Consider the following 255,437-nt stretch of genomic DNA (forward strand, 5'->3'; position numbering starts at 1 on the left):
GTTAATATATTTACCTTTACACTAATGCAGTTGTTTTTTTTTAAGTGGAGGAAGGGGCCCATGAAGGCAAAAATGCCTAAGGTCCAGGAAGGTCATAATGCAGCCCTATGTACATAGTAGACATTTTCTTGAAAATGAATGAAATGAACCTGTCATTTCAAGGAAAATAACTGTGACATTATGTTGCCAATGATAAATTTGAATTTTCAAGCAAAAATTACAGCACTGGGAAACTTGTATCTGCCCCATGAGCTTGACAATTTCCTGATACTTAATAATCTTCTGATGATATCAGTGGTGATATTAAGAAACGTGATTTTCTGATGTTGTACAATGAAGGAGTGTTCACATTTGGAAGACTGGAAGATCTATACAACTCAGTGAACCACTATTTTCCAAACGACCAATGTATGATTTTACCAAATCACGCATGCCTGAAAGATCCATTCAGGATATAAGATAGATTAATGGATTTTTATGCTACCAAGTTCAAAAGTTTATTGATTGGTTTCAGATTCTACATTGTAATTAACCTTTAAGAAACTACTACTTCTTGAATTTTGATGTAGTATCAAAGAAGAACATCAAAATTATCTGAAAAGACTATTAAAATCCTCTATTTTTTCCCAAATACATATCTGTGTAAGGCTGGATTTTTTCATATACTTCAAACAAAACAACACATAGCAATTGATCGAATACAGGAGACATGACAAGTTAGCTATCTTCTATGAAACGAGACCTTAAAGAAATGTGCAAAATTGCAAAGCAATGCCACTCTTCTCACTAAATTTTTTTTTGTTCAGAGAATATAATTATTTTTCATACAAATACATTATTCATGTTAACACATAACAACATCTTTAAAATGTAACTTATTTATGAACAAAAATGTATACATTAGTAAATACTTAACATTTATCTGTTCTAATTTATAATGGAGCAAATATTGATAGCTATAACCCACACAAACAAAAACTCTTTGCAGACCTCAATAATTTAAGAGGATAAAGGAGTTTTGAACCCAAATAGTCTGGGAACTGCTGCTGTAGCATAACTACCTGGTTAAATGTTCATAAAAGACCATTAAGTTTAAAAAACAGGTGACAAGCACTAAATGCAGTAGGAACCCCAATACATTTAATATTAAGTAGATATGGTTGCAAAGGCTGGAAGGGGAGCACTGGTTCTCTTTTAGTGGTGTACTTAGGGTGATTTTTATTTTTTGCATGTTTTTGTTTTCCAAGTTTTATGTAGTGAGCATGCATTTATTTTGCAATTGGAAAAAAAAGATATCTGATGAAGCCCCCTGAGCAAGATTGGGAAAGGGGGCAGGTGACCAGGAAGAAGAACAGGGCGTGCAAATTGCAGGAGAGAGAGAGGGTGGAGCCTTCTGAGAGAGGTGGAGACAGGGCCTCAGCGATGAAAAGCTCCAGGGGACCACATTCCTAGTGAGTTCGGTGAGAAGGCTACGGAGGGGGGTGGGGGGTGGAGTTGGACCAAGATCAGCTTATGGAGCAGCACAGACTAACCCAAGGACAGGGGTTCATGATTGAGTGGGGACAAAAAGATCCACTCTGAACTAGGGGGCATGGTGAGGATGGGTGCCAGGCGCAGAGGAAATCAAGCCCCCAGAAGGGTTCTCTTCAGGCCTAAACATGAGCGCTCAGGTCCCAGATGAACCTGGGTTTAAACCCCAGTGCCAGCCTACTTTCTATGAGATCTTAGGCAAATTTCCTGGCTTCCTTAATCTATGGTGTCCTCATCTGTAAAACGGGGATAGAAATGTCCCAGAAATAGCCTGCCTGCTGGGGCTGTTGTGAGGGTGAAATGATGGGATACATGTGATCCGGCACATGGCAAGTGTGCAATAAGATGGAGAGTAAAAGACGACCTTTTAAGCATTACCCACGTCCAAGTCACCAGAAAAATCAACTGAGTCAGAAACCAACGCTGGGATGGAGGTAAGTGAGTTAATTCTTGGCTTCCTAGGGCTGCAGACTGGGACCTATTGGACAATCATCCTCTGCACTTGGCCTTGGCCATCACTGAGGACCTGGGAAGAAGCCTCAGGTCTGTCTACTACCAGGGCACTGGCAGGCTGCAGGCACCTCCCCCTCTCCACACAGGCCTGGCCTTCCCCCCAGCCCACTGCTTCTCTCTTGTTAAAGTTTCCAGGTGTACTGCTTACGTTTTGGACCAGGGCCTGGACAGTCTGGCAACACACCGAGGTATCTCTCCCTGGGAAGGAGCCCGGCACTGGCCTGGCACACAGCAGGTGCACAGCAAGAGTTTGTTGAGTGAATAAATGAAGTCTGGCATCCTTCCGACTTGCTGTGGCCCACAGAAACTTCACCTGATGGCTGGCCCCCGCAGATGTGACAGACCTCCCCAAGGACCCAGGGAAGGACAGACCAATGAGGTGGGGTAGTCTCTGCACCCTCCCTGACACCCCTCTGCAGCTTCCCTGGGGGATCCGTATACATCACAATACTTTATTTTGGGACCCAAAGCATCATCATTTCTCCGGTTTCACCTCCTGTATGTCTCTGCCCTTCATTCGTTCCACTCCATCCTCAGACTCACTATTCCTTTTTTTTTTATTGTGATGTTATTGACGTATAACACTGTGTAAGCTTAAGAGATGCAACATGTTGATTTGATACATTTATATATTGCAGTATGATTACCACCTTAGTGTTACTTAACACCTCTATCATATCACAGTTATCTTTTTTAAAATTTAATTTAATTTCTTATGAGGTAACTGGTTTATAACACGGTATAAATTTTAGGTGTCCATCATTATATTTTGCCTTCTGTATTGACTACATAGTGCTCCCCACCAAAAGTCTAGTTGTCATCTGTCACCATACAAATGTGCCCCTATACACCTTTAGTGCCCACCAGCAGATGAATGGATAAAGATGTGGTATATATACTATATACACACAATGGAATACTACTCAGCTATAAAGAAAAATAAGGACAAATATCATTTCTTTTTTGTGGTAAGAACACACTCATTATTTCTTGACAATTTTGGAGACACTTCTGCCTCAAGGTCTTTGCACTTGCTGTTCCTCATACTTAGAACGGTTCTCCCCCAGATATCCACATGGTTTGCTCCCTCAATTCCTTCACGTCTTTGGTTAAATGTTACCTTCTCAGGAAGGCCTTCTCTAAAATTTGGAACCCCAGTCCATCTCACCTTCCCTATCCCCCTGTCCTGCCTTATTTTTCTCCACAGCATTTACACCATCGGACACACCTCTTTTGTCTATTGTCTTTCTTTCCCTACTTGACTGAAAAGCCCAGGAGATCAGAGATTTTTACCTGTTCTGTTCACGGCTTCATCTTTATCACCCAAATTGGTGCATGGCACAAAGTATAACCTCATTACTTAACTGAAATGAATGCATGAATGGCATGTACTGGGTACTGCTTTGCAAACTTTTAAAGTTTGGTGGGCGTAAAGCAGCATCTTGAGGGGAGGAGGTTACCACTCTTGCTATACGGGCAGCCTGAGGGCGGAGGAGTCTTTGATGTCTTGCATAATCTCCCCCCATCCCCTCCTGCAGCGGTACATTAAGCCTCACATCAACTCTGCCCTGTGTGTATTGTTATCTAAATGTGCTCCACAGCAGGGTGGTGAGGTGGCTTCCCCTTTCACACTGGAGAGGAGGGAAGTAGAGGGGAGGTTCCTATTTACGTACCCAGAATGGACCACTAAGGCCTTCGGGCGAGAAACCAATTTAGGGATACGTAGACCGGCTTTGAGGCGGCCCTTCCTCTTTCTGCTTGTCTGCAGTTTTAAAAAATGTGCGTGATGATGAAGAATCACTGTTTATGTTAATAAATCCCCACTTGGGTCCAGTAGGGGACTTTTGCTGAATCCAAGTAGCTAACGGCTTCCATGCGCAAAGCACAGCCAGCCTTCTGAGGGTCACTATGAAGAGCCCCAGGGCAGCCGGATGTGCAGTAGTTGGTCGGGGGGCCATGTGGGATGGGGTTTGCATTTAGAGACAGCGGGAGGTTCTGAGGAACGCGGAGGTTTGCATCGGTTGGGGAAGGGAAAGTGCTTACTGGAAACAGCAATTGTGCCTCCCTCCTTGGATTAAAGGGAAGACCTCTAGGGATCAGGCAGCGAAAGTCCCGTGCTGAGGGCAAGGCACACAGTAGGCGCTTACTAAGTGTCACTGGAGACACAGGCTGGGACACGCGCTGGAGAAGCACCTTTGCCGGGGGCCCGACCCTTTCCAAGGACTTGGCTCAGGTCGCGCCCAGGGCTGGGGGTGGACCCTGCGTCCAGCGTCCGGGCGGGCTGCCCGACGCCCGGGCCTCGGGGAGACACGCTGACCGACGTGCGGGCGGCGGAGCGCGGAGGGCCCCGCGCGCGCGCGCACAGCCGCGGGCTGGGGTCAAGGCCGGGGCGCCCGGGTGGCGCGGGAGGGGCGGCCGGACGCGCGGGGACGGGATGGGATGTGACGAGCGGCGCGCGGTGCATTGTGGGAATCCCGGGCCGCGGCGACTGGTTCCAGTTCACTCGGCAGCGGAGCCGGGCGGAGGGGGCGAGCGCGCGGCGCGCGGGCGGGAAGCGAGGAGGCGGGCAGGCGGGCGGGCGGGCCAGCGAGGAGCGCGGAGAGAAAAGGCGCGAGCGGCCAAGAGGGCACGGGCCGGACACCTTGCTGCTGCCGCTGCCGCCGAGCCGCCCCGTAAGTCCGCGCGGGCCCCTCGCCGCGCGCCCCGTCCCCGCCGCCCGGGGCCGGCCGCCGTGCTCTTCCGGCCGCGGGTGCCTGGGAGCGGCCGGGCCTGGCGCGCACCGGGCGGCGCGCGGCCGGGCTCGAGCTGCGGTGCTCGGTGCGGCCCGCGCCGGGGCCCCGCACACGGCGCCCTCCCGAGGCCCTGCCCGGCCGCGCGGGATCCCTTTGGTTTTGTTCAAAAAGCAAACCCGGAAGCCAACTTCTCTTAGAACCGTGTCCTGCTGCCCGCTCCTGGGCGCTTTTGTGGGAAGGAGACAGTTCGGGCCCCTCCCCGGCGGCCCTTCCCGGGCGGCCGGGCCGGGCCGGGCCAGAGGCAGGGGGAGGCCTCGCGGCGCTGGCTGGCCAGCCTGGGCCTGGGCTCCCAGGAGCTGCTGAGCCCGGAGTTGCACTTGGTGAGGCGCCCGCCGGCCCGGCACAATACGTGGGGCCTGAGCCCCCGGTGGCAGGCTTGTAGGCGCCCGGCTTGGTATCTGCCGGGAGGGCAGTGGGGGGTTGGGGGTTACTCGCGGGACTGGAGCCAGGCAGGGGCGGGGAGGGGGCTGTCCAGGGCCTGGCTGGAGAAAGGCCACGGGAACCCCCGCTGCTCTCGCTCGCCTCCCGATCGGCCTTTTGTTTGCTTTGTGGTTGGGAGTTTTTTTAAGGTGACTCCGGAAGGCTGTAGGCTCCCTGGGTGGAGGAGGCCAGGAGGGAAGAGACTCGCTGGGGGTGGGGTGGAGTGGGGAGGCGAGTGTGCAGGATGCTGCAGGCCCTGTCACCTGACAACAGGTGTGCCGGCTGGCGCGCCCTACCTCCGCTCCTGCAGAGGCCACAAATCACTCAAGGATCTTGTCAGTAGATTGCTTGGAAAGTTCTTTTAGACAAGGTGTTACGGAAAATATTAAGTTTGAAAGTGAACGATTTCTGTGCAAACAGCTGAGACAAACCTTGAATTCAACAATTAACAATTACCAGAAAGCCCTTGTAAGATTTTAATGATCCAATAAACAGCATATAAGAATGGACAGTTAGAGGGGCACTCCTGCAAGTAGCTTCTCTTTTTCTTGCACCTTTGTGGTTTGAGGTTTTACCGTTAAAAAGGAGGGAAAGTGCTTTTGTTCCAAGGCGCCCAGCTCCAGTGAACCCCCCCGGGGAATTTTGAACAGCTGTAGGTTTGAGTGGGAGACTTCAGTTGTAGGTTAGGGGGAATGCACCTACTGCAGGCCACCGTTAGGGTACTGGTCTGTTCTCAGGAGTTATTAGCTCTGAAATGGACACCTCATGCCCGCACTGGAATTAATACCCCTTGTACACAGCTAACTAAAGTTGGGCCACGGCATCTCAGTCTGGCACAAGACGCTCTCCAATGAGGATAAATATGTTTTAGAACCTTTTTTTTTTTTCTAAACCTTAAGACTTTAAATTCTTCCCCACTCTAGTTTTAAGAGGAAATTAGGAAATCTCTCCAGTCTCTTATTTTGTTTTAGTCTGTTACCATTGTTAATACTAATCCCTAGATAAAGGCAGTAAGGAGGAGGGAAGGGGTTAAAGTAAGTGAAAATTGTTTAGAATGAGGAAGGGATGGCTCACGTTTGGTTAAACTTTAAGAGTTATCTGGAACACCACACGTGACGCTGTAATACACAACCGCAAGTCACTGGGCTGGTCTGTACCAAATGCGCCAGGATCGGGGAGTGGTGCATCTCAGTCTGCCATTTCTTCTGGCCCTGCAGACAGCAGAACTCAGGGAGAGCCCTCATCCCTTCCCCATGCTGAGGCCGGGAGTACATGTGTTCTGGGACCTGCCTCTAATACCTGCAGAGCTAATGCTGCCCCAAGTCATTTGAAGGAGACTTAGTTAAACAAACAAAAGCGCAAACTGAAACCCCAAGCTGACAAAACCCAACAAGAATCTATATGTGCTGTTCATCAAGATTGCAGCAGAGTCTCGTTCTCATTTGAGGGTGCCTTTGGATTTGTGTTGAGTTTTTCCCAGCCCCATTCTGGGCACATAGGGTGGGAAGGGGCAGGGGTGAGTGGGGCCCATACTTGTCCTATGGGTCCTCCCCAGGTTCTGTAGGTTTAGGAGGACATTGGGCCCCACCTCAGCTCTTAAGAGTGAGCCCAAGTGGGTCAGCTCTTCGTTCCAGAGTTGTATAGCTTGTTTGCTTGGATCAACCTGCCAAATTGGTGACTTGCAGTCTTTCGATAAATATTTCCTGAGAATCAACTCTGGGTCAGGCACTGGCGACAGAACCATGGTCAAGAAATGCCCAGTCCTTGTCCATGGGAAGCTGACGTGAGAAGGAGAAAACGGGCAAGTGGCCATCGTGAGGTCAGTGTAGGAGGTCAGAGTAGCTCCCATAGTGGCCCCCGGGATAGTATCCCAGCCAGGAGCAAGTCTTTACCTGGTAGGGAAAGGCCAAGTAGGAGTTGGCTGGGCAAAGGAGGGCAGGTGGGGACAAGTGTTTGAGGCCTGGGGAATCACATGTGCCGAGTCTTAGAACAATGAGAATAGAGGTCATAATGGGGGAACTGCCAGAGGCTCAGGATGGCTGCATCCTAGAGGTATCAGGTGAAGCTAGAGGGTCAAACAGGCCAGATCTCAGGGGATCCTGCTCAGAAACACACTGAGGGATTTCCACTGCATCCTGAGAGCAGTAAGAGGCCTTTGAAGGCTCTGAGCAGGAGAATGATGTGGTCAGATATTCTTTAGTCTTTTGGGAACACTTCACCTATTCAATGACTATTGAATGGCTTCTAGATGCCAAGCCTGACCAGGTTCCTACCCCTTCTGAGGCTCCCATTTTGCCTTTTCCTTTGATGGTCTTCTGTTGGAGTGATTATGTTAGAGTTTGATACAACCTTACACAGAGGAGGTGTGAAGGAACGTTTCCTTGTGAAACAGGCAGATGGTGCCTTGCTGTTGACTTATAGTGCTGGTTCCTTTAGTGCAGTTCAGGAAGCACTCCACGGAGTGGGTTTGCAGAGGTGAAATTTTAATCCCGGACCAGCTTCCTGCAAACTGTTTCCTGCTTGTGGTGAATAACACTGGTGTTTGGGTTTTGCTTTTTCCCACCACTGAAAACCTAACACATGAGGAAGATATGTCTGCTGGAACAAAATGTGCGGTTTAGGATTTATTTACTATCTCAATTTATCCTTCTCTCCGTTTGCAAGCCCTTGGTTCGCTAAGGGTGGACTGTAAGTTCCATAATCATCTGGCTCACTTTCTGGTGTAGTGTTTTATGAATGGAGAGAGATGTTTTTCCTGATTGGCTAGAGTATCAGAGCCAGCCTCTGTTCTGAGCCAATCAGAGTGCAGCTAGTGCAGCTCGGAGAGTGATAATTGTGTAGTATATCCACATGCCTCTGGGACATGACAGCAGTGACACCATTAATCATTTGGTATGATCGGAGTAAACAGAAGAGAATGCTGTAAACAGGATTAGTGTCCTATGCTTTAGAATTAAGTGTCTCAGGTTGGCCTTTAGGATTGGAGTTGATGGGAAGGTGACAAATGCATGTGGACACGTGGGTATTTATCCAGCTGCAGGGAGTGGATGGGGCAGCCCTCCCTCGGCAACAGCCGAGTGCTGATAGCTCAGATTCCTCCACCCTTGAGTGCTGGAGACAGGGCTGTCTGACCAGCAGCTCCTTGGCAGCTCTGATCAATATTTCTTTCAGGATCGATATGCACACATTCATTGCTTTGATAATAAAAAACTTCACACTTGACCATTCCACTGGTATTGTGAGTGTCCTACAGAGGTCAGTCTCTTACAGATGTGAGGAAGGTAAGTATTTTCCTCTGGTCTGAGTTACTGAGCTGACCTTGTGGCAAACAGAGAAATTGCTAGAGCTATAGAATTGTCAGGGAGTCAGAGGCCTCTGCATGGCTACCACCTCAGCTATCAGGTCAATTGCAGTGCTCCCTTCTTAGGAATTCCCAAGTCAGCTCCACAAGCTCTCTGAATTTTTAGGGTCTGGGCTCCCACAGTGATTGACCAGATATGTGTACATGAATGGTGCCAGAGAAGGTTCCTGACTGGTGTCTCACTTGCCCTATCTCTGAGTCCTGTGGCCTTTGGAAATGCTGCCCTCATCTTTGTCAGGAGAACTCATTCACTGTAAATGCCAACTAATCAGTCACCAGCCAGCCAGCATCTGAGAGCCCACCAGGTACCAGGCAGGGTGGTGGTTTATGGAGATACAGTGGTGAGCAGAGCCGACTGGTCCATCCCGTCAGGACAGACAAAGAAATACACAGTGATGATGAGTGCCCAGGGTGAGGAAGTTGGCTTTAGAAGGTTCATATAAATTGGATCTAGAGAGGCAGTCAGGTTGGAATTAAGGGCTGGAGCACTTTACATAAGATTGAGAAAAGCAATTGAACATATTAAAGAGTGGTGGCAGGCTGGGGGACATTATAAGAGATCTTTAGCTTGGCTCAGGGGCCACAGCAGGAATGTTCACTGAGGAAACTGGGGGCAATTCAGCCTGGTGGAGCCCTGGTTGCAGTAAATAGGGAGAGATGGGCTGGTGGTCAGTGGGGCCTTGTGTGCAAAGCTAGAGTCTGGGCAAGGGGCTGCTTCAAACTGGACTGTGACTGGGCACCACGAGGCACAGTCACACACAGCAGAAATGCAGAGGAGGGAACTCTTTGATAGATCTTCATCACCAGAGAAGGTGTTGGAACCACTAGGTAGGATTGTCCCAGACAGAGGGCTGGAGAGAGTGTTCCAGACTGAGCAAGTGGCGTGTGCCAAAGGGAGGAGGTAAGAATGAAGGCGGTTTGCAAAGCAGTGAGGAGCCTGTTAGGGTGCCCTGTTGGGGAGGAGAAGAATGATGTGGTAGGTCAGTAGGATGGCCCTTTGCCCTCCTCACCTCTTTTGCCCCTCCTAGTAGTACAGGGCTTATTGTTTTCATGTGCATTTTTATTCACAGGATCCTCACAGCCAGGCTTCTCATTAGTCCTGTGCTATGAGGACAGATCCCATTGTCCCAGTCACATCTCAGTTGTTGAGGGGGCTGTGGTCAGAGACTTGCTTCTTACTCAAGCCTGGCTCCTCTCTCTGTATAGCCCCTCTCCAACAGTGTGTCTCTGGGTAAGCTTTGGGTTTCTGCAAACAAGGTTCATGTCTATTGTGACTGATGTATAGTTGGAGGAGTTGCAAAGATGAAAACCACACAGATCCCTTCTGGATCAACCACAGAATCTTCATTTCCTGGCCTGATAACAGTCAAAAAGGCAGCCAAGCTAATGTACAATGATGAACAGATGCCAAGGTTGCCTGAAGACCCATCACTGTCTTCAAAGCATGTGGGGCCCTCTACAGGGGAGAGGGCTTCTGGGTTTACTGAATGGGGTGCCCTCCTGGACAATGATTCTAAGAAGGAAGGACACAACTTTGTCAGTTTGACAGGATAGTATGGTAGTTCCCTCTTAGTGGACCCCCAGTGGGTGCCTGAAACTGTGGATAGTACTGAACCCTATATATGCTGTGTTTTTTCCTATACATACGTACCTATGATAAAGTTTAATTTATAAATTAGGCACAGTAAGAGATTAACAACAATAACTTCTCTTTGGCATATCCAAGTTGCCAGCATCACTAGTCTTATGCTTTGGGGCCATTATTAAGTAAACTAAGGGTTGTTTGAACACAAGCGCTGCAATACTGCGGTAGTAGATCTGATAACCCAGGTGGCTACTAAGTGACTAACGGGTGGGTAGCGTATACAGCGTGGATACTGTGGACAAAGGGATGATTCACATTCCAGGTGGGATGGTGCAAGATTTCATCATGCTACTCAGAATGGCGCACAATTTGAAACTTATGAATTGTTTATTTCTGGAATTTTCCATTTAATGTTTTTGGACCATGGTCCACCTCGGGTAACTGAAACCACAGAAAGCAAAGCCATGGATAAGGAGGAACTACTGTATAGCTGTTTCTCCTGTGAGCAATGTCAGTGCCCAGAAGAGAAGCTGATTGTGTAAGAAGCCACTTTTTCTATGATGTAGGACTGTGCATCTCTCCTAAGAGGCTGGATGCAGGGCATGGGTCAAACAGGGCAGCAGGCTTTGGCTGATCACTCAGACCCTGGCTTTAGGGTCAGCTTTCAAGTTGGCTTGTCACGTGACAGAGACTGTTTCCTCTTTTCTTCTAAGCAAATGGCTAGAGGACGTTTCTCAACCTGTCTTGTAATTAGGTGTGGCCATGTGACCAAGTTCTAGTCGATGGATCATGGTCAGAAGTGATGTGCCCCACTTCCAGGCCTGGCCCCTGAAAACCTCCATGTGTTATCCTCCATGGCCTTTTCCCCTCTGTGGTAACCCTGGGAACTGTGCATTGAAGGGTGAGAGGAGTCTGGATCCATGAATCATCCTGCAGAGAAGCACCAGCCAATTATGGAAACCCTCTTTGGACTTTTCATGAATGAGAAATAACCTATAGGGGCTTATTTGTTACAGCAGTGAGTGCTACCCTCACCAATACAAATATCCCATATCAGTTCTTCTTCAAGAAGGTAGCCTTTTTTCATCTTATACTCATTGTTGTCATTTTTATTAATGTTACTGAGCCATCACTCAATGCGTGAGTGTCAGGACCCTTACATACATGCTTTTATTTACATCTCCCACCAACTCTTTGAGGTCCATTCTGTCATCCTCGCCACTTGACAGATGAGAAAATAGGCTCGGGGAGTGAGATCATGTGTCCAAGGACACCTAGGCAGTAAGTGGCAGAGTCGTGACTTGAATCAGGTCAGTCTGACTTTAGAATTCAAGTTATTAACCACAATGTTCAATAGCCACTTCCATCACAGCCACTCTCTCTCCCCACATTGGTACCTTCCTGTAGCTGCCTCTATCTCCATAGACCTCTGAAGAGCTGGCTGGACCTGGCACATTCATGGGTTTATTTGGAGACTGCACAGTACAAGGTGATTTTCCAAATTATGTTTTTAAGATCACCACACATTACTGGATGTCATGAGGCTGCATGGCTTAGTCCGAATTCTTTCATAGTTGTGGCTTAGGGATCTATAGTTAGAAGTGCAGAGAAAACATGGAGAGGGGCAAGGAATAGAGGAGCCTGACTCAAAATGAGATGTGAGGATGTTCTTCTATCAGTAGAGTGGCAGTTGAGGATCCATGATGTTTAAGATCTTTCCTGGGACCTAAGGACCCCAGGAAGGATTTGTCTACAGTACCTCGCATCAAGTAGCTTGCAGTTCATTCGAGCTGGGGAGGCAGGCACACAGATGTGTGCTGGGATGTATGCTATGGGAACACAGAGCAGTGAGCAATTCTAGTCTGTGGTCAGGTCAGAGAAGAGGGGTAGTATGAGCATCAGTTCAGCAGTTTGGAAAGAGGACAGGCAGGAGAACCAGCGTGTGTAACGACATTCTGGACACAGCATTACAAGTCAGGAAGTCAGGGGTGGCCTGGGACATCTGAGCCTGGGTAGGGGTGGCAGGAAGCAGTGCTGCGGAAGTCATTGAAGGATGCTGTTTGTGGCTGGCTCGGTGCTGGGGAACCAGCAAAGTGGGCAACGATCCTCTGGTGTCCATGGAGAGAGACTGATGCTGGGGAGAATAGGTGAGAAGTAGAGAGAGCTGAACCGAGGCAGGGAGGGTGAAGGAAGAGGCTTGAGAAGTCATGGGGGTGAGTTCAACAGAGCTTGGCTAATGATTGGGTGTCGTGGAGGTGGGCAGAGAAGTAGGGGCCAGGTTGACTCTTCTTGGTAGCTTGATGCATGATGTTACCACTGATGGCGCTGAGAAACCCAGAGGAGTTCAAGGTGCCCATGGGACTTACAAGTGGTCTCTTGCCACAGTCAGTCAGAACAGAGCTCTGGGGCTCAGCAGCCAGAGCTGCACTGGGTTAGAGACCTTGAAGTCACCAGCATGTTGAGGTAAAGACTCTTGGCTAGAGTTGGAGGGAAAGCACCAGGAGCATCACTTTTAAGGAATAAGCGTGTCTAGGACCCATCAGGTCCCTGCGTGCTAACGGCTCCTCTCTGGGGCAGAAATTCCCACAGTTGCAGCCCAAAACATACATACCCAGACAGATCCACCCAGAGACAGAGCTGAAGTCTGTGCTCCAGGAAGAGTGCGGCTGAGCTGCATTAATCATCATGGGACTCTCCTGCTGAAAGAAGGGAAACATTCAGATCTAAAAGCTCTTAGTCCAAAGGCATTGGGTTGGTCTGTGAAACACATGTTATTGTGAAGCAAAAGACTGCTTGGAAACCCAGTGACAGCTTTCCCTGCAAACATATGTGCACACACATATACACGTACCATTCCCTGCTCAGAGTGAGCATGGGCACCTGTTTGCAGCTCATTACAGCAAGAAATGGAGCCAACTAATTGTTTCAGAAAAACTCAGAACCAGAGCTTGAGCCATTGCCTGTCAGCACGGCTGCCCCAGAGTGTCCAGGAATTCTGCTCTCTGCTGTTTTGGCCATTTCTCTGTCAGGGAGATGATTTGAGATGATCTTGGGGGTTGTACTGATGTTAGGTGTGGACCATGACATGTCCTGAATATAGGATTGGGCATGAGAGTAACAGACTGTTGGAGCGGGAGGGGCCCACACACCATGGAGCCTGACCTCAGTTTACCAGTAAATGGGAGACCTACCCATTTGGTTCAGAAGTCTGAGCGTGAATGTCCTCTGGGGAAGGCTTGCATGGTGCCCCAGAACAAGCTGAGGCCTCTTCACAGCCCCTCTCCCACCACCCTGCACTAGCCTTTCATCATTGTCGTTTAAGTCACTGGAGGGTTATTTATTGTCTGTCGTCCCCATCAGCTCCAGAAGAACAGAGACCACGTGTGTCTTGTGTACTGCTGTCTCCATTCCCCACCCTACTTCCTGAAGTGAGTGCGTGAATGACTTGAATGCTTCTAGCAAACATTTGAGACCTCACTGTGTCATGCCACACTAGGAATACAGTCAAGAGCAGCCCTCCGAGAGCTTGCTTGCAGTATGGTGGGAGACATGGGAGTACGTGCACATCATTGCTGTGGTATGAAGCACATGGGAGCCCAGAGGATGGAGCAGCCAGATCTTAGCACCTGGGGAAGGGTTGGCAGAGGGCAGAAAGCAAGGTGAGGGATAAAGGAGGTCTTGGCAAAGGGGCACAGCCACCACAGAGGAGGGCATTTGTGGGGAACCACCGTGACTCCCTGTATCTGAGTTTACACCACAAGTGGCACAAGAATGGGTGTACCAGGCCTAGATTTCTAGGGCATTGTGTGACAGGCCAAGGGTCCTAACTTTATGTGGGAGTTGTGGCAGCTAGGGAAAACTTTAAGGCCAGGGCCATGGCGTATTCAGATTTATGTGTACAAAGATAGCCATGCCTGTGGAGGGCAGGTGGATTAGAGGAGAGTGGGGCCAGAGGTGGGGAGACCTTTACAGGAGATGTTTGTGATTATTTTCTTAGGATAGTGATGACCTGGATCCAGTCACAGTCGGGGTTGAGAGGAGATGACTCCACAGGAGGTGTTGAAGAGGGGGCCTCCTCTGGACTGAGTGGCATTTTGGACGGGGATTGGGAGAGCAACAGGGAAGGGAAACACTCCTCCCTGTTGTCTAGGGACAGGCCCGTGTAGCAGACTGTAAGTGTTCAGAGGGCCTCCTGTTCCAGCCTGGCTATCCGCTGAACTCCTCTGAGCTGCTTTGGCCTCTCACAGATAAAGGAGCGTAAGATAGAGATGCTCCTTTCATCAAAGAACCTAGGTGTCAGGCGTCGATACGTCTTCATTCTAGGGGCAGGTGACATAGTTTTCTTTTCTTTTATGAAGGCTTCAGCAGATTTATCAGCCTTGGTCTCAAGTGTATGAAAATGCAATTATTAAACAAGCATATAGAACGTAGCCAAGAAATCCCATTTTCTTTTACATCATGTGGCATAAAGGCAAGGCACTTAAAAGCAGTCATTGTCAGAGTAACATTTAAATGGAAGTGGCCGATAAAATTGATGTCATGCTATAAAATGTGAAAAGCTAGGCCATTCTCTTTTCCAGGGCCAAAGCGCTCCAGCGGAGTGCAAAAATGGGCTCACAGGGCTCAGTGGCTGCAGGCAGTGGCATCTGCTGGCAGGACCTGTTTCTTCCAGGGGCCAGAATGTATGGGGAGAGGGAGGATACACTGTCCCCAGTGATCCTAACGGCTGTGCCTCTTGCCTCCACAGTGTGCTTACTGACTCACCTCCAGGGCCACCGCCATGTCGAGCCGGGGTGGGAAGAAGAAGTCCACCAAAACCTCCCGGTCTGCGAAGGCAGGAGTCATCTTCCCCGTGGGGCGGATGCTGCGGTACATCAAGAAGGGCCACCCCAAGTACAGGATTGGAGTGGGGGCGCCTGTGTACATGGCCGCCGTCCTGGAGTACCTGACGGGTGAGTGGACCTGAGTCACTGCGGACACCCCCACGGACACCACTGGCTCAGACTATGGCAATTCTGACAGCTTTCCAAGGACTTGTAGGGCCTTTTTGGTTTCCTTTACTTTGGAAACTTTTCAAACCTACAGAGAAGTTACAAGAATAGTACAATGAGCATTTTCACCTAGATTCACCAGTTGTTAACGTTTTGCTCCATTTGCTGTATCTTCCCCCACCTTGTGTGTGTGTGTGTGTGTCTGTGTGCACGTGCATGTGTACATTTATTTTTGTCTATTACATATTATACAGTCCATTTTGAAATTTCCTCCATTGTCCCAATAATGTCCTTTATAATTTTCTTTGGTTTTCTTTCTTGATCCAGGATCCATTTCAGAAGCATACATTGCATTTGGCTGTCAGGGTTCTTTAGCCTTATTTAATCTAAAACAATTGCCCCGGCTTTGTTTTTTCTTTTTTTAATTTTTCATGACGTGCACATTTTTGAAGAGTCCAGGCCAGTTGTTTTGCAGAATGTCCTTCAGTCTAGTTTGGTCTTGTGCTTGGATTCAGGTTACACGTTTTTTGTAGGAGAATTGAATATGTGATGCATCATGTCCGGGGGCACCTGATGTGTGTTTGTCCTGTCTTTGGTGATAGTTTGATCACTGGATTAAGGTTGTGTCTGCAGATTTCTGCATATCCCGAGTCACAATCTTTCACCCAGTGGCTTTAGCATCCCTCGATCTTACCTGACTTTGTTATTACTACAGTGGTTATAAAATAGTGATTTTTCCATTTCTGTCATTCTTCTACAGTTGTTAGTTGGCATTCTTCTGTAAAGAAGAGCTTTCCTTCTGATTTTCCCTTTTTATTTTTGGTACTATCAATGTTGGTTCACAGATTTCTTAATTTAGTGGGTTATGCACTATCATGGCATTACTCATTATAATGCTTAAATTCTCTCAAGTTTGACCTTTAAGCTGGTCCTTATGACCTTTTGCCATGTCTCCATCAATTTCTGTGCATTTCCTTGCTTTCTGACGTAGTGAGATAGTCTAATCTCACCCTGAATTTTCCCTGCTCCAGGCTTGCAATCAGGCATCTCTCTGGGAGGTCCTTGGTCCTTTGCACAGATATAATCTGATTGATCTTATTGGTGGCTCCACAGCAACTGTGGGAGGCCAGCTGGGTGGGGATGCCACCCCCATTTTTAGTGATGAGAAAACCAGCCTCAAAGCATAAAAGGATTTGCCTGGGGTCACATATAACCAGTAGGGACTTGAGAAGGGACCTACATCCTGCTGTCCCCTTGTAATGCTTTTACCACTTGCTGCTCCATATACGAGCAGGGTAGGTGGCAGGATGGGTACCCTTGATTCATGCAGCCACCTCTCCTAGAGCCAGAAAGGGGAGACTCTGCAAGACAGGGTACCTCTTCACAGTGATAGAATCAGGCAGCAGAAGAGCTGGGTCACTTCTTGTTCTCCCAAGTCTCTCAGTAAGGCAGGACCAAGGGTTCCCCATAAAGAACACAGTCAGGAGGGGTATAAAGTTTTTGTGTTCTGTCAAAAGCATCTAGGCACAAAAAGTAATTGATATGTTAGAATTGCAAGACTTTTGTCCATATACTGGGGCTTTTGACCCTCTGCTTGTTAGCGACTCTTATAGATGGCATGCCTGGTAGCGTGAGCTAGGCATGATTCTTCTCACTTCATAGATGAGGAAACTGAGGCTCAGAATTTATGTGACACACCCAGCAAAGCCATGTATAGCATTGGCAGTCAGCCAGGGAAACCAGGGAAGAAGTCACTAGATACGAATCAGAGGACATTTTCTAGGTCTGGCCTGGCAGTTTACATGCTGTGTGATCTAGAGTGAGTCATTTAACCTCCCTGGATCCTAATTTACTTACAACTAAAATGGAGACAACAGTTTCTGCTCCACCAACTCCAGGCTGCTGTGAGAGCCAGAGGGGCTTTCTTTGAGCATAATGGGAAAGCTGACATGATGTGCAAACTCAGGCAGTCCATGTTTCTTGGTTCCCAGATGCCATGATGCCCCTGTCATTGGGGTGTCCACAGACAGTCATTAGGTCAAGTACACTATCAATATCACTTCTTCCATCAAGCTTTCTCTTTTCAGTTTACAGGGTATGGGGTAGGAGTACCATTGCTCTATCGTGTCTGAGGCAGCTGCTCTCTGTGCCACGTGGAACATCTATGTGTTTTTCTTGTCTGTGCCTGGCTGGCTCTGAAACTGAGCACAGTGCTCATGAGGTCGAGGTCAGCGGCCTGTTCTCATGGGAGCCAGAGACCTTGACTCTCTTTGCACCCACACCCATCATGCCTGTCCCCGGGTGTCATGGTGTGTGTGGCAGTGGTCACAAAGGGTGTGGGAATGATCAGGGCAGCCCATCACTAGAGCTGGAAAAGTAGCTCAAGGCAAGTCCTTACTCTGGCGTTGGCCACATTGACCCCTGTATATTAAAGAATAATATCTATTTTTAAGTTTTAACAAGTCCTTCCAGCAGAGCTATAGTTAGCTGAAACTGAGCCATTTCCTCTGGCCACATGCAGCGCTGAGTCTTCGGCATGACCATTGCCCAGTGCCTGCCCCCAGCATGGTGCCTGGCCTGCATGATGGGCACCTCGGGCGACCTCCTGAGCCATTGGTGCTATACTCAGTCACTGCTGTGGTCACTTGTGTCCTGTTACCTGATGGGATAGGAGCTGAGCTCTGAAGTATGTCCAGTGAAAACACTGTTCTGTTCCACTCCTCAGAGCAGTGCCACATATCCACACCGACTGCCCTCGGAGGGGGACCTGCCCCAAGCCCCTTGGGCTGGGATGTGGGAGCATGTGGATGTTTGAAGACCTAGGCATCTGCCCACTCAGAACTTTGGTTTTAGTCCCTGAGCTAGAAGAAAAGGTGAACAAGCTCTCTTTCTGCTCTGCTCTTGCTTTTGTTTCACTGAAGACCCTTTCCCGTTCATTCCACAAACTTGTTGAGCACCTGCTGTGTGCAAGGCACCATGCTAGGCTCTGTGTGAGAGCATAGGAATGATTAGGGCAGAAATGGTCTCTGCTCCATGGAGCTCACGGTCTAGTATTAGAGAAAGAACCAGCCATGGTTACTGGCTATGATAAGTGCTGTGGAGGACATAGACAGACCAAAGGTGGCCTGGGCCACCAGGGGCCTGGAGATGAACTGGCTTGGGAAGACTTCTTTGAGGGGTGACATCAGCTGAGACCTGGAGAAGGAGAGCAGGGCAATCAGCCCTGTGAGAGCTGGAAGAGGGGCTCTGTCATCCACTCACTTGTGCTCGATGCACCTACTGGGTGCCACCCTCTTCCCAGAGCTTGGGGAAGATATGGAAAGAGGGAGAAGCCCAGGTACCAGCCCTCAAGCATCTTAGGGCCTAGTCAAAGATGTGGCCCAGACATCATGCTCTAACCCAAGTCTTCTGAGAATGAGATCACCCATTCAGCAGGTCCTCACTGAGAGCTACAGTGTCCCTGGCACTGGGATACAAGCCAGAACAAGACCTATGCCCACCCCAAAGAGCTTTATGTCCAAAGTCAGATACAGGCAAGAAAAAGGCAGTGGGTGATGCAGGACCACATGTACTGCAAGGTGTCAGAAAACGTTTTCTAGAGGATACTTGTTAACCAGTTAACCAGAGCTGCCCTGCTCGTCTAGTTGTCACTTGAAGGGCCCTGTGGGAGGATTGTTTTCCTCTCTGTGAGACCCAGCCTCTTACAGGTGGCATACACAATTGCGGGCTTGGTGATGGGGGTGTGCCACATGATGTCCTTTTCAGATGGCTGGGCCAGGCCTCCTGCCTTCAGAAGGCCCCAGTGGAGAGAGGAGGAGGCGTCTGGATGCTCAGGGGTTGCTAATGGGACTCCTGAGCTGTGGGCCCACCTGGGACTAGGTGGCTCTGGAGCAGGGAGCTGATATCTCCTTAGTGGCCAGCCCTGGGGACTACTTGGGATGCCGTGATATTCAGTGGAAATCAGGTAGGGGTAGTAGAGCTGGGTGGTTAAGAGTGTGGACCTTGGTGTCAGAGCTGCCATTTCTTAATTGTGGCCTTAGGCAAGTCACTTACATCTCCCAGCTGCAGCTTGATTATCTGTAAAATGGTGATAACAATAGCTGTCTCATAGGGTTATTACAAGGCTGAAATGAGAGGATGCATGTGAAGTGCTTTTCCATGCCTGCGCAGTGTAAGTGCCCAAATGCTCTTAACATTAGGGGTAAGGCAAAGAGAGGACAGAGTCCCCACTCGTCCTGCTCTGGCTGCTGAGGAGAGGAGGGGTTGCCCACTTCCCTTAGGGATGGTGATGGGAGCTGTCACTGTCCACTTATGTGTGTTGTCCTTCCAATTGGTTAAAACCCACTGGGCCTCACCAGGCACCTGCAGAATGTCTTGACAGCTTCAGGCCTACTCCCTCTGGTTTGTTTCAAACTGCTGCTTGACTCCTCCTCCTTAAGCCTGTATTACCCTCAATACTAGGATGCCCTGTTACCAAACTCTTCTGTGTGGTGTTGAAGGCCACTTCTGTCCTGAAGTGACCTTCAACTCATTGAAACCTTGAAGGATTTTCCAGTTAGCCACAAGCTGAGCATGCCCAGCCCTGGGTCTGTGTGAGGGCCCAGCCGAGGCCAGGCCAGCATAAGAGTGTCTGAACAGGCAGCAGCCCTGCAGGCCAGGGCCCATCAGAGCCCAGTTACGCACTCCCCTGTGAAGAGCATGCTTTCATGGGTGAGGGACCATGCAAGTAGTCCTCCTTAGGGTGGATGTGGGGAGGAGGTAGTGACCTTGCGTCTTGCTCTGAAATGTGAAGCTGGCATCTGTTTCTCCTCTTGGGTGCAGAGCCTAATCATCTGCTGAACTTAAAAGGAAAAGGAAACATCTGGAATAAGCTTGAGTCTGGCGACCAGACAGCTCCTTCCCCAAATCTCTGTGCGCCTGGCTCCGCAGCCCTGCCGCACTCTTCTCAGAGCTCTTTCTGAGGAATGTGATGTTGTCTGTGTGTCTTCTCTGTGCCCCAGGACTGTCTGGGCCTTTCTCCATTCTCTACTTTGCCTTTGACCTTCCAGCCTAGGGGATTATAGCAGCCCTGCCTCTTGGGGTGCTTGAGGATTGGTGCTGCATCTCATGAAAGTCACCGGCTTTCACAGTAAACTCTCAATAAGAGATAGATAAAAGTAAGTATCATTATGGGAAACTGGGGCTGTTCCTTTGAAGCATCATCTTTGCCCCCATAGCACTGTGGTTCTTTTTTCTTAAATTATGTTGAAAGGGAACTTGACTTTAGTTCACCTCAGAAGGCCTCTGTGGAGTCTCTCCCCTGTGCCTACGCAGCACTGTGCAGGGCTGGAAGGGGTAGGAGATGTGAACTGAGGAACACGTGACAGGGCTTTTACCCCAGTGGAATTTCCATTGATGCTGGGGACACATAAGCCCACAGACCAGTAAGGGAATAGGGCAGATCTAAGGGGTAAGTTAGAAGGATCTGAGTCCCGCAGTGCGGGGAGGATGAGAAGTGTGTGGAAGAGCAAAGAGCAAGCACACCTGTGATTTGATGGTCCTAAGCCATGGATCCAGGGCACTCTGGGTCAGCATTGCTCAAACGTGGTCAGCAGAACCGAGGTGTTTGGCAAAATTTAAGAGGTAATCTACCCCAAAAATAGGGCTCTATGGCTGACATTAGGAAATGACTAGATTCACATTCCCTTTTTTGAGATGGATATATGAATAACTTTGATGAGTTCCTCAGTAAAGGAACTTGTTCTAGTTTGGGAACCACTGAGAAACAGCTTTCTTTACTGGAGGACTTTTCAGAGCCTTTAAAATACTGATGTCACTGTGGATCCCCAAGGGAAGGAACTGTACTATGTAGTGGTTCCCAAACTTTTATCACAAAAGCCTTTCAAGGGACACCTAGAAACACCTTGCAGAATACAGTGTTGGGGACACTGTTGTGGGTTAAGCCTGTAAGAAATGGCACTATGAGGAGTGGTAAGTGAAGAAACAAAATCAAAAGCCACCATAAAGAATGAACTTCGGTTGGCTGATTGTGGCGTTGAGGCACAAAGCTTGACTAATCGGGAGGCCTAGGTCTTCCTCCCCATACGGGGCCCAAAACTTGGGAGGTGCTTCAGTATTTGCTAAGTGCCGTGGGAGTCTGGGAAGCTGTGCACTTACTCTGCCAAGCTCAGTTGCTCAGGCACTGGCTCGCGGGAGGCCCTCCACTCTCCAGGCCTGTGCTAGACACTGAGATACAAGACAGAAGTCCCTGCCCAAGGAACTTACTCTGGCAGGAAGTGCCTTTGGCGCCATTTTACCCAACCCCTGACGGAACAGGCCTGGTTTCTGTTCATCAAACCCGAAAAGGCATGTGACGACATCGTTTTCTTTTTTTTTGGTTCAGAAAGCCTGTGACATAGCCAGATCACACACCTTATTGTACCAGCTAACCTCCTAAGACTTAAACCTGTTTGTAAAAATCAAATCCACGCTCAGAGGATTCCTGGACAGTAAGGAGGATGGAAAGCCCTGGCTGCCAGCTCTCAAGACTGAATGTTGACACCTTGTAATAAGTATAGACCCTCCCAAGGAGACCACTGTGGGATTTGGGTACCTAAGCTCGGGTCTCTTTAACAACCTAGTGTCACAGTATTGCATTTCCACCTCTCACAGGATAAGGCTGTGGTTAGAATTTTTTTCTGTCTTCTTTGGATCTAATCTAAAAATGATGAAGACATCATATGCAAATATGGATTTGCATATTCTTAATCTCCACTCCTTCTCCATTTTCCCAAGCCCTGCCCCTCCCCATCCGCCATGTTTCGGACCTTGGTCTTCCCTCTCCTATCTCTTGGCAGTGACAGACCGCCACTCTCTGCTAATAGACCTGGCGTCCTCTCCTAGCAAGCGCTTCAGTCTGAAGCTGCCTGCAGCACTTCGCTAACTGTGGTGAAGTTACAGGGCCAGCTTCTGACTGGGGAATAAGCAGGGTCCCCTGGGTGACCTTATGGCCACTTTACAGCCTTGATGAGGCCCAGGCCTTGTGTCTGACTGTATCCTGTAATAAAACCTCAAGGAAAAGGGATAGTTGTTAAAAATACATTTTGCTGCCTGGTTTTGCCTAATAAAGTGATTGTCCTCATCCCAAGTTTCAGCTTGTTTGATTTCTGATCTGTAGTTCGGGTCAGATGTTGCATATCCCTGTGGTGTTAGACATTGGGCTGCACTCCATCCCCACCCCCATCTCCTGTAAGTGCAGTAGGGAGAGCCCTCTCCTGTCAGCAGCACATTCTGTTACACCGATACTCATTTCAGCAAACATCCATCACACTTGGCGTTTCTGGCCTGGGAAAGAAAGGATCTGACCAGATTGGAAGACTAGGGTAGGCAGAGCCTACAGTTGGCTTTGTCACTTACCTGGCCTCTTTATCACTTTCCTATCCGGGACACCCAAGTGTGTCCTGAGCTCACACAGCTAAAAATAGGGCAGAAAGAAGAGGACAGTCAGCCTGGCTCCTTGATTCTCTGAGGCCCTCTGAATTCCTACGTCTCTTGCTTGTTTACGTGACCACCCCTACTTTAGACTGACTAACACTTCAGGTCAGGACCCAGCTAACTCTTGCTAGCACCTTCTTGGGCATTCATGCTGCCTTGGGGCTCTCGGCACCCCACAATGCTCATTGGTCTGTAAAGACCTTCACCAGCTTTATTTTCCTTTTAAAAAAAGCCAAAACCACACAAGAAAGGAAGGGCTAAGGATTTTAATGACCCAGAGGGTTACAACTAGGAAAAAGTTGGGAACACTGAAGTTGAAGCTCTAGTGTGCTGGATATTGAGTGTGTCCAGACGTGTTTTAAATGCATATTCCATTTTCTGGTTATGTGAGTAATTTGTATTTGAAAATTTAAGAAGATAAAACTCACTCATAATCCTACTGCCCAGAGATAGCAGCTGGTACTGAATGCCTTTTGTGTGTATGTGTACATGCATGAGAGAGTTATATTTTAGTCTAATTATTTGCTTTGATTAATATCTGCTATTAAGGGTCTTCCTTGATAGCCAATCACAGAAAATCATCACTATACATAATCTCACAAAGCAAATATTGGAGTAATTAGAGAAGTGCTCCCCACATATGCTACATCCTCAGCCCTCCTTCACTCTCCCAGGGGAGACAGATGATTCCATGGTGGATGAGCATTCAAGGAGTACTTGAAAAAGCACCCTAGCACTAGGGGCCTTTGACATTTCCCTGAAGATGTGGCGTCAGATGGCCGGCCAGTTAGCAGCCCAGGTGGGTCAGACCTCAGGGCTTGAGGCTAGAACGTGGAAACCACCAATGGGTGGACTTCCCCAGTTCTTCCCTACCCCACCCAAGATGCGGAGGTGGCAGCACAGCTTGAGGACGCTCTTCTCCCAGGGGCACATGAATCTGCTGTTGAGCTCAAACACTGAGTTTTTAATCTATTCTTCATCTAGTCCTTCTAGAGACTCCATGAGGTTGTCCCGAAAGTGTAAATGTGACCTGGGCCCACTTCCTGAAATGACGGCCACATATCCCTGTCTCCCAGGGCCGGGAGTTGGACTACATCACTTAGAAACAGAGAAAAGAAAGGCATCATTGCTTTCTTTTGCAAGTGTTTTCTCCCAGTCTGTGACTTGTCTTCATAGTCTCTTAACAGTGTCTTTCACAGAGCAGTTTTTAATTTTAATGAAGTCCAACTTATCAATTCTTTCATGTATTATGCCTTTGGTGCTGTATTTAAAAAGTCATCATAAAACCCAAGGTCATCTAGATTTTCTCCTATGTTATCTTCTAGGAGTTTTATAGTTTTGCGTTTTACATTTAGGTCTGTGATCCATTTTGAGTTAATTTTTGTGAAGGCTGTAAGGTCTGTGTCTAGGTTCACATTTCTCCGTGTGAATGTCCAATTCTTCCAGCACCATTTGTTGAAAACTTCTCTGCTTTCTTGAAGATAAACTGCGTTGCCTAGGAATCCTCAATGGTCAAGGAGTCTCACTGTGGTTTGGTGATTTCCCTTTGAAGGGTAACATGCAACATTCATTTCTGCCATTGGGATCTAAAATACGTGGACAAGATCCATATCAAGGGTTCTGTTTTGTCTTGGGCCACTGGAAAAGCACACAGCAGTACAAAACCTGTTTCTGGATTCAGGCGAGGAAAAAGGTGTGAGCAAAAATAAGTGTGGCTCTTTCATGTCATACCTTCCATCTGGGATCACTTTACTTCTGATTGAAGTATATCCTTTAGAATTTCATATAGTGAGGTCTTTTGGTGGTAAACTTTCCCAGGCTCTGTTTCTGAACATGTCTTTATCTCATCCATAAGGTTTTTAGCTGTTATTTCCTCACTGTCTCTATTCTAGTCTCTTTCTCGTTACAGGACACAAATTAAACATATGTCAGTGTTTCACTCTGTCTTCTATATCTGTTCATCTCATTCATATTTTCCATTTCTATCTCTCTCGACTAATTTCTGGATAATTACTTCTGATCTATTGTCTAGAACTATCTCCCAGTTTACTAATTCTCTCTTCAGCTGTATCTTACCTGCTATTTAATTCAGTCACTGAATTTTTAATTTCAGATTTGATACTTTTTATTTCTAGAAATTCTCTTTGGTTCTTTTTTGAATATGTCTGGTTGTTCTTTATACTCTTGTTTTCTCCATTTTCAAAGTTTTCTTTAAATATATTACACATAGTTATTATAAGTTTATCTCGGTAATTCTTTTTTCCCTTTACTAAAGAATAATTGACAAAAATAATTGTATATATTTAAAGTGTACAATGTGATGATTTGGTATACATTTAGGTTGTGAAATGATTACCAAGTTTATCTGAATAATCCTAATAGCTGAAGTCTTTATGAGTTACAAAGGAATTCACTCGTGCTTTTCTTAGTATTTTTATGGTTTAATTTTTTTACATTTTTATTTTGATCCATTTGGAATTTATCCTAATATATAGTGTGAGATAGGGATCAACTTAATTTTGTTCCAGACAGTTACCCAGTTACCTCAGCACAATTAATTGAATATTCTATCTTTTCCGTGGTGATTGGAGATCCTACACCTTTACTATACATGAAATTTCTAGATATAATTAGGGTTATTTCTGGACTTTCTTTTCTGTTTCATTGGTCTGTCTGTCTAGTGATGTACTTTATAATATGTTTCTCATATCTGGTAGGTCTTTGTCTTGCTACTTTTGTGGAAAGTAATTATTTTCTGTAATAAGTAATACATACCTATGGTAAAATTCACATGTTCCCAAAGGACATACAGTGAGACATGCATTCCCTCCCTGCTCTTTTTCACACCTGGTTTTCCTCCTAGGAGACAGTCAATATTATTAGTTTCTTATATATGTTACATATCTTTTTAAAGATATTCTTCTTCTCCCTTTTTATTTCAAAATAAATCCAGAGAATGAAATGGCAAAAAATAGTAAAATCAGGATAATGGGCACATGTGAGATGCAGAAACTGACATTTCTGTTTGAGCTAAAGTCTTGGTTGGGAGACTCTGAGCATCCTTGATTGGCCCCTGCACTCCCCCCATCATGCCCGGTCCCCTCAGCCAACTTTGAGTCCTGACGAGACTGTGAGGGGAGGTCTGCCTGGACCCTGGGCCATCATGGGCCTGCCCTACCCTGAGGTGACAGCTTTGTAGTTCGCACTGCCTGCCATGGATCCTGAGTGTTTGTTCTAATACATGAAACCAGGCCAGTGCCTTGGAGAATGTCCCTGCCCTTCCATCCTTCATCACTGCCTGAATGCTGCCGTGCTTGGTTCACTTGTTTAGCAATTCGTGTGTAATGACCTATTTGTGAATGAGTTACCAAGCTCTGACCAGACGCCAGGTGCCGAGCTGGGTGCTGGGGATTGAAAGAATCATTGCTGATTTCAGCAGATTTGTATGGAGTGTCTCGGATGGCCAGGCCTATCAGAGGCCATATTAGTCCCCCCAGGGCTGGGACTGCACATTTGCCACCCCTGCCTCGTCATTATGTACTGAGGTCCCAGCACAAGGGCTGACATTCTGCATCTGCTCAGTAAATAGTTTTTTATTGAAGGATAAGAAGACTCGTTGGAGGAATGATGAGTTTCAGGAGGAGGGAATCTTGGTAATGTCAGACGCTACCAGGAAATCGATGAGGATGAGAGCTGAACTAGAACCCTGGATTTTTAATGAAGCATAATTAGGATTAACATCAAGGCATAGTGGGCCAGACTACCTGAGGAGAGGCAAGAGGCAGGGCAACTGCTAGTGGCAAACAGGAGGTGTAGGAAGTGTTTCAGGGCTGATCTCTCACTTCTGCCACAAAAGCCACTGAGGATGTCTCAGCTATGCCTGAAAAAGCAGAGGAAGCCAGGAGCTGCCGATTGACTAAAATAACGGCATCCCAGGAGGGGTGCTAGATGCACCCCACAGTCCCTGTGGAGGACCATCAGGAATGGCTTCAAAGAATTGCTTACTTACTGTGAGGAGAAGGAAGTGGGTAAGAATTCTACAACTGTCTTCTCTCCCAATATCTTCCTGTTAAAATATCAGCAACTAATAAAACATATTTATAGTCCTCTTGCTCTCTTTCCCTGCCTGAGGGCCTCTATGTCTAGTCAACCCAGAGTAAAATATCATGAAAACAAAATGCCGCTCCTCAGAGCTATAAATAAGTTCTAGCAAGAAGACAAGCCCAAAGGGTATTAACCATGGTCAGCCTCCCTCCATCTCCCTGTCTGCCTCTTCCTGCCGCCCCCTCCAGTTCTGGTTGCCAAGAAGATGACACAAACTCTCCTGGATGTGCCAGCTGCTCAGCCAGCCGGCAGCTCTCACCCTGGCTCCCACCTTCCCTCCCTCCCTCTCTTTCTTCATTTCCCACCCTGCCTTCTTCCTTTTTAGGCAAGTGCCTTCCATCTAATGGCTAGAAAATGTGTGTTCCCTGGTACTTCAGAGGTCTCAATGGCGCCTGCTGCTGAGCATCAATCTTGCGGGATTGATGTCACCCCCATAGGGCTATAGGAGACATTTGTAGAATGGCCTGTATAGGAGACATTTATAAATATTCTGCTTATAGAAGGAGGCTCATTCTTGCCAGAGCTCACTTTTCTTGCCTGCAGAACTTTGGAGACCATGTAGAAATCCAGGGCCTCTGGAAAAGGCTCATCTATCGGCTTCCCTTGCTGTCGATATCCTGATTGATGCTGCTTGTGGTCATTGGTGACTGAGGTCATCTTTGGTTAACATTTATCTGTTGCCTCTGTAAATCTGGATATTGACTGCTGAGAGTCAACATCAGTTGTCCATTCAGAAAATGAGCGTACTTAATTTGAGCAGCATTGCTTTTTTTCCCTCCCACCTCCACCCCAGGCCCGGGCAGTCTCTATTCCAGATTCAGACTGTGGTTTGTTGTAATGTTAGTTTGGGGGTATGGTGGGCAGTGCTGTGAGTGCTGGGTGGAGCAGTTTCAGTAATAAAACATTGGCCATATATTGAGCTCTTACTATGGGCCAGGCACTGGCTGAGAACTTTACGTTTGGTAACTCACTGAATCCTCAGACTACCTCTTTTGCTTAGGAGGAATTGAGGCTCAGAGAGTTTAAACTTCTCCGAGGTCACTCAGCACAGTAAACATCTCTAGCAGAGCATTTTCTGCAGGCTGTCACCTGGAGCTGAAAGCTTAACAGTTAAAAGAGAGAACTGGGACTTAGGATCACTCAGTCCACTTTGCATCTCCTTTGTCTGTGGTGGAAGACATCTCAGGAGGATGATATATGCTAAGTCCTCCAAGGCTGGCTCCTGTCCTTGATGGAGCTGCAGCCTGGCTGAGGAGGCAGACTTGGACTCCTGAGAGGGTCAGGCCCTGAGCAGTCACAGGTGATTGCCAAAGGGCACATGGTGTGGGTCTGCAAAGGCTGGAGACAGTCCTGTCCTGGCTTGGCCAAAGAGGACACGGCTCCTGCAAGGATGGGCCTCGAAGGACAAGTAGTCACTGAGACGGAGGAGGAAAGTTGAGGGCTTGCAGAAAGGAGATGGGTGTGAGCATGAGGGGAGTGATGCCCGTTGGAGTGATGTGTGCTGGGTCGGGTCAGTGTTGGGGGTGCTGGTTCTAGCAGCAGCAGGACAAATGAGGTCCTGGGGGAGAAGCTCTCAGATGGCCAGAGGTGGCTTGAGGGCTGCCGTGAGCAGCCAGAGTCCTCATAGAGGGACGGCCATGCCTGGTTGGGTGTGGGGAGGTTGTATCACTCAGCGGCACTGAGGGTGGACTGGAGGGCCTGATGCTTTTTGCTTGATGTCCCCTCATTGTCCCCTTAGTGAAGGGGAGGTAGAATCCTGGGTGACAGAACTTAGGCAAATCCTTAGACAGGTGGCCCTCAGCATCAGGAACCCCCTTGGGCAGACAAAGCCAGGGCCAGGCTGCGAAAGGTGACCCCAGGCATGGCAGTGTCTCTTGGGGGCCTGCGCTACTGTGACACACTCATTGCTCTAAAAACCCTCAGTCACGAAAAGGACCTGAAAAGTCTTCATATGCTCAGAACTTTTGTGCGAGAAGCAGGATCAGCAGGCTGGAACAGATGTCAGGGCAGGAGGGTGCTTGTGACACGTTCTTGCGATGGCCAGTGGGGTGGCATAGAGCATAGTTGCCTCTTTTATGCTGGATTTTCATTTTTTTACATTTTGAAAAGATAAATTGTGCACAAGATAAATTCAGACAGCACAAAAGAGGGTAGAGCAAAATGTCTCCCTCTGATCCAGTCCCTGATTCCACTCCCAGGAGGCAGAGCCATGCCACATCTCCGTGAATACGTGTGTCAGTGCGGGTGACAGGCGTGGCATCCGCTCCCCACACAATGGCAGCCCACCAGGCATACTGCTCCACTCCTCGTTCTCCCCTTGAGGAGTCCATCTGGGAAATGGCACCATGCCAGGCTCTTTAAATTAGTTTCCTCTTTACTCTCTTCAAATACTTTCATTTCAGTGGACGTCTCTGGTTGTTCACCCCTTCCCGAGATGAATTAAGAACAAACGGCTGTGATTTTCCATATCAAAACAAAATACATATTAACCATTTCCTTGTAAATTAATTGAGTCCTTGGAAGAGAGTGACTGGGGGGATGGGGGCAGAGGGCCCTGCTTAGCTGTCAGCTGGGCCCTGGGTCAGAGCAGGTTTCTCTGGGCCTTCCCCAGGCACCTCGTGCTTCTGCCTTCCTTCCTGGGGCCTCAACTTGTGCAGCCTCAGCAGATGGCTTTGGTCCTGCCTCTGCCGGGGCAAACTCTGCTGAGGTCAGAAAAAGCCCCAGACCCCTTCCCAAGGTAGAGACCGCCTGTGGGGCCGCCCTGGGTGCTGCGTTCTCTCAAGGCAAGTCTGGCAGCACCGAGGTTAATCAGGTTCAAGTGCATTTTTCAAACATATGTAAACTGTTAAGTGTAACAGCAAAGAGTAAACTATCGGGGGAGGAAACACCAGGTTTTCTATATTGCTTTTCTCCTCCTCTTGGCGCTCACGCACATCCAGCTATCCAGCCAGCCAGTTATTTCGATAGAGGAAACTGAGGAAAAGAAACTATCGTTTTCTTCCCCTAGAAAACAAGCCTGCCATACTTTTTAAAAGATAACATGTGTAGTTGTAGCCTCGATAATAGTAGCTTACGTTTACCAAGTGTTCTAAGCATGTAACTTGGTAACTCATTAATCCTCACAAACGTAGAGATGACCTGGATTATCACCCCCCTTTGTAGAATGGGAAACCGAGGCTCAGGTCTGTGTTGACCTGCTACGTGCAGGAGCTGGGGTTCTCACCCAGGCTGTCTGACAACAGACCCCCAGCTCTACTGTCAGGGCCGTTCGTGGCTGCTGCCCTCCACTGAAGACAGACCGAGGAGGTGAGCTTTCACAGAGGTGCTGGAGACTTGGGGAAGGAAGCCGAAGGCCTTCACACACTGGGCTGTGTTGGCTGATTAGATGAAGATGATGTTTGCCAAGAATCATATCATCTCCTTTTTGCTAATGTGTATAATGCAAAATTACTTATTTTTTATTTTGAAATATGCAAAACAATTAGCTTACTTTAGAAACTTGCAAATTAAGCCTTGCTTCTATCTTATTGGGAGACTTGGACCACATGCCGCCTCCTGGACCCCTGGCTCATGGGCCCTTAGGAGGGGTCTGTAATGTGGGCTTAGCAGCAATGGTCGAGTTTGTGTCAGACTTGGAACATCTGCAGAAAAGCAACAGAATGGCTCATTCTTACAAAATGCCTTGTATTCTACACAGAAAATACTACCTTCAATTACTGCTGTAGGTTTATTTCTCTGTGGAGTCCCTGGCTCCTTTGAGACCCTGGGACAGGCAGGCTGAAGAGCTTTGCTGTGGCCCACGAGGGAGGCCCGGAGCTCCAGGATGATGGCTCAGCAGGCTGCAGACCCTGCCACTCATCTCCTGAAGAGGTGGGATGTGGGCCGATGGATTCTGGGCCACTGAGGGAATTGGAGGAAACTGTGGTGCAGTCAGGATGCAGGAAACTCTTAGCAATCACTCTCCGATTGGGGTTGATTGGGTTAAGGCCTTCCGGAATGGTGTAAAACAGTTCTGAACTCAATGAACTGCTCATGGAAGCCTGATGAATTGAAAGAAATACAATAAACAGATTCCTTGTCATGTTGTTGGCTTTGTAGCAAATATCTGTTTTCTCCTTGGGATTACGTGAACGTTTGCTTTTCTTTGATTTCTGGTTGTTATTTTCAATATTTCTTTTGTTCGAGGAGATGCTTCAAACAGCTCTAGAGAAGCCCCGGACTTTTTCCTTTGCAAGGTTGTGTTTAGAGTTTGGCGCAGCCTCCACACATCACCTGTTAGCTGTTAGGAGGCTAATTCTGCAAACCATGACTTCATCTCCCTAAAGGAAGATAGACAGAATGCTTCAATACAACAGATATGGTTCAGTTCAAGACATTTGGGGGGAAAAAAAAGACTCTAAGCCTTTGGTCTCTGGGTGAACTTGGAAAGTAGACCTGTCAAAGGTATTCACATTCAGACAGCTGGTCTATAGCTGAAAAGGCTGCCAAATAATGTCGTTATTCAAGGTTGTGGGAATTTTGTCAAGTGGCCTTAAAACAATCACCTTCAATGAGGCTGGGAAACGTTGGGCCCAGGGGTGCCTCTGCAGCTCTTGCTGCTCTGAGGAGAGAATAAGGTCACATAGCTGGTCCAGGCCACTACAGACAGATGATGGAGCCAGCGGCTTACTACTTGCCAGAGACGCTTGGGTGTTTTGCAAATTAGATCTTAAAACAAACAAACAAAAAGATCTTAGAAAAAAAGGAAAAAGTTCATGAGCTGCCCAATGTTGCTCATCATTCATCTTGTCCGCTTTGCCAAGTTTATAGTTAGGGAACCTTCTCTCTGGCGATGACCCCAAGTGCTTTGGGCCCCAAACCAGTCCAGTGCTGGTCATTGGTAACAGAACTAGCCTGTGACTGGTCAGGAAGACTTGGCTTGAAGGGGAGGAGAACCCGGGAGGGGGTCTGTTTCTTCTCCTAACCACTATTCCCCAGTTTCCTCCGTGGTTTCTTATGGATTCCATTTGTTTGGGTTACAGCCCCCAGGGCTGTGGCTCCTGAAAACTCCCTCCAAGGGAGGATCTAAGCGTTGAGTTCTGGAAACTGTGGAGAAAAGGATTTGTGTCTGTAGATCTGGTGCTATCCTGGTTCTCTTTCTCAGACTCCCCTTTCTCTTAAACCAGCCAGAGGCAAAAAAAATTTAGAGATACACAAAACCTTCCAAAATACAAGATGAATCTAGTGCAGGAAACCCTCCCTTGTAGGAAGGCATGGGTTCTATTCAAGTTGAGGCAGAGCCAAGGCTGGCTCTGGCCTAACCCAGGAGGGAGCCCCCCTTGCTGGTGGGGGCGTGGGGTGCAGTGGCAGGAACCGATGGACAGCCCTGAGCCTACAATTCCGTGACTTTGCCCTTGCTATCATTTGCAAAGCCGAGGATCACTTACTAGGAAGAAAACTTACTCAGGAAATCTCCTTCCGCGGCGTGTGCCCTGCCCTAGTTCCGCAGTAATTGCTCCCTCTCTCCAGCGTGCCCTGGAGAGCAGAAGGGAACGCTTCCATCTTGTCGAGTTGCTGGCATTTTGCACCTCTCCTCTCCCCCTGCAGCGGGCAGCCCTCTCTTCGCCAGGAAAGCATTTTACGATTGCCGTCTCTAAAACTGGACTGAGGATGAAAGGGTGGGTATTACTGAACACTTGGCACGGGGGCAGTTCGTGCTCTGGGTTCCTGCTTTTGTTAGCAGTCAGAGCATCCTCCATCTTTCTTGGCTGCTGTAAACTGCCCCAGCCCTCGTCTGCTGCAGTGCAGGGGAGGGGCGGGGCATGGAACACACTTCTCAAAAGGTGTGTCTCTGAGGTGCTCTGTCTTGTGTGTTCCTGACGGAGGAGTTGCTATGGTAACTATCCGTCTGGAAAACATGCAGGAGTAAACAGAAGATAAAGCTCTTGCTCAACTAGCTGGAGTGTGAATGTATGCCCCTCTTTGTTATCCCCGCTTGACACCACTTCCTCCCTCCCCACAGGGCTGAGGGCCCCCTCTCTGGGTAGTGGCTGGAGGGCTAGTTATCTTGGCCTGCGAAGATCAAAGGTGAGCTGGGGTTTTGCAGGAAGGAGTCCTGGATTCTCTGGCTCCTTGGTGAAGAAGGCAGAGGAATGACACCCCTGCCCAGCTCTTTCCAAGGAGCCAAAACACTCCTCCACTGTCACCACACATATTCCCCTGGCCCCTCCGTCCGCCTCTTTGTCACTCCCAGGTGGATCCAGCCTGGCATTCTGGAATCCAGGCTGAATTAGCAGTAAGTGAGCACAGTCCTTGAGATTTCCCAAGTGGAGAAACTCAGGCTGTTGGAAGTTTCAGCCACAAAGTGAGAGAGCAGGGGAAAAAAAAAAAGCTTGTGGAAGTCAGGAATTCCTGGAGAATTGATCTTCAGATCTCTCAGCCATGAGTGCTACGTACAGGTCACTCCATTGCTTTTTTCCCTTGTGTTACATGCTGCCTGTCCCCCACCCAAATCAGGGGCCCAAACACACTCAGAGTTCTGGTGACCCCCTCCCCTCCCTCCAGGTCTTTGCATCCATCATCACCATCTTCCCTGTACAAAAAAAGTTAAAGCAGCACTGCCGAAAATAGAACGACCACATCCCTCCTCTCCTGCCCTCCCTCCCCCCCGCCAACGGCCACCGTGCCTTCTCATGGCGAGAGCCTTCCACCACCAATCTGGCAGGAAGAGGAAACAGGCCACCTCTTCTTTCCTGAGAAACTGTAATTGCAAACGATCTTCTTGCCAAAGGGCTGGGCTTAGAGCACCACTGTGGGGCTCTCTCTTTCTGATAAGGGCTGGGTAAAGCATCTTAGTACATTATGAGGAAAAGGTTATAATCCACCAGCCTCCTTCTGTATATTCTGGCTCTGCAGATACTGATGGCTCCGTGTTTCCCTGTGGCCTCAGAAAGTGGGGGAAGGCAGAAGAGGAGGGGGGCGGGGCGGAGGCCAGGAAGCCAGCCAAGTGGGCTACAGCTCCATGGTGCCAGCTGCCTCCCTCTGGCCTTCCTGCCACATGGGCTGCAGACTAGCAAAGCTGTGGCTGGCTCTCCTTCTTGTGCCCTTATTCCCAGCGTCTGTGCTCATATCGGGACCGACTCCTGCTTCAGCTTCTTCACAGGCCATGGGCAGGATAGTAGCATTGCATATGTGCTGCCTCCTCCATGAACAGAGGAGAATGAAGGCCAAGCTGGGCTGGCCAGGCAAACCTTTCTGCATTCATGGCACCAGGGGCCTATGGTAACTTGGGCATCCCGAGCACCTTTTTCTGCTTGGCCAAGATAGGTCCATCTCCGCTGGGTGTTGGGACTCACTGCCATGATCACTTATGGGGAAGCTTCATTGAAAGTGCTAGGTGGGCCATCTCCCCGACCCTTACTCGGCCATATGGGGAACAGTACTCTTGAGACTAATGGGGAGTGTGGGAAATGTTCTGATCATCTCCCTTTCCTCCTCTGGGCCTCAGTCTAGTGACTCTCCATGTGAAATTCAAGGTGAGGGACTCTGTAGCCTGGGAGCATCAAGCAGGTACCTCTGGTCCCCGTGTATCATCAGTGCAGTGATTATTGAGTAAATGAATTCCTGCCTTGGATTTAGGGGAAGCTGCTGTTCCGGGCACCACTGATCTTTCCCTCCTGCCAATGTGAGGGTTGACGTGAGTCGCCAAGTTATGTTCCAGGTTCTCACACGGAGCACTTTTTGCATTGGGTTCAGCTGTTAGTACCTCTTAATGATGTATACCATCTAATATTATAAATTTTAAATACATGATTTTCATATAGCTAGAATTTATTCCCTAGTTATTTTATAATGATTCGGAGTTTTGACGTGGATGGAGACATCTACTGTTGACAACCTGGAATATTAGAAATTCTTTAGTCCCAAGAAGAGGTCAGACTTGAGTTGGGCCCAGAAGGGTGGGCTAGAAGGACATCACAGGCAGGGCCGTAGCATGGGCAGAATTGTACAAGTGAGGGTGGAAGACACATTTTGGGACAATCTCGTTTCTCGTTAAGCAAATGAGGTGACGGTGAGGAGGTTGACAGTTACGAAGAGAACTGTGCCACCAGGAGGAATAAACCTCTTGCCAAAGGGCACTTCCTAACTTCCCCCATCTTCAGTGCTGTGGAAGATCTGTTTTCTTGTCCAGTGAGAGCCTGCCCCAAAGGAAGGTAAATACACTGTAACTTAGCACCAATTGTGGAATGGGCTCATAGCCTTCTAGTTTTTAAGTTTTATTTTGAAAAATGTCAAACATACTGAATGCTGAAAGAGGAACACTCTTCCATCATACACTAGATTTAGCACCTATTGACATTTCACTATATTTGCTTTACTCTGTAGACTTTCTCAGAATTATCCGAAAGTGAATTGCAGACATCAGGACACTTCACCCCTAAGTACTTCAGCATGTATCTAGATGTTCCCTATAGAGTGTAATGTCATTACACGCCCAAGACAATTAATAATTCCCCCGTGTCTGATCTCCAGTCTACAGTCAAATCTCCTCAGTTGTTTCTGGTACGACTTTCCTAGCTTTTTTAATATAATCAGGATTCCATCGAGGATTGACACATTGTATTTGGCTGTTATGTCTCTTTGGCTTCTTTTAATCTACTACACTCCTTCTCTTTTTTGTTTGTTTTTATGACATTGACTTTGTGAAGTCATATCCTTCTAGTTTTGAATCCAAATGTGCAGACATTGATCCCAACATTGCTCAACAGAGATTTACGAAGCACCCGTAATGTGCCACCTCCCCTGAAGTCCTATAAACCCATGCATGACCTGTTGTTCAAGGTGCACAGTTCACTGTGGGGGGACACACTGCTGGCTCCACAGGGTTGGTCCTGGTGACGTGTGAAGTGCCAACTGCAGGCAGCCACACTCTGGGAAATGGGCTCAAATCTCAGCTCTACCACTTCTTACTGAGGGAGCTTCAGGTCCCGTCTCCTCTCTAAGCTTCAGTGTCTTCATCTCCAAAACAAAGGACTGGACCGGGAGGCCTCCTTGTCCCATTCAGCTTTTCCAGTCAGCACTTCTGACTTGGCTCAAAGCGTTGCCAGGCAGACCACCTGCAGCTTGGTCCTTCAGGGTAGCTGCTTCCTGAAGCCACTGTCTGCACCCATTCCCAGCACTGTGAACAGGGGGACCAGGCAGACTGGAGGACGCGCACGGTCCTCTGATTCTCTCACATAACCATATGCTCTTCCTCTCTGCTCCCCACAGCGGAGATTCTGGAGCTGGCTGGCAACGCGGCGAGAGACAACAAGAAGGGACGGGTCACGCCCCGGCACATCCTGCTGGCCGTGGCCAATGACGAAGAGCTAAATCAGGTATGGGGCTCTCCTACGCCTCCCCAGACCCAAGACACTTGAGCAGACAGGCAGAGCTGTCCAGCTGTCTGTCCAGAGGGAGGTTGGTGATGGCTGGCTATCAAAGGTATGGACTGCATTTTGGACTATTGGCAGCTTCCCTGCCCCTGGCAGTTTTTCCTCAAGGCTTTAAGGGGGAGGTGGTGAATGAAACAAGGGATTTGTCTCTCCCTGGAGGAAAGATATTATCAAAATTCCACCCAAGTGAGGGACTCCGAGGACTTGCTCCTTGTGTAGTGAGGCTGGGTCCCATCAGCATCCTTGTAGATGCCACGCAGGAAGGAGCCCCACCAACGAAAAGCAGGAGCATGGGTCGGCAGGGCTGACTTTCGGAAGGTCAGAACAGGGTGGTCTTCCTCACTATGTGCTACTTTGATTTTCCTGCAAGCTGCTAAAAGGAGTCACCATAGCCAGTGGGGGGGTGCTACCAAATATCCACCCGGAGCTGCTAGCGAAGAAACGAGGATCTAAAGGGAAGTTGGAAGCTATCATCCTGCCACCCCCAGCCAAAAAGGCCAAGTCTCCATCGCAGAAGAAGCCCGTGTCTAAGAAAGCAGGAGGCAAGAAAGGGGCCCGGAAATCCAAGGTATGTGACTTGGGGTATGTGGAGTGGGGCAGGGGGTACAGGTAGGTGGGGTGAGGAGGGGTCCCCTTCCTGCTGAGGGCTCATCCCACTGGTGGTGCAGGGAAGCCGGGGGAGGAGCGGATGGGAGCTGGTTACGGAGGGGCTAGTCTAGCTCGAGTGGCCAGAGTCTAGACACAATCGGGGGACTGGATTCCTGCGGGCAAGGGGAATGTGGGGAGGCTCCCCCCGTGCCTGGCCTTCCAGGGAGATGCCCACGCCTGTGGCAGGGGATCTGTGCATGCAGGAGTTTCCCTGTGCTAGGGACAGTGACCATCGAGTCCTGCCTGAGGTGCCAGCTGTCCGCTTGCCTCTGAAGCTCAGAACTGTCATTGGGTTGCCAGGGCTGCATGTCCGTCTCCGAGCATGTTCCAGCAGGGACGGTTCAGACAGTTTGCTTTTAAGAATGACTGCCTTATTAAGGAGGAAAACAGATGCATTCCTCAGGTGCTTCCTGCCAGACCCAGCTTGGACTGAGGCTAGGTCCTAGGTGCTGCTGTTTTTGTAGTGAGCCAAACCCTCTCATTAGTGTGACCCAGCGTCTTCTCGCATGGGGCAAGCCAACTAATCCGGAGCCGTGGTCCTCGTAGTGCGGGGGAGCAGCAGCCCGCCCTTGCGAGGTCCAGGCCTGGGGTGGTTGTACACACCTGTCTGAGCATCGACAGGAGGCTCCAAGGCAACCGGAACAGATGTCTGTGTTCCTCCTTCACTGGGCCCTGCCTCTCAGCTGTTGTCACAGCCTCCAGGACCAGCAAACTAAGGACAGTGCAGTTAAAGCTCTGGCTTCAATACAGTGGAACCTTGAGGCTGCCCAGCCCTGCCTCGAGGCGCCCCCTCAGGAGTTGTCCTTCTCGCCTCCAGCCAGACTAGAGGAAATTACCTCTGGCAGAAAGAAGGTGACCTCCCTATTTTGTAAGACCCTCAGTATTAACTTCCCGGAACTCCTTGTGGCGTTTAATGATGCAATTTCAGGATGTTCTTCCTACCAGAGCCCAAACCCTCTTACCAGAGTGAGCGGTGAGGACACCTTCCCGGATGGAGTCCAGGAGCACTGAACATAGGCTCCTGCCGCCCTCCCAGCGTGTCCCCTCCTCTGAGCCGGTCTAAAGAGCAGCCCACTGCTGATCTGTGCCTCGGACAGACAAGTATTCACCCCAAGGGTGACCTCTAACCTCCCATCCATGCTGTTTGCAGGCCGCCTTTAGGTGAGGTAGAAGAGGCTGTATTTTTTGTTCTGGGTGTAGACAAACGCTTCCTTGAAAACAACAAAATCTAAACTCCTCTTGCCGACAGGCCACCACGCCACCCCACCCCACGCCACCCCACCCCACCCCACCCCACCCGGCTCAGAATCACTCCCAGCTCTCTGAGAGAGAAACCCGATATTGAAGAGTGTCCTGTAAGTTATTTCCAGACGCTTGCACTCCACCTAGCTCACAAGTCCTGGAGGAGGCTCGGGGCCAGGCTGGGATTTCACAGAATGCTCCGTTACTCATTCTGCTAACTATAAAATTAGCAGATTGAACTGTTTCTTTTTCCCCTTTCAACATTTACAGTCGAGGGGAGGAGCAGAACAGGGAAGACAGGGGAAAAGTGCCTGTGCAGCCCTTTTTATATGTTAAAAGAGAAGATGAAGATGCCAAATCCTTCATCCTCTGGTAATGGGCCCCAGGGAGCTGGCTGCCCAAAGAGCGGGGCCCTCAGTGCTCGGCGCTGGGAGCCAGCAGGGGCAGAACCGCGACGCTCGGCTGAGCCTCCTTCCAGCTGTGGCCAGAGCCCTGGCCCTCGTTCATGCAGGCCCACTGCTGGCTGGTGTTTGAGCAGCCCCTGCAGCAACCCTGGGCTGAACCCTGCTCCCCGTCACCCCTGTTCTTCTCCTAGTGGCTTTTGCCCCATGACTTTCTGAGCTTCCCAATTTACCAAACACTAAGAATGCTTTTTCTTTCTTTTTGGACTTGAAATACAAAGGTGGGCGTGTGTGTGTGTTTAGCTCCTAGTAGCTATATTTGGAACTCAGTGTTTCTAATAACCATATGCCAATAATCACTCGAACACTCAACTTTTCCCTTGATTACAAAAGCAGGAAGTCTGTTATGGTGGTCTGTTTTTCTTCCACACAATAAAACACATTGTCTGCTTACTGTACCAGTATTTGGCTAACATTAAACCCTGGGGGAAGCTGAAATTGGAACCGTGAACAGCTAATTTTCAAAACATTTGTTTAATGTAAATTGTGGTGTCAGCTCCCAGAAACAGCGGAGAGCCCTGCATCTCCAGGTTTAAGTGGAATGTTCTGAAAATAACCTTTCCAGAGACACGCAGAGAAACATGCTAAAGCACTTGTAGTGAAAGGGAGTTGGTATTTTTCAAGTGTCAACACTTGAATTCCAAATCATAATTTTTCCCCCAATTCTATGTAATTGGAAGGTTTTGAAAGTCTCCAGTTGTGACAGCTGAGTCAGCTATAGTGGAGACGGTTAGAGAAGGCAACAAAACCCCAGGGGGCTGTGAGTCTGGGGCCCTGGCAGTACCTTAGGGCTCCTCCTTCCTACCTGGGTGGCCTCAGGCAAGTCTGTGCCTCAGTTTACCCCCCCCTCAGACAATGATGGAGTCCACACCAGCCTTTCAGTTCAATGACTCGGTGAATATTTGCATAATGTGTTTTTGACTAGGTGATACATGTGAGTTTGAACAGTAGAAAGAGTAAACCTTACTCCCGCCACAGTCCCCCCACTTCTCCCCAGAGCAGTCTCTCTAGTGAGTTTTTATGTATCCTTTCAGAAAGTCTGTGCACGTAAAAGCAGATAGATATGTAAAGCCTTGCCCATCCTACCTGCCTTTAAAATGTATATATATAAAATGTTACCCACTGTTTGGCACTGTTGCATAGTGGTTAAGGGTGCCAGCTCACCTGGCTCTGTATTCCAGTTCTGCCATTTCCTGGCTTTGTGACCTTGGGAAGTTGCTTAACTTCTCTGGTATCTCAGTTTCCTCATCTGTAAAATGGAGATATAACACGAAGTGGTTGGGAGGTTTGAAAGAGAATTCATGTAAAGTGCTTATAACGGTGGCACGAATGTTAGCTGCTGCTGTTACCACCTTGGCAGTTTTCCCATATCTCTGCGTGGAGAGCTGCTTTAGGATTTCATGGTGTGACTCCAGTCACTTACGTGGTATGCAAAAAACCAACGTAGCCAGTTCTCTATGAGTGGAGTTCCGATTGCTCCCAGCATTCACTCTCACAAACAGGCCCCCAGTGACCATCGTTGTATGGGCGTCTCTGTGCTCTTGTGCGAGTGTATCTGCAGGATAAAGTCCTCGAGGTGCACCTGCTGAGGTAGATAGTGTATTTTCAACTTTGGTACCTATTGCTCACATACAGAGCAATTTATCTCATTAAGAAATTTCAGAAGTTGCCTCATTCTTTTAACATCTAAGACGAAGTTGTTTAAAGAAGATGAATTCATTTGATTAATATTTATCGAGTCTACTTGTGCTCGTTACTGTTCTTGGTAGTGAGGGTACCACTACCCTCAGTGAACCAAGGGTGCCTGTCCTTCCTCCATGCTCAGGGAGCTTTGGTCAGGTGAGGGGAGGAGAGTCATCATAGAAGGTGGGGGGAGTAAGTGTTGTGACAGAATAAAGCAGAGCGGTGGCATGGGCAGTGTTATTTTACATGAGTGGTCAGTGACACTTGAATAGAGACCTGAGGGGTAAGGTGTCTGGGCATTCAAGTGCCTGGGAGAAGAGAGCTCCTGGCAGAGGGAGAGCAAGTGGACCCTGAGGTGGGAGCATGCCTGGCTCCTCCCAGAGAGAACTTACTAGGACTTGTATGTGGGGTCCCTAACATGCATGCCTTTGGCAGTTGAAGAAGCCGGGGGATGCTTCTCAAGATAAGGTTTTTCAAATGTGTAAAATAGCGAAGATTCAAAGGAAACTATTTATGCCTAAATCCCCCAGGTTATGACCCCTTGTCAGAAGGTTTATTAAGAGTCATAGGATAATCGTTAGGGGATCTCCAGGAAGATAGTTTTTGCCAAAAATGTGGATAAAAAATTATCTCACCTAGGATTTTTCAAACATAAACCCGCAACACCACCCCAACTGAACTCCACTCCTATAGGAAAGCCACCATCCTGGATCATGAAGATATGCTTGCTCCTCACTGCCTGGAAGGAAGCCCAAGATGATTTTGGTAGAGTGCCTTGTTCTTTTTTGAGAATAAATATTTAAACTGCAAATTGAGTGATTAATGTTCTGGTAAGGGATGCCAAAGAAAGGGATTGGTTCTTTTGAGAAGCTGCCATCCTTGCAAAATTTTGCTGGCTTTTTAATGAAATTTACAGCAGTTCAAACATCAGAGTGAAAGAGACTAGGCAGAGATAATCTTAGGTTGATGATTTCACATAAGTCTTATTGGACACTCAGTTCTACAGATTCTTAAATATGTCTCCCACTGACTCTGACCTTACAGGTTTTCAGCTGCTCCGAGCAAAGCTGGGTGTGTGTACAATACATGAGAGCTTTTGGATTTGTAGAACAATATAAAATTTTATAAAGTCAATTATGTTGGGGATTGACAAAGACTACTGCTTGCTAGCTTTTCTTCCCCAAGCCAGGATATGAAAAGAATCTACCACCTACTATCACTATTTCATAAAAGAAAGGGCATTTTAATACCGAAAAGTTAGGGATGGAAATAATCCCAGACTACAAGCTTAATGAAAAATTTAGGGCGCAGTTATTGTGACTTGAATGTAGTGACATCTCATAAGACACCTGTGCGGACCTAAAGCACCGCTGTCATGGGCTGGGAACCTTGGGAGAACAGGAAGGCATTATCTGCACAGTAGATGGACTGGAGAAGATGGAGAAGGAATGGCTTGTCTTACACAAGGTTTAACCACTTTCTCTCAGCTGCTCGTTTAATCAGGAGTCTCTCACCTTAGTCTCCTTTTCCCCAGTGAGGAATCTAAGGCTTAGGGAAGGTGAGCAATTTGCCCAAGGTTACGCAGCTAGTTCTGAACCAGGAAACAAATACAGAACTTCAGAGTTCAGCATAGTGTCACTTGTATGTCCTCTGACTATGGACCACTTCCCTTGGCAGAAGCTGCTCTGTTCTGATGGTAGAGGGCTGTAAAACCGCCCACTGCAGGGTGAGTGGGGCAATAGCTTAAAAAAAATTTTTTTTTTGAGGAAGATTAGCCCTGAACTAACATCTGCCACCAATCCTCTTTTTGCTGAGGAAGACTGGCCCTGAGCTAACACCTGTGCCTATCTTCCTCTACTTTATATGTGGGACGCCGGCCACAGCATGGCTTGACAAACAGTGCCATGATCACACCCGGGATCCAAACTGGCACACCCTGGGCCACCAAAGCGGAATGTGCAAACTTAACTGCTGTGCCATCGGGCCAGCCCCCCAAATTTTTTTAATATCACATTCTGGCCTCTCATTAAATTTACTTGTGCATTCACAATATATATTCTGCTTAGAATTTCCACCTCTCACCCTCTACAACATTCTTTTTTCAATTTTGTTGATATAATTGACATACAGTACTGTATACATTTGTTATATGGCGTAATGATTTGACTTACATATATTGTGAAATAATTATCATGATAAGTTTAGTTAACATCCATCATCTCATATACATACAAAAAAAGAAAGAAAAAAGTTTTTTCCTTGTTACAAGAGCACTTAGGATCTTCTCTCTTAACAACTTTCCTATATACCGTACAGTGGTGTTAACTCTATTGTCATGTTGTACATTACATCCCTCGTCCTTATTTATCTCATAACTGGAAGTTTGTGCCTTTTGACCAGCTTCCTCCAGTTCCTCTTCCCCAGCTCCTCTGCCTCTGGCAACCACAAGTCTGATTTCATTTTAATATGAGTTTGGTTTTTCATGTTTTTTTAAGATTCCACATATAAGTGAGATCATACAGTATTTATCTTTCTCTGTCTGACTTATTTCCTTTAGCATAATGCCCTCAAGGTCCCTCCATGTTGTTGCAAATGGCAGGATTTGCTTCCTTTTTATGGCCAAATAATATTCCATTATATCTATTATAAATATTATGTTTTCTTTATCCATTCATCCATCGATGGACACTTAGATTGTTTCCATATGTTGGCTATTGTAAATAATCCTGCAGTGAACATGGGGGTACAAACATCTTTTTGGGTTAGTGTTTTCATTTTCTTATGATAAATATCCAGAAGTGGAATTGCTAGATCATGTGGTAGTTCTACTTTTAATTTTTTTCCCTGCTTTTTTCTCCCCAAATCCCCCCAGTACATAGTTGTATATATATTTTTTTAGTTATGAGTCCTTCTAGTTGTGGCATGTGGGATGCTGCCTCAACATGGCCTAATGAGTGGCGCTGTGTCCTCGCCCAGGATCCAAACCCTGGGCCGAAGCAGAGCACGTGAACTCAGCCACTCGGTCACGGGGCCAGCCCCTATTTTTAATTTTTTGAGGAGCCTCCATACTGTTTTCATAGTGGCTGCACCAATTTACCTTCCCATCAACAGTGCACCAGGATTCCCTTTTCTCCACATCCTCAACAATACTTGTTATTTCTTGTCTTTTTGATAATAGTCATTCTAACAGGTGTGAGGTGATACCTCATTGTGGTTTTGATTTGCATCTCCCTGATGATTAATGATGTTGAGCACCTTTTCATGTACCTGTTGGCCATTTGTATGTCGTCTTTGGAAAAATGCCTGTTGAGATTCTCTGCCCATTTTTCAATCAGATTGTCTTTTTGCTGTTGAGTTGTATGAGTTCTTTATATATTTTGGATATTAACACCTTATCAGATACATAATTCTCAAATATTTTCTCCTGTTCAGTACATTGCCTTTTCTTTTTGTTGATGGTTTCCTTTGCTGTGCAGAAGTTTTTTAGTTTAGTGTAGTCCGACTTATTTATTTTTGCTTTTGTTGCCTTTGCTTTGGTGTCAAATCCAAAAAAATCATCGCCAAGACTGATATCAAAGAGCTTACCGTCTGTTTTCTGCTAGGAGTTTTATGGTTTCAGGACTTACGTTCATGTCTTCAATCCATTTTGGGTTAGTTTTTGTGTATGGTATAAGATAGTCCAGTTTCATTCTTTTGCATGTGACTGTCCAGTTTTCCCAACGCCATTTGTTGAAGAGACTGTCCTTTCCCCATTGTATATTCTTGGCTCCTTTGTGGTAAATTTATTGATTGTATATGTGTGAGCTTATTTCTGGGTTCTCTATTCTGTTCCATTGGTCTATATGTCTGTTTTATGCCAATACCATACTGTTTTGATTACTGTAGCTTTGTACTATAATTTGAAGTCAGAGAGCATGATGCCTCCAGCTTAGTTCTTCTTTCTCAAGATTAGTTTGTCTATTTGGAGTCTTTTGTTGTTCCATACAAATTTTAGGATTGTTTGTTCTATTTCTGTGAAAAATGCCATTGGAATTTTGATAGGGATTGCATTGAATCTGTAAATAGCTTTTGGTAGTATGGACATTTTAACGATGTTGATTCTTCTAATCTTTGAGCATGGAATATCTTTCCATTTATTTGTGTCTTCTTCAACTTCTTTCACTAATGTCTTATAGTTTTCAGTGTACAGGTCTTTTATCTCCTGAGTTAAATCTATTTCTAGGTATTTTATTATTTTTGATGCAGATGTAGGTGGGATTGTTTTCTTGATTTCTCTTTCTCATGGTTTCTTATTAGTGAATAGAAATTCAACAGATTTTTCTATACTGATTTTGTATCCTACAACTTTACTGAATTTGTCTATTAGCTCTAACAGTTTTTTTGGTGGACTCTTTAGGGTTTTCTATATATAGTATCATGTCATCTGCAAAATAGTAACAGTTTTACTTTCTCCTTTCTGATTGGATGCCTTTTATTTCTTTTTCTTGCCTAATTTCTCTGACTAGGACTGCCAATACTATGTTGAATAAAAGTGACAGTGGGCATCTTGTCTTGCTCCTGATCTTAGAGGAAAAGCTTTCAGCTTTTCACTGTTAAGTATGATGTTAGCTGTGGGCTTAGCATACCTGGCCTTTGTTATGTTGAGGTACATTCCCCCATACCCACCTTTTTGAGAGTTTTTATCATAAATGGATGTAGAATTTTGTCAAATGCCTTTTTTGCATCTGTTGAAATAACATTTGACTTTTATCCTTCATTCTGTTAATGTGGTATATCACATTGATTAATTTGAGGATGTTGAACCATCCTTGCACCCGTGGAATAAATTCTACTTGATCGTGGTGTATGATCTTTTCAAAGTATTGTTGAGTTTGGTTTGCTAATATATTGTTGAGGATTTTGCATCTATGTTGATCAGAGATATTGCCTGTAATTTTCTTTTTTTGTGGTATCTTTGTCTGGTTTTGGTATCAGACTAATGCTGGCCTCATAAAATGAGTTTGGAAGCGTTACCTCCTCTTCTATATTTTGGAAAAGTTTGAGAAGGATTGGTATTCATTCTTCTTTAAGTGTTTTGTAGATTCACCAGTGAGGCCATCTGGTGCTGGACTTTTGTTGGGAGGTTTTTGATTACTGATTCAATCTCTTTACTAGTAATTAGTCTGTTTAGATTTTCTGTTTCTTCATGATTCAGTCTTGGTAGGTATATGTTTCTATAAGTTTATCCATTTCTTCTAGGTTGTCCAATTTTTTGTCATATAATTGGTCATAGTAGTCTCTTATGATCGTTTGTATTTCTGTGGTATCAGTTGTAATGTCTCCTCTTTCATTTCTGATTTTATTCATTTGAGTCCTCTCTCTTTTTTTCTTGGTGAGCCTAGCTAAAGATTTGTCAATTTTTTCAGTCTTTCCAAAGAACCAGTTCTTAGTTTCTTTGATCTTTTCTATTGTCTTTTTAGTCTTTATTTCGTTTATTTCTGCTCTGATCTTTATTTCCTTCCTTCTACTAATCTGGGCTTCATTCTTCTTTTTATAGTTCCTTGAGGTGTGAAGTTAGGTTATTTGAGAGAGTTCTTGGTTGATGTAGGCATTTATTGCTATAAACTTCCCTCTTAGAACTGCTTTTGACAAATCTCATAAGTTTTGGTATATTGTATTTCCATTGTCATTTGTTTCAAGGTATTTTTTAAATTTCTTTTTTGACTTCTTCTTTGGCCCATTGGTTGTTCAGTAGCATGTTGTTTAATTTCCACATACTTGTAAATTTTCCAGTTTTCTTCTTGTAATTGATTTCTAGTTTCATACCATTGTGTTTGGAGAAGATGCTTGATGTGATTTCAGTTTTCTTAAATTTATTAAGACATGTTTTGGGCCTAACATATGTTCTATCCTGGAGAATGTTCCATGTGTACTTGAGAGGAATGTGTATTCTGCTGCTTTTGGATGGAATTTTCTGTATATCTCTTAAGGCCATCTGACATGTCATTTAAGGCCAATGTTTTCTTACGGATTTTTTTATCTGATGGTCTATCTATTGATGTACGTGGGGTATTAAAGTTCCCTACTATTACTGTATTGTTGTCTGTTTCTCACTTTAGGTCTGTTAATATTTGCTTTATGTATTTATGTGTTCCTATGTTGGGTGCATAAATTTTACAAATGTTATATCCTCTTGTTGGATTGACCCCTTTATCATTATGTAATGCCCTTCAATGTCTGTCATTGTGGTTTTTGTTTTAAAATCTATTTTATCTTAAGTATAGCTACATCAGCTTTCTTTTGGTTTCCGTTTCATGGAAAATCTTTTTCACCCCTTTGTTTCAGTCTGTATGTGTTCATACATCTGAAGTAAGTCTCTTATAGTCAGCATATGGATGGGTCTTATGTTTTTATCCATTTGGTCACTCTGTGTCTTTTGATTGGAGAATTTAGTCCATTTATATTTAATGTAGTTATTGATAGGTATCCACTTATTGCCATTTTGTAAATTATTTTCTGACTGTTTTGTAGTTCCTTTGTTCCTTTCCTCTTCTCTTACTCTCTTCCTTTGTGATTTGATGATTTTCTGTAATTGTATGCTTAGATTTCTTTCTCTTTACCTTTTACGTATCTACTATAGGCTTTTGCTTTGTGGTTACCATGAGACTTACATATAACAACTTATATTTCTAACTATTTTAAGTTTGAACACATTCTAAAGCTCTACATTTTTACTCTCCCTCCCCCACCCCAGTTTTATGTTTTTGATGTCACATTTTATATCTTTTTATGTTGTGTATTCCTAAACTAATTATTGTAGTTATAGTTATTTTTACTATTTGTCTTTCTACCCTTCATACTAGCTTTATAAGTGATTAATCCACCACCTTTACTACATATTTACCTTTACCAGAGAGATTTATACTTTCATATGTTTTCTTGTTACTAATTAGTGCCCTTTTCAGCTTAAAGTCCCTTTGACATTTCTTGTAAGACCAGTTTAGTGGTGATGAACTCTTTTAGCTTTTGCTTAGCTGGAAAACTCTTTATTTCTCCTTCAATTCTGAAGGGCAACTTTGCCAGGTAGAATATTCTTGGTTGGCGGTTTTTGACTTAACAGCACTTCGACTATGTTGTGTCAGTCCCTTTTGGCCTGCAGAGTTTCTGCTGATAGTCTTATGGGGGTTCCTTTGTATGAAACAAGTTGTTTTCTCTTGCTGTTTTTAAGAGTCTCACTTTGTCTTTAACTTTTGACATTTTAATTATAATGTGTCTTGGTGTGGATCTCTTTGGGTTCATCTTATTTGGAACTCTCTGGTCTTCCTGGCAGGATTTCCTTCTTTTTTATGGCTGAATAATATTCCTGTGTGTGTGTGTATCTCACAAATTCTTTATCCATTCATCTGCCGATGGACACTTAGGTTGTTTCCATGTCTTGGCTATTGTAAATAATGCTGCTATGAACATGGGGGTGCAGATATCACTTCCTCATAGTATTTTCACTTCCTTCAGATATATTCCCAGAAATGGAATTTCTGAATTATATAGGAGTTCTATTTTAATTTTTCAAGGAACCTCCTTCCTGTTTTCCATAGTGGCTATACCAGTTTACAGTGTAGGGCAACATCTTTAATGGAGGAGGCCATAAGCAAGTGAATCATTGCTGAAAATTACCTGTATTAATTATCACCAGTTAAGCCTTAGACCTGCATAGGTGGCTGCTGACTTGTATCAGGGGCATAAGGAAGCTCTCAGGACTCCTCTTCCCAGTAAAACCAGCTCCTATTCCCAGATGCCTGAAATTTTATTAGTTAGGGCTTTCTAACCTCTTAAAATCCAAGTATCCTTGGGCAGAAGCACTAAATCCTTGTGTACGTATCAGCTGCATCCCATTCCCAAGCATTTACCAAGCATGTCCTGTATGCATGGTGTTCACTGGGTAGAGCAGTGGTTTTCAAACTTTTTTGCTTGCATACCTCCTAAAACAATTTTGAAAGTCTTTGTATCTCAATCATAAGTTCGAACATTTACGTGATTTTTCTCCTTGAACCCTTTATTTCTCTTTCACTTGCCTCACAAAATTTTATCCTAATGTAACACATTTTTATGCTTGTAGTATTTTATTGATCTCTGCAACAAAAAGAACATATATAAATTTAAATTTATTTTGAAAAAATTTCTTGTGATCATAAAAGCACTAAACGTTATAGATTCTACAGAATTGGATAGTTACCACATTTATTAATAGTACATAATTGATCAAATGGCAAATACTTAACGAATTGTAATAAATATTAAGGAAAATGTAAAATTTTCTTGGAACTATATCTCGTAATGGGATGGATGAAGATAGACTTTTTCCAATTAACTCAAGTATCCTTAGATGAATGTTACTTATAGCTAAAATGAGATGGAGTTCAGCATCTTATGTTTTTATATCTATAAGTGTCTGGAAAATCTTGTTCACAAGAATCATTAAATGAGAATAGAAAGGATTTTGTTACAGCGACATCACTCTGAACTCTTTCCGAGTTGTGTGCCAACAATCACATAGTAATCTGTCATCAATTTATTTAAATAAATGTTTTATTTTAGAATCATTTTAGATTTACAGAAAAGTTACAAAGACAGTACAGAAAGTTCCCGACTATCCCCCACCCAGTTTCCCTGTTGTTATTATCTTCCATAACCATGGTACATGGTCACAACTAGGAAACCAGCACTGGTACACTACTATTAACTAAACTTCATCAATCTTGTTCTTTAATGATCTATCAGCTGTTAACTCAATTTGGTATTTCTTCAGTTTTGTTGAAAGCACAGAATTAGAAACATCTGACTTGTGAAAGGATTTGTCATCCAGCCTTTCTTTCCCTCTCTTGTTTCCTGGAAAGTCTATCAAAAAAGGCTTTACTAAGACTTACCATGTAATTGTTGATTATAACTGTTTCTCTTTCACTTGTCAAATCTGATACAAAGTATTAAGAAAACCAAAATAGTGATAATTTTATTATATCTTTGCTAATACCATATTTCTTGATAAAATGCTTCTTGTCTTATCATTTATATCAACACTTTGGAGCTTCAGATTTAGCTCACTTAATTTATGGAAAATGTTCCAGGTTAGCTATGTAACCTAAATACCAAAGCAGTCCTTATTGTGAAAGCACTCAACAAAATTAGACTTTACTTTTCATTGTAAGTAAAATGTTACTGTGTTAATGAGTTTGAATCCTAAATGGGCAAATGGATAGCGCATAGGCCCTGCCCCGACTTTATGGTCCAGATTCATCCTGCAGGAAGGCGTGGCATCTGTAATATTTCTCACTTCTTACTTTCTTGATTTGTTCCCCCTCAACCATCCCTCAGGAGTGATGTAATGTTTGATAGTAATTGGGGGAAGGGAAAAGGTAAAGTGTCTAGACAAAAATTGCCTTTGGTCTCACTATTTACTCTACAATGTATTTGAATGCAGAAAATCCCCAAATGAGGAAAAATAGCCATTTCTAATACAAGCCTTGTCCTTAACAGAAATACGTATAAAAGACTAGGAAAGATATATGCATCCATGCTTCTGGGGTGGTGTACCACACTAATATTTGCTCTAGCAGGTGGGAGAGGGGTGGTCATGCAAGGAGACTCGACATGAAACCTTGACCACAGGTGTAGATAACTCTTAGAGCAGATCAATTTTAGGAAAATGACATGAAGATGTTGAGAATCTTGAAATTAATTAAACCTCTCTGTACAACATACCCCTTGGATGGCTCTTGGGAACCCCAGGGTACCCATACTTCAGTCTCAATGATGCATGAGGCTTGGGCATGACACCCAGGGGCATGCTGAGATCCATGCCCACTACCAGGTGTGAGAGTCCCTGGGGGACAGATGGCTCACCAACTGCCACCATATGGATCCTTCTCCAAGCCTGGTTTTAAGGAAGGAGAGTTGGGGGTCTTACCTCCTGGCCTGGGGAGATTTAGAGGGTATGGTCCTTGGTCTGCGTTTTTGCTCTTTCAGAACTGATGATCTTGAACAGTTTGTTTTTCCCCCTTAAATTTGAATAGTGTACAGACATCTAGAATGTAAAGACCCTTAATTAGGAGACATTTACTTGGTCTAAATTTATGAAAATTGTTCTGTTCTAAATTATCACTGTAAAGTTTTGCCTTTAAGTAGCTAAGTTTTTTTAGATAAAAAGTGATGAAAATACAATTTAACACTCTTCATGGAACTCTTGGACTTCAAAATAAGCCTTTAGGCCCTTACTTTGAGAAATGCCAAGAACTCGTTGTGGTTTGGTTTCTGGTTTTCTCTTGGGTGTTATGGGTAAGGGCTGTGAGTCGCCTCCCTGTTAGAAAGCCCAGATTCCTGTGGTCTCTGTCTGTTGTGGGCCTTAGACTGACTCTTCTATTTGTGCAAGAAGAAGCAGGGAGAAGTCAGCAAGGCAGCCAGTGCCGACAGCACAACCGAGGGCACACCTGCTGACGGCTTCACGGTCCTCTCCACCAAGAGCCTCTTCCTCGGCCAGAAGGTAGGCAGATATGCAGCCTTGGTCTGCTTGTGGGCCCCTGGACAGATGGGGACAAGACTTGTCCCAGTGGCAAGAAGGCCTCACGGGTGTGGGTGGAGAGAGTGGGCGGCTGGGGCTTTAGGAGTGGCCTCATTGAGGGCAGTGGATGGAGAAGCTGCCGGGAGACTGGCAGGCTGGAAGAGGAGATAGGATAAAGAAGAGGGAAAAAGGCTTCCTTGGGGGGTTGGAACACCCTGGGGCTTAGTCTGTGGGAGGAGCTGCTTCTGTGGGATAACCTGGTCATCATATAGCACTGGCCAGAAAAACAGCCAGAAGTCCACACTGGGTCCTGGAAAAGGAATGATCAAGCAGGCAACTCACTTCTAGTGGGCACTGAAGGTAGAGCCCCTGATCAAGGGGGCTGGATTGTTTCTAGACTTCTACAACGGGTGCAGAGCTACCCGGGGACACCTCAAGCCAATTGTTGGTTTCTTTTGACCATGGACAATACATTTTCAGCTGCCCCAGTGATGCAACTTTGCCAGGACACCATGGTTTTGTAAAAGATGATTCACTTTTGTTGGAAATAAAAATGATGCAAAGGCCGTTAAGAACTGAGAATGAGAATTAATTAATAATTCTCTATTAACACCAAAAAAAAAAAAGTGGAGAGAGAGAAAATTAAACTTTTCTTAACATTTTTATCCTACATTAAAAAAATTAAAGGCATGAATTTGACCTTCCCTGTCAATTTTGTCTAGTTTGATTGTGGTTAACACCGTGGTTCTGAAGCTGCATCATTTTTAAAACCTCACTGTCAGTTTTCTTTTGCACCTCAGTGACCCCGTCCTGCTCACGTCACTGCAAGCGCTCCTCCCCCTCCCCTGTCGCTCATTGTGCTCAGGCTCTCATGACGCAGTTCCTGTGGTGGACTCTATGTTCCAGCAAATCTCCATTACAGTTTACATTTATAACCATTATCTGTATTCTGTATGCATTTTTCAAAGGGAAAAATAACCAGCACTAGTTGTCATCTTAAGGTCTGGGGTGTTTAAAAGTTTTTGTTTAAAATATTTTTTTATTTATTTAAAAAATTTCAACTCAACAGTGAAGGCAACCACCTGGGTCTACTTTCACACCCTTTAATGTGTCCTTTGGGTAATATATTGAAAGTTAATGTGACCTGTCATCCAGATTGCTTTGGTTTGAACTAAAGTGTGAAAAACTCCTGCTATTTAGGACTATCTCCAGTGTGCTTTAGATCCCTGACATGGATGATTAGTCAGGACTTGGGGCCTGTTAAACAAGTAGAATAGTTCAGCCCCTGGGGCCACACTCGCCCTCCTCCTTCCCCCTCCCTGCCTTTAGGTCCCCTGACCCTGGCCGCTCCCTTCCCTGTATTCTTGCTTCCTCCTGCTGGCCACCCCAAAGCCAACCTCAAATCAGAACTCACAGCCCCTTGCTGGATGAACTCAAATATTTCCAAAATAGCAGCACTCAGCCGTACAAATATCCACAGACAAATGGAGATGCCCTTCTTGTACTTCTTGGTCTTGGGATCAGGGCCTTGTTTGGGCTCTGCTGCACGTGAGCCCTGGAAGGGAGGCAGCAAAGGCTGCAGACATCTTGCTAGCTCCTCTGCAACCAAGCAGTGCTGTCTTCTCCTCCGTTTTGGGTACCCCTGATCTCAGGCCTCAGGACCAGGTGCCATAGGCATAAAAGTACCAGGAAGTACAAATTCTGCTAATACTGACTGTACCCCACTCAGAGCTGGGGAGGTGGACTCCAAAAAGCTATAGAGAAGTATTGATGCTCTATAATAATTCACAGGGATGTCGTCTAATATTATTTAAGAAATAGAGGAACATGGAAGAAGTGGACTTGACGATGAAACTAATGTACTCTGTTTGATGTCTTGACTTTTGGAGGGAGAATCTGAAAGGAGTGGTTGAGCTGGAACCCATTGTAAAATGGTCAGCTGTAAGAGAAGGGGCTGAGTGCAGAACCACACAGACCCCCGCCTTCTTTGCCATGTCACACAGTTAAGCGTTAGTGCTGAGAACAAACACCAAGCTCCCGTGAGACTGCCCTTTGAGTTAAATGTGCTTTCAGCTTAATGACCCAAGACTCACACATCCAGATGAGGTACCCTCAAATCCAGCACTGCAGACGCCCCTTAGCCGAGTAAACTGCCTCTCCCCAAATGTGGCCTCACAGAATAAAGCAGCATCTCAAGTAAGCCTGGGCAGGAAAATAGAAACAGGTGCCAGGGGCTGTCTGGAGCTCTGGCCCTGCAGCGTGAGATGGGGGAATGCTACAGTTCGGAGCACTATTTTGAAGCAGTGCTTTCTGGCCCTTATTGGCTGCTGCTGTCAGGTGAAAGTCATGGCATAGAGTGCAAAAGGGGCAAGAGTCGTAAAACTGACACACACAAATGTTTACACAAAGCACATTTTAAAGTGTTATGATTACAAACATTAATTCTGACTTGGACTTTAGGAAATATTTCAAAAAGGGTACTTTAGAATGATTACTAGATGGTACCCTGTGTTCTTCGAATCTTATTTTTCCATCGGTGACCATGAAACCTATGCTTTTATAGTGCAAGCAAGCTGAGGTGGAGACAGGTGATCCTGTACTCGCTCCAGCCCTGGAAGGCATGGTTGCTAAGCTACTCACAGGGGAAGCTGGCCCTGGGCTCAGCAGCCTGGGATCTAATTGTTGTTGATGATGTATTTCACATGCTAGAGTCTCAGGAGTAATCGCCCTCATTAGAAAAGAAATGTTTTCTTTTGTTTTTCAAAAGAAAACAGTGCTGTGAGTCTGAATCCACTAAATGTTTTTGCTTTGTGGTTCACAAGCCTCTTTTCAGAGATTTAAAAACCTCATGGTTTTATTTCCAAAAAAATACTTCCAAAGTGTTATTTCTATAAACCTCTGTCAGTGGTAGTAAATGATTTAGGCTTCCTCAGTAGGGTCAGTGTTATTTGAAACTGTTGGAAAGGCAGCGTACAGAGGGTATGAGTCTACACCCTCCCAAATATCAAGATCACAGCCACAGCCCTGTGGGCCACTAAAGGCAGGGGTTGGGTAGCATGGGTTTTCTCCCTTGGATCCAAACCCCCTACTCCCCTCCCAGAGGCTGGGAACTGTAAGGAGAGAGGGAGCTCTTGAAGCAGTAATGAAGAGGAGAGGGCCGTTACCTGCTCTCCACCCTATGGCTGAAGATTGGCTTCTGAGAAGTTTAGGAAACTGGCGAAGCCATGAAGAGTGGTGACTCGGTTCCTGAGGCTCCAGAAGTGCCCACATGAGTCCTTACCTTTGTGTGACACATTCTAGCCTGAAACCTACCAGATGCCACCACCAGGCTTGAGGTGGGGGATGCATGCAGGTGGGCAGCATAGCACAGATGAAGGACCCCCTTCATCTCAGAGGCAAGGGCAGGAGCGGGCCCTAGACTGGGCCACAGAGAAACACGGTTCTCCATGAGGAATTTAGAAACAATTCTATGAAAGACATGCCCTTTCCATCCTTCTTAGTTGAAGTGGACTTTGGAGACAGGAAAAGAGTTGCATTTTATGTGGCTAACACAGGAAAATAAGACCAGCCAGTCTTCTTCCTTCCTTGTCCATTATGAGGCATAAGAGACACCAAAATCTGACAATTACAGGCTAGACTCAACATGTCAGTCAGATAATCTTTAACAATCAATTTAATTTCCTAAAATTGAATTTCTGATCATATTATGTAAAAACAAAATAGGATTGTACTATGTCCTGTCGCCAAGTGGGTCATGTCAAGGCAGCCAGAGGCCTATCCAGTAGCTCCAAGCCACCAGCTCCTTCCCTGTCATTGGCGGGCCTCCTCCTGACCTGCCCTAAATGGTAGGTGCCAGCCTCCCTTCCAGGATGGCCGGTTGGCTCTGAGCCACCTCAGGTCCAAGCCAGGCCAAAGGCTCCATTCCTGAGCTCTGGTGTTTCCATTAGCCCTGCTTTAAGGGAAGGGGGGTGTTCATTTCATCTCAGAGTTATGTAAGGATGTTTGACCTTCAGTTCCAACTCTATCTGGGTGCCAGCAGAAACCCGAGCACTGTCTTGGGCGTTCCGTGGCACTTGGGGCTAGCCGGCAACCTACTCTCTGCCTTCGAGGAGCTTCTCTAAGGAGTTCCATCGTCAGTAGAGAACAAGGGTTAGTGCAGGCATAACCACTTGAGGGAGGGCTCAAGTACTGTGGGCATCAGAGCTACAGCAGAGCCAGCTGGGATTAACGTCATCAGGTCCCAGTGGGGGAAGGGAGCTTGAAGGACACTTGGCTAGGTCTCTTTCTCCCAGCTCCGCGGCCCAGTGGGATCCCCTTGTGCTCTATAACGGGCAGTACCCTTTGGTCACTCTCTCCAGTGGCCAACAGTCTTGACAGATATTTTAAACTCCCCATGCTGTGGTTCAAAACTTAATTTTCCATCTTTTTCAATGATGAGACAAAGAAGTAGTCACCTTATTCAAATTCTGAAATCATTAATGACCCTCCTCCCTCCCAGAAAATCAGACTAAACTTGAGAATTTTCACAGTTCCCCAGCAATCTGATTTCCCAGCCTGTAAGAACTCCTGCTGTGCCATATGCTTGAGACAGCCACTGCCCTTCAGCTGAGAGGCCCAGTTGGATTGGATCCTGGGACCTCCCAGGACTGGGCATCATCCTAGCCCTACCAGACCTATGCATATGTGTGTCCATAAACAGTGGGATCCTTTTCAGACATGTGCACACATGGCCCATTTGTGCCCTGTGCTCATGGGTTTTCTTCTCCTGTCCAGGGGAGCTGCCATCTTTGTTCATGATCCTCTCACTGTTAGCTTCTGCTCACTGGTTCAGCCTGCCCCAGCCAAGTTGATTACCCATTTGTCTTTCCAAAGTGCCTGAAGCAATTTGTCCTCTCCCATCCCCATCCCTCTGCCAAACAAACCTGCTCTATAGTCCAGACAATTTTTTAAAACATACTTATTTGTACATATTTAATAGCAGCAAAACTGTTTTGTGGCTCAGCCCCTCTCCCTGAGGACTTCTGCTGAACCTGGTGCACAGCAGAGCGTAGTTGGAAAATCAAGGCTCAGCTGTGGGTGAGCGTGAACCAGCCCTTGGTTAGTTGGGAATTCTCAGTGCTGGTGGAAGTGGCTCCCTAAGGTGCAGAATTCTGTGCTTTCAGGAACGGGGCTGCCTCTGCTCAGAGGGGAGGTGATGAGTCCAGAGTGAACTGGGAATTCTCCAAGGAGCTTGAGTTCTGTTTGCAGCCACTCCCTCGCTTCCGCAAAGCCGTGAAGCCCCATTTCCCGAGAGAGCCCATTCCTCTATACAGAGGGGTGGTTCTCCCCAGGCCAAGGCAGAGACAGGCTACCGGGGTCTTCCCGGCTAGTTGAATTGGAGCCCATGGAAATAGATGACTTTCCAATGAGGCATTTCGAGTACAAATCCAGAAGCATCTATACAATTGGGAAAAAAATAGTGTGAATTTTAAGGATTTGAACACGTATGGTTTTTAAACAAACAAAAAAGGAATCTCAGATTCCTTAAAAGTATACTCATCCACACCATACCAAGTGTTTCTTTTCCTTTTTTCTCCTTTTCCTTCCTTGCCCAACAACCTCCTACCTCTTTGCACAGAGAGGGTTGTTGTGGGTTTTTTTGGTGGGAGCAGGGAGTTATGGGCTTAATCTGAGTTTTTATAAACTGTTTTCTAGAAGTAAAGTGCAATACTTAGAAGCTGTCAGAATCAAAGCCTTTACCTTGTCCTGAATGTTCACTTGCTTAACCCTGAGGCCCCCTAGTCTGTGCCCACTCACCCCTTCTCCCTGTGTGCGGCAGTGGGCACCCTGGCCCCGATGCTTGTCTCTCTTTTCTGCCTCTGTCCTGGCACCAGGGCCCTGGGCTTCTGAGGGCTTTGCCGTGAGATCACCCCAGTGGCTTACTTCAGCTTCAGGGATGTGGGTGGCCCCTGAATCACCCCATTATGCTGGGAACCAAACCCTGGGACAGCCAAGTGGGGAAAACTTGTTCCTCTTCTCCCTTTGAGTCCTAATGAAGAGTGAGGGTCACTGCCCTGTGGCAGGGCCTAGCCAGAGCCCTTCCCTGGCCATGCAACCAAATTTATTTCCTTTCTCACAAAGGATGACTTTAAGTCCAGGCGGGTCCCTTTTTTGAGAATCTACTGACTGCTTCTGGGAATCAGAAATGCGGGTTTATATTTCTAATGCTTATAGAATGTCAGGTTTTTTGTTTGGTTTTGTTTTCAACAAAATGTTTGGCCCTAGAAATCCAGCAACTTGGAGCTCAGTTGCCAAGAGCCTCCCTGCCAAGTGTCTGCACCCAGCCCTCTCCTCGGAGGGAGCGCCCGGACAAAGGCTCCTGCCCTGCCAGGCCTGGCAGGCTGCAGTCAGGGCCCCCAGCCTGCATCACAGTCGGTCTTGGGCACCTGCTCCTCTGGGGGCTCCTTAGGCATTGCTCTTTGCTGCAGCTGTTAGGAATTTATGTCACTGAAGAATGAGCATCTTCAGTGAAAGAGAGAGAAGGTGTGTGTGCTTTGCTGCAGGCACTTGTACCTAAGAACAGGATGGGGAGGAATAGGACCTAGGACAGTAGTCCTGGGCCAGCTAATTCCCCTTGCCCCTCTGACAGCTGAATCTAGAACTTAGGATTCCTCACAAACTGAGGGTTACTATGACAACAGGATAACAGTGGAGAGGGAGAACATTCAGTGGCTCTTCAGAAAGAGCCAGTTGCTTGGTACTCATGAAACTCACTCAAGGAAAATGCTCAACCCTCTGGGCCCCATAGTAACCTCACCAACAGAGTGAAAACAGTTTAAAAGACACATTGCCGTGCTAGAGAACTGCTATTTCTGTTCCTGGGTTTCACCAGACCTTCAGCATTACATGACTAATAGGCATATAAAATTAGATGTTACTAAGCAACAGACCATTCTAGCTCCTTGCCATCCCTGAGCGGGGCAGGAGAGCCAGCCAGCCAGTGGTCACTGTGATGGGCACAGCCATAGAGACACATGGCCTCTTGGAGGAGAATGGCAGAGATACTAAGGGTTTGCCCAAAACAAATCGGACTTCACCATTCTAGCCCTCAAAGAAGAGGAGAGTCACATAGACCACCTCCACCCACCCAGCAATGAGTATTCTGATTCTGGGTCCTGACGGCTGCTTTACTTTGGCCCCTAGATCACAAGTTGCTTTAAAGGGAGGTGGATCCACCAGTCCAATCTGGCTTATGCCTCTTTTGTCCCAAGCATCACCCACCAGGTTCTAGACCCTTGGCCCAGCTTGCTTCCTTTCAGCATCCCGTGCGGCATTTGAGTCTTTTGTTTGAAATGGATTCATTTTAGCCAGCGACTCCCCATTCCCCTTCGTGCCCAGCAGACTTGGAGTGTCCACTGTCCTTCATCTGTATCCCAAGGCTCCCTTCTCTGTGACTCCCGGCTGTCCTGTTATTTCCCACCTCATGCTTTTCTTTTCAGCTGAACCTTATTCACAGTGAAATCAGTAATTTAGCCGGCTTTGAGGTGGAGGCCATAATCAATCCTACCAATGCTGACATTGACCTTAAAGATGACCTAGGTAATTGGGGATGGGGTTTGGCACTGCCAGCTGTCAGATGAAAAGTTATGGAATCCAGAATTTAGGCTTTTCATCTTCTCAAACTTCAGATGGTCAAGCCAAATTCCCAAATTTGGGATTAACGTTTGAGTATAGCCATTGAATGTCTGCTTGCTCCAACCCATTCCAAATGGAAACAATCTGATGTTTCATTAAGTGCGATGGGCTACTTTCCCCTTGATTGTAAATATATTGCCATCTAAATTCTCTTCCATAATGATCGTACTGACTGCTGGTTACTTGGGGGGGGATTTTTAAAAAATGTGTTTGTATTTTTTTTAGAACTGAAAAATCTCAGGTAACTACAAAATGATAGTTTCTCCATTTAAGCCTTAATTAGAAGTGACACTCAAATGAAGCTTGAAAGCACTTAAAAAGGGAGAGAATTAAGTTGTATCAGTATACCATTAAGCTGTCTTTAATCTACCAGCAAATTGCTTTCCCCCAGATTTACCAAACACTGTTGTTTTTTTTTTAACTTTTTCTGCAACTGAAAACAGCATATGACTGAGTGTCACCTTCATGAATTATGTGGCTAGAGGATGATAGTAAACAGAAGGGCAATCTCTCTTTCTGAGTGAGTTCCTATGGAGGAAAATTGCCCCAGAGCCATAGTGTCTCCGGGCTCAGGAGGGTTGATGGTTCAGGGCAAGCTGGGAGGTACCCCTCAGGTGTCCTGTTCTTTGGCTCCATTCTTGCATAAAGGACAGCTCAGGGGCACAATAAATGCTCCTGTCCTCTTAGCTGTGAGCCTTGCCAGGGGCAACAGGCTAGCAGATGCCCCCAAGGCAGACTCGTGCCTGGTGCTGACAGAGGTGTGTTTTGTGTGCCTTTGGCTCCCAGCTTTTGTAAAGAGGGCATATTTCCTGGGAGAAATGCTCATTCAGAACCCAGGCCCGACCCACACAAACTGGGTCCAAGAATGGGCTGAAGACATGGGACCTTGGACTCAAGAATGCCCTGTTCAACTGGTTTTCCAACTACCTTATATCTTCTTAAAAAAAAAGGTCACAAGCTAGAAAAAGCAAGGATTCTATCCAAAGTACAATTTGTATGTAAAATACGTAAAAATAAAATTGACTAGGATAATAGGTAAGCCTGGAAAAATATATTTACACCTTGAGGGAAAAAAATAAAAGCTCTACTGTTTTCTCAGTTTTCAAAATGACGACTGTCACAAGAATAAAAAACCCCGAGCGTTGCCTGCTGCCGACAAAATGGAGAAACTTGTTGTTTTGGGTGGCCTGATAGTCTACATATTTTTAAAACAGATGCCATGTTTTAGTAGCCTTCTCAGTGGGTGCTAGTCTTATAGGCTTTGCCAAGTGAAATGGGGCATTCGTTGTTTTATTTCTTTTAACCTTTGGAAATGATCTCATGTGTGTGTTTCTCTTTTTTTGGACTTGTCATTCAAATGTTTAATTTAAACATGTCACATTTGATGTTCCTCCTCCTCCTCTCCTCACCCCCGTCCACGTGTGCGCACTTGGTGGACTGATTGCCCCTTTGGCTCGTGGGTTGGAATCGACCAGGTAGGCGGCCCTGCCCTCGGGGCGTTAGTGAATGTGCCTGTGCGCGGTCCCGGTCCAGCACAGTTGATGTCCATCTGTTTACCTGTTATAGTTGCAAGTTGTACAGGCTGACATTGCCTCCATCGACAGTGACGCTGTCGTTCACCCGACAAACACTGACTTCTACACCGGTGGTGAAGTAGGTAATGCCTAGCGGGTGCTGCCGAGTGTGTGTGTGCATGGTCAGTCGGCCGCCGCAGACAGCTTGATCCTTTGACAGCTACGCAGGCTGCATTCATTTCACACTTCCAGCTGTCCTGACCTTCCCAAGGTCTTCCGCCCCCGGGTTGTGAACTGAAGAAATACAGCTAGCTGTCAGCCAGGGTACAGCATGCAGCTCACAAATGGGCACAGTTCTGGTTTGGAAACTGGTTCAGCAACATCGTTTCTTCATTTGATTCACGAAGCACAGCTGTGTTGGAGACTGGGTTCACACGTGATTTCAGCTATAAGGGGGATGCAGCCAGATCGGCAGAGTGGTATCCAAGATCACTTCTGTGCCCCAGACGTACAGGAATGAATGCCTGTGCACAGGTCTCTGCCCCACACACCTCTCTCTCTGTGTCAGAAGCACACTCATTCCTGAAAATGGTCTTAAAGCCTCAGGTGCACACGGGACACTCGCAGAACACTCTCCCACCCTCAGGGGCTCTCAGACCTTAAGTGCATGACTGTCACCTCATCTGATGTGGTGTCCCTAGACCACACTTGAGAAACACTCTCCTAGACCTCGAAAGCTCCTTCCTCTCCCCGGGCAGCTGACGTGCATCACCCTCACTTCGCTCCTGGAGCTAAATGGCTGAGGCTAGGGTGAGGCAGAGGAGCACTGAGGGTGCCGGGTGCCTAGCACTGTGGCTGCGGACTTGCTGCACCAGCATCATCAGACAGTGCCCTACTTTAAAAATACACTGAGGCACTTATAGGACGAGGAGGCATCCAGGTGTGATGGCAAAAATGTCCACCTGGAGCTAGTTAGAAGGAGCTTGAATCCTGACCTTACCACTTACTGGTAATGGGGCCTGGGCAAGTCACTTAACTCCTTGATGCCTTGGTTTCCCTATCTGTAAAATAGTGGTAATAATGAGAATTACGTTAACAGATGGAAGGAAAGCACCTTGTTTTGTGCTTGGCTCATGACTGGTGCTTACTGTATGCTCTCACTCTGGTGTATGTAGGATTGTTATAGTAGTGCTGGTCCCGAGGGCAGCATTCTGAGTGTAGGCTCAAACACCAGCTTCCGAAGAGAATGGATACATTTCCAATAAGGGCAAAAGTTGAAGTCATCTTGAAGGAAGAGGCTATCAGGATTTTCATGAGTGTCCTGGACACCGGACGGCCACAGCCTAGCAAGCTATGGCTGTCCAGCTCTGTTTAGTGTCACTGGCAAAGCCTGCTGTTCACAGTCTGCCCCGGCCGCTGTGATTTGGGCTAATTGCTCTCTGGGGCATTTTGGATTTTGGACATGGATGGAAAGACAAACTGGATGGAAAGTCAGGATTCGCCAAATCTGCCAGGCCAAAATGAAATCAGGCTGTAGGCAATTAACATAAACTCCTCTTTCACAAGGTTTTGGAGGAGTTTAAGAGCTCCTAAGTCAGGCAACTTAAGAGAAAGATACTTCCTTTCTTAACCCAATGAAAACTTGATGGGAGGGAAGTACTTATTTGGAGGAAAATAAATAAATGAACAGCTAAGGGCTTATCTTTCAGCCAGGACTGACTAAGGCCTGGGTTCACCCTGCCATCCAGGACTTCTGGCGAAATGGAAATGATGCAACTTCCTGGGCAAAAGTATCTCTCCCAGGCCCAGGGAGAGGAGGAAGTTGGCCGAGCTGCCGCGGCCGTGGACAGCGCCTGTTCAGCAGGATTAGCCACGCTCAGGAGTTAGAGCTGGAGGCTTTGAGACCGGTGGTGGCCAGTTGGGGGTGACAGGCAGAGCCAACTATGCCCCCCTCCACCCCGTGAATGGAACTGGTCTCCTTGGAATAATGACAATGCTCATGCTTTTCCCTCTGAGGTGCTTGCCCTCACCCTGCTGATATGCACAGGACAGGCACGGTTAGCATGGGTGACATGAAAGTGTAAGTAACCTGGGTCCGACGTTGCCCAAGGTCACATTGCACCTCACTCACTGTCATAGCTGGAAAAAACCTCAGCAGGTCCAGACAGCCTGACTGGCCAAGGAGGAAAGACTGTGCCGGGACCAGAACCCAGGTCTTCAAAGCCCACCTCAGTGCTGCTTCTCAGTCATCAGTCCAAACCAGTACTGAACCCAGGTATCTTTTACAATACCAAAACAATGGTAAACTCGATTCGTACGTGGTCTCAATTGGTTCCAGCTCCCACTTTGATGTGTGAGAGGGGAAAAGAGGAAGCTAGGAGGTAATCACTCCATTTCTCATATTTGGTGTGAATTCCTGAGTCCCGAGACTGCTGGAAGAAGGAATGCGAGTGCAGGAATGCCTAGCCCCAGTGATTAACTTTTACCCATCAAAGTTCTTTCTAACAGTGAAATAGACCACAGGCTTAGCCTGACATTTGTCCAAGCCTAAATTTTCGCTTAGGCTGTTTTGAACACTGAATACTTATGCCTGCTTTCTGAGCATGAAATAATGTTCTTGTTCTCCTGGGAGTAACACATGTTTATGCTTGGGGGCAAATAAGCCAATTGCTTTATGATTAACCCTGAAGTTAAGCCTAAAAAACAAGAGTCTTATATTCAGAGTGTCGACAATACAGTTGAAATGGGCCTGTTTCTTGTTAAAAAGTACACGTGTATCTACATGAACATGTGCATACGTATGTGTGTGTAGGAGTCAAGTCCTGACTGGGTTGATTGCCTGCAATCTAGGATTCAATATTTAAGTTTGGGAAATGCATTGAGTGTATTGCAACTTGCAAATTTCACTTCTAATTAAAGCAAGATTTAATTATAAGTAAAAATTTTAAAGTAAACACTCTTCCTAAGATAAAACACCTTTAATAATAAATCACATTTTCTTTATATTTTAAAGGGGAGTTGGTAGTATCAATTAGTACAGTACTGATTTTATTTTACCTTCCAAATTTCCCAGTTCTCCCCAAAGAGTAGATATGATAGAGAATGTGGACCTGAAATAGTCCTGCCTAGAGCATGTGTTTCCCTCCCTCCAGCTTGAGGATGGGTTAGGAGGGGAGGCTAGACCAGGCACAGCTGGCCAGCAGCATCTGGGATCCCGCGGATTCAGACTTCAGGTTTATCCTTCTCAGTTGCATGGATATTTCAAGTGAACCTATAATCGGGCCTCACTCAACTAGGTTATATCCTCAAAGTCTCCACTGCCTGGTGGGTGGAGTTGAGCCCTGAAGCCCGTACCTGCTCCCTCAAGCCCATTCAGCTGCTGTCTCTGATGCTGAACTTTGTCAGAAACACGTAGCAGCCCCCATTGCTGCTGCAGCAGGTAAAAGTTGCTGGAGTGGATGTGTTTTCCCTCCTGACACCTCTGCCATTTGCAGCCTTCTTCACTGCTTTCTAAGACAAGTGAAGGCATGAGGGCAGTCTGGGCTAGTGAGGAGGAACCCTGGATCCCACCTGAAGGATCCCAAGTTAATCTCTCTCTGAACCCCGGGCCTTCTCTTAGATGGCTGAGACCTCTCTGTGAGTGACGGCCTGCTGGTCATGTTCATTCACACACCCCAGGCTTCCTACAGTGGAGCAGCTTCCTGGTCCATGCCTGCCATTAGCCCTGGTGCTGCTTGCTTGTGACAGTGCCCAGGCCGTCTGCTTTTCCTTCCAGACACTTCCTGGGGTTAGTTCACCCCTCCAGAACAAGCATGCAAATAAGGCAGGTTTCTCTAAGATAATCAGACCCAGTCACTACAGGGTGAATCCCAAGAGAATTTGGGCTGGTACATTCTAACGCACCCTGACTGACCCAAACTAGAATGTGCCAGGTGCACCTTGAATTTTCCAAGACAAATGGTGAATCTTAAGGGGAGTATTTTATCCTCTTGTGAGGAAAAGTACTTTAAAATGTGCAAAACTGAGGAATCAGGGCTTAAGGAAGACTGAGACCCCATTCTGGCTATTGTCCTTCATTGATTTCTGCTCGCTGTCCCACAGGAGACATTTAACCCACAGACCCTACATAGGTGTGGGTAATCTTGTTTGGGGACTTGGTTTTCATAGCAGGAATTGATTACTTAGCAAGTACCCTAATTCAAGAAAAAGCGCTCCCTACCTCCCTTGGATTTTTTTTGAAAACTATGGTCCTGAACAGTTAGTCATCCTTCTTTCCAGCTTATATGTAATACAAGTTCATCTTTAAGCTCTGCTTCTGATGTTGGTCTCCTTTGCCTAAAATGATTCTGAACCATTAGTGTGATTAAGGAAATACTGTCTGAGGCCATTTTTTTTTTTTTTGTATTCGCATATGATACCAAAGCTGCAAAACAGGAACTAAGCATGGTCATAAGGCTGGTCCAAAGGTGGCCAAATCTGAATGCTTTCTCCTGGGCCTGCTGCCAAGAGGAGAGCTAGCTGTCTGATGGGAGCATGGTATGCTTCTTCTAAAACCTCCTTATTTGGGGCTTCTCCCCAGAGATAGGGAAGAAAATCCAGGGGAGGCATCAGCCTTGGAAGCCAGCACTATCTGGTTTCTCACGCTGATGAAAAGCATGCAAAACAGGCGTCTCCCATGTCCCTTGCATCTCTGGCACATCCAGGGTCACCCTGCATCACTCCCAAAAAAGGGCCAGCAAATACAGCTTGGTGAAGCAGCAGTGCTGGAGCTGTAACTGGCTGATGGTGAATCCCTTCTGAATTTCCCTTTTCTGACTCACTCATGGCTTAGTTCCTGTTTTGCAGCCATATGGAAATTTAGCTGGTCAGATCATTTAAAGTATGCAATCACCTGACATGCTAAGTGTCTATGTGTGCCCTGAGACACAAGAATGGCAATCTGACCTCGCCCTCTCCTTGTCTAGGAAACACGCTGGAGAAGAAAGGTGGCAAGGAGTTTGTGGAAGCTGTTCTGGAACTCCGGAAAAAGAACGGGCCCTTGGAAGTAGCTGGAGGTGAGATGGGGAAGCGCTGTGCTTACTGGGCATGGCACGTCAGTGTTAGGGAAACCAGCTTATGAGACAGCGTAGGTTCAGAGGTCCGTGGCGCTGCAGACGCATCTCTCAGATGCAGGCAGAGGAAAGCCTATTAGCTTTACAACTAGACTTTTATCACATGCAGATTGTCAGGAGAGCTTATTGTGAAAACTGCCCTCCCATTTTTTTTTTTATTACTTAAAATACCTTCTAAATGTTTGATGTCTAGACCTCAAATTTTAAGGAATTACAGAAGCCAAGTTTGGCAAATCTAAGAGCTGAGAATTGTAGACAGTGATACTGAGCCATCTGCAAAACTGCTGGTGAAAGATGCAAATTAATCATTTTCGTTCAGCCATCTGTGTTTTTAATGGGAAAAATAAAAATACATATTTCTCCTTTGCCAATTACACCTTTCCTAATACTAGGGGTAAGAAAATGACTTGGAATCTGTCATGGGGAGAATTATTGCTAACAACCAGAGGCAGGGTACTTCTTACTGCTGCCAGCCTGGATTTTAGCATTTTAGGTGGTCAGTAGATGTGCAGGACACAGGGCTACCTGAGGGCCAGGGAGTCCCAGCAGTGGGTAAGGCTCAGCTCACCCCACCAGCTGTGTGAGGACCGGCCATTCCCATCCTCTCTTTGGGCTCTGATTTTCTGTTCATAGATGGTTCCCAAAGCCCATTCTGTCTTTCAAATCCTGTTTCTGTTTTCAGAATGAATCTTATTTAATGTGGGCACCAACAATTACCATGTGACAGCCACACAAGCACTCCCTGAGGGTACACCAGTGACCCTCTCTCCCCAGGGACTACACATGACCTCTCTTCCTGGGCTAGTCATGGGGCCTGGTGGGGATCAGAGGGTGGTATTCCCTTTGTTGATCTGTGCCTTTGACCTCTGCTCTGCCAGTTCTCTTTTGCCTGCAGAGGGCATGGCATGGGTGGGGGGTGCTGGAGCAGTACAATTATCAAGCTCTTCCAGGTAGTTCCACCAAAGTCCCACATTGAACAAAGAAGGGCACACACAGCATTAACTACCCAGCTAGGGGCTCCTGGCCTTTCTTCAGCCCTTTCGCAGCACCAATCTGTGCTAGCCCAGAGATCCTTCCCATTGGTGCTCTAGTTCAAGCCCATTGGTGACCCTCAGCATGAGGTGTGATGAGAGGCTGCCCTGGTGTTGCCATACACCAGACTCAGCTGGTAGAGCCTCAGCCACAGCTGGTGTGAACCCGTTAGATTTAGCGTGGCTAAAGATGTTTGCTTGTTTTAATAACAAAAGCACATTTTGTTCTTGATTTTAAGATCTATTTTAGAAAATGTTTTAAAAAGTCTAAAGAAGATAATAAAACATACCCTTGCTCCACTGTCCAAAGATGATCACTGTTAACATGTTTCTTTCCAGTCTTTTCCCAGGCATAGTTTAGCAGTGACTTCTTAATGCAGCCAGACCAGTGAATTAAACCCTCCAATCTCAGGTTTCTATAGGTCAATGCTTCAGCCTAGAGTTCTTGAGCCAGTCAGTGAGCAGAGCCAAGACTCAGACCCGTGACTCTTCATGCAGAGTTGTTTCTACTGCACCCTGAGATGTGGTCCACCAGACACTCCTTTCCATCATGTACTAGTGATGCGACCTTAACCACCCATACCCCTCGGATAGTGAAGATGGGGGTCCCCCACAAAATGGGCTTAGGAAATGCTTGAGCAAACAAACAGGTTTGGGTGTCTTTCTGTCTTAGGTGAATGGGTGGAGGTTTTAGTGTGCTCCTGAGTAGAACTATAGCCAGCACACTCCTCAAAGCCACTGCACCCAGAACCCCCTGCTTTGTGTTGCCTCTTTGGGGACAGGAATCCTGGAACATGCTCTGGCCTGTTACATTTCCTGGTGGGTGGCAGACCCAAGGCCACTGTCTTTATATCTGACAAGGGATAAAGGTTGAGAGTGACCTGGAGAAGTGGGTCTGTTGTAGAGATGTGCAGCTAAGTTCCATCCTTAAAAACAGTCGAATTCTTTCAGAACGAAACAGGATCAGTCAGTCAGGGAGAAGAGGAGGGCAACAGAGATGCTAGTCCAGTTGTTTTCCTAATAGGTTTATTGTGGACTGTGTCTGGGAGATTTACAGCTACGTCATAATTATCTGCACGTGAATCCACTTGAGGACAGGGCGTTGGAGACCCCAAAAGGCAATTAATTTGAGACTACAAACATTCTAACACATTCGATCAAGTTCGATGATTAAGGCTCTGCTTTCTGGGCAGGTAGAGAGAGGGCTCACTACAATCGGGGCTAAAATTCCTGGTGGTGATGCATCCTAAGGCCAACTTTCCAAGGGTGGGTCTTGGCTTGGCGTCTCCTGGAGAATACTGATGAGCAGTTTCCAGCTCAAGCTTACTCTGGAATCACAACGCGGTGGGCAGCTGTGGCCCTTCCTGGACACAGGCCACTGGTGGGCCCAGGAAGATGCGCTCTGGCTGGAGAGTGGGTCTGTGGTTGGCATCTTGTGCCGTGTGCTTTGCAGAGGGACAGAACTCACTGTTCCTGTTTCATCCCCTCCAGCCGCTCTCAGCGCAGGCCATGGCCTGCCCGCCAAGTTTGTGATCCACTGTAACAGTCCGGTCTGGGGTGTTGACAAGTGTGAGGAACTTCTGGAAAAAACAGTGAAGAACTGCTTGGCCCTGGCGGATGATAAGAAGCTGAAGTCCATTGCTTTTCCATCCATTGGCAGCGGCAGGTAAGGGCTCCCGGCTCATTACCGCGTCAGCTGGGAATGTATTTCTCCACATGTTTGGCCCATGATTGTGGAGCTCTGCCTGAGTGCAAGGTCGACTGAGGCTGCTTTCAGGCACTTGCCTTCGTCAGGAGACCAGATGCACAAAATAGGGAAGGATGCAAACATTAGCCATGGTGGGGGACAGTTGAAGAGATGCAGTGAGACAAGAAGCCCGAGGACAATATAAAACTTCAGTTATGACAGCAGACGTCATCGCACAAGGAGACCTCAGGTGTCCAGGGACCATCAGAGACAGTGGCTCAGAGCGTGAGTCTTGAAGGACGCTAAGACTGAGAGGGTGGGGAGGACTGGGAGGTGTGAATGCAGGGATCCTAATGAAGGGGGTGCCCCTCCCAGAACCAGCCTGGAGCTGTTACAGTTCTGTCCCCCAAACCGCAGCATTCTTGGGGTAAAGCCCTCTGCCTCTTACCTTTGTATTCCCGGAGCATCCTCACCTCTCCAAAACCTGCTCGCTCTCCCTCTGTGTCACTGCCCTGCTAATGAGGTGACGGGACCTGGTGGGCTGATTGGAGAATTATGTGACAGTGAAACAGGGCTGGGCCTCCCCCACCAGGCAGCCCTGAAATATCCCCAGGTAGACTCGCCGAGGCCCTGAGGAGCTGCATGACTGCTCCTAAGAGGGACACCATGGGAGAGTGAGGTCCTTGAACAGCTGCTGGGGCAGGCAGGACTCAGCAGCAACCCCCACCACCCCACCTCCCTGGCTGTGCACCCCCAGATGCCAGCACGTAGTCCACTGGGTCCTTGCCTGTCAGAGCAACACTGCACTCTGGCACTGGCTCGGGCCTGGTTGAATCCTGACTTGGCCACTACCCAGCTGAGTGATGGCACATCAGTTAACCCCACTCTGAGCCCAAACCCCTGCTCCATAAAATGGGCCTAATAGCGTCCCCAAGCGACATCTCAGGTTTCTCTGGAAATTAAAGGAGCTCTTAGAAGGGAGAGGGCTTTCCGAACTCTACACCGTGCTGAAGATGTGAGGGCCTGGCAGGGCAGCATTGCCTCTAAGGTCATGTCCCATCACCCATCATGTCACCAGGGTCCTCCCTGCCAAGAGTCTGAGTTGGAGGCCTCTGGAAGGCTTGCAGTCTGGTTTGGGCACTGAGGCAAAGGAAAACGGCCTTCAGAGGCTGCAGCTGTTGGCATCTTGGGCCTGAGAGGGGCCACACCCCAGGGCTCTGGATTGGCAGGTGGCTGCACCTGGGGCTTCCTCTCCAGACCATGAGCTGCCTTGGGTCTCTGCCATCGGTCCCTCCCAGACACAAGGCAGGCAGGGCTGTGCAGTGGCAGCGCGGGTTCCCAGCACACTGACTTGGTGTGATACCACAGGCTGCGCCCTCCTCGGGGAGGAGTAACCTCCGCAGACCACTCCTTGTATGTACAGAAAGCTGCTCTTTTTAAAGCACTTCCCTTCTTAACTGATGAGGATAGAATGTGGATTTTGCTATTTTCATCTTGGGTAGACCTCATAATTCTGTCTCCCTGAACACTGCCATCACTGAGGTCCCACGTCTCAAGTGACAGTGACAGAGCTAGCCCTGGGTGGGCTTCTTGTCACATCGCCCTGGGATGTCTCCTCAAGCAGAGCTTAGACCTTGTACCTAGGAGGCCTTGCCCACAGCCGCCCACTGCCATGCCCCAGGGCTTTCTGTGGGCCACGGAGGTCATGCACGACTGGCAGGACCCACCAGAGGATCTAATGTGGGGAAAGATCCTCCTCTGGAGCCTCTGTCACTGCCCACTTCCATCAACAGCAGAACGAGCATTCCCCAGCGGCCCCTCAGGGCTGTGGGCACCTCCCCTCCCCTCCCCAGCCTGGCCCTGCAGTTCTGGGCAGCCGTGGCTCCCATACCAGGTGCTCCTGTGAGCGAGGCCCCTCGGTCCTCGGTGCTGTTAGGGCAGGCTTTCTCCTTAGCCTTACTAGCAAAAGGAAGCCGGAATACCAAAACGGCCACATCCACATCCCGGTGTGTGCGGGGAGGGACTCTGAGCAGAAGACGAGCAGTCATACGGATGCACCGCCCTCGCGCATGCGCACACGCATGCTGCCCTGTACCCTCAGTCCACTTCGCCGCCGAAGTGCGGAGCCATCCAGAGCTGGCGTGGTCCCACCCACGTTGTTATGGAGTGCCGTCTACACTTCCAGTCACTATTGTGCTTCATTCTGGTCTCTTGCCAAGAGCGTATGTTGAACGTCATTTTAAAACACTGTTTAAATGGATATTAAAAGAAAAGCTAACAGAGATAGAGCATCTAAAAGCCCTTTCAGTTGGCTCTCAGAGCCCCTGGCAAAGATGAGCATCCTTTGTGAGGTGGTTGGCAAGCACCCAGTGGACTGAACTTTCCGCAGAACTGTGGAGATGTGTAGCAGCTGCCAGGGCTGGTCCCAGAGTCTACTCAAGACCTTTTTTTCCCAAGTGCTTTTGGATCAGAGCCCAAGCGGCCAGCTTCCCACTTCCACTACCTTCACATCCCCCCACCTCCCACACAGTGGAAGGTCTGTTCTGTGGCACTGCGCTGCTATGTGACCTTTAGTAAATGACTCAACGTCTCTGTCCCTGGCCTGCCTTATCAGCGAGTGGGGCTGTGGGGACTGTCCTTCCTCACACACGGTTCTGAGACTCAGTTAATTAGTGCTTCAGATGCACTTTGATCTACTCTGATGAAAGATGCTTCCGAAGAGAGCAGCAATAGGAGCCTTTATTGGAGGTAATAATTTCACGCTCTTTCATATGGCTATTGGGGTATTTTTAAATGAAGCATAAAAGTAATTCTCTTAAAAGAGCATCTGTTATTACAAACTTATTTACATTTTTCATGGAGTAAAAAGTTTTAAAAAATAATCAATTGAAAGCTTTTAAGAGGGCAGAATGCCAAAGGCAAGCACATGTGCACAGCCACCCGGTCCCACATCTGTCAGGCAGACCTTGCCCCACAGAGTCGTGTAAACAGCTGCCCTCTCTTTCATGAGTAAGGAATGGGATTACCCCAGAGCCGCCCAGTAAATCACAGTGGGTTTTAGGAGGGGAAATAAAACAGCTTGTTTGTGGCATCCAGTGTCTCCGGCATAAAAGTCACATTGGAATTAAAACAATATAAATGCAAACATATCAGTAAAGAGCTGTGGGATCACTTTCTCTCAGCCAAGGCCCAGCGTCTCAGGCATGTGGAGGATGACCACAGCCCTCCACTCCCTCCCTCCCGCCCATCAGCCCCTCGGCCAGTCTCAGAGTGCACTGGAGGCAAGTGAGACCCCGGGAACCCACCTCTGGCATCTGGATATTGTGCCCTTGGGCGTTCTGGTCACAATATTTATGGACACCCCCACTCCCTCAGCTCTGTTTGACATTAGGGGCGACCCCTCTCTGGAGGAGCAGTACATAGGGAATAGCTAGTTTGGGGCTTTGATTAAACTCTCCTTAGATTTATGAGCTTAAAAGAAAAGCCAGTTTGTTTTTTTCAAGCTACGATTTGTGGGTATTTATTGAGTCCCAGGCACTGTACTAAATCCTTTATCTGCATCATCTCACAACAACCCCATGAGGTGAGCACTGTTGTCAAGTCCCCTCAAAGGTGAAGAAACAGAAGCTTAGTGGGGTGAATCCACTCACCTGAGGGCACCCAGCTTGTACTTGGCAGAGCCAGACTTTGATCAGAGGATCCTGGCTTCGGTGCTCATGACATTAGGCACATGGGACCCCTGCCTCCTGTCCCTGCTGGTCAATGCAGCCACCTCCTCGCATGCTGCTGGAGGACTGCCCACTGTCCGAGCGCTCTCTACGTGGGGGCATTTTAGGCAGCCTTGGAATTCCTGCCCTGCCCCAGCCGTCAGCCTTTCTGCCCCTCGGCATGGGCCTTAGAAGAGGAATAGAAAGGAGAGACACACGCTGAATTGGGGAGAATTATTGTTAACCCAAAACACGTGAGCCCTGGAGCGAGCGAAGGTGAGAGGCCACTTTGAGGTTGTCTGCCTGGCCCCTCTCCAGCTTTGCAGGGGGCACTGGGCCCATCGTTGCCCCTTCTGAATTTTAGCTGCTCTCTCTTGTAGCCCACAGCTCTCAGCCCAGGACCCCGAGGGCCTGATCTTTACCTTTGGATGGCGCGGCCTCTGGCTGGGGCAGTTTCAGACAGGCGGTTACTCAAAGCCAGAGAGAACATGGGGAAATGGAAGGGCCGAGGAGCACAGTGTGAGGGAGACCTAATCTTAGCCGAAGGGTGTCCACATGGGGTGACAGACATTTGCCCTGTGTCACCCAAGCTTCCACGATATCCAGCCCTATCCATCTCCCAAACAGCTGAGACAATTAGGTGGACTGGCCCAGCAAGAAAACCAGAGTCTGTCCAGAATCTCCCTTTACTCCTACCCAGCCTTCAGAGGTGAGCTCCTAGTCTGTCTCCTCCAGAAAATTGCCCTGGACTCCCCAACCCTCAGGACACAGCCTCTCCTGTAGGAATCTCCAGGCTCCCTGAGCGGCCTGCTCAACACAGCTTTTGGCTGGATTCCTGGGTGCCTGCCTTGCCTGGCCCTGGAGGATGAGCTCACTGGGAGCAGGGATGCTTGGTGATGCCCCATACAAGGAGGAGACTCAGCAGGGCTGGGGGAACTAAAACCTCTTCTGTGATATGGCCCTTTGGACCCAGAATCCTTGCCATCCATGTGGGATGGTGGGCCAAGCAACCAATGTGGGCGGCCCCTAGCCACCACTGAGCAGGCTGACCCAAGAGGGCACCAAACAGATAGCCCATGGAGGTCCCCTTGCACCAGGCTAGGGAAACTGAGGCTGTTCCAGACACAACTGGAGTGACTTCAGGGGAAGCTCAGACATCTCCTTAGTCTGCTTAAGGCAAGGTTAAAAAAAAAAAAGATACTTGGCTGCAGAGGAACTTAAGGCACACTCTGTGACCACAGCTCACAGCAGACTAGATCAGGGGCTGAGAGGGAATATGAGGGACACCCATCTTCTGGGGAAAGCAACATCTCTGCCATCACCACCATTGTCCTCATCACCATGTGTACTGTTGAGGCACCTATTTTCCAGTCGAGGAAACTAATGCTTAGAGAGGTTAATAACCCTGCCCAAGGGCAGCGGGGATTCAAACCCAGATTTTGACTCTAGAGCAAAGGCCCTTGTCTTTTCTGGCTCTGTTGCCCCTTGGAGGAGGGGCTATCTGGTCTTGTCTAGAAGGCAGGCACAGTGCAGCTGTGGGACAGAGTTACTGTCACAGAGGCAGCAGGCCTGAGATGGAGGAGGAAGGCACAAAGACTTGGCCAAGCAGGGATGGCTGTTCAGAGGGGCTGTGGTTACACACCCAACAAGGGAACCCAGCCAGCCGAGAAGCCGGACGATGAGTGAGGCGCCGTGGGCCATGGCTCTCCTGCAGCTGGTCGGCGCTGCACCAGGGAAGCCCTCCGTCGCCCTGCCACACCGCAGCGTGCCTACACTTAAGGCTGTCGGCCCTCCAAGGAGACTGGGTTACAGACCCAGACGGCAGCTTTCTGGGGGCCTGATGCTGTGACATTGTCAGCACAGGGTAACTGCAATGACGATGGCAGTCACCCAGCCACAGCTGTCACGGGGCCTTGAGGGAGGGCAGTTTCCACTGTGGGAGCCTTTAGACCCTTGGAGACCACCCACTTTATAGAGAACACTTCTGATTGAGGACTCTGGACATTATCTTGTTCAGCACTCACAGCTTCCCCAGGTAACAGGCACTTTGATTACCTACCCCTCTTCCCTGGTTGGGGAAACAAGGCCCAGAGACGGCCCAGACTCCAGTCCTGTGCCGCTTTGGGGCCTGCACTCCTGCCCATGCTGCTGCTCTGCCCTGGGGAGAGCAGGGGCTACCTGGCCACTGCGTGCACCACAGCTGCCCCTCTCCTGAGGGTGCAGGGCTCTGCATGTAAAGCACTCTTGTGAGAGCATCTACCTATATGTTTCCTTTTGCTACAAACATTTCCAGCGGTGACTACTAGAAAATATTTTGGAGCCCCACCTGAAAACATGAGGAAAGCTGTTACCGTTGCCAGTCCTTCCTGGCAGCCTGCAGAGTGGCCAGTCCCATGGCTAGATTTCTTCTTTAGGCTGTGGCTGCCTAGGACAGAGGGATGGGTTTGTCAACAAGAGGATTTCCTGGAGACAATCAGATTCATATTCACCCAATAGCAACCCTGAAGGATGAGGCCAGCCCAGCCTGTGTTCCACCAACAGTAGTCTATGCAGGTGTGGGCCCTGCAGGTCTAAAACCCTTACCCCACCTGTCTCCCCCACTTGCAAGTTCTTAACCCTTGGGCCCCCTCTGTGAGCTCACATTATGAAGTCCACGCTGGCTGCATATAGAACAGTGCTTCTCAAAAGAGTGGTCCCCAGACCTACTGAATCAGACTCCCTGGGTGGAGCCCAGCAGCCTGCTTTTTGACAGGCCCTCCCTGGTGCTGATACAGGTTAAAACTGGGAACTATTGATGTAGAGGAACAGGAACGAACATCCCCTCGCTGGAAGTTCACACACTCCTTTCAAGGGTCTAAGACAGAGGACTGGAAAGCTGTGGGAGAAGGTCTGGGTCAGAAAGTGCTGGGCCCAGGAAGGAGGAACTGGCATGGTTTTGGTGCTCCAGGGAGGCCCTTGGGGTCAGCAAGGGCAGAGGGGCCAGAGTGTCTGCATCATACCACATCTCACCGGGGCCCAGGCAGACCAGCCGCAGGGAGGCCGAGGGCTGCTAATGAAGCCCTGCCAGGGGCTCCGGCTGGGCAAACACAGGAGGAGGTGAGCTGTGACCATCAGGCCACACCACAGACTTCAGGGAGGTTCCATGGCCCTCACCTCAGCCCAGCTCACCTGTGCAGGTGCGAGGCAGAGACAGGCGGGCAGGAGAGCACCCTGCCTGGAGGATACAGGGGGAGCATGGTCTGGGGCTTCCAATGCAGAAAGCAGCTCTGAACAGCTCTGCTCAGTCCCTGCCCCGCCAGGTCCTGTCCACAGACCAAGCTCTGCCTGGTCCAGAAGCCCTTGGAGTTCCCTTGGCCCCAGTGCAGGCTTCTTCCGGCTGGCTGAGCTGCCTGTCCTGCTGCTGCTTCTGGAAGGTCCCCACTCCTGATGTCTGGCTACTCACTGCCTCCTCCTCAGGCTTTCCTCACTAAGGATGAAGTGAATGGTTGTAATCTGACGAGTCTGTTGGGTGGCCGCTGTATATACAGCAGGAAAAGAAACATTTGCTGTTTTTGAGACACTTAAAATCGGCCAATAGCCCAATGGCCCCGTGACCCTGTGCCTGCACAGCCCTCCCCAAAAACTGGCCCTGGTCCCTCTCTCAGGAGTGGGGCCAGGTAAAGACAGCCCCTACACCCCCACACACCGCATAGAGGGTGTGAGCTGGGATCCCAACGACACTCATTCCCCCAGGAACATGCTCATCGGACAGATGCTCCCCAAAATGGAAGGTCGAGTTTACTTCCTGAAGCACTTTCCAACATGTCTCTTGTTCTGGACAACCTATCTTCTGTGCTCCTTGACTCTTGTGAAGGTAGTCGAGGCAGCCGTGCCACGTGTGGTGAGAACAGCTTCTTTCCAGACTGAGCTTGCAGAGCTGAGAGAGAAGGGGTGTGAGGGGAATGACCCCATCTTTCCTCAGTCCCAGCAAAGCCCTTCTTCCTGCATTGTCCCCACCACCCTCCATGCCAGCCCACCTGTTGGTTGCCCTCTGGTTGCCCAGGGTCTCCTCAGGAGGAAGCTATGCCTGTCTGATAGCACTGTCCTGGCTGGAATACTTCTGAGGCTCTTCATTCAGCCTCTGAATCATGGTCCTCCTTGGCAGTCTTGTGTGTGCCTGGCAGGTGTGCCATACGGCCAAGGAGGAGCCGTCTGTGTGTGAGCGAGTGGTCACACCCCACTATTGCCCACAGGCTCCTCTGCACAGGCTGGGAACATGCCCTGGGGTGACACCCCTTGTCCTTCAAGAATGAACTTCACTTCTGAAGCATCCAGAAGTTACGAGGGGTCCATTATCAGCCGAGTGAAACCCTGTTTGACCAAAAGCAAGTCACAAGAATGGTTTGCTCCTGTGGCGCTGAGATGCTCTGGGCGCTGATGACACTAGAACCAGTGTTGCTCTTGAAGGGAACCAGCTTGGTCATTCAACTCACAGGCACTTAGGAAGTGCGGCTAGGAGTGTTCTAAGAAATCCCACGCCTTACACATTTGAAAGCCGGCAGGTACCACATCTGAAAGAGAAGCCCAGCTGACACTGGGAGGTTGGCCCAGCACTTCAGATACCGATGGGTCCACAGGCTCGGGGCAGATTGAAGACTGTAATCTGCCAATGAACAAGAAATGCCCTTGAAAACTGGCCCCAAACTCTCACCCTCAGTACCCTTCACTGGAAACGGGTCAGTAAGGGATTTGACTCCAGGGCCACTGGCTCCAAAGGCCACACTATTTCCAACAGACTAGGCAAGCTGCCCCATTACTGCCACTGTCCTCATGGGCCACCTGGGTCCTGCACCTGCAGAGCTGACCAGGAACAGCCTCGGGCACACATGGAGTAAGGCCCACCAGTCTTTCTAGTCCTGATTTCAGACTCTTGTGTAAGTTCTGAGCCCCTACCTCCAAAATTGCCACATGACATTTACTATAGATGTTGTGTGTGAATTCACATCATTTGGGCTTGGGGACTTGGATGCTATCCCTTGAGATGAAAAGCCTGCTTGTTCTGGAGTTGTTCCCCTGCCCCATGGCTCCCTGACATCCTGGCCTTTGGTGTGGTACACGTTGGTGTGTGCTGGGGGGTGGATTCCTGGCCAGCGGCCCCAAACCCACAAAATCTAAAGGCCTTGTGAAGGGCATAACCTTCCTGCTTATGTGCACGGAAGCCAGTGCCTTCCTGGAGAAGCTCCAGCCGACCCCTGGGGCTGAGACCCAAGGCCCATGCTAGTCACAGTGATGTTGGGAAAAGAAACGGAGGAGGTCACACTGCCCTTGGGAGACTAATGCACACCACGCGCCTTGAAACTCAGATCTTGTCTGCTTGCTGGTTGTGCCTTTCAGAAAACTTCCTGGCCTGCCTCCTTCCTCTGAGAGCACATGGAACATTCTCCTTCGGGTCACAGTTCTCCACCCACTTGTCCTTCCCCTGTGTGGTGGGCACTGGGCTTTCTCACGCCTGTGTATGAGCAGCCACAGGGCCTAATACCGCTAGGGGACACTGACCTGTCAGGCAGCAAGCTGCAGCACAGATGGCCTGGAGGGCGGGGGCGGGTGGGAGGTATGGGTGCCACGGCTGCTGTGGCCTCTCTAGTCGCTGAACACTTGTTCTCTCTCCCGCAGGAACGGTTTTCCGAAGCAGACGGCAGCTCAGCTGATCCTGAAGGCCATCTCCAGTTACTTTGTGTCAACTATGTCCTCTTCCATCAAAACGGTATATTTCGTGCTTTTTGACAGCGAGAGTATAGGCATCTACGTGCAGGAAATGGCCAAGCTGGACGCCAACTAGGCGGAGGATCTACAGAACGAGCCCACACCATGTCCCCGCCTCCCGCTGAAAGAAAGAAAAGAAAAAAAAAATCCCCTTCACTCCTGTCGGGAGGCGGGAACCCTTTCTTTTTCAATTTTGCTCATCTAGGGAAAATAAGGTTTTGGTTTCCAGTTTAATTGTTTTTGACCTTCTAATATGTTTTTTACGTTAGCACTGATAGTTGGCATTACTGTTGTTAAGCACTGTGTTCCAGACCATGTCTGACTTTAGTGTAACCTAGGAGATTTTATAGTTTTATTTTAATGAACTCCTGCTTGACGCAGAGCAGTGGGGAGAGCAGTGTCCTCTGCGTGTGGCAGGATCCGGGAAGCCCATTTTGTAAGCGTGTGTCGTGGTGCTTTATTGTACACCCAGTGTCGTTCTTTTTACTATAATGTTCCTTTTTTTTTTCTCAAGAAGAAAAATCATGAATTTGCAGCAGACTTAATTTTTGTTTACTTTTTGTGTTAATGTTGGATTTGGAAATGAAAGATTTAAAAGGCAGAACAGAATCTGTTGTCCTTAATTATATTTGCAATTTGGAATTTGTGTGAATTGATTTAGTAAAATGTTAAACTGTTGCTGTGACTGGTGTGTTTCAAGTTACTGTGCCCTGAGCCCTAAGTTGGCTGCTCTTGTCACAAGATGAGGGGCCTTGGGTGGAGGAGCCCCCCCCCCCCCCGGGAAGCACCACAGTGGCCACTGCAGCCTTGGGGGAGGGGTATCCTCAGCCCCCAGTGGCTGGTAGAGGGAGGTCATGTGATGTCTCTCCTTTCCTCCTTGTGGCAAGGATGTTATACCAGCTCGTGGAAGAGGAAGCAGATACCCTGGACGCCATGTGGGTGGTGAGTGGCAGGCTGGTACTCAAGCCCAGGTCTTCAGCCTCTGAGTCCAGCTCTCTCTTGCCATCTGCCCCCTCCTGATGGTCTCTCTGGCTCATGGCTCTGGGCCACTCGCCAGAGGGAGCTGCAGAAACCTCGAGCCCTCTGCCAGGGCTGTGTTGGGCCTGTCATTCCTACAGGATGGGGTCACTGGTGCCAGGAGCTTTCTAAGGGCAAGGTGCCACCACCAAGGTTCCCAAGATGTGCTTCCAACTTTTACATGCCTTCTCACAGCTGTGGGTGTTTAGGGATGTAGATTATTTAGAAAGATCCCAGCTGAACCAGAGTACCTAAACTTTGTTACCTAAACTCTGCTAGCAAAACACAGACGCTATTTGCTTCAAAATGTACTTTCACCTTTAATGTAAATTTGCCTAAAATGTAGAAAAGATTACTCTATCTCTTTAAAAAGAAACGTGCCTGCTTCTAAAGCTGACTTTAACCAGGAGGAAATATGCAGCGCACTGCATATCGTGAATGAATGTAAAGGATCATTTTTCCTTTCCACACTGTGCCTGAGGAAATCAAGTCCTACGCCTTCACACAACCAGTCTTTTCAGTGAAAAGCCGACTACTTCTAACTTAAACTTGAAAGATGATTTTTCCAAGTTTCTCCTAACTGTAAGGTGTTAAGACTTTTACATTTTTTCTAAGATCTTTACTGGGTCTCGATTACATAGTCCTACTTTTTGATTAGGGTTTGGCAAAAAGAGCGAAAGTTTATCATTGTCTTTTTAAAAAGATGCATCTCAAAATGATATCACTTTATAAATAATATCTGCAAACCGCTTGCTTGGACAAACCATGCTGTGCAGCCGTTCCCCCGAGAGCATGGCTTCTACAGGTGGAATCTGCAGCACGTAGGGTGCCCTTGTTAGCTGGTGATGCTGGTTATTTGCTGTGTGCCAGCCACTGTGTTGAGTCCCTTCTGGGCATCACTTCATTTCATCCTTGCGATAACCCTATAGAGGGTCCTAGTATTAGAGCCGTTTAACAGCTGAGAACACTGAGGCTGGGAGAAGTTAAGTAACTTTCTTGTGATCACACTGCTAATAAGTGACAGCCAGATTCAAACACAGAGATGCTGACCACTGGGATCCAGGGCCCCTGATGGCACACTCTCATCAGCAACAAAAGAGTCCATGTGGGCTTGGTGGTTCTAAGTTGGAGACTGAAACACAGGGAAAGGAGGGTTAAATGGCTTCTGCGTGAATTGCATTTCCTTAACTTTGGAGAAGGAACACCGTAGAACAAATCCTGTATTTAGCAGAGATCATCCACTAGATGTCGCTAAAAGGATTGGGAAGTAAAGAGAGGAAAGCCAGCCAGTTTCTGCTCTTCCTTGTGCTTGCGTGAAAGAATAAATCGCGTTTGTCAGGATTTGCGTGAATTATTTACCATAATCACCTAAATGTTCCTAAACTTTTAATAATCCAAAGTGCATGATGCCCCTGAGATGTGAGCTCATTGAAGAAATTCTTTTCAATGAAACCGAGGGAAAGAGAGCCAAGCAGCCGCCTAGGATTCCCATCGGGTCTAAACCACCCAGTTAGTTCTTAAAACTGGGATCAGAAATTGGCCTCTGATGTCAGCCTCGTGTTTACAGGGAAAAAAGAAAACAGCTCATTACTTAAAAAAAAATGGTGTAACTGCAAGGAACCGCTTGACCTGCACACGTCTCTATTCAAAAGACAAGTTTGCAGTTAAATTGACAAAAAAATGAAATTATTCTGTGAGGGGAGAAACCTGAAGGTTCTGGAGAGTCGCGGTTGTCCCCAGCCCTCCCCTATTGCTATAAGCTGTGTCAGAGGCAGAGGTACAGTGAATGCCATGGAGCAGAGCCGCTCACGCCACTGTCACACTGCCGCGTGCCCGAGCCCCCTACACCCGACCTCGGGGCCATGCCACACTGTGATCTGACAGGAGCACTAAGCAGACAATGACACCCCACCCCTCACTTGTTTCTGCGGAGCAATCCTCGCCCTCAACAGCTGGGCTCTGCCCTGAATAATCCAGACGATTCCTGAGTGCTCCTCTGTGAGCCCCTTTAAATGACCTCTACGATCTAACACAGCGCCGTGGCTCCTCCTGGGACTAAACTGGTGATAATAACTCCTGTGTGTGTACACACGTACACACACTCGTCCTCTACATCCATCGTTTCACCTACTGCTCATGGCAACCCTAGGAGGTCGGGAACACTATTCCGAATTTACACATGAGAAAACTGCGACACAGAGAGTTGAAGCATATCTCCTAAGGTCACACAGCTAGCAATGGTGGAGCTGGGATTTGAACCTAGTTGTCAGAGCTCTCCCCACTTGCTCACCCTCGGAGCTGGCCTCTCCTTTGGGATGCACCCCCAAACTCTGCTCCAGTTAGGCAGGGCTTCTTGCCTATTCACTGACAGGTCCTGTGTGGCTGGCACTGGCGGCATAAACAGAACCTGTTGGATGTAGGCAAATAAAAACATGTATCTAAAGCAATCCAGTGGCCAGTGAGGATTTCCTGGGTACTTACTATGGATGGGGCCTCAGATCCGTGCCTCTTGCAAAGATAAGTGAGACATTGCCTCTGTCCAGCAGAGTAGGGGACCAGAGAAGTGCCTGTTCAATGGGCCGGAGCTCAGAGGGGAGCTTTGAACTCACTGGCTCAGAGGGTTCGGGGGGGGGTTTCTTAGAACAGATAACCTGAAGCTAGACTCGGTAGGAAAGGTTGGAATCTTCAAGGCCAAAAAAGCAAGGTAATAGATGATAGATGGCAAGATAGCACGCAGGCATCTCAAGCCCCAGCTGGGAGAGATACCTGTGTCCCCCCTGCTGAGGGCCCAGGTCTGCACCCCACTGGTGCACCCCACACCAGCCCCATCCCCAGCAGGTGGAACTGTCCGCCCGTGGATTCGTTTATCTGGCAGAATTCCTCCCTCTCGTTCAGGGTCAGCTGCCTGTGTTTGGTCACATCTACCATTAGCCCCAACAGAGAAATTGGCTTACACCAAGGCAAACAGGAAAAACCAAGATGGGCAGTAATTGCCCTCTCTTATCCGGTCATGCCCCTCCTGATCCCGGGGTCCACGGCTGTTCTGTTCTCCAGTCAGCCTTTCTTTCTCAGGAGAGTGGAAGACCGGACGGGCCAGTCACTGTGGGAGGCAGGCCGTCCTCTCGTTTCCTGGTTTGTCGCTCAGGCTGCGTTGTCAGTCCCCCGAGTGAGCAGTCCTGCTCTCATCAGACGCAGCAGTGGCTGGGGGGATGGCATGGCCGATTTATTCATCAGTGACTGCGATGTTTAATTTGCACGGTCCGGCGCCACCGGCCAACGTTATCTTGGGAGCTAGCCTTGGTGCCGCCTTTGAGCGATCCACCTGAAGGCTCCAGGGGTGGGAGGGGGGGTCCCGGGCCCAGCCCTGGCTTAGAAGAAAGGGAAACGCTCAATGGCAAGGGGCGAGGCCAGTTTTCTTTGGCTTTTCTTCTATTTATAACCTAGACTGTTGTGTTTGCTTCTGGGGGCCCCGATATCAAAATAATATCAAATGACCCTCCTGACAGGCGAGGCAATAAAACTGCTCATTAATCCCGGCCCCATCACCGCCCCTCCATGCGCCTCTGCAAAGGTGTGTAAATAGATTGGCCTTTCCCTGACCCCAAAAACCAACCCAGCTGGGGCTGCCTTGTCAGACTCAGAGAGAGAAGGAGAGGGTCTCAGAAACACTCCGCAGAAGGCACTTTCCTCCTTGCTCCCCTTCTCCCACCAAAGCGACCCCCACTCCTCCCACACCCCTCCCCTCCATGCTCATGCATACACACACCCCTCCCACCCATGCTCACACACACACCCACTCATGTACTCCTAAGGAGACTCCAGAGCCCTCTGTGTCAGCAGCGTGCAGAGCGGAGGGACGTGCAGAGAAACACCCTCCTAACGAGCAAATCAGCCTAGACTGTCTCCTACAGAACAGCAGGAACTTCTCCTTGGAGAGGCCCTCCGTGGCCTGTGTGACCCTGGGAATGTGGCTCTTCTGCTAACAGCCCCATGAGAGTGCTGAGAGGGGGTGCCCAGACTGCCCTTTAGAGTCTGCTGGGGCCTGGCACCCCCTGGGGAGGGGGCACCACTGATGTGCCCTGGAGCACCTGCCACCAGTCATGTGCTCACTGAGGAAGAGGCCTCAGATTGCCTGAAAACTGTCCCAGGGTCACAAGTTAAAGGCCACTGCTGTGGCCTCGGGTTTATGACCACACTTTACAGAGGGCAGAAAGCTCAGAGTCCCAGAATGATACCCTCCAGATCTTCTTGTGTCAAAGCCCAGAAACCAGAGCCACGATCACAGCACAGAAGAACTTGGTCCTAGTACACATGTAAGTTGGTCATATGTGCCTTGCTGGCAGGAGTCCCTTCTGCCTCTGAGCCCATGGGGCAGACGTCCTTGATCCCAACGACATGTGACATCATTCCACCCCCCCCAACTCCTCCCCTGTTCCAACATACAATCTTCCCATCGATTAGCCCAGCCTACTGGGCAAGAAACCAGCCTCCTCTGAGCCAGGCTGATGGCACAGCCCCTGCTGACTACTACGGCTTGCCCAGGTTGGGCCCAGGCTCGACCTTCTCGACAGGTCCGCTGGTACACTCCATGCCCAGGCCAACTGGGAAACCTGATATTCCTGTCCCCTGAAACGACAAGGCTTCCTAAGCTTAGGAGAATAAATTAGAGTTGAGTTCAGATAGGCTCAGCTGCAGCGGATGGGCAAATTGATTTGCTTCCCATCTGGGAGATTAAATTCCACCGCCCAAAAATGGCAGTGGGGTAATGAGCTGTCAGTCAAACGGCGCAGAGCCAGGCCGGGTGCATAATTGAACCCCGGCAGCTCCTCATTAGGTCCCACGTAGGTTCCCGGCTATGGATTCCCACCTTGAGGCGGCCTCTGAACCCCAGGAGAGGATGCACTTGGCACATCCTCTGTAGGGAAATGCCACTTTGGGCAAGGGCTAGGCCAACTTCAAGGAACTTTCACTTAGCCAAAGTGGTTATGATATACTTGTCAACAGCCACTGACAGCCCTTCCAGGATTTAATTACGGTCAAATCCAAACAATGGGGAGGATGTTGACGCCTTCCATTGAGATGACTCCCAAGGGCCTCGATTCCCAGAGGCCATCACCCTGAACCCTCCTGTGCCTCCTCATGTGTCCCCAGTCAGCTGAGGGCTTCTCAGAGGGAAGCACCCTGAAACCATCACCACACTCCACTCAGCCCTCTACAGCATGCAAGACACTTGCACGCACACTGCCTATCCTATCCTCACAACGCCTGGGCTGGTGGTGTGGGTGTCTCCATTTATAAACCAGATAAGGGAATGGGGCCCACGGAAGTCCAGGAGCTGCCTTCTGACGTCTACACAGGCCTGGGCATCCTCTGCAGCCTCACCATCACCTCTGCTTTCCCTCTGTGCTGACTCTGTTTCAGGCCACCCTTATCTTGCTTTCAGGCACACACTACTGCCGCTTTTATTTGTAATCCTGCTCAACTCCCAGGTCTCTGCTCTTAGACCTCCCTTCTGCCTCCTCCAGGAAGCCTTCCCTCACTCTGCTATCTGGGCTAGGTGCTCTCTATCAGTGTTTCCTGCACACCCACCAGTCACAGCACTGGGACTCCTAGACAGCTGTCATGCATTGACATGGCTGTCACCCCATGAGACAGTGAGCATCGTCCATTCACACCAGTTCCCTGAGCCCTGTGGGCTGGTCCCTGTACTAGGCTCTGGGACACAGCAGTGAGCAAGCAGAGGAGACCCTACCCTCCTCCACCAGGCCAGGGACCACGGCCTTTGCACTCTGTGGCACCCTCAGTGCCTTGCCCAGAGGGCCTGGGGTAGGATGGGGCAGCGGCTGTAGGAATCACTGGTCAAGCAGAGCCTGCACGACCTCAAAGGCCAGTCACCAGGCAGAGTGCCTGACTCAGAGAAGGCAGTGGGGAGACCGGGCAGCACATGGTTATTTCTGACACTCCAGCCCTGTAGAAGTCAGCTGGGTAACAGCCAACTGGACCTCTCACTTCTTGTGGGCGCACGGCAGCTTCAGAGTGAAGTCTGATGTTGACACCAGGCTCCAGCTCAGGACCCTCGTGTCACATTGCTAACCACAGCCTGGATCTCATGGCATCTGGGGCTTCTGCTTTCCCTGGCTCTTGATATGAAAAGGGAGTGGACATGGGACGTGGGACATGAGACATGGGCTAGATGCCAAATCTGTGGTATCAATAAACAAGGAAAACAGTGGAAAATGTTTGCAAGAGAAACCTATAGGTTATGGCAGCCAAAAGCCCATGCCAGCGTGCCAGTGAGCCTGGGCGCACAAATTATCTCGGCAAATGTAGTGGTCATGGGGCGGCATCCTTGGTGGGCTACAAGCAGAACGTTCTGGTGACTCAAGCCTGAGTCAGGAAGCTTCTTCTCACAGCCCCAGCCCTGGGAAGGAGGATCAGATCCTCCTGCCAGCTCAGTCCGAAGCCTGGGCCGCAGTCCCATTGGGCTCCTGCACCAGCAGAAAGAGGCCTGTGATCACGAGCAGAGGCAGAGGGGCCCTTGTGAGCCTCCAACGTGCCCCTGATGGGATGTGCGTCCAACCTCTGCCACCTGCCTGCCATGGCACAGGGGCAGGACAACAATGACGCAGGGCCCACGAGACCCCATCTGCCACCTCCATGCTTGGGTGGAAGAACGACAGTGACAACACAGCCAGAGAAGTGACCGTGCACTGAGAGGTGGCAGCGGGGTGAGTACCAGGTACACGAAGGAGTCGACACACATTCTCTCATTGAATCCTCCTAATGATCCCGCAAAGTAAACACTACTATCCCTGCTCTCTAGGTGAGGGAGCTTGGATCAGAGAGGTGAAATGACCTGCTCAGGGCACACAGCAGGAAGCTGGCAGAGCCAGGATTCAAAGCCAGGAATGGGTAACTGAAGTCAATTCTTATTCATTCTGGTACACTGCTTCCCAAAGGCCTCAAAAGGTATATCGTCCCATTTTACAGATGAGAAAAAGTGAGGAGAGGGATCAGCACCTTATGCAAAGCCACAGAGCTAGTAAGTGGCAGGCCTTGGGCTTCCTCCTGGGCCTCCTGGGTAGAGACAGAGGAATCCAGTGAAGCCTAAGCTGACACAGGAACCAGCCCCAAGCTCGGCTCCTCCATGGGCTAGGGACCCGGCGGGGCCTTCCAGTAATTAGTGGGCTCTTGTTAAGACCCAGTCGCGCCGCTCTCGGGCCAGGACTGTTTGTGTTCCCATGCGGAGGCCCTCGCAGGAAGGCCAGGCGCACGTGCGCGGCCCCATAAATCCAGCCGGCGTCGCTCATTACAACGTTCCGCTTCACGACTCTGCCAGGCAGCCCGTGCGCTCGGCCGGCCGCGGCCTCCCTGCAGCCCGGCCCGGCCGCCCGCGCCGCCCAAGCCTCAGACATGAGCTCATCCAGCACCGGCGTGTGAGGAAGTGGCCGGGCGGTGCTCTCGGCAGCAAGGGGACAATGTGCCTATTAAGGCTGTCAGCTGTCAGCCCCCCACCCATACACCCTGCCCCACTGAGGCAGGACCACCCCACTCTGGGCCCTGCCCAACCTCCAGTTCATGTGGATGTGCCCCACGGGGGTGGCCTGTCCACTCCGAGAGTGGCCACAGGAAGTGGAAGCAAGGCAGGGAGGACTAGCGTGCTGGGAGAAGCGGGCTTGGAGACGTCCAGGCCCCGAGCTCCGTCCTGCCTCCTGGCGGACTGAGCAACTCCCTGTGGGATCTCGGGCAGGCCCCTTGACCCCTCTGAGCTCCATTCCCACAGCTATAAAATGGGGAGCCACTCCCCATCCGGCCAGGAAAGCCCTGCGCTGCAGCCTGGGCCCTTGAGCCTCTGTGATTTGGCATTCTGTCAGTACAAACCTGGCTGGTCCTTTATCTTTGTAGTCTGAGGAATTGCTAGGGGATAAGGAGCTAGGTGAGTCGCCCCACCTCTTGAGGGCAGGGTCTCCTTGTCTGTAAAATAGAGCTGGCAGCACAGCGTCAGGGGCAAATGCTTAATAAACGTGAGCTATTTCTTTCTATTGCTATGATTCCCATGCATGTTAGAAGCCGTATACCTCCCATGGCTAGCAGCCAAACTCTGGCTGTGGTCAGTGTTTGAGAGTAGCCAGCTCATCTCCACGTGGGCCAAGTGCAAGGGAACCTGGCCAGGTGGTTATCAACACCATGCGCACTCCAACCCAACCTTTCCTGTATGTGGCTGAGGATGCTGGAGTCATCGGCAAGCCCTTCTCCATCTGGTGCTCTCATAGCTCAGAGAGGAGCTGAAGGAATGTCCAGTTTGGAGGGAACCTTCTAGAACTGTGCTGTCCAATATGGTAGCCATTGACCATGGCTAGTAACCATGTGTGGCTATTTAAAGTTAAAGTAATTAAATAAAATTAAATTCAGTTCCTCGTTTTCACTAGCCACATTTTAAGTGCTCAGTAGCCACATGTGGCTACCATATTGGGTAACTCTTTTCTAGAATATCAGTCCATGGAGCCCTTCAGAGTGATGCCCCAAGCTTCCACACCATTTAATTTAGTGTACGGAGCAAAAACCACGGCCAGGGCATTTCAGCCAGCAAATGGTTCTTTGCTTCCAAGAGTGATCATGACAGCGATGGATAATCATGATGGGGAAACAATATCCACGTAGTGAACGTTCCCATGTTCCAGGCGTTGCGCTGGATGCCTCACAGGCATTGTTACATTTAACTCTCCCCAAAATACTCTACACTTAGTGGCATATCTCCATTTTATTCATGACAAAAATGGACTCCGGGAGACTAAGGAACTCAAGCAAGCTTGAGAGGCAAAGGCAGCTCTGACTTCAAAGCCACCCGGCCGCTCGGATGCAGAACGCGGCTGCCCTTCTCGTACTGGAGATTAGGAGAACCTGGGCTCTGACTAGATGTGCCCAGAGGGATGCGTGTTCTTCCCAAAAGGGATCTGTGCCCTTCCTGCCTTTCACTCAGCTTTGAACGCTTCCTCCTGTCAGGAAAGCTCAGACTTATGTCAGCCTGGCCTGAGGGTCACTCAAGGCCCTGGCTGCTGCTGGAATTCCATGCCCTGGACAGACCTGTGAAGGCCACTCCTGGCCACTGGGGCTTCCCTGGCCCCACCAACCACCCCTAGTTCCCACAGGGACCTGTTCACTGGGCCCACCCGGGCCAGGCACCATGGGAGGAGACAATGGATGGAGGCCTCAGCTGTGCTGCCCAACCCCTTCAGGAAGCATGGTCCTCTGCAGGGGTCTGGCCAGCAGGGCTCAAAGGGACACCAGGTGTCAGGTGGACACCCCAGTGTGTGTGCCTGTGAGCAGAAGCAGCCCACACATTTGTGCTCAAAGCCATAGCCTGGGCACACACTGAAGCACAGAGAGCAGGACAAGGTGACCGTGGCCAAGCCCTTGGAGTGAGCCCCAGCTTCTTGCTTCACTCGTCCATCCATTAGCTGTTCACTGAACCAATGAATGCCAGGCACTGGACCCAGTGCCGGGTCACCTTCAACAGATCAGGTCCCTCTGGGCCACAAAACTCTTCTTCCGCTATCCGCAAACCCTCTCTCACTGTATCCTCATGACAACCCTGAGATGCTGGCAGGCAGGGCAGGGACAGACCCCCAACTTGACAGATGGAGAAACAGCCTTGAGGAGCAAATGCAGTTTCCCAAAGCTGGCAAACTGCCTCCCAAGACTCGCCCACAGGGCTCATCGCTTGCTCACCAAGTCTCTCTACAAGGAACGGTTTACACGGACAAGGCGTGCTGTGGGCTCTGTGGCCCAAAGGCCATACAGGACACCAGAGGGACAGCTCCACCTGGGGAACTCCCATCTTCTTGCTCACCCCCATGGGCCATCCCAGGACCCAGGTCACCAGGGAGGCTTATTGCTGAGCTCACTTAGCCGGATACTGGGGACTTGGGACACTTCCTCTCCTACAGGTATCTGCTTGTTTAGAGACCCCGGGATCTCAGGCCCCACCACAGGCCCAGGGAAATATTCCAGGGCCAGGGTACTCTCTCGCTGTCACATCCCAGAGGGCCACACAAGCCAGCCAGCCTTCACCAGGGACTCACCAGAAACAGCCTGCAGGCCTCAGGCAGCCCCCGCCTCTGACCCCTCTGCCCACTGGCACGAGTCTGCTGCAGCCATGCCCGCCAAGCCGGGGCTTCCAGGCTTCAAGCTGGAGCAGATCCTCAATGGGCTCACACCACGGTGCTGAAGGCAGAGGGATGGACTTCACCCTCCTCGAGGCCAGATCCTACGTTTGTCTCACTGAAGCCCTAGGACTCCAGTTTAAGAGCCTTTTTATAGACTCCTATAAAGGAGAAAGTGAACTTTTAACATGTTTGCACTCCGCTAAGTCAATACGCATAAAAGGGACAACAGCTGAGCTTCCTCCGCCCACATGCGGTCCAGCAGGGCTGGGGGGCAGCGTCAGTGTCATCCCAGCTCCCGTGGGTACCTGTGGCCGCTTCTTTTCACCTCCATAGGCCCAATTAGCAGGCCCCTGTCCCCCAGCGCCGTGGGTGGGCACTAACGAAGCCGGAAAGCCCTCCGTGACTGGGCTCATAGGTGGCTCCTGCCCTCACTCAGCCAAGACGGCCCCCCAGACACTCAGTTTTCATGGGAAGATTTAGAGGAGGGGAAATGCGGAAGCTGTAAAGTTTTACTAGAAATTCTCCACCATCCTCCTTTGGCCCTGACACTCATGCTGCCCTTCATTTTTAAGAGAGCTTCCTTTCTGCTTTGAACTTACCCCTTAAATCTAAGCAACCCTGTGCCCGCCTCCAGGATCTGGGCTCCAACTCCGGAGATGCCTGCCTGCCCAGGAGGAAGAGGAAGAGACTGCTCGGGCATCCCAGAAGGCCTCCTCCTGCCCAGCCTCACCCTGGAACAATCCCCAAGGATGCCATCTGCCTGCCATCGGGCCAAGGTCATGGGAATCAAGGTTTCACGCCTGAGACCCAACACGCTCTTCAGGGTCAGGTTTGTAGACTTTGCAAACAGCTCTGTCACTCATTTTTATTGAACCTCTACTGTGTGCAAGGCCTCCTAGGCGCTTGGTGGGCATTATCTCAGTGGTTAAGAAAGTAGACATTTGGGTCCACTTCTGGGTTTGAGTCCCAGCTGTGCCACTTACTAGCTGTGACCTTGGGTGAGTCACCTAGCTTCTCTGAGTCTATAACTCCATCTATTAAATAGGAACACACACATCCACCATGAAGTTGCCATGAAGAATTAAATGACATGGTACGTGTGCCCGGCATACAGCAAGTACTCAATAAACGGTAGCTTAGAGCCCTAACAACTCTGTGAGGAAGATCCCATTTTCCCCTTTTTGAGAACACAGGAATTGAGAAGCTTAAATGACTTACCTAAGGTCACACAGGAGAGACAGACAGAAGAGGGTTTCAAACCCATTTTTCTCTGACACCAAGGGCCACCACCATAAACGCTACAGTGCAAATGCCCAGGCTGGGGAGCAAAACAGCCCCCAAAATCAGTGAGAAAAGCTCAGGGTCAAGAAACCTACCTAGAATTTTGTAATCAGCAAATCTACAAAGGAACTATTTTCATTTCAGCATCACGGTTTGTGTTGCTCCTTAGTTTGGTTGGCGATGGCAGAGAGGGGGCGGTTTTATAATGTTTTCAGTGCTTAGGGGAGTCAGTCTAGCGCATGGGGCCGGTTCATTATCTGCTGTAGAAGGTCAAACCCTGACTCCACAGGCAGTTAACTAATCATGGTTCCTGAGAGCCAGGCCCTGCCGCATCCCAGCCCATGGAGGCCAGGCCAACAGAAGTCCTCTGGCTGTGCACCCAGGGAGGGGTGGGGCAGGGAGGGAGTGCAGGCAGGAGTCTAGACTGCCTGGCATCCCCCCAAAGAGCTGGTCTCCCTGCCATATCCTGGTCTGGAATTATCTGGAAAATTGATATCTCTTTGCAAATTCTGAGGACTGCCTGCCAGCCATCTTTATGGAATTCTTATTTTCTGGGAGAACTTTTTGGAATCAGTCATGAAATAGTTTCTCCTTCTTTCTGAATGGATCAAGAACTCCTCAGCACAAAGTCATGCAAAGCATGGGCCTGGGGTGATGTGCAAGCCTGCAATCAACCAATGGTACAAGTCAGAAGTGGATGGACCCATGGGGAACATCTGAGTAGCAGATGGGGAAACTGAGGCCAGCTGCAGAGGGACAGCTCAACAGTCAGCTATTGGTCTTGTGTCAGTGCTGGGAAGGTCAGCATCATTGTCTCAGTCTGTCTGCCTTTCTGTCTTTGCCTCCCCCTCCTTTAGAACAGCCTTGAAATGCCCAAATCCCATGAGAATTGTCTGTACCAAATTCCTCTTTGGACAAAGAGCTGATTTGTTTTTCTAAGTTGTTCAAAGGTCTGGGGATGTTCGGATCAATCAGGTTCTCAGAGGAGGGAGCGAAGGCTGGCTGTTTATGGAAGATTCCCGCAGCCTTAAAAAAAGCAAAACACCAAAGCCGACCACCCCCAGCCTCCCTCCCCTTGTCCATCACCAGAGCCCACCGGTTCCTCTCTGCAAAGCTGGTTGCCCATCGCGCGCTCTTCTTGAAGCCGCAGTGAAGAGGTTGGCTTAACGCTCACTCTCTGACTACATCAAAGCCAAAGGTATTTCTGAAAAAAACTCGCAGACCCCGCCACTCTTTTGGCTTTCTATGCAGACCCCACAGTGACGTGAATTCTCCTGTGGCTCCCTGCCAGTGCTCGGAACCCCTCTGTTGGCCGCACTCAGCCTTCCCGGAGCTTCTGCTCTGTGGAGTGCAGACAGAGAGCCAGAAGTTGTTGAAGAAATGCAGCTGAACGAAGAGAAATTGTTGTCAACGAAGCTCACCACCGTGACTCCGGGGGGAAAAAGGGTCTGAGTCATGATGGTCCCTCAGCGGCCTGATACCTCTTCCCTTTGCTCCTAATCTGCTGTTAGACGTGACTCTGAGGGAAGTGAATGCTGAGAGGATGGAGGATGCTCCAGAAGACACATCGGCACAAGTGTCAGCTAGTGGCAGGGGAAGAGACAGGCAACCTACAGAGGAGAACAGTGCCGGGGGCCCACTTCAGGTGTGACAGCAGGGGACAGCAGGAGGTAGGGCTCTGGGCTGGACCTAGGACAGGCCCTGTGCTCACTAGCTCATTCAGCCCAATGCAGGTCTCCGTGTCTGAGTTAGTGTCCCACTCCTGCTGTAACGAACCACCACAGACTTAGTGGCTCCAAACACAAGCTATCTTCCAGTTCTGGAGGTCAGAAGTCCAAAAGGAGTCTCCCTCTATGAAAAATCAAGGTGTCACCAGGTGCTCCTTCTGGGGGACAAGGGGACACTCGGTCTCCTTGCCTCTCACAGCTTCAATAGGCGGCCTGCTTTGGCTCAGGCCCCTTCCTCCATCTGCCAAGCCACCCGCAGAGCATCTTCTAACTTCCCTCTGCCTCTCTCTGACCTCTACTTCTGTCGTCACGTTTCCTTTTCTGACTCTGACATTCCTGTCACATGTAAGGTCCCTTGTGATTCCACTGGGCCCAACCGGATAATCCAGGACAACCCCCCGTCTCAACATCCTTAACCTCATCGCATCTGCAAAGGCCCTTGTGCCGTGTGAGGGAACGTATTCACAGGTTCTGGGGATTTAGGATGTGGACATTGTTGGGGGCAGTGTTCTACCTACCACAGTGTTCCCATAGACCCTCGGGGCAAAAGTGCTCCTCACACCGTGAGAAACGGAGAAAGATGAACTGTCACCATCAGGAAAGTGCTGGCGGGATCTGTGTGTCACCAAGGGAAGGAAACCAGCAAATGAGGCTCTCCCTTCACTGCTGCTCTCCCTACAAAGTGCTCATTCTCCCAGCGTCACCCTATGAATATGACTGTGAGGGCATCTGCTGCCCAGGAGGCACACGGCCCCTCTCACGTGGCTGGGCGGGTCCCAGGGTCAGGCATGCCCTTCGCCCTCATGGTGATCAGGACATGGGCCCTCCACAACTTAACACGAATCTTCCCACACGAGGCTGCGTGCCCCTCTCAAACCTTTTGGAGCACCACCTGAGAAAGCTCCAAATGCCAGTTCAGGCCAACAGATTTTTGAGTCAGTTCTCAATCCTGCAGATTCATAGTGGGACATGAAATATGGGCAATGCAGGGCCACAGAGGGCCCAGGGAGCAGCTCTGGGCAGCCCCCTGTATCAGCTGTACACTGCAGGGCCCACGGGACCCACACAGTGTGCTGGCCAAGAGCAGGGCTCTGGAGCCCATGTACCCGGCTTTGATGCTGACTTCTGCCGCTGGCTGAGCCCCCGGGCCCCAACACGGCCACAGCCACAGGCGCAGTGTAGCCTAGAGAATGAATATCTATCCTTTTACAAACATCGATCTTGGTGGCTTTCTCCTAGTTCTCTCTGGAGTCGTAGAGTGCCTGTTTTCTCTCCAGATTCCTATTCCAGCAACCCAAGCTCCTCCACAGCCCTCATTTAGAAAAGGCCCTTGGAAACCCAAGTCATGTTTGGGTGCAGGTACATAACCCTAGCCTCCCTGGCCTGCCGGGAGGATGCAGTGGGGCAAGGCGGCGCAGACCAGCCCATCTGAGTCGGGAGCAGGGGCCTCACTTGCCAGGCTCCTCGAGGAAGCCGTGGGAAAGGGGCCCTCCCCCTCCAACCACCTGCTCACTCCACTTGGCCTTTCAGACACCTCCTCCCAGGGCTGGAGGGCCGTTACCTCAGCAATACTGGCAACTTGGTTTCTACGCTGACACATGGAATTATTGGGCTCTTTCTTCTGGGCTTTCCTCTTGTCACTCAGACCAGAGCCAACAGAACACAGCACCGTGGACTCCAGGGGCCCTTCAACATCAACAACGATGACGACAACAACAGACAGCATTTACTGATTGCTTACCACGTGTCGGACACTGTGCAAAGGGCCCTGTAGCAACAACACAGAAACAGGTCGTATTATCACTCTCTCACAGGTGGGGAAACTGAGCATTTAAGAAGTGAAGGAACTTGCCCGAGGTCACATAGGCAAGGGACGGAGCTGAGTCTTGAATCAGGTCTGTCTGACCCCAGGGTCTACTCTCTAGATCACTGTGCTCCCCGTCCTGACCTGGTGTTTCCCCTCCTATCACAGAACTCCACCCAGAGGTCCCAGCGTCCAGGCTGCTGTGCCCAGGAAGCCTCTGTGAACCTAAAGCCAGCTCAGGGCACTGCGCGCAGTCACTGAGCTCCCCGAGACCACTCCCTGCCCCTGGAGAGCACCCCGCCCCTGCTGGCCTGGGAAAGCGGAGGTGAACCCAGCACAGGGCCCTGTATGCCCTCAGGAGCAGCTTCCTTCTGCTCTGCCACTGACGTCTCCTGGAGCCTTACCTCTCAGTGATGGAGACATCCTGATGCAGAGGAACAGACAGCATGGGGGCTGGGGCCAGTGCCAGGGAGAAGAGAGGAAAGGCGACTTTCTCCATGGAAAAGGTGTAAGCAAACACTAGTAGGTTTGGGGAGAAGATTTAAGTCCAGACTTGTGTGATAAAGCTGCTGTGACCCTTGGAAATGAATCCTGATGTAGGGGGTAAAAAAAAACACCCAAGGATCCTTGGTCTGGTGAGTCCTGGCTGGTGAGCGTTTTGGGAGCAACTCAACAACATGGCAGCTAGTACCTCTACAGAGGTCTGGAGCACGGCCTCACGGTCAAGTCCCTGTGCCCACACACACCTCTCTCAACCTGACGCACCTACACTCCAGTCACCAGTGGTGCTAGATGCCAACTTTAAAGACAATGTGGCTGGGCAGCCCCGCCAGCCGCAACTACACCGCAGCCCTCTACCATCACGCACAGTGCAGCATCTCCATGCCCCATTTAAAAGGTTTACTTCTCTGCCCCTTTGGAATATCTACAACCATCATGATAAAGGAGGAAGGGGAAAGCCCCCACTCGTTGATGCCCACCGTCAGCTTGCACACACACGCCAGAGACACAGCTGTGCAGAGCACTACAGGAAGGGTCACGCTACTTCCCATGCAGCCTGGCCCAGCTGGCCAGGCCCACCGTGCCTTGTTCTCTGCAGAAGCACAGGACAGTGAAAAGGAGGTAGGCCTGGCTTTTCAGCCCAGCCACCCACTACATGTATGACCTCGGGTACATTACTTGCCATTTCTGAGCCTTTCAGAAGGTTGCTGTGAGGATTAAATACGATGATATGAGTAGATAGGCAAGGCGGTGACAAAGGATCTTGCACACAGCAGGTGCTCAATAAATGCATCGTCATGACTTCCTCTTCCACCTCCTTGTGTCTGTACGCCCTGTTGCTCTCTGACAAGAACCTTGTAAAGAGAAATCGGGCCTTTTCCTTCCTCTGGATGGCTCCTGGGCCGAATCCAGGGCTGTGCCTCTGAGGCCTCTTGAGGAACAGGGCCCACTGTGTTGCCCAGGGAGGAATGAGACACGTGTGCTATGGAGGGGAGACCTCCTGCTCCTGGCAATGTGCCAGGCCACCCTCCCACAGTAAACACCAAGAAATGCTGGATAGACACAATCAGTATAAACTTAAATGCAAAGTTTAAGTGAGCGAAAGATGGGGGTGGGGAAGAAGAGGGGGAGGAGGAAGGGAGGGAACAGGTGTGGGAAATCTCTAGTGCTAGAAGCTGTAGCTGAGGGGGCCACAGCCATGCGAGCACTGAAGCCGTGGGCGGCCCCAGGGGCACCTGCCAATCCCAGAAACAAAATCTTTGGCCCACAAAAGGGAGGAGGTCTGGACTGAGACCACTGGAAGAGATAAATCTCCTCCAATCCAGCCACTGCACAAAGAGACCACCGGGAAACTTGGTGGTTTCCAGCCTCGGCTCTGAACGTGATAGACCCAGGAGGTGACCCGTGGGAGTTCACAGCCCCAGCCTGCCTTCATTCGGGTCTGGGTGTAAATTCACAACGGCTTCTTAGCCTGGGAAACTCCAAGCAGGTAAGTTAATTTAAAGTGATTTCAGGTAGGGGACATCACTGGGCACCCAGAAGAAGCGTTCACCAAATCTCTCTGGAGGGGTGAGTGCTCAACCCAGGCCCCTCAGGAACTTTGCAGATTACAATTAGCTAGATATGAACTCACCCTGAAAAATTACCAAATATCCAAGGAAAGAAGCCACCATGATTCAGAGTCAACAGAAACAATGGTCTTAAATTTGCAGATGTGAAATATACAATAAGATCCGCAAGCTTAAGCATAATGGAAAAATAAAATTTTAAAACTGGCCAGGCGTACTTGAAAAAGAATCAACTAGAATTTCTGGAAATAAAAAATGAAATTTAGAAGCCCAATGAACAGTTAAATACAGCTGATGGGAGAATTAGTTAACTGGAAAAGAACTAAAGAAACAATTCAGAAATTGGCACAGAGATAGAATGGGCCCCTCCCCTGTTTTTTAAAATAAGCTGATGCCCACCCTCTGTGCTGTGCCATGTGAGGGGCAGGCCCTGGGTAGCGGTTGCCTTCAGCCTGGAGCCCAGAACGGACAATGAGTTGAAGAGATCTGAACCTGACCCACGGCCTGGAGCAGAACAGAAGACCTGCAGACAGACCCTGGAGTAAAAGGTATTTTTGTTGTAAGCCACTGGAGTTATCAGGAATTATTACTTCTGCAAGAACTAACTAAAACAGAAATTGGTACCTAGAAGGGAGGAGTTATCACAACCCAAAATACGTGGCATTGGCTTTGGGACTGGGCAGCAGGTGGTCAGGAAACCTAAGAGGGCTGGAAATGGCCCCTGGGTCAAGTATCAGTAAAACTGCTTCCATGAGCCTTGGAAAACTCAACGTGTACCTAATGTCTTTATGGCTTCCAGTGAGCAAGCGTCAGAAACGCTGACTCCTTGTGTGAGTTGGTGTTACTAGCTGCATTGCATAGGGCGCTACAAGAAAGAAATGAGCTCAGTGAAGAACTGGCCAGTTTGCAAGCAGAAGTGAGAGGATCCTGGAGTCCCTGGACTTGCAAAACTGTGAAACGGAACTGTTTTCTCATCAAATTGAGGGTGTGGCCGCTAAGAGGCAGTCCTAGGTCAAAGACCAGATCAAGGGCACAGAATAGAGATCAAGTCACAGATGTAGCCATCACACAGCACAGTAGTGAAAACTGATTGGATTAAGGCGTACCTGGTAGATTAAGGACAAAATCCGGTTTTCCTCCCATGGAAGCCTGATTAACTCAAGATACCTGCAATTAAGGGGAGAGAGAGAGAGAAGAGACAGAGACAGAGGGAGAGAGGAGGGGGAGGGAGGGGCAGGCCTCAAAAGAATTGTGGGTCTGGCTTTTAGCATATGGAATTGGGACTCAAAAGCATTTTTAAAGGTATTTAATAAAATATTAAAAATATAATAAAGTCAAATGCATTTTTAAACATGATTTTGAGAGTACTATACTGCCCAAAGCATTGATATAAAAAGGTCTTTGCCCCCCCTAAATTTCTACAGGCAGGGAGCAAGCTGAGAAAGTGACTCAGCCACTTGAAGAGGGCATATTTTCTAGCACTTTCTGCAGAGGTAGGCAAAGAAGATAATGGAAAAGATAGGAACTCTCAGAGGGTGAAACCAGGGGCCGTGGAGAATGGACCTGGATGCTGCTCCAAGAGAGCAGAACCATGACCCAATCAAGGAAAACCGCCTAACCCCACGATTGGAGGAGCTCACAGTATTTCCCAGAAGGAAGAATCCACTATGACCACTGTTTTGTGCCTCCCACTCTTCCCCTTTTCAAATGGGAATGATAATTGTGGTTACTTGGTCCCTGCTCTTCAATTGCATATAGTGCACATGGCTTTTGGGGGGTGGGGACACAAATACTCGTGTCTTTAGTTGACAGGCCTCTGAGTCAAGAGAACGGATGTAAATTACAAGACTCTGAGGCTGATGTGATGATTAGATGGAACTTTTGGACTGTCTTGGGGAGGGAGGAAGTGCATTTTGCTAGAGGCTTACAGTGAATGTTTGTGACTAAGAGGACAGACTGTGGTAGACTGCATTATCGTTCAGCACGTAATCATCTTTCCTCAGCCCCTCCATGAGTGAAGCAGACTCCCCACCCACTATTTGGGGCTTAGCCATGTGACTGCCTTTGGTCAACAGAGTGTGAGTGGACATGATGTATGACAACATTAAATGTACTTCTGTGGTTTGTTTTGGCCTCTCATATGCCAAAGAATTCACCCAGGTAATTGATGCCCCTTCTTCCTAGGCCCCGAGATCAGCGCCATGCAGATCAGACCTGAACCCAACCTTAGTCATGGAGTGGAGCCACCAGAGGCAACCCACAAATCTGTGAGCAAAAAGTAAGTTTCTAAGTACTTTCCTGCAAAGTTTAAGGAAAGATTGAGAACGTTTATTTAGTATATATCTCTTTAGATTTCCTGAAGATAATAGAATGTGAGAGAGGAAATAAAGAGATAACAGCAGATGCTTTTCCAGAATTGGTAAAAGGTGTTAATCCCCAGATTTAGGAAGCCCAGTGAATACCAAGTAGGATAGATCAAAAGAAATTCACACTTAGACACATTGCAGCGAAACTATACAAGCCCAAAGACAAAGAAAAGATCTTACAAGTTGCCAGCAAGGACGCAATCTCTCCCCTGCCCTGCCTGAGCTCCATGCCTAGGGGTCTACACGTGGGACAGATACTTACACCTTTATTGAGGAGAGTTGCCAGGCAGGTGGCTTTGCAGGTATCATGTTATCTGGAAGGAACCTTACAGGGCCTCTAATCTGGCCCCCTTGATAACAAATGAGAACACTGGGCTCCAAAAGGGAGAGAGGAAATATTTGCATATGTTGTCTCCTTCTCTTGGCAGATGTGAGACTTGAGACCAGAGCACCACTTCCCAACGTGTGTTTCCTATCACAGAGGGCCAAATGTGCCTGGACCTGGTACAGGGGGGGTACACAGAGAGCAGGCACTTCCCAAATCCATGTGACAGGGCCTAGAAGAATCAGGGAAAGATCCAGACTGCTCTGATGCATGCGCCACATAAGCAGACCTCCTTGGCTCCTGATGGCTGTACCTTGGAAGAAACTGCCTTCTACATAGTGCAAGCTGGCTTCTGGGGCCTCTCCTGGCATAGCAAACCCCCGCTACCACTCCCAAGACAGCACTCAGCCCAAATCAAAACCAAGCCCTGCCAAGCAGGGCATGCCGGGCCCTATCAGAAAAGCCCCGGGCCGGCCAACTCATCCCTTTTGGAACGACCCTCTCAAAGTGGACACAGCATGATTTCCCTCATTCTTTGGCTGGCCAAGCTTGTCCTGAGGAGAGTGGCCAACACAAACACACATAAAAATGAGTTCAGAAACCTAATTTTCAGCTCCAGGATGACAATTTGTGGGTGGTTAACCAAACTTCCTGGGACGGCTTCCCAGCGCTCAGGGCCATCTGTCCTGCCCACGCCTCCAAGCCCAGAGTTGCCACTGGCAATGTGGTCTCCATAGATGACAGCTGTCTTAGGGATCTGCCCTCAGAAGTACCTTCCTCCCAGGCCCTGAGAGGGAAGGACAGACACAGCTACACGGTTCACAATGGCCCAGCCAACATGCAAATGGAGAGACTTGTGGAATGTGTGGACTGGCAAGTGAAGAAATAGCATTTGTCTCTGAGCAAAAGGGTCTAGGCCTGGAGGGGTGACTGAGGCAGTTACTTGGCTCCTTAACAACCAAGGATTTGCTCGTTGTCATTAAAAGAATCATGTGGCTGTTGTTTCCCTGGATGGTAACCCTGGAGTCACCTCACAAATGGCTGCCAACAGACAATTCACCCTGCAGGTGGCCTTGGCCAATCTATTAACATTTGGCAACCTCTGGGCTCCAGTGGTGACCAGGGGGCACTCATTCTCACATTGACCTGTCACGCAAATCTGCTTTAAGAAAAGAAACCAGACGTAACCCCAAAGAAAAGGTGGTCACAACTTAGACCCAACCCTCAGGCAATCTTACTTCAGAATGTTTTAGGAGCCAGGAAGTAGGCCACGAGGTCTTTGAGCAGCCAAAAGAGTTGTCACAACTCCCACACATGAAAGCCCAAGCCCTTTCCTCACACAGCGAGTCCCTCAGAGCCAGCAATGCTGCCCCGAACGAGCTTGTTCCTATGGCAGCCTGGCCGCGTCAGACTGGAAGTCGCTGCAGGAGCTGCCAGTGAGGTCAGGCAGGACCACGCAAAGGTGGAACATTAGTGACAGCAAAAAGTGATAGCTGCTAACCCACAGCAGAGACACACTGAGAGAAAGAAGGCAGAACCATAAAAACAGATGGAAAGAGACTTAGAGAAGCAGCCTGTGACCATGCAGGGCAGGGACGCACAGTACCACGTATCTGAGTAGGTTCTGAATTATAGCCTGGCACATCATCGCATGCAAATATATCTTTTTAACATGAAACAATTTTAATTAATTTTTGCTTGAATTAACTATTATTATAACGACTGCAGAATGGAGATTTTTCTAAGCCCACTACTCTTCTACACTGATCAGTGGGCATTCTACTGTGATGAGGAGATTTCTCTTCTTCCACATTTATTCAGTTATACCAGTGTAGACTCACGGATTGCTGTTTAATGGGTTTTAACCCACTACCACAATTATATATTTTGATGCTCAGATGTCCCAGAGTGTGCCAGTGGGAGCCCCTTCAAGCTGGCTTCCATGTTCTTTTGCCATGTCTGCATCATTCTTTGATGACCTCCTTACTCTGGCAAAAGATGGTCCCAGCTCATCATGTACTTTCCTGCCCCAGCCCTGGAATCAGACATTTTTTGAAGGAATCCTGGTCCCCATTAATGGAAAATGGTACTAGAAACCACTGCCTGAGCAACTAGTTGTGCTATTTCCTACATAGGTGGCATTGTTTCTAGGCCCTCCCAGTGGAAAGAACTCAGCAATTTTTGTATATGCATATATATGCATATATACATCACATTTACATATATGCTAATTTCTAGATTTATCTCTACTGATCCAGCACCTTAGGCTGCTCTACCACACTACCTAGTCATATTTATCTATACTGAGAACGACACGTTTACACCTGTACCTCCAATTCCAGTCCAACAACCCTGGGTTCGTCCTCACTTTCCCCTTTCCTCTCTGTGACTCTCTCCTCTTATAGCGGGAAAATCAGCCCCATTATCTTCAATCTATTTGCTTATCTGCTCGGTTCCCCTGTGTATAACAAAATTCTCGAATCCACTAGGCTGCCATCGCATTCAGCCACCTACGTCACATGGCCTTCAATCTGCGCCAGGCCATATTCCCCAGCAGTCCTGTGTAAATACTTTTTTTCTTTATTTCCAAATAGCTTTAGTGAATTCTAAATTATTTACCATAAAATTAACCCACCTAAAGGGTACAATTCAATGATTTTTTAGTAAATTCATAGAATTGTGTAGCCATCACCACAATTCAATTTTAGAACACTTCCATCACTCCAACAAACTTCCCAGCATCCATTTGCAGCCCACCCCCATCCCCAGGCAACCACTGACCTGCTTTCCGTCTCTGTAGATTTGCCTCTACTGGAAATTTCAGATAAAGGGAATTATATATCTTTTGCATCTGACTTATTTCACTTAGCATAATGTTTTGAAGTTCATCCATGATGTAACATGCATCAGTAGCCCCTTTCTATTGCTGCATCATATTCCATTTTATGGATAGGTCATACTTCATCCATTAAATGTCCAGTCAAGGGACATTTGGATTATTACCAGTTTGGTGCTACTCTGTAATAATGCTGTTATGAACACTCATGTACAAGTCTTTGTGTGGACATATTTTCATTTATCTTGGGTAGTGTGGTAGGCAGAATAATAGCTCCCAGAGGCGTCCAACTTACTAATCAGCTGACTTTAAGAAAATAAGATTATCCTGGATTATTTTATATTATGTCCATGTCCTCATCCCCAGAACCTGTGAAAATGTTATGTTACACAGCAAAAGGGGATTAAGATAGCAGATAGAATTAAGGTTGCTAATCAACTGAAATTAAGAAAGTGAGATGATCCTGGATTACCTGGGTAGGCCCAGTGTACCCACAAGGATGCTTAAAGGTAGAAGAAGCAGAAGAGAAAGTCAGAGTGATGTGATATGAAAAGGACTCAACCCACTGCTGCTGGCTCTGAAGATGGGGAAAGGAGGCCATGAGCCAGGGAAAGAAGCTGGAACGTTTCTCCTGTGGAGCGTCCAGGAGGAATGAGCCTGCTGGACCCCCATTTTAGCCCTGTGAGATCCTGCTGGACTTCCAACCTCCCAAACTGTAAGATAATACATTTGTGTTGTCTCCAGCCACTAAGTGTATGGGAAGTTGTTACAGCAATGATAGGAAACCCACACAGGCAGATACTGAAAAGTGGATATCGGGTTGAATAGATTCGTTTACATTTAACTTTTTAAGAATCTGCCAAACTGTTTTTTAAAGTGGCTGTACCATTTTACCTTTTTACCAGAAATGTATGATTTTGGTCAGTTCCTAGAGTCCTGAAATGGTTGTTTTCAACAAGTTTGTCCAGTTTTATTTGGGGAGAAGGTTTGCCAAGCTTCTCACTCCACCACACTAACACCCAATGGCTTTTTGACTGAATTATTGCAGAAGGAAGGAGGGAGAAGGGAGGAAGGGGGGAAAGGTCAAATATTTCTAATCGACTTACTGGCAATACCAGAGGACGATAGATTTCAGGGGCTCACAGTCCTCCCCCACTTCTTATTAGCTGTATGATTTGGGGCATGACATCTCCCTCCTCTGAGCTCCAGTTTCCTCACTATAAAGCAGAATAAATAATCAGATCTGCCTCCCAGGTTTGTGAGGAGGATTAAATAAGATAATAGAGGTAAAGTGTGTATTCAGTGTTGGCCTCTAATAGCTATCATTGTTGATAATGTTTATAATGGTCAGGTCAACAAGAAAAGGTTAAATTTTGTCTGCTCTGCTCTATTTAAGAAGATAGAAGGGTGTGTGATTAACTGTAAAACACACAAAGTGTGGGATCCTAGAAATGTAAACACTTGTCTCGGTTGGCATATTTTCCAAGTCACTCAGATTTCAGAAACCTAAAATTTAACTATAAAATTTTACAAACCATCTGTTGCCAGTGATTATCTATACACCACGATGTTCTTCCATCAATAACAACCCTACACATTTGTACAAAATTCCATACTTTTTAACTTCTTTTCAGTAGAGATTTTCATGTGGTCTTCAAAATAGCCCTGTGGGTAGACAGAATAGGAATGATCACATTTGACAGATTAAGGAAACTGAGGCCCAGAGCTGTCATGTGATTCCCTCCAGTCTCCCCACAAAGAAGGTGGTGGACCTGCTGCCGTTGCCTTTTCTGCAACGCACGCGGCTGGTTTCCACCCGTGGGCATGGTTCCCACCTCTCTTTCACTGACATCGTTCGCTCATGGACCGTGGAAACGATTAGAGTTCATCAAATCCAGAGATGCTAATAACACAGTCAACGTCCATGAACACATGCTGATTTCATTATAATTCTGCTCATCTTGCTGGGAGCAGCCATGCATGGCTTGGTGGAGATTCAAGACTCTATTACGGAGTTAAGTTGGTGTTTGTTCTGAGCCCAGTGGCATTTTTAATGCATTTGTGAAAATGGAAATGAGTCGAGGCGCCCAAGGCCGATTACACAGGACAAGTCAAACACCCCCAAAACCCATAGCAAAGGCCTTGCCAGTGGATTCACAGCCCTGCCAATGGCTCCCCACACGCATCCTCCCAAGGGTGAACATTTCTGAAGGCCTTTCTCTCCACACAGCCCTTTCATACCTGCCATCTCAGACAAATCCTGACAATGGCCTCACAACATAAGTCTTATCATTCTCCCCGTTTCACAGAAGAGAAAGCAGAGGCTCAGAGAGGTTAACCAACTTGCCTAAGTCACATAGCTGGCAGATGGTGGGTCTAGGCCTCAAACTCAGGTCACTGAGACTCAAAACTCTGAGATCCTCATGCCTCTCCCCAGGGTCCTTCGCCATAGAGACCTCATCTTCCCACCTCCCTATGCTCCCTTGATCATATATACTCGGATCCAAAGAGCACAGTGTGCAAGCTGGAGAACTGTGGGGGATGGGGATGCATGTCAGCCCCGCCCCCCACCCCCGCCCCTGCCCCGAGGCCATCTCTGAGCAGCTTCTGCCCTTCAAGTTTCATGTACAAGGTCAATTTCCGATTTGAGGCCCTAAAAATAAAGAAAGCTTGGAGGTAGGGCCATTGGTATGGAGGAGCAATGCCTGAGGGTCTCATTGAACTTGTGTTTTCCTGTTATTATTTTTTTACTCTGTTTTGATTTTTGGTTTTGCTGCTCTAGGAAAAGCTAATCCATTAAATGAATGATGCTCTGTCCTCTTGACCCAAGTCTCTGACTTTGTGGGAGGGCATGGGGGAAAGATGTCGAGAACCAGAAACTAATGTAGAGCCTGTTTCAAACCCAAAGTAGATGAGTCAGGAAATGAGCCATGCACACCTGTCTGTCTCCTCATCTCTCTTTCTTTCTCTCACATACCCACGCACCCGCACTCATACACACATGATTAAAGTTCACATCACAGCCTCCAAAGGATGTTCCCTCAAGGTCCCTCTCCAGGCTCTGCTCCAAAATCCCAAGCAGGGCAGGCACACCCTTCTGGACACAGCAATATCTGCAGGTCCCCAGGATGCCAGTGAGGGCAGGACATGTCTCCCAATCATCTAGGAAAACTGGAGAGGAGCTGTACCTGGAGGTCCCTGTCCCTTGTGCCTTGGGCTGCTCCCCAAATTTCCCAGGGTTGGGAGGATTTCAGGAGGTGGAGAAGGGGAACAAATGAGACTCACCAATTCTACATTAGAACGAGGGTTATTCAGATTCATTCATTCATCCATCCATTTATTCACAGCCTACTCTGGCAGATGGCATGCTAGGAATTGGGGACTAGCAAAGGCATAGCACTTCATAACTTCCAAAATCATCTCACACACATTCTCGGGTGACTCACGTCATGCTCCTATTTGGCAGGGTAGATCTCATGCCCATTTTACAGATGAACAAACTGATGTTCAAAAGGGACTTGCCCAGGTCCCAGAGCAAAGAAGTAGCAAAACCGGGCTGGGGACCCAGAGTGAGGTGTGTAGGTAGACTTCCTTGCCTGTCCGTCCCCTCAGCACTGGGACAGCCCTTCTCTCACCAACCTATCCCTGCCCCAAGTTCCCAGGATAACCCCAAGGACAGGCCTGGATTTGGGTCCCAGCTCTAAAACTTTCTAGCTGGGGAGGGGGGTGGGGAGGGTGGCGCTTCCTGTGCCTAACTGTCCTTGTCTTTAAAGTGGGCACAACAAGAGAGGCTGGCCCATGAGATGGCTGCAGGAACCGAGCCAGATAAAGAATGAGCCGTGCTCCTTGTGGTCCTGGCACAGAGAGTGCTCCACGCACGTCAGCCACTCCTACTAGGATGGTGCCTTGGTGCCCTGCCTGGGCACATGACAGGGGCTCAGGACCCTCACTTGGACTGAGCAGACCTCCGGTCAGCCAACTGATTTCTTCCCTGCCCTGGCCCCCCAGGAAGAGAGCAGGGCCTGGAGGGAGGGTGAGGCTGGTCCGGCCGGGCTCTGGGCCCGCCTCGTGGCCGGGCACTCCCGGTCCTCGCCTTTGTCTGCACCCCTGTAACTGAGAGGCCTGTCTAGACTGAGCGGCTACCAAAAGTAATCCCAGGAAAATCTCCCTGAAACCTGATCCTTGCCCTTATCGAGGGGCAGGCAGATTAGCCTGATTGATTGAACAATTGACGGACGCCGGGGGGCCTTAACACGATCTCCCTGTGTCTCTCATGCATAAGGGGCTCTGGGCAGGCGCAAGGCCCGCCTCACAGAGGAACCTGTCCTGCGGGGTCAGCTGGCCAGTTGGCCTCCTCCCAGCCTCCTGGGGGAGGGGGCTGGGAGGACCCACTTCCACCAGGGCCATAATAGTAATCCACAACCAGTTCCAGTCCTTAGGGTCTGCTGTCCATGACTGAGGGTCCCGGCTGGGGCTCACGTGCCCGATTGTGTCTATTATTATCATCAGCAGCAGCATCGCCCCTATGTCACAGGTGGGGGCACTGAGCCTAAGCAACTGGCTCAGGCTCACACAGGAGGAGGTGGCAGGGTCAGGAGCCAGCTCCGGGCTGTTTGACACTGAGGTCTGAGCTCTTACCCACACTCCAGTCCTGCCCCTTGGCACCTACAGTTGTGGTCAGCAAGCCACAGGCCCCAGTCATTGTTCCAGATGACCTTCCAATATCCTTCTGTGAAGAAGTCAGACCTGTGGGCCTCTCCAACATGACTGCTAGTGTGGAAATGCTCTGTGAGCAGTGATGTACACTCGTGAGCCAGCGTCATCACCAAAGGTGTCACTCTCTTTTGTTTTTATCTGAAGCATCAGGCTTGGAAACCAACTATAAACAAAGCAATGCTGCCCCAAGCTGCCTCCACCAAGAGCCTTCCAGGGTGTGATATGCAGAGGGTAGGACCACCAGGGCCACAGGGGGCCCTCGGGTGGAGAAGAGAAGGGCCATCCGGGCCATGATCTGCCGGGAGATGGGTGCAGAGAAACATGGTTGGTACATTCTGCCATCCGTGTGCTCGGGGAGAGCTGGGGAGAGAGGACAGACAGACCGCCCTAGCCCGATGTCCCACGCCGCACACATGTGGGGCCTGTTCTGTGGCCATGGTCAGAGCAAGGCCAGCCAGCAGAGCAGCCTGGGGCACGAGCGTGCAAGTGAGCCAAGTCTGACTTCTACCCTACCTCTGCCACTCACCTGTGTGACCTTGGGACAGTCACCTGCCCTGTCTGAGCAGCATCAGCTCCATTTTAGAAATGAGAACATCAGCCCCCCACCTCTGTCCTGCTCCGAGGGTTGTTAGGAATGAAATGAACCAATCCGTGTCCTACATGTAGGTTAGGCATGGCAGGAGACTTGCCGCCACCCAGAAACTCTTATTAAAACTCAGAATTGATGTAACCCGTAACGATATGTTACCGTCTGACAGCAATGAGGCAGCATAGCCAGGTTCTATCCTCTCCTGTGGAGCGACTGCTGATGCTAAGGATTCAAGAGAGATGCATATTCGGGCAGCCCCTTCATCACTGCCCACAGCCCAGGGGTGGCAGGGTCTCTCTCCCCTAGACACATCCACCTGCTTGGCAGAAGGGCTGCTGTGCTGGGGCCTCGTGCTCCAGATGAGGAAACTGAGGTCCAGCGATGTTTCCCCTTCAGACTCAGTGGAAAGGTCCTACGGAAGCATCATCAACTCATTAACCAGAGTGGGTAACACTGATCCCCAGTTAATACCACTTTGAGAGTTTTTTTTGTGACTTGAATACCGAGCTGGGATCCTAATTCATTTCAGCAAGTAGCATCCAGTGCATTTCTGTGTCCTGATCTCAAATTGGATAATCCCTGCCCCTCCGGCTTCCCGTTAACCAGGGAACACCTGCGCTCCCAGGGCCCCCTCGCCTGCCCTCCCACTGCACCCCTGTGTGGGTCTGATGTCTGTCCCTGGCCACCCTCATATCTCACCCCAGCATCTCCTGTGTCGGTCCAGAGCCAGCCAAACCCAGCCAGACCCTCAGCCCAGGACGAGGCCCCATTCAACTTTCTGGACGGAGGCCCCTCGGGTCATCTTTTTCCGCCTGCCTAAACCCACCCACCCGGAGGGCAGTGCCTTCATCTCAAATCACTGGCCCATTTCTTCCTGTGACTTTATTACTAGGCAGGGAATGACCACTTAGCCCAGCCCTCCCTTGGGGATGGGGCTCGTGCCATTTGGGGGAGGGGTCTAGGAGAGTCCTGAGACCGTGAAGCCCCTTGGGCACTAAGAACAAAGGTGCAAAAAGGCAGGTTTTCCCGTGTGAATCAGGGTAACAAGCATTAGCAGAAAGCCCACCGCATGCCAGTTCTCGTGCAGGTATTGGAGTGGAAAGACAAACAACATACACCTCTTACCTCTGGAGCCCCATCTGACCAAGGCCAGCATGTCGGGGGGCCAGAAGGAGTTGGCAGATGAGCTGTGACTTGGGGTGAAGGGGTGCCTCCCTACAGGAGGGGCCTCGGAGAGCTGCTTCGAGAGATGGGCAGGAGGCCTGGGCTCAGGCATTCTAGAGGATGGCAAGGTGTGAAGGAGGGAGGCCCATGGTGGAAACAGCCCAGCTCAGTGGGACTCCTGGGGGAGGGATAAGTAGAGCTTGGATCACTGTGTGAACTATGCACTGTGGGAAAATGGAAGCCACTGATGACTGCAGAGCCGGCCTGAGATCTAGACAGACCCCTCTGGTGGCAGAGTAGCAGGTAGATGGGGGTTGGCGGGGGGGAAAGAAAGAGGAGAGCAGTAAGGGGACTCTTGCAATCATCCAGGTGAGAGAGGGCTCCAGGGCCCACACTCTTCACCATTTATAAACTGTGTGACCTTGGGTAGATTACTTAACCTTTCTGAGCTTTAGTCTCTTCCTCAGTCAATGGAGACTGTAACAGCAGGGCTGTATGTGGATTCAACCTGATAATGCATGAAAAGCATTTAGCACAACGCCTGGCACACAGTAAATGCTCAATAAATGTTTGCTTAGCAAAACAAAAAGGCGAAAGCTGACTTCTAGGGTCCTCTCCCTCCCCCAGTCTCCCCAGTCAATAAAAGCAGCCCTTTTATCTAAATCCCTGGGACCAAAGGGAAACCAAACACAGCAGCTGCAGCTCTGCCCCCCAAGACCCCAGCCCCGCCCTCCGGGCTTCTCCCGGTGGGGCCCAGCACTGCCTGCCACTGAAGCCAAGGAAAGAATGCTGGCGATGACCTGGCCATGAACCTTCCCCCAGCCTCCAAACACGCACAAAAGCATTTCTTCTGCCTCAGCAAGGCAAGTACACCCCAGCCCAGCGCACCCTGCCCATGGGAGCCCATGGAACCCAGGTGACCCATGCAGAATTACACACCTGCCTGGTCCTGCTGCCTATTAACACGGCAGGGGCAGCAGGAGAAAAGGGAAAGAAAAATTTGTTCTTAATATTCACGACTCTTATGGTATTATGGTGCACAGGGCTGAGTTCCTGCATAAAGAGGAGAAATTCAATCCAGTGTAAAATGGGCTTGGTAGCGCAGCGGGTAACACAAGCTCTCAAAACCCTGAGAACTTTGGGTTGGTCTTTTCACAAGAAAATTGCGGGATCTTCCAGGTGGGCCGAGATGCTGAGAAGCACACATTCTGCAAAATGAGGGGGGAAACAGATCAGCCCAGACTCTCAAGGACTCCAGAGACAAGTCCTGCTGGCTGCTGTGAGATGGTGATGTGTTGTGGGCTGCCCCTGGCGTGGTCCCCCGTACCCATGTGCCATGGGAACATGCAGGCAACTTGCTCCAGGCACATGCAGGCAAGATGGCATTTCAGATGTGATAAACGTGAGACTGTTTCCTTAGCTATCTTTGGATCATAATTTATTTTCTGTATTGAGTTGTGGCAGTAAGATCTTGGGTTTGGGGGTCAGTAAGATCTCAGGTTTGAATCCTATTTCACAATTTAAAGGCCACACTGCTTACCCAAGCTGACCCTCAGCCACAGGTGAAAGACGGAGATGATGGGAGCTGCCTGAGACGCCTGTTGTGAAGGTAAATTAACGAAGAGGATGCTCATTAAGTACTGAGCCCCATGCCCGGAGCATCACTGGTACTGCATGAGTATCTGTCCCCTCCCCTCAGCAGCCGTGTCCACTTCCGCACATAGCACGTCTACACGACCAGCCCCGAAGTGGGCCAGTGGGTCAATTATCTAGATAAAGTAAAATAATTTTTCAAATGACTGTCACTAGATAATTGAAATAACAAGGGGTTTTTTTCCCATGGAAATTATCTAAATGTCCTCAAGTTTCTTGTGTGTGCAGTAGACACAAAATGATAAACAACGGACTTAGTGTTCCTGGATGAAAAGCCAGCCCTTGGTCACACATCCAGAAGTTGGAAGGACAACCTTGCCTCTGCAGAAAGCAAGATGAGTTCTTAGAACTAAAACTGCAATTCTCTGTCCCACAATAATTGCTCCGTACAGGGAATCACATCAAAGAGAACCCCTGGGAAGGTACATAATTCGTGTTAAAATGGTAGCAATGAAAAGTCCTTATAATGGATGTGACTTTACCTTCTAACTATGCCTTTAAAAGAAAGCGTTTTAATTTTTTCTCCTATTTTTAAGCTAGAATGCCTAAAATCAGGCTGGAGGATGGGAATGTAATCGGAATATCTAAATTAGGTACTGATTTTAGGAACTGGGTAAAACTTCCTCTTGGCTGAAGGTCTTGGCTAGCATCTTTTTTCCAGCACAATCTACATAAAGTAAAATGCACCTATTCTGAGTATACAGGTTGTTGAATTTTGACAAATACATACACACACATATATATGTATATACACACACGTATACATGTCACAACCACCACAGTCAAGATCTAGAATATTTCCATCACCCCTAAAACTTCCCTCGTACCCCTTCGCTGTCACTTCCCCTCACCTCCAGCCAGCGATGACTGTGATTTCAATCACAGAGTCTTGTTTGTTTTAAAATTTCATGTAAATGGAATCAGGCAAGATGTGCCCTTCTTTGGCTCAGCATAATGTTTCTCAGATTCATCCACGACGTTGTGTATGTCAGAGACTTGTTTTTTATTGCTGAGTAGTATTTTATTCTATGAATGTACCACAATTTGCTTATCCATTCACTTACTGATGAGCCTTTGAGTTGTTTCTAGTTTGGGGCTCTTATGAATGAAACTGCTACTAATATTTATATAAAAGTCTTTTGATGGACATATGTTTTCATTTCTCTTGAATAAATAGCTAGGAATGGAATACAGTAACTTTAAAAGAAACTGCCAACCTGTTTCCCAGAGAGGCTGTACAATTTTACACTTCAACCAACAACACAGGAGAGTTACTGTTACTCCACAACCTCACTAGCGCTTGGAAATGTCAGCTTTTTTTTTTTCTGCATGTGAAATATTTTCTTACTTGCAGATTTATTGAGATATAAATTACAGTCAATAACATTCACCTATGTTAAGGATACAGTTTGATTAACTCTGATAATTATATATGGCCATGTACTACAACCACAGTCGAGATACAGAACATGTCCATCACCCAGAGTTCCCCTTGAGCCCCATGTGCAGTCGATTCCCATCCCCTGAACCTTGAGCCTCAGGCACACTGATCTGCTCTCTGTAACTATCATTTTCCCTTTCCTGGAATTGCACACCAATAGAATTAGCCTCTCTGGGAAACAGGTTGGCAGTTTCTTTGTTTACCCATTCACCAGTAGATGGTTATTAGATTGTTTCACATTTTGGGCTATTATGAATAGTGCTTCTAAGAATGTTTATGTACAAGTCTTTTTTTTCCAAATTTTTTCATTATTCTTGGGTAAATAACAAGGAGTTTAATTGCTGGGCTACATGGCAAGCATATGTTTAACTTTGTAAAACACAGCCCAACTCTTTTCCAAAGTGTCTGTATAATTTTGCATCCCCATACAGAGCAATGTATGAGCATCCTACTTGCTCCCCATCTTTGCCCATACGCGACATTGTCAATCATGAAAATTTAGCCATTCTAGCCATGAGTTATCTCATTGAATGTCCCTGCTAAATAAATATGTTGAACATACAATCATGTGTTTATTGTCTGTTCATATATGGTCTTGTGCAAAGTGCCTATTCAAAATATCTCACCTGTTTTAACACTAGATTTCTTGTCTTTTTGAGTTGTGAAGTTCTTCACGTATTCTGGCTAAAAGTTCTTCGTCAGATATCTGGATTGTGAATATTTTCTCCAAGCCTGTTACTTGCCTTCCATTTTATTAACTGTGTCTTTTGATAAGTAAGAGGTTTTAATTTTTATTGAATCCAATTTATAAATTTTTATGACTGGTGATTTTTTGTATCCAAAGAAATCTCAGCCTATCCTAGTACGGGGTAGATTTTCTCCTTAGCCTTTACATTTAAGCCCATGCTCCATTCTAAGTTAATTTGTGTGTAGGTGTAAGATAGTGGGTCCAGGTGCCCTCTCTTTTCCATGTAACTATCCAGTTGTTCCAACACCAATTGTTGAAGACAATATCCTTTATCCACTGAATTATCTTGGAAACTTGGCTGAAAATGAATTGATCATCTATGTGGGTCTGTTTTTGGACTCCCTGTTCTGTTCTTTTGATTTATATGTCTGTCTTTACGTCAGTAGCACACGTGAGATTGCTGTACTTTATAGTAAGTTTTGAAATCAGGCAGTTTGAATTCTCCAACTTTTTCTTTTTCAAGATTGCTTTGGATATTCTAGGGCCTTTGTGTTTCCACACAAATTTTAGAATCAACTTGTCAATTTCCACAAAAATGATGTGCTGTGACGGATTTGGACTGCATTGCTTGGGGAGAATTGACGTCTTCACTACATGGAGTGTTCCACATCATGAATATGGCGTATCTCTCAATTTACTTAAGTCTCTTTAAATTTTCTCAGTAATGTTTTGTAGTTTTCAGTGTAGAGGTCTTATGTACATTCTGTTAAACTTTCCCTTAATGTATTTTATGATTTTCATGCTATTATGAGAGAAAATGTCTCTTGAATTTTATTTTCTAATTATTTTCTGCTATAGAAAAAATTGATCTTTGTAAATTGACCTTGCATCCTTTGAATTTGCTAAATTCATTTATTAGTTCTAGTTGCTTTTTCAAAATTCCTAGGATTTTCTACATACATGATCACATTATTCACAAATAAAGACAATGTTAATTCCTCCATCCCCATCTGTATGCCTCGCTTCTCTTACTCGACTTATGGCACTGGCTAGGATCTCCAGGTCAATGTTGAATAGAAGTGATGAGAGTGGACAACATTATCTTGTTTCTAATCTTAGCAGGAAAGTGTTTCATTTGTCACCATTAAGTGTAAACCGGTAAGCTATAGGTTTTCGGTAGATGTCCTTTATCAGGTTGAGGAAATCCCTTCTCTAAGTCACTGAGAGCTTTCACTCTGATGATGGGTGTTGAGTTTTGGCAATGCTTTTTCTATGTCTTTGAGATAATCAAATGGTTTTTCTCCTTTCTTTTGTTAAAATGGTATTCCTCTCTTTATTCTGTTGGTTTTCAAATATTAAATTAACTTTGCATTTCTAAAATAAATCCTACTCAGTCATGATGTGGTATTCTTTTTTACACACCTGGATTTGATTTGATAAAGTTATATGAAGGATTTCTGTCTCTTTAATATGCCTCATTATTCTTGTGTCCATGACAGCAATTGATCCACACTTTTCTTACGTCTTCGTCAGGTTTTGTTATCAGGACGATGCTGTCCTCATAAACGGACTGAGAAGTATTTCTTCTTCTTCTATTTTCTGAATGAGTTAGTACAAGATTCTTATTATTTATTCCTTAAGTGTTTGATAGAATTCAACAATGAAACCATCTAGGCCTGGGGTTTTCTTTGCGTGTGAATTTTTAAATTCAATTATTTTGACATGTAGGGGGTTAATCAGGTTTGGGAATGGGTTTTTAGATGCAGCACCAGAAGCACAATTCATGAAAGGAAAACTTGATAAGTTGAATTTTATTAAAATTTAAAACTTCTGCTCTGTCAAAAATACTGTCAAGAGAATAAAAAGATAAGCCACTGATTGGGAGAAAATATTTGCAAAATACATATCTGATTAAGTCTTTATATCCGAAATATACAAAGAAGTTAAAACTCAACAATAAGAAAACAAAAAACCCAATTTTTAAGATAGGTAAAAGATCTGTATCAACAAAGTGAAAAAATAAGCTAGAGAATGGGAAATAATATTTTCAAACCATCTATCTGATAAGGAGTTAATATCCAAAATATACAAAGAACTCATACAACTCAATAGCAAAAAATTAAGTAATCCAATTTAAAATGGGTAGAAGACCTGAATAGACATTTTTCCAAAGAAGATACATGAATGGCCAATAGGTATATGAAGAGACACTCAACATCATTAATCATTAGGGAAAAGCAAATTAAAAGCATGATATATCAACTCACACCTGTTAGAATGGCTATCATCAAAAAGACAAGAGATACACGCTGGTGTGGCTGTGGAGAAAAGGGAACCCTTGTGCACTATTGATAAGATTGTAAATTGGTGCAGCCACTATGGAAAACAGTATGGAAGTTCCTCAAAAAATAAAAATAGGACTACCATATAATCCAGCAATATCACTCCTGGGAATATATCCAGAGGAAATGAAAACACTAACTTGAAAAGATATCTGCACCCCATGTTAACAGCAGCATTGTTTACAGTAGCCAAGACATAGAAACAACCTAAGTGTCCATTGACAGATGAATGGATAAAGAAGTTGTGCTGTATATACACAATGGAATATTATTCAGACATAAAAAGTGAGGAAATCCTACCATTTGCAACAACATGGATGGACCCTGAGGGCATTATGCTAAGTGAAACACTTCAGACAGAGAAAGACAAATACTGTATGATCTCACTTATATGTGAAATCTAAAAGACAACAAACAAAAAGACCCACTCATAGAAAAAGAGCTCAGATTTGTAATTACCAGCAGCAGGGGTGGGGGAATGTGGAATTGGATGAAGTGGTCAAATGGTACAAACTTCCAGTTATAAGATAAATAAGTACTAAGAATGGAAAGTCAACACGATCATAGTTAACACTGCTGTATGATATATTGGAAAGTTGTTAGGAGAGTAGATCCCAAGAGTTCTCATTACAAGGAGAAATTTTTTCTTTTCTTTTTATTTTATCTATTTGAGATGATGGATGTTAACTAAACCTATTGTGGTACTCATCTCACAATATATGTAAATCAAACCATCATGCTGTATACCTTAAACACATACAGTGATGTATGTCAATTATTTCTCAATAAAACTGGCAAAAAAAAAGAATATCTTCTCCCCCCCAAACTAATTAATTAAAGAGAATTATATTTCAAGATTTAAATATTGCCCCATTGTAGTAACAGATCTGTGCAGTATTGGTCCTGATTGAAACACCTTCTAAATTTAATTTTCTTAAAAAGGGAAAAATTTAAAGAAGACAAATTTTAACAATATTAAAATGTGGGGAAATGATAAGCTATAAAAATACGTGACCACAAAGATGACACATAGACTGAATGAAAATGTTAATCACTTGTTTAAAAAAGAAAAAGCGTTAAAAATAAGGTGGAATACACTTTGAAAAAAAAAATCGATAAAAGATCTGAATGGACACCTCACCAAAGAAGATATACAGGCGGCCAGTAAGCATACGAAAAGATGCTCAACATCCTATGTCGTTAGAAGTATACTTTACCACACACTTCAGTACTCACATTCCAGCACACTCCTGTTTCACGTATAAATACACGAAACAAAACTTTCATAAAACCATACTCTGACTAATGTTATGTACTATGAGGTATTCATACTTTTTAAGAAGGCAGAAAAAATGTGACACACGTGATTTGGTCTAGAAATGTGTTTTGTTTTAGAATTTGCTGCCTAAGAAAGTAAACTCGTGTTATCTCAATAGTTCACTTCAGTGGAACACCTCATTCCCTAAAATTATTGTTTATAGTTATCATGATGATGATCGTGATGATATTAATGAAAAGAAATGCCTAGTTCATGCAACCCACTAGTCACATATACGATTAGTTCAAATTCTTCAAAGTCTACAAAGTACATATAAATAACCTCCATTTTACAGATGTGGAAACTAAGTGTCTTAGACTGCTCAGGCTGCCATAAAAAAATACCATAGACCAGGGGGACTTAAACAACAGAAATTTATTTTCTCACAGTTTTAGAAGCTGGAAAGTCCAAGATCAGGGTGCCAACATAGTTGGGTTCTGGTGAGAGCTTTCCTCTTGGCTTGTAGTCAGCCACCTTATCGCGGTGTCCTCATATGGGGAGTTGGTGGAAGGAAAGCGAGAGAGAGAAGAAGACAGAGAGAGAGAGACACAAGCTCTCTGGTGGCTCTACTTATAAGGCACTAATGCCATCAGAGAGCCCCACCATGACCTCATCTAAACCTAATTATCTCCCAAAGGCCTCATCTCCTAATACCATCAGAGATTGGAGGCTAGGGCTTCAACATAGAAATATGGCGGGGCATACAATTCAGCACACAGCACTAGGGTTCAGAGAAGTTAATCTGATCAATTAAGTGATAGAGGCCAGGCTAAACCCTTGCCCTCATGAGTTGAAATCTCACGTTCTCGGTAGACAATATCTCCCACCAATAAAGCTGGGATTTGAGACAGCCTCCCCATTTGAGCTTCTGCTTTGACTAATGCAGTGCATGCACTGAGGAAAGCCAAAGCGAGCAATCAAAACCTTGAAACACCAAAGAAGCAGTTTCAAGAAAGAGCAATGTCTGTGCCCACACTGTATCCCAGTGCTCTCACGGGAAAGTCCATGAGGGGACAGACGGCAGAGATCTAGGACGGCAATATGGACGGACTGGGGCAGAAGGGATAAAGCCAGTATCCAGATGGCCTGGAGCCTCCTTTCTGGTAGTCAGGGGGCACCCTGGCCTTGTTCCCGCTGGGGCCTAGACGCCCAGGCCTGTCTTTTGGATACTCAGCAAAGAGTGGCCTCTCATAAGGATGTGGGGCTTTTTGATGTGGCCTCCAAAAAGAAATCAGCCAAGTCTTACTGTCTACCCATCACCAGGAAATAAGGTTTTTAAAAAAGTTAATCACATCCTCCTCACTCCCACCCCAACCCAGAGCCTCTTCCAACTAGAACCTCATATTCAGGGGATGGGAGTGGAGTCAAGGACATTCACTGCTCACACCATTAGGTAATAAAACAAACATTGTAAGCTGAAATTTTTACATATTTTTAAATGTTTCTCTTTAGACCATGTCAAAATGTCCCAGTGTCAAAACAGCCAAGTCAACATGTCATGCTTCTGAACGGTACTATTGAATCAGCCATGTCAAAATGCCCAGCGAAATACTTCCCTGGGTGTTAACACTAATCCACAGCCTGTGCTTCTGGACTGGGGGCAAGGTCACCACCCAGGAAACATGTGCATCAGAGGGGTCTTGCTGTGAACCTGCCTGTGCCTGAGACGGTGGGAGGCGGGGTGGGAAGGAGGGAGGAGGGCTTGGTAGCTCCCCGGAGGGGTGCTCTGGAAGGCGGCTGGAGTCACAGACTAACAGGAACCTGCCTCTGCCTAGCCTCAGGGCGGACTCAGCGGACAGGGAGAGAGCGCTGCACTGGGCCTGGGGCTTAGACCCATCCCAGCCACTGATTGCCCAGCTTCAGTCTTCTCTGCAGTAAAATTAAGATAGTAATCTTTATCCTGCCCATCTATTAAGTGAGACAATGCATGTAAAGGGCTTACGACATAGCATGCTCTCCATGAATGACAGCTGTCAGGATCATCACCATCTTCACCTTCTCCCTCCTCCTGCTCCTCCTCCCTCTGCCTCTTCTCTTTCTTCTCCTTCTCCTTCCAGGGATATTGTAGACACTCCAGGAGATCATGGATAGGAAAGTGCCTTAAAAGCTGCTGTATACACAGCAAATGACTTATGTTAACTTACTGTAATTTTGCCCTTACCTAGAAATCAGTGAACACAGGTTATCTATTCTTCAGCTACAGGTGCCACAAGAATGGACCCAGGATGACCTTTCAGTCAGTCTTGAGATTAAAAAAGCCCATTGTCCCCAGTGATCTCTGATTTTATTCCAGGCCCCTCTTTCTAAGGAAAGCCTCAGCTGTTACACATAACTGCTCTGCCTGGAATAGTTACAGCCAGGCAGTGCTGCCAGTGGGTGTCTGTCCAGTATTGGAGCACTTCCGTTTCTGGACATAAGCAGGAGGTATGTGCACGACTGGGATGGTCAGAGAAGTCAAGCCTAATTGGGGCTTATTTTAATTCTCATCACTAATGCTAGGGAAAGTTGACTGGCACCCACACAGTGAAGAATGTGCCATTTAATACTCCACATCTAGATGGAGAGCATCTACTGAGCCCTTACTAGTCTTGCTTTTAATAAATTACATTTTATTCCCACACTCATATTTTTATTGTCCACCAGCCACCATTGGAATATAATCTGCATGAAGACAGGAATTTTTTGCCTGCTTTTTTCATTACTATATGCCCAGTGCCTAGAATAATGCCTGGCACATGGCAGATCCTAAATAATTGTTAAATGAATTAACAGCCTTCAAGTCAGGCATTTTCATTTAAGACTGCATAGATGTGGAAATTCAGGCTCAGAGAAGTAAAGCAGCCCTTCAAAGGCCAAACAGCTAGTCGGTGGCAGAGGCTAGACTTGTACTTGGTCTTCCTGGCTCGATCTGTCCCAGAAAACAACGAGATCTATGCCAATTAATTTCTAAGGCCCTGACACAAACAGATCAAAGCAACAGTCTACTTATGAGATGAGAACCAACCTTGCACAAATCTAGGTGGCAAGGATGTACTTGCTTATTGTATAGAAACGGGATCTTCCTCCCTACCTGCCTGTGTTTCCTGAGTCTGCATGAACCACGCAGGTGTCTGGGCCCAAATGTGAGCTGGGAAATGTAGAAACTACAGGCTAAGGCACTGAAGTAAAAACCAGTTTAACTCCAGCTCCAACGAAGATGGAGTAAGCCTACTGCAGCCTATCCCACTGATGGCAACTAAAAATGCCATACAGAATTCTGAAAGCAGCTACCTCAAGGATCCTGAAAAGTAAATGACAGCAAGTGGAAGGCGAGGGAAGTCAGAACTCAAAGTACAGTCAGGAGGCGGGTAATGAGTTATATGTTCCTATTTTTTCTCCCTTTATCTCGCAGCCTTAATCCAAGGGTGAGTCAAACTGGAAACGCAGAGTGGTTTCAGGAAGCAGAAACTCCAAGAAACGCCCCTTTTGGACCAATGTAGCCTCTACAAGCCAGAGAGTGTGGAGGAGTCCCCATTGTTGTTAGCCTCCTTTTTCTTTTCTGGCCCTGAGTCAGAGCCAGCTTCAGGGCGAGAAGTGCACTACCAGAGCAGTGGTGGCAATAAAGACACCCAAAACCCCTGACAAAAACCTGTCCCTTTGGGAAACAGGAATCCCATTGTGCAAAGAGTACTATTTTTTCCCTCTCATCTCTATGGCCACTTCACTCTTTTCTAGGGGCCCAGTCAAGCAAAACTGTGCAACAGTGTCAGCAAACACTGAGAGAACCCCAGCTTTCTAGCCAGGGGACCAGGACAGAGAGCCCCTGGGCGCTGGAGAGCATGGAGGAAACCCTATGGAGGAAAGATCAGGAAAGGTGATCCCTAATTGCGTATGTAAACCAACAAAACCCCAGCTCACTCCCCAGGCTGCATATGTGCAGAACATACTCAAATGGCACAGAAAAGTCTGCCCACAGGAGGTGAGACAGAACTTGTCATTTGTACCTAATCAGGTTGATGGCCTGCTAAAACAAACCATCAACATTCTCCAGAATATGTTAACATGACCCAGAGTCTCACAACTTCATATACAGAATGCCCTGGGTACAATACAAAATTACTCAGCATCCCAAGAACTAGGAAATCTGACCAGTTCCCAAGGGAAAAGACAATCAACAGATGCTGACACCAAGACGAATCAAATTATCAAAGTCTTTAAAGTAGCTAGATATTCATTCTCCATGAGGTAAAGATAAATATTCTTGAAACGTATGGAAAACTAGACACGCTCAGCAAAGAAATAGAAATTATGAAAAAGGATCAGATGGAAATTTTAGAACTGATAAATTCAATATCTGAAAATTTAAAAACCACTGGACTTGGGGCTGCCTTGGTGGTGTAGTGGTTAAGTTTGTGTGCTCTGCTTCAGCGGCCTGGGGCTCATGGGTTTGGATCCTGGGCATGGACCTACACACTGCTCATCAGCCATGCTGTGGCAGCATCCCACATAAAAAATAGAGGAAGATTGGCACAGATGTTAGCTCAGGGCCAATCTTCCTCACCCAAAAAAAAAAAAAAAAACCCACTTGACACATTCAATAATTAGATGGACATGGCAGAAAAAAGGGTCTGGTGAACTTAAATACAGATCAGTAAAAATTATTCAAACTAAAGAACAGAGGTAAAATTATTGAGGGAAAAAATGAACAAAGCTTTAGGAAACTGTATACCAATTTTAAAAGGTCTAACACTCAGGTCACTGGGGTCACTGAGAAAGAAATAAAGATTACCACAGAAAAAAATGTTTGAAGAAACGATATCAAATTTGGCAAATTTGGTAAAACAAACAAACATATATTTCTAGAATAAAGAAGTCAAAAAGATCCAAAACAGAGTAAATGCAAAGAACAGCACACCAACACATCAAAATAAAACTGCCAGACACCAAAGACAAAGAAAAATAAAACTTTGAAGCAGCTAGAGAAAACAGCATATCATGGACAGGAGAACAACTACTTAGAACAGGCTGATTTTATATCATGGAGGTTGGACAGAGGGAAACGACGTCATTAAAGTGCTGAAAGAAAAGAAGTGCCAGCCCAGGATTCTTTTTCTAGTGAAACTATCCTTCAGAAATGAAAGCAAAATAATGACGTTCTCAAGTGAAGGAACCTAAGAGAATTTGTCACCAGCAAAACTGCTCTAAAATAAAAGTTAAAGGAAGTTATCAAGGCAAAAGGCAATGATCTCAGAGGGAAATTTGGATCTTTAGGAATGAAGAAAGAGAAACAGGAAGGATAAATATAATAGACTATTATTTTCCTAAAAATACACACGACTGTTGAGAAAAAATGATAATATACAGAACCCTGGGAGAAGGACTCAATGTATGTATGCATAACACCTATGACAGCTATAACATAAAGAGAGGAGGCTAAAGGGATCTTTATGGTTGTAAGTCTTCTATATTTTACTTGAAATAGTAAAACGTTAACTCCAAATAGACTGAAAAGTTAGGTAGGTGTAGTGTAATCTCTAGAACAACCAAGAAAAAATACCCAGAAATATAATCAAAAAACCAACAGATAAATGAAAACGGAATACTAAAAACTCTTCAATTAATTCAAAAGAAGTCATGAAATGAGATACAGAGGAACCAAAAAGAGAAGAGATAAGCAGAAAAACAATAAAGTGGTCAACCTAAATATAAATATTAATAATTACATTAAAGGCAAGGGTCTAAATACAACAATGAAAAGATAGACATTATCAGATTGGATTTAAAAAAATAGTCCCAATATATGCTGCATTCAAGAAACCTACCTTAAATAAAAAGACATGCATAGGTTAAAAGTAAAAGAATGGAAAATATATATCACTAATTGAAAGACAGCTACAGTGGCTATGTTCATGTCAGACAGTGGACTTGACACCAAGGAAAATTACTAGGGATAAAGAGGCAGATTATATGATGATTTAAGGGTCAATTCATCAGAAAAATGGTAATCCTCCCTGCATGTGTACCTAACAACAGAGCTCCAAAATATACAAAGTAAATCCAACAGGAGCAAAAACTTGAAAGGGGCAAAGATAAATACACAATTATAATTGGAGACCTTATAATTGGAGAGTTTAACACTCTTCTCTCAGTACTTGATCGAACAAGTAGACAGAAAATCAGCAGGGATGCAGAGGACTGGAAGAACACCATTAAAAAAAAAAACTTGGCCTAAATGGCATTTATAGAACATGTCACTCAAAAACAGTAGAATAAAAACTATTTTCAAGAGATCTGGACAATCTCTAAATATGTGGATATGAAGCAATGCACTTACAAATAACTCATAGGTTTTTACAGAGGAAGTCTCAAGGAAAATTAGAAAATATTTTGAAATGAATGCACACGAAAGCCAAATATTTAAAAATTTGTAGACACAGCTAAAACAGTACATAGAGGAAAACTTATAGCATTAGATTCTTACAGTAGAAAAGAAGAAAGTTCTCAAATCAATCATCTTTGCTTCTATTTTAAGAAAACAGAAATAAAGAGAAAATTAAAGCAAACAGAAAGAATAGCAAAGACCAAAAATCACTGAGGTTGAAAACAAGAAAATTAGAGAAAAATTAGTGGATCCAAAAGTCAGTTTCTTGAAAACATGAATAAATTTTTTTAACCACTTGACCAAGAAAGAAAGATGTAAAATACCATTATCAAGAAGGAAAGAGAGAATATCACTATGGAGTCTTTAGACATTAATGGACAATAAACAAATACTACAAACAACTCTGTTTCTATAAATTAAATGATCCAGTTCCTTAAAAGACATTCATCCAAGAAAAAGTAAATAACTTGAATAGTCCTTTATCTATCACAGAAATTGAATTCATGGTTAAAACCTTTCAAACAAATAAAACTCCAGGCCCAAACAGCTTCACTTCCTTAAATGTTCACCAAACATTTAAGGAAAAGATAATACCAATTCTCCACAATCTTATCCAAAAAACAAAAAAGGATGGAATCCTTCTTAACTTATTTCTGGAGGCTAGCATGGCCCCAATATTTAAGCCAGAGAAATACATCACAAGGAAAGAAACTATAGAACAATATCCCTGATAAACACACATGCAAAAATCCTCGACAAAATACTAGCAAGTCAAATCCAGCAATACATAAAAAGAATAAAACATCACAACCAAGTGGTGTTATCCTAGGAATGCAAGGCTGGATCAACTTTGAAAGTCAACCAATATGATGAATTGTATTAGCAGATTAAAGAAGTAAAACCACGGAATCATCTCAATACATGCAGAAAAAGCATTTGACAAAACTCAGAATCTATTCATGATAAAAACTCTCATCAAACTCTTATAATAATTAGCAACAAATTTCCTTCACTTAATAAAGGGCATTGGCAAAACCATACCACCAATAACATTCTCAATAGTGAAAGACTCAGTGCATTTCTCTCAAGATTGGGGACAAGGCAAGGATGTTCTGTCTTACCACTTCTATTCAACATCATATTGAAAGTCCTACCCAGTGCAGTAAGTCAAGAAAAAGAGATAAAAGTCATGCAGATTAGAAAGTAAGAAATAAAGCCATCTCTATTAGCAGATGGCACGACTGTCTATACAATGAATTTTTTTAAAAACCTACAAAAAGGCTTATACAACTAAATAAGTTTAACAAAGTTGTAAGATACAAGATCAATATAAAAAGTCAATTGTATTGCTCTATATTAGCAATGAACAATTGGAATTCAACATTAATAAAGCAGTGCCATTCACAATAGTACCAAAGAATGAAATACTTAGGTGTAAATCTAGCAAAACATGTACAGGATCTGTAGATGAAAGCTATGATGAAAGAAATGAAAGACCTAAATAAATACAGAAATATACCATGTTTATGGGTTGGAAGACTCAATATTATTCAAATGTTAATTCTCTCCAAAATGCTCTAGCTACACCAAAAGCACGGTCGGTTAAAACAAAAATGGATGAATTTGACTTTTTCAAAGGTAAAAAGTTTTGCTCTATGAAACATACTATTAAGAGAATTAAAAGACAAGCCACGGACTGGGAAAGAATATTTGCAAATTATGTTTCTAATAAAGGACTTGTTTCCAGAAAAAATAAAGTACCCTCAAAACTCAACAATAAGAAAACAAACAACCCAATTGAAAATGGGCAAAAAACCTAAACAGACACTTGACCAAAGATATACACATGGCAAATAAGCATACAAAAAGATGCTCCACATCATTTATCATTAGACAAACACAAATTAAAACCACAATGAGATCACTACACACTTATTAGAATGCCTAAAAAAAATTTTAAATGACAGTATCAACTGCTGATAAAAGTGCAAAACAATGGGGACTCACACATATTGCCGGTAGAAACGCAAAAACGATATGGCCAATGAGGAAAACAGTTTGTTAACTTTTGATAAAGTTAAACATAGAGCTACCATAAGACCCAATGATCCCAGTCTTAGGTATTTACCCATGAGAAATAAAAACTACATTCACACAAAAACTTGTACTCAAATATTTATAAAACATCTTTACTTATAATCACCAAAATCTGAGAAACACCCAGATGCTTTTGTGTGTGTGTGTGTGTGTGTGTGAGGAAGATTGGCCCTGAGCTAATGTCTGTTGCCAATCTTCCTCTTTTTGCTTGAGGAAGATGGTCCCTGAGCTAACATCTGTGCCCATCTTTCTCTGCTTTATATGGGATGCTGCCACAGCACAGCTTGATGAGCGGTGTGTAGGTCCGCACCTGGGATCCAAACCTGCAAACCCTGGGCCACCAAAGCAGAGTGCAGGAACTTAACCACTGTGTCACTGGAAAAGCCCCCACCAGATGCTCTGAAAGCGTAGAAGAGAGAAACAACCATTCCAATGGTACAACCAGAACATGGAATACTGCTCTGCAATAAAAAGGAACTAACTATTGATTCATAAAACATGGATGAATCTTAAATGCATTTGGCTAAATGAAAGAAGCCAGACCCAAAAAGCTACATGGTGTATGGTTCTTTTTTACCACATTTTGAAAAAGGCAAATAAACGGAAAACCCATGGTTGCCAAGCACAGTGGATGGGGAAGCACTCCCCCTCAGCACAGGAGAATTTGGGGGCTGATAGAACTGTTCTGCATCATGACTGTGGTGCTGAAGACACGACTCTGCATCTGTCAAATTCTTAGAACTGTACACTACAAAGAGCGAATTTTACTGCACGTAACTTTATATAAAATAAACCAGAATGTGGTGAGAACCCAAGATGGAATACAAACTGTGACAAATGAACTGAAGTGTAATACCAAAAATAGCACAGGCACACTGAAGGGGATGGGGAAGAAAAGAGCTAACCTAAGACGGTTTAAAAAACCACACTTTGACCAGATACTGTAAAGCTACAAAGAATTGTACTCAAATACTATATTGTAGTTAGTAAATTTGTTTCTCACAGAGGGATGGGTTAGCAATTTTGAAGCAACTTTGTATGTATACTAGAGTTGAACAAATAGATATATTGTAAATAATGAAAATTAGGTTTCTAACAATCTGAAAAAGCAGTTACAAATAAGCAAATTGGGAAGGCCAGAATGAACACTGTGGCATCAGGTTGGAATTAGAGGTATCAATATGAACAAATAGTTTTTAAAATGTATTAACTTAGACAGATACAAAAATAAATATAATGAGTGTATGCACGGGTCAGTACACATAAATATATTTCTAAGTTCTGTGCCCTAGAAACAATGACATCCCACTAAATGAGGTCATCTACTACCCAGATCCTATCTTCTAAATATTATTCTTCAATTAAAAACAAAAACAACCACCACCACAACCAGGGATCCTTGGATAAGGGGTTAATTCCAACGCTGGAGCAAAGAAAATACAAGAGGAACCTCGAGCATCTTGGGTGCCAGAAAGTAAAGAAGTACTCAAAAAAGGATGAGGACGTGTGAAAAGGGCACAGGAACCAACTTCGAAGACTTCCCAACGGCTGGAGCTGGAATAACTTGAGCAACAAAATGCATAATAACATCATAACCTACAGCATAAAATAAATACACATGGGGCAATACCGATTAGACAGATAGGGAGATAGATAAGTAATTGGGGGGAAAGGGACAGCTCTTCTTTACAGAAGAATTCCTATTAATACAAGCAGAAGGAATAGGGAAATAGAAAATCACCATTAGAACACCACAGTAGTTGTTGCAGACGAGATCCATTGATGGATGCTAAAATTAGCGAAAGAAAGTTTGAGGAGAAATGGAATATTTGCATAGTCTCAAAGTATTTCTTCCAAGATATTTATCAGGGAAAACAGTAATTTTCAATACAGAATCCTGGCAGACACTGCCTGAAGTAGGTGATCATTGTTAACTCCACCAGCAATAAGACATCAATATTACGTGTCCCTGATGGGATAACTGAGAAGGGCACATCATTTCTGGGGTATCGTTGTAAAAAATGCACAACCTCAACATAATCATGAGAAAGCATTAGGTCCAGATTGAGGGACTGTCTGCAAAATAACTCTTCAAAAGTGTCAAGACCATGAAAGACAATAAAGAGGAGGAACAGTTACAGATTGGTAGAGACTAAGGAGACATGACAATTAAGTGCAATGTGGGAATTTGGCTTGGCTCCTGGAACAGAAAAAGGACATTAGTAGAAATACTGGTGAAATCGGAATAAATTCTAGTTTAATTAACAGTACTCTATCAATGTTAATTTCTTAGTTTAATAATGTACTACAGTTATGCAAGATGTTTGTTAACACTAAGGGAAGCTGGGTGAAGATATAAACTATCTGTACTCATTGGACAACTTTTCTGTAAGTCTCAAGTTATTACAAAATAAAAAGTTTTAAAATGTATTTAAAATTTGCCTTTGTTTAAGGCAAAAAAAGATATTTTCGGGGGCCATGACATGTGTAGAAGTAAAATATAATTTAAAAACAGCATAAGGGATAGGCAGGAGTCAAGGGGACTAACTGACGTAAAGCTCTTATGTTGTAAATGAAGTGGTGTGCAGTTATTTAAAGATAGACTGCAACAAGTTAAAGACGCACATTTTAAAACTTAAGGCAACCACTCAAAATGAAAACCACAGTAAAATGAAGGTGTACCTACAAAGCCATGAGTGGAGACAAAACAGAGTCATTTAAAACACTCAATTGCTCCAGAAAGGCAGGCACAATGCTTTTAAAAAGGTATAAAGACATCGAAACAGAGAGAGACATAAATGGTACATTTAAACCCATCCCAACCACATCTATAATAATGTTTAATCTAATTCTAAACAGTCCAATTAAGAGACACAGACCCTCAATCTAGATAAAATAACAAAACACAACCATATATTCTCCACAAGAAACCCACTTGAAAATAAGACACAAATATATTAAAAGTAAGAACATACAAAAGATATATCAAACAAACCCTAATCATGAGAAAACTGAAGTAGCTTTATAAACCAGAGACAAAGTAAACTTTAGGATAAAGAATAATGCCAGATAAAGAGGGACATTTCATAATGATAAAGCCACCAATTTGTTAAAAAACATAATCCTAAATAAGGATACGCAAAGAACAGAACCTCAAAATACATGACATTAGAAAATATTTTTAACTTAATGAAAATAGAAACATCTCAATTTGCATAATAGTGCTTAAGTCATGTTTAAAGGGAAATTTATAGCTTCAAATGCTTATATTAGAAAAGAAGAATGGTCTAAAATAAAGACTGAAGCTTCTACCTTTGGAAGCTAAAAAAAGTAAGAGTAAAATAAACCCAAAATAATTAAAAGGAAGAAGATAATAAATATAGTCATGTGCAGCATAACAACGTTTTGGTCAATGATGGACTGCATATATGATGGTGGTCCCATAAGATTAGTTCCATATAGCCTAGATGTGTAGTAGGCTATACCATCCAGGTTTGGGTGGGTACACGCTATGACGTTCACACAATGATGAAATCACCTAATGATATGTTTCTAAGAGCTTATTCTGGTTGTTAAGTGACACATGACTACATAAGAACAGAGATCAATGAAATAGAAAATGAATAAACAACAGAGGAAAATCAATGAAATCTAAAGTGGCTAATCTAAAACATCAAAGTTAGACTAGTTAGACTTTTAAGGAAAAAGAGGAAAGGCATAAATTCATCGATAGCAGGAATAACAGAGAGATCATCACTATAGGTCCTACGGATATTAAAACAAGACTAAAGAAATATTATAAACAACTATGGGCCAATAAATTTGGCAATTACAAAGAAATGGAGAAGTTGCTTCAAAGATACTAATTACCAGAACTGACTAAGAAAAAAAATAGAAAATCTGAAAAGCCCTATATTTTTTATTTTATTTTTTCAATTAACATAGAGTAAAATAGACTTTTTTGATCTATAGTATCTTATATCCTTTGGGAACACTGAATTCATAATTTAAAATATTCCCAACATTTCAGGCCCAGAGGGCTTTACTGGTGAATCTAACAAACGGTTAAGAAAAAAAAATACCAATCCTACATTAGTCTTTCAGAAACAGAAAAGGAGGGAAACATTTCCAGTTGTTTGGAAGCCAGCATTATTACCTTAATACAAAAAGCAGACAATGTCAATACAAGAAAACTACAAACTACAAAACATCATTGCAAGAAATTAAAGAAGAGCTAAATAAATGTAAAGACATCCCACAGTCATGAATTGGAAGATTTAACGTTGTAAAGATGGGAATATACCCTAAATTAATCTATAGATTCAACACAGTCCCTACCAAAATTCCAGCTGCCTCTTTGCAGAAACTGACAAGCTGGTTCTAAAATTCATATGGAAATGCAAGGAACTAAGAAGAAACAAAACAATCTCTTTCTTCCCCCTGGCAAGATTTGCCCTGAGCTAACATCTGTTGCCAATCTTCCTCTCTCTCTTTTTCATCTCCCCAAAGCCCCAGTACATAGCTGTATATTCTAGTTGGAAGTCCTTCTAGTTCTTCTATGTGAGCCACTGCCACAGCATGGCTACTGACAGACAAGTGATGTGGTTCCACGCTCAGGAACGGAAACCAGGCTGCCAAAGCGGAGCACGCCGAACTTTAACCACTAGGCTGTCAGGGCTGGCTCAAAACCATCTTGAAAAAGAATATCAAAGTTAGAAGATTCACACTTCTCAATTTCAAAACTTACTACAAAGCTACAGTAATCAAGAAAGTATGGTACTGGCATAATAATAAACATATAAACCAATGGACTAGAACTGACAGTCCATAAAAATACCCACATATCTATGGCCAATTTGATTTTTCACAAGGAATGTCAAGACAATTCAATAGAAGAAAGAGTAGCTTTTTCAACAAATGATGCTGGGACAAAAGGATATCAACAGGCAAAAGAATTAATTTGGATCCCTACTTCATACTGTTTACAAAAATTAACGTGAAATGGATTAAAAAAAAAAAAACCCCTAAACATTAAGAGCAAAACCTCTTAAGCCCTTAGAAGAAAGCTTAGGCATGAATCTTCATGACCTTGGATTAGGCAATGGTTTCTCAGTTATGACTCCAATGGAAAAAAAAAGAAAAATAGATAAACTAGACATCATGAAAATTAAAAACTTTTATGCTTCAAACGGCACCATCCAGAAACTGAAAAGACAGAATGGGAGGAAATTTTTGCAAATTATATATCTGATCAGGGGTTTTATCTAGAATATACACACACACAAAAAAAACTATTACAACTCAATAATAAAAAGACAAATAACCCAATTTTTAAAAAGTGGACTAAGGAGCTGAGTAGACAGTTCTCCAGAGAAGATATGCATTCAAATGTCAATAAGCACATGAAAAGATGCTCCACATCATTATCCATCAGAGAAATGCAAATCAAAACCATAATAAGATGTCATACTCAGTAGGATGGCAATAACAAAAAAGCCAGACAATAGCAGATGTTGGTGAAGATATGGAGAAATTGGAACCCTCATACATTTCTGGTGGGAAAGTAAAATGGTGCAGCCACTGTGGGAAATAGTTTGGCAGTTCCTCAAAAAGTTAAATATAGACTTACCATATGACCCAGAAATTCCACTCCTAAGTACATCCCTAGAAGAACTGAAAATATATGTCCATATCAAAACTTGTACACAAATGTTCATAGCAGCATTATTCACAATAACCAAAAAGTGACAACAATCTAAATGTCCACAACTTATGAACAGACAAAATGTGGCATATCTATAACATGGACTATCATTCAGCCATAAAAAGGAATGAAGTACTGTTACATGCTACAACACGGATGAATCTTAACAATAGTATGCTAAATAAAAGAAGCCGACACAAAAGGCCACACATTGTATGACTCCATTTCTATGAAATGCCCAGAACAGGCAAATTCATAGAGATAGAAAGTAGATTCGTAGTTGCCAGGAGCTTGGAGAAGGGAAGAATGAGAAGTAACTGCTAATGGGTAGAGTGCTTCCTTTTGGGGTGATGAAAATGTTCTGGAATTAGATAGTAGTCATGGGTGCAACACCTTGTGAATATACTAAAAACCACTGAATTGGATGTTAACTTTAAAATGGTGAATTTTATGGTATATCAATTATATCTCAATAATAAAAAGAAAACATAGACCAGTATCCCTCACAAACACAGATGCAAACATCCTTAATATTAGCAAATTGAACCCAACAATATATAAAAAGGATAATACAATTTGACCAGGTGGAGCTTAATTGAAAATCAATATAATTCACCACATTAACAGAACAAAGGATAAAAACTATATAATCATCGCAATTGGTCCAAAAAATCATTTGATGAAAGTCAGTGCCAATTCATGATGAAAATTCTTAGTAAACCAGGAATGAAAGGGAAAAACCAACATCTACTGTCTCACAGTTTCTGGGGTCAGGAATCTGGGTGTGGCTTAACTGAGGGCCTACAGCCCAAGGTCTCTCAAGAGGTCACAGTCAGACTGTCAGCTGGGGCTCCAGTCTCCTCTGAAGGTGTGACTGGCAGAGGATACACTTCCAAGTTCACTCACATGGCTATTGACAGGATTCAGTTCCTCATGGGCTATTGAACCCAGGACCTCAGTTCTTCACTAACTTGGCTGGAGGCCTTCCTCAGTCCTTTTCCATATTGGCCTTTCCATAGGGCAGCTCACAGCATGGCATCTGGCTTCCCTCAGGGCAATCTAGCAAAAGAGAGTGAACCCCAAGATGGAAGTCACAGTCTTTTTAGGACCTAAACTTTAAAATGATACCCCATCACTTCTGCTGTGTTCTATTCATTAGAAGCATGTCAATAAGCCCAGCTCACACTCAAGGAAAGGAGATTATACAAGGGTGTGAATAAAAGGAGGTCGGGATCTTTGGGGGCCATCTTAGGGACTGCCTACTACAAAGAGTACCTACAAAAAATTACAGCTAACAGTATTAATATTATTTTTTTTTAAAGATTTTATTTTTTTGCTTTTTCTCCCCAAAGCCCCCCGGTACATCTCTATATATTCTTAGTGGTGGGTCCTTCTAGTTGTGGCATGTGGGACGCTGCCTCAGCATGGTTTGATGAGCAGTGCCATGTCCGCGCCCAGGATTCGAACCAACGAAACACTGGGCCGCCTGCAGCGGAGCATGCGAACTTAACCACTCGGCCACGGGGCCAGCCCCGTATTAATATTATTTTTAATGGTGAAATATTGAAAACTTTCATCCCTAAGAGAGCAAGGAAAGGATATGCACTCTCACTAATTCCACTCAACACTGTACTAGAGATCTTTTCAGTGAAATAAAGCTAAGTAAATAAACAAACAAAGAAACAGGGCATAAAGATGATAAGAAAAAAATAATACTGCCTCTCTCCTGATGATATGATTGTTTATATGGTAAATTGAAAGGAATATAACCCCCCCAAAAGCACACTACCATAACTAACAGAGGATTTTTGCAAGGGCACAGAAGAAAAGTTAAAATGCAAAACTCAATTGCATTGCTATAATCTGGTACCAAGCACTCAAAAATGCTGTTTAAAACACAATACCACTTACAATAGGTCCTTAAAGCACAAAATATTTAGGAATAAATGAATAAAAGACGTACAAGACCTCTACACTGAAAACTACAAGACAGGAGAGAAATTAAAGAAGCTTTAAATAAATGGAGAGCTATACCATAGGAACAGGTGGGAAGGCTCAGCATAGCTAAGTTGTTGATTCTCCTTGAATTGCTCTGTAAATTCAACACCATCCCAATCAAAATCCCAGCAAGCTCTTCTATAAATATTGGCAAGTTTATTCTAAAAGTCATTGAAATTCGAAGGACCTAGAACAGCCAAAAGAATCTTGACAAAGAACAAATTTGGAGGACTCACACTACCTAACTCTTAAGACTTATTATAAAGCTGGTGTAGTGTTGGCATAAAGATCATCAGATATATCAATGAAATATAATTGATAACCCAGATATACACTCTCACATATGTGATTTTTTGACAAAAGAGTCAAGGTAGTTCAACTGAAAAGGAAAGTCTAGGGGCCGGCCCAGTGGCGCAGCGGTTAAGCGTGCATGTTTCACTTCAGCGGCCCAGGGTGCACCGGTTCCGATCCCAGGTGCAGACATAGCACCGCTTGTCAAGCCATGCTGTGGTAGGCGTCCCACATAGAAAGCAGAGGAAGATGGGCACAGATGTTAGCTCACGGCCAGTCTTCCTCAGCAAAAAGAGGAGGATTGGCAGATGTTAGCTCAGGGCTAATCTTCCTCAAAAAAAAAAAAAGAAAGAAAGAAAAGGAAAGTCTTTTTAAAGAAATAGTGCTAGATAACAAAAAAAAAATAATAATAATGCTAGAACAACCGGATATTGATATGGTGAAAAATGAACCCTAACTCCTACCTCACAACATATGCAAATATTAATTTGAAATAGATAATAGGGTTAAGCTTTATTTTTCCCAAATCAGTATCCAATTATTCCAGCTCCTCTGCCTCTCGAACATTGGGTATTATCAGTTTTTTTTCATTTTCACCCGTTCTAGTGTCTAGTGGAAGAGGAACAAACAGAACCTCTATACATTGCTGGCAGAAATGTAAAATGGTGAAGCAACTTTGGAAAAATTTTGGCATCTTCTTAAAATATTAAACATATATGTATTTATGACCAGCAACTCCACTCTTAGTTACTTACCCAAAAGAATAAAAACATATGCCCACAAAATCTCTTGTACAAGAATTGTTTGTATCAGTTTCATTCATAATAGCCCAAAACTGTAACAACTCAAGCTCCTTCAACAAGAAAACCAATAAACTGTGGAATTTTTAAACAATGGAAACACTATTCAACAATTTCAAAAGTGAACTACTAATGCTCAGGACAGCATGGATGAATCTTAAAACATTATGCTGAGTGAAAGAAACCAGACACAAATGAGTATACACTGTGTGATTTCACTTATATGAAACTCAAGAACATACAAAACTAATCGATGGTGATAGTAATGAGAATAGTTGCCTATCAGGTGGGGATTGATGGCAAGTGGACCTAAGGGAACTTTCTGGGGTGACAAACATGTTCTATGCTTTGATTGTGGTTTTGGTTATGCAGGTGCATACATTTATCAAAATTCGTCAGATTACACACTTAAGCGGTGTGCATTTTACTGTAAATTTTACCTTGAATTAAAAAAAAAAAAAGCATGCTGGCTGCTGTGTGGAGAATGGAGAGTACTAGGGTGAGAAGGAAAGTGGGGAGAGCAGCTGGCAGGCCCTCCAGGCATCTGGTAAGAGATGAGGGTGCCTTGGACTGACGTGGCAGCAGTGCAGATTGAGACAGATTTGGGATGTCTCCTCTAGGACATCTTCCCTAACGGTGGCAGCCCTCATAAACCTCCCAGTCTCATGGTATGTACTGTTGGTCCCATTACATTAATTTTACAATCACTATTAAATACTCACTCCATGCCAGGTACCTAATCGTTTTCCTCCTTTTCATGTGTTGGAATCCTGCCTGCGTTCTAAACCAGCCTCTCTACCACCCATTAGTTGTGCAACCTTGGGCAAGTTAAATAACTTTTTGAGTCTCAGTACCCCTATACTGCAGTACCTTATTCTGTAGATGGGGGTAACAATTATATTTATCCTGAAGGCTTATTATGAAGATTAAATTTAGATAAAATACAAGTTCATCCTTAGGTTTAAATAGGACATTAACGGCAAAGTGACTAGTCCATTACCTGGCACACAGTAGGAAATGAAGAAACGATAGACCCTTCCTTCTTTCCTAGTCTCTCTAACTCTATTGTGAACTCCCCAACGCACGGGTGTATCTCCTTCTGCTCTTGTCTACTCAATGGCATAGTAGGCCACAACGAGAGGTACGCTGCAGGTATGTGCTTTCTTTCTGGCCCAACGTACCATAGAGTAGATGCTTTGTGGAGTGGGTTCTGGGTGCAGATTTGCTCAGCTGGGAAACAAAGACAGAGCCCACAAGATTTTAGAAAACATGAGTTTGCCCTAATTAGAACCCAACAAAAGTCAAAATTTCAAATGAAACTCAGATCTTTGGGGTTCAGTTCGACTTTGTGGTTGGGAAATTTTGAAAAAAATATGGTTCCAAATAAAAGCTAAGGAAAGGTTTACTTAAGAAAAAAGTTAATAAAGATTGTTGACTTAAATAGTGCTTTATGAAGCAATATTATGATGTATTAAAAGCAAAAAAAAAAAAAAATAAGAAGAAACATATGGATTAGATTCCCCTGGAAATATATCAAGTTTTAAAATGTAGGGAAATGGTGCTCAGGAAAATGGAAAGTCTTTGTTCAACCAAAGCACAAATCATTTTCTGAGTTTATTAAAAATGTTTGCATATTTGTGATGAGCCCAGAGTGTGCTCCCTATCTTTTGGTCAAGTGATATCAGACTAGCAGACCTCAAAAATCAATCAATGCATCAAAGTCACACACATTTGGATGTGATAGAAACATTTTGCAGAAATGTGAGATTTAGGGGAGAAATGGACTGGTGGAAAATAGGAGAAAAAATAAGAATATGGGGAAACAGTTCAGTAGATGCAATATCTAACTCATCAGATGGGCTTCCATTGGCTTTCAGGGGAAGGAGACATATGGCATCCAGCTAAAGATGGGAACTAAACAAACACACATTTGCCTCTACGCCCACCAGAAACCCTATTAATTGACATCAAAAAAATGTTTTTATGGAGTAATCCCCATGGACAAAATGAACAAGAGTGATTACAACAACAAGAACATTTTGGAAGCTGGTGAAGTGGTACCTAATTTAGCAGATCTGGAAAACTTAGTCCTAAGTCAACAGTAATGAAAGCCAAAAATCAACTGGTCAAGAATTGGCAGCAACATTATCTCTGGAAGTGGGGGGTGAATGTGCATTTTTAAAAAGGAGGATTTGTTTATAATCTGTTTAAGAAACTTCCAAGCCTTCAGATATCCATCCTCATTCTATGTAGTCAGGTGATGACCTCATCACCACCCCAGCAAAAGACTCAAAGATTGCTTTCTGAGGAGGATGAAACAGTCTTGAGATCACCAAGCACAGTTGAAGCTGGAAGTATCAGAATGAAAACAGAAAAATCAAGTGAAATTTAACATACTGCTATGAAGTGAATTGTCCCCCATCAAATTCACATGTTGAGGTTCTAACTCCTAGTGTGATTATACTTGGAGATAGGGTCTTTAAGGAGGTAACTAAGGTTAAATGAGGTCACAAGGTTGGGGCTCTAATCCAATAGGACTAGTGTCCTTACCAGGAGAGGAAGAGAAGGCACCAGAGCATCCCCTTTCTCCATGTGCACCAAGGAAAGACTATGTGAGGACACAGGAGGAAGGTGGCCAGGAAGAGAGGCCTCACCAGAAACCAGCCCTGCTGATACCTTGATCTCGGACTTTCAGCCTCTACAACTGTGAGAAAATAAATTTCTCTTGCTTAAGCCACACAGCCTGTGGCATTTTGTTAGGACAGTCTGAGCAGACTAGTAATATACACACCGAATGAGGAGATGGCTAACCTTCTTCCCCTCCTAAGCTCCCAGAATGCTGGTAGCCAGAAATATATTCTCCTGGCAGAAGCCTGGAGATGATTTCATGAGCAATCTGGTTGGTCCAGACAATAGCCCAAAAGATACCAGTATTGAGGATTCCCTATGAAAACAGCCCAGCTAGATTACGCTACATGAAATTCATAGTTTAAACAGCCCCACCCAAGTAAATAGAGATTTCAACTCAGTCTTTTATTTACCTCTACTCTTAAATGGAAGCAGACAATCAAGAATCACCAGGCATTTGTGGAAATTATCTCATATGAAATATAGAGACCAAAACAAACAGGGAAGGAAGAGAAAACTTTAGTGAAACTATAATATTCTCAGAGCAGATTAATATCTATGAAACAGGAATAAGTTGCTGTTTTAAAAAGGAATGTTCAGAAAACAAAAAAAGAGTCTCGGAAATTAAAAAAAAATGGCAGAAACAAAATGCATAAAAACTTCAGAGATAAAGTTAAAGAAATGACTTAGAAAATAGAGAGAAGACAAAAAGGTGGAAAATAGGAGAAAAAATAAGAATACGGGGAAACAGTTCAGTAGATCCTATATCTACATTACAGGAGTTCCAGGGATGTGGGGAGGTAGAATATTAAAAGGGGGAAGGTGAGAGAAGAAATAATCAAGGAAACAATTTTCACTAGTAATAACCAGAATTGAAAGACGTGAGTTTCAAGATGGAAAAGATTCACTAAGTGCTATTTCAAGCACTTGAGTGAAAATATATTCACACCAAGGAACCGAGTTATGAAATTTCAAAACAACAGAGACAAAGAAAAGGTCCTATAGTAGAGAGAGAGAGAAATCAACTTCATATTCTGTCCTTCTTAGCAACACGAAAAGTTTGAAAATGTGGCACAAGGCTATCAAAGCACTGAGAGAAAATTATTTCTAACCTAGAATTCCTTACCCAGCCAAATCATCAATTAAGCATGAGGATAAAATAAATAGGTTTTTAGACATTCAAGGTCATAAAAAAATATGCTTGTTTCTTTGTAAGTTAATGGAAAAAAATGTGCTCCACCAAAATGAGGAACCCAAGAAAAGAGGAGGATGTGGGATCCAGGAAACAGAAGATCCAGCAGAAAAGAAAATGAATGGAATCACCAAGATGTTCATGAAGAAACCCCACAGAACAGCTGTACAGCAGATCCAGATGCCGCAACCCAGTTCAGAAGATTCCAGGAGAGATTGCCTCAAGATGAAATTGATAGAATAAGGATTGTGGAAACAACTTTGAGACGAATTTTATTATTTTATTCAACTGGGAAAGATTTTGGTGTTGAATTAGTGACATATACATTAAAAATTGGGCAGAGGGGAAAAAAAGATAATTAACTGCAGAGAGGAAACGTTGATGGGGAAAGCACAAGTCATTACAGCTCAGTTGTGAATAGCATTTTCAGGGTCAAAATGATTTAATCACCAAAAATTGATCTAATATAACTATGATATAACTATTTTGGAAAGACGAGAGATGGGAAGTGTGGGTGGTGATGAAAAAGAGATAAATCTCCATCTTCCATAGTGAGAAGTCAATAGACAATGCCAAAAATGAAAAATTCAAGTAGCATGAATATAAGCATGTTAGAGATACAGAGGAAAATATCAAAAGAAGCAGCTAAATTACCTAATTAGAATTAAATTAGAATGACTAGAATCAGCTAAATTACTACTCTGGGAAGTAGAAAATCAGGGGGGCAGGAGAAGTCCAGGACTGTTTTGTGTGTGTGTGTGTGTGTGTGTGTGTGCACGCATGCCTGCATGTTTGCAACAAGCCTTCTAGAATTATTGGACTCTCTAAACTATGTGCAAATATAACTTTTATTTTAGAACGAAATTTAAAACAAAAACTAATAAAAATTCTAAATGAAAAAAAAAGGAGAAGGAGAAGGAAAGGAAGAGGTGAGAGGGAACGAGGGGAAAAAATCTGACCTTTTTGACTCCTGAGGTCCCATTATTAGAGACCACAGGTAAGCTGTGCATGCTGCTCGTCCCATAGGATCCCACCTCTCCAACTCCTTCCTGACAGGAGCTCCCTCGAGCTACCAAGGATTTAGGGACAGACAGGATAGATTTTGCCACCAATTTCATACCCATGAAAGCTGCCCTGATGGCCCCCACAGGAAATATGCAGGTTTACTCACCCATTTGGAGGACTCCAGTTAGTCATGCTGCCCCCAGGACCACCTGACTGGGTGGTCTCTCTCCTGGAGGACACTCGCCAACCAGCACAGGGGTGAGGCGGGTTCTAAGGGTGCATTGAGAACCTCAGGCCTCGCCATGTGGGCTTTTGTACTCTGATTCTACAGGGGAGAGAAGAACACAGGACCAGTCCACCAATTCCTCAAGCGCTCGGGAAGGACAGGGCTCCCTGGTCCACCTGCTAGCTCAGACCCAACCTCGCTCAAAGCACAGCAAGACCCCGGTTTATGCTTGAAGCATCTAAATGGGTGACCAAACTCTAAAGCTATTAGCAGGATTTCAGAGAAAAACACTGTATCAGTCCAAACACACACACACAAAACTCAGAACAGGATTTCATCTTTTAACTACAAATGTTTTAATTACAAATGGGTAGCTTCAATTGGCTTGATTTTTTTTCTTGACAATTATAAAAGCAATTTACGAATATAATAAAACATTCTGACAATACATAAAGGTGGGACAAACAGTATCTTCCTCCCTGCTCAGGCTCCCGGGACTTCTGTCTAAAGGAAACCGCTGTGAGCAGTTTCTTATGCATTCCCTGGGGTATATCCCACACATATAAACATATGTATCGGCATATACCTTTTATTTATTTTAATCCAAATGAGAGTACTTTGTGCATATTGCTCTGCACTTTCCTTTTCCTGTACTTATCTAACATATCTTGGTGATAAAAGATCTCCAAAATACATTATAGACCCACCGTGTTCTTTATAAAGGCTACAGGGTATTCCATTGTGCAGAGGTAACTTAGTTTAAGCAATCCTCTATCAGTGGATGTTTATAGTTCTTTCTATAATTTCCATTTTTTCTCTATAAGAAACAGGATGTGATAAATGTCCTTAAGTGCGTATCACTGAATTCATTTGTGAATATACTCGTAAGATAAAGTCCTATATGTGGAATCGCTAAGTCGAAGGGATGGGGTGTTTTTAACAGAAATTGCCAAACTTTCCCTCAAAGGTCTTGCACCAATTTGCACTCGCTGCCCACCATGTGGACTGTGCCTGTTTCCCCACAGGATTTCCAACAAAAGGTGTTCACAAATTTTTAAAGCTTCACCAGCCTGCAAGGTGAAAATTGTATTTTGCTGTGTTAATAAACATGTTTAAAAATATAAGTAAGGTAAAGTTTCTTTTCATTTACTTGTAAGCCATTTGTATTTCTTTTTTCTATGAACTGCTTGCTCAAATCTTTACCCATCTTTTCATTGGGTTGCTTCTCTTTTTCTAATTGATTTTTAAAGCTTACCTATAAAGGAAGGGAATTAGTTAACTTTGAGCCAGAATTATGCACCTGTTTTTTTCTGATTGTACTTGGACATTAAACCCTATAATCAACTAGAAGGAGAGGAGAGCTCTCCCAGGGTCTCACGTGAGTACCTAAAAGCAGGGAGAAGCAACAAGGACAGTGGTCCTAACGAGTGGACATTTGTGAGTACTGCTAGAGTACCGAGCTCCGAGTGCTTTTCCTGCACCATCCACTTCGTTCTTATAACCCTGCGAGGAAGGTATCATTAATATCCCCATTTTACAGACAAAGAACAGGTTTAGAGAGGCAAAGTCACTTGCCTAGGGTCTCACGGCCAGTAAACAGCAGAGCTAGGAATATAAAGCCAGGCTGTCTGGCCCCAGAGACCCAGCCACTCTGTCGTTCCATCTACCATTTGATTCCCAGTGCCTGGCACCGGGGAGGGACTAAGTGTCAGGCTGGTCACTCCTGACCAAATGCATCTTGATGCCACCCAGAAATACAAACCACCAGTCTAGCATGTGGGCAGGAGCTGACTGTCCTGTTCTCCGTTGCGTTCTCAGTGTCTACAGAGGTCCCTGGCACAACGTAGGTGCTCAGTAAATGGTGGCTGAGTGAATGCATGCATGCATGCATGTCTTCTCATTCGACCATGAGCTACTTGAGGGCAAGGACCATGGTGGCTTGCTCTCCCAGAGTCTAGCTCAGTGCCTTGCACGGGGAGGACAAAGACCAATCAAAGGATGTCTGTGGAATAAAGTAAGCCTTCCACTGTTGGGGATGGTGTTCCCCAAGCTTCAGCTCTTAGTCAGATTGGAGCACCACCACCAATGCTGGGAAATGTTCCATTTGACGGCACTTGACATGTCACACGGGAAGGATTCACATGGAAGAGTAGGAGGCCAGAGAGCCAGGCCAGGAAGACAACAGCGGCCTGCTCACTGAGGCCGAGTGGCTGGCCCCCTGCCTCCGCCTTTGCCCCAAGCCTGTGGCTGCTAGTATTTCTCAGCTGGGAGAACAGCAGCCCAGAGTCCGCATGGTCACCTCACATTTTACTGAGTGCAGACTTGGCTTGCTTTCTGCATTAATTCATCTAGTCTTCAAAACAACCACAGGCCACATGTACTATTATCATCCCCAGAGATGAGGAAAGGCACAGAGAGGTTAAGTTGCTCAAGGTCACAAACAGTAGAGCCAGGATTTTAACCCAAATAGACCACTGGGCTCTTTTGCCCAGCAGCAATGCTCTTTACTTGGGGTTGCCCTCGGAATCCTACCCATCCTCCAGACCCAGCTTCCCACTCTTCACCCCAGGCAACTGCCTGGCTTTGTATTCAGCCTCTTGGGGTATGAGCACAGATTCCCAATGTGGTCCCCACCTTCGAGGGCTTGCCTTCCAAGGCTCCCTTTGTTCTGTTCCCAGCACCGTGCCATGGGCGGTGGGGCTCTCAAGGCCCCTCTGGACTAGAGGAGAGCTGTCCCCACAGGGCCCAGTGGGCATCTCTGAGTTCGTCCTTTCCTGTCATGCCTAGCAGAGGGACCTAGCTTGTGTCCAGACAGCCTCTTATGCTGACGAAACTGAAGTCAGACCACAGTGAGCTGGGCCCCATCTCAGCTCTGTCTCTATCCGTGCGTCTGAGAGCAAATGGCCAGGCAGGCATTTCTGCCAGTTCTGTAACCTGTGCTTCCGAGGCAAGGGAGTCAGGCATGGGTCCATTATACGCTCTGTGGATACACCAAATACACTCTGTGTGACATTGGATGAGTTATTCAACCTCTCTGAGCCTAGGTTTCCTCAGCCGTAAAACTGGAATGATAACAGTATCCATCTCACATCACAGGGGTTTGAGAAGGATTAAACTAGTCAGGACCCGTCCTATTTCCGGAACCTGCACTGTAGGCAAGCACTGGGCCAGTATTATCATCAGCACCCGCATTATGGAGATGACACTGGGAAAGCCCTTTCTCCAGGGGCACCCTCTGCCTCCTCACCTGCTCCCGCCCGTGCTCAGCCTAACCTCCCCCATTCCAGGCCCACGATCCCTTGTGAGACACCTCTCAAGTTCCAGTCTCCAGTCAAGCTCATCTGTGTGGGCAAGATGGCAGATGAACCCTGAATCAAAGGATGCCAAAGACCCCCCCAAGGCTCAAGTCCCCAGCTTCTCCCAGCCCCTGGTGGGTTCCCTGGCAGGGCCTTTGAAAAGAGGGAGCCCCCAGAAGAGGAGCTGTGAAAGGTGTAACCGGCCCTGGCCCTACGATCTTCCTCACCAAATGTCCTGCCCGTCAGGGGCGGGCCTTCATCCACTGGGGTGACAGCAGCTCCTTCCTCCCCAGCCAGCTTGACATCCCTCACTCACCCTCTCTCTCTCCTCTCTTCCCAGAGCTCAGCTGGCCGCAAGGCCGAGCTTGCTCTTAATTAGCCTGACAAAACTCAGTCACCAGGGGAAGTCCTTGAAGTTGAGGATTTCAACAAAGCTAAATCACTAAATCCCGTGGCCGCCAGGCTGTCTTCACAGCTTCTCCGGCTCTGCCAGAAATCACGCTTACTCTCACGCAGAAACCACAGCCCTGGCAGCTTCAGCGTTTCCCCTCATCTTGGGCCACCTTATCAAGGCAGGCCCAGCCCATCCTTTATCTGCCTGCCATCTCTAAGTGCTTCCATCCCCCTGACAGGCCCTATAAAAGCTGGTGGAAGACAAGGCTGCCCTGCTTTTGACATCGCTGACTTCAAAGGCCATGAATTAGGTGGGGCCGAACTGGATGCTTTGCTGAGTTAAGAGCAATGCTTGGTGCTCCTGGGATGACCCTGTTGGTCTGGGGATCATTCCGGAAGCCCCAGAGCTTATCATTAAATACACAGAATTGATTAAGGGCACAGGTTCTGGAGCCAAGTAGCCCCAGCTCAAGTCCCAGTTTGGCCACTTGGTAACTGGCCAGGTTGCTTAAGCTTGTTGCTCTCAGTGTCTTCTCTGACAAATAGAGATAATGAAATTTACCCGTCTAACCCTCCCAGTGTCACTGGGACAGGCTTGGCATGGTGAAGAGGGCTCCCTTCTACACAGAGAGGGCTGCTACTTGGGGACACTGAGAGCCATCCTAATAAGGCCCTGAGCAGCAGTGAGAACTGAATCGATGGGTAGCACTGGGAAAGAAGGAGTAAAGAACAGACCCAGGCCACATGGCATCTGCAGGCCCAATTCCCAACTCCCCCTGACCTACCTCAGACCCATCAGAGCTCAGGGCTCCAAACCCCTCCTCCTGCAGTGGCAAGTCTGTCCCCTAGGGAATGGGAGTTATTGTTTAATGGGTACGGAGTTTCAGCTGGGGAAGAAAAAAGAATTCTGGAGATGGATGTTGGTGATGGATGCACGATATAAATTTACTAAATGCCACTGGACTGTAAGCCTCAACATGGTTAAAATGGTAAATTTTATGTTACAAATAGTTTACCACAAATTTTTTAAAAAGTCTGACCCCTAGGTAGAGGAGACAGTTGAGAGGAATGGCAACAAGGTGCTTCTTAGCTTTCCCAAGAGCTCAAGCTGAAACCTAAGATTCTTACATGCTAAGAGTGGAAATGAGGCCCAAACCAAGAAGTGGGCCCTCCTGCCAGCCCCACATCCATCCATGGCCCCAGCAGCCCCCTATCTGGGGGCGGGCCACGCTGGGCACAGCAGGAGCAGTCTTGGGGGGCTCTGCCACGTGTACCACCTCGCTTCCCGGAGGCCATGGAATGCACCGGTGCCTGGCTCACCCCTCAAACAGTGGCTGCTCAGGACTCTTGCTCCAGGGCCTCAATACAAAGAAAGAAGTGCAGAAAGGGGAAGAGGAAAAGGGAATTAAGTCATCCTCAGCTTTTCTCCCAAGTTTCAGTGAGAAGAATCAAGACGCTTTTTGGGCCCAGTGCCCAGAGACAAAATGGGAGATGAAAATATTTATTTGTTTCTAAGGCTCCTGCGATCCCAGGATGAAAAGCCCACCTTGGTTGTAACTCACCGTAGCCCAAGCTGCTTCCACGGCAGTGTTCCCCACCGGCAGCCACCCACTCGCTTGGGTCTCGGGGCAAGAAGTTCCACCAACCCACCAGGGAGAAAGAGTGGGATCCCTGGCCCAACAGAAACCAAATCTATTAAATGAGAATTATCCCCTATTGGCATCAGGGAGCCATAAATAGCCCAGTGGCCCCAGTTGAATCACCAGAGCTAGCACTGTGTCAGCGTTTCTATATAAACCAGGGTTAGCTAGGGGATTAGCTCACAGCCATAAAAAATTTGCTCCAGGCTGAAACTTGGCCTAAAGAAAATCTCAGCCCAGGAGTAGATACTGAAAAGAAAGCCAGACAGACACGGCCCCCAAGCCTCCGGAGGACAAGGGTGCCTCTGACCAGGACCTCTTACACCGGGGCTCTGTTGTCACCAGAATGTAAGACCCTGGTGATTTAGGGCACCGCTTGTGGTTGTCATAATTCAAAATTCGGTTCTTTTTTTTTTTTTCAAGCCCAAAGAAAGGGTATTTGCTGCTTTGAGAGCTTTGCATAGGCCTGAGTTTGAGAATGTGTAATCCAAACCCTCCTCTTTCGCCGCTGACAGCTAAATGTCAAGCAAAGAGAAATTTACCTGGGCAGGGAACCAGCGCTCATGTCGGCTCCCTGTACATTGTTGGGACAATGGGCGCTGTCTTCCACCCGAAAAGAAAAGTTTTGAAAGCACGTTCTGGGAACCTAAGAGATCATAAGGGTGGAATAACTCCACAGAAGACACAGGTGTGGTCAGGGCGGAAGGACGTTTTGTTTTGTTTTGTTTTGTTTTGTTGCCCCTATGGACAGTCAGTTAGTCCAACACCATCTGTGAAATAAAGCTAGACCCCTCTGCACATCACATATATACATGGCTTCCTGGTGGATGAAAGATCTAAATGAAAAAATAAAACTATAAAAAAATATTAGAAGGGGTCCAGCCCCGTGGCTGAGTGGTTAAAGTTTCACACACTCTGCTTTGGTGGCCTGGGGTTCACAAGTTCGCATCCCGGGCGCAGACCTACTCTACTCACCAGCCATGCTGTGGAGGCATCCCACAGACAAAACAGAGGAAGATGGGCACAGATGTTAGCTCAGGGAGAATCTTCCTCAGCAAAAAACATATATATACATTAGAAGAAAATTTAGGAGAATTGGTGTGTAAATTCAGAGTGAGGAGGCCTTAGGTAAGTCATGAAAACCAGAAGCTATAAAGAAAGAGAGGTCTTAATATATGACAACATAAAGTTTTAAATTTCTAGGTAGCCAGATTTGTCATGGACAAAATTAAAAGAATAGATGGGAGAAAAAATTTGCAACACATATGGCAAAGGGTTTATGTGTTGTCATAATAAAAGACTCCTACAAATTAATAAGAAAGAGAAAAAATAGTAGAAAAGGAGGCAAAGGACGTGAAAGGCAGTTTAAAGAAGAGGAAGTGTAAGTTGCCAATGAACAAGGAAAAGACATGCTCCTTCACTGGTAGTTAGGGAATACAAAGTAAAACAAGAAATCTGGCCCAGCGGATTGACAAAATTAGAATAGACTAGTAACACCCAGTGCTTATAAGGATGTGAAGAGGCAGGAGCACGCATTCATTGCTAGAGGGCAATGAACTGCTACAATCTTCAGAAAAGATGTCTAGTAGCATCTACGAAAATTTAAAACACCTGCAGCCTCACTTGCAGGAATATGTCCTATTGGCCACACCTACAAGAATGTTTATTGCTGCATTGTTTGTCAGGGCAAAAACGAAACTCAAAATGAACGCCCATCAGCGAAAGTGTTAAATAAACTGTTATGTCTATACCCTGAAATATAAATTACACAGCTATTAGGGCAAAAAGAATAAATAACTTACATTTATTAATATAGAAAAAGGCCATGATGGACTTTTCCTTTTTAATTACTTATGTATTATAATGCATTCTCCTTTAACATCTGTTGTTTTATTAATGAATCTCTTTTTCTTTAGTTTTCTTTTATATTATTTAATATTTTTAAAAAATTATTCATGCATGTCAGAAGGTCTGAACTCACCTACGTCCGTGCCTGAAAGGGCAGGATTTTCTCAGACATGTACTAGCGAATGCAACACGAGGATGCGGTGTTAATTGAAAAGCAATGTCAAGATGTAGAGCATTGTGTTTAGTATGAGCCAATTTTATTTTTTAGAGTAGGAGAAAATTAATGAAAACTCCAGTATTCAGTATATTTCTATAAAGGAAACAATGAGCCAAATTTTATTGAAAAAAAGAGACAGAGGTAAAAATCCCGATATATGTGTATAAATTTTAATTTAAGTTTGTCTGCATGGAGAGAGATGTAGAAGAAATTACCCTGTCTTGTTAATGCTGATAACCTCAGGGGAATGCAATGGGAAGAGGGTTCGCAAACTTTAACCTTTTCTTTATACACCTCTATATTGTTCGGCTTTTTAGAGGAAGCATGTATTACTTTTATAATACTTTTAAGTAGAAAAGTTTTTAATCATTCCAAAAAAGAAAGTTCACTGATAAAGGGGAAGTGGTAGCCAAACCTTGAGGCATGCTTCATAACTACTAATTAACACTCTGGAATGCAATAATTAATACTATGGAGTGTACTAATTAATACTCTGGAGTGCAATAATTAATACTACAGAGTGTACTAATTAATACTACGGAGTGGCCAGAGAAGCAGCACTGCCCCTCTCTCAGGGAGCTTGCAGACGAACTGGGGAGACAAAGTACATGAAGCCCTTAGAGAACAATTAAAAATCCACAGGGGTTCAGAGGCTGACAGGATCCAGGGTGTTCTGGGAGGGCTTCATGGTGGAGGCTTCCAAGGCTTTGAGAATGGAAGGACTTGGATAAACGGAGGATTAGGGGAGTGCAAGAGATAGCAAAGGCATAAACAACAGGTCCCTGGGTACGGATGAGCGTGGTGCAGAGAGGCCAGGGTCCAGGAAGGGGCCAGGCACGCTGTGAGCACCCAGTAACGCCCCCTGAACTCTGCCCGGCGCACCTCCTCTTCTGCAGAAGTAACACCGGTAGACTGGAAAACGGGAGTGTGCACTTCGGTCTGCACACTGCCTCTGCAAAGGGCCACTTTCGGTTTCCCTCCCAGGGACTGGTTCTCTGGGGAATGATTCACAGCCAGACCGCTCTCTGCCCTGAGTGCTGAGCCCAAGGCGGGCTCTCCGAAAGTCTGGGAGCCCCACCAGGAAGCACAGGCCTGCGAGGCTCACCTCTGGGGTCACAGGGCAGCGTTCCTGCCAGGCTCAGCCCAGGTTGGTTCCCAAAGCCGCTCCACCTCAGGTCAACCCATCCCACTCAGAGGCATGCAGTCAGTCGCTGCCTTCTCTGCCGGTATCTAAGCTGCTGAAGGGCAGCGACCAGATCCGTCTGGTTCACCCTTCTATGTCCAACGCCTGGCCAGAGCGGGGCTCAGCGAGTGAATGTCCAGTTCGTGTTGGTCCACAGAATTGGTGCAGAAGCCTCTGACTTTCCACTGAGATGTCTGGCAGAGCCATACTACGCCCAGGGTTTGGGATGTTTAAGAGTTGGAATCTGGGGGTTACAGGACTGATAAACAATGTTTTGTTCTGAGAGACCAAAAGAAAACAGTGACCCATACCAACACTCTTAAGAGAGTATTTGAATAAGCAAGAGGACAGTCTGTGCATTATTTTCCATGGGGGAAGGAGGAAAGGGGATAGTTTGCAAATTATTTTCATTGGAAACCTAAGGAAGTGGTCTATTTCACATGGTTTCTCAAGGAAGGATGAGGAACGAGGGTGGTATACCCACGGGCACAGCCTTAGTCAAAAAGGGTGACGCTTTTGTTTCAAGCCCAGGAACGTCTTGGTGTTTATGCTTCCAGACCACTCAGGAAAAGCAAAGCCAGCTCTGAAGACAGACGCATCCCTTCCTGCCAATCCCTTCTCTCAGCCCTCAGGGTGTTCATTCCCATCCAGGAAGATGCAGACCTGCTTGGTGAATTCCCAGGAGAGTCATGCCCCTCCACCCGTTTCCAGACTGGGACTTAAGGTGTTCAGTTGGTCCTGCTCAGCCTATACTGATTCATTGTCCTGAGGACGTGGGGGAAGAACAGACATTATCTCCGAGACACACAATCGAAGGCTCCTCCAACCCCTCAGTAATTCTATCCCGCTCAAGACCTTGCCATTGAACATCCACTCAGGATGAAGGCCCCAGGCACCCAGGAAGGTGTGGCTCCCACCCTTCTGGATTTAGAGCTAGCAACCCCCAATCTGGGACTTGTGGCCTCCCTTCCAGAACCCGCAGGAATGAGGACATCTTCCTCCTTCTGGGGCAATCACTGCTTCTCCCAGAACCCAAAGGAGCGGATTCCCTGCTTTAGTTTCAAAATCTTTGGTTTTAAAAATCTTTGCTTTCTGCTCAGAGGAACTGAGGTTCCTTCACTCATTCAACAAATATTCAGTCAGTGCTTCTTCTGAGCCAGACTGTGATTTACAGAGTGAGGCGTTAGCCGTGAACAAAAGAGACAAAAATCCCTACCCTTACGGGGCTTAGATTTTAGCAGGGGAAGCAGAAGAAAATGAAAGGAGAAGTCAGTCATTTACGGAAGTGCTCTGAGATAAAGTGGTGGTAGGGCATGCCAGGCTGGGTAGGGTGTGTGTAAATAAGTGGGTCGGCCAGGGTCCTTCCCGGCTCCCGTGCCTCGGCCTCTCTCTTCTTGCAGCGATGGTGTTATTATGGTTCCCAAATGCTTGAGGTTCGAGTGAAGAGTTCATCTGTAATGGGATTATCTCTCGCCCTGTTTGCTTTCATTACAGTCCGACTCTCTCTGAGCATGAGAATCTAACCTTACCGAAAGCGTATTTTGGTAATCTGATATAAACTAAATTTAAACTTTGACCTGTAACAATAAAAACGCTACTTTCCCCCTCTGAAGACCTGAAATTCAGATTAAGGGCCTGCCAGCTTCACTTTCCGGGTTTCTAACTGACTTCTAATTAGATTCTAAGCATTACTCAGACGGGGCAGAGCACAGGCCCAGGCCCATGGCGGGCACTGGCCCACTGGCCTGGTTTCTCCTCGCTCCTGTTAGATGTCAGATGCCTCTCCTAGGTTTCCCACACCCTTGCCTCCAGCTTCTGTGTTGTGGCATCATAGCGAAGTACCAAGCTAGTGCTGAAGACTCAAAATGAAATTGCTATCTTAAGCTACGTTGCAAATTTGTTCTGATTCCCGTTTTGCACGAACAGCTTTAATCCTGGTCTGGGTAAAGGTTAAGTAGGAGCTTACTCAAATCTGCCCCCATGTCATGTTCTAATTCCTACAGGTTATCTTATTTAGAAATTAAGGCAAGTGAAATCCACGTGGGGGCCGTCTGCAGCCAGGGCTGCTCCTGGCGTCTGAGACCTCTGCAGCCTCACTTGCCACCAGCTCGTCAACCACTTTCCGTTTTGCAGAGCTTGGCATTCATATGTTGTTCAGGTTTGCTAGACACAAAATTAAAACCTTACTTCTTACTTTATTTCTAAAGAGAGAAATTAAATAAGTTTCACAATCTGGACCAGAATCAGTAACTAAAAATTCAAATTCAGGGATGTCCCACATTAATAACTGTTCACCGAGGAAGCATTTCCTGTTTATACGTTGAGCTAATGAGAATCCATCACCCCTGTCAAATACACTGAACACCAAATTCAAATGTCAAACCAAATGTAAGAGGTCACACATTTCCTTTGCTAACTAAAAGTGTAATTCATAAATATTATTGCTACCAAACTCTCCATCTACAACATTTGTTTAGAAATATGCACATGTAATATAAATTGTGATTAAGTTAAATGGGTATATTATTTCCTGTTTTAAGGGCTAACAGCAGCATGAATTATGCTTTACGGCAAAGAAGGCTCAAGTCACAAGCAGTTCTGCCCGAGGACAGCCCCACATTTTACACCCCCAGATTGGTTTTTGCACGTTCATTCATAAATACTTTACATTACCCAGCCCTGCTGATAACTTTCACTTCTGCTGCCTTATAAAATAGCTCTTACTATTGAAAAGGTCAGCTAAATGGACATAAACTTTGGGTCTAGCTACATTTAAAAATAAAAGTGGAAAAACAAAAAAGATTTACGAAGCCAGGGTCTTCATTTACCTCTGTAAGCATAATACCAGAATCCAAATTAAACTGAAACTTTGCATCTGTGGCATGATTTAGTGAGATGGGAATTATCAGCACGGGAAGCAACAACCCAGATTTTTAATTTCCAAAATTAATACCAAAAAGTAGAGAAACAAGTGCAGAAGCAACCTTTCATTCCATTGCTGTCTACAAATAAATTCAACTAACATCTTTAGTTTTAAAGACACGTATACAAATTAATATTTATATTACTTTAGGAAAACAAAATTTACTTTATCAAGGAAAACAAGGGAAGCAGAACAAACAGAAATAAGACTCTCACCTAAGAACCTGATAGGGGAATGTCCTCACGGCACTCAAATAAAATGATGAGAAAAGGGAAGACCAGAATCAAAGCTGACCCTTACCAGTCCTGCTCTGTCAGTTCAGGAGAGGAGAACAGTTTTACTCCCCAGTCAATGAAAACTATTACCAGCAAAAAAACACAAGTCGGGCAAGCAAGTAAACCCTCCTCTCCCAGTCTGGGTTGAGAGGTTTTTTCCCCACAAGCAGGCTGGAGGGCTTAGCCCCAAATCTCGGCAGAGCCCCCACTTCTCTATCAGCGAGGCCTGTGGACTCGGTTCCCATGGGAGCCAGGTCCCCCTGACCAGCTGGGCTGAGGCATGTGGAGGAGAGAGGGGTGACTTAGATGCTTCTCAGAGGAGGGCTGAGTCATCACTGTTTCCAAAGCCTTCCCAAGGGGAGCCAGCCTGACGCCATTGTGCCAGACGGTTTTGCAATGAAACCAAGCCTTTGAAGTCATGGTTTGGGAGAGAGGGATAAACTGGGTTCCTGAAGAGATAACCAAGATGACTCTCCAGCTTTTGAAGTCTGGTGAACAGCATTTCATAAACTCCAGATTCAGAAGCAGATAATTAACAGATACCACTGGAGCTTGCATCTGTGGACAACGCCCATGAGGAAGGCAGGGGCCGCCTCTTACCTGCCTGTTTAGGCTGAATGGGCAGATTTGGGTTTAAGAATAGGTGCTGCTGAAGAACAGTGGTAAAGTATGGAGCTCTCATTAAATATTCCAAATTAGGTCTCCAATAGTTTTATCATAGAATTTTCCCATCATAATATAATAGTTACATCATTGCGTTATTTTAAACGTAGTCTCTTCAGACCTGTTAACTGTGATTTGAAGTCCAGCAAAAGAAAATGCTTTCTTATCCCACCTTTTTTTATTGGGGTATAATTTACATAAAGTAAAATGCTCAGGTCATAAGTGTTCTATTTAGTTTTGATGAAGACACAGAACATTTCTCTCACCCGGAAAGTTCCCCACACCTACTCTCAATTCTCCACTCCCAGATTCAACCACTCATCTGATTTCTATCACTGTAGGTTAGTTTTTCCTATTCTAGAATTTCTTATAAATGCATCACATAGTATGCACATTTTCATACCCGCCTTCATTCACTCATCAAATTTTGGAGATTTCTCCATCATCTTGTGTGTATTAGTAGTTCATCCTTTCTGCTGCTTGGTTCTCTGTTGTATGACGACACCACAGTGTGTTTATTCAGTCATTCTTCACTGATGGACAACTGGGCTGTTTTCTAGTTTCAGAATTTTATGACTAAGGCTGCTATGAACATTCTTATACAAAGATTTTTGTGAAAGGATATTTTCATTTCTATCAGGTAAACACCTAAGAGTGGAATTTCTGCATCATAGGGTAAATGTATATTTAACTTTTTAAGAAAGTGCCAGTTTTCCAAAGTGGTTATGCCATTTTACATTTCTCCCAGCAAGCTGGGAGAGTTCCAGTTCCTCCACATCCTCCTGCACACTTCACATCGTCAGTTTTTTTCACTTTAAACCTTACAGTGTATAACTAGTGGTAACTCACCGTAATTTTACTTTGCATTTCCCTCATGCCTAATGATGATGAACACTTTTTCATGTGCTTACCGTCCATTTGTATATCTTCTTTGGTGAAGTTTCTACATGAGTTATTTTACTAATTTTTAATTGGATTGTCTGTCTTTCTATTACTGAGTCATAGGAGTTTTTCTATATTCTGGATGTGAGTCTTGTGTCAGGCATATGTGTTAGCAATAGGTTAACATGTGTCAGCATATTCATTTTCTTAACAGTGTCTTTTGATAAGCATAAATTTTTAATTTTGATGAAACCCAATTTATCAAGTTTTGTTTTTATGGCCCATGCTTTCTGTGACCTAAGAAATCTTTGCCTACCCCAAGGTTGCAAAAATATTCTGTTTTTTGCTAGTAATTTTATTGCTTTAACTTTTACATTTGGGTCAATAACCCATATTGAATTGATTTTTATATATGGTTAGAGATAGGAGACAAAGTTCCTTTTCTTTTCTAATGGATACTCAATTGACACTCTTGTCAAAAATCATTGGACCATATATCTGTGGGTCTCTGTATAGACTCTATTCTGTTCCATTTATCTATCCATCCTTTCATCATCACCACACTGTCTTGATTACTGTAGCTATAGTCAGTCTTGTAATCAGGTGGGTAAGTCTTTCAAATTTATTCTACTTTTTCAATATTGTTTTGGTTATTCTAGGCTCTTCACCTTTCCATATATATTTTAAAATCATTTTGTCCAAGGAAAAAAGTTTGCTGGGATTTCAATTGGGATTGATCAATTTGGGAGAATTGACATTTTAATAATATTGAGTCTTGCAATCCATAAACATGGTATATCTGTTCATTTATTTAGATCTTCTTAAACTTCTGTCAGCAGAGTTTTCTAGTTTGACGCATCTTTCATTAAATTTATCTGTAAGTATTTGATTTTATGCTATAATATATCTTATTTAAAAATTTTCATTGTTAATTGTTCATTGCTCATCTATGGAATCATAACTTTGTTACATCCTTCAGTATTGCAAAATAAATTTGTTCTACTCATTTTTTAAAAATTCCTTAAGAGTTTGTACAAAATCATGTCACCTGCATGTAAAAACAATTTTACTTCTTCCTTTCTGATCTATATGTCCTTTATTTTATTTTATTTTATTTCTTATATTATTGCCTTGTCTCAGACTGCCAATAAAATGTCGAATAAAAGTTGTGAGAGAGACAGCCTCACTTTTTCCCCAGTCTCTGGAGGAAAGCATTCAGTCACCACTAAGTATGTTAGCTGTAGGTTTTTGGTAGATGCTATTTGTCAGGTTGAGAAAACTCCCACCTGTTCCCAGTTTGCTGAGTTTTTATCATGAATGGATGCTGAAATTTGTCCATTGCTTTTTCTGCATCCATGAAAATATGATTTTTCTCCTTTAGTTAATGTGGTGAATTATATTGATTGGTTTGTCAATATTATATCAACTTTACATTTCTAGGATAAACATAACTTTACCCTTTTCTATATATTATTGATTTCATTAGCTAATATTTTCTTAAGGATTTTTATACCTATGTTAATGTGGGACTTTGATCTATAATTTTCTTATAATATCTTTGTCTGATTTTCATATCAAAGAAATACTGGACTCGTGAAATGAGTTGGGTCGTGTTCCCTAATATTCTATTTTCTGAAAGAATTTGTGTAGAACTGATATTATTTCTTCCTTAAATATTGGAAAGAATTCACCAGAAAAACTCTCTGGGCCTGGAGTTTTGTTTATTGGAAGTTGTTTAATTATGAATTCCATTTCTTTAATGAATATAGGGTTTAGATTTTCTATTTCTTCTTGTGTCAGTTTTTGTAAGCTATGTTTTTCAAGTAATTTCTCCCTTTCATCTGAGTACTGAATTTGTTGGCATAAAATTGTTCATGATATCACCTCATTATCCTTTTAATGTCTTTAGTGATGTCTCTCTTTTATTCTTGATATTAGTAATTTGTGTCTTCTCACTTTTTCCTTTTTGTAATTTTTTTATTGTGGTTAAGAAATATATAATATAAAATTTTCCCTCTTGATCATTTCTGAGACTTCAGTTCAATAATGTTAAATATATTCACATTGCTGTGTAACTAATCTCCAGAACTTTATCTGGCAAAACTGAAACTCCATATCCATTAAACAATAAATTTTCCTAGATGTTTATCTGTTTGTTAATCTTTTAAGCAAACCAACTGCAGGGCCAGCTCCCATGGTCTAGTGGTTAAGTTTGGCAGGCTCTGCTTTGGCAGCCTGGATTTGGTTCCCAGGTGCTGACTTACCCCTCTCATCTGTCAGTGGCCATGCTGTGGTAGCAGCTCACACACAAAAAGAGGAAGATTGACAGCAGATAGCTCACGGAAAATCTTCTTCAGCAAAAAAAGCCCAAAAACAACTTCAGTCTTTGCCAATTTTCTCTATTATTTGTTTTCTATTTCACTGATTTCCACTCTTATTTGGGTTTAATTAGTTCACCTCTTTTAGCTTTTTAAGGTGGAAACATAGGTCATTGACTTTGCATCTTTCTTATTTTCTAATATAAGCATTTAAAGCTATATGTTTCCCTTTAAAATGTGTGCACCCTATACATTTTGATATAATATTTTCATTATCATTAAATTTAAAATATTTTCTAATTTTCTTTGTGATTTCTTCCTTGCTTCATGAGTTTTTTAGTCATGTTTAACTTTCAGATATTTGAGGAATTTTGTAAGTATCTTATTGTCATTGATTTCTACTTTAATTCCATTTTCTTCAGAGAACATACTTAGAAATTAAATTCTTAGAAATTCTTAAAAATTTATTTAGACTTGTTTATGGTCTATAGTAAAGAATACTTCATGTACACTTGAGAATTATGTGTATTTTGCTTTTGTTGGGTGTGGTGTTCTATAAACATCAGTTAGATCAGGTTATTGGCAGTGGTGTTCAAATCTTCCATATACTCACTAATCTTTCGATCAATCAATCACTGAGAGAAGGGTCTTAAATTCTTCAGCTATTTTCAGCTTCAGTTCTGTCAATTTTTGTTTCACATATTTTGGAGCTTTGTTATTAGGTACAAACAAAGTTTATATTTTTATGTCTCCTTGATTAATTAACCCTTAATATCATTATCAAAAAGCCCCTTGATCTTTTTATCATCTTGACTCAACTCATTCTGATATTAGCATAGCTTCACCTGTTTTCTTATGTTTGCGTGGTATCTTTTCCCAACCTTTTACTTTCAACCTGTTTGTAACTTTATGTTTAAAGTCTGCGTCTTCTAAACCATATAGAGTGGGGTCTTGCATTTTTATCCAATCTGACAATCTCTGCCTTTTAATGGGGAAGATTAATCCATTTACATTTAATTCAATTATTTATATATTTTTATTTTAAATATACCCAATTTGGGTTTGATTGTGATTTGTCCTTTATGCCCTTTGTTTTTCTGTTACTCTTATACTGAATTTTTGGGATGAAACAACTATTTTTAATATTTCATTTCATCTCCTCTATTGACATTTAGGCATGCCTATTTGTACTATATTTTTAGTGATTTCTCTAGAGATTACATGTTTATCTTTAATTCATCACCATTAACTTTCCAAAAATATTTTATTACTTCATGAACAATTTAAGAACTTAATCACAGTATGTTTCCAATTATAACCTCCCATTCTTTGTGCTCTTGTTGCCAAAGGCTTTAGTTCTAAAAGACTCTAAACTCCCTTGTTCCTTTGTTATTATTTTTACTTCAAATGACCAATTATCTTTAAGGATTTTTAAAGGTGCTTTTTATTTATAGACCTGTTCACTCTTTCTGGTGTTCTTCAGTCATACAAGTCCTTCCTGTAAGACCAGGTTTCCAGCTGAAATTATTCTCTTTCAGCCTATAAAACCCCTTTTAGCATTTCCTGCTCTCCTGGAGAGTGAGCCTTTCAGTTTTTGTCTGTGTGAAAATGTCTTTATTTCATCTTTATTTTTGAAGTATATTTTCACTGGATATAGAATTCTAGGCTGAGAGGGTTTTTTTCCTCATAGCACTCTTAAAGATGACATTCCATTGACTTCTGATCTCTGTTATTTCCAATGGAAAGTCAACTGTCATTCTTAATCACTGTTCCTCTGTGTGTAATCTTTCTTTTCTATCTGGCTGCTTTCAAGACTTTTTCAGCAGTTTGTTTTCAGCAATTTAACTATGGTCCTACCTGGGGTTCTCTTAGTTTCTTGGAACTCTTAATTTTGGGAAATGTTTGGTCCCTGTCTCCTCACATATTTTTCTGCCTTTTCTCTCTCATCTTCTTCTTCTAGGGTGACAATTATGTTTGTTTGATGTTTTGGTGTTGTCCCTTAGATCTCAGATGCTCTGTTTTATTTTTTCACTCTTTTTTCTATTTTTGTTTCAGTTTGGATCATTTCAACTAATATGTTTCTAAGTTTATTGATTCTTTCCTCTGTTGTGTCCAATCTCCTGATGAGTTCATCGAGAGAATTTTTCATGCCTGACATCCTCTTTTTTATTTCTAGCATTTCCATTTAGATCTTTTTCTTACAGTTTCCATACCTCTGCTGAAATTCTCCACCTGTTTGAACACCTTTTCCACTAGATCCTTTAGCATATTTATCATAGTTATTTTACAGTCCCTGTCTGATAATTCCAACATTTGGGCCAACTTTGATCTGGTTCTATTGATTATTTTATCTCTTGACAAGTGGTCACATTATTGTTTGGTGTGTGTGTGTGTCATAAGTTTATATCGAATGCCACACATTGTGTGCAAAACATGGTAGAGGCTGCAATAAATACTCCCCAAAATGGAGAATTCTCTTCTATCAAGGCTGTTAGTGTGGGAAGTTGAGTTAGTATCTAGTCTGTAGTTGAACTGGGTTTGGACTCTGCTATTGCTTTAGTTATATCCTGTGTACTACAGGCTTCAAATTTTCTTAGCAGTGGACTGTCACACCCCATACTTAGGGTGCCCCGTACTTAGAGGTGCCTCACACTTATGATGAAGCCTAATATCATAGAGAGTTTCTCTTAATTCTCCTACACTACCTAGGACTTCAGCAGGCTCTGCACTACAGAAGAAGTCTGTCTCGGCATTCCTGCTCCTCCCCTAGTGGTGTGATGCTGCCAGGAGCTTGGTGTAAGGCCCAGGGACCAGGAAGATTTATGTAGGTAGCTTTACCTACCTGTGCCTTAGAGAGGATGGCTCTCAGTTCTCCTGCCGTTCCCCTGGTAGGAGATGACCACTGTCTCATACTCAAGGCAGAATCCAGAGTTTGGGCAGATTTTTGGACCTCACTCAGCAGCAGATGACCATTGACTCTTTCCCATGTAGTGTCCAAGAGGGTTTCTTAGCACAAGAGGGCTCTAGCCTCAGTGCTAGGCAGGCCTTGTGTACCTCTGCCTTAGCGATGGGGCTCTCTTGGCCCTTCCCCAGTAGCAGATAACCTCTGCTTCTTCCTTTTGAAAGGTCAGGAGCATGGGAAGGTTTTTTTTACTGGTTCTTCTGCTTTAACTATAGACTCAGGCAGCTCCTGCCTACCTGTACCACAGAGAGTTCTCTTTCTGTAGTCCTGTCCTGCCCCTAATCTTTCTTGTGAGCTCTCAGTGGAGGCCCATGGACAAAAGTGAGCAAGCAGACACCTCTTGTGTCTGGGGCTTCCAAGAATTCTAAATGGTTATGCTGGCCCACCCTTGATTCCTAAAAATTCGTTACCATTGCAGCTGTTTTCTTTGTACTTGCTTCTGTGATGGCTACCTCCTCCTCCTTCTGCTGCTCTGCCCAAGAGGAAACAATCATGTGTCCCATCTCTCCTTGGAGGGACTGTCACCCTTTGGATTTTAATTCATTAGGTTATCTTGTGTCCTCAGCTCTGTGATAGACAAAAAAATATATGATTTTATAAACTGTCTGGCCTGTTATTTAGGGTGGGAACAATGTTCTCTTGCAACTACTTACATCCCAGGTGGAAGCTCTCATTAAATATGAATATTAACAACTAATAACCTTTCTCTTTGGTATGTATTTATATGCTTTTAGATACCATTTCACTTTTTGTGCATTTATTCTTTTCTAATTAAATCTTACCCTTCTCTCTTAGCCCTATAGCTCCTTGCACAAAGAGCTCAGGAACAGCAACGAGGTAAGGCATTTGTGCACAATCAAGGAAGGAATGAATAATATTAGAATAATTATAACAACAAGCACTTGTCAGGCACCAGCAGGTAAAGCAGGTCGTGTTTTATATACACGTAATTTCATTTCTCATGACTCAGTGAACTAGATACTGTTTCCCGTTGAGGAAATTCATGCTCAGAGAAATGAAATGACTTGCCCAAAGCCACACAGCTAATAACTAGAGAAACTAGGATTGAACCCAAACACTCTAGATTCTGGAGTCTACACTCCTAACCTCCATTTCACAAAAGAGTGAGGAGTTCAATGTCTACTTAAACTAAATTTTCTAACTTTGATGATCTGCTATCTGAGTTCTGACTAATTCATATAGCTCTGCATACAACCAGGACCAGAGCAAAACACACACACACACAAACACACACACAATTTTTTTCACACTAATCCTCCACAAGGAAGTGCTGCTCCCATACTTCATCTCACCAGAATGCCCTTATGTCATCCTCTGCCTTCAGGAGGAGCCGCCTGTAACCCACTTGCCCAGCATAACAGCTGAGGGCCAAGAGTGGAGGTAAGCTGCAGAGCGTGGCAGCAGAGCAGCGCCCCTAAGCAGGACTAGCCTGCAGAGGAGTCCTTGGGACAATGCAGAGAGAAGATGTGACTGTCCAGAGAGAGCACCTGAGGGAGGGGGGGCCCTCTGCAGACAGCCTGACTTGTTGGGGGTAGCCTCAGTGCACTGCGGGCCATCAACTAATGGATCTGAACCCATGATCTTAAGGAATTGGAAGGAAAAATTCATGTAATTACATTTACAATTCAGCAGCACATCTTCCCAGACAAGCTGTCTAGAATAGGGCCTGCTCTTCTTGAAGCAATCTTTTGGCTGTTCAAAGGAAGACTTTCGTGAGTCACTTTAAAAACTGGTGACATTGCCATTAGGGGCGAAGAGATCAAAAGCACCTTAATCTCCTCTATCAGCGGGCCAGCCACTTACCAAGTCTGAGAATGCTCCCCACGTGCTGCTTCCTGAGCCTGCCTGACACACCCGGGGATTGGATCTTGGAAAACAGAAATATGGTTTTACTTATGCGGGTCTCTATCTCCAGGAGATGCATGGAATGATAACACAATGGCCCAAACATCTCCCACCCCAATGGCTGCAAAAGGATATTTCAGAAATCATAATTGGAATAGCTGTGGTTGCTTTCTTTACAGAGGGATCAAAACATTGAAATCCACCCCAGAGTGCTGCTTGCGTAACCTGAGAACGGGTGGCATCCATTAATGGGGCACGCACAAGGCACTTGCCCTCGTGTTCTTAGGAAAGAATCCCTCGGCATTCCTCAGGCAGAAGCGGGCCCCATGGCTCCAAGCACTTGCGAAGTTACCACTTGCACAGAGGCTGGTATTGCAGGCTTACATGCCCCAGGCTCTCTTATACCAATCTACGCTGCTACAAATTAAGGTTGCATTAATAGATGTGTGCTTCCAAAAACAAGGGAGGTGAGGCCTTTTTTGCTTCTGTATGGCTAACTTGTAGATGATGTATTGCATTCTGAACCCTTGCACCTGAAGGTGGACTTTGCCCAAATAGAGTGAGCCCTAGAAGGCTGCTCAGGATGAGGGGAATCTGGGACCAGGACATAGGAAATGGTTGTAGAGTCTGGATGAATTTAGCCTGTTTGTGTTTTTATTTCTGCTGCTGCTGATGATTAGCACTCTAACTATACTCACACCTTCCTCTCTTTGCACCCTAACCTCACATGTACTGACCCTTCTCCCTCAACTAGACTTTGATCTCCTTGAGGGCAGGAATGGTAAGTGATCATCACGCAGTACCTGCCGTGCTCAAGAAATATTTGTTGAATGAATGAATGAATGAATAAACAGACAAACGGAAGGGCTGCCTTTGGAGGATGGAGTCCCAAATGCCAATACCTGCCCAGCCCTCTGTGGGATGAAGGGAAGACCCTGGCCTGCCAATGGAAGGGAGTAAAGAATTTCCGCCTGCCTCCCAAAGAGATGCCAGGGGCTGAAGGATTAGGTTCCTCCAGGGTCTGTACGCAAGCTGGGCTCCCGCTCTAGAAAGCAGAATAATGAATGGCAACTCAGAGGAAGCCAGAGTGGAGTCATGAAGCTGTGGGACCTCAGGCAAAGTGCTTAGCCCTTCTGTGTCTCTGCTTCCTTTTGTTGCAAAATGGCTAAAATCACAGCTAGCTCACAAGTGTTGCTGGGAGAATCAAATGAGATGCTGCCAGTAAAGGGCATGTTAAAAACCATGGAAAGCCTAATTAGGTAAGGGGAGAAGATAGTGACAATAATGGATATAGATGGCTTTCTAGGGGGAGGGAGAGACTGGCCTAAAACATGGGGTGGGAGGGTGCAGGAAGAGCTCTGGCACTTACTGGGCCCAAGGCACTCAAGCCCTTCACTTGTGGGGGCTTCACTCAAGCCCGCCAGGACATCTGGGCTGACTCTCTGAACCCAGCCAGGAGGCTGGCACCTGAAATGAGGCTGGCAGTGAAGTGGAGGGCAAAGGAGGTCTCTGCACAGGGATGGGGGGCCCTGTGCCATGCTCTGCACATCCAGGACAGGAGGATGAAGCTCCTGCTGTTACCAACACAACATTGAGAACACACCCAGCCCCTCATAACTGTGTCCCCTCTTGCTGTGGCCACTAGGAGGCTCAGAGTTCAATTTGCAGCTTATTCCCAATAAGAGCACTGGACCCATTGGACCTGTGACCTTTTTATTTCCCCACCTCTCCTATAAGACCGAAAGCTCCAGGAGAGCAGGAATCATGGCTTTTTTGTTCCCTGCTATATCCACAGAGCCAGGCACAGAGTCATTACTCAATAAATACCCCCTTTTTTTTCACTCTTCTTTTCCCTTTGCCCCAGGTTCTTCTGTTATTTAATGTTTATCCTGCTGTATCATGTGTATTTCTGAAAGCACCTCAGTTCCTCTTTTGTATAAGGTGGGGTACAAATAAATACATAAGAAAAAGAGGCCATAACAAACAGAGAAGTCACAGATGCATCAGTCACCCAAGCAACTTACATAATAACATGGCTCTGCTGACCTTTCCCGCCCCCTCCTAGAGGAAGTCCAGGCGGGTACAGCCACAGAAGATGCTGTTTCTGAAGTTCAGCTTTGTCCTTAGGAGGCCCTCCTACCAGGCTGCTCCCAGAGATTATGTTACCTCCAGACCCAGCTGAAAGGTTGCCTAGCAACACTCATCAGCCTCCTCGCCTCTAAATCCCTCATTTGTGTCGTACATGTACACAGTGCAGTGTTAGCATGACCCTGAGCACTACCCTCCTCCCACAACTCCCCACCTAAACAAGCTGATCTGCCTGCATTACCAGAACCTTCTTCTATGCCTAGCCTGTGACTTTCAGCCTGGACCCATGGGTTCCCATTGAGCATGAGCACAGAGGCAGGCAAGCAGACTGAGTTTCGAGCCCCAGAGTCACCATGTCTGATTTGCACATGCCAGAAAGAAACAAGGAGGAAGAGGAAAGATGAGCTGATAGCCCAAATATATCCAGCCGATGCAGACCCCATCACCCCAGGAGTCGCCTCCTTTGAGATTTTCTGCTGTCAGGCAAACACTTTATTTTTCATCCAGAAGGGTCAAAAACATGCAAATGTGTAAATAAATTAAGTGTCGCTTAAGATCATGTCTAAACAGTGTGCAAAAATAAATATCCTTACTCTAAAGCCAGACAGTATGCAGCATCCATCTGGGGAAGCAGGAAAACAAGGAGTAATCTGGGGGGATATAGCTTTAGGAGACCCAAATTTTATCTGTGGCTTTCCAGAAGCCACAAAAAAGAGCAAAGAACCTCAAACTCATAGACTTCCAAACCTGGGTCCAAGGTGTAGATGTGGGCTCTCCCCCTTCCCCTTCCAGCTCTAGGAAGCATTGCCAGGCAGCCTCGCACTGCCAGAGAGTGTAGGTTTCACACTGGCCTCTCTAGCCGCTCCTCCAGCTTAACTGCCAGGCAACTGTCAGCTACAAGCGCGTCAATAGAAAGTACTCCTCTGCTCCATCTTACCCAGAGTAAGCCACGCTTTCTTGTATTGGGTCTGAAATAAGTCAACTCCATCTGGTCTCTGTCTCTCAGCCAAAAGTTAAAACTTTAAGCATTACACACATTACAAAGCAAAAGAGCAATTTAAGCTCTTTATGATGAAATAGATTTTTGATAGTGAAATGAAGAACAGACAAGGGGAAAGGGTCAAATCAAGACACTTTGGAGCTGTGCTGGCCAATACAGTAGCCACTAGGCACACAGGTCTACTTATGTTTCAATGCAATGAATTAAAACAAAATAGAAGTAAAAAAATCTAGTCCTTGAGTTGCACTAGCCACATTTCAAAAGGTCAAAGGACACACATGGCTAATGGCCTTGTATTGGACAGCTCAGATATTAAAGAACATTTTGATCATTGGAGAAAGTTCTATTGGACAGCACAGATCTGGACCATTCCAGGAGCAGGCTGTGGTCACAATGGTCTGTCCCCAACATGGTGGACTCTGTCAACAGGCCATGTTGGATGCCCACATGCCATTGGTCATCGCTTCTAACCTGGGCCCTGAGTCTTCAATCTCAGAAAAACCCTACGTCTGATGCCCAAATGCTTCTGGAAATTTTCTTAGTACACCCCATCCTCCAGCACAGTGTCTCAATTGACTTATCCCCTCATCCCATCAAAGGTTACCTTGTGACCCAACTCTCAAGCCACACTCTCACACTCCTCTAGGGGTCCAGTGGCTGGAATGGTGGCCCTCCAAATGATATGTCCACCCAGAACCTGTGAATGTGAACTTATTTGGAAAGAGGGTCTTTGCAGATGTATTAAGTTAAACATCTCACAGTGAGATCACCCTGGCTCATCCAGGTTGGGCCTAAATCCAAGGACTAGTGTCTACAAGAAGAGGAGAAGATACAGACAGAAGAGGAGAAGGCCGCGTGAAGATGGAGGCAGAAACTGGAGTTACGCAGTTACCAGCCAAGGAAAGCCCAGGGTTGCCAGGAACCACCAGAAGCTACAAGTGAGGCATGGAACAGATATTCCCTCAGAGCCTCCAGAAGGAACCAACCCTGCCAACACCTGGGTTTTGAACTTCTGGCCTCCAGAACTGTGAGGGAATAAATTCCTGTTGTTTTACGCCACCAGGTTTGTGGTGATTTGTCACAGCAGCCCTAGGAAACAAATGCAAGGGGTTAATGGAAAGTGATGACTGAATGGGTTTCCTCTCCCCGAGGAGACGCATTTAGCAGCCACTCCTGGGCTGTGATTGCCAGCCTGGACCCCTGGGTTCCTGTTGAGCATGAGCACGGAGGCAGGCAAGATGGAACTTCGAGCCCCAGAGCTACCACGTCTGATTCACACAGGGCAGAAAGAAATACCTGCTGGTGGTGACAGAGCGAATGATTTGGGGAAAATGAAGCCTTCTCAGGACTCTTCAAATGATGCTACAGAGATGGCTGTGGTACCGCTCACCCTCTCCAGGCTCTTCTCTGCTGGTAGCGCCCCCCCCCCCCCACCCCGCACACACACACGCCATGCTAGGCCAGGCTACACTCTGCCCCTTCTCTCCTCCCCTCTCCTCTCCTGCTGGTCTCATTCCTACTCTTATTCCAAGGCTCATCTCCAGGAAGCCGCTTCAGACCACGCCATGCCAGCGTGACAGCTGCCTGCCATGGAGGAGGAGCCCTGGGTTCTAGGCTTGGCTTAGCCACACCCTCACTGTGAGACCCCCATCAGTCTGTCTCTGCATCTCTCTGGGCCTCATATGCCCATCTACAGCATGATGGGTGTAGACTCCATGATTTCCAGTTCTCACGTAGCACATTCACCAATTTGTACCATTATTCACCTTTTTAGCATGGCATGCAATGGATGTTAAATTATAGCAACAATATTAATTATGATAATAAAACCTAACATCGATTGAGCCAGACATGATGCTAAAAGCTTTACATACATTATCATATTTAATCAATATTTTTTGGATGGATGAATGAATAGAAGGAGGGAGGAGGAGAGAGGCTGCTCTCTAACCATGTGCCAGACTCAGAAGGCAGAACCCCGCTCCCATGGCTGGAGCAGCCCTGAGTGTAACTTACCACTAGGGGCTCAGGGAACATGAGGAGGGAACACTAAAGGACTTACAGAAAGGAGACTAGATCTAGGAAGTCTCTTACATCTGAATGGGGCGCCCCTGTTCCCAATGACCTATGCACCCCCACCCCCTCCTTGGACTGTTGGAGCTTCTGAAAGGACTCAGAGCTCCCAAATGAGAGACTGCCCACAGCAATTGGATCCTTGCACAGATGCTGACCTAGTGCATCTCTGAATTTTTTCTTCAGCCCACTTGCCTGTGTGCACTACAGCAGAGGTATGCGGGGAATCAGCAGAGAACCATAAACCAACAGGATTAACCCCTACATCAATACCTGCTAGATGTCAGGCAGCCTCTCAGTTGCCTGAGAGCTGTCTGAAGTCATGAAACGATGCATTCCCTGCCACCTTGGCCTGCTCCTCTGAGCCGCTGCTTCTCACCTTCACTTGTTTATCTCGAGTAACCTGAGCTCAGCAGGCCTGATGGAGGTATGCTAGTCCTGACATGGCCAGGAGAGGCCAGGACGGCTGCTGTTGGCCTTGTTCTCATTACTCCCATTACCCCATCATTCAGGCACTGGGGCACAGAGCCGGCTCCCCAGGGGCTCAGCCGGCTGGTTCAAGGGCACAAGGTAAACCGTGGGAGGTCCTAGCCACTGTTATCACTGTCAAACCCTTAGGAACTTGCTGACTGTAAAATATTTGCTTTCCTTCTCCCACAGGACCCCAGGGAAGGCGGTGGGGGCCCCTGGTGCACCTCGCAGTGCCAGGAGAAAGGCGCCTCGTGTTATTAGCTCCAATAAGGAAATAATGCCGGGAGATTGAATTTTCTGCAGACTTGTTTAACTTGGTGATTTCCGAGCACTTGGTGCTGGCAGCCATGGGGAGTGGGCTGCCAGCACGTATTTATCAGCTGCTTCTTGAGAATATTCATAGGCTTATTAAATCAGCATGAGTCACTCTCTTGCCTGCCTCGCAATCCTGAATCACGAATCATCAAAACCCAAGGAAAACACGTGACTCAATAGTTTCTTCAGGGCCTAGAGGGTCTAGAAAGCTGGAGGGAGGGTATTGTCAACCGGAGGGCTCTCTCCACCAAAAAGGGAAACTCCCCAGGCAAGGCACAAGGGCTGCTATGGGGCAGAGAGAACCGGCCAGTGGAGCACCAGAGACCACAGGTGTGGGCTCAGAAAAGTGCAGACCTGGGTCCAACCACGCACTCACCACTCATTCACTCAGTCTTTTTTTTTTTTTAAAAGATTTTATTTTTTTCCTTTTTCTCCCCAAAGCCCCCCAGTACATAGTTGTATATTCTTCATTGTGGGTCCTTCTAGTTGTGGCATGTGGGATGCTGCCTCAGCGTAGTTTGATGAGCAGTGCCACGTCCGCGCCCAGGATTCGAACCAACGAAATACTGGGCCGCCGGCAGCAGAGCGTGCGAACCTAACCACTCGGCCACAGGGCCAGCCCCTTGGCTCAGTCTTGCCGTGTGCCAAGCAGCTTGCTGCACCCCAGGGCAGTCAGCAGGGAGCAAGACTGGCCCAGGCTCGGCCCTCACAGAGCTTATGGTCCAGTGGAAGTTTCTGAAGTGACTGGAACCCTGTTTCTTTTCTTTCCTAGCTGGGAAACTTTGGGCAAATCATTTAACCTCTCTGAACCTCAGATGCCCCACTCTACTGCCTACTCACAGAGCCGCTGTAAGGATTAAATAAAAGGACTAATACACACAAAGTTGCTCACACAGTGCCTGGCACATCGTCCCTGTTCAACATGCATTTGCCATTTTGCTGGAAGGATGGGGGTGATCTGTGACATCCTACCAAAACCAATCCCCAGTGACCCTCCCAGTTGTGCCCAGAAACCTGGAATCCAGGCACAAGGCTCGGCTCCCTGGAGGCAGTGTGCTGACACCCCTGCTGCTCTGGTTGGAGAGAGCAGCTCGGTCCCGGGTCTCCTGCCTGGGACGCCTACCCCCTGGAGTCTCAGTCCTAGTTTCAGGTCATCCTTCCTGGCAACCTGCAGCAGGATCTGTTTCTCTATGGCCTCTTGTCTCTGGTCTTTTACCCAGTAGGTCCTGACCACTCTCTCAGCCCTCAGCCCTCACCTCTCTCCAAAGAGACGAAGACGGCAATGAACAGCTTCCCCTCCACGGCCCAGTCATTGCAACCACTCTTGCCCACTCTCCCACAAACAAGGTCCAAAGAGCCAAGTCTTCCCCTTTAGGGCTCATGCTGGACTCTCCTGCTTCCCCAACAAACTTCTCTCCTGGCCCCTCAGTTTCCAGATCCAAGCCTGGAAACATCATCTTCAGGGCCGCCACCTCCAGGGCCAAGACTACACACTGCCCAGTGGGGGCAGGGAAGGGGAGGTATTCACACACACGAAACTGTGCAGGCTCCCTCCTGAGACTGAGCAACAAGGCCGTGCTATGCCCGCCACAGGCGTAGAATCTGCATCATTGTGGGTCATCTCCTTTAATCCTCACAATAACCCCACACGGCATCCACACCTGAGGGCAGACTGAGGCTGGGAGAGGCAAGGCAAATGGCCCAAGGTCAGCGTGTGGTGAGTGACACAGCCAAGCGAGGGACCTAACCTAGCTGGAAGGAGGTGAAGGGTAGGACCATCCGTTCTACTGACGGAGAACATCATTATACAGGTGGAGGAGTGTGGCATAGACAGCAGAACCAGGGGGACCCGGCAGTGGGCCTCAGGGTAGTGACATCCCTGAGGAGCCCTCGCCTCCCTCCCAAGCTCCCGCTGGCCCCACCTCCAAGGCTGGCCTCTGACTTTGGGAAGCAACTTTAGAAACAGCAAACTGTCCTCACTCAGGACTTCTCCACGTACCACTGGGAGGAGTGAATCTATCTATCCTCCGCCCCAAGACAAAGAAAGCCATGAAAGCCTAGTATGTTCACAGGAGGTGACTGAACCGCCCTGACGGAAGGGGGGCATCCTTTTTGGGGCCGTCAAAGCCCAGTGTGAAAAGCTCAGCCTACAGGAAACACAGTAAACAGGCACCGTGACAGCTTTTGAGCGATTGCCCTAAAGATCACTTCCTGTTTCCACTTGTATCTAGTTTCTAAATGTTGTTATTTAATTTTAAAATGGCATTTAATAAAGCAAATATCAAAGATGGAAGAAGTAGAGGCAGAGGTGGAAAAGAAGGAGGAGGAAGAGACGAAAGAGAGAGAATGAGAAGGTGAGGGGCGTGAGGAAAACCTCAGAGCCGAGCATGCGGACGTTTGCATCCCGGCAGACCATCTCAGGCCCGCCCTCCTCACAGAGGGGACAGTGACATCACTGACCTGGAGAGGGTTGGAGCTGAGCAGGGCATCACGATCATCTAGGGCAGAGGTCAGAGACAGAGCCAGGACTCTCTATGCAGAAGCCACTACACAGGGCAAGAGGAGGGGGCTGGTCAAAAATGGGGACTCCAAGCCACCTAGCAGCCCTGGTGGTCTAGTGGTTAAGATTCCACACTCTCACCTCCACAACCCGAGTGCATTTCCCAGTCTCATCGGTTGTTACATGGTGGTGGCTGCTTGTTGCTGGGATGCTGAAAGCTATGCCACCGTTATTTCAAACACCAACAGGGTCACCCATGGTGGACAGGTTTCAGCGGAGCTTCAAGACTCAGACAGACTAAGAAGAGGGACCTGGCCACCCACTTCTGAAATAACTGGCCATGAAAACCCTAAGAATAGCAGCGGAGCTTTGTCTGATATAGCACCAGAAGATGAGAGGATGGTGCGAAGAAGACGGGGCGGGGTTCCACTCTGCTGAACACAGGGTCGCTAGGAGTCAGAATCAACTCGATGGCACTAACCACAAGCCATGTGCTTGCATTTTGGGGTGTCCCACACCACAGCTGACACTTTGAGTTGAAGCTCTGGGGTCTCCTTGACAACTCGTGCTTCTATGGAAGTGTCTGCTGAGCACAGGTACCCACCATCCACTGACCCTCCACCCACTGACCCTCCTTCAAGAAGGAAGTTGGGACCCAGACATCCTCAGGCTCATTTCAGTTCTCCCTGGCCTTCTACTCAGAGCGGCCACCTTCACAACAGAGAACGATGCCCTTGCACCCCTTCACAGAGGCTGCAAGAAGCACCCACCAGCACACTCACCCATGGCTGTCTGCCACTAACCTCCCAGGACAAAGAGCCTTGGCTTGGCCCCACGCACACACGTGTGGCCACAGAGAGGGAGGGATAGCCCACAACTAACAATCTTTCCAGTCTGAGTGATGTCTGTCACCCTTTCCCTTTAATGCCAGAATCAAGAAGGGCCCAGGAAGTGACAAACGTGTCATGGCAGGGCCAAATTGCACATGCTAAACACAAGTCTGTGCCAGGGCCCACAGTCATCCAGATGGTAGAGGGGATTTATGGCCCAAACCCGATTTCCCAGAATTCAATGAAGGCAGGAACAGGGAGAGACAGAACCTGACAGAGCTCTCTTCCAGGTCTCGCTGGGAGCCAGTGTATTTTTGGAGAGCTCTGGCCTCGCCTGCTTGCTGTACTTTATTGCTGGCAGAGAGATGGGAAATTTATTACTTTACAAATCATACCATTCGCAGCATAAATGAACTGTCTGGCTGCGGCACGCTCGAGCCCAGATGATTTGCGAAACGTCTAATGGTAAGCGGAGTTATGCTATCTGCTTACGGCCTCTGAGACAAAAGCCAACCGTAACACAGAGCATCTGCACAGTGTAACTCGAGGCCGGCAAATTGGCTGAGACTCATAAATGTTGGCTCAGCAGCATTACATAACTCGGTGCGCTCGGTGGGGACTTGGAGGAACATGGGGCAGCCCCTGGGCCTGGCGAGCTGGCCCTGAAGGGGCTGTGGATGACAAGCAGGGCACCAGGGGGGGCTCGGGGCCTGAGGTCAGGGCTGGGCCAAGCTCCACAACCTGGCCAGTCCTGAGGTCTGTTCGCCATCAAAAGGCAGGGTGGGTTCCTGGGCCTGCCTTGGAAAGGGGGTGCTTGCTATGACCCTTCTGCTCCGAATTCCCCGAACCTGAACTGGGAGGATGGTCTTGAAATCACTGCAGCCCCAACATGCAGACAGGAATCAGGCAGTGCCCACAGCCCACAAGGTGGTCTCTCCTCTGCTGGTTGGCCCTACTGGCAAGCAGAGAGGGCTGATTCCATGATCATTACCACTGACAGGCTCAGTCCAGTGCCTGGGACACAGGACATCTCTAGGAGGGAGGTGATGGCACACCATTTACAGAGGAAACCAGCAAGCCAGTTGGTCTCTCTAAGCTTCAGGCTCACGTGAGTGGCAGTGCCAGGATTCAAATCCAGACTCTTGTGGTCTTGCTGTCATGTATCTACGCTGAGTGTGGCACTTAATGATCACTATTTCACCAAGCCCTCAAAACAGCCTGTGAGACATGGGTGCCATCATCCCCATTCTACAGGTGAGCAAATTGAGGCTCAGAAGAGTCATATCCCTTGACCAGCTCACATGGCTAGCAAGTGACAGAGCCAGGATTCAAGCTCAGGATCCTCTGGTTCTGAAGTTTCTGTTTTTCCCATGGTCCCTGCCTCCAGGACCTAGGGTGTTATTTTATGGCTTCCTACCACCTCACATTGTGCTGTTTGGGACAATACCATCAGGCATTCAATCAATGAGTATTTTCTACATGTCCGGCAATGAGTTAGAAAAAGGCTCCAGAAAAGAAGGGTTGGGGCCTGACCCGTGGGAGCTCCAAGTTTGATTGTTCTCAGGTGTGAGCCCCAAGAGGTATGGGGTGGATGCTCTCCAGGAGGTCCAGGAGGATGGGGTAATCCTGGAAAGCTCCTGGACCAGAGGGTCTTTGAGTCACCCAAGCTCTGCCACAGCCCAGGAGGGGCAGCAGAGACCCACCTTCAAACAAATATGGTGCCCACCTGTGGCTCGGGGACTTGGGTGACCTCCGCAGGGCAAGAGAGGGACCCAGCAGAGCTGGCCCATTTGCAAGTGAGCCAAAGGGCCTTGCTCGAGTGCAGAGACAATCCTAAGCCCAGGCTTAGAATGCAGCCCTGAGAAGAGGTAGACGCCTATGGATTCTCAGCCTGGTCAAGTCTTCAGCTAAAAAACAAAACTCTCTCTGAACAGTTGATCTAAAAACAGGGAACAGTATTTTCAAACACTTTGATCTTTAAAAATAACAAAGCTGTCTTGTTACCATAGAGAATTTTGACTATGCCACTTGGCATTAAAAATAAAAGGCTGCTGACGGAATAGTCATCTAAAAATAGCCTAACTTTTGCTCGCAAGCCTCACAAGACAAATGCTTGGCCCCAGCGATATCATTCTCTGGCTCTCTCGCACACCACCTCATGCATTCATTCACCCACCCACTCATTCAGCAAAGCTCATGTCTCCAATCCAGTAAAGACCTGATAGAAAGGGTCCTTTGGATTTCCAGTTCCCTCCATGTCACATGCCAAATACAGATTAGGCTTCATGATCTCTGGAGAAGCTTAAATTCAGTTAATGGACTTTTTATAGCATGTAAACGTCACCCTCAGTAAAGAAGACTATTAGCCACATAAATAGTACATCCGTGTCCACATGAAGCACAGGCTGCAGGAAGGTGACAGCACCCACTGTCAGCACCTGCATCCCCACCGAGTTGAATACTTTCCGGCATTCCGACCAGTGACCTTGTCGTGTCTCCATCAGAACATTTTTGGCACATAACTAATACCCCGTATAACAGCTGCTCAGGACAGAGTGCATGGCACTCGCTCCTGGGTCTGATCTTTTAAGAGAATCACTTAAAGCCCAGGAAACTTGGCCCTGACCTAGACAGGAAGCCACAAGGGTAACACTCTAGCCATGGGTCTAAGCCACCTGGAGCCATCATGACCCCCAAAGAGGCACGAAACTGAAGGAGGTCCTTTATCCTGTGAGCATGCATCCCAGGGAGCTCACAGGGCACCCAGGGGGGCTCTTTTGGAAGAATGGGGAGGGGAAGCAAAAACGCTCCTGGACCCCAAGTCTAAATGCTCTTCCAAGCTGGGTGCCAATCCAGCAGAGGGGAGCACAGCGACTCCTCTCTTGACACACACGTCACACAACACAAGCACTCGGCTCACCCTTTCCTGGGTGACAACCTCCCTGGAGTGTGCCTATGGCAGTGCCTCCCTGGAGAGTCACCAGGGAGGACAGAGACTCTGAGGACATCTCTACGTTCCTTTGATGGAACAAAGCAAGATAATTTGCTCCACAGCTCTCACTATAGTTGAGAACACAAGAAATTGGTTAAACTAAAATCTCCCAGGAAGCAGTGGGTCTTCACAGCAGTGAGTCCAGGGGCCCCTGGGAGAATCTAACAGAAGTACAGACTTTCCCCCCAGAAAAGCTCCCACAACACTTTTCATCACAGAGTCACAGGGGAGCTGAGATGAAGAAATTCTGTCACATAAGTTCCCCAATACAAGAACATGACCAACACAGCCATGCGATCTCCAGACAGCTATTACTTTCCTGCACCCCATGCTCTGGAACCCACAAGGAAGGAGTCCCACCTGTGGCCAGGAGACGGTCCAGGACCCTCCCTGTGCCTCTCTGGAGTCTCTGACCTCTTCATACCCAAAATGAAAATGAAGACTCCAGCTTGTCATTGTCCCAGAGGGATACCCTTTCTCATCTTTAGTTTTCCCACCTGCACATGGAAACCATAACCATCCAGCCAGCTCTCCCCAGTGGAGGGGCATCCACAGTCTTCAGTTTCCCGGAAGATTCTGCCACTACACATAGACACTTGCTGTACGGGTCATGGACATGACCTGCCTGCCCCACCCCTGGCCCATTGACAGCCATGTTTTGTGTCATCTGCCCTCTCACCTGCCCCCAAGGCAACAATCTATGGGCTGTCATTGACCTACGAGTTGGACCAATCTGATTCTCTGTCCTGGAACCTCAAATGAGGAAATTTCAAGAGAACTGCAGTGCAGCCGCAGATTTGCTGAAAAATCATGACACTTCCCAAAGCGGGCAGCCTCTGGCTCTCCCTAGGTTAAGGAGACAGAAGCCAGGAGGCAAAGGAGAGGGTGAGAGTCCTCCACCATCAGGTGGAGAGAGGTCAGCATAGGGGAGTAGCTGAGCCACCGTCTCCTACCCCTGAATCCCAGAGCCACTGTGATCTGGAACTTGCCTCCTACAGCTTAACCCGAGTTGGGAATTTGCTGTTGGGCCGCAGGTACACTGAAACCCACAGAGATTCTATCAAACGTCTCTCCATTGATTGATGTCCTTGAACCCCAAACAGCTGCCAGGAGGGAAGGAAGTGGGCTGAGCATAGCCAACCTGTGTAGGGAGGAGGGCTCTGGAATCTGGCCCAGCATTGTAACCTCCCGGGGAGATTCAGAACTACAGATGTCTAGACCCCACCTAAGGCGACTGGTTGGGTAGGTCTGCGGTGGGCCTGGATGTCTATAGTCTTAAAGAGCTCCCAAGGTGATCAGGATGGTGGGCCAGGTTTAGCAACCACTAGTTTGGGCCACATACCACTTGCCTCATGAAAACAAAATCCCCAGAATCCAGATGGCAGAGGAAGGAGTTTGGGAGAAATTTTTTCTGGGAAGTTTCACATCACTCTGACAGAACCTGTTCTTTTCTCTCTTGGGCCTCCAAACACCACCCAGCCTCCTCCAGGAAGCCTATCCTTCTTATGTGAACTCCTCCCTGAGCCCCAACTTCCCACACCCTGACATCTAACGTCCCTTGTGGCTTTTGGCCTATACCACACCCTTGTCCCTGGAGAGCTCCTATGTCCTCTAAGGTGTGATGCCATCTCCGGGCCTCCACTGAGCTCCTCTTCTACGATTAGGCCTGCACGTGGGCTGTGTGGGTTTGGCTGGCGGTGGGAGAAGGATCAACTCCATGTTGACCTTTCGGATCTGTGGTGCCCTCTGTGCCCAGGCACCCTGGTGGAGGGGAGGCAGGCCCAGCAGGTTTTCAGAGGCAGAGATAAGATACACAGGAGAACTGAGCTGGGACCCCATGACTCAGCCCAGAACCCAGGATCATTCCAGCAAAATCTTCACATCTCTTCTTAGTAATGGTGCTCAGAAGGGTGGGTATAGGGGAGGCAGGAGTTTTGAGGAGGGGGGGAGAGGAAAAGAGAGGAAGCGTTCTAAAGCACCTTCCAACCCAGGCAGGAGGCCAGCTTCCCCAGCGCCTGGCCCCAGTGCCAGCTACTGCCCTGGTCTGCCACGGTTCTGAGCAATCCAGTGCATTTGAAAGTGTGCAGGCATGGAGAAGGCCCCACTACGCAAAATGTGCATTTGATCAAGGTCGAAAACATGGTGTAACATGAGTTCTCCTGATCTATTGGATTTCTGCAAAAGAGCCCTGAACTCCTTACTCGAGTTCAACCTCAGGTCTCGGGAAAAATGAGTTTGTTAATTCAAGCAATTCCCTAGTGGTCAGTAGTTTATACCACATGCTTTGAAACAATGTGGCCTGAGTCAGGGGAGAAGTTGAATGACTTCCTAGGGGAGAGCCAAGGCCTCTGTGTTAACCTTGACAGGCTCTGCAGCCTCCTGCACTGGCTGGGCCAGCTCTCTGAGAGCCCCCTCCCATGAGACCTGGGGGAGGGCTCAGACTGCACAGCTCACACGCCCACATGAAGCAGCCCCCACTACTCAGAGAACAGCCGGCTTCCCTTCACCCCCACCTAGCAGGCTGGAGAGCTGGCGTCTGCCATCATCTGCCTCCTCCAAGAAGCCTCTGCCTCCAGCAGGCACTGGGGTCCCCCAGGACCATGACCCTCCCACCAAGCAGACCCAGGGAACTTGTGCTGGCCGGTGTGGATGAGAGGCAGGCTCAGCCCCACTTGTGGGTGTGTCTCAGGCAGGAAGCTGTGGAGAGGATCCTTTTAAGAGAATATTAATTACAGCAGGAGACCTCAGGCCGCCTGGCAAATTCCACTCCTTCACGCAGGGAATATTTATTGGGCATCCATTACATGTCAGTCTTACGGTACTAACCCATAGAACACCTCCCAGGGGTGGACCTGGAAGAATACGCAGAGGGTGACAGCAACAGGACAACAATCAACACACAGTAATATCACCTTCCTAGGCCCCTCCCAGGTATTAACCACTTCATCCTCACAGCAACCCTTGAGGTAGGCACAGATGAGGAAACTGAGGCACAGAGATGAGTAATGTGCCAGGTGGCCCAGCTGGTAAGCAGCAGTATGGGCATTTGGACTCAGGCAGTCAGCTCCGGAGCCTTTGTCTTTGACGACCACCTGGATCATCATCCTCATCATTATTACAGTGAAATCATTCGCTCTCTCTGCTTATCTGTTGCATCCAGGCATAACCAGCACCAGGAGGTAGTGTCCTCCAGGTAAACCCAGGGTCCATCTGGGTCCAGAGCCCGAGCTGCTGGCTCCCTTGCTCTGCCTCAGTGGACCTCGGACAAGGTATCCAACCTCTCAGCTTCTGTTTTCCTTACTTTAAAATGGGAATAATAATTGCCCATAAGGTTCTTGAGATACTTACACAAAATAATGGATATTAAAGTGCTTAGCAGTGTCTGTAAATAAAAGTCTGGTAAAAGTTAGCTGCTCTTTAATAATTATGATTATTAATAACATTATGATATTAGTATGTTATTTTATATGTATATGAAATGCCAGTGTATGGAAGCCCTGATCAGGCCAAAGTTGGGGGAAAAGGATGATATCCATAACGCCATCACCATACCATTATTACTATTTCCAACTGGGCTCCCAGTTCACTTTTTACCTGAAGAAAGTGTTTTTACTTTCTAGCTTGATAAACTGTCCAGCGCTCCCCTTTTCCTCCTTCTTCTTCCCTCCCCACATCCCCACCGCAACCCTGAGCTCAGGCACCAGTGCCCCCAGGTGTGGGCCACAGACGCTGCCACTACACATAAGACAGGGAAAGAGAAACAGTTGCCACCTTTCAGGGTTTTTAGCATCAAAACCCCCTGACGAACTTGACATTTTTTGGTGGAGTGTTCCCTCATAGCTCCTTCCAATAAGGCCAGCAGGATGGAAACATTCGAGCGATGCATGGTCACGCTGCTCAGGGGAGAGGCACTGATATGCCACATCAGCGAGGACCACCAGGAAAGATGACCAATTCCAAACCTCAACAAGATTGACCACAAGTGGCCCGGACTCCTTCTGTATCTGATTCTCTACCTCCACGCAAGGGGAAATGGTGGGGCACTGCAGGCCCCATCTCACTGGGTTTTCATAGCAGCCCAGCAAGGCAGGGGTTAGGCCCTTCTGAAGCCAAGGAGAAGGCCGGGAACTAGAGATATACAGAGCCAGGTCCTCTGTCCTCCGGACTCCTGGCCAGGGAGGGTTGTGGCAGCCCACACTGCATGTCTCTGGGAGGCTAAGCCACTCCTTGTGCTGGCTGCTGGGCCGAGAGGTCGCAGCTCTGCCTCACAGCATCCTGGCCAAGTTTTCCATGAAATCTTCCAAAGCCAACAGGAGCTCCGGAACTGTCAGTCTGTAGCTGCGCCTTCTTCCTTGGCTGTGGGAATCTTCAGCTCCCTGGGGCCTGGGCTAAGTCCACTCTCCACACACGCAGGAGAAATGTGCCAAAGGCCAGCCCTTGTTCCCAGAAATGCCCCTGCCCCTGGCAAGCCTGCCCAGTGCCCACGGGGATGGCTACATCAGACCTGATCTAGCTGCTGCTGTCTCCTCAGCAGCCAGGCCCGGCACTCACTGAGGGACTGAAAAGACACAGAGAGTCAAGCTCCCCAAGGCACCCACCCTGGCCCTGCCCCACCACGCCCCAGACACCAAAGACTCACAGCTGCATCCCTGTACAGATGCCTTAATCCAAGTTCAGTTGCATGAATACACCCACTTTTCACATCCGTGGCGGCAGGCCAGAAAGGCGAGCAACAGGCAAGCCACAGCTGGACACTGAGGGCAAGGTGAAGAAGACAGGCCCTACACCCTTTCTGTTTGCACAGGGTGGTGGGAGGTGCAAGGAAGAGTGATGGGGCTGACCCAGGCTCCGCTGCCTCTGGGCAAAGCCCGATCAACACCTGACCCGGCAGCACAGAGCACAGAGAGATGAGAAATGGGCCCAGTTTCCACCCCACCAAATCCTTCGGGATGACCATTGAAGCTGTGAAAAATCAATTTTCTGCAGCTTCCTCAGAAGCCAGGATTTATTTTCTGAGTGTGCAGAGCCATTGGCTCAGCTGTTTCCCATCAGCTCCCTGCATGCTTCCAGGCCGCCAAGCACACCCCGCTGCCTCGCTTCTCCTGCCTTCTCCCTCGACGCTCAAACCCACACCCGAGGGTGCACCACAGGGAAGAGCAGAAGGCCTCACTCGGGAAAATCACACCAGGCATCAAGTTCATCTCCAATACCATCGCCTCACATTTCTCAGGCACAAAACCATTTGCAGAGGGTGCTCAGACAGACACATGCTGGGAGGCAAGACTAAACTCAGGAAGGCCACAGGCAGAGAGAGAGGAGGGCAGAAGAGCTCCTGGACCCTGGAATCACAGGGCAGAGAATGAGAATCTGTACGTGGCGACATCAGTACCACCTCTTCTCAGTGCCAGGCCCTGTTTACTGAGCGCTGACTGCCCAGGCCCTTGACCTGGGGCTGCACCCTGCCCCCAACTTTACCCGTCTCAGCGGCAGGTCCTGACCCATGAGGCTCCTGGCTGTAGTGGCCACAGCAGCCAGCATGGACCCACTGACACATGGGCAATGTCTGTCACACACACGCACCCATGTTCAGCAAGGGACACTGCCGACCTGAGGGCAGCAGATCATGGCTCTAACTCTCCAGTAGGGCCCACTGAGTCGGACAGCCATCTCTGTGCCACCTAACGAGTCCTTCGCTGAGGGCTTCGATCCTCATTCTCTCCATAGTCACTCTCAACAGATCCCAGTGTGGTTTTTGCGCTTTGCTCTAGACCAGTGGTTCTCAAGGTGTGGTCCCTGGACCAGCGGCAGTACCATCACCTGGGAACTTGGATGAAACGCATTCTCAGCCCCACCCCAGGCCTCCTGAATCAGAACTGGAGGTGGGGCCCAGCGATCTGTGTTTTAACAAGCCCTATAGGTGACTCTGATGCATGCTGAAGTTTGAGAAGCTACCCCAGGTGGCCGTGTAGTGGGGGGACAGGATACGGGATGGAGTGCCATCCCGCTCTTCCGCTCTCCTTCAGCCCAAGGCGCTGTACTCGCCTTTCAGCTAGCAAACCTGAGGGAACCCTTCTGCCTCCACGGGCTTCTCCTCTGTCTGGGTCTGGGTCCTCCTGGGCCCCCACACCAGCCTGGCTACCCCATTTCCCCTTGCTTTCTGCTGAAGGCCCCCAAACTCAAAGTGCCTGATGTCACCATGTGTTGATGAGTATGAAATTTTTGTTCACACCATAATTAAAATATTATACAAGACACACTATGTCCCCGTCTCAGGGTCTTTGCAATACCTGCTCCTAAGCTACAATTCTCTTCTCCGATCAGCATGCTTCACTCAGGTCTCTGGGACTGTCACCTCTTCAGAGAGCCCTGTCTTAACCATCCTCTCTAGGGGCCCCTCCTCATGGGCTCTATCCCCTTACCCAGTTGACTTTTTCTTCTTCTCCACCTAATAGTATATTGTATACTTACTTAAGTATTTGTGGGTGGAATTTTTGTTGTTGTTTTTGGTCTATTTCCCTCTCTAGATTATAAACTCTACGACGACAGGCATTTCATGTTTCACTCACTGCTACATCCTCAGTGCCTAGAACATGCCTGTCACATGCTAGGAGCTCAATAAATATACTGGTAAGTGAATGGATACATACATAGAAACAAAAATTAGAGCTATCCACTCCTCATCCTTATCACTCTTGAACACATAAAAAGCCAAGGCAAATTTGGAAATTAACTACAAACAAAACTACCAAGACAATTAGATGTGTTTTGCTAAAGTTAAATAGCCAAGAATGTGTTTAATAGTAGCAAGATGTGGCCTCGGGCCACTTCTGTTTCTGTATTTTGATTTAATTAATACCAACGTCGAAAGTGAATGCCTGCAAACAGATGTACGCAAACAATGTGGCATTGGCAACTTGAAGGCTGTGTTTGCAAGGAAAACCAGCTTTCATCCAAAACCATAACACTGCACATAAGCCTGTAGCGCCTATTGTAATGAAGGATTACTGGACAACTCTGCAGAGCTGTCCTGTTCACTTGAAGCCACATTAGCCTATGGTGGTACTAAAATCTGCCTTAAATAAACTCTTAATCTCCTAATCTTAATTCTAGCAATCTCTTCCTCATATATTTCCCAGCATAGTTACTGCCAATGAACTCTAGCTAGTTGCCACATGTCAAGCTGGGATCTCTTTGCCATATGAATGTGACCCTGGCCACCAGCAATTGGGTGCCTTGGCCTCTGGCACCGCCCACTAGCACGTGCTTTGTTGTACCCTCGCTTGTCTCTATCTAAACTCATGCAACTGAATTAAACTCCCTTTGTAAGTGGACCACAGCTGTATTTAGCCTTCCTTTGGAGCAAACATGAGCAATCAAATACACCAACACCATCATGAAGATGTGCAAAGGGTTTCTTAAATCATGCAGCAATACCAACCAGGTGGGTACCCAGATAATATAGATAAGACTATATGAATTCTAAAGGATTTTCATCAAAAGGGAAATGCAGACCTTTGAGAATCAAGAAACAAGTCCCCGAGCCCCTGATCTCTTCACCTACCTGCTTCACCTACTTCTACCCTGGCACTTGTCACCAAGCCCCCGCAGGGCAACTGAGCACTGATGTACTGAATCCCAGCACACAGACCAGGGACCATCTTACCAGCTGAAGATGCAGCTCTCAAGCCACCAGGGAATTATTAAAGTTCCAATCCCAGCGGGGCCCATGTGGGACTCCGAATCAGCTCACTGGACTCACACATGTTTTGAAATGGTTATGTAACTGTGGCATCTGCGAGGGCTTTCCAGGGATGGAGATGTAACAGGTACCAAAGGTTTAATTAAAAATTTATGGGAGAAAAACTTGCACTTGAGAACGTTATATCCACTTTCTCCAGTTTGGGTTTGTTCCCCCTGCTTCTGTTCTATGGGCGCCTCTCAGTCCTGGGCTACACAGCTGGGGGGCTGCCTGCAGGAGGAGTCCTTCTGTGATGAGACCAGGCTCTGACACCCAGCCCAAAGGCTCATCCTGAACAGCATCCATCCTCAGAGTAGTTGCCAAGACCAGCCACCCCTGAGGTCAGACATCAGGTTCAGCTGCCCAAGGAGTCAACTTGTCCAGTCTCCTGCCTGCACGCAGGCCCCCCAGCACAACCACAGGACTTGGCAGATTCTCCTAAGATTCAGCTTCCTGGGGCCCCCCAGTCTCAAGCCAAAACAACTGTCCTCCTCCTTCATGCTGTCTATCACCCCTCAGTCCGTGCTGAGGACGCCCTTCAGTGCAGGAACTATCCAGGGAGAAAGAACTCTCCTCAGCATGTTCCTCTGCATGCTGGAGGAAGGAGTCCTCACAGAACCTCTCCAAGGCCCAGCTAGAAAACCTCAGTCCAGGCTGCTGCCCCTGTGACCTGAGGGCCAGCCCCTCACCCTGCTGGTGGTCTCTCTCTCACACATCCCCATGCACAGGCACACATACACAGCCTCAACGTTGGCAAACGCAGCCTTCTGCCCCGATGGTCTCTGAGAGAAGGAGGGAGTGCCCTGCTAGCCGAGAAAGGATTGCTCCGTGTCAGTCACCTCACCGCTCATGTGTGAGGCTGAAGCCAGGAACCCACAGAGACAAAGGCCTGAGAGCCCCACCAAGCTGGGGCAGCAGACAGGTCAGCCCAGGGAGTGGCGTCAGCGGTCAGCCTGGAGGAACAGGCCCGGGACTGGTTCATCAGCCAGCAGCAGCACCACCCACCTCCCGGGGAGGGAGCACCCCTTTTAGGCTTGGCTCTGTGCCCCTCTACCCACACCTGACCTCAGGGAGGCTTCTGGGCTCTTCCATGTTGCCACAGCCCCCCAGAAGTGGGCCTCAACTTTCAGCTCAAGCTTGTCCATGCCCCCATTCCACCCCCCTCTCCCCCCCCCCCGCCCTAGCCCCACTCTTAATGGGAAAGAAACCAGGCCCCTCCCAGAAACACATTTCAGTTAACGGCTACATTCTTTTCCCACCTCTTTGCTAAAAAGGCTTTCTCTGAGAAACCTTCTTGACAATTACCATCATTAAAGGAAGGGGGATTTAGAAGGACAAGTGTAAGCAGCCTGCTCAGGCCACCCACCCCATGGTAAATCTTCCCCTCCAGCTCCCCATTCCAGGAGGCTGAGGGGGAGGCAGCCCTGGGCCCAGCCCCACGGTTGAGGGTGGAGCATCTCAGGCTATGACCCCCCAGTGACCCCAGTGGGAAAAAGGGCAGGCTGGTTCCTGCCTCATCCACGTCATGGGCACAGTGAGAGGTGAAGGTGCACCTGAGTGGGGAGGGACCTTGGCAGTCCCCCATCTCGACCGGAGGGCACCTCAGAGAGGGTGTGAAGGAAGGAGCCTTAGAAGCGAGTGTGTCAAAGAAGATTCGCGAAGCGGGTGTTGGATTGGACACTTGGGAGGAATCATGAACTAGCATGTGCATCAGTCGCCTCCTCTCTGCCTCCAGTTCCTGAGGACCCTCTACATACACACCAGGCGCCATGCTAGGGCTACTCCATACACTCGGTCCTCATAAGGACTCTAGAAAGTATATATCATTCCCAGTGAGCAGATGAGGTAAGTGAGGCTCAGAGGTGGGGCTCCATTTGCTTTATGACTTAGTAACTTAGTGTTTAAGTAACTTGTCCACGGTACCAGTCAGCACATGGCAAGGTGCTTCCAACTGCCACTCCGTGTTCCTGAGCCCAAACCCTCCCGCAATGGGGAAAGCAGCTCCTCCTCAGAGCCTGGGGGCCAGTGGAGGGAGACTGACTGAGACTGGCTCTTCCCTCTGTGGCCACTGCCCTGAACCAGCCCCCTTCAATGCTGGTATTAGAAACCGTGTGGCCTCACCCTGGCCTGCCCCACCCTGGTCTTGCTCCACTCACACACTCTGGCTGCTCCCTCCCCACCTTCCTGAAGCACATCTCAGGATCAGCACCTACCTGCTCCAAAACCTCCTTGGCTCCCCATGTTCACAGACTAAAATCCAGACGGGCTAGTCCCTGAAGGCCTTGTATGATAGGCAGTGGCCTCTCCTCTCTAGACGTCTGTTTTGGGACTCTACTACACAGACACTATCTCCAAGTCAAATGGGACCACCCACTGAACTCCCTGCTTGGCCAGTCTGTAGGCCCCCAAGACTTCAAAGGTGTGGGACCCAAGGCTGCTGCCCAGAGCTGGCAAGTGTCATGAAGCATTAGGGGAGCTCATCAGCCTAGGGGTTGGGGTGGGAGGGGACTTGGGGGTGCACAAGAGAGCCACTGGCCTGGACAGAGGGCACTCCCCACTCCCCTGTGCTGTGGCTCCCCACAGGACTCTGCACACGCTGCCTCTGTGGGGTGTCCCCACCTTATTGGCCAGCCTGGGCGACTCTCCCTAGGGGCTCGGTACTGCTGAGTCATCCCTCTCCCAGGAAGAGCACAGCCCTCTCAGTTCTGTACAAAGTCACACGAGCACAACTGCTGCCCCATGGCTCTTGCGCAACTCGGCACCCACCTGGCTGCGTGTACTCAGGGATTTCTCTGTGGCGGCACCTGGGGCAGGTATCCGCACATACACATCTGAACTTAGAGAATGGCAGCTGGGGGCCCTGGGCTCAAAGTGGGCTGCTGGATAAAGGGATTCGTGGGGAATGGGAGCCATGGGCGCCCTGGTCCCACCAAGTCCTCTTCCAACAGCAGACCCGCCTCTTGCTAAGGCCAATGTCCTCACCACGTGCCTTTAACTGGCCCATCCCACTGTGCTTCCCAAAGTCACTGAGGTCAGGTGCTGGGCCAGGGACCATGGCCTGACCTCCTGCTCTGCCACTGGTTCAGAGTGACTCTGGGAAACTCCATGTTCCTCTCTGGCCTCTGTTTCTTCACACATAAGACAGAAGCTGGGACTACAGTGGTGATTTCCCAGCTTTGTTCCTGGAAGCCCTGCGGCCACACTTGGGGCCTGGAAGTCTGCTGGAGCTGAGACTTCCTGTACCTGGTGCATAACCCTGGGCAAGTGTCTCCCCTTCACAGGACAGAATTTCGGTCTCACCCTTTCTTCCTACTCAGATATAGGCTTTCAAGAAGCTACAGAAAGGGAGGACTGGGCCAGAGGTCAGTGGCCCTCCGCCCTGGGCAGGTCAGGGCAGGGTTAGGGAGGAGGGCCCAGCAAAAGGGAAAGCCAGCCAGTCAGTGCGTGGGCACTGGCAGAGGCTCGAGGGGCCAGCTCTGACCCCGTGAACGAAGGAACCACAGGATAATAGGTCACTACTTCAGCCAAGTATCTGGCCTCTAGAAGTTGGCCCTGGTGGGGTGGCCGACAGCTGACTCAGAGTCAGCTTTGGAAGTCACCAAAGCCTCAGGGGTCTGGACCCAGGCAGGCAGAGTTTGAGGTGGAAGGCCAGCAGGCATCAGGTCTGGCCCAAGAGCAAGGTGAGGGGGAAGACCCTACCTCCCCACCCCCTAGGAGACCTCTCCTGCCCCTCACCCCTTCCCACTCCAAGAGACAGGCTGGATCAGTCAGGATCCAGGCAGGAAAACAGAGCTCATAGCCCATGCCCAGTGAGCCATCACGGTGACATAGTTACAAAGTTGGAGGAGCCGCAAAGACAAGCCAGGGACAATGAGGTGATACAGAGAGCAGCCTCAGCAAGAGAAAGCCAACACCAACCCTAGGACTGAAGGAACAGCAGAAGGAAGTGCTTCCAAAGCCTAGAAGCCGTAGGGTCATCCAGTAGGAGACAAAATCACATATGGGCCTCCTCAGGCTGAGGGAGCAAGACCATGGGGAGACAGGCTCATGAGTGACAGCTGGAGCCATGGAGGAGATGCCACTCAAGCCAGAGAGAGGAGAAGCGCCCTTTCCCCTCCCTTCTTCCTGCCCTCCAGTCTCCCGTCAGTGCCTCCCATGGGTCAAACCTGACCAGAGCCAGTTATCAAGGAAGCCTGGGAACTGTGGATTGCAGGGCTGGCCCACATGTGTGCTACAGAGCCAGTAAGGGAAGGGCAGGGAACGGATCTGAGAGCAAAGAGCAAATGACAGCCACAAAGACACTCTCAGACTCCCACCTAGAGACCCCTGTGTTTCCAGATCCTGCCCACACTTCAAAGTTCAACTAGAACCATCTCCCCTCAGGAAGCCTTGGTGGCTGGTTCTGGGCCAGCCCTGATGTCCGTTTGTCTTGCCACACTCCTCTGGCCTTGGTCCCCTTGGCCACACGGGGTCAGGGCAGGAGGCCCTCCCTGAACTCTCCCCGGTCCCAAAGATGCCCCAGCAGCTCAGCAAGCCCCTGCCACAGCTAAGCACAACCTTGGATGGGCCATTCTGCCCTGAACTCCCCAACTGGGTTTATTTCCGAGAAAATCTTTTTTTTCCAAATGAAAATTCCCAGGTCATTTCTTAGGAGAATGTATGCTGTTGTTGTTGCTCAATCAGGGGACTGGACACACGAGAGGAAGCCACGCAGTCCCATGTGAACTGCCCTGGGCCCAGCCTGACCTGGAGGGGAAAGGAGAGCTGGGAGCACTGAGGTCCCACTGCCTCCAGGCCTCCCATTGAGACGTGCATTTTTAGAGCAAGAGACCCATGAGGTTTCCGACAGAGGGAAAGACATTTACTTCACCAAATATGATGGGGTCTGACCCTTCCCTTTCAAGGCCCCACTCACCCCTGCCTGCCCCCTCCAGCCTCCAAGGATCAGCAGTGTCCTCCTAATTAGCCATGTTCTCCAGCCTCTTTTCCCAACATCAGGAAACCTGCTGAGTTGCATTTCGAAACAAAATGTGCTGACAGGGTCACCTCCCCTCCTATTACCTCTCTACTGTCTCCAGAACAAACCCCAGACCTCAGAGCCAGAGAGACGAGGCCACTGGAGCACTGAAGACAGCTCATATTGGCTCACAAGGACATCGTGTTCAGTGAGATCACACTGACAACTTGAAATCAGCTACGATGGGAATATTTATACCATGGAAATCGGCAAACACTTCAGATCAGGGCTTTTTTCTCCCCCCTTCCTTTCTGGGGAGCTGGTTGTTAAATGCTCACCAACACACCACTGAATGAGGCCTTTGACATTCTGGGCATATGCTGCCACCGTCAACCCCAGCCTCATGTCCTGCCACCTCCTCTCTCCTATCCTCTCCCTCCAGCTGTTCACCAAACCCACCAGGCCTCCTTGGAAAGCTCATGCTTTCCCCCAGCTGCTCAAGGGGAGAGGGCATGAGCACACTGCTGTCCTGAGTTCAGATCCAGATGTGTGACCTTGGGCGAGTCGTTTCCACTCTGTGTCCTCACCCATAAAGCAGACAGCAGCACTGGGCCATCATGAGCATGAAACAAGAGCATGAGCGTTGCAAGCTCAGCAGCGAGCATGGTTCGTAGATGTGCTGAAAAACAATATCACCCCTTCTCTACCAAAGGAAATTCTCCTGCGCCTCAAGTTCAACCTAAATCCCACCTCCTCGGCGAGGCCAGGCCTGTGAACCTAGCAGAAATCTCCTGTTCCCTCCTGGGCAGCCGGCTTCTGGCGACTGTGGCTCTATGACGTAAGACCAGAGCCCCCTGTGAGAGCAGCACAGGCAGCTGTGGGGTGGGGGCAATTTACACTGAGTTCCAGTGAGAAGCAGGATTACATGACTGCTAAAGCTGCCAGGTCCTCTCCACGGCCTCACCCACAGGCCAGGGAAAGATGAGCTTCCTCCTTCCTCAGGAGAAGGGAGCTCCTTCCTCCTTGCCTCACAAGCATCTGCAGGCACCTGCCCAGCAGTGGCAGGAAGGAGAGGCAAGATGTGGGCAAGTGGCCTCGGGTGAACTTAGGGTGAGTCAGCCTCACAGAGTTCACCTCCAACAGCCAGCCTGTCTGCAAAGGTGAGGAAAACTTCTAGAAGATGGCACACCCGTCAGTCCAGGCTGGACGCCCCGGCTGGCCAGCCCTCAGGAGCTCTGCTTTCTGTGGGAAAGGTAATTGCACACTCACCACTTGCCCCTGCCCGGCTTGCACAGCCGAAACGGACAAGGCATGGACCAGGCCGAGAGGGGCTAAGGTGACCTAGCCCCCTCAGGAGGTCAAGAACCAAGGTTGGCTGCACCCTCCTGGTTTCCCGGTAGAAGTCAGGGTGGGTCAATGGGGCACCTCCACTGTCCTCTGAAGAGCTCAGCAGATCCCTAGCAGCTGGTTATCAGCTGTCATTATTCATCACTTACTAGTTGTGGCCTTGAGCAAGTTAGTTAACCTCCCTGGGCCTCAGTTTCCCCCTCTGTAAAGTGGGGGCAATATAGTACCTCCTCCTGAGTAGTTACAGGCAAACAAGTGTTTCACGCAGGCTCAGGCACACCGTAAGTGCTTGATAAGTGTTAGCTATTATAATTCGTTACCTCCATTTTACACAAGAAGAAAATGAGCTTTATAAGGGAACCCAGAGAGACACAATTTGAGGTTTTTGTCTCAAGTCCTCGCAGGATCCAATCTCCAAAGGAAACCTTATGTCTGAGCAGAAGCCTGGAACCTCGAGAATAAGATGGCACCATCTCCTCTGCCTCGAGCGAGGACAGCAGAACTGGGGTCTCTGATGGTGACTCTTTGGAGCCAGGGGTTGTGTCTTCTATCACAGGTATTCTTGTTGCTATAAATGTTTAGCACGGCCCTGCTCTGACACCACTTGTAAATCACAGAATGTCAGGTTGACAAGGAACCGTAATGACCATCCAGTTCCCCTCCATAGCTGGGCACAGCTTCCCTCAAAAACCTCAGCCAGGACACTGCTTGAATACCTCCAGTGATGGGGAACTCTGTACCTGCAGAGGCCACACGTTCCACTGCAGACACACCCAGAGAGAGGGAAAGGGGAAATAAATGAAGGGGCTGGAGAAGGCTGGTGCTGAGGCTGATTCTGCCAACTTCTCAGATGAGCCTGAGCTAGGTCCAGCCTCCAACCTCTGGCCACTGCCCTGAGCCTGAGAAGTTCCGTTCTCCAGGGACACGAGGGTGCCTCTGGGAAGCTGGGCTTGAGTGGGAAGACGTGGAAACGAGTCGAGCCACACACCAACTGGTCCCACACCACGAGGCAACAGGAAAGAAAAATAGGGTGGCCCCAGGCCAGCTCTAGCGGCAGCAGCCAGGGAGATCAAAACGCCCAGATAATGAGCCGAATTCTTCTCGCAGAGACACCAGCTAATGAAGGGAGCACAGGAATCCCCATGTCACGGGCCCAAACTGTTTATACAAGTGTTAAAAATACATTTCAAAAGAAAGCAGGGAAGCCCAAGGAAAACCCTCTGCCACCCTTAGAAAATGATTTCTGAAAACCACGTTAATTTGTTTTCCGAAAGGTGTTTGAAGTCTCTCAGTGTACCCCTTGGGCAACTTTAATTCCTCCTCCTAATCCCCTATTAAACCCGATGCTCATGAGCACAGCCCACTTAGGGGATTCTGATTTTTATTCTTAATTATATAGATGCATATTTGCATCTATCTGTGCTCTTATGTTTTTATGTAAATTAAAAAGGCACTGTCAGCTATACTTCTCCAAGATGCCCAAAATAGCCTGAGCTTCATTAAGGCACTAGGGGGACTTTAAATGAAGTTTAAAGGGTCAGAAGAGTGTAATGTTTAAAATTGATTTTTGAAGGCTTGTAACCTCACAGCCAGAGATGAATGGGTGTGTGGGAAAGTGTGAGAAGCAGTGGGTGAGGAGCCGAGCCTGGGGAGAGTCGGGGCAGGGGTCTCCTCTGCCAGTGCGTGGCAGAGCTGGCTGGACCCGTAGGCAACCAGCTCCACCATCCTAGAGGGGCTCCGCAGAGGAAACAGGAGCTCACAGCAAGAATCACGATCATCGTCATCATCCCCACCAGCAGCAGCAAGCTCCTCTTCTCAAACACCTACTAGGTGCCGGCTGTTGTGTCAAACTCTTTGCACACCTCAACTCATTAATCCCAGCAGCCCTCCAAGGAGGGGACTGTTATCATGCTTATTTTTCAGACGGAGACACCAAGGCACGGAAAGGTCAGTGACTTCCCTAAGGTCCTACTAAAGAAATGGTGATGAAGAAACTGAGGCTCAGAGAACTTGACAAAAAGCTGCCACAGGTCACACAACCAGTAAAGCCCTCTGACTTGAACCCGAGTCGGCAAGACTCCACAACCCAAGCCCTCAATCTCTTCTCTCTCACTCCGCAAACTAATGGCATGCTCCCTAGCCAAGGAGGACCTCACAACAATGCACAAGAGATGTGACAAGGCAGCATCCTTCCCACTGGCCCTTAAGGCCTAGTGACCAGGCATCTGTCTGGGTTCTGGATCATCAGAGCTCCAGCAGCCCAGGTAGGAAGAGAACTGTGGGCTCAGGTAATCTCGGAAGGCTCCCTGGAGGAAGGGGACAAGCAGTTGGCTGGAGATGAATGGGCCAAAACACAGAAGACAATAGAATTGGGTAAAATGGGGTGCACAGGTGGGAAAGGACAAGTGTACTCAGAGACACACGGCCGGAGACATCAGGAGGCAGATGGGCAGAAGGACCAGGAGTCTGGGGACAGACATCTGGGGGTCACAGAACCATAGAGATCCTTCCACCAAATCTACTCTCTCTGTCTTTCTTCCAGTGGCCAGGCCTGGAGTGTCCCTGCTCCTATTTAAGGCCAGCTCCTCCTCTGTACGCCGAGTCTCACCTCCTGCGCCCTTGCAAAGACATCACTCCTGTCCCCTCTCTTTAGATCATTAAACTTCTCCTCCCTCTTGGATCACTCACACCACCGTACAAATTTGCTGTTATTTCTCCTATGTCTAAAAACCCCTGCTTTGACCCCCACATCCCTCTCAGGGTACCATTCCATTTCTCTCCTTCCTCTTTTGGCAAAACTCCTTGAGAGCTGTGTTGGAGCGTGTCTTCCCCCACGGCTCCCTGTCTTCTCTGCCTTCCCTGGTCAGGCTTCATCCCACCTCCCCACTGCACCCTCACCTAGCGCACTCTCAGAAGCCCTTCCCCAAAACCCTTCCTTCTCCTCGCTGCCTTCAGGATGCCGCACTCCCCCGGTTTCCCTCCCACACCCCTCACTGTACCTTCCCAGTCGCCCTCGCTGGTTCCTCCCACGTCTACGGACTGCGCCATCCTCGGCCTCTGAGCCCTCTTCTCTTCTCTCTCTCCATCCACCATCTCCTCCTGTCCTGTGGCTTTAAATACTGCTGCCACGCCAGTGACGCAAAATGGCTATCTCCAGCCCCTCCTGCCTCTCAGCTCCACGCTCATCACAGCCAACTTGACGTCATCTCTTTGTGTCTCACAGGCCTCTTGGACTTAACAAGACCCAGGCTGCACTCCTGATTTCCACTCCCCCAAACCTGCCCTTCCTCTACACTCTTCCCCCATCTCAACAAATGGCTATGGGGCTGAAGGGAAGAGGGAAGTCAGAAATAACTCTCAGCTTGAGCAACTGGGTGGACAGAGTGCCAACCCATCAGGAAATCCTATTAGCTCTACCTCCAAAACATACCTGGACCCACCCACTTCTCTCAAACCCCACTGCACCCACACCAGCGTACACCATCATCATTTTGCACCTAGATTCCCACACTAGCCTTCTAACTGACCTTCCTGTCTTCACCTTTGGTCCCTACAAATCCATTGTCCATTCGGAGGTCAAAGGGATCTTTTAAAAATACAAATCTAATCATGTCACCTCCCCAGCTTCCCACTGTACTTGGAATTACATCCAAATTCCTAGACATTGACCTGTACAGCCCTATATGATCTGAACCCTATCTCACCCATATCGTTTGCCCCTCCCTCCTGGATCCCTAAATCCAGCTGCCTGGTCCATTCTGCATCTTCAACACACTAGGCTTGTTGAACCCTCGGGCCTTTGCGCTTGTGTTTCATCCACCCGTAATGCCTTCCCCCGATTTTCTCATAGCTGACTCCTTGTCATACAGATCTCAGCTGAACTGTCACCTCCTTGTGAAAACTGTCCCTGATCATCCAGTTTAAAAGAGTTCTCCATCACATCACAGGTGCTCACACCTGACAATTTTCTTGTTATTTATATATGTGTGTGCTGTCTGTGTCCCTCACCAGAATGTGAGCCCCAGGAGGGCAGAGACCTCATCTATTATGTTCACTGCTGTATCCCCAGCATCTAGCACAGGGCCTGGCTCAGACCTGATGCTCAGTCACCATGACATGAATGAATGCTTCCTCCCATCTCCTCATCCCTCCTCCCACCACCTACCCAACCTCCCCTAAGACCCTGGCCTTTTCCACGAGGCCCGACGTCCACACGGTAAAGATCAGTGTCCTGATTATGTCAGCGCTTAGGGTTGAGAGTAAAGGGGAGAGGGAATCACAGTGACTGTCTTTTTCCTCCCAGCCTTGGCCGTGACTCCCACCTCCCCGCTGCCCTGGGCCACACCTGCCCTGGGGTGGGGGACTAATTGCCAAGCAGGCGGCCTTGTGCTCAGGAACACCAGCAGGACTCAAATCCTGGCTCCTCACTTATGGCCAGGGGACTGAGCAAGTCTCTTTACCTGTCTGATCCTTAGTTTACTGATCTGAAAAATGGGGAAATTGTGTTGTTACGATAATTTGAATAAAATAATCATTATAAGGAGGGCCCAACACAGACATGTACTCAATCTCTATGAAGCGGAGGTGTTATTGATACTATCAGCCATTATGACGACCGGGATGGGGCCCAGAGGGAACAGGGAACAGGGGCCCCACACACATTCCTCCTAGAACTAGGGCCAAGTGTGGCCAACAGATCTCAAGACTGAGGACTCAAGGCTGTCTCTGCTAATCCTCTCAACAGGTTCAAACATCCCCACCTCCTCTCCCTTGCATTCCCTCTCAGCAGAGTGACGAGGGCTCAACTTTGTTCATGACAAGGTGGCATTACAAATAACAGAACCCATTTATGTTGATGCCACACCTAATCCTGTACTCCCCCCATGAAAGGGGGCCAAGTTCCTCCCACACAGGGTGGCAGGCAGGGCATTGATCCTCCCTCAATACTAGAGGCACTGAGAGGGCAGATGGCTCACACACCGTGAGAGCCAGGGCCAGATCTGGGCACCATCTGCCAGCCCTGCCCACGGAACCTGATCTGATCAGTGGGATGGGGGACCATGCACAGGCCCCTTGAGGAGACACAGTGTCCTGGGCAGTTAAATCTCAAATCTCAAGAGAATAAGACAAGCCATGTCCTGGGAGAAAATATTTGCAGAAGATCTGTCTGATAAAGAACTGTTATCCAAAATACACAAAGAAGTCTTAAAACTCAACAATAAGAATACCTATTAAAAAATCGGCCAAAAGCTTTAACAGACACCCCACCAAAGAAGACATACAGATGGCAAAAAAGCACATGCAGGGGCCCGCGTGGTGGCGTAGTGGTTAGGTTTGTGTTCTCCACTTTTGTGGCCCAGGATTCGCAGGTTCAGATCCCAGGTGCAGACCAAGCACCACTCATCAAGCCAACTGTGGCAGCATCCCACATAAACTGGAGGAAGATTGGCATAAATGTTAGCTCACTGACAATCTTCCTCACAAAAAAAAAAAAAAGCACATGAAAAGATGCTCTACATCATATGTCATTAGGGAAACGCAAATTAAAACAACAGTGAGATACACACCTATTAGAATGGCCAAAATCCAGAACACTGACGACACCAAATGCTGATGAGGATGCGGAGCAACAAGAACTCTCATTCGTTGCTGGTAGAAATGCAAAATGGTGCAGCCACTTTGGAAGACAATTTGGCAGTTTCTTACAAAACTAAACATACTCTTACCATACAATCCAGGAATCACACTCCTCTGTTTCTACCCAAATGAATTGAAAACTTGTTCACACAAAACCTGCACATGGATGTTTATAGCAGCTCTATTCATAATTGCCAAAACTTGGAAGCAACCAACACGTCCTTCAGTAGGTGAATGGATAAATAAACTGTGGCACATCCGGACAATGGAATATTATTTAGTGCCAAAAAGAAATGAGCTATCAAGCCATGCAAAGACATGGAGGAAACTTAAATGCTTCTTACTAAGTGAAAGAAGCCAAACTGAGAAGGCTACACACTGTATGATTCTAACTGCATAATATTCTGGAAAAGCAAAATTATGGAGACAGTAAAAAGATCAGATGTTGTCAGGGGTTGGGGGGAGGGGGGATGAATACACAGAGCACAGAGATTTTCAGGGTAGTGAAACTACTCTGTGTGATACTATAACGGGGGGCACACATCATTACACATTTATTAAAATCCATAGAATGTACAACACCAAGGGTGAACCCTATTGTAAACTACAGATTCTGGGTGATAAGATGTGTCGATGTAGTTTCATCACTTTTAACAAATGTACCGCTCTGGGGAGGATGTTGATAATGGAGGAGGCTATGCATGAGTGGGAGCAGTGGTCCATGGGACTCTCTGTATCTTTTCCTCAATTTTGTTGTGAACCTAAAACTGCTCTAAAAACGAAAGTCTATTAAAAAAAAAACAAATGGCACCAAGCCTGGCCCCCACAGTTCCTTTCTGATATGCATCTTGCAAAATTGACTATGCCTTTTTATGCCTTCAGTCTACTGAGTAGCTAGACCCAGCCCTGATGTTGTAAGTTCATGCACCATAGTTAGAACAGTCAGCCACACGTAATGCCTGCAAAGTGTAAGGTCTTATTACAGTCACACTGACAACCCTCTGGTTTTCCCAGCTCCTCATTGCTGGACAAAAGGTTAGGGACCGAGCTCTATAGCTTGGTTACTTGGCAGCTCGTACCTGGGCCACAGGAGAACATCCAGCTCAGAACAGTCTACAAGGTATACACTGGCCCCCAGAATTACACCAACATGTCTTGGTCTGAACACCCTCCCCAACAACCAACCCCATAAACACCACCCCAACCCATTCCCACAGTGCTTCCAGCCTGCCAAAGCACATGCTCACATCACCTCACTGGCCTCTGAGTAGCCGGTGAGGAAAGTAGAGTGAGGACTCCTGGCCCCGCTCTATGGATGGGGACATTAAGACCCAAAGACATGCAGAGTGCACTCAAGGCCACACAGAGAGTGAGGTACAAGAAATCTTGAAATCCAATGACCTGACTCCTAATTCCATGTTCTTTCAACTCCTCTGTCCTGAACAGGTTAAAAAAAAAAAAAAGGGATGGACTTAGCATCATCAATACACCTTCTATACCTCTGTTAGTACCAACAAAAGTTCACACTCCTCATTCTTACCTAGACCTTCACAAAGTGCCATCCTTACAAGGTTTTCAATTCCATTTTACTACGTAGGCTTTGCCATAAGCCTATCAGGTTGGTATCCACCTCCATATTCTACACATTTTGAACTGAGGCACAGTAAGGTTTCTGACTCGCCCAAGGTCACACGGAACATCATGGGCAAGTGCCATGTCTCCTGACCCCCAGCCCAGTGCTCCGTGCTCTCCAATCACCCCCTCTCAGATATAAGTGAAATTCCTACCCCAGGTTCACATAGAACCACAGTTCTTACCAACTACCTGTTGTTGGAGCGGTCACTCTCCCCTCCTATACCGTTCTTCTTGCTGACTTCAGCTCAACGTCCTTGAGGTAACAGAGTTCACGCCCCTTGACCATGAGGCATGTAGGAGACCCCATGAATGTACCTGAATATACCTGCCAAATATCACAGCCATCAGATCACCCTCTGACCCTGCCCAGCGCACAGCCAATGACGCCTCCCAACTAGGGACCACAAAACAAAGACCTGAGAAAGGGTCAAATGGCACAAGCAAGGGGCCAAAAAGCCAAATGTACAGACCCCAGCCCAAAGTTCTGGGCAGGCCTGCGCTCACCTCAGCATTATCCATCCATCTATCATCTGTCCACAGCAGCCAATACCTCAACCTGATCATTTCTGCAGAGGCCAGCCCAGCCCAGAGGCCTCACCAAGCCCAAGCTTTCCCCCCAGGCATCTGAGCCTGGGCATCCCAGGCTTATAACCCCCATCTCCAGGCTTGTCTGTGGTCATGGGTCAAGGGCAAGCACTTGGGAAAACCTCTCCCATCTCTGACACATCCCGCAGACAAGTCCAAACCATGAGTGAAACGAGTAGACAACGGTCCCTGGGACCGTGGTTCAGGAAGCTGACCCTGGAAGGGCTGAGCCTGGCCAAACAGCACTGGGCGGGGGCAATGAGGGAACTAGACTGAGAAGGGGCTGGTTCTCAGGGAAAGACTTGAGTCAACATTGGAGGGGTGCAACAGGCAGGGAGATAGGAGTCTACAAATATTTGGAAGGTGCAAACACTTAGGAAAGGGAGAATTACCTTGCCCAGTAGCCAAGTGTTTTAAAACATCAGGCTAAACTTTGACCATAATTCACTTCCTGTCTATAAATGAAAGTCTTGCCAAGGACAGAAGAGATGGCTGGACATTCAATCTACTCTGGCAGCATGGAGTGGACATAGGAATGTCTGTCTGCCAACACCACCCTCACAAGACTTCCTGGGATGGGGACAATAAAAAAGACCCACATGGGCAGTCTCCACGTCATCCTAGATGCTGGGCTTCTAGGAAGTGTGGGACGAATTGTTCAGTGCACATCCCAATAGTAGGGGGCCCTCACAACAACAGAATCTTCCTGGAGAGAGGCTTCTGGGACAAGCCTCCCAGAATCCCTGAGCTCCTCGTACAGATGGAAAAAGTGAGGCCCAGAGAGGGTCAGGGACCTGCCCCCATCACAGAGGCATGGTGAGAGTCAGAAATACTCTTTGTCTCTCCGATGACCAGGGCAGCATCCTGCCCTGTCAGCAAGACCTTTGTACTTTTTACTTTTCCCTAGGGCCCCTCCCAAGCTGTTCATCTGACAAGTGGCCCTTGTTTGTGACAAGAGTCCTTTGCTTCAATGGAGCTTTACTGTAAAGGGTCCTCACATCTTTAAACATGGTCTCTCCAGGGCTGAGAGCACAGAGCAGAGAGCACGCCTAGTGAAAGGACAGGCAAATGGGTATAAAATTACATAATAACGTCCGATTCATACACAAAGGAAAGAAAAGTTCTCTCAACTGTGGAGACCCACTGGGAAAAGTCAAGGCAAGATGACCAAAGGTTTGATGGGTCCTTTAAAGCTTTATTTGGTCGAAATGTTTGCTCTTATTTTAAAAACTTCTTTGTCGCAGATAAAATTGTTCTCTAATTTGGTCATACATTTGGATTTCATTATTTTCAGAATGTATTCCAGACATCTAAAATTAAACAGATGTCATCAACCCCGTTTAGACCTAAAAGACTTGTAACCAAACAGTGACTTCAACCCCAATGCAATACCGACTTGGAACACTGTGTTTTAGTCATTAAAAGTTTTAAAACTCTGCTCCATTTTTCTCATTTCCTATAATGAGATCTCTTCCCCCTCCTTGAAATACGCCAATTCTTCAAGGGTCAGTGGAAAGTCAAACCGGAGAGTAAAGCAAATTTAAATATGAAAAATGGAAGGGTGAAATATGAAATCCTTATCCACTGAAACCCTTACAGAGAAACTGAACCTCGGCTTCATCGCAAAGGAGGGAAAATGGTCAGGGAGAGATATAGAAACAGTGTGAGCGCAGGAAGGGGATTTGGCTTCTAAAGCCTGAATTGTTTTATCGTTCCTTTTCTGACAGGGATTAGATTAGTGAGAATCCTTCACGCCTGCTCAAGGTGTCCTGGGGACACTTAAGAAGAAAAGGCAATTCTTTCTCTTCTCCGATCCTCATCTCGGAGCTCGCCCCTCAATGAATTTGTTAAACGGCATAACCAGGTCAGAGGAAAGTGCCTGTTTGAGGTGCCCAGAATTCACAAGCAGGGGAGATGGCCCTTGGGACATGCCTGGGGAGTCGGGGAGGGATATCTGGATCTGGGGTTTTGAGGTCACATTTGGGGTCTGGTCTACTTGGCCACACAATGTCTTCATTACATCAATTTCTTAAGCAAAATGGAAAGAATAAAATAAAGAAGAGATGAGAGGGGTACAGACACCAGAAAGGACCTTTGTCTCTCCTGCAAGCCCTCCAGCCACCCAGTTCTGAACAGGGAGGCAGACCCCGGCAATCAGGCCCCTGCCCCCAAGCCCAGCTTCCCACTATACAGGGCTGGGTTTCTCAGCCGGGCCTGCTGCCCCCAGGAGCCCAAGCCAGATGTCGCACTGCTCACTCAGCCCCCCATACCTAGACTCGGCTTAGGCCGCATTTGCTGGGCCCCTTCCTTCCACACCTCACCCCCAGCCACCCTCTTGCAGTGGTGGAGCCAATATTGGAGGAAAGGAAGGAGGAAGGGAGGGAAGGAGAGCCCTGAACCACTCGCCAAAGCTTCCTGATGCACAAGGAAGCAGCACGTGCTCCCCATTCCCCTCCCGCCAAATAACTCGGCCCCTCACTCCTCTGCCTGGGGCACCTCTGGGCAGAAAAGTTCCTCATGAGATGGGAAACCAGCTTACTTTTACTTCCAAAGGAGGCACCTCCTAGGGTGAATGGCCGGAGGTCTCATGGGAGAGGCCAAGGTCCTCTCTTGGGTACAGCCCCAGGTACCTGTTCCAAGGAAGGGGCTCGGGCCCCAGGGAGGGCCATGGCCATGGATGTGCTTCCATGGAGACTGGCTGGATCCTTGTTGGGGTCTGCCATGTTCACCGCAGGAGGGGAGGCAGGCAGCCAAAGGAAGACAAACACAGTGACCTCTGTTAGAGGACAAAGTCAAGGACCTCCTGTGAGGTGGGCAGGAGAGAAAGGTGAAGACTTTGAAACACATGGGTGAGCCATTCAGGCCCTAAGTTGGACCTGTTCAAATATGAGAATCCACCTAAACAACCTCCCCAAAGCCACTGTAAGTTCACAGATGCACTTACCACCCCCCCAAATCCTGGGCAAGTCACCTAACCTCTCTGAGCCTTGATTCTCTCATCTGTCCCTCATGGATGGTTTATGAGGATTTGCTCTCCATGACTAGCAAACACTTTCGCCCCTGATGCAAACCTGGATAGATTAGTACTGGCTGGCTATCCAGAGTGCTCTGCATTCTTGGAGTCCATTAGTGATGTCTGCCTTACTCTGTGGGAGGACAGAGAAACAACATTTAGTTCTCCTATTTGCCGACCCAGAATCAACCTATCTTGTTTCACAGATGTGGAAACTGAGGCTCAGGGAGGTAAGGCAAACCTATGCAAGAAGGTCACACGTTGGAACAGAAGACCAAGTGTTAAAAAATCTCTGTCCTGGAAAACTAGAATTTGCCAACAGTTATATTTCAGTCCTCAGGGTTCCCTGGATTTCAATAACGTTACATGTTTCAGAGGACCTTTAACCCAGTACCATGGAGTGAGCCCAAGTGACCTCCAAGAGATGCATCAGGCAGGGGAAACTGAGGTCACACAGGTGAAGTGATATTCTAGCTTACACAGAGAGCCAGTGACAAAACCAGGACAAAAACCCAGGCCAACCTTCCCACTAGACCTCCTGCCTGTCAAGCTGGCATTTCACCCATCAATGCTGACAGGCTAGAGCTGCCAGAGGGCATGTATGTCTGAGACGGGAGACTGGGCAGGGGAATGGTGGGGGGCAGAGAAAGAATTTGCTTTTCAATGCACTGGAGAGCTTGTAAACAGTGACAATTTATGTGCGGGAACCCCCAAATGCCTTTTATATCACTTCTGAGACTCTGAGGGAGAGCCAGCTGACTGAGAAGACACCAGTACCACCAGGGCCCTTTGACCCTACTCCCACAGAGACTTTTTTGGCCAGCTCACGCCACTCATTTCTCTAATAGGCAGCTAACAAAGCTCTTCGAGTATATACAATAAACTCAACTCACAAAAGGAACAAATTAGCTGGTAATTATTTGCTATACCAAAGGATTATTTTTTTCTTTACCCCAGGGTTCTTCTAAACAGCAAGAGCCCTTCTACTAGCATTTGGGTATAATCCCATTCACAAAGACTCAGTACACCAGCTATTCAGACACACACGGCCACTCGTAGGTCGGGACTTGACAATGCCCTGCATGAAGCACACGTGAACGGCTCATGGCTGCTGTAAACACCAGACACGCCCACAAAGACAACCTCAGTGGAGAGGGGAGCAGGACCACAGAAAGGACACCAAGGAAAGTGGTGGACACAGGCTCCAAGACAATCCCCACAGGGAAGGCTGGAAAAGCTCGGGTCCTTGTCGAACCCCAGAGAAAGATACTCATCCACAGGCATGGATGGAGAACATAGTGCATGCCAGGCGCTGTGCCAGGCACTGGGTGAAACAGGGAACAAATTCAGTAACACTCTTGCTCTCCTAGAGTTTATGGCATGGTGGGATGTCAAGACAGATGACAATCAAACAGCCACTCTCATGAACACCTAACCATAAACTCACCTAGGGACTCTGAAGGAAAGGAACTCTGGTCGAGGAGAGCTTTTAATAAAGGCACCTGAGCTAGCTGGAGAGTCAGGGAAGGCTTTGCTGGGAGTAACCATTGAGTTGACATCTAAGGATAAGTGACAGCTAACCAGGCAAAGATGGGTAGGGCAGAAAGTGGACCAGGGAGAGGAAAGAGCATGTGTCAGGCCCCTGTGGTAGGAGGGAACATGGTATGTTTGAGGAACTGGAAGAAGGCAGCTGAAGTGGCTGCAGAACAGGGAGCAAGGGCAGAATGAGGACAGACAAGAGCTCACAGGCCATGCCAAGAAGTTTGTCCTTTCTACAAAGGACAATGGGATGTCATTGGAGGGCACAAGCAAGTTAGTGCAAGGGCCCATCTGTGTTTCGCAGAGATGGCTCTGGGTGCTGAGTGAAGAAGGGTCTCAGGAAGGCAAGGTGAGAGTGGGTAGCAGCTAGGATGCTGATGCAGTTGTCCATGTGAGAGATAAGGGCAACTGGACTAGGGTGTCAGCAGCGAAGAGGGACAGAAGTGGAGAGATTCAAGAGCTACCGCACATAAAACTAACAGGACTTAAGGCTGGATCTCCTTGGGGGGCTGGAGAGAGGGTGCGTCAGGGAGGCCTCCCTGGTGTCCGTCTGTGTGAATGGATGGACAGAGATACATTCCCGGAGATGGGGGACCTTGGAGGAGATGCAAGGTGTGAGTGCTGGAGTGGAAGGGTCAGAGTGAGTCTGAGATCCTTTGAGACAGCCACGCGGAGATATGGAGCATGCAGTTGAGTATGCACGAATCCCAAGGAGGACATGGGCGTGTATAGCAATGTGATCCCCTTCCAAGAGCTGTTTGGGGACAAGTCTCAGGATGTTACGCCTCTCTTTCCAAAGCCCCCTCCCCCATTTCCTCCTCCTGAATCTTCTTACAAGGCGATTTCACAGGGAGATTGCAAGACAGAGAGCTGCTTGCCGCAGAAATCAGACATCTTGCATGAGGAAAATCTCAGCCTTTCTTCCCTGAGGAAATAGCAAGAGAAAATAAGCTTCAAATCCAGCAATGGGGATTAAGCGTAGACACTCAGGAGGACTTCCTGGCTCCAAGGTGAGACGCTGGAATGCATTAGTAAGCAGGAGTCTGGGCTCTCCCTCCCCTGAGGTCTCTGGGACCGAGGTGGATTGCTGTCTCTGGGGATGCCTGGAATGCAGTCCTGCGGAGGAGCAGGGGGTTGCATGTGAGGAACCGCTGTAGCTCCCTGGGCCCAGGCAATGAAGTCCAATCACAGGAACCTATATACCCGGTAACAATTGCTCCAGGCACCAAGCACTCCCCACGTGCAGGTACACTGCTCAGGGGCTTGATCCACATTCCTTCATTTGATCCTCACGACAACGGCCCGGGTAAGCAGTAGCCCCATGTGAAAGATGCAGACACTGAGGCTCAGAGAGGTGAGGTAACCTACCTGAAACCACACAGGGAGAAAGGTACACTGCTGGGATTGGAACCCTTGGTCAACACCAAAGCCCACACTTTTTCTTCTCCCTTCTCCCCAACCCCATCCCCACTCTTGCCTATAATTCTATTTGAGAAGAGCCTGGTATCAAAGTGCTCTTAGACATCTTAGTAACATGGACTACGGGCAGGGTGGGAATAATCTATAAACAGCATTTCAGTACAAATTGCCATATAAACATAATAAAAGTTATAACAAATATATTACACAACTGTACTCACAGAAGGCAAATTTGCTGCTCATTACCAGAAAAAAAAAATTGAGGGAAAAAGTCTGTAAGAAACAGAGTTCTGTAGAAATAGAAGATAAAACTTTGCACATTATTTTAAAGGTTTTTAACATATCTTGCCAAAGAACCTTTCAGGAACCCTATGGCCATTTGCACCCCACATTATATGAAGGTTCCCATTCCCCTCTCCTCATAGAAAAGAAATGTCTACTGATTTGTAAGCACTCTCATATGCTCTTCATCTATCATATGATGCAAATGAAATTCCCTGCTTGTCCTGTCTTTATCACACTTTAGGTTCCTCTCTAGAAATGCAACCTTAATAAGCTAGTTTACAAAATTATTTAATTCTATAACTTAAAGCAAAAGTCAGAGGACCTGTCACCTGCAAAACACCTCTCGCAGGATTTTAATTCTGCCCTCTGTGGTTGACAATGCCTCACTGTCTGCTGAGTGACAGGAGAGGAGCGCTCTGAAGGGAAGCAGGGCATCTTGGGCTCTGGGGTTCCCCCAGAGGAGTGGCTGGTGGCTGGTGGGCGTGAGCCCTCCCAGAGCCCGAGAGTTAACCCGGCCTCTGCCTTAGCCAACATCTGCTGTCGTGTGCCTCCAGGGCCCTGGAGCCACCTGGCGCTGGGGGGTCTCTGCTTCCACAGGCCCCACAGCACCCAAACGAGAGAGTTGCACAGGAACCTCGCTGCTCCCTTCCAGGGATCACACTCTGAAAGGTAGCTCCACACTCACTCCAGGCCTTTTCCCGACCCATTTCCTGGACACACAGACACACACACACGCCCAGCACATGTCTCCAAGAAAGCAACTCATCAAAATCAGCCCATGCGACTCAAAATCTGCTCATAGGCTTTATAATGCAGAGTTGGGAAACTGAGTCACCTGGCTTTCCCTCCATCCCCCACAAGGAAAAAGCTGGGAGCCAATGGTATGCCTTTCAAAACACACTTTTCTGGCCCTTCACCCCACCCTGTGGGAAAGGGCACCAGGGAAAGCTGAGAAGCACATGCCCATCTGTCCCCGAGTGGTTGCAGAGGGACCAGCTTAGAGGCCTCCCTCCACGGTACCCCATGGTTCCCTTTCTGTCACTCCCGAGACAGCAGGTGGCTGCTGCGGGGGAATAAGACCCTCTGAGACAGGAGGAGAGGACTAGGGTGAAGCCCCCCCAGTTTTGCTGAAGCAGCTGCCCTGTCTGGGACCTCAGAGTTCACAGTCAGAGAAGTTCTGTGGGCGAGGGGTTCCAGTGCCCCAGAAAGTGGCTTGCCCGGGGCCAAGGCTGGGAGACTCTGGCCACCAGGCTTCTTCCTGAACCAAGGACCCATTCTTCCCCAGATTCGAGCCTCTGAAGCACCCTTTCAACTCTGCAGCTTTTAGTCTCTCCCCTTCCCCACGCTGCCCAGCTATGCAAACAAAGGCCTGTTTGGGGGAAGAATGGTGCTCATATTTAATAACCCTCAAATCTGGCTCCACATGTGGCTATTGTTAGATTGATTTAAATAGCAATTATGGAGGTACCTCCTTCCTCCTCAGCAACAATCTAGGCCCTTAATCCAGCTAAAACCCAGAGAGTTTAGGGTTGAGCTCTCTGAGATGAAGGTACCAGCTTAAGCAGGGCCTGCTCCAGGCTGGGGGAGCTGGAATGCAGACAACAGCTCCCCCTAAATTTACTCTTTGCCAGCAAAAAAAAAAAAAAAACGGAGGGGGGCGGGGCACAAATATGGGACTGCCTGGCCAAAGTCTCCATCATGACTCGACTTCCAGCGAATTCACATGGAAAGTTGGCAGAAACGTTTGGACTGAGAATTCAGAAAGAAAGGCAACATACCCCCAGGAAGCCCAAAGCTCAGGCGGACACTGGCGGGTGGGGACTCCCTCCTTCTAGAATCCTACAGCCCTGGCTCCTTATCTCAACAGGAGAAAATCCAAACGCCTCAGCTGAGTATTCCAGGAGGTCCACCATCTGACCAGAGTAGAGAATAAGTTTCCAGAGGAGAAAGGTCACTGGGGAGATAGGACTGGATCTGCAGGAAGAGCCCAGTGATGTGCCTCAAGGGTGCCCTTCGCATTGCCACCTCCTGAACCTTGGCTCCTGCCAGGAACGCCCGCCCCGCTCTCTGCCGTCTGAATCCCTCTCTTCCTGTGAGGCCCAGCTCTCAGGTTCCCCTGCTTCCCTGGAGCCCGGTGCTCCATGACTGCGCCCATGCTTGAGGGGCTCACAGGACGGTTTGTCCTCTGGGACACAGGATTCCCTACCCCAGCGGGGAAAGAGGCGCAGGAAGACAGATGACTGTGACTTCTCTCCGCTGGCCTGGCCTGGCTCCATCAAGGCAAGCTCCACTTTAAAAAGGACCCCCTTCTCACTGCCCCAGTGTCAGGGGAGGGAGGGAGCCCCCTGCCCCTGGAGGCCCTCCGGCACAGGCTAGGAGACCCTTGCTGTGGATATTGCAGGACGCCGGAGTGGAGGCCAGATGGCTGATTCTCCGGTCCCTCCCGGCCCTGGAGGCCTCTGACTATCTGATGAATCAGCACCTCTCCAGGTACTCATCCTCTCACGTCTGGATTTTCTCATCCCAGGTTTCTGAGTATTACTTGGTTTTGCTTTATCACAAACAATAATGAAAACCATTCGGTGTCAACTATCCCCTTGGATAAAGGCCCGTTCTTGGTCTAAAGAGGTTAAGGGACCGCAGCCAGCATTTATGGAGCACCTCATCCCTGCCAGGCAGGCACCTTGCTAGGACGCACACACACCTTCGCACAGAGTCTAACAACAGTGGCTTTGGATAGCAGACCTGGATTTGAATCCTGGCTTCACCACCTAGTGGCTGTGTGACCCTGGACAATTTACTGTAAGCCTTAGTCTCCTCACCAGCAAAGTAACAATTACAATAATTCCAAGTTTAGGGGGTTGCCATGATGACTGAATTAAATGAGCTCACACAGTGATTCTCAAAGTGTTGTCCTGAGACTGGCGCACCAGCACCACCAGGGAACTTGTGAGAAATGCAGACTCTCAGGCCCCACCTCACACCTACTGAATCAGGGCCTCTGGAATCGGGGCTCAGCAATCTGTGTTTGCACAATCCCTCTAGGTGATTGTGGCACACGCTCAAGTTTGAGAATCACTGAGCTATGCATAGAAGGTGCTTAAGAACAAGCACCTGGCAAGCAAGCTGTAGTCACTATTTCAGGAATCACCATGTGACTCTCTCCTCTCCCCGAGGAACAGGGAAGTTAAGTCACTTCTTCAAAATCACACAGTGGAACCCAGGCAACATGACTCCAGAGGCCATAGCCGGCCCTCCACACCCTAGCATCTTCCATTTAAAGCCCAAACCCTAAAGCAAAATAAGTATTGATGGTGTTCTGCACCGTGCTCAGTGGAGGCTGGCCTGGGTGACAGCTATCAACACTTTACACGAACCTCCAAAGAAAGCAGAGACTAAGCGCAGAAATGACTCCTCCAAAATATGAGGGCACAGAGCCTCTCAGGCCAGAGATGACCCCATCCATGCGTAGGAACAAAGCCCACGAGATACACAAGCCGAGGGTTCTCCAGGACACAGCTGCGGGATGCTCTTGGAACACTCAGCCATCTTCATCGCACTGAAGGCAGATATTTCAGCTGTGCAGGTGAAGGCATCTCTTACTTTAAGTACTTTTCCAGCATGAAATGGAAAATACAATTATCAGCTAGTTAAGAAATTTTGTGACTTTCTCTGAGGCCTCAATTTCTCGGTCTGTGTAGAGGGTAAGCAGTAAGCACCCAAATGCTCTATAGCGTTAAGAACTGCTGTTTCCCCTTCTGTGTCTGCAAGTCAGGCTGAGGTCTCTGTGCTTTCTGTGCCTTACTGTAGGCCTCCCCCTCCTCCTAAGGACCGGGTCTCCTTGGCCCACACTCCACGGAGTCTGGGTGTGCTGTGCGCCACCATGTGCGCAGCACTGGCCACATCTGCAACAAGAACCCAAACAGGCTGAGCCCCGGGCTGGCAGGTGGAATGGGCTTTGGTAGAGAGGAATGCTGATGCCCGGAAACCAGCCTGCAGACAATTCATGGGAGCCGCCACCCCTGCCGCTGCTCTGCCTCCACATCTCACCATGTCCCCAAAATTACACACCCCTGTGGGTTCTTCTTTGCTTCCAGAAGATGGTCCAAACTAAGTTAAATCGGCCTCCGTGCTCAGCACAACGCCTGGCATGCACTAGGCTCCCAGTAAACGCCTATGTAACAAACGTAACAAATGCACAGAAAGCCACCCTCTCAGGTCCCACCAGCCCCTCCATAAAACCTCACTGCCCCGTCAGAGCCCGTCCAGCTCCTCTCCCCATCAGTTTGTCACAGGGCCTGCAATGCCACCCTGGGCCGTTCTTAGCTTGTCTTCACTCACCACACGCCAGCCACATTGATGTTTTTTTAATTTCACAAGGAGACCAACCTTGGCCCCACCTCAGGGCCTTTGCCTATGCTGGTCTCTCTTCTGGAATGCTCTCCCCCCTGTTCTTCACTTGGCAGATTCCTTCTCAGTCCTTCTCAGCTCAGAAGTTACCTCCTCAGAAAAGCCACTCTCTCTAGACTGGGTCCTTCCTGTCACCCTCTATTTCCCCTTCTTTCTTTGATCACACTCTTCGCAACTTGCCATTGTCTTTTAGTCTCTTTACATGTGTTTTGTCCCCTACAATGAAACGCAAGTTCCAGTAAGTCGGGACCATGTCTGTCCTGCTCACCCCTATGTTCCCAATACCTGGCACACTGGAGATACAAGGTAAATATTTTCAGAATGGGTGGGTGAATAAATGAATGAGTTCCCAGAGAGAAAGACATAAAAATCATCATCATCATCATCATCATCCAAAACGAATGAGGAGAGTGACAGTGTTCCCCGACTGTGGAGGAATGGGGCTCAGGCAGGGCAGGCCGGTGCCTCCCTCACAGAGCCTGGCTGGGGCCAGACAAGACGGCCACGGTGGCTTTGGATGTGCAGGAGGCAGACAGAGAGTGGTACTGAAGAGCTCACCACAGACTGATGGTAACATTCGGCCCTGTCACCAGCTACCCCCAACTCAGGGTATCTCAGGCAGCCAGTGGGCCATGACCACCATGTGCAGGCTGGGGGCTGGGCCCTAAGGCAGGAAACCTTTCCCTTCCCTGCATCCTGTACCTTCCCAAGGTCTGTTGTGAGCCAAGGCCAGTGGCAGAGGATGGGGAAGGGCCTCCAGGAGAGGGAAGCAGCCACTGGCACCATGTTGGCTCCACCAAATAGGCCCCCACTGAGAGCCTGGTCTCATTCAGTGTCCCCCTGAAAAGACTCAGCCCTCAGCCCTCTGGGTGGGAGGCACCTATAGAGAAGATCTGACCCTGCACCCGGCCCCCGGGATAGATCCCAGCTAGTATTTCCAGTTTGTGAGTTTCTCCAGGCAGATGTGTGCCAAACTGGGCTGGATTATCTTTGTAACATTTGCCTTTCATGGGAGTCTGAGCTTCTCCTTCCCGGACTTATATTTGAAACAAGCCATGATGGATGTTCATGCTAATAGGAGGACTAACAGCTGGTCACCATTTATTTATGCAGAGAATCTCACGCCGGGAGAGATTTCTACATACCACATCGCCAACTGAAAACCATTCTGTTAGCGCGCATGGGCCTGCTGCATGTGGCTTCCCGCTCAACTGGAGTCACAGCTCCCCATCGGCTCCTCGTGCCCACGAATCCCATATTGACAAGGGGACGAGAAGGGGATTCTCTTCCTGTGCCTGTCCTCACTCATCTGTGGCCTTAGGCCAGAGTATTTATACAGGGCTGTGACTGCTCGCAGCCAGAGGTCCATTAGTAGGATGTAAATAGCTCTCAGCTCTTCAAAGGCCAGAACAAGCCATTCTGTGAGGTCTGAGTCAGCCCTGCCAGGGTCTCACATTTCAAGCCTTATTCATCTTCTTGATAACTTCCATAAAGGGCCAACACTGCCTTTTTGGTATGTTGGGCTTGCCAACAGCAACCCCAGTGGAATTTTCACAAGAAATTCACATTCACTGAGCTCCTACTGTATACGCAACTCTGTCCCAGTCATTCTGGGGGCAGGGAGGGAAGAGCAGAAAACACATTCACTATTTTCTAGGGAACAAGGCACACGTGGACAGGAAATACTGTGGGTCAGATCACACCAAAAGCCTAAGAAACCAAGGCATCAGGATGGCAGGTGAGCCAGGAGGGAGTATAGCCTAGTGGCAAAGGACGTGGCCCTTGCTGTCAGAGAGGCTGGGGTTGGAATCCTAAGCTTGCCTCCTTCTAACTGTGTGAGCTGGGATGAATGGCTTAAGCTCTCTGGGCCTACGTTTCCTCATCTGCAAGATGGAGATAAGAATAGTAACAACAGGGTTCTTGGGAGGACTAAACAGAAGTACGTGGGAGCACGGGGCATGGTGCCTGGCAGAGAACTCCAGGAACATCAGCTGCACTTCATTGAGAGAGGAAGCCTTCGGGAGAAGGCGAGTTCTAAGTCTCTTGAAGCATTGAGGGGCACAGAGCCATTCCTGAGCTTGTCATCCTGCCTTTGTGGAGTGGTGATATTGGCACAGGCTGCCTCCCTGATCTGGGGTCAGAGAAGAGGGAAGGATCAGCTGCTGGACCAACCACGAATAGAAAAATCCACTCCCAAGAGCCACTCAGTCTTCCAGGAAAAATGAATTAAAACCCCATAGCAAACTATCCCCATGGAAAAGACTGCCCAAAAGCACAGGGTCAGATGGTCTTCGGTCTGGGGTAGCCATGTCACTCAGGGAAACTGAGTCTGAGCCATGGCTGTGGGTCAGAACACAGGGTGATGGGTACAAGGAGACCGCATGCTTCTTGGCAACGCTCCCATTGTCCTGGCTGCAGAAAGGAGATTGGAGAGTGGAACACAAGGGTAGTACTCTGACAGGGCCCTGTCACTGGCTTCTGTCTCAGACCAAAAATTCTTCCTTTCCTGGCCAGACTATGTCAGACAGCAAGAGGTAACAAGTGCATCCATGTGGATTTTCACAAAACACTCTCCCACCCTTGCCCTCAGGACACCCACACAACTACCCAGTTGGGCATGTGGAGCACGCATGAGTATCATCTGCAGTTTACAGAGGACAAATTGAGAGTCAGAGAGGTTAAGTGACTTGCCCAAGGTCACAGAGCAGAGCAGTGGCAAAGCTGGAACTCAAACTCAAGTCTTCTAATGCTTGATCCAGTCTTCACTGCCTTCCTCACCTGTCTCCCCACCAGTCCCAGCTGCCAAAACTCAGGGCTGTTCGCACAGTTAAAGTGTATACTACCACCCAAAAAACTTTCAACCAAGCATGAGGCTCCATGGGAGCAAATGACATATTGCATATGGCAACTTCCCAGATGTCCCCAAGATGGCAAAAGTGCTCCCCGGGTGAAGACAACAAATTCTCAAGAGGGAAGCAACTTAGGTTTTAGTCAAGAGGGAGCGGCAAAATAAACTATAGTATGTCCACACTGTGGAATACCATCAGCCACAAAAAACGAAAAAGAATGAGGTTGATCTTGATGTGCTGGCAAGGAAAGAACACCAGGACACTGATGAGTGAAAACCGCAAGTTGCTGAACGAGGCATGCGATATGATCCCGTGGATATTAAAAAAGCAATGAAAAGAAAACCACATATTGTCTCTGGATTTGTAAGCACATATGCAAATGCACAGACAAACATCTGGCAAGACCCACACTCTTCCAGATATCGTCCACGTGCCCCTGTAGCTCCACTCTCCACCCTTCTCCACCCTGCTCTGTGCCCTGGAAGGCTGACCTGAATGAACTGCATCAGGGGATCGCCTTGCCTTCCAGCCAGTGGTGAGCATTAGCAGATCAAAGGAATAGAAGAGGATGAGACTGGAGTATTTATTCTCCCAGTTCCCTTCCTATGGGGTGTTTGAAAACTGACCACATCCCTCAACCAGAGGTCATGGCTCCTTTGAAGGTGCCCCCACTCTCTTCTCCCAGGTTCTGGTTCCTTGGGCCTCAAGGTGAGAAAGGCTCCCTGCAGTAGCAAGCCCTGGGTGCCGCACTGTGCTTTGTAGATTCCCCTCCCACAGCCTTACGTATGGTCCCCAGAGTAAACTCTCCTCAAATCACCCTACTGAGATTGTGTCATCTGTTTCCTCCTAAGACAAAACCCAAACAAATAGCCTTAATGAGAGTGGGGGAAAAGAGGGGCAGACAACTGTATCCGAGGTTTAGTGATCTCTACTGACTTTGCCCTTTTCACCAATTACGTGCTGTGGGTTTACTTTTTATTGTGGAAATTTCAAGCGTATACAAAAATGGAGAGACCACCATAACAAGGCCCCAGCTATCCCTCACCCAGCTCCAACCACCGTCAACTCATGACCAGTTCAAATGTGGTCCTAGCCACTCGCCACTCCATATTGTTTTAAAGCAAATTGAAGACATCACGTCATCTGTAGTGTTTTAAATTTACAAGGAAATTATATTTCTATATTGCCTGGGTGATTAAAACTTAATTAAAAATAAAGGAATTCTCAAAGCAGGAACTTCTAAGAGTGAGGAGACTCTGTCCTTGTGTTTAGTTTGTACCGAGGTCAAGGCTTTTCCCCTTCCATTTGTCCTAGCCTGTGGCTCAGAGGCTGGCCAGGTGGCTATGCTGGGGCTGGGGGCCTGATGTCTATACCAACCTGTCCTAAAGGTGGAGGATCTCATTCTTAACACAAAGCCATGGAAATACTTCCCATCTGAGCATCAGCTTCTGGTTCTGCTCAGACTATTTTTGTTTTGTTTTTGTTGTAATTTTTATTGAAGTACAACTTTGTGTTTGCAAGCTCATGCTACATTGTTGCATTTAGTTGTACACTGCTCATTTTCATTGCAGTATAGTATTCCACTGTGCGAATTTATACCATAATTCACTTATCCATTCTATTCTTTTTCTTTTTTTTCTGAGGAAGATTTGCCCTGAGCTAACATCCGCTGCAAATCTTCCTCTTTTTGTATGTGAGTCGCTGCCACAGCATGGCCACTGGCAGATGAGTGGTGTTGGTCTGCGCCTGGTAACTGAACCTGGGCCACCAAAGTGGAGCATGCTGAACTTAACCACTAGGCCACGAGGGCTGGCCCTCCATTCTACTCTTGATAGAAATTTGGGTCGTTTCTAGCTTGGTAAAGTGGTGTTGTTATGGAAATTCTAAAAGAAGTCTTTTGGTGTTCATATGCATGCATTTCTGCTGGGTATATAGCTATAATGGAATGGCTAGATCATAAGAAGGCATATGTTTAAACTTGCTGGATGCTGACAGTTATCCAAAGTGTATGAGATTTCTGGTATTCAACATCCTTGCCAAAACCTGGGTATTGCAGTTTTAATTTGCATTTCCCTGATGACTATTGAAGCTGAACGCTGTTTCATATATTTTTTGTCCATTTGAATATCCTCTTTTATGAAGCATCTTTTCACATCTTTTGTACATTTTTCTAGTGGGTTGTATTCTTTTTCTTATCAATTTGCAAAAGTTATATTCTGGATGCAGGTCATTTATCAGGTGTAGGTTTTGCAAATGTCTTCTTCCATTCTGTAAAGCACCTTTTCACTTTCCTGAAGGTGTCTTTTGATGAAGAGAAGTTTGTAAGTTTAATATAATCTAATTCATCAACTTATTTTCTTGTATGGCTAATTAACAGTTTTTGTGTCTTGTTCAAAAAAGTCTTTGCTTAAACTGCTCTGTTTTTATGAAGATTCTTTTAGGAAAAAACACCTATTGGAAATTGAGCAAGAAAAATGCTGGGAAACCATTAATGGAGACAGCAAACCAGCAGCTCCAAGAAGCCGTCAATGGGTGGTGACCTCATTAGAAAAACAATCTCCTGATTTTGTGATGCCCTTGTTAGCAGCCATTTGAAGAAAAGAACCAAGGCTTTTCTCACCTGTAGTTTAAGGTGAAAAGAGAAAGCAGCTCAGAATGAAATCGTGTCCATCAAGAGAAAAACATAATAGCTTAGAGTATTTCCTTTGATGCTTACAAAAAAATTACTGAATACTTAACAATATGCCTATGACCAGCAAAGAAGATGAGAGCAGGGGTTCTTGAACCATAAGGAATAGTAGAAAACTACCAGCATTAAAATTGAAATGGCTTCCACAGGATATGTGTTTTTAGGAAGAGCAATTTCCTGTCTATAGGAGCCTCCTTTCTCCCAGGAGAGGTCTGCGTCCTATTCTGTATGAAAAGATTTCTAAAAGCTTCCACCAGGGGGCATGTCCCCCACCACAGGTAATAAACGAGACATGATTAACACACCTAGTGGTTTTATCAGCACCAAATATGTTATTTTAAAAGTGTTTGTTGAAATAACAAAAGTTCCTTTGAAAATCAATATTTTCACTGTTTAAACAGCAATAAGGCTGGAATGTAATGGTGGCCTCTTAAATCCAAACCTCTTCTAATATCTATAAACAAAAACAAGAAACAAACAAAAATCTAAGATCTACAAGGGAAAAAGAACAACAACAAAAATCTACACATGACCCACGCTTTCAGCATTACTAGGATTTAAATAACACCACGAACTTCAGATTACATCTAAGTAGAGAAATAAGCACCAAATCCCAACATAGCACCTACCACTGCTCCAGTCTGTAGCCATAGAGAGCAGAAAAAGGAAGTCTTAAGAAAGTCCGTGGAAAAAAGGAGAAGAGTGGAGGACATAGATGAAGCACAGACAGAATCAGCCCGGAAAGGAAAGTCCAACACTAAACACAAAATATTTGTCAGTTATAACTCAATAAAGCTGGGGGAAAACGGTAAATGCAAAATAACGAACATAAGTCTGAAACTTAGCAGTGCACAATACTGGCTGCAGGAAAGACACTTGGAGGTGAATAGAGTCAGAGATGGCAATGTCAGAGAAGCATGACTTCTGAGAAGAGAATGAAATAGAGAAGAAGTTTTGGCCCTTAGAGATGTGGCAGTAAAGAAGAAGAAAAAAGTAAGAGAAGAAAAGTAAGAATCCTGCAGGAAAGAAAAAATAAGAGAAACACAATACACCAAGCCCTCCCTCTCCCTTATCCTAGCACTATCCATTCAATAAACTGCACTTCACTACACTGACACAAGAGGGCACCCTTGAAACAGGAACACTCCACAAAATGTCTAGGAATGGGGGGAAAAGTCAGACTAACACCATACTAAACTACTCTTAAGAAAAAGAGATAAAATAATGAATCACAACATTTCAGCTAATGAAAGTTCTCCCCACGAAAAGCAACCATGAAGCAGAAGAAAACTATAAAGTGACATGTCAAACTGAATTAAATATTATAAAACAAGCATTTGAAGATTTAAAAATATAGAATCACATATAAAAACTAAGAATAAAAGAGGACTCCCAAAATCAGGAAAAAATGCAATGAAGAGTTCATCAAATTCAAGAGAAAAACTGAAAAAAATAAAAGTCAAAACTATCTCAGAAATGAAGAATAAATTACAAGCTGTCCAAGAGAGAACAAATACAAATGAAAATTTCATAAAGGACATTAAAGAAAGGTAGTAAGGTAGAGAACAGAATGAAAATGAGTTAAAAAAAAAAGAGAAGAAGAAGTAAAATGAATCAGAAAGACATTGAAATCGAAGGCAGGCAAAGCAGGTCCAACATATGTATAACTGGAGTCCATGAAGAAGAAAAATAAAATGAAACAGAAATAGTAGTTAGAAATATAATCCAAGAAAACTTTCCAGAAATAAGATAAGACTCTAAATCAACATATTGAAGAGGCCATTGTGTGCCTTAGAAAACTAATCTGAAATGATCAACAACTCTGAGATGTATTCTAGTAAAACTATTAGACTTTAGTGACAAAGAAAAAAGCCCTGAGAACCTCTAGGCAAAAAAATCAAACTCTTATTCAGGTAAGAAATTTAGGGTGGCATAAGACTTCCTAAGAACAACATACAGAACAGGGCAAGAATGGAGCAGCATTTTCAAGACACAGGGAAAGAGAGGACAAGCCAAGTATTCAGCTTTAACCAACCAAGAGACAACTGGAGGAGCTTCAGCAAAAGGACTCATGGTGATCATTTAATGTATTCAACTGCAGAGGTAACAACAGAACAAGGGTGGGACCATGGTAACAGAAGAGTATATAAACATTACATGTTCTGACAAAGTAGAAAGAATGTAACCTTTAAGACAATAACAAAGGGGAGAAAGAAAGGGAAAAGTGAAACATGACCACTGATTGCTGTTTAGGCGACAGGTAGGAGTCGAAGGATGCCATTTAAAACTGACAGACCAGGTGGTAAATGTTGGGATTAAGGGCAGTATAAAAGATATAAATACGAAGGCAACCGCAAGTCTTTCTAAATACCAAAAATCAAAAACACCAACCTTTCTAAATACAAAAGGAATTTTTAGATAACAATGGAAATACACCAAATTCAGAGAAAGAAACTCAGTAAACATAATACACACAGTTCTAAGCCAGCATTTCAGTGTAGTACTTAGTGGGGAAACACCAGAGATATTCCCACTGAAGCAAAGAAGAAGGCACAGATAACCACTTTTTTACCACCAACATTGTGCTGGAAGTATTAGCTAATGCAATTAGCAAGAGAAACAATAAGAGGCTTGAGACTTCAAAAGGAAGAAGGAAAGTGAACTCTATTGCAGAGGATATGATAGGACACCTAGAAAATAAATGAGAAAGCTAACTCAAAATTTCTCAGAATCTTTGATCTCAGAACCCCTTTACACTCAAAAACTTATTAAGGACCTCAAAGAGCTTTTGTTTATGTAGGTTATATCTATCGGATAATTATTGAATTAGAAATTAAAACTGAGAAAATTTTAAATGCTTATTAGTTAATTTAAAAGTAACAATAATAAACATGTTAACATAGAAACCATATTTTTTGAAAATAAGCATAAACAAAAACCGTGTGTAAGAAAGACCTTGTTTTACATTTTTGCACATCTTTTTATTGTTGAGCTTAATAGAAAACAGCTGGATTTTCATCTCTGCTTCTGTATTCAATGTGTTATGATATTGCACTTATGTAGCCTCTGGAAAACTCTGCTGTACACTCAAGAGAACGAAAGTTAAAAGGGCAAATTTATATCTTAGTATTATTATAAAAACTGTTTTTGACCCTGTGAATCCACCAAGTGTGTCTCAGGATCCCCAAGGGCACTTGGACCACATACTGAAAGCCATTGAATTAATTCAAACAATAAAACATTCAGCAGGGTAGTAGGATACAAAAGTAACAGCAAAAGTTAACAGCCTTCATCAACACAAATAACAACCAATTAAAAGATGTAACAGAAGAGAAACGTCCATTTACAATAGCAATAGAAAAGATAAAATACTTAGGAATAAGCCTAACAAGAAATGTTGAAAATCTATATGAAAAAAAAACTATAGCACACTCCGACAAAACACAAAAGTAGACTTGAACAAATGGAAGACATCCCCTGTTCACAGTCAGGATGTTGTGACATCATTAAGATGTCAGTTCTCCCTAAGTTAATTTATAAACTTAATATGAGCCCAATAAAAATTCTCAACAGATTTTTTTCTGTAGCTGGACAAGTTGACAATAAGGTTCATATGGAAAAATTAATGTATAAGAATAGGTATGAAAATACTGAAAAGGGAACTAGCCTTACTAGATATTTTTAAATATTACAAAGCATCTCTAATTAAACAGTGTGGTAATGGCACATAAAGAGACAGACAGACTGATGAAATAGACCATAAGTTCCAGAAATAAACCAAACTTCATGTGGAAATCTAGGATATGATAAAGGTGATATCTCAAATCACTCAGGCAATGATGGATTTTATAAAAAGGGTATTGGTACACTGGATAGACATTTAGAAAAAAATAAAATTAGATCCATTCCTTATATCACATAGAAAAATAAATTTCTTTTTCTTTTTAAAGATTGGCACCTGAGCTAACATCTGTTGCCAATCATTTTTTTTTCCTTCTTCTCCCCAAAGCTCCCCAGTACATAGCTGCATATTATAGCAGGAGGTCCTTCTGGTTGTGCAAAAATAAATTTCAAATGGACTAGAAGTCTAGGTGTGAAAAACTAAATTATACTAGTACTGAAAGAAAATATGAGTGAGTTCTTCTATAACCTGGGTGTAGCAAAGTTTTCTAATTATGAATCAAAATCTAGATGAAATCAAATAAAAAACCGGTAATTTTGACTACCAAATATTTTTTAAGTTTTGCACGGCAAAAATTCACCACAAACAAAATCAAAAGACAAACATCAAACTGGGAGAAAATATTTGCAAAATATATCACTGATGCAGGGCTAATATACCTAAAAAGAACCCTCAAAGTCCTATAGAAAAGTGAGCAAAGACATAGACAATTCACCAAAAAGACATAAAAATGCCTCTGAAACCTACAAAAAAGATGTTCAACTTTACACATAATCAGGAAATGCAAATTACAACTTCACTGAGATACTATTTTTTACCTATCAGGTTGGCAAAAATTCGAAATCTTGACAATACCTTCTGTCGGCAAAGCTGTAAGGAGACAGCATTCTCATGCACTGCTGTGAGAGTGCACACTGTACGACTCCTGTGAAGGAGAATTTGGCCGTGCTAACAAAACTACATGTTTATTTACCTTCACTCAGCAATCCTACTTCTAAGAAATTATCCTAAAGATACACCTCCAATAGTAAAAATATACACATATAAAGTTTATTCATTGCAGCATAATATTGGAAACCACCTAAATTCTGAAACATAGGGAATTGGTGGGAAAAAACTATGTTACATACATACAATGAATAGGCTGCTGTAAGTGAGAAGGAGCAAGGTCTCTGTGAGGTGATGTGCAGTGATTTCTAGAGGGCATTGTTAAGTGAAAAAAGCAAAGTTCAAAAGAACATATACATAGTATGACACCTTTCGTGTAAGAAAGAAAAGGAAATAGGAAAACATACCTGTTTGCTTATTTTTGCAGGAAAAAAACGACAGGAAGGAAAAACCAGGAAAAAAAATAAAATTGGTGACCTCTGAGGGACGAGGGAGGAGACAGCGAATGGGACACAGGAAGGAGTGACACTTCTCTGAGTCTACCTTTTTTACAGTTTTGACTTTTGGAAGCATGTTAATATTCTACGTAATCAAAAATAAAATTAAACCAACAAGATGAGGGGAATAAGAAACTACAATTGAAAGCAAACAGAAGCAAATGAACCAAAGTCTATTTCAAATAAATGTAAATGTGAGAAAATATCTGACAAACCCAAATTGAGAGCCATGCTGATGAGGAAAAGAATTAATCCGAGTAATTTTTGAACAAAGTGCCTTAACTCGATACCTTCAGTCTAGAGGCAAAAAGAGCTACAAACTAATCATGAACTCTTTTAATTAGGCTTGTTCTTCAAGGTGGTATGGACGTAACATTTTGAAACTGTCTTATGTATCAGAGGATTAAGGATACAAGTGAATGTGTGATATTCTTGGGAGCCAGGGTTCTCCCTGAGGAGGAAGAAGGGAGATTCAAATATGAGGTGAGGGGAGACAATGAAGAACCTGTGGGAATGGAATGAATTTGAGGATAACCTCACGAAATCACGAGAAAAAAATATGTATACATAATTTCAAATATGTATACATATAAAATTTCAAATAAATATATAGACATATGTATACATGATTTCAAAGGTATGTGTATGTATTTGTATATTTCAAAGCTAGGATGTATGAGTGAGTGTGAATGTGTATATAAAATATATCTCCTAGATTTGAAGGGTTCTAGAAGCAATGACACGCTCCGAGCATGGGGCATACCTACTGCCTAGATCTTGGTTTTTAAATAACATTCCCCACTGGAAGGAACCGGGGTCCTTAGTAAAATGCCCGGTTCTGAGATTAGGGCAGGGAAGGTACAAGGTGAACCTGAAACATCTTGTTAGTGCCAGAAAGTAAATTCAAAATAATGATGGTAACATGTCCAAAGAAAGCAGGAGCCAAGCTGGAAGGGGATCTCACTGGCTACAGCTGGGACAACTTGAGCATCAAAATAAATAATGATATTAATATAATCCATTGAATAAAATAGGAATCTAGGAGAATATACTGGTGAAGCAGAAATAGAAGCAGAAGAAGGGAGGGAGGAGGGAAAGGAAGAGGGAAGAAAAGAGGAAAGGGAGGAGAGAGGGAGAGCTCTTTATCAAAAGAGAATGCCGTGCAATAAATGTGGAGAAGTAATGGAACTGGAAAATCACCACTGTCTGACTGACCTAGTAAAGACTGGTTGGGGCAAGACTCATCAATGGAGGCTAAATTTGGGGCTGGGGGTGGAGGGTTTGATGAGGAACAGGATATTTGCATGGCAAAGTGTCTCCCCACAGACCACTTACTAGTTACAAGGAAAAAGAACTATACAGCTTAGTAGCCAGACAACACCTCCACCAGAAAATCACCCCGAGGGGCAGATAGATAGCATGTGCCTGCAGATGTGATATCCTGGAAGGACACAACAGTCTAGCCGGAATGTGTAATCTGAAACTAATCATGAGAAAACATCGGACAAACTAGAACTGAGGAACAGTCTGCATTCTGACTTGTTCTTCAACAAAACGTAAGTGTCATGAAAGACAAAGAAAGGCTGAAGAACGGTTCCAGATTAAAGGTTGTTTAAAGAGAACTGGGAACTGAATGCAAAAACGATATAAGGTTAAGATTAACTATTCGATGGCAAAAGACCTCCAATTCTGAAGAGACCTTTTGAAATCTTGATTTGGCAAATGCCATGTTACCTTCACTAACAAATAAGCAGGGGTTCCAAGGAGAGCAACCATCCAGGGCCTGGAGAAGGCAGCCCAAGACTCCTCTTTAATCTGCCCAAAGAGTATGTATGACTCAAGTGCTCCCAGACTTCTACAGTGGATACACTTGGCAAGAATATAGCCATAGGACCTCCTGGAGAAGCCTTGGCCATTGCTCCGGCCTTGAATCAAAGGGTATGGTCTTCTGACCTTCAGCCAAAATGGACATGGCCCAAAGGGCAAAAACCCAAAACGCTCCCCAGCTGGAGCTCAATGACCTACGTCAATCTGGCTGCAACACGGGGCCTTAACAAGCCCCTGTGATCATCCCCCAATCCTGGCCAGCCAACAGGAGCTGTCAGCAGTGCCCCCAGTGACTCATCCAAGATAAAAACGCGAGGAGGGAGTAGAAATGGGAAATGAGTGAGCATTCATGTTTAGATGCATTTTCTTCCCTGGAGATTTATTCTGGATGATTGCATCTGACACCACTCATATACTGAGAATGGCTTTTGTGCAGAAAACAAAAGGAAAATGCAAGAGTGCTTTTATTTCTTGCTCTTAGAGATTTATTTAGCTGGATTATATCTGGCATCAGTACGCCCACAGCTCCGTCAGATTGTATTGGCAGAAGACAGGACAGACTAAGAAAGGAGTTTGCGTTTTCCATGTCTTCAAGTTGCTGCAGAAATTTTGGAATTTCACAATGTTCTCTCCCACAGCCAGGTGAATACCAAATAATTCCAATGGGGCATGCAGGGGTGAGGGATAGAGAGAAGGGAGCATGGAAATTCAGGGAGAGGGGCCTGACATCTGTGACGACAGCATTGTCATCTCCTTTAGTTCTTCCAAAAGTATTTGTTCCTATGTTCTTGAATCTCATCTGAGGTCAAGACACAATTGGGGTTAAAGCTAATAAGGGCCTTGGGTGCAGAGGTCTGCTTATTGGAGTCAAAGCTGCCTATGCTGAGATCACACAGAGAAGAAAAGCAGGGCCGCATTTTATCTCTAAAATGGGGGTGACCCAGAGCACGGCCTCTCCCAGGGATGAAGCGGCTAATAGCAATGACATTCAACAGCCAGAGCAAATGCTAAGTGATTGCTTGACAATGAGCCACTCAACTGACTGTCTCAAAGTCCACTTTGTTTTCTCTTCTTCTACAGATAAACACTATGATGAATTTCCCAACTGATAATCACAGGGGATTCAGCATTTTACAAAAGACAGTCTTATCAGCCCCAAATCCAAAGTGGCTCTCTAGCCTCATCACCTCTTGGCTTTGCGAACCAGGAAACGTCAAGGTCTTCCTGAGCAAGAATGTTCCCACTTAAAAGACTTGTCCACACACCACGTTTTCTCTGCACTGACCTCTGGAATATGTTATCTCAGGAGAGGGAAGTAAAAACAAATGAACGTGTAGCAGCTGGGGAGGAAGACTGAATGACTCAGGAGCCAGGCTCCCTCACTCCAGACAGGGTCATTTCCTACCCAGTTATAGGAAAGGTCGAAAGCTGAGTTGCATCTTAAAGCTGCCTGGGGTGAGGGAGCGCAGCTGCCATCCCAGTTCAGCCTTGGTGGAGAATTACTGCCAAGAAAGTACGTTCTCGTCTTATTTGCCGCAACTCTGGGCAGAGGCTGGCAATCTCAGATGCATAAAACTGGGGAAACGGTCCACAGCGCAGTCACGGCCCCCTCTTCCAAGGTCCACACAGAGGCTAGAGGAACAGCATGAGCTCAGTTAGCAACTGCCGGGTGGGAGCATCCCGGGGACCTTGGAAAACCTGTTGTTTTCTGCTGAAGGTGAATAGAGTATGGAATCCCAGAGTCTTCCCTCCCATAGATGATTCTCGTGGCTGATCAGGTTCAAGCTTTAAGAGCCTGACAAGCTGCTTACCAGACAGGTTGCCCCAATGCTCCCAAGGCAGCTAAAGGCCTGATTTTACACCACTATGTGTCCACAGAAAGAAGTCAGTCTGTCAGAATTCCTCTGGAGAGCATGTGAATGGGGGACAGGGCAGCCAGCTGGGTGGCAGCTGTTCCAAGCACAAAGGTGGGATCCCGTGGTGCCAGGTGTGTTTAAAGTTCATCTTACCTTTGGTCCCCCAATCCCTGCGTGATGGACAGTATTGTGGGAAGGCGTATTCAGCCAGTGATGTATTTCTGTCAGAGTGGCTGGAAATGAAAGGGAGAGGATGGGAGGGAGGCTGCTTTTGTGCTCGGGGTAAATAACCAGCTGGCTAGGGTCTTTTCTTCTTCTCTTCATGTTCACAGGGCCGGGAGGACTGGAAGTTTACTGACTTCTCTAACATTCCTCCTTCTCCATAAAAATGTGAGTCCTGGCTAAGGAGGATTTCTCTCCCTCTTCAGCTGGCCAACCTGAAAGATTACAGTGAGCCACTCAGTGGTTACCGAAAGCCCAGACCTGGCGTAACGAGAAGATTTCTGACTATGGGACATTGCTCTGTACAGAACTGCTCCAAAGGCAGTCGGCACCCAGGAGGAAACATGCCAAAGAATTTCTTCTACGTTAAATTATGAGGTGAGCTAAAAAAACACAACTAAATCACCTCTCGTCCAGGGCTCACACAAGCCCCTTGACTAAGAAAATAACTTTTCAGGGCTGGGCTCTCAGCAGCCATTTGGCCAAATACCAGAGTCCCTTGCCATGATTTCAGAGACCAGGAGGTAAGAACATTTGGCCTTAGATAAGCCAGGAGACAATCACCTAAAAACAGGCGCCCTTGGCCTTCAGGGCCAACTGCCCTCTCCAGGGTGGAGAAGAGGTGTCGGGGTTAGACAAGTTGGCCAGATGGAAACGGCTTGACCTGTGTTGGCAAAACGAGGGTGCCAGAGTGGTCCAGCCGTGCTGCTGAGCAGCGTCAAGCACGGCTGCCCTGCTGGACTTCAGATGCTGTGTTTAAGACTCATGCATGCTGCAGGCGGGTGGGGTGGAGGGTGACGCAGCCTTTGTGTATAAAACTACGATGGAATGAAAAAACATCGTGTCTCCAACCGGGCCAAGGGCCAGTCTGTGGGCCAACAGCAGCTGTGACTCTCAGCCCCTCCAGCGGGGCCTAGAGGAAAGCCATGGCTCCAGATGCCCTCCCCAAAATAGGAATGAGCACATCACCACCACATATGTCCTCTGCCCTCAATGCTGCTGAACCATCTGTGACAGTTTCAAAGCCAGGCCAAAAACATCCCTAAGACTTGGTCCATTCATTCAGGACCTGGAAAGACGTTGATGACCCCCGGATGACTCAGAAATGTGACTGCAGCACTGCTTTGTACCAAAATGCCCCAAACAGCCACCAAACTAGAGCCCCGCCTTGCTAAAAACTGCCTCACAGAGCCATTTGCATGGGTGAACCTGAGCCTGTTGTGGGTGGGTTCCCAACTCAAGGGCCCAGGAACCCACCTCCTCAGAACAGCATTGCTCACCTGTGTATTTGGGGATGGTTTATTGTGCAATGAGAGGTCTACAACATCCAATGAGAAGGCATTGCACTCTCCTACACTCTGAAGCTCCTACACCTTTCTTTCTAACCTTTGGCTAAGGTCCCCTGTGCCGTCAGTCCATCCACACCTGGGAACTCCCCTATGAAGAAAGAATGAGAGAGGTCTGGGCAAAGCCCACTGCTCAGCGGCAGGACAGCCCAAGTTGGACAGACTGGTTTGTACTCCCTTTGCTCCACTGTCTCAAGGCAGAGCAGGGCCATCATGTCAGGGGGACTGGCCCACTGCTCTCACACAGTACACACCCAGCCCTCCCCAGACACACCACCATATGATGACCCAGGGCAGGCTGGCTTCTGTTCTCAGCGACACCTTTAACCCTCGACTGGCCCCACAGCTGCCTAAGAGGCAGGGCAACATCAGGATAGGAGGCAGCCGGGCAGGGCCCTGGACATCATATTCCTGGACAGGTTGGCTCCTTTGTGGTGGCCTGGCCAGATGGAGGCCCACGAAATATAGGGGGACCAGCCTGAGGGGGCTTCAGGAGACAGCTACAGGTCTACCAGCCTGTGGGCCTTGACCAGAACACGGAGCGCTGCCGCAGAGAAGTTATTAACAATTCTAGACAGGGTTTAGAAGCCAAGCCTGGCGGGTCCCTCAAGCACGGCTTCCCCGGCGTCACCACCGCCGGCGGCCAACAGGTGGCAGGAGAGCTTTGAGGAGCGCTCACCTGAGGGTCCCGCTTGCCCGGCCGCTGGAGCCGCAAGAGCCGAGGTCTCGCTCAGCTCCAACACTCGGGAAGGAAGAGACACAGGGGAAGGCAGAGCCAGAGGGAGGAGGGAGCAGGATGGGCGCGCGGGAGCCAGCTAGCTGGTGTCTCCTTCCGCCCCGCGGGGAAGCGCTCCAGGCCACGAGCCCTGCATCTCCCCCTACCACTCCCGGGGGCCAGCCTGGCTTGATGTGGACCCCTGAGGAGGACCTGGGCCCGGAGAGTCCCGGCCTGAGGCACAGCTTCCCCGAGAGGGCTGCAGCGCCCACCCCAGCCTGGCAGCCCCGGGCAGACCACAGGCCAGGGCCGGTCCAATCCGGGCTCGTCCTCGGTCCGCAGGCTGGTTTCGAATTACTTGTAAAGAACAGCAGTCGGAGGGGGAAGTGGCTGATGGAGGTGAGAAAGACAGCCCAGAGATACAGGGTCATGGCTGTCATCGGCACCCCTTCTTAACTTCCTGCTACAAGCAGTGACGATAAAATTACGTTTTTTGAGAACCAGACTGGTAACAGAGGAATTTTTCCTCTTTATAAATAACTAACATTTCCTGCCACCAAATTCCAAAGCTAAGAGAGGGAACCCCTTCTGCAATGCCACAGCACTTTGTTATGTGCGGCCTCACACGTTACAGACAGTGAAAGGAATCCATCAGGTTTAATTGGTTCTGCTCTGGTCAGAGCTGAGGTCTCTAGAAGCCTCCCATATACTTTACAATTTTAAGTTTGAGAACCCTAAACTAATGATGTGAAACTAATGTAGTGTAACACCAAGTGCCCTCTCCGCCAGTAGGAAATCATTTCTGCAGTGCTTCTAAAAACCAAACCAAACCAAACAAATAAATCAAATGATTTTACAATGTGGAAAAGCCTTGAGCAGGCTGGGCTGCAGCTCTGTTTCGCGGGAAGCTGGCGGTTTGGGCGTCTGGGAGTGTCTCAGCCACCGGCCACGAGCGGCTCTGCTGGGCCCGGGACGCCTGCCGCTGGGAGCAGCAATGGAGCCTCTGGCCCCGAACGCTCGGGGAAAACAATCCGGGCCACAAATTCGAAATGACAGTTTTAACAAATACAATTTCAGCTTTTATATTTGGATTTAGGAAGGGAATGATGGCCCTGCTTGGGAATCACTACTAAATAATAAGCTTATAACGTATTTGCTGATGGCAATATAGATAGACCCCGCTTCAAATTAACTTTAAAATGTGCTGCTGATACGCTTGTACCTAGAAGGAAAACAAAGCTGGAGAATGGGTAAATTTAGTCAAGGGGCAAGCGTACAGAAATGTACACAGAGTTGATCCGTGTTTTTGCTACCTGAATGGCCAAAGCAGGCTTTAAAATTCAAGTTGGCTCTTTAAAGATTTACCAAAGAAACTTTTTTCCCTAAACTGCTTAGAATATCAAGTTTTTTTATAACATTTAAAGCAGGCTCAAGCTCTGACAATTTCAGCTTCTCAGAAGTGTAAACCTTTTTTAATGCACTTACTTGATTGCGAAATTGCAATATTTGTTAATGAAAGAGAATTGGTTGCATCTGTCTGTTTACAAGTTTTTAATATCCACCAGTCATTTGACCAATGTAGAGAGCAAATAAATATTTTCCCCCATGTCATTTTTTTAATTTCCCAGAAACAAGCATTCCTTTATTATCTGTGACCTACTCAAATGAGAATTATTGTTAAAGAGTTGCAGGTTTTTATACCTGCTGGAGTGTTTAGAGCCCAAAGCGCCATATTTCTCTGGAACATTTTTGTTGAGCACAAATATAGTCTTACCTGCCTATCTTATACTACTTGGGGTTGGGTAACACATCGCTTTGGAACAGATAAAAAGGCTGCCGTGAAAGATAAGCGATAAATAACTAGTACAGATGGCTCCGGTTGCAGCAAGCAGAAAGTGACTGTTATCCTGGTGCTAGAAAACATTCGCTTATTTTGGAAAATGCAAACAAAGAAAAGGGCAAATCTGTGAGGATTAACCAAAGACTCAAATGTACCACCAGCTATCTGTTGCCCCACGTCCATGTTGGCCTTTAAGGGAAAAGTTCACGCAAAACTGGGTTTGCCTTTATTGAAGAAATTAAGGTGATTTGAATCAACACTAACGATGTAAGTCTACAAATCATTTATTACTCACTCACCCACCAGAAGCAAAGCGTCTATGGGAAGCTCTTGATGCGAACGTTTCTGAGAGCAGAGGCACAAAAGAGAAGGCTTCGCTGCTGCTGTTTAGAAATGATTACAGCTAATACCTGACCACGGCTGATTTTCCTGTCGCTCACCGCTTTAACATCGGAAGCATGTGATCGGCCCTCCAGATGCCCATTATTAATTGCACGCTCTTTGATGTCTGAACGTCGGTGGAATCTACAAAGGCATTAACGTAAGAAAATAATGCCTCCTAAAAGATCCCAAGTCACTGACTGTTGAACGCCGGCTGCTCTCCATTCGTTTGCTCACTCTCACTGGCACTGTGAAAATACCCCTAAACCTTGGACATTTTGCCAAGAGATTCCGCAAAAAATGAATTTCAAAATGTGTCTAAAATTTCTTTGCATAGGGGAAAAAAAGTGGCACATTTGCTCATTCAAGAAGGATCTATGTAATTAAAAGCAACAAATTTCTAAGATGCTTATAGTTCAGGAATTTGCATGAACAGAACTGTAAAGAAAGAAAAAAAGACAGGGGGACAGGAAAACAAAGATTAAGCAGTTCCATGGGACAAGTGAATAAAGGCCACCTCGTTCCAAATACCTACACTTCACTGATGTTTATTTTCTCCCAAGAGACAATTTTATTTTTTAAAGACTTATCATGAGGGAAATTGCTGACTATAGGTAAATTTCTTTTCTCAGGCGGAACTCAATAAAGAGAGATATTGTTATAACATGGTTTCTTGTGTGCAATTTCAAAACAAATAGACTTTTGTTTTTACAAACCATGTATTTGGGGTGATTTATTTGAAGAAAAATTTTCCTTTGCAAAGAAAAATTTATAAAAAGCTACATGTGCAGCTTACTTGACCCACTGCCTATCATAACATCTTTACACATCTCAAGGATTTAACATAGTGAAAGGAGAAGAGTAAAGAGGGTTTGAAGGGCAGCCCGTGCAGCTTGCATGGATGGTTGCCTTCGTATGCAGAGCTCAGGAATACATCCATCCCAGAAATATTTGTTTATCATGAAAAAATATTTGAGCCACCAAATGTTGAATTCTTTCACATTTTTGGGCAAGTTCTTTTTGCCATCTAGAATTAGATATGTTAGTGAAGCTTGTATTTTCAAATATTAGATTTTCTATCATTCTCTGAAACTCTCTCAAGCACAGAACTGAACAAGTTCACCTTTCCAAAAATAGAGGTGGAGCGAGACAACCAAAAATGAGATTTTTTTTAAAAAACAAAATCTCCTCCAAAGAGAGAAGCTGAAAAAAATTATCACACTGTGTATCTTTCTAGGAGTTAAACTAAATAACCTCCGACAGATCTACAAAAAATTGATCGGGTATTTGCTATCTGAAATGATGCACAATTAAAAGTAAAGTAAATATTGAAAACAATCTTCCTGCTCAAAAGAAGAATTGGAAAATTAAACATTTACAAACAGGAATCTTGGAATCTCAATTCTTCTACTCTTAGACTTTGCAAGGGCACAAAATAAATGTGGAGATGGAGTTTCCAACTGTTTAAAGATTTCCTCTGCAAATAATGTCACGGCTTCTATGTGTACAAGCCCCCAAAAACAGAACGATGCATTAGCTCCATGTAAACCCTCTCTGAGTTCCCAGTAAATCTAAATATGTACAAAATTAAAATTGAAACAAGGAACAAGTCTAGTGTTAGTCCTTTCAAAATACTAATTTAATAACTCTCCAAGAAATAGAGTGTTTTAGGAAAGGCAACCCAGATGTCAGCATATAAAATCAAGCTATAAAGTGCCCTTCAAATATATTTCAATCATTTAAAATATTTACATTTAATAAGGACAAGTTTTTATGGCAAGAGAGGTAATTACACTTATCATTCATGGAAAAATGTAGTTTTAATGGCTTGTATATTGATTTGCAAAGGTGAAATAGTAACCTAAAATATGTCATTGTCTTTTTTTTCCCTTCTGTTCGGCAATTTGTTGCTTTTGCAAAAGCAAAATATGAAATGCTAGATGTGCTGGTGTTAGAGTTGAGGAGGGGGAAGCCATTGTGAAAAATACTCACTCTCACACATTCTCGCCTCTTTTCTCAACGTCTCCTATTAGGTTAAACTGAAACCCCGAGCATTTGTGCTTTGGGGGATAATTAGAAGAATCTTATCGGGCTTTTATAGCCGTTCCTAATGAGGCTATTTATTTGGCAAACATTAGCCAGCCGAAGGATTAGTAACACCTTGATATGGACCTTATAGAAGCTGCTCCCCTCCTGCCTGCTGCACACAAAGGCCTGTCTTATCAGCAGAGCAGGCTCGGAGCAGACCAGTTGTGGCTTCTGAGCATTCACCAGGGCTCAGCCTTCATTAGTCAGAAGTTCTGAGACCCGGGGCCCAGGCAAATTCAGGTTCCGCCACTTTGAGGCCAGCAACCCTGATGCGACTCAGTGGGCAGTGGGTTGCTGGGAAGACGGGAGGGGTGGGAGCCCAGGAGTCATCTGGGTGGGTCTGGAGGAAATATCACTGCCATTCAGCATGCAGTCACCCCTGGGAAGGACCCAGGCCTCCAAGTCCCAGGGGCTTTCCTCTTCACAAGGAAATAGATAGACTCCAGGGATCTCAGACAGCAAAGCGAAACAGGCTTTCTCTACTCGTCCACGCCAGCTGGGAAAGCAAGTCAAAGGGAACTAGTTCGCCGTCCTAAAATACCTCACTCCTGCCTAAAGCCCTCTTTATTTTGATGCTTTGACATAATCTCAGAGAAAGAGTATTAATTTGATTAAAAGTGATTTTAAAAGTGATTTAAGATGAATTCATAAATAAAATACTCTCACCTCTGGCAGGGAGGGCAAAGGGCTTTGCATGTCTGGACTGGGAAGTCCTGACACATTCTGGAACTCTAAGAAGGGCAGACTAGAGAAATAAACAAACCATTCGGGCCAGCTTTTCAAAATCCGCCAACGTGGAGTTCCCAGTCCAAGACTTCTGACTTCATTCTGGGCAGCCAGGCTGGAGGGGACAACGTTGAGGTGGGACAACAGGGGTTAGGTTTGCAAATGACCTAAGGTGGATAAATATTTGTAAAACACTTGGAGAGTTAACGAGCTACACAAGCACCCCGGCTGCAGAAAAGGCCTCCATTCCGTCACTTGGGAAATTTTTCAGGGGAGCTAATTTTCGAGGCCCAAGTCAAAATGTGGCCTGAAGGAGCAGACCCCTATGGACCCACGGCCAGGCCCTGGGTGGCAGAAGATTCCATGAAGAATACTCCACCGTCAGTTTGCCCCAAGAGAAAAGGATTTCTGAACTCCAATTTCTGCTGTCACTGAGTAGCCTCTTCATCGGTAGGCCCACCTGTGGGTTCTCTCTTGGAAGGTTAAGTGACCGCTCCCTTCTGGCCAAGCCATTGGACCCCCAGAATAATGCAAGAACAAAATGGCCAGTCTGGGAGCTGTCACCCCTCCTCCTGAGGCCAGGTCTTGACAACATCCAATCCTTGGAAGGGAGGGAGGACTGAGGCTGTCAGCGTGGCCTCGCTCTCTTTGTCTAAGACAGGCACCCTAACCACAAAAACAACTCTTGCAATTGGCACCGCTTCCATCACCATAGCAACCAGCGCTTCTTGAAAGGCTAACGCATTGGTTTGGGACTCGCAGCCAAATTAAAATTTCCGCAGCTCATTGTGCTCCTCGCTCATCCCCTACGCCTCCTCTGGGACCTTCGAGAGCTCAGGCCCTAGGTGGCTGGATGACTATATAGCAACGTAAGCGCACAGCTGCTGGATTCTGCCCGAGGAGTGGCTGCACCCCAATGCCCCAAATGCTGAGACAGGTGAGCCCCCAAAGGTGTCCGCTGGGTCTCTATAGCAACGGAATATTTGTTGGACCGAGGTCTCCACGGGGGAAGGGGAAGCAGGAAGGGTAGTTTTCTGTTCCTGTTATGGAAGCAGCCGGGTCAGTGAGTATTAGGCCTCCCTTGGCCAGAGAAGGCCAAGCTGGGCTCTGCTGATAAGGGGCGGTGGGCTCGAGAGACTCAGTTATTGATACTGACAGGCTGGGAAGAGAAGGCTTTTAGGGCCCCTTCTGCCCCAAATAGCCACATTTGACCAGATGATACTGAAGTGTAGACGTACCCTGAAACCATGGATTCTGCCAACCACACAACCTGACACTCCTAGCCCCTCAAACACCTACTTAGCTTGATTGAGTAGGCTAGTCTCTAAACCATCCCCCAAAGCAATAACGAAATACTAGGAACACTCAGGCCCAGCCTCTGGACCATAGATGTGGGGGTTGGCAAGGACATGAAGAACAGCCTGGTCTAAACCTTCGCCTCTTGGACACGTCTTTGGCCGCGTCAGCTTCACAGGCTGGGTGAGATATCTGTTCCTGACTGTCTGAGTCAGTAACAATTTGCAGTGAAGACCTATTCCGCAAACTAAGAGAGACTGGAGATGGGCTATTAGCTACAGCTCTTTTCATGTGGAATTACTTCTACTGGCACTAATATACCATCATTTGAAAGCCTTAACCCAAACGGACGGGCGTCTGCCCCAAGCCAGGGCTGCCTGGACCGAGGCAGCGGTCTCCATGTGCTAGCTATTACCAGGTTGTTTGGTCCTGTCCCCGATCGGCATTTGTTGCTGCGCACTGAGAAAGTGCTGTCAGGAAATGTTCTTTTCTAAATTACATAATTAGGGTATTGGGGAGTGTAGTGGAGGCAGATTAGGGGCATCACTTGTTCTTACTGCAAGCTATGATTCAAAGCACATAAGTAAACACTTAAACTATGTGAATGGTTTAATATTGATTAAACAATGATCTCCGAGACTAAACTCTAAGCATGGTAGGTAGAGGGAGCTGGAAGGAGAAAAAACAAAGAGTCAGCTAAATAATGTGCATTGATTTACAGAGACGTGTGGACTTTGACCTGACAGATCAAAATCAGGATTTGGAATGATTACCTAAAATAAAGGCCTAGGGTCCCGCCCCTGCAAGCTGATGGTGGGGCTGGGGGCTAAATGGTCAGGGTCAGGGGTCAAGTTCTTCCCTCAGAAAGACCAGCTTCTCACCCACACCCACTTCCAGAAACGGAGACTCAGGCAAAGTGCCGGCTCAAATTGCGTTTCATTTATTGTTTCTAACTACGGGCCACGGACTTCAACTTGATTAGAAAATTGTGCTGACGCTTCCTGTGAAGTGTATCCTGAGCCTCCTAGAGGAGCTTCAGAAGCGAACTTTCTTCATGCATTCGCTTCCTCCAAACGGCATTCTCTCTGCGAGGCAGGGCTCCTGGCAACACGCTTGCCCAGACGCCTGGGCAGGTGGAGGGGCCGCCCAGGAGAAACAAAAGCCCAGACAGGAGCCTCTGCTGAACAGCTCAGGTTTTCAGAGACCCTGGGGGGTGAGGGTGGGGGCAGGTCCCCTGCAGGGTGTGGCTGGGAGAACAGAGAACAGCTCCCCACTTGTCTCCCTGACCGTCCACCCAGCTAGTCACAGGGTCTCTGCGGTGGCGGGGGAGGGCCAAAAGCCATCTCTGACCTCACCTGCGTGCAGACTTCAGCAGCCACTGTCCTCCCCCTTCCTCCTGGCCCATCTTTTATGCTTGTTCTCCCTTCCCCTCATCTGAATTCAGGGCAAGAGACTGCCAGTTGACTTGGGAGGTTACCAAGTAATAATAATACCAATAATAAAAACTATTGACAGTTTTTAAAAGTTTATTCCGCACTAAGCATCTTAAACTCATTGTTCATCTCACCGAGTCATCACAACCCTTTCTAGTAGGTATTATTATCTTCCTCATTTCCCAGATGATAAAACTGAGGCTCAGTGAGGGTGATTTGCCCCAGATCACACAGCAATTTTATGAATTTTGTTTATTTAACAAACACACAGCTCTAACTTTGTACCAGGCAGTGTTCTAAATGCTTTATAAAGATTACCTTATTAAATCCTCAGTGCAACCTTGAGTAATTATTGTTATCCCCATTTTAAAATGAACAAACTGAGGCACAGAGAGGTTAAGTTACTTGCCCCAGGTCACACAGCCAGTAAGTGACTAAGCCAAGATTCTAATGCTGGCAGTTGGACTCCGAAGCCCAAGTTCCTAACCTCTCCATGGGACTGAAGGCAGTCCTTAACGAAAGAAGGAAATAAACCCATCTGCCCTATGCCAGGTGCCTCTGAGAGAAGGAGCAGCAGAGACACTGTGCTGATGCAGAAAGAGCTGGTCTGAGGGTCCAGAGGGAAGGACACAGTCCCAGCTTTGCTGTGGGGTGAGCAGTGAAGCCCCTCCCTGTTGGGCCTCACTTACACCTGGAACCTAAGGTGACTGGAGCCCTAGGACTCTCCATGACCTCAAAGTCAGCCTGTAGAGGCCTCACAGGGTGCAGGTAAGTCTGCCCAGAGGCCCAGGAGACCAAGGAGTTGGGGAGAGGGGGGTGGCCTTCCCTGCTCCCTCCCAGCCTCCTCCCCTTCCCGCTTCAGCCAAGCCTCGGGGATTCTCTACTGGGAATTCATGTTCAGTCCCCTCCTCCCTTCCATCTGCACCGATGCTTGGGCTCCCAATGAGCAGATGACCACCTCCAGCGATGTTTCCATCTCTGCCAGTGCTTCTGTGGAACGAATGGGTGCAGGACACAAAGTGGGAAAAAGTGAACATCCCACAAAGATAAGTTTCTTCTCCTTTATATGTGCAAAATATGACCAAAGAATAAATACATCCCTCTCATCTGCGTAAACACACTGCCGTAAACAGCTGAAGTGCTGTGCACGGAGAGCCCAGCAGGGCGCCTTGGACAAAGCCCTCCAGTTCAGCCACAGCCCAGCCCAGGCCTCAGAGCCCTGAGGCCTCCCTCTGCCCAGGGCTGGGCTAGCAGATGGTCCTGGGGTCATTTGAGGACCTCCCTGCTGGCTTAAGGGCTCTGCAGCCACCTCCCAACCTTGAGCAGTCCCTGACAGTGGGGCTGGGCCAGAAGTTTGGGTTCTCTACCATACACACCTGACCCTCATTATTTGTAGATTCCATATAGGCTCCACATATGCTCACTAAATGTATCAGTTACCCCCAAAATCACTAACTGCACCTTCACGGTCATCTATGGACACACACAGAGCAGTGAAAACTTTGAGACCACTGACATCCACTTTCCCAGCTGATGTTGACCAACACTCTGCTGTCTTGTCTCAGCGCTCATACAGTACACAAGAATCCTTGCACCGTCTGTGCAGCGCCATGCTCACATTCTTTTTTTTTCTTTTTTGAGGAAGATTAGCCCTGAGCTAACATCTGCCACCAATCCTTCTCTTTTTTGCTGAGGAAGACTGGCCCTGAGCTAACATCCGTGCCCATCTTCCTCTACTTTATATGAGGGATGCCTACCACAGCATGGCTTGCCAAGCAGTGCCATGTCCGCACCCGGGATCTGAACCGACGAACCCCGGGCTGCTGAAACGGAACATGCGAACTTAACCACTGTGCCACCAGGCCGGCCCCACCACGCTCACATTCTTGAGATTTCTGTTGATGATTTCGCTGTTTAAAATGGCCCCAAGGGTAGTGCCAAAGAGCTGTCTGGTGTTCCTAAGCACAAGAAGGCTGCCATGTGCCCTACGGAGAAAATACCTTCGTTCAGGTAGGAGTTACAGCACTACTGACCGTGAGTTTACTGTTATGGAAGCGATTACATCTCCACAGAAACAGAAGAAGGTGTCTTTACACAGAAGCACACAGACAAGGTTACGTATGGATCAGTTGACGACCGTTGGTGAGTGAGGCTCGCAGGAACCCAACCCTGTCCTTCTCCTAGGAACAGCAGCTCAGTATTTGCTAATTCAGTGTTCGTGGGGACTTTCTAGAACATAACCACCGTGCACAATGAGAATCGACTGGACTTTCCCTCCTACGGAAGGTGCTTAGGCCTATCATGGGATGCAAGACTAAAGGAGATACAGGGCCGACAGCTGATGTCACCTACTATTCAGGCAGCACTGTCTTCCCAGACCAGGTCAGGTCCCTCTCACTCCTAGGACCCTGTCTTTGTCTTTAATAATAGTGTTTAAAATAGTAATAATGGCCACTAACACCAACTGAGCACTTACCGAGAGGCAGGCGCATATTAACGACTTCACATTTACCACATGTACCTCGTCTAATCCTCCTGTGCTCTGCCAAACCTGGGTGGTTACAGGCCTCGGGCCCGAGGTAGCTTGTGTTGTCACAGAAAGGGCTCAGCACCCTCACTGCCCTGGGTTCCTCAAGGGAAAGGCTGGGCCTGCCTGGGAAAAGCCATTGCTTCAAGGATTTTTAGACCGTTTTCTAGCTCTGGGGTTCATAGTGGAAGATGGAAGAACCTGGGCCTCAGTCGAGCCCTGAGATATGGCCTGAGAGGGCAGCTAACGTGTCCCCAAGCTGTGCCCCCAAGCATACCACCACTGAGCCCGGCCCACTGCAGGGCAGCACTGGCCCTCTACTGACTGTGGTGGGCGCCAGACTGCCTTCCTCCACCTTACGTGACAGCCACTTGCCCTCTCCATCCCAGCCTGGCATGGTGAAAGGGCCCGGATGCCAGCCTGAGTGCCAGATCTCAGCCTCAGCTCCACCCCAGCTGAAATGTGAGAGCCTGAGTATGGTGCCACTTGGCACATGGGTGGCCCCGGGCCACTGTCAGCTTCACCCTGTGGCCCTGAGCAAGCATCTCACATCTTCAGCCTCTGGTTTTTCCCATCTGTAAAGCAAAAGAGGAATAATTACTTCCTGCTTCCAAGTTTTCACATTTACTATCTCACGATTTTAGGAGAGACGCAAGGCCAGTAAAGAGCACAAAGACAGTAATTGTTACTGTTGCTGATAAAATCGTATGAAGAAAGTAATATTCCCTGGATGCTAAAAAGAAACCAAGTGGCATCATTAATCATCTCATTTTTTATATTTTTCACTAAGTCAGGATAGGTTGGGCTCCTCAAAAGGAAAAGCCAAATTCTCAGACTATTCCTGCCACTGAGCTCCCTGTGGAAGGAGGCATACAAGGCAATCACTGACCAGTCATAGGTGCTGATTACCTCCAAGATACTGACAGTACTACTCATAGGCAGCGAGAGTGAGAAAAGCTCAGAAACAGCCTCCCGAAAGGTGAGGAGAAGGAGCAACAGGCCCCTCTCCAGCTGGGCTTCTGGGAAGATGTAAATAGGGCTGAGTGGCAGGAGGAGAACCAGGACAATTCTTTCCTCCTGCTGCGAGCGGGGAGCTGTGACCCTGGAGTCCCAACAGCCCACCTGCCTCTCGGCTGCCCCTGCCGGAAACTGCACAGGGCCCAAGCCTGGACAGTCGGAGCCCAGGTAAGCCGCCCCAGGTGCAGAAGTGACCTTGGCTGCAGGAAGTCCTGTCTCCCGCCTGCAACTAATTGCAGCCGCTGCAGAGGAGCCAACCTAATTACACAAAAATATGTGGCTCCCACATTCCTGGGCCACTGCACACTCTCACACATCTCACAGGAGATGCAGCCCCTGCCTCCTGCTCCGGCTCCAGCCCCTCTCTTGTTCCATTGAGCCTCCTAAGATGGTCCCCTCTCCCGCAGCTCTCTAGAAGCTCCTGGGGGCTGCCCCAGCAGCAATTCCCTCCACTCTCCCTTGCCTGCCTCTGAGGCACTTAACCCTCATCTTGGCCTAATGTAAATATTTAATCCTGTACATTTAGGATCTGCCTGTCACTTGCCTCCACCCTGTTCTCTCCTCATCCAAATGGTCTCCCTGTCTGACCCAGGAGCAAGGGCAGGATTGTGACGGGCTCCCCGACCCCGCAGAGCTCCCCACCCAGCCTAGCACCCAGCTGACGCTTCATAACCATCCATGGTGGTGACAAATGCCAGTGCTTACCAGCTGTACAACCTGGATCAACGTGCATGCTCTGAGCTTCAGTGTTCTCATCTGTCAAATGGTGCTTACAACACCTACCTCACAGAGTTTCCCAGAGATTAAAATCTAACATGGTACCTGGCATATACTAGGGACTCCATGAACATTTATTGAACTGAGCTGAGAGCCTCACATCTACTGAGCATCCATGATGGACCAGGATCTTATGCATCCAAGACAGCTCATCCACCTGCATGTAAGCGTCCCTCCGCCCCAGGCCCACTCTAAGAGAGTTCTCTGTCTGCCAGCCTGTTCCTGCTTCTTCTGGGAGGCAGCATCAGGAGCCTGGCAGGCAGGACAGGGGAAGGACGGAATTGGAGAAAAACTTAGCAGAAGGGTGGGCCCATCTACAACATAAAGAGCTGCAGTGGGGGGTGCACAGAGAAGAGGAAAGCTGGGTGTGGGGGGAACTGCAGTGGGGCACATGGGCTCAAATGTGCTGCTGGGGCACAGGACAGGGACTCCTAACCTTCAACTTTCCTTCAAAGGACAATAAAGGGACAGCTTTCCAATTACTTCTGGCTGCATGACTGTGCAGAGACCCAGCCATGTGCGCCCTGGGGTTATGAGGGTTACACACCCATCATCTCTCTTAATGCTCACAACACCCCGGAGGATGTTTTTGTCTCCACTAAACAGATAAGGAAACTGAGGTTCAGAAAGGTTAAGTAACTTGCCCAAGTTTACACAGCAAGTAAGAGCCAGAGCCAAGTCTCCCCTGAGATTTGCTGTCTCTGAGCCTGTGCTCAAACCATTCACACTGCAGCTAGGTCTTCTCTCATTATCACTTTACATTATAACATGGGGGTTACAGAGGTGCCCACTGAGCAACTCCTGCCAGTTCTCGAGGAGATGCTGCCTCACGAACCCACCTCCCTTCCCTCAGCAAACGGGGTCCTGAACCCCCCCCCCCCGCCACAGAGTGCGAGGGGGCTGGGCCCTGTGAGGACACGTGGAGGAGGGACAGGCTAGCTGGAGGAGCCCCTTGTCTGATAGTCCTGCACTGGCAGAAGCAGTTCAAACACAAGGGCGACAGCAGGGTGGTGACAACCACCAGGACCAAGGGTGGTGCCCTGAGCAACGATAGCTGTGCTCTGCCCAAGAGGGCCAGGAAAGCTAGGAAGGCTTCTGGGAGGAGGTGATCTTTGTCCACCTGGAAGGATGAATAGGACCTGAAAGTGCCGGTTTCCTCTGGAGAGGAGGGAGGGCAGCTGGACCAGTGCATGTAGGGAACATGCAGGCTGAGGCGCAGGGCACGCAGCTGACAATATCAGCTCAGGCTGACTTCAAAGGGCCTGCGTGCCTGGGTGAGAAGTCGGGCTGTCCTTCCGGAGGCCACAGGGAGGAGCGTGATGGGAGTCGGCCTTCACAAAGCAGGCTGATGGCAGGGAGATGAGCAGAGCTGGGCAGAGACCTGCCTCCTCCCCAAGCTAACGTCTCTCTGTGTAGCAAGGGCACCTCTGGCTCCATCTCACCTGGGGCCCTCAGCCCCTCCTGGAAGAGGGAGGTGCAGAGCATGAGCCCCTGAATCCACAGAGATTTTCCCTCTGGTTTTCCGAGGGACTCATCTGAGTGGACCAAAATTGTGTATTTCGGAGGAGAGAGTGTGGGCATGAGGTCCGCTCACCCCCATCTGCCACAGCTGCCTGTGGAGGGCGGCTCCACAACACCACCAACAGCACCGCAGTGGGGCAACAGCACCCTTCCTCCGTGCTGCCTGGTCTAGTTCCCTGGGCAGCCTCCCACCCTGTGCATCCTCCAAAGAGCTGGCCCTTCCCCCGGAAGCCTATCAGGACCGCTGGAGGCCACCTGTCAGCCCCCCTATGACATCCCACCACACCACCTGGCCAACACTGAGGGCCCTTACAAACCCTCTCCTTCCCTCCCCTGCCTAGTCCCAACTTCTCCTCCACCTGGATGCGACTTCCTTCTGGACTGTTCCCTGATTCCACTCTCCTCTGTGTTCCCATGCCTTCAGTGCTCTGCAGTCAAAGTGGTCATCAGGTCACCACACCCTATTTCTGGCTAGCCGTGCTCACAAGACTGTGACCCTGAAGGCAGAGGCTGGGTTAGCCTCTTCACCCAGGCTGTGTCCCCAGTTTCCAGCCCTGGCCATAGTCTGTGCTTGATAAACACCAGCTGAAGGAACAAACCATTCCTGACCCCTGGACTGAAGGGGCCCCATCCCATCTCCCAACTAGACCATCGGCCCCTGGGGCACGAGGCCCAGCATCTCCTGCTCCTCTCGTGCCTGCCTGGGCCTCGAACAGTGTTTCACATAGCAGGTGTTCACTAAAGACTCAGAATCAGAGTCCCCCCACTGCACATGCACCCCTGCCCTGGACAGCCCCTGCTCAACTCCCCTCTGACCAGTCTCCCTGGGAGACGCCCTGGCCTTGAGGGGGAAGCCCAGTCAGGGATGAAGGCCCAGGGCTGCCCCTCCCTGACTTCACAGAATGAGCCCCCTACCTGCACTGTCACCTGGCAAATTGTTGCCTGGCTCTTCTCACAACCAGACTCCAGAATTTCTTAAGCAGTTCTAAATGACTGAATGAATATATGAATGAATGAATGAATGAGCAGATGTTTGGTAAGTATTTAAACATGCAAATATTCATAAAAATATATGAAACATATCTTTAATATATAAACAGCTCTTATAAATCATTAACAGGAAAAATACTTAATGTGAAATAAAAATTATGTAGACAGCTAATTCAGACTATAAAAATAAGTGGCCAATAACTATACAAAAATATAGTTAACCTCTCGGGTAATCAAACAATTGCAAATTAAAACAATAAGATATTCATTTTTTATTTAGTAGAGCAGAGGAGAGATTTAAACTTCAAACATTTGATACCTGATGTTGGAGAGGGCAAAGGAAAGCAAACACCCTCAAACAGTGCTGGTGAGAATGTAAGTTAGTACAAGCTTTCCGGAAGGCAACTTTGCAAAAGGTGTCAGAAGTCTAAAAAACACAGACACCTTTTTCAGAAATTCAACTTGTAAGCACTTATCTTAGGGAAACAGTTATATGAGTGATGTTTGTGCAAGGCTGTTCATCACAGTGTGATTGATGAGGGCTGATACTCAGACATAACCTATATGACCAAATATAAGACAGTGGTTTTGAAAACCAGAGAACATTGATACCATGAGGCACCACACAGCCCTCACAAATGATGGGGTAGATTATGAAAGGCTATCAAGATACATTAAGATGTATATACAGCAATATATACCAGGATGTGTTGCTAAGTGAAAACAAGTTACAAAAATGGATGATTCTATTTTGTAAGAAAAAAATATGTATATGTAGGGGAAAAAAGACTAGAAGATTCCAAAATGTTAAGAGTGGTTACCTCCATTCTATTTGCTCCAGTTTTCCTAAAATTTTACATATAGTACCTATGTAGAATAATACTTCTAAGTTAATTGTTCACTGATAGAGCCATCTTGACTAGACGGGAAAAGTCCAGGAATATTCCCAGCCATACCTCCACCCCTCAACACAGACACACACACACACACACACACAGGACTTGGCACCAGATATACACGCATGTACTTACACCATCCACCCAGCCAAGTTAGGTCACCTTGCCCAAGCCCAAGGCTTGTTTTGATCCTCAACTGAATCTATTCACTGAGCAATATAACCCATTGCACCCTGAAACAGATTCCCAATAGCCAGAAAGTCCCCAGCAACCCCCTGCAGGAGGTAGTAGCAGACAGCTGCCCTCTGGACAGTGGCCACTGTCCTCAGGCTCCCAGGGAGCCCCAGAGCCACATGATGATAAAGATGATCTGGTGGAACCAGCCATGGGTGTAACCCAGCCAGCAACAGCATCAATCTATTAATTGTAGCATTAATTCACTTAGGACTGATGACTTCATCCATCACACTGAGGCCCCATAAGCACTTCCCTTGGGTCTTCCTCATTCTCTGAATGTGGGGCAGAAGGGGCAAGGAGTGGGTGCTGACCCAGGCTGCTGCCCAGCCAAGCTCAGCAACAGTCCGGAAATGGACAATGATGCGATGCTGACTCCACACCAGGCACATTGGTTGGCACCTCACACACTAACCCTCAGAGCAGCTGGGCAAGGAGATGCGGGAGCCCCGGCATCCTGTAAATTGGGATGTGAAGCAGTTACATGATTTTCTCAAGGTCACATAACTAAGAGGCCGAGCTGAGACTTGACCTCTGATCCTCCTGCCTCCTCCATGGCCCCACACTTCCAAGATGACAGGACTGACTCAGTTCCCCAACCACATCACCCACACCCCCCAAAACTCAAGGAGCCCATGGCACTGGAATCAAAATGGGTGATTTTCCTCTCTCGCAGCCCTGCCCTTGCTCACACACAGAAGAGCCTGGGGCTGCCCCTTTCCCATCCTGTGCTAAAGATGACATCGTGGATCAGGAAAAAATATCAAGAAAGCACTCACCTGGCCCAGAGGCTGCCGGTTGCCTGATTTCATCACAGCACAGTGGTCCTGTCCAAACTATCATGGGGCAGCTTGGGCACTGCTGTAGGACCTTGGTCCCTGCTGTTAGGGTGGGCCTGGGTGGGTGGTGCTAGGTGAGGCTGAGTAGAGAAAAGGGGCGCCCAGTGCAGGACTCTGTTGCCGAAACCACGACGCAAAATATTTTCATTCATGAGTTTCATCCAGCCTAAACATGCATCTAATCCCTGGGAACTGACAGTTCAAAACGGCTCCCAGGCAGGAGAAAGACAGAGCATGCAGTTCAAAGGGCGAAGGAGCCAGGCTGTCCTGCTTATCGTCCACTGACCATCAGCAGAGTCAAGGAGCCGCCTGGCTTACCATCTCCAGACCAGCCAGGGGACCGGCTTCTTAAAGGGCCCAGGGTCCAAGACCATCAGCTCTCAGTCTGCCCACCCTTCTCCTTACCTGGGCCCCAGGACAGCTGGAGAAGGGACCTCTCTGCTTGGTTGCTGGGTACAGCTTTGCTCTCAAGCTGGGTCCTAACCCGACACAGCAGCAGCAGTAGTCTGGGGCAAGGGTCTAAATGGGCCCAGATACACCTTCTGCCCAGGCAGACCCCTGGTCTCTGCCAAGAAGTGCTTTCGGATGCCTAGTGACTATGGAGAAGGGAGGAAGGAGGGAGCAAGGACTCTATGAAGCTGTGCTCAGCACGAACTGGGTACAGCAGTGAGCAGAACCCTGACCTCCCTGCAAGGCTGGCTGTGAGTTCAAGGAGGCAGGCTTGAGCCACTCGGAGCCTCAGGGGCTGGCCCTGGGGCCCTCTCTGGCAGGACTGGCCAGGTTCTCTACCTCAAAGGCAGGCTGGCTGGAATGAAGAAGATCTCCATAGACGTTTCCTGGGCAGAAAGTATTTATGCAATCCAGAATTTATAATCTCTTCCAGGAGACTATATTGCCCTAGGGACTTTGAGTAGACCATTTAAAAAAAAGAAGCAATCCCCCTTTGGCCTCTGCTTGACTGATACTTTTGAGAAAATTGGCTGGTATAGCAAGCCAGCCCCTTGAGAAACAAATTTTGCATGAAGGCGACACTAGACATACATTTTTCTATGGGACTCTCTTCCCTCCAACTCAGCAGGAGCAAGCTCTGAATCCTTTCAATTTCGGCAGCCCTGCTGACCCCTCCCGAGGACACTGGCTGTCCTCTGGTCTCTATGGGGAGAGCCCTTCAGCACCTGGCCTGGGCATGGACCTGTATCCAGAGAGAATGCCACAGCTCTGTTTCCTGCCTTCCAGGCTTGGGACCCCCAGGCTGCAGCTTTTTTCCCGGGCCTCCAGTTTCCTGTGGACAGTGAGGGCCCCAAAGAGCAACAGGTGCTTTGTGCAATTGAGCCCCAGTGTTCACTGAGCCACCAGGTGCCAGGTGTTTCACATGCTCTATGTTAATCCTCACCCTGCAAGGTAAAGCCCCATTTTACAGATGAGAAAACTGAAGCTCAGAGAGGTGAAGCAACGTGTCCCAGATCACAGAAGGCAGTAAATGGGAGTGTCAGGACAAAGCCACATGAGCCTAGCAACAAGATTCGGGCATGTTGAGGACCCACTTTCTCCAGGAAGTCCCCCCTGGTGGCTGTCTGTTCTCAGGCATCTAGAGAAAATCAGGGTCCTCCAGAAAAAAGGTCTCTAGCCTCAGGGATGGCACAGTGAAAGCCAAACATGGGCCTGCGGGTGGCCCACTCACCTCCATCCCTTCCCACCCTGAGCATCCCTCGCTCAGCCACTCACCACCCTGCCCCGTCCCCACCCTGCCACCTCACCATTGCCCTTTGCCCATCCAGAAGGAGATCTTCTCAGAAACCCACTCACTTAGAGGTTGACTGACCCAAAAGAAAGGATATCCTCATAGAAGCATTTCTGGTACCATGACATTGGTACCGGGCAATGATTTCAGGCACCCTGAAGGAGATATTCCAGGACTTTCCCCTAAACTGCAAGCCCTGTGAGAACTTTCACTTTATCTTTGTTTGAAGCCAGATTTAGTTAGTGGAAAGAACTATAATTTGGAATCAGAACCCTAGGTTCTAGTCCCAGCTCTGATTGTGATCTCGGGGAAGTCACTTCGCCCGTCTGAGGTTCCGTTTGCTCATCTGTGAAACAGAGATGATAATCCTTTTGGCCCTGGCAGCTCATGATGTTGGTGAAAATAGTCACAAAATGGGACAAGGCTGCAGCTGGGATGTGGGCTTCAGCTAAGCTGCTGGAATTGGAGACTGTGCCTTCAGAGGCCCTCTCACCCCTTAGAGCAGGGTGGTGGCCCTCCCCACGTACGCCCAGGGCTCACCTCTTCTCAAAATGAGCCCCCAGGGAGAAACTCAAGGGCATGATCCCCCATGGATGCTTATGGTCCTTGAGGTCACTTGCTGAATCTGCTCTGGGATACTGAGCCCCAAGATGAGCACTGAGCTCATGGGGTTGGAGTGGGGCAGTGTGGTATAGTGGTCGTGAGGGGGACTTTAACCCAGGTCTGTCCAGTTCTAGGGTTCCAGCTCTGCTCCATTTTAGCTGTTTGACCTTCAGCAAGTTACTTAACCACTCTGAGCTTCAGTGGCCTTATATTTTAAATGCGGATAACAGTATCTACCTCTTAGGCCTCTTGGGAGGACTGAAAACAGGCAAAGATCTTAGCACAGAATCTGGCACATGTGAGTGTCCAATAAATGGTAGGGTCAACCCCATCAAATTAAGAAACAGCCTCGGACCCGAACAAGGGTCAGAGAAGGGTCTAGATCAGCACCATCCAACAGAAATACAATGCAAGTCACACATATAATTTTCAATATTCTAGAAGCCACTTCTTAAAAAGCAAACAGAAACAGGTGAAATTAATTTTAATAACATATTTTCTTTAACCCAAATACCCCAAATATTATCATTTCAATACGTAATGAATATTTAAAAGTTAATGGGATATTTTACTTTTTTTATGCTATGTTCTTGAACTCCAGTGTTTATTTTACCCTTACAGCACATGTCCATTCAGATGCTAGATTTTCCTCAGAAATCCTTGATCAGTATTTAGGTCTCATAAAATTTGCAGTTGTAAAAGTAAATTCACATACTCAAGTTGCTCCAAACATACTTAAAAGTTTTCTAATAACTTTCTGAGTCCTTGGATTTGCTTTTTATAGTTTTTTCTCTCCTCCCTGCTGGCAGGCTATACTTGTTTTTAAAATTAAATTTAAATTAATTAAAATTTTTGAACGTTGAAAGTTCAGCTCCTCAGTCCCACTAGTTACACTTTAAGTGTTCAAAGGCCTCATGTGGCTGGTGGCTACTGTCTTGGACAGCACAGGTTTAGGTGCCCCACAAAAAGGAGATCTTGCGAGGACCACACGCTCAGGGCTCCATCACAGCAGAAATGGGCCCCTCGTACGGGGCTGGGATCGTAGTCCACTCGAGGCAGGTGATGCCCCTGAGGGCTCTGTGCAGACCCTCTGCTCCACAGAACCTCCCGCTCTCCCAGCTCCCTCCACAAAAATGCCCCCTGAGCCGCCCACAGTGCCAGTTTCACAGCTGCCCCGTCCAGGAGAGGGCCCTCAACTCTTCACATGGATGTGCCTCTGTTCACAGCCTAAGACTTTACTCACAAACAACAGTTCTTGGAACATCAAGGCAAAAATGACGATGCGGGGGGGCCAGCCCTGTGGCCAAGTGGTTAAGTTCGCACGCTCCGCTTCAGCGGCCCAGGGTGTCACCAGTTCAGATCCTGGGCACAGATATAGCACTGCTCATCAGGGCATGCTGAGGCAGCATCCCACATAGCACAACCAGAGGCACTCACAACTAGAATATACAACTATGTGCTGGGGGCGGGGAGGGGAGCGGTTGGGGGAGAAGAAGGAGAAAAAAAAAGAAGATTGGCAACAGATTATTAGCTCAGGTGCTAATCTAAAAAAAAAATTATGAAGATGCTTATCAATTTGCTAACTAGCCTTCTCTTTGAAGACATGAGCCACTTCTGGTTGTTTCTGTGTGGAAGTATCTGGATTTGAAGAGAGACAGACAGAGCATGACTAGGAGGGGCAGCCTGCCAGCAGGGAGGAGAGAGGAAATTGCAAAAAAAGAAAAGAGGAGACCCAAGGACTCAAAAATTATAGCCCCTGGGAACATTTAGTGCAGGGCAAACAGTGAGCCCCACCTTCAGAGGGTATCCTTAGATCACAGCCCAGAACAGGCAGGATGACAGCCCGGAGTTCCACTCTTGCCTTCTGAATCAGGGAACATGGTACACATGAAATGCTATGGAATATTTTCATGAAGAATAGTAAAAGGAAGCTGCGAGCTATCCAGATACCAGGAGCTGCCCATTTTCCAGAATACCAAGATATGACTGTTATGGACACACTGAGACAGGTATCTACGAGTGTATATATTTAAAAATAAACAAGAAAAATCAAAAACAAACAATGAAAAAGAATACAAAAATCATTTAAATTTGGTTGATAAAACCACTCTTGTGTGCAGCCTGATCTCTGGATACATTATGTGTTTATTTGTCTGATATTTTACTCCCCCAGTGGAATATAAGTTCCATGCAGGCAGGAGTTTTTATTTCACTCCCTGCTGTATCCCCAGTGCCTGGCGCTCAGTATGCTGGCTGGCTGGCTGGCTGGATAGATGGGATTTACTCCAAGTTGCCCCCTAAACTCAACACCCTTTGGTCATTCAAGAAATACTTGTTTTCCCATGGGTCACCTGCCCCAAGTTTTGCACTAATCACATTTTTCATACAGAGCAAGTTCTAGATGTTTAGCTCAAAAAAAACTGTACATTAATCACTTACCCACGTCACGCTCCAAACTGTCCCCAGACAGCAGACAGCGTGGTACCTGTCTCTCCAAGCCGCAGGAAGAGGGGTCCCCACAGCAGACACTCACCAGCCATGAGCACCAGGTGTGTGGCTCTCAGCTGCAGGCCCCTCCCTCTCCACACCTGGGCAAGCAGACTCTGGACTTGGGTGGAGGAGAGAAACGGCCCCAAGTCTCCCTTGGACGACCCCCCTCAACCCCACCCCAGCTCCATCACGAAAGCTGTGAAGACCTTGCAACCACACAACTTCCTCTTTTATCTCCAAGGAGTCAAGTCAGGGCTCAGCGGTTCCACGTGATCTGGATGTGGTGGGTCCAGAAAATGGAGCCACGTGTGCAGCAGCATTTATACCTATGTTTAATTTCTGCTTAATAAGACAAGAAAAATGCTCTACCTACAGCCCAGCTGACTGCAGGACACACATTTCCGGATTAACAGCTCTGTTAGAGATGTTTCCAGCAAGCAGATGACCTCTCTGTGATGCCTATAATTATATCCACAAACCATATGAATCTCAATATACTTTTAATAAGCAGTTAATGCTCTGATATAAAATATTTACATCTCAACTAAATTCATCCTGCATGGAGTAGCCCTAGTTTACTGAGGTATTAAATCCACTGCCATCAATCAGTCACCCCAGGTAAACAGAGAACTGAGGAGCTAAAGCAAGCTTCCTTCCCTCTCTAGCACAGGCTAACACTTTCGGGCCTGGGAGTTCAAATATCACCTAATGCCTTCTGCCCATTGTTCACCTGTGAGTGGCAGGACCTCTGTCATGGCAAAGCCCTCTCTCCTAGCATCCAAGCCAGAAGCTTGAGAAACCCCATGGACCTTCCTCCTTCACTCCAGCTTTGGACTGATATATCATGAGGACCTACGATGGGTCCTAAGCAGCTGCCAGGGCTGCCAGGGTGGGAAGATGAGAGGCATCAGTCCCTGCAGAACTCACAACAGCACAACCAACCAAAGTCCAGCTCAGATGTCACCTCCTCTGTGAAACCTTCCTGAGCAGTGCCCACCACATCTCACGGGGCAGCCAGAACACTGCACCTTCATGCTCCTCTCTCTTACACCCCACATCCAATCCAGCAGCAATTCCTCTTGGCCCTCCCTTCAAAACACATCCAGATTCACCTCCTTCTCACGACCTGCACTGCCACCACGCTGGTCTGAGCCCTCACCATCTGACCTGGATCACTGTAACGGCCTCCACCCTGATCCCCTGCAAGTCTTGGTGCAACAGAGTGGCCAGAATCATTCTTCGAAAATGTAAATCAGATCTCACTTCTGTGCCCCAACATCCTGCAATGGCTCCTTATTCCACTCAAAGTTCGTGAGGTGGGTTCTCAGATTCCACACCAGAGCTTCTTCACCATCTTTGTGCCATGGACCCCTGGCAGTCTGGCAAAGCCAAAGGACTCCATCTTAGAGAAATGTTTTACATGCACAAAAGTTACATAGCATTGCAAATGAAACCAATCACATTGGAATAGCTAATTTTTTTAATTTGTGATATAGTGATACATGTACATTAAATCATAAGGTCTTGTGGCTACTATAAATTCAAACTAGTGATGAGAAGAAATATTTTAAGATATCTGAAATAGATTTAATGTGTAATAAAAGTATTTGTAATTTCCATTATTGATAAAGTCACAGGTGGCTCTATACTTCCGTGGATTTTTTGCCTACAATCATAATCGAAAGGTATGTTAAATTTCAGTTAAAGGTTAATAAAAATAAAAGGGTAAATTTTTCCCATCCAAGCTCAGAGACGCCATGAACTTTCTCCAGGACCCCCTAGGTGGTCCAAGGATACTAGAAGAAGCCCCAGCTCTAAACCATCCTCACTTCCCTCCCCTGCTCTCTTCCCCATCTGCTCCTCTCCGCTGTGACCATTTCACTCCAGGCACACTGGCTTCTAGCTGTTCCTCAAACATATCAGTCACATTCTTGCCTCAGGATTTACCCTTATCTATATGGATAACTTCTTCACCTCCTTCCAGTCTCTGCTTAAATCTTACTCACTCAGCAGAGGTAGCCTGTCCACCCCTAGCATTTCCCAAACGTCTAGTCCTGCCCTATTTTTTTCTTTTTTCTATAGCATTTATTACTTTTTAACATACTACATCATTTGCTTATTTATTATGGTTGTTGTGTATCCTCATTCCCTCCTCTCCTTTCCCTCCGTCTCTTCTTCCTACCTTGCCCAACCCTCTCCCCCGCCCCCACCTCCATCTCTCTCTCTTAGAATGTAAGCTCCCGGAGGAGAGGGGTTTCTGTCTATTTTGTTCAATGACACATCCCTAGCTCCTAGAACAGGGCCTGGCAGATAGTAGGAATTTAAATATTTGCTGAATGAGAAATGAACGAACGAACGAACGGCCTCCTCAGTGGTCACTCTGACACTAGTCAGCATCCTCTAACCCAGCCTCTCTCACACCCAGATCTTAACACATCACCTGCTCCACAAGCTCCACTCTCTCGACACTAATCGGGAGCCTCCATCACCTCTGGAAGGGAGGCCAACTTCCTTAGCAGGACTCACATGAAGGGTATTAAACACCTACTATCTGACAGGCACCATGCTGGGCTTTTTTTCAGAGCAATTATATTACTTAACTTCATCTGTGATGAAGGAAATGTTGGTCCCTGCCCATCTCTCCAGCCCCACCTCAATCTTTCATTCTGAAAGTTCCCATCTCTCTGTACCTACCTCTGTTTCACCATTTTGTAGTCTTCCATTTGCCTCTGTCTCTGTGAGACCCATCTGTTTCAGTCCACCTTCTAGTCCCTAGCATCCAGCTAACAGCCCTGGTGCCCAGCTAGTACCCAGGGCCTGCTTGATGGATGCATAGACAAGTGAACAAACTAGTGGATGAACCAGGAGCAAAAGCCGGCCTGGCTGCCACGCAGGCAGCAGGCTCACTGACACCAGGCACACGCCCTGGGTGGGGCCCGTCACCCTGGCTCCCGACTGAGCATTTCACAGGGGACCCACAGAAGCTGGTTCTCAGTTTGAAGAGATAATCCAGCTAATAACAGGATTAGTTCAGGTACATCCCCTAAACCATACGCTTGAAACCTCTACCTGGGCAAATGTTTGGCCAGCCTCTGCCAGAATGCCTACCCTCACCAACCACAGATTGTTCCCTATGATACACAGGTCCTCTGCTCTGCCAAGACACCCATGGGCCACGAACAGCCTGCTTCTGGAGGCCCTCGTGTCCCCAGTGCCACAAGTCCCCACTGCACAGCCCCGTCAACCTATACCCCATGATACCACCTGCTCTTATCTGTGCCAAGAAAGGTGATTATGCAGACACAGCAGAAAAGGAGACCCCAAAAGGGCAAACACTAGTGGTTCTGAACTGACAAGTGACATGAGGTAGCACCTGGGGAAGCAGGCTCCAGGACTGTGCCAAGGCTACATGGGACAAAGGTGCTGCAATGGCATCTCAGGGGTCAGCATCCAGAGGCTGTGTCCAAGGGGGGACCAGCCTGGACAACTGTGGCTTCTGCTATCCCATACGTACCCCAGTCTCTTGCTGGTTCCCTCAAAATCATGGATGACTATAGAATACCCCAACTCTGGGGGGACAGTTCTGGAGGAGTTATAGAAAGGGCTGACCAGTGTCGTGTCAGCCAATAGCCAGACAGCAGAGGAAGATGAAATGTTCAAGGTTAGGGGCTAGGGTGAGGGAGAAGCAGCCACAAGGCAAGTCCCAGAAAGTATAGTGAGACAGGACTGCCCAACTCCAAACCCCTCCCTCGTTACTGTCCTAATTCTGCCACATAAGACCTTGGACAATTTAACCAATCAGAGCTGTGCTGGCCAATATGGGAGCTGCAGTCACATGTAGCTATTCAAATTTAAATGAACACCAATTAAAATTAAACCTTTAGTTCTTCAGTCATACCAGCCACATTTCAAATGCTTAATAGCTACATGTGGCTAGTGGCTACCATATTGGACAGCACAGAACAGAACATTTCCTTCATCACAGATAAAGTTAAATAATATAATGGCTGTGAACAAAAGCCCAGCACAGTGCCTAGCAGATAGTAGGTGTTTAATACCCTTCATCCTTCCTGTGAGCTCCAGTCACTCCTGGCACCTGTCACTGCTCATGCTGCCTCCTTGAAGCCCTCGTGGGTAGCAGCTGCTTAGTCCCCACAGCATGCCTCCCTCAGGGTTGGAAGATGGATCACCATCCTCTTTGCTTTCCACTTGCCCCTTCTCAACTGTGATGCTGTCACCTCATTTTACAGGTAGAGAAATGGAAGCCCTAAGAGGATAAGCAATTTACTTATAGTCATGAAATTGGATGCTTACAAAATCATTGAAATGGGCTATCAGTGGGCTTCCAGGAAAGACTTTCCAACCCCAGAAAATCTATCTGCCAACCAGAAGGCAGGTGTGGTTGGCAGAGTAATGGCTTCCCAAGGATATCCATATCTTAAACCCCTGAACTTATGAATATTTTACATTTTGTGGCAAAGGGGAATTAAGGTAGCAGATGGAATTAAGGTTGCAAATTAGCTGACTTTAAGATAGGGAGATTATCCTGGAGTATCCAGATGTGCCCAATGCAATTACAAGGGTCCTTAAATGTGACTGATGGAGACAGAAGGGCCAGTGTCAAAATGATGCAATATGAGAAAGACACACCAGCTATTGCTGGCTTTGAAGATGGAAGGGCCCATGAGCCAAGGGATGCAGGAGTCCTCTAGAAGCTGGAAAAGGCAAGAAAATGGATTCTCCTCTAGACCCTCCGGAAAAGAATGAAGCCATGCCGACACCTTGATTTTAGCCCAGTGGGAGCCATTTCAGCTTTCTAACCTCCAGAATTATAAGATAATAAATTTGCATATGGTTATTTGTTATAGCAGCCACCGGAAACTAATACATATTTTGGTACCAGAAAGCTGGGAGGTGGTGGGGGAGGTACTCTAACAAATATTTAAAACAGTGGAAGTGACTTTAGAATGAGCAGTTGCGGAGACCAGAAGAATTTTGAAGAGCATGATAAAAAAAGCCTGGATTGCCTTTAACAGATTATTAGTAGAAATAAGGATGTTAACAGCTCTATAAGTGAGGACTCAGAAGGGATGAAGAACATGGTAGGGAAAACCTAAATCACCTTAGAGAAGACTTAAATTGTTGTGAACAGACTGTTAGTAGAAATATGGATGGTAAAGGTGCTGCCAGTGAGGGTTCCGAAGGAAATGAGGAAATGTTAGTGGAAACTGGAAGAAAGAGGATCCTTGTTATACAGTGGCAGAAAACTTAGTGGAATTGTACCCTGCAGTTATGTGGAAAGCAGAACTTGCAAGTGATGAACTTGGATACTTAGCTGAGGAGAATTCCAAGAAAAGTATCGAAGGTGTGGCCAGGTTTATTTTTGCTGCTTATACTAAAATGCAAAAGGAAAGAGATAAACTGAAGGAAGAACTGATAAACAAGAAGGGGCCAGGACTTGATGATTTGGGAAATTCTCAGTCTATCCAGATTGCAAAAGAAACTAAAATTAAGAGATTGACTGTCAGGAAAGCATGATCTAGGGTAAAACCTGAAGGTGTGCCTGGAAAATCTTTTGCTAGTACCTCAGAAAGATCAAAAGGTCAGAGTATTTAGTCACACAAAAGGCTCTTTGAAAGGATTAAGTGTGTGACTCAGATTCTCCTCAGCCATCTCAGCAGAAGCCAAAATAGAGATGAGATTATCTAGGCAAGACTGGTGGAGGGGAGACCTACAAGGTTCTTGAGAATGTTATACTAGCAGAAACACTGACAGTTTGTACTGAAGGGGACAAAAATGAAAGAAGGGTGTATGACCTCCAAAATTCTCTAGGCAAGAAGCAGGCTAATAAGATTCCTCAGTTCAATGCAAACACCTGCTACCTTTAATGAAAAAGAAAGGATGACTCCGAGGGCAGAGCCAAGAATCACAGAAGAGGCCTTGAAACCAAATGGAGTTTGCCCAGCTGGATTTCAAAATTGCTTGGGACCAGAGGCTTTTTTTCTTTCCACTATCTCCCTTTTTGAACAGAAATTTCTATAACTGTTATCCTATACCTGTTACACCATGGTATTTTTGCAACAGAAAAAACTTGTTTATTGAATTTCACAGGTTCATAGATGAAATGGATTATACCCAGAGCCTCACTCGTACCTGATTTAGTAGAGCATCAAGAAGCGGCCACTAGAACTACTGGCTTCAAGGACACACACCATAACTGCAATCCAGGGATATGAAAGTGCTGTCACTGCCACAACTGCCTTTTAATACCCACAGCACTAGTGACCAGACACTACAACTCTGACATGAAACGTGAACAGCATCATGGTCATGCTTGCTTTTGCCAACCTTGTTGTCAAGGCAGCAGGAAGATAGTCTCTACCGCATTTCTCCCTTCTAAACCTTGCACAAATGCATTTAACTGGTAAGATCTACTTGCATCCAGCTGTAAGGGAATATGAGACAAGGTTTCTGCCTTATCAATGTTTGCATACAGGAAGGGACACTAGAGGAGGTTGGAATGGATGCCTAGTGCCAATCCACTTTACCCACAGTCACCCAATATGCTAAGTATCATTTCATTTAATCCTCAAGGCAATCCAATAAAATAGATACAAGTATCATTCCCAATTTACAGATGAGGAAATTGAAGCTCAGAGTAGTTGAGACTCACATAAGACCCTATCTCTAGGAAGAAACAGGGATAAAACTCAAGACTCTCTGAATTTACAGCTCATTGTTCTCAATCATCGCATACATGTTAGGGTCATCCTGGCCCTCAAGAGATACAAAATATAAGATATGGGATAACTGAGTTACGTGTTCAAAGCAATGGCAAAAAGTTGCACAAAAATAAACGTGATGGACCAAGAGAAGAAAGTAGAGGTCATCACAATTATAAATAGTCCTTGAGCATATACTACATATCAGGCAGTGCTCTAGGTACTGAGGATACAGTGGTAGCCAAAATAGACATGGGCCCTCTTCCTGTCTGAATGGATTTACAGTCTGGAGGTGGAGAGAGGTGTTAGTCAAATAACCACACAAATAAACTCATAAGTACACCATTGTGAGAACTAGTACGTAGAGAGGCTCATTCTGCCAGTAGAGGATATAATGGGAGACCCAGACCTATGCTGTAAGTCAGAGAAGGCTGCCTCAGGGAAATTAAAATTGTACCAAGAGACTTCTGCTCTCGTAACTGAAGCTAGTTAATTTGAAACGACCTCTCACAGAGTACACCTTAAGAACCCTGAATGAAATATTTTTTAATCTTCTAAAAAGAATCAAAAAGCTAATAAGATAGTGAAGAATTACTAGGCCAAAATCTACAAAAGACAAAGACATAGAAAGACAAGCCAAGCATTTAAAGCTACTTTTGCCCTGAGGTCACTTTCTGATGCAGAAGAAACAGACAGAAAGTTGAGCTAAAGTTGTGGTGACCTCCTAGGAAGAGAGAGACAAAAGTCAAAGCCTAGGAGTTTAACTCCCCACACACAGAGTGAGCCTCTAAAGGGCCTCACTCTCAGAGCAAAGGTGAATCAGAAATAAACTAGCCCTCTTATGGGCCTGCAGCTCATGGTTCAAATAACATGAGAGTTTAAGGAATATCAAATTTGAATTAACTGGTAGTATCCCCAAAGCCCAGCAGAAGTAAATAAAGTCTTCTCTGAAGAAATGGTCCCTAAAATAATTTTTCAAAATTGATGACTAGCACAGAGTCAAAAATAACAAGGTACATAAGACACCATGAATCAGACAACTGAAACAGATTTACAAATACTTCAGGCAACAGAATCCTCTCATAATCTATAAAACAATTATGTTTACAACATATAAAAAAATTAAAAACAAAATGGAAAATATCTACAGGGACAACTGCTCAAAGAACTGAAGGACTGACTAGAGTTAACTAGGTGGAAAGGGCAAGAGACAAGGGATGTGAGAGGAAAGGCATTCCCAGCAAAAGGGCCAATGGAGCCCATGCTCTGTCCAATGACAAGGCCTCCCTATGTTAGATATTGTGGAAAGAGGCCAGCATGGCTAGAGTACAGAGAACAAGGGGCAGGGGCATATTATGATGTTAAAGAACCAAGATGAGTAGAGGCTGGACTCTGATAAGGATTTGGTCTCTGTCCTGAGAACAACTACTGAGAGTTACCATTGAAGAAGACTTGAAAGGTTTCACGTAGAAATTGAAATGGACAAACTTGGATTTTGGAAGATCGTTCTAGTCTCCTGCTCAGCTCTGAAAGGACCCTTTCTCCTTTTGCTCTCTAGGAACTCACACAACAACCCTGAGATCCATGCTGAGTTGACACTACTGCCCTTGTTGAGCAGATGATAACACTGAGACCCTGAGAAAGGCAGTGGCCTGTCTCAAGGGAGCTGTTGAGTAACTTAAGTCTGTTCAGGCTCATTTGATCTGAGGATACAGCACAAAAAAAGAAGTAAGTAGGGCAATCTCTGTTGGCAGAGTCAACTAGGGGGGGTTCCCATCACCTAAGGCCTGCTAGGTCTGGGCAGTCAGCTCCAAGCTGACATGAGTCATGCAGCCTCAGCTGGCAAGGCAGCATATACATGTATGTTTATGAATGTATGTGTGTGTGTGCACACACACATGTGTGTATGTGTAGGAGAGGTGATAGGGCAAGAGACAAAACAAAGGGCCTAGATTTTCATCTTCAATGCTGAAGTGAACCCAGAATTGTAGTGTGGCTAAGGTTTCAGGGGAGTACTTGCAACCACCACAAAGTGAGCCACATTTTATGGGAGGACAAAGATACCTCCCCAGCAGTTCATGAAGCTCCTCCCTCCTCACGCCAGGTGGGAGGCACTGTGAATACATCACCAACCCAGAGCCCTTCCACTCCCACTCATACAGCATTCATCACCCCCAGGCCACCAGGCCTTTGTTCCTGCATGCAAAGGAGCAGTCAGTCTGCCCCTCACCCCAACAAAAGGCTCCTAGAGGATCACGGACAGATTGTGACCCCATCAGGAACCGATATCCACCCCTGTCCCCTGCTCTGAGCCTGCCAGGGGAGCCCCCAGGGGGCAGCAAGCAGACCACTATCTGCCCAGGCACCCCTGGCAGTGATGGGGCCTTTGGGGAAAGTTCATTTCATGAATCAGCCCATTGTTGGCCTGCCAAGCACAGGCTCGTCCTCCCCCGGTGTGTCACTGGGCGCTGTTGACACAGATGTCAACTGTCAAGGGTGCCCTCCACCTCCCTCCTGGGGCATCCTATAGGCACAGCATAAGGGCCTCTGTTGCAATACTCCCCACTGGCCCCTTGCAAGAACCAAGATTGCCACACCTTCAGAATTGCCAAAACTTGACTGGATACTTCATTACGTGGATTGGCCATAGAGGCTGCAGCTGACATGGACAGGTATGGCAGATACTTGACTGTGTGCCAGATGACAAATCTCAATTGAGGGAAATCTGCAGACTTCACAGTATCTGTGGTGCATGCTTCCTCCTGCCCTCCCAACGGAAGAGGCTGTGGTAGCTTTCTGGGGCCAATTTCCAGCATGGGAAGATAGGGGCCACATCTCCATAATCTGCACATACATTGGCCCAGCCAGCAGGCTTAAACCATAGCATTGGCTGAGCTGTCCCCACCCCCTTCAGACTCACCCCAAACCTATCTCTGGGAAAGACTAGGGAAGAGTGGGTATAATGGGAATCTACGCAGTGGGCCCCTAGATGCCCCCATCCCCACTCCTGTCCTTCACTTGTCCCAGTTGACCTCAGGATAGAGGAGAGGTACACCATGACAATCCATAGGTGGAAAATACAATTGCCAGAGCATCATAAAAATTCCTGAAATTCACTTAATGCTGGATCCCAAGGAAAGCTCTTAGAATTCAAGGAAAATATATGATCCATGGGATATTTCACTCCATAGGTCACTGTGATTCTACTGAGTTATTTGTCATATCTGTGGTCTCCAAAAATGTCCACAAACCATGGCCAAGGCTATGGGAAAGTTATGAGAAGGAAAATAGTTGGGGTCCATTCCTAGTGAATTCCGAGTCTAAAGGGGTAAAGAACACACACACACACACACACACACACACACACACACACACAGAGAGATTGTAGCAGAAGGTAGGGTATGTGCCCAGTGAGTGGGTCAGAAGGAATCCTAAGGGAGGAAAAGTACTGTGTGCTCAAGTGGACAAGGCAGGCAGTCTTCCCAGTGAAGCTGGGTTTGTTCCAGTTTAGCCAGGTGGAATCTAGGAAGAAAAATGGCTTAATAAACTGGAAAGTGGGAATGAGCACAGTGCTGTGCGAGAACGTTCAGCCTGGAACCACAGACCGGAGGAGGCCCCCAGCGTAAGCTACCATCACCACTATTGTTCAGGTAGAGAGACTGAGGCCTGAAGGGAAAAGGGACTTCAAGAGCAGTCAGCCAAGTGGGGACTGGTGCCCAAGGCTCAGCTCCAAGGCCAGCGTCCCAGCCACCACCAAAGGATGCTGCACCAATATGCCCCGGGCTCTTTCTCAGGATCTGCTGTTCTCCATGGCCAATGATATCTTCCCAAGATCAGGCAATATTTCCTCCCTGGAGCCCAAACCTACAGAGCTATAGCAAGAGGCTGGGGAGAGGGGCAAGGGTGAGGAGCCAAGCAGTGTCCCGGCCCAGCCCAGGCCAGGACAAGTTGACAATATAGGCTTTTGGGTCTTCAAATTTTGAAACATCTGTGAGACAAGTATTTTGAAAGCTCATTCAGTTTTGAAATTTCTCCAAGATAAAACCAAATCTGATTTGGATCAGTTGACACCTTGAACACTGGCAGAGGATGTGGTAATAAGTCTCTCCTGTCCTCAGACCTCGGGGGCTGGCTCCATGAGCCCTACTCTGCAGCCTGTCAACAGGATAGGAACTGGCACAGTCTGGGTCTCTGCCCTGAGGAAACACTACTGGCAGGAGGCAGCACACACGGGAGTAACAGACAAGGCTGCTCCAGCCTCAGATCCCTGTGTCTAGCACAGCGCTTGAACACAGTAGTATCCAATAAATGTCTTGCTCTTGTAGCCCTGACATTGTAATCTAAGTCATTCAAGTACCTAGTGCCTCAGTTTACATAACAAATGAAGTCAGCCCATAGTTTCCCCTCTGTGAGAAACTTCACCAGTTGAACGAAAGCATTCCTAGGCAGACCTCTGAGCTCCACAGACTGCCCAGCCTTGGCCTAGGACCCAGGTCTACACATGTAAAACAAGTCTACGAGAGACCCAGGGCCCAGAGAAGCTTAAGTGGCTTTTTCACTGCAGGAAGCAGGTGCCCTGGTGGCTCTTACAGCAAACCTCAGAAGAACATGTAGAAAGTTATAGAGCTGAGGCCACTGACCCTTTGATCTAGAAGGCTCTTCAGAAGGCACAGCCCCCCAGCCCCAGCATACCTTGAAGACCAGGCTGACACCAAGAACAGTGCCCAAAGAAAGACAGCAGTTGTAGTCTGCTGTGCAGTTGTAGTGAAGGCCAGTGAACATTCTGGAAGGCCAGTCTATTTTCTAAGTCAGGATTTCTTCCCTGGGCCAGAGGGACCAAGAAATCAAAGCTGATGATCTACATGGGTGAGGTGTGGCGAGATCTTTTGGGGCTGGTATAGATTACTTAGATGTAGCAGTGGTAGGGCCCACCCTAAAATGCCTCAATGGATAGTACTTGTCTTTATTTTCTACCCTGATGGAAATTTAACATTTTTATGCTGGGGCAGAACACACAGTTCTACCGGTTATGCAGCACCAGTCATGATTCAAGTTCTACGTACACTGAGCGGTTCAACCGTGCTTGAGAAACACCTCCAAGCACCGTCCCCTTGTTCAATACACTCCCGAGTGCCTACTATGCAGCAGGCATGGAACTAAAGGAGCTCCCAGTCCAGGGGGGTCAGGCAGAGGCTTTCCACTGGAAATTGAGCAAAGTGAACACTTTCTTAGGCTGTGCCTGTTTCCAGTCTTCTCGCCCTGCTCTCCATCCCGGCCATGACTCCCGAAGGCCAACCTGAGGAAGATCTGGGACCTCAGAGCAAGGTCAGGAGACCATGGGTTCTGCCTCTGTGTCAGCCATGCAAACAGCTTCAACTCTGTAGGCATAAGCTGTCCCACCTGTAGAATGGAGGAAGAAAGGAGTTGCCCTGGGTATCTCCAAAAGCCAATAAGATGGTGCCCCTTACCATAATTGTTCAGATCCTCCTGCAGAGGAAGGGAGGGGGAGCAAGGGGCCAGGGTCCCTTCCTTAGGAAGGGTTCTCAAATCTATCCTCATGTCTGTCAGTCCACAGCCACAAACAGGTCTCCCGGCTGGGCCACCACCCCATCCTCTCACCAGAGCTGTGCCACAGCCCAAGCTAAGAGCTAGTCACTCCTGCCTCAGGCGGAGGCAGAATGACACAACTCAACACCCTGATTAATCCTGCTCAACTTCAACGCGAGCAAAGAGTTGGGGGAAAGAGGCAGGTCTCCGCTGTGATTCACCTGCAAACAAGGTCACTACCCACAAGACCAGGGCTGGTCTGACCCGGAGGTGACCCTGGGAGTTTGAAGAAAGGCCCTCTCTCCTCTCTCAAATCTCTCTCCCAACATCTATCATGGCTGCCATTCTCACCATTAGAGTGAATTTCTTTGGATGCTGGAGACTTTACAAAGCTCAGGAGTTCCCTGTTAATTGTTAACTTTTAAGCACATGTGCTAGTCATTGTTTTAAACACGCCACATAGATTAACTAATTTAATCCTCGTAACAAACCTATGAGATAGGTATTCTTACTGCACTCATTTTACAGAGGAGGAAAGGAGACTTAGAGAGACTAAGAAATATGCCCAAGGTCACATAGCTAGCAAGTGGCAAATCCAGGAATTGAACCCGGGCAGCCTGATTTTAAGAGCCCGAGATCTTTATCTTCACACCTTCACCCAGAGGGAACCTGGCTTAGGAAAGTGGTTTATAAACCATTTTCCAAAGAGCCATAGAGTTGCATGGTGGTACCTCGGGAGCTGCCAAAGGAGGTAGAAAGAGCAGAGGTATAAGGCTCTCATCCCCTCCCCAGTTTTAACCAAAGCAGCTTTCTTACCCAGAATCTCAGTTTTAAAGAGACAGTCTAATTTCATTTGTAAAAATGGATCCCACTACCAAAAGCAGTTCTGAAATTGTCTTCTTTATGGAATTTCCAGTTTATGCTTTAGGGAGTTTCATTCCCAAGGGAGCTTCTCATCTGGGAATGAGATACAGGGAATTCAGCAAGAAGAACTTGGAAGACCAGAATCCAGCTGAGAGCCACCTAACTTGGGGCCTTGGAAACCAAGGGTCCCTTCCTTCTTCCCTAACCCTCCTGGGCCTGGAAAACACATGATCACAGGTCCAGAAATGTAAACGGCATCAGCAAATGGACTGGGGAACCCAACCAGACACACAAACTCATACTCTCTCTCTTTCTCTCTCTCTTTCTCCCTCTCTCTCTCTCTCTCTCTCTCTCACACACACACACACACACACACACACACACTCTATTTTAGCCTGTCCTCAGCAGTGGACCCAGATGGGATGGCCCATGAGTGGTCTCTGGTCCTTAGTCAGCCACACCTTCACATCTGGCATCTTCGCACATCCCCATGGGAGCCATGAGCCCAGGATGAAGCCCAGGCTCTCTCAGTGGCTGTGTGGCCTGTGGCACTCCACCTGTCCTCTGCTGCAGGTGCCCCATCTGTAAAGGAGGTGTTTGCAGTGGGCTGGAGCCATCTTGCAGGCCCCAGCCCACTCTCCCTTGGGAGAGGTCTCAGGTGTGCATGTCCTCTCTCCCGCTGACCAGCAAGCTCCTGAAGAGCAGGGGCAAGTCTCTCTCATCTCTGACACCCTGGGGAGGTGCACAAGACCTCATGTGCAACATCTCCTGGGCAAATGTGCATGGCTGGGCTACAGCTGGCCACCTGCAGAAGCTGACCATGGGAGCAAAGAGCGTACAGGGCTTAGCACCAGGTGGGCCTGGGACCAGGCGCTCCAGATTGACTTTGAAGCACAGCAGATTGGCCACATCCTCAGTCTCTGCTTCCTGTCCATCCTCGTCAGTAACTGCTTCCGCCCCTAAGAGAACCCTCAATAAAAAATGAGCCTGGGCGGACAGAGGGTCATGGCTGTGGTGGAGCCTGAATCTCTTCTCCCTTCCATGGGGACAGTAGTGACCATGGAAGACAAGGCAGGACTGCAAACGGTCTAGGGAGAGGGAATCAAGACCGCCTCTCCCTTCCCAGTCCACTGCTGGGGGCCGAGAGGATCCTGGAGCCCCTTTACACTGCTCCCAGGTATGCTTCACCCCTATTCCCTCTCCTGCTCCTCCTGCCCCCCAGGAAGCCTCCACAAACCATGGAGTCAGGAACTCCTGAAGAAGAGCCAAGTTCCTTCCTGCTTTCTCACCTCAAACCACCCACCCCAGGAAGGAGGTGTCAAAACCTGGGGGAAGCAGGTGACACACGTGGCTGAATGGTGACTACGCCGGGAAAAAACGTGGGAGCACCTTGTTCAATGGCCACAGCACAGTGTTCCAAAAACGCCTTCACTTCCACATGACTCAGTCACTTCCTGGAGGACTGAGGGTCTCCCTCCCTCCACCTCAGGCCCCCAGTGATCAGCAAGACTCTGGCCTGAGGCGCATTTGTGCAACTGCAGCAAGGCAGCTGTATTTCACAAGATCTGGAGCGAGGTTCTGTTTGAAATTGAGGCATGCTCCATTGGAAGAGCTACACCCCATGGAAAGTGAATCGTCTCACCCTGACTACTGCTCCAATCCCCCAGGAGGGAACCTCAGTCTTATCTGACCAAAGCTATCACAAAAGTGAGCTCAGACGGCCTGAGTCTCAGGTCAGACTCTCTGTCCCCAAGCTAATAAGGTACAGCCAGGGAGTAGAAGAGCCCAAGAGGTCTGTGACACCAGGCCTTGCTGTCCCCAGAGAATCAGCTTTGCCCCCATCTCCCCTGATACCTGCAGCAACCTCAAAGCAATCCCATGTTCCTCCTCAGATGATGCCTAGGGAAAGATGCTCAAGGTACACCCCACTCCCGTCCACATGAAAGAGCCCACTGGTTCAACTTAATCTGCCTCCCCATAACAAGGGCTCAAACGAGGCCCCACCCCCCACCCCCAA

At 47.0% G+C, this 255,437-nt stretch overlaps 1 protein-coding gene and 2 long non-coding RNA genes across 9 annotated transcripts; 1 reads left to right on the top strand and 2 right to left on the bottom strand.

Annotated features, from left to right (window-relative positions):
• The first annotated feature begins 4,500 nt into the window (after positions 1-4,500).
• On the top strand, positions 4,501-77,891 carry MACROH2A1 (macroH2A.1 histone). 6 transcript variants are annotated; one of them, XM_044780516.2, is made up of 9 exons: positions 4,501-4,715; positions 14,949-15,153; positions 36,019-36,125; positions 36,553-36,750; positions 50,622-50,729; positions 59,988-60,078; positions 64,900-64,989; positions 67,569-67,743; positions 77,124-77,891. In XM_044780516.2, the coding sequence occupies exons 2-9, from the start codon at positions 14,982-14,984 to the stop codon at positions 77,287-77,289; spliced, it is 1,107 nt and encodes a 368-aa protein (XP_044636451.1). In that variant the 5' UTR covers positions 4,501-4,715; positions 14,949-14,981; the 3' UTR covers positions 77,290-77,891. The 6 variants fall into 6 exon arrangements, with proteins under 6 accessions (XP_044636451.1, XP_044636449.1, XP_044636448.1 ...); XM_044780514.2 differs by lacking the exon at positions 59,988-60,078 and adding an exon at positions 58,226-58,325 and having other exon boundaries at positions 4,530-4,715; XM_044780513.2 differs by lacking the exon at positions 59,988-60,078 and adding an exon at positions 58,226-58,325 and having other exon boundaries at positions 4,555-4,715; positions 50,619-50,729.
• LOC139046176 (uncharacterized) lies at positions 67,727-71,551 on the bottom strand. Its single transcript, XR_011505816.1, has 3 exons — positions 71,415-71,551; positions 68,213-68,305; positions 67,727-67,862 (listed from the first exon to the last, which is right to left on the bottom strand). It is a non-coding gene; the product is annotated as an uncharacterized lncRNA (long non-coding RNA).
• A 24,124-nt stretch (positions 77,892-102,015) lies between the features above and the next one.
• Positions 102,016-243,136, bottom strand: LOC139046177 (uncharacterized). Of its 2 annotated transcripts, none has more exons than XR_011505817.1 (3): positions 242,982-243,136; positions 107,235-107,451; positions 102,016-106,521 (listed from the first exon to the last, which is right to left on the bottom strand). It is a non-coding gene; the product is annotated as an uncharacterized lncRNA (long non-coding RNA). The 2 variants fall into 2 exon arrangements; XR_011505818.1 differs by lacking the exon at positions 242,982-243,136 and adding an exon at positions 186,794-186,928.
• Positions 243,137-255,437: the final 12,301 nt, after the last annotated feature.

The sequence above is a fragment of the Equus asinus genome, chromosome 9 (genome assembly GCF_041296235.1).
Source record: "Equus asinus isolate D_3611 breed Donkey chromosome 9, EquAss-T2T_v2, whole genome shotgun sequence".
Taxonomy (NCBI): domain Eukaryota; kingdom Metazoa; phylum Chordata; class Mammalia; order Perissodactyla; family Equidae; genus Equus; species Equus asinus.

Excerpts from the sequence above, each read along its gene's own strand:
- MACROH2A1 (XM_044780511.2), top strand. The coding sequence starts at position 14,982 with ATGTCGAGCCGGGGTGGGAAGAAGAAGTCCACCAAAACCTCCCGGTCT. Across the intron at positions 36,751-50,618 it reads AAGGGGCCCGGAAATCCAAG|AAGAAGCAGGGAGAAGTCAG; the intron begins GTATGTGACTTG and ends TATTTGTGCAAG. Across the intron at positions 67,744-77,123 it reads CCATCCATTGGCAGCGGCAG|GAACGGTTTTCCGAAGCAGA; the intron begins GTAAGGGCTCCC and ends TCTCTCCCGCAG.